The following is a 288,358-nucleotide window of genomic DNA, read 5'->3' as shown; positions in this document are numbered from 1 at the left end:
CTGTAAACAGTCAACTTTAGTATGACTGGGCATGATGGTGGTGTGTGGGAGACCAGCTACCACCTTTTACAGGGTTCCTATGAGGAAGAGAGAGGAATAAGGAATTTGTAGATAGAAAGATAGAGGAAATGAGACAGACAGAAACACAGGATAGCTTTGGGAGGACCTGGATCAATATCCACCAGCCCCTTCTGTCTCTTTAAAAGGGCTTTTTATAACAATGTCAAGGAGTGCAGTAAAAGACCCCCCCCCCTTGCTAGATCAAAGCATACCACACAGCCAAGTGTAGACCCTTCCAAACACCTGGTAGCCACGCATGTGGTCAAGTCATCCCCTTATGTAGCTCTGCTGGGTGAAGCAAGCTCAGATCTCACTAGGAAACCTCTGTGGGCCTCCACAGCGGTGCATGCTTATGTTCTCAGCACTTCAGACACTGAGGCAGGAGGATTGTGAGTTTGAGGCCATCTTGGGCTACATAGCAAGACCCTGCCTCAAACCCAAAATAGAGAATAAAACTACTCCTTCATGTTTTGCTGACCTCAGGGCCTCTGCCTTCTCTATTTTATTAGGGCACATTGCAGAGGGCTATGTGTCTAGGCTGTTTTCTAGTGTCGTGGGTCCAGATAATACAAGGAAGAATTTTAAGAGCTTGTCCAAGTTTTTGCCTCAAACCTGTACAGGAAGAAAAGAGTCTCAGGTAGATACTGTAGACTCACCAACTAACATGAGTGGCCGGCCATGAGTCAATCCAATGCATAACTCATAAATGGAGCTGATGGGAGGCCTGCCCTTTCTACGTGTGTCCTTGGCAAACCAACTGGTATGAGGTCTGCCACTAGCATCTCAGCCAATATTAGAGGCGAAAGAGCTTTGTATCTAGATTTTTACCTTGTCAAAATTCCTGGTAACCGTCCACAAAGTTGTAAACACTTGGATATTTTTTCTCATTAAAACTATGAAATTTAACCTGCAGCTACAGCCTTATAAAGCCAAGAGATGAATGCGCAAGGTTATTACTTGCAGTGTCTTGCAACAGCAAAAAAAAAAAAAATATGAGTATCCCCTCTTTCTTCAGTAGGAAAATGACTAAATTATAGAACATCTGTGAAGTGGGATACTAGACAACTGTGATGGTGCCTTTTATAAAATTGTATAGAAAACCTGAGCAGGTGGCTCCCACTGGCAATCTCTGTAATGAGGAGACTACCGCAGGAGGATGTCATGAATTCAAGGCCAGTACGGGCTACTTGGTGAGTCCAAGGCAGCCTGAAATAAGAGAAAGAAAAAGGGGAGGGTGGGGAAAGAGAGAGAGAAAAGGGGGGAAAAAGTCCCAAATTTCATGGTGGGCCACACCTGCAATCCCAGAAATAGATCAGGAATTCAAGGTCATACTCAATTACATAACAAGTTTGAGGCATATCTTTGTTACAAGAGACCCTGTCTCAAAAGAGCTCTAGGATGTATATAATTGAAAAAAAGGAAGGTGTTGAGCAATGCTCATAATATGACCTTTGTATAAAAACAGGAAGAAAATAATCTCATATTTCCTTGTAGGACTAAAGAGATTGTGGAAGAAACCAAGATGGAGGTCCCCTATGAGGCTGAGAAGAAAGAATGTGGCAAGTCAGGAATAAGACCATTAAGAAGGGCATCTTTTTCATTTATTATAACATATCTATAATATTTGGGTACTTCACAAAGAGTAGAGATTTATTAGACTCACAGCTCTGTGGCCAGGATGTCCAAGAGCATGGTGTCAGTATCAGCCTGGGGACTTCATGTTGCATCATCTGATCCCCCAGGGGCAGGCCAGGTAATGTTTAAATGCTAACAGCGAGGACCATCAAAATACTATACTGTATTTGAATAAATGAAATGTCTTTATGAAGTGCACAATTCTGTACAATGAATATATGCCAATGAAATATTTAAAGTAATCAAATAAAAATGAGGCAAAAACTGAACTTGAAATGGATCAAAGCGTTAAACGGAAGGTCTAAAAAAACAAGACTCTTCAAAATTTTGTTAAAACACGTGGAATTATTGATAAATTGGGATGAGGGAGGGAAGTTCTACCTCAAAATACCATCATGATAGTGTTTAATTTTCAAGGTGAGATTTGAAGAAGACATTCAGATCACAGTAGGCTTTTACCTTTTGGGGATGTGATTATTTTTTTTCCAGTGCATGAATGTAATAGTTTTCAAGAAACACATTGAAAGGAAAAAGAAATGGTGTGCTCTGTGCTGGAAGCCCTGCAGTGCAACAGGGTGTGCTCTTTCATCTAATAAAGAACATCACCCTCAGGCAAATGGCCAAGGTGAAAATCCCCACTTCTTGAAATAGACTAGATAGTTATGGATGGACATGGACGAGGGTGGGGTGGGGGATAGAACAGGAGGATTAAAAGAGGAGGATGGTGGGGCGGGTATAAGGGCAGGAATGTGGAAAGTGACAGGTAAAACTAAGGGGCATTTGAGAGACCATGTGGAAACCTAATACAGTAGAAGCATCTTAATATATGTACATGTATGAAAGAAATCTAAATCACAAATAACGGGGGATACAGCCCCAGCCAGACATCTCTCATCACCAAATAAGACCTCCATTTCTGACAAGGGGTTACATCTAATTGAGTTGTTAACCAAAGGGGGCCCCTGAACACCCCAAACAACCTAGGTTGTTGCTAAGGCTATTAGTTGCTCTTCACAAACTGATCGTAAGAGCTTATCACTGAGGACAACACCTATACAACTCTACACACATGGAGAAGTCAAGCTGGTGCCTAACGAGAGCTTTCACCCCTATGGACTGGTGTTCATGGTACTGGAAGGGACTCTACGAGCTGCCAAACAAGAAAGGTAATCGCAGCTACAAACCCTATGATCTACAATGGCGACCAGGCTGGTGCAGTAGTGGCACAAACCTTGTCGGAGTAACCAACCACTATCCGATTGGATTTAAGGCCCACTCCATGAGACAGAATCATTCTTGACACTGCTTGGGTGGCCAAGAACCTGAGACTAGATAGTCCAGGGAACTAAGTGAAATCTGAACACAACTGTTCCGCTAAAAGGATGTAGTAATAAAATGACACACTCTGCTAGATTCATAGATCAGTGCTGTGCTCAGCCATCATCAGAGAAGCTTTCCCCTTCAGCAGATGGGAACAAACACAGAGACCCACAACAGAACAAAGAACAGAGAATGAGAGACCTTGGAACACTTAGCCCTAAATGGGATGTCTCCACCAAATCCCTCCCCTGGGGCTAGGGAACATGGAGGAGAGGAAGCAGAAAGAGTACAAGAGCCAGAGGGGATGGAGGACACCAAGGAAACAAGGCCTTCTAAACACAGCAGGACCCATGCACATATAAACTCATGGAGACTGTGGCAGCCTGCACAGGACCTGCATGGGTCTAAGCCAGAGGGATCCTAGTGCTGAGAAGGGAAGAGGACACAAGCCAACATTCCTAATCCAGAAGCTATTCCCAATTGACAAACTGCTGGGAAAGGAAAATTCAGTTTTCTCCAATGGCGTCTCACTGAGTACAGGAGCCACTCTTAAGGACAGACCCCATGACTATCAGTAGATGGCCAACACAAAACAAATGCAATGGCATTTTGGAAGTTCCTTGTCTCATAATGCTTTATCTGGGCATTCTCTCTCTCTCTCTCTCTCTCTCTCTCTCTCTCTCTCTCTCTCTCTCTCTCTCTCTCTGTCCCTCTTTCTCTCTGTCTCTGTCTCTCTATCTCCCTTTCTCTCTCCTGCAGGTCTCTTGTGTATAGATTATGGTTTCCAGTGCTGTGTTTCTGTGGGATTTCTGTGTGCACAAAGGTGAGCGTCTCTGCATCTATATGTGCTTATTGTGTTTTTTCTTTGTCTCATTTTCTCATGGTGGTTTGTTGGCTTCCTTCTACTCCTAGTTATTTGTTTCTATTTTATCTTATTTTATTTTCTGTTACCACATTATTATTTTTTAGATGCCTGTTTGTATTCTAATGAGAGAAAGAAATGGTGTGGATTGAGTGGGTGGAGAGTTGGGAAGGATATGGGAAGAGTTGGGGGGAAGGGAAACTATAATTAGAATCTATTACATGAAAAATATCTATTTTCAATTAAAAAATACAGTCCCCTCCCCAATGAAGAATTATGATATCAAGACATATTTTGTTCAGTGGCTCATGACAGTTGCTTTTTGATGTAAGTAAACCCAATAAACCTCTCCATGTTTTGGAAATAAAAACCTACTTTCTAACCTCAGTTTTCTCCTTTAAAATTAAGAAGGGGGTAAAACAATAGCACTGTGTTGAGGGCTGCCCAAGATAGACTGTTTTAAGTACACAGTTGACTCTACAATAGCCCCAAGGCATCACGGTGTTGCCTTTCAGCATGGTAGGCTCTGAGGCTCTGAGGAGATGAGACTGCCTGAGCACCATTCACTGCCTTTGTAACCCACAAGAGAACTCTTTCTCCTCTAAGTTGTCTCGGTCATGGTATTTTATCACAGAAATGGAAAAGTAACTGTTTCAGAGGGTTAGAGCTTCCAATCATCATAGTAGAGAACATGGCAGCAGGCAGGCATGGCGCTGGAGCAGTAATTGAGAGCTTATGTCTTGAGACCCAATCCTGAGGCAAAGAGAACTAACTGGGAGTGGCCCCTACTGACACACCTCTTCCTGATCCATCCCAAACAGTTTCACGAACTGGGGACCAAGCATTCAAATATATGATTCTATGGGGGCCATTTCATTCAAACCACCACAATCATGAACTGGATCTCTACAGCATCCTCATTTGCCTTAGAAGGTTTCTCTAAAAGGGCTTGCCAGAATGGGCCGGGATGTGCAGAAATATTTCTGTAACTCCCATCCCTATGATGTGGCCAACCACCCTCTCTTACATCTAAGCTTTTACCTTGACACATCAGTGATCCCGAGGGTAAGGTGAATCAATAGATGCATTAAAGTCCCAGGAAGCCTCATTTCTACCTATGCCATGGGATCTTGAACATCCTAGCCCTAAATGATGGCTCCAATAGACAGCACCAACAGTGGCTGCTGATACAGTTGACATTATCCAACTGAAAAATCATATAATGGTGGCTCTGACTCCAATCATGCTACAGCAAGTGGACGAGAACTCTTCTAAGATTATATTTGGATTTTTGAAAATGGAGTTCTTGTACCCAGCTGCCTGTTTGGCTGTCACTTTTGGCAATTACTGCCACCCAGGGCCTGCTCCTTCTGGGTGCTGTACTTCTGCATCATGGTCCCCTAGCTCTCTGTAGTGGCTTTGCACCTTAGCAACATCTTACAGAAGAGAATACTTCCTGCCTTTTAGCAGAGCACTCAACTCAGCAGTTCAGAGTCTTGAGAATCCTTCCTGGGCCCCCTCCCTAATCCTACTTCCCCCAATTCCCCTGCTGTGTTCTCCACCCCCTTGCTTCCCATTATTACAAGGTTTCCTCTTTTTGGGAGCACATTGTGAAAGGTGTCCGAATCAAAATGGAGTCTCTTGTGCCAACGCTAACAACAACAACAAAAGCAAGGCTGGGCAGTTACAAAGGAAGACTTCTTCCCCACAGTTGCCTGTTAGTGTCACAGAAGACTATTAATAAACTGAAGCCTGTGGGTTCCAGTGCTCTGCCTCGCCTACACAAATGTCATGAGTCTTTGGGGATTTGGTGCCTGATCAGCAAAAACAGTATCTCAAGCTTGGCAACCCCAAATAAATGAGCCTCAGGCTCAAACCTGTCCCATCTCTTGGGAAATGATTGAGAACTGGAGCATTACATTATCTCTGCTCTCTGGTTGCGCCCTTTAGGCCCTGCATCTAGAACCCCCGGGACCCTATGGCTCCTCAGTTTTGAACTCAGGCCACAGCATTCCCTGGGGTGTTTGCTCACCTCCAGTCCTTGTTCTGACCTCCCTGTGGTAACTTATAACTCTGATGACAGATTAGCAGGTCACTCGATTATAAATAGTTAAGTCTCTAATTTCTATACTTAACCTAAACAGATATATATCTTGATTAAATTCCTTAATCATCTTCTGTCTATGAAGCACCAAGCATTATTCAAAATAGTATTCATTTCAGGTCCAAATCCCTAGCACAGCCTGAGAGGGTCCTGAGCAAGTGGATTTTCATTTGTTTGGTTTTGGGTTGTTTATTTGTTTCCCCAACAGGAAAGCAATGAACGAGAGTTGTGGGAGGGTGAGGAAGGATCCAGTCACATGTGACTTCAGAATGTAGCTCAGCTTGATGTCACGGGATCTCGGGGTTCTGAACTGTGGCAACACTGTTCCTCCCAGAGGGTACTTGCTAGCTCTTAAAGCCCTGCACCAATAGGTCCAGCAGGGTGACCTCAGGAGGGTTCATAACAGGCAGGGTCAGCAAGACAGCACCTGCCATTGGAAGACGAGCCTCAGAGAACGATGCACCTGCACCTTAGTCATCCAAACCTGTAGCAGATATGCTCGAGTGTGGGTGTGCAGAGGGCATCTGTGGGGAGCATCCACACCTGTGCATGAGATACTTAATCTCCCCATCTCTCGAGGTAGGTTACTATTATTACAATAATTATATGTTACTGGAGAGGAACTGAGGCATCAGGAGAGCATAGAAGTTGATGACATTGTCAAAGAATGATCAATTAACAAGACCATCTGATTCTCACATCGGTACCCAGCCTCCATACGAACCTGCAATTAATGCCAGGAGATTTAAAACAGCAAACACGGACATATCCTTTCCCTTACATACTCAGCGGGTCACTTTGGCTTGCAGTCAACATTCAGACAAAATGACCACATTTTACGAGCCTGTATTAAACATTTGTGTTACTGCAACATGAAAAGAACAAGACTGATACTTGGGGAAATGAGAGAATAAAGCCTGGCCAGCAATGTTTTTGCACCTGGAAATACACATTGCACATATATACAAATTTCTAGTTTTTACTCCAGTTCTAACTTCGAGGCACAGCACACTCTATGTTTAAACATTCTTTTCAACTTTCATGACTGTATTTTTGACACTTATTTATTTTGTAAATACATGTGCACGTTCGTGTGTGTGTGTGTGTGTGTGTGTGTGTGTGTGTGTGTGTGTGTGGTTTTTTTGTTTGTTTGTCTTTGTTTTGTTTTGTTTTTTGGTTTTTTGAGCAGGGTTTCTCTGTGTAGTTTTGGTGCCTGTCCTGGATCTCGCTCTGTAGCCCAGGCTGGCCTCAAACTCACAGAGATCCACCTGCCTCTGCCTCCCGAGTGCTAGGATCAAAGGTGTGCACCACCGCCGCCCAGCCCACATTTGTGTTATTACAAAGTTTTGAAAGTGTTGCAGAGCAGAAGTTCAGGGCTCACTCGTCACCTGTCATTAACTTAGCCCCTCCCTTCTCCTGCCAACAGCAGTTTAACCCTGAGGATGAGGCAGAGGTAGGGTGTGCCGTGCTGTGGTTATAGAGATGGCACAGGACCGCGCTTGATGTGCAAGTGTCTCAAGAACCAAGATTAACTCCATGAGGGGTGCAGAGCATTTTTCCCCTGTTGCCCAAACTAATGACCTGTCCTTAAAAAGCTTGGCATGTGAACTGGTGCCGCAGTGAGGTGTCGTTCCCTGAAAGCCAAACAGAAGGAGAAAAGAAACCAGACCCTGCCTAAGCAACATGTTGCCACCACACTATGCACATTCCCTGCAAGGAAAACAAAGGGGAAACCTGCCTGGGCTATGCAACTGTAACTATGAGAGCCCCTCAATTGTCTCATAGTTAATAATGTATCAGGCTACCCAAGAGCAGCACAGTCTGAGAAGCCAACACGTTTCCTCTATTTCCCCGCTGGGTCACAATGCTCCTCCCTCTCAAACACAGACTCAAGAAAATAAGGGGTGGGGGCCCTTTAAATAAAACCCAAGGCTCTTTCTCTTCCTCCTTCTGTTCAGCGTTATTCTTGGAGATATGGCAGTCTCTCTGGGAACCCCAGATCACGTGTTTCCTGTGGTGTCTTGGCTGAGCTCAGCAAAGCCTAGGATTTCACTAGGTGTTGGGTAGTAAGATCTACTGTGACAGTGTGGACTTCCCCTTTAGGGACCTATTAGCAGGTCAGAATACCTAGCAGAGCTCCCTAAAAGTGGCCCCCAGGGTCTGGAGAAGGTTAACCAGAGCCAGCCTGGCTAGAAGAAACCAGCTGTAATAAATCAGTTGAAAGCTCCCAGGGGGCCCTTCGCTTAGATAAGGAAAGGCTGGGAAGGGGAGGGGAGGAACAGGTATACTTTTCTACCTCCCGGAGGGGAAGGAGGAAGTTGGCTAATTAAATTTGGGAATCTAGGTAAGGGTAGGACTCCTAGATTTGGCTAACCCAGAAAGGAAATAAATTTGTTGGAAAATTAGAATATTGAAAGCCTTACTTCAGCTCTGGTCTTTTATGAATTCTAGAAAGAGGGAAGACTGGTCACAGAGAAAAGGCGGACACCTGTGTTTGAGGTTGAGGAGGGTGTGTGGGTGTCACCGTGTTGCTGGCCTCGGTGCAAGGAGAGTTTTGCTTGGATCCCACCCAAGACAGTGCCATTGCCAGGAGACCTCACTCACTCAAAACGGGACAGTTGGTCTCTGGGCAATTCTTCCGTCTCATCTCCTCCCAGATTCTGCAGCATCCATCATCTCGCTCCTTCCTCCATCTTTCATCCCTGCTTCCCAGCGACTCCTTCCTCCTCTCCTGCACACACAGGACCCTAGGTAACTGACGGACAACCACCAAGCCATGCTCTCTCTTGAGTCATGGTCTCCTTTCTTCCCTATCAGCACTCAACACTGACTTCCTCTGCTTTTTCATTTCCCAGCATTCCCAGGTTCTGCTGCCTGCATCCTGATCCACATTGCAAAGTAAATGTGTCCCAAAGGGTCCCAGTAGACATGTCCGGTGGCTCCTCTCCTCCCCCCAACTCAGCTTCTGGAGAAGTTAATGCTACAAATCCCTCCCTCACTAAAGCCTCCTCCTTCATGCCTTTCCTGACAGAAGGCTGTTCTCCCAGCTTCTCCTACACCGGCTCTTCCAGAAGCTTCTCTGCTGGCTTTCTCTGCCAGTCCCTTAAGAGTAGACAGACATTACTCAGGATTTGGTTGTTTGTGCCCTCCTCTTCTCGAAATGTGGCCTCTCTGGTGAGGTCATCTATTTCCCCTGGTTTTGTGATAATTTCCACGCAATATTCAGACATGAGCACCCAGCTCACCTCTCTACTGAACCCAGGGTTGTAAGTTCCTGCATAGCTCATAAGTACCTCAAATCCAACGGTGGGAAATCAAGGTTGCAATCACCCTCATTTAATTTGCCCTCTTCCCCAAATCCTTTCTCCAGTCCTGGCATAAGAACTCAGACTCTGTTCCTCAGGGACATCTTTCAGTTGCTACCTTCCCTCTCCTGTCACGCACAATTTAATGTGAAAATCAGAATTTAAACCCCAGTGACCTGACCTTTAAATGTGTATCTAGTCTGTATGCAAGGCTCAACCCCACATCACCCTCCACGTCCGAGTCCTTCTTTCTACTCCCACTGGCCCAGGTTAAGTTTCCAGCCCCCCTCCTATCACTAAAAGAACTTCAAAAGTGGGCCAACCGGTCTTCATAGTTAGTGCCTCCACTTCCCCTAAAGTATTTCACTAATAGACATAACCATCAGGGCAGAGAATTGGTAACATCACCATTTTCAGAAGTAGTTGGTGAACCTTTATAGCCTAGCCAGAGCACCTGGATCTGCTTCATTTTTTAATTTGTTGTTTTATGTGTGTGGATGTTTTGCCTACGTGTGTGTCCGTGCACCATGTACATGAAGTCCTGGAGGAGGTCAGAAAAGGGCATTGGATTTCTTGGAACTGGAGTTACAATGGTTGCCAGTCACCATGTGGGGTCTGGGAATCAAGCCTGGGTTCTCTAGAAGAGCAGCCAGTGCTCTTAACCACTGAGCCATCTCTCCAGCCCCACTTCTGGGTCTTTCAGAAAGCAGTGGCCAGCATTTCCTCTTCCCTTTCACCCCAACACATATACCCTGGCACTCTTGGGCTTGTAGAGGTCTGTGAAGTTCTCTTGACTTTTCAGTGTTTTCTCTAAGTTTTAATATTGCCGCTCCATGAAGTCCCTCCAAGGGGCTACTCTCTCCTACCCCATAAAATTATTTTTATTATCTCTCCTTGCTCTACAAATTACTTTATAATTTTAAGAAGAGCATTTTTAATTGTATACACACACACACACACACACACACACACACACGCACGCACACACACGCACACACATGCACACACGCACACATATGATTGTAGGTACCTGTAGGCCAGAAGAGGGGGCTACAGAATTGTAGCCCTGGAATTGGAGTTACAGGCAGTTGTGAGCCACCCAACATGGGTGCTGAGAACCGAACTCTGGTCTTGAGTGAGAGCATCCAGTGCTCTTAACCATGGTACCATCCCTCCAGCCCATAACTTTTGAGTTCTATTATGACAATAATATTCAACCAGCCTCAATGCAGCAGCAACAGCTGCTAGATACATGAATTTACAGGCCTGACCCCTGACATAAGAAGGTGTGGGTATAGTCTGAGCTGTGTAAATATGTTTGCTGATGGTTCTGAGACAGGCTAGTTCAAGCATGGCTGCAGGTGAGCCCTAACCCTACCATACGCCTACGGTCTATGTTAGAACTTGCTTCCGTGCAGACTGTGGATGTCCCGAGGCCAGGGCTTGCCATATTGCCCGCCCTTTCTGTAGTTGTAGCAGCTCAATGTAAGTGTGAGTAGTTGACTGTTGGAAGTTAGTGTAACCACAGAGGACTTCCCGGGAGTTAAAATGCTGCACACTGGTATAGGGATCAACCCTCCGGTCCCAGTGAGTACACGGCATCCGTCTTTCCTTCTTTGCTGTATTTAATGTTAGTGGCAGACATCAGGGAAAGTACTTTAGATAAAATATAAATGTTCAGGTCACCTTGACCTCTTTCTGAGTACTAAAGAATTAAAGTAAGAGCAATAGTTCATTTACTACCCACCGGGCCTTATGCTCTTTTGTTGATCCCTCATAACAACCTATATGGTGTATACTATGATTATTTCCGGTTTCATGATAAGTAACTGAGACCTAGAGAGAGTAGAAATTTGCCTATCATCATGCAACCAGGGGCTGCATCTAAACTGTCCCATTAAGTCTCTCCTGTGGCCCCATGCCTCTTGAATTCCTAAACTTTTCATGGAAACCAGAGGGTTCTATGATGGGTCTCATCAGATCATTCGATTTCTCAGCACAATTGTGAACCCAGGTTTTTTTTTTTTTTTTTTTTTTTTACCATGCCTCTATGTGCCCCCAGTTGGCTTCTGGTCTTCTAGATGCTCCCAGACCACAACAGCAAGTTCTTGCCAGTTTTTGGTAGACTCAGGGTCAAGGCAGTTAACACCTGGGTAGAGCCTCCCTCTGACCGTAGTGAGAGGAGATGCTCTGGAACTTATTAACCCTGCCTGGAGCACTGTGAGTCAGGAGGCTGTGAGTCATAGAGCCTGAGTTAGAGCAGGCAGCAAGGCCGTTGGTTTCTAGGGCAATGGACTCAGTATTCCCAGGGTACTTTTAATTAGCCTTTTAAGGCCTAGGATATCTCCAGTTTTGGCATGGGCATGGCTATTCATAATTGTCCCCCAGACAGAAGAGACTGACTTCAGACAAAAACCTGTGGTCAAGAAGGCTGTCTGCCCAAAGCTCGGAGGCCACACCCTTGTCTAGACTTACGGGCCAAGGTTTATAGCCCTGGATTTGAGAGCCGAATAAAAAGAAACAGCAGATCACAATCATCCCTGGGTTTTTCTCAGCCATAGGTTACCAGTGAACCAGGGAGTAGAAAGCTAGCCTCGACCCCAATCCATACCCCGTCCATCTGTCATTGCAGAAGGAGGAGAGGAGATGGACCCGGGGAGAGGTGAGGAAAATTACTCTGTCTTAGTGCATTCGTTCACCCAGTATTCATTCATTCATTCATCTACTCACTGGTTCCTTGACACATCCATCCAGTGCCCCCTGAGCATCCCATGGGCAGGGGATTAAAGGACAAAGAAAACTCCATGGGCCATGTCCTTGGGGGAATTCCAATCTAATGGAGCACTGGTGTTATTTATCTAGGGTCTTCCTAGTCCCTAGAGTCAACCCCTGCTGCACCCCTGACCCACAATCCCCAGGCAAAGTAGGAAGAAAACATCTTTGTAGCCTCAGGTCCAAGAGGCTCCTGGCAGCACTACCATTCAGGCAGGTTTGGACACAACTCCTGACATCTCTCCTCCCCTCCCACAGGGCTCCTCCCCTCCCACAGAGCTCCTCCCCTCCCACAGAGCTCCTCCCCTCCCACAGGGCTCCTCCCCTCCCACAGGGCTCCTCTCCTCCCACAGGGCTCCTCCCCTCCCACAGGGCTCCTCCCCTCCCACAGGGCTCCTCCCCTCCCACAGGGCTCCTCCCCTCCCACAGGGCTCCTCCCCTCCCACAGGGCTCCTCCCCTCCCACAGGGCTCCTCCCCTCCCACAGGCCTCCTCCCCTCCCACAGGGCTCCTCCCCTCCCACAGGCCTCCTCCCCTCCCACAGGGCTCCTCCCCTCCCACAGGGCTCCTCCTCTCCCACAGGGCTCCTCCCCTCCCACAGGAGCCCCTCTGGCTTCCTATTCTGTCACTCACATCCTTAACCCTAGGCTTTTTTTTGGTTTGTTTTCCTTCCCACTGCTGACTCCCCTGCGCCCTCTGTCCTTTCTAGAAAATCAGAAGAGAAAAAGATCAACTTGAGAAGTGCTATGTGGCACCTCAGAGTCCAAGTTCAACCACAAACTTAAGGAACTAGAAAGTTAGAGAGTGGCTGGAGTCCACACGCTGAAGCTCCCCCTGCAGGTAATTGAAAATTCTGAGAAAGGCTGATGAGATGGCCCTTCCTGTCAAGCCTGAGAACCTAAGTTTGATCCTTGGGGTCCACACAGCAGAAGAAGGAAACCCACCCCTGTAAGTTGTCCTCTGACCTTCACATGTACAACTCACACACACACACACACACACACACACACACACACACACACACACTAAATAAATAGATGATTGATAGATAGATAGACAGACAGATAGATATGCAATAAAAATAGAATTTAAAACGTCAGAGAAAAAAACAAACCCACATAACTCCACCCCTACATTATCTTCTCTCTTATGTGGAAAAGCCAATGAGAGAAGTTGAGACGGAAGGATGGTGGCAGCCAGTTGAGGAGGGATGACAGACTTCAGACAGAGAAAACCACTGCTGCGTCCTCAGAGGATGCCTCTCCATCTGCTATGGGACTCCCTGCGTAAGGGGTCCAGGTCGGCAAGGAAAGGTCTTATCAGCTAAGGTAGATGAGGACAAAAAGGAATGTTAGATGGGACACCCTTCCTGGCCTACCCAGGAGCACCACGGGAGCCATGATGCTCCTTAGGGACAGATACCAAGAGACTCTGCACCTCTGTGGCATGGGCAATCTCCAGGGACTCAAGACGGAGTGACCAACAACACCCCACCCCAGTTTTATGGTCCATAGGGCTAATGAGCCATGTGTGGAATAGTGGGTCTAAGTGGAAGCTGTGTTTGGGAAGGCAAGCTCTGACTCTCACACGGGGGACGGGAATGCCTCAGCTGACATGGCAGGGGGTAAGGAAGAAGCAGTGTCATTAGCTGGTGAGTCTGGGGAGAAAGAGGGTGACTTTCGTATCAATGGGAATAATTACCTCTCAAACGTAGTGGTCAGAAACAAGAAGGAAAGAGCCCAAATCCCTACACGTTGGCTTGCTGGACAGCAGCAGCCGGGTTCAGAGAAGCATTTTGCTACCTTACATGCCAGCTGGTTATAAAAATAAGCAGGATTTGATAGTTTCCCACTTTGGATAAGAAAGAGAGTAGAACTACTTTGAGCTACATAGACTCGTGACTGATCTCATCGACAGCCAATTATTACTCCGCACACGCCACAGTGCGCATCGTCACCCAGTTCTCAGTTCTGCTTTCCCACTTCATCCTCCCTCCTGAGCTACTGTGACTTTTCTCCACCTGGCTCTGAGCTGGCGTCAGGAGCTCTGACCTCCATGCCTCACAGTGCTGGACTCCTTCGTCTCTGGTTTGGGAGCAGGTGAATGGAGGGCCAGAAGACAAGCGGTCCAGTCATTCTCTCCACACCTTCGTCTTCCCCAGCAGCCACCGCGATGTCCATTCTCGTGGTATGGACATCCTTCTAGATGTACAGTTTCCACCGGGCGGCCTCTCTTCTGGGTTCCAGTCCTGGGTGTGGTTGAGGAACATGGCTTCACTCTTGTTTGTTACCAAAAGGATACTGGGTTCCTACGCTGCTGGTCCCTGGGTGTCTCAAGGTCCCAGTGGGTCCCATCCATCCTGCATTCTCTTCTGGAAATAGTTTATACTCTAAGACACCTCCAGAACCTTCTGGTTCTTCCCAGAATCCCTTGTGACCCTCCAAATATTCTGGGCTGAAGTCCCTTTGCCCCATTGTCCATGTTCTCTTAACAGTTAAGCCTCTACTGAATACTCAAGTTTCTGCTTGTGTATTCAGTAGAGGATTGAGACCTTGGATTGAAGTAGGACTCTGACTAGACTGTAAGGCATCTGTGTTACAGGCATCCCTCTTTTGTTTCTGCTCCCCGATGCTGAGACTAGGCAACTGAGGGGAGGAAGGAATTTATTTTGGCCCGTAGTATCGTGGTGGAAGAGGCAATGTTAGCTGGAGCTTTGTTCTCAAAAGTGGGTGCTTGCTGTATGGCCTCATTTTGACAGACCAAGGAGCAGAGACTTCAGTCAGGAACCCGGCCAGCTGGGACCCTTTAATTCCTCTTTAACAGCTCTGTATCTGCCAGTGAGGCCTAACGCCCCAAGGATTCCAGTCTCCCACAGTGGGGTCATAAGCTAGAACTCCACAAATGTGGAGACATTTCACACTCAAACCATAGCGGCACCTTTGCAGGTTATTGAGACAGGAGATGGAGAAGGTAGAAGGAAAGAATGAGACAGATGTTCTATGTAAAATAATATTAATCCTCTGACACTTTTTTTTTTTTTCCGATGAAGGTCTTATGAATTGGACACTATGCTAGGACCCGGGGATGCCAAGACACCTAGGGACACATCTTTTTCCTCAAGGAGATTACAGTTTAGTGGGGGGGACAAAAAGTGGTAAATAAATAATTACAATAAAGTATTGTAGAATTGGGGTCTGAGCCAAGTGAGAAGAGTTGCTGATCAGAGAATCAGGGAAGGCTTCCTGGAGAAGGCAATTTCCAACGACAGTCTTCAAGCAAGGGGGATTAATTAGGAGAAAGGTTTGTGGGTGAGAGGTTTCCAAACAAGAATGTTGCTGCAAGTTACACAAATCGCCAGGTGTTTCCACATCTGTCCTCGGAATTCAAAATCTACCCCCGATGATTCCTGCACCAAAACGGTCATTGTCAGAAGTGCTTGGGAAGCTTTTGCACATGCCGATGTCTGAGAACCCCAAGATTCACTCTGCAGCACCCATCAGAGTTCAAGGTCACTTACGACATGCATAGACCCCTTGAGAGGTTCCAGGATGGAAGAGATGTTGAAAATGTGGTACCCACACGAGGATTTTGGAAATTTGTAAAAGTGAGTTCTTATTTTGTTCTTTTTAAAAGTGATTATTATTTATGGGTATGGGTGTTTTGCCTGCATGTATGTATGTGTACCACAGTGTGCAGTGCCTGAGGAGGCCAGAAGAACTCCCTGGGACCAGAGTTGCAGACAGCTATGAGCTGCCATGAGTGTGCTGGGAATTGAACCTGGGTCCTCTGGAAGAGCAGCCAGTGCTCTTAACTACCAAGCATCACTCCAGCCCTGTTTTTTTTTTCTTCCAGCATGCTCTTTAGGACCTCGGAGCCTGGATCAGGCCCCAGATCTAGGTCTCTGGACATTGTTCACATCAGCGTGCTTTGAAGAATGACCGGATGGGTTTAATGTGTGAAGAGGGTTGAAAACATTGCCTAATTGAAGAGCTGGAAAAGACACCAGAGTTCTAGTAAAGTTCTGTCCCTTTACAGCTGAAATAGCCATAACCCAGAGAAGGGGAGTGATGGGCTAAAGGCCCCACAGCTCATTACTGAAGACCAGGATTTGCACCTAGTTCCTCGGCTCCAAATCCATTCCTCTCCTGCTCACGATCTGGCTAGTTAAAGGCATGGGTGCCATGTACCAAACCTAGTGGCCGCACCTGCCTCTCCCTTCCTCTGAAGCACTGGTCTCACAGATTTCAGACAACTATTAGCATCTTGTAGGGCTCAACCAATCAAGGAGGCCTGGGATGACTGACTTGGGGACAGCTAGGACAGGAAAGTTGAGGTGTGTGATGAGAGCCCTGAAGGGCTGATGCCAACAGGGAATACCAATCCAGTTAAAATTCTGTCGGGTCAGAGAGAAAAGGCACAGAATTACTGTTAGGAGAAGGCTCTTCCCAGTCTGGCTTTTAACACATGAGTCTGTGTAATTATCACCCAGCAGAGGCTTCTCTTTTCCAGACAACCCAGCACTGTGAGGAGTTCCTGAGAGCCGCGGACATTCGCCCAAGGGCCCCACTGAATCCTGTGAACCTCTTTATCCTTGATCTGCAAGGCTGCCCATCACATCACACTCACTTCCCAGTGGGTTTGTAATTAGTCTTTATAGACTTCAAAACGTCTTTTAAAAAGTGCACCTGTATTAAAAATAATAACGCCAGAGAAAACAGAAAACATGGGGCCATTTGGGGGTGTCAGATACCCACCTCTTGCCTGGGAAAGGTTGTAGCTAGCCTGGTCACTCAAAGACAGGGGGCAGTGGAAGGATGGTTCCAGCCATGGGAAATGGGGGTGAATCTGGTATGCAGCACGCGCTCCAGTAGAGATCCACCATCCCCATGGGCTCAGAGATGAGAAAGGAGAGGAATGATGGATCTAGGGAGCATGAATGTCCCAAACAATTTTCTTGCACTTTTACTCATTGCAATGATCTGGTTATGAAAGACATTTACAAGTAAATGAATTCACTCCTCACATGTTCTTCAGTCACTGGTGCTGGCCCTTCCTGTCTCTTCCTCCTGTGATGAATTCAAGCCAGGTAATGTCCATCGTGTCCATCAGAGTAAAATGTTTATATTTTCAGTTCTGGAAGAAAAATGCAACTCACACAACATGATTTGAGTAGAGGGGTTTAGCCATCAATGAAAAATAGTCAAAGCTTAAAAGTATAACATGATAATTCCCCTTCCATGTTACTGTTATTGTTTAGGCTGCCATATTGTTAAGGCATCATGCATGAAGATTCCCTGTCATTTCTAGAAGACATGATCTAAGAGCAGCTTGAGAAGGCTGTACTTATGTATTTAGGCATATATGCATATGTGCAAGTGTGTGTGTGTGTGTGTGTGTGTGTGTGTGTGTAAAACAATAACATTTAACAAACAAAAAGAGACCATGATTTCAAGAGGGGGTTGTTGTGGGAGGAGCTGGAGAAATGAAAGGGAAATAGGAAAACATTGCAATTATATATATATATATATATATATATATATATATATATGTATAGGATGAGTTTTCTGGATAGTGACTGACATTTATGGAAAGCTTGCTATGCACCCAGAACTCTAATAACTATTATCTCTCTTGATTGTCACTGTGTTCCACTATATAAATATTATTATTAGAGAGAGAGGCCCAGGGAAGTTAAGAAGCCGACCACACCCAGAGGCTCTGAACCAAGGGCATCAAACCCCTAGAATGGTCAGATGACTCTGGCGGTACTTGTAGAGATGGACCCCTGAAAGGTCTCCTCCCAGAAAGAGGAGCTGCTGCTTGGGAAGTGCTGGCCTCCAGCTCTTGGCAATACGACAGGCTGTCTGCTTGCATGGAGCTGCCTTGCCTGGGGTTGTACCTTTCCTTCTGGAATGTACATGGCAGCCACCTCCACCCAGTCTTTGATAACTCTGAAGGGTATAGCCCATTCCAAAGATGGGTCAACACTGAGTCAGATCTTAATCCCAGAATGCCCCTCTCCTCTCCTCACTCCTGTTTGCTCGCCTCTCCCTTCCCAGGTGACTGTCTTTAGTGAGCATCATGTTCTAGAGAACCAAACACCAGCAATCCTGTGCTCTCTCCCTGAGATTTTAAGCGAATGTGAGGGTAGACTCAAATGCTTATGTGTCCGTACAGGATGCCTGTTGCCAGGCCATACCTTCCTCAGAAGACCACAGAACAAGCTTTCAGGTCAGGGTCTTTGGTTGCTTAGGAAGGCGGTAGAGCTGAAAGGTTAAAAGCATCCATTTGGAGTCAAATATGACTTGGAATCATAGCCTACCCTTATTTATGAGAGTTGGATTTGATCGTTTCAATGAAAACCTTCAGCTGTGTGTGGCCCACTGTAAACCTTCAATAACTGGCAGCTACTATCATTGCCCTTCCCAAGTTTCCAAGTCTCAAGTCTAGGCCGCACAAGCCCTCAGGCTAGCCCTGCCTCTTACAGCGAGTCAGTCTCTACCCCAGCTTCCCTCCTTCCTCTGGGCTCATCCGGGAGTGAGAATTCAGCCCCAGCATCACCTTGCTTCAACTTGCATCCTCTAACCCCTGGACTGTCACAATGGCATTCAGAAAAGTTTCTTGCTTCTAGGACTGGCTTCTCCTTCAATCCTTCCTTGACTTTCTCCAGAGAGTGAGTGGTATGTCTAAAATGTAAACACGATCTCTCTGCAGAAACCTCAAATAACTTCTACCTCTGGCAAAGACAGGCACTGGTATGAACTATGGCAGCCACTGAGAACCACCTCTGCTTCCTCCCATGTCCTAAACTTGCCGTGCCGTGTGCTGTTCGGTGGCTCCCTGTTTTTGAACGCCCGTCTCGGAGTCCTCCCTCTCCACTCTACATCCTCAGACCTCCTTGGAAAATTTCTGTTTATCTTTCAAGCTCCCTGCTGTGAACTGAATTCTTGTGTCCCTCCAAATTCTACACGTTGAGCATGGACCACCCCCTCCCCCATAAAAGCAAGCATGTTGAAGTGGGGGCCATTGGAAATAGACCGAGATCCACCGCAGAGGTACAACCTCCGTGATGGGAGTTCGGCCTTTATGAGAAGACAGGATTTCTCTTTGCCCCATTCTGTCTCTCTACCGTGAAAGGAAGACAGGACAAAACAGCCGTGGGCAAACCAGAACGAGAGCCCTTACTTGACACACTCCATCTGCCAGCACCTCGAAGTTAGCCTGCCCAGCCTCAAGAATTACAGCAAAGAAACTTTGTTTAAGCCAGCCTGGTTATGCGCTTTTGTTACAGCAGCCCATCCTGACTAGGACACTCTGCCCAGTCACTTTTCCCAGTGGTCCTCACCTTTCCTTGTCAATGGCAAATAGTGTCTGGCATTACTTTCATTAATTAAAAAAAAAAAAAAAAAACAAACCTTGCATCTTTCCCAAGATATACGTATTTAGTTCTTTATTTCCATAATTTCTATTTTTTCAAGGTTCTGTCTCTGAAGTTTTTCAGTCACATTTGAAAGTATTTCCCTAATTTTGCCCAACTGTCTACAATCCTGTAACTCTCACTAATTTCATTCACATTCTTAAATTGTGTATCAGGCACTTTGTCACATTGTTTTCTTTGGGATCTGTTGCCAGCTCACTATTGTGTTGCATTGTAGGTATCATGTTACCTTACACTCTGTGATTAATACATTCTTATAATCCTATATTACGATTTCCACATCTGGTAGATCCATTGTCTCTATACTTTTATAATAAATGGCTGGTGTGCCATACTGGTTTTGGTTCCAGCTGAGTACATAGCTGTACTGGATAGTTTTATGTCAGCTTAACGCAACTATAGTCATCTGAGAGGAGGGAACCTCAATTGAGAAAATGCCTCCATAAGGTCTGACTGTAGGACAATTTCTTAATTGGTGATTGATGAATGAGGGCCTAGCCCATTGTGGGTGGTGCCATCCCTGGGCTGGTGGTCCTGGGGTCTACAAGAGCTCAGGCTGAGCAAGCCATGAGGAGCAAGTCAGTAAGTAGTGCCTCTCCATGGCCTCTGCATCAGCTCCTGCCTCCAGGATCCTGCCCTGCTAGAGTTCCTGTGATATGGAAGTATAATCCAAGTAAACCCTTTCCTCCCCAACATGTGTTTTGGTCATGGTGCTTCTCTCAGCAATAGAAACCCTAAGCCAATAGTGTAATCTATAGATTGGTTTTGGCAGCAGGATCAGAGGGAGCCACTGTCTCTTGGGCCCATGTGGCAGCAGGGACGCTCTCACAGCCCTGGCACATAGGATGCACACAGCAATGAGGGTGGGGTGCCCACTGTGTGCCCACTCCAGTAATGAGGACCCAGGCAGTAGGAACAGAATAGGAATGTTCTCAGTCATACCCTATAGGCTTGAGAACTGGGGTCACAGTTGGTCATCAGGGGTCAGTAGGGTTCATGATTCTAGAATCTCTGTGACAGTGTGGTAGAATATCTGTAGAGCCCAAGGATGGGGACACACAGGGGTTTCTGACCCCCGGGACAGTGTGGATTTGGACAGTAGCTTCCTTCTCAGGACTGTGGCAAGTATAGCATCCTGGCCTCTGGGGGTTGCAGCAGGGATATGTGAAAGGCCGACATAAAGCCACTGAGAAGACTCCATGAATTTTTTTTTTTTAACTGTGCTGGGACTGTGATGACTGTGGAACTTTCCAGGCCCTGGCTTGCTGGTGTCTGCCTGACACAGCTTGCTAAAACCCCCTATCCACCTTCTCCATTGCAAAGTTGAGCCCTCTGCAGATGGGGAGTCAGGGTGGAGGCTGCTGGTGTACTTCATCCCTGGTCCTCTGCTGCCGTCCCACACCCTTGAGTCTGATAAGGTCCCAGCCTTTCCCGTTCCGAAGACTAGCTTCTTTCTTCAGTCATCTACCCCAACACATAGCTACTCACCTGGAGCCTTGGTTCTTCTTTGTAAAGAATCCAAGCCCTTGACACCTCTAAACAACTGTCATTTACCAGCTTCTAGAGTATTCCAAGACACTCAACGCCCACAGGTCACAGGGTGACAGGTGTGTGGGCAGAGCCACTTTACTTTTCCGAAAGCAGGAAAGCTAGAACTGAAGATGTATCCTAAGCTGGGTTGATCAGGGCAAGGGGGACCTGTAAGACACATCTGTGTCCATGTCTCCATGAGTTTTCATAGGTGTGCATGTATGCATGTGAAAGCCAGAGGAGATCAACATCTGATGTCATTCCCCCGGTGCAGTCCATCTTGTGTTTTAAGACAAGGATGCTCATTGGTCTAGTACTCATCAATTAGGCGAGCCCTTAGAATCCACCCGTCTCTGCCTTCCCAGTGCTAGGATTACAAGTGCACACCACCGCATCTGGCTTTTTATGTGGGTTCTGGGGAACAAATTCAGGTCCCCATGCTTGCAAGGAACTAAGTTATCACACCCAACCCCCAGATTGACTTTGTTTTTCATTGATTTTTTTCTTTCAGTTGTTTTCAGTAATAAACACCAAGTGGTCAGCAGTGGTCACCCAAAGGACATGAACACATGGCACAGTGATTGGCCATTAAACTTAAATAAGAGGTTCTTAGAAAAACTCAAAGCTGTCATTTATATGGCTTGCCAATTACTATGGCCCATTCCAACAGGCTTGCTCCGGTTTTCAAGCCACTAACTTGATGTTACCAAATACTGAACGAGGAAGAAAGGGAGGTGTGTGTATTGATACTGACTCCTGAGGAGATGTCTCCAGGATCCAGCAAACCACTCCATTGATAACTAATATCCAACAGGAAGTGGTGTTCAAGTATTCGCTGATCTCTCAATTGGTGGATCTGGCGGTAGGTAGCTCTATGTTATTATGGCTTTTGTTTTCTTGTTAAACCTTGTAACTTACAAGATTTAAAACTTCAAAAGCCCATGAGCACCATAAACCTTCCAGGAGACACCTTAAAAAGTAAATAAAACCTCCTGGACACCATAGTCACTCTCGGGACCCCCCTTATATCCACTTATATCTTATCCACTTATATGTCCACTGACTGTCCTTGTCTTCACTGTCCCTCTGTCCCTCAAGATAATCCTTCTCCCTGAATCACCGCCACTTTTGTATCCAGGAGTTAAAAAACAAGACTCCCACATTTTCTCAATAATATTCTTACTAGAAACACCAGGAAACTTGGCACCAAACTTAAATTCTTCTCTAGTTCCTCTACCCACCTCCCAACACTGCCCCCTTCCTCCCCCGCTCCCCCCCACCACAGGGTACTCCTTGCAAATTACTACGCACTAAATTGCCTCCTCTAAAATTTATATGTGGAAGCACTAATCTTCAATGTAACTTTATTTGAAATAGAGCCTTTAAAGAGATAATTAAGGTTAAGTGAGCTTGTAAGAGATGCAGCACCAGTGTCCTTAGGGGGAAAAAGAGATATGTAGGAGGTGCACAGATTGGGAAGGCCACCCAAGGACACGACTAGAAGGCTGCCATCTGCAAGCCAAGTCCCCAGAGGAAGCGATGCTCCTGGCAACTCAAGCTTGCACTTCGAGGTTTGGAAACTGTTATCAATTTCTGCTGTTTAAACCATCCAGCCACAGCATTTTGTTACGGCATCCGGAGGCGAGTCATACACAAACGGATGTAGAATAGTCTCCAACGTTTCCTGATTCTTCTCGGTAAATGCACAAACTAGTTATGACCCTAGTAATGTCCTCCCCCCCCCCCTGCACTTATGTGGCTGCATTTGTAAGCTCACAGTTGCTCTGCTCTGACATTGGCTGTACTTAAAGGTCACCGAGAAGGTTAATGTTGGACAAGCTGCAGAATAGTATAACTCTGTCTGAAATAAAAATGAATGTCAGTTTTGTTTTAAGATATTTATTCATTTTGGAAACTTTCATCAATAGCATAACATGTTCTTTTTACGTATTGTATTAGATTAAATTTAATAAAAAATAAACAAGAACTTGCAAAGTTTGTTGAAGTAAACCTGGTGTTTCACATAACTCTCTGCTTACTTCTAACCTGCTTCTGAGGACGCATGAAGGACGAAGTTAACTAAATTGCAAAGTTGTTTCTCTCCAGTGTAAACAGCTGAAGAATGAGTAGGACTCTATTTTCAATGGTGAGTATTATTTGGCCCAAGGAGACATTACAGAGCATGGTCTGACTAACTATAGATCTGATCAACACAGTTCCACGTGCCAAACCCCCTAGTCGCTTCCATGAAGTTGCCAGTAAATCCAGATCTCTGGCCACCACCTGCAATCACACAGGCAGCCAGTCTTTGAGAACTGGGCCTAGACTGGTTCGCAATTAAACCGTTGTTGGTGGCTAAGAAAGCGCTAGCGAGTTTGTGGTAGGAGTTAGGTAACAGGCTTGCTCCGGTTTTCAGATCACCTTGACTAGGCATTTCCATCCTGCTTCCTGCTGCCTCCGGTTCTCCAGCCTCCTGCTACACAGAAGAGCTTTCTGGAACAGAAATCCAAAGTGGTTGCCTGGCGTCTCCACCGCTGGTGCTGACTCAGATCCCATGAGTGTGTCTTAAAACTAATAAACACGTCAGAGTCTAGGAACAGTCAAGACCACCAAAGAGGAATGACAAATGACTTGCGGAGAGATGAAAGTACGTTCTATCTCATGGGCGATTCAGAGAATGATGTGCGGACTAGTTTTCTTGTCACTGTGACAAGTCCCTGAAAAAACAAGCTCAAGGAGCATTTAAGCCTCAAAAGTCCTGGTTTCAGAGGTCTCACGCATGACCCAGCCAGCTCCCCGATTGTTTGCCAGCTTGAGGCAAGGTGAACATTAGGTAGCTCATCTCCTGGCCCACGGGAAGGAAAGAGTGAGCTAGGGAGAGGGCCAGCGACAAGATATATTTTTCTGAGATAGGCCCCCAGTGATCCACTTCTCTCCGGGGGCCCACCTCCTTTCTTTCCACCATCTCAGTAACGCCACTATACCATGAATCCATCCCGGAGTTAGTTTCTTGGCTAAGCCAGAGCCCACATTTCAATCACTTCACGTGGCTGAGAATGGAGCTCAGTGGTAGACCTCCTTCCTGGTATGTACAAAGCCCTGAGATTGTTTCCCAGCAACACGCACGCACGCACGCACGCACGCATGCACACACACACATACACACACACACATGCACGCACACGCACACACTCACATGCACACACGCACACAGAGGAAAAGAAAAGTAACTGTCTCTCAGTGGTTGGACCTACTGTGATTCTCTCGTCATGCAGCCTACCGATCCAGATGTAGAACCCTCAGCTACCTCTCCAGCACCATGTCTGCCTGTGTGCCACCATGCTTCCCATCGTGATGATAATGGACTAAACCTCTGAACCATAAACCAGCCCCAATTAAATGTTTTCCTTTATAACAGTTGCTGTGGCCATGATGTCTCATCATAGCAATAAAAACCTAAGACACCTACCAACTCAGCCAGGGCAGAACTTTTAGTAATGAGCTTCCCGGGTAGTCAATTCATATCCAAACTATAACAGCATGTTAAAAAGTAGTATTTACCACTTGCCTAGTTGACACATTTAATAAAACAATGGATATTTAACATAACGCTCTTGGGATAATACTGATAATACTGGGGAACAGTTTGGAAACGTGTGTCAGAAACCTTAAAATTGCTCATGTGTTTTTCACTTCCAGCCAAGATGGAGTAAAAAGCATTCAATTTCTTCTCCCTCATGAAATTACTGAAAAGAAAAAGTCAAAGTCCACATATATCTAACAAAGAGGTTCATAGACCTCAATCTCAGTCAGTGACGTTACAATAATCCCTGAAAGACAGGAAGCACATCAAGTGACCCTGTGATCTCTGAGTTACCTTAAGGACACCCAATCATCCTACTGTGAGTGGTGGGCCTAGAAGGACTCTGGAAGCTTCCCAGAGTTGAATAGAGGAAGACGTATATGCATGGAGACCACAGAAACTAGAATTCCCAGATCAAAGTTCAGGACAGACAAAAGCTTTATGGAGGATCCTTCACCATTACCATTTGACAAAAGGACATGCAGAAACATCCAAAGACTCTGGAAAGAACCATTTGATGGTACTAGAGTTCAAAATGCCTGGCACTCATGATCCATAGGATGTGTTCCCATGATAAACAAGGAAAATGCCATAATTCACAAGCACACCAAAGAATCTTGTCTCAATAGAAGGAAATATGCCTCAGAATAAGTACTATTCCAGGCTGGTTTACATATACATATATTTTTTATTTTTTTAAGGAGCTTGAACAAAGGTACGTGTTGTTGTTTGTTTTTACTCTTTTGGGGGGGCCTGCCACCCAGCTCCCAAACAAATCACACACGGAGGCTTATTCTTAATTATGAATGCCCAGCCTTAGCTTGGCTTATTTTTTTTTTTTTTTGTCAGATTTCCTTAACTTAAATTATCCCATCTGTCTTTTGTATTTGGGCTTTCCCCATTCTCTTACTTCTGTAAATCTTACTCTTACTCCATGGCTTGCTGGTTGTGTAGCTGGGTAGCTGGCCTCTGATGTCCTTCCCTTCTCTGGCTCCTCTTCTCTTCTTTTCTCCTCCCAGATTTCTCCTTCTATATATTCTCTCTGCCTGCCAGCCCCACCGATCTCTCTCTCCTGCCTAGCTATTGGCCATTCTGCTCTTTATTAGACCATCAGGTGTTTTAGACCAGCACAGTAACACAGCTTCACAGAGTTAAACAAATGCAACATAAACAAAAGTAACACACTTTAAAATAATATTAGACTGACCAGGAAACTCCTTCCCTGTTGGCTAGAGACATGGCACCAGGAGGTACTATGCAGGTTGCTGGGTGGAAAAGACAGCAATGGTACCATAGTCCAGGTCAAAAGCCCAATGTCTGAGATATCTAGGCTCTAGGGTGGAAGCTATTATTTTCATTTTGCTAAATGGTCATGTTGTCAAATGGCCTTGTAAATATTGATGTTTATACCCATAGACTGGCTGGGGCTGCTCCCAGCCTTGGTCAGGGAAGCTTCTTTTCATTGTGGGAAGCAATCTGTATAACGGTACTTGTATGCATGACTTTAGGGCCGACCATTTGATATTGGATAACGAGTTGGTGAGTTCCTCTCTAAGGAAGCCTCTCCCTCTCTCTGCATTCCTTCATTGCCTGTAGTTTTTTGTGGAGGGTTGAGACGTTATGATATTTCCCCCACCAACTTTAGCATATCAATTGCTGTCATCCTTGTTCAGCAGCCATACAGGGGAGACTCTATGGGTGTAACTTCTGACATTCCTAGGAGACACAATCTCACAGCAAACTCCCTGATCCTCCAGCTCTAATAATCTTTCTGTCCTGAGCCTTAGATGTGGGAGCTGTATGGTATGTGTATCTGTTGGGACTGGGCTCCACAACTCTGCATTTTGGTTGATTGTTTACCATCAAATCTTACCTGAAAGAAATATTGAAGAAGAAATGATGTGAGATATGAGTTTGCACAAATGAAGTAAGAACACTCAAACAGGAAATTACAATGGCTAAGTAAATAAATAGTAAGTAAAAACTTTTTGTTCTTAAATGCATTGCCCAGTGTTCGAACCCTGGCTGTGACAAAATGCCAGTTTAAAATCAGCTAAAAAGCAGAAAGGTTTATTTTCCACTCACAGTTGCCAGAGATTTCGCTCCATGGCTGCTTTTTATTACATCTTTTATTTTGGTGGTACAATGTGTCACAGCAAGACTACTCAGCAGAGGAGTCCTGGTTATTTCATGGTAGCCAAGAGGCAGAGAAGGAGCGAGAGGTCACAGTCCCAGTATCAAGGACATACCACTAGTGACCAAACTTCTTTCCATCAAGCCCCTTGTTTAAAGATTTCACGTCTCTATCGGTGCCCTCGGTGGAAGACCAAGCTTCTAGCACACAAGCCTTTGGCAGACATTTAAGATCCAAGTCACAGTGGTAATTAAACATCCCTAAATAGTAATTCACTGCTTACTAAATAAAAATAGTAACACTAAGGTTTGTGTTTTGAAATGGATGTACAAATAAATTGTATAACAACTATACCCCAAAGTCTGAGAGCTAAGAAATGAAAGAGATTGTGTGGGGGTTTTTTTTATAAAATTTGTGAAATCATACACTATCACCTGAAAACAGAATATGGTTAAGTTACAGTATATTCTACAGTAAATACTTCAATAAGAAAACAAAAGAGTTATAACTGATAACTCATCAGAGGAGATAACATACAATCAACTTAAATTGGCAATTAATAAACAGAAGATACAAGAAGACAATGAGAAAATAAGCAAAGACATGCTGTGCTCACATTAGTTAAACAATGACCAGAAATCAAGAAATTCAATGCAGAGTTTATACACTCACATAAGAGCTACCAGCTACACGAAACACAAGTAGGTGGGGCCACAGGGAGATCTAAGCAAGTTCCCAGTTACAGTCAGAGACTGAGTATCCCATGCTCAGTAATTAATGGAACAATTACAGAAAAAAAATCACAAGGGCACAGAACATTTTAACAATACTCTCTATCAAGTTGACATATTGACATTTAATATAACCTTCTGCCTAGCAACAAACAGCCTTCTTTACAATTGTACTTGGGACATTTATCACTTGGGACATAAATCATAAAGGAGGCCTCCATAAACTTAAAATGATGCAAGCCACACCACATACGTGCTCTGACTAGAGTAGAATTCAATCAGATGTTAACAGTGGACGAATGGACTCTGAAAAATCCTCAAAGGTTTGCCTGCTAAATAGCACACTTCTAAATGTGAAGAGTGTGATTCATACAAACATACAATTAATTTGTATACTTGCAAATAGCACAACTAGAAGTTGTTTTGAACTAAGTGATACTAAATGTAGAGCTTTAAAAATGTGTACTAATGCAGTTCTAGGATAACCCCACAGCACTAGATGCCTTTATCAGGCAAGAAGAAAGTTCGGAGCTTCCATTAAGAAATTAGAAATGACGCCGGGCGGTGGTGGCGCACGCCTTTAATCCCAGCACTCGGGAGGCAGAGCCAGGCAGATCTCTGTGAGTTCCAGGCCAGCCTGGGCTACCAAGTGAGTTCCAGGAGAGGTGCAAAGCTACACAGAGAAACCCTGTCTCGAAAAACCAAAAAAAAAAAAAGAAAAAAAAAGAAAAAAGAAGAAATTAGAAATGGAAGGGAAATCAAATCAAATCAAAACAACTAAAAAAAAAAAAAGAAATATAAAATCAGAAAACACGATCCTATATTAAAATCCCAGTGACTTTTTTTTTAATTAACAAAGTAGATGTTGTATTTCCATGGAAATACCAAAGACTTCAAAGAATCCAGATCACTTTGAAGTAGAACCAGGCTGGGGGACAAGGACACCTCCAGATCTCAAGACCTATTAGAAAGCCACGTGCATCGAGACAGTCCACAAACGGACGGCTGGTTTTGACAAAGATTCAAAAGCAGCGTAGTGGAGAAAGCTCACATTTGCAGTATTCTGAAACAACTGGACATCCATGTGACGTCTAAACACTGAACCCCCAAAACGTCTTAAATGCTTCTAAAAGGCACCTCCGAATTGATCCTAGACAGAGTTGAAGTCAAGACAGATATGAATGGAGCCATTACTCTGGCTGAGGTCATTTGTTTTGAGACTGAAAGCTGGTGGAGGGTACTCTTAAACATACTGTGACCCCCCAAAAAGAGATGGGAAGGCAGAACCTCCAGACCTGGGCACAGTGAGCAGTGCGAGCCAGTCTGTGAGCACGCTGTGTGAATGCTGATGGGCTCCTGGACATCTCTTGATGCTAAACTTATTTTGCAGATCCAGAGTCTCCAAGGACAGGTTTCTGAGAAGGGAAGTAGGGCTTCTCTCACAGAGAGCTCTTGCTCCCTGGCAGGGAATGACTACTTCTCGCCTCCAAGTCTTTGGACCAGATGAACATCCACAGTGCTGAGTGGAGAGCGGGACTGTGGGAGACCCCGAGCTGCCCCAGCAGCTGCAGAAGTGATTGCCAAAGGAGTTTAGGCTGCACCAGAGACCCCACGGGTTCAGCAAACAGGGAAGAGCAAGCCAATGTACTGATCTGTAAGAGACTTTGTGTGAGGGTCTGTGAGGTGGCTCAGCAAAGGAGGCTTCTTCTGCAACCGTGAAGTCCTGAGTTTGAACTCCCAACCCTCATGTAAAAAGCGGGCATGACTGCACATGCCTACAATGCCAACACTGGGGTGGGAGGGTGTCAGGCCAGTCCCAAGAGCTCACTGGCTACAGCAAGCTTGAGACACACCCAGTGCCCTAAGTGTCCTACCCTTGCCTCCATGTGTGCAAAGACCAGATCACCACCCTCATACTCACGTGGACATATGCGTGTAACACACACACACACACACACACACACACACACACACACACACACCACATCGACAGAGAGAAACAGACAGACAGACAGAGGAATTAAACCCAGGGCTGGCAGAGCTGTCCTATGCTGGGCAATCACTGTACCACTAACTCTATCCCAGGTCCTCAATGTATGATTTTTAAATCTTATAAAAAGAAATGAAGGTAGGTTAGCTATTTCTCTGCACACAAGCCTATTTGGCTCTCTGGGATCTCACATCTTACAGCGTAAGAAGATTGGCCTTAATAAATTGTAGAGCCTTTTCAACGACACGATTCACTCTGTCTTAAAAGTGTGAGAGATTACATGGATAGGCCCTTGCTACTCTTCTACATCGTCTTAAAAAGAAAGAGAAGTAACAAAGAGGTTTTTAATTTCTCCAAAAGAGTTCTCTTTCCTTAGATTGTCAGCTGAGCCGGGCACTCTGCCCTAGATTTTCTTCTTTGAAGTTGAATCCCTTATTGGTTCTGATGAGATTAATCCTGAAGTTCAAGATGGCTGGGCCTTCATGTTTATTTATAAGTTCTTTATTGAAGCACATAACTTGTGCTTGCCCAGAACCTGATGCAGCCTTTCCTGTACCATGCTGCCCATAAATTATCCAAATGCTCAGCTTCCAGATTGAGTTTTTTCCCTCCATCCCCCCATTAAATCATCATATTAATCACAACAACATTTTCCTTCACTGAGGATGTTGGTGAATGGGAAGTAAATTATCTGCCAATTGCATAGTCACCAAAATATGTAAGATTATTCCAGGCTTCTTAAAAAGTAGCAATCCCACACTGCTCACTAGAAATACCAGGAGTCTGATTTCTTCTGAGTTATAGCAACAGATGTGCCGGACTCTTCTGGAAGGGCTGGCATTCAGACAATGGCATTGGTGCACATGAATCTGATTTTATGAATTGCCATTATTATTTATGGTTTGCTGAGCAGCAATGATGCATAGCTCACTTACCATGGCAACACTGGGTCCAAGATGTATTTTTCCTCTACAGATATGTATTCCATAAAGACACTGGTTCACAAACTCAAGTGTGTTTCATATACACTGCAAAAAGACAATCTGAAGAGCCACAGGCTAAGAAGCAATGTGGCTGTTGCTTTTACGAATCATGACCTCCTTTTAGGGGAACCCATTTATTACTTGTCCAATTCAGGTGCCCTGTAGGCTATGCAAGACACCCCACATTAATGTGGGAGGGATTATGGCCTTGTGATTGTGAAGGTGAGCTTTTGAGTCACGGGTACCTGGATTAAATTTTGCTTCTGCTACTCACTAACCATCATCTTCAGAAAGCTACTCTACCTTAGAGAGCTTCTCTTTGTTCAGCTATGAAACAGAGCTATTAACAATAGCAACTCCAAAGGTTATTAATCAGTAATTTAAAAAGATAAGACACTGTAGACCCTCTAGGGGAGTGCCTAGAGCAAAGATAATGTCTAATAATTTCAGCATGAATTATTAGAAGATAATGACCATCAGCTGCTGTCAGGATTCCTAGTGAACTGCAATTTTCTTTAACTCATTCTAGAGAAGTTACTTGATGGTTCCAGGCAGCCGTTTCAATATCTTGCACCCACCGTTTCTTAAGTCCTACGCAGACGGTTTGATCGTTTGCTGCACTTTCTGGTGTTGAACGAACAAAGGGTCCTTTAGTTGCTCTGTGTTGTTTTCTTATTATCTGTCTGGTGTTTCTCTGTGTTGATGCCTTTCTGGACTCAACCCAGAGTGAGCTAAAGATTGAATGTTGATAAGCTATATGCGATAAACCCTAATAGCAATTCTTTCATTTCCAAATATTTTAAAGTGCATTTTAATGGACAATAAAAGGTAAAATATAGTCAGCTTTACTTGTTGTTAGTGGCAGGGGAAAATCCACATATACTTATGGCAGAAAAGAAAGTCACAATCATGATACTTTCCATTTTTCTATCTACATGTTTTATAAAAATTATTGATTTGTTTTAATATAAAACTTGGGGCTGGGTATTGCAGTGCATACCACATTGAAGATGAGGAAGGAGGATCATAAGTTTGAGGCCAGCCTGGGCTGTACACAGCAAGACCCTATGTTAAGAGGAAGAGGAATGGGAAGAGAGGAGAAAAGGGAGAGGGAGAAGGAGGCGAAGCAGTAAAAAAAAAAATCCACATATTTTATCAAATAGGAAGCTAAGCAATATATTTTCTATTGCAGCTAGTTGGCTATTCAGAAACCAATAGTCCATGGTATCATGAAGCACCTCCTGATGATATCTCCTCTTCAAGGTGGCCAGAGGCTTTTACATCCAGTTTACTGGGCCCTCTGATCATTGCATCTCCATCTCCATCATCATCATCTTCATCTCCATCATCATCATCACCACCATCACCATCATCATCACCACCTCCATCATCATCACTACCATAATCATCATCATCATCACCATCACCATCACCATCTCCACCTCCATCATCATCCCACCATCACCATCATCATCACTACCTCCATCATCATCACTACCATAATCACCATCATCATCACCACCACCATCAACATCATCATCATCATCACCACCACCACCACCACCACCAACAACAACAACAACAACAACATCATCATAACCATCATCATCACCACCATCATCGCCATCACCAACATGACTGTCATTGATTTTCCATCATATTCCACATACTGTTCTGATTCTTTCACACATATCAACTTATTCAGTCCTTCAACAACTCTTTAAGACAAGCACCATAATTACTCCCATTGCTATTGGTAAGAAAAAATGGGATGCAGTCATCTCTCAGGAAGTATCTACATGAAATTGGTTCTAGGGTTTTGTAAACACCAAAAAACCATAGATGTTTAAATCCCTTATATACAATGGTGTAGTATTTACACTTAATCTCCATGCCCCCATATCTTCTACATCATCTCTAAAGTTACTCTATTATCTAGTACAACACCAATGTTGTGTTGATAGTTGTTCTACTGCATTCCTTCAGGGATCCTGGCAAGAAGAAAACATCTGTACAGACAGTACAGATGCAATTTTAAAGAATCTTTTTGATCTGTGCTTGGTTGAATCTATGACCACAGGACATGAATACAGAAGTTGAACATACTGTTCTGAAACACAGATCCGGGGTGTAGTATGGGATCATGGTTTGGAGCAGGAGATTGGCAAAGAGTACAATGAGATGGGAGAGACAATGGTTCTAAGTCATGGTAGTCCCAGGTGGGGAGATGATTAAAAACAGGAGCCATTACCAAATCTTCAAGGTTCCATATGCATTTATGAAGTGAGCTCTCTCTGGGAAGGGCTTCTTTAAGTCTCCTGGGGCAGAAAACATCATGTTCCTACTTGTCAAAATCAATCCTGTAAGCAAACAATTTTCTTCGGGTCAAGTCCTTACTTAACCAAATAACAGGCTGATGCTGAGAACAGACAAAGTGGGAGGCTTCCGGGCTCACAGACCAGCCTGGGGGCTCACTGAGTTATTGTTAAGCAAGAGAAAAAAACTGGCTGGTGGAAGAAGAAAATCTGTCATTGGGAAGTTCCCTGTGTACCCTAATCCTCTGGGCCACAGCACCTCAGTTTCTACTGTTATGTAAGCCATGTGACACTTTTCCTGGGATGTGCCTTGTGTGTGACATTTAAAAATTTTGAAAAGTGAAATGACGCCAGAAAACTGGCTTCAAAGTTTGCTGAGGATTTGTGCTGTTGTTTGTTTTTTGGCTCTTTTGGTGGGGGAGGGGGGCTGCCACCCAGCTCCCAAGCAAATCACACATGGAGGCTTATTCTTAATTATGAATGCCCAGCCTTAGCTTGGCTTATTATTATTATTATTATTATTATTATTATTATTATTATTATTATTATTTGCCAGCTTTCCTTAACTTAAATTATCCCATCTGTCTTTTGTCTCTGGACTTTTCCCATTCTCTTACTTCTGTAAATCTTACTCTTACTTCGTGTCTTGCTGGTTGTGTAGCTGGGTGGCTGGCCCCTGATGTCCTTCCCTTCTCTGGCTCCTCTTCTCTTCTTTTCTCCTCCCAGATTTCTCCTTCTATATATCCTCTCTGCCTGCCAGCCCCACCTATCTCTCTCTGCCTTGCTTTGGCCGTTCTGTTTTTTATTAGACCATCAGGTGTTTTAGACAGGCACAGTAACCCAGCTTCACAGAGTTAAACAAATGCAACATAACAAAAGTAACACACCTTAAAATAATATTCTGCAACAGATTTGGGTTTCCTTGGGGGCAGTCACTGATGCACAAACATCAGCTCTGTCGAACAGATGGGTTCTAGATGTTGCTTCTTTCCCATGAGGATGCTAAGTTACATGGGGACATTAAGAAAAAGAGATCAGTGTCAGGGAATGGTGGTGGAGCATACCTCTAATCCCAGTTCTTGGGAGGCAGAGGCAGACAGATCTCTGAGTTCAAGGCCAACATGGTCTACAGAGGGAGTTCCAGGACAGCCAGGGCTACACAGAGAAACCCTGCCTCAAAGAAACCAGAGAGATCAATAAGTTGAAAAAGAAATTGTTCAGTAACTAAATAAAATTGTTGGGCAGTAGTTGTAGCCAGCCTCTGCAGAAGCTGAATATATTTTCATCTACAAGAGTCCCACTCCTTAGCAACATCTCAATGCCCTAATATCAGAATTCCCCAAGCTCCAAGCATATATAGGAGAAGCAGAGCAAGCAGTTGGCACAGGGTAAGGAATGTCACAGCCAGCATGATAGTTGGCCATGAAGAGAACCCAGTTCATTGTGTGGCAGGCATGTCACATGGCTCATATAAGTGGGCAAACCTTATCACTTGCCTCATAGTTTTCACAATATCCTTCTAGAACAGTGGTTCTCAATCTTCCTAACTCTACGACCTTTAATACAATTTCTCATGTTGTGGTGACCCCCAACCATAAAGTTATTTTCATTGCTATTTCATAACTGTAATTTTGTTACTGTTATGAATTATAATGTAAGTATCTGATATTTCTGATGGTCTTAACTGACCCTGAAAGGGTCGTGCCCCACAGGTTGAGAAACACTGGTCTAGATACAGATTTTTAAGTATTCTCCTGGTATCCACCTATTCATAGCACACAAGATGCTAACATCCAAATATAAAACTTACAAAGCAATTTGGGTTTTAAAAATTGTGTCAGATATCAAATCAAACTACAATTACTGATAGATACCACTTTGTACATCCAAAATTAGCAAAGAGGTTTTTTTAAAAAACTTTTTAATAATATAATACTCATTTCTGACCAGAATGTTTCAAAGGGAGCCTTCCCTGATGATGGCACAGTGAGGATGACGATGGTAGTAGTCTGTCAGAGCCCTGGGACTTGGTCATCGCTCAATAAAGAGTTGTTAAATGAATGAATAACAAGTCCAAGAACTCTTTCTTTCTTTTCCCTTACACTGGCCGGGCCCACCAATGCTTGTGGCATGTGATGGATTTCCCCCTGCAGGACAGCAAAGACATAGCCAGGCCTCCACCAGACAACTATTTTCAAAAGTCCTGTGTAGCTAGAGTTTTCCTGCCTTGCCTACAGTCAGGACAAATCTTTGTCACCCGCCAGTCCCACAGCCGCTCAGACCCAACCAAGTAAACACAGAGACTTATATTGCTTACAAACTGTATGGCCATGGCATGCTTCTTGCTAACTGTTCTTATATCTTAAATTAATCCATTTCCATAAATCTATACCTTGCCACATGGCTCGTGGCTTACCGGCATCTTCACATGGCGGTGGCTGGCAGTGACTCCTTCTGCCTTCCTGTTCTTTCTTTTCTCCTCTGTTAGTCCTGCCTATACTTCCTGCCTAGCCACTGGCCAATCAGTGTTTTATTTATTGACCAATCAGAGCAATTTGACATACAGACCATCCCACAGCACTTCCCCAGAATAGTTTATGACTCTGACAAAAGAGTCCAGGTTAGGTATGTCTTCATCCATCTTTTAAAGTACTCCTGGGCCCGGCGTAACGTGATTTTTTAAAAATTTTATTTAATTTTTTTTTTTGGAAAGGATTTGACGTTCAAGATGTGATTCAGAATTTTAGAGTTTGTCAAAAGAACATTCCACAGAGTAAACTAGATCTTCCCAGGAATGCTTAGCCAGAAGTGTGAGGGTTAAATGGAAAAGTAGCATACAGGTGAACCATACAAGTAGTGGTTGATGATGTGTCCATCTTGGACAAATTCATTGGATTGATTCCCTAAACAGAATCTCCAGAATACATTTTGGGGCAAAAAGAGACAAACAAGAAAAAAAAAAGGCTTATATAGGAAGCTCACGATTCTGGAACTTTTGGTACCAACTTACTGCAGATGAAAGAGAACTAAGTTAAAAATGGCTGAAGTCAATTAGAATGAGAAGCCTGAGGAACACCAGTTGTCATCCTGGTTTGTTTGTTTGGTTTTTTTTTTTTTTCTACTTGATCAGCATGGGCCACAGAATATTTCATAAAACACAAATTCTAAAGAATTTTCCAGGCAAAGGACAGAGGAGGATGTATGATGAGATAACATTTGGAACAGTCCACACACCATCATTTATGCAAGCTAGCTCTCCCTCACCCCATGTTCCCCTAGGGATTCAGAGTGCATAATGTTCAGTGACCTTTTGCAGTTGCACCCTAACTTGCACATATCTCCCCTTGCCTGGAACCGACCTCCCACAGTGGTACAAAGGATGGCAAGACCAAAGAGGGGACCTCAGAAATAAATAGCCACTACCCACCCACACCCCCATCATCTCCAGGCTGGAGTTGTAGGAGGGACCACACTGAGAAGAAATCTTTGACCATGGTCCATTTCTTGTCTCTCTGAAGCATCCATTTGAGCAGAGAATTTATTCATTATTACCATCCGTCTGTGCCATCTCCAATAATAACTTACATCTTCCATTCTTCTGCTGGAGGGCATGCCTGCTCCCCTATCACGGTCCAGAAAGGTGGCCCTTAGGAGCTTGTGTTTGTTTATAATGTTTTCTTTACAAATAATCAGAACAAGGGTTTGCATTTCCCACTGTGGAACTTCCCTGTGGCTTTAAATAAGTCATGCTTGGTGAAATGGCTTGCCAAGGCTGGCTTATTGGCACCTGTCGTCTTGAGAAAGAAGTGGAGAACTCCTAAAATGATGTTTTCCGGTAGCAGGGGTTAAAGGGCATCTGCCTAGAACAAGTCCTTAAGACTTAGATTCCAGAGAGTGTTTTCCCGCCTCTTGTTTTCATAAGAAGTGTTGGATCCGGTAAGGTTCATTCGTTCCAAAAAACTGTTATTGGCGTATATTCATTGTCCGCAATGACCGTTTCATGAAGACATTTTTATACAAGATACCGTGAACTTCTAAGTATGCCCGCTGCACCCCCTTCATTCCCCTCCCCCTCCGAGGGCCTTTTGTGCCCCCCCCACGTCAGCCTTGCTTCTGTTCTCATAGATACATGATTTCATGTCTCTCTCTATATATAAAATCCAGGGTTAACAAATGAGAGAAAACAAAACTGTAACCTTTGTTCTGAGTCCCACTTAATAGGACAATCTCTAGTTGTGTTCATTTTCCTACAAATGGCGTGATGTCAACCTTGACAGCTGCATGACACGTCACACATGCATGCAAACCACAGTTTCTTTTTCCACTCACCCATTGACGGATGTCTAGGCTGGTTTCATAACTTGGCCTTGTGAACGGTACCACAGTGAACATGAATGTGTAAAGATCTCTGTGGAATGCTGATTTAGAGTCCTTCAGGTTTACAGTCAGGAATGATATAGCCGGGTCATAGAGTTGTTCTCTGGAAGAACTTCTGTATTGATTTCCATAGTGGCTGAACTAATCACAGCACATAAAGGTGCCCCCTCCCCCAACTGCCGCCTTGTCCTCACTCACTTGAGCTTGTATGAACACATGCTTCTTGCTTTGGAAATTCGTTATGCCTCATCCAGCCACCACGGAGGCTGTTGCAGTCTCCTACCCCTCTCTGTATGAGTCATCTGGAGCAGGCCTGCAAAGGCTACCTATTCACGACAAATGGCGGTGTTTGAACCAAAGCTTAATTTATGGCAGGTGCAAAGGGATTAAGGGTAGAAGGAGGGTGGACTGTGTGTCCCACATGCCTCTTGCACAGGCTTTGAGCACACATACACATGCAGCAAATAATTTACATGCACGAATATGTGATTACCTCACTCACGGACAGAACTTGGGGCAAAGGAGCTGTAAACACGGTACCTTCTGGTGTGTTCTCTCCCTTCTAACCAAAGACACAATGCTCCTCTTCCCCACAAAGTCCACATCAGAAGCACAAAGGATATTTACGTAACGGAAATGTTTATTTTGGAGTTGAATGAACACTTGAGTGTCTAAAGTCACAAGACAGACTCTGCCCCAAACACATGCTTTCAGACCCATCTGGACTTTGTAAGACCCACGCAGAATCTGGGGGTGGAGCTGGGAAATTCTCTAAGGTAGGCATCTGAGAAACAAGGAAAGGGCGTAGATTTAAATGCAGAAGGAAGCAGAACGGAGTGACCATGACAAAAGACAGAGCTGGGAAGGGGTTTAAAGGTCCATGGATATTTACAGAATGTAAAATTTTCCTTCTCCCTCACACACCCATAAACATCCCCCACCCCATCTCCTACCTCTACCCACCCCACCTCCACAGGGCCAAATATCTTTCCTTGAAGAGCTCTAAGAGACTGGTAGGAGATTTCCCACATACCTGAAAGGTCCACTGGTTCCTCTCAGGAACATTAAGTCAGAATTTGAGGCCCGAAGTTTGGCTTGGGGATGGAGCAGGGAGGAGCAGGGCGCTAGAAGAGAGTGACTTCTGTCCCGAGCACTTTGTCCAAAGTTGTTAGCCTGTTCTGTGGGTGTGTCCACAGTCCCAACAAGGCAGGCAGCATTAAAGTCTGTCCCTCATTTGGTTTGGTGCTTCAGTGAAACCAGTCATGGAAAAGCTAGAAGCAGAAGGAGTCCAGATTAGTGTGTTCCATTGCTGCTGTACACTCTGACACCGCGACACCCCAGTCGCCTTCAATGCTTGCTGTCTGCAGCCGGATGTGCCTTTCCTGGTTCCACTAGGGAACCGTGAAATGTTCCAGATAGGGCTTCTGGTAACTTCAACGTGTTCCTTCCCTCTTAGGGAGCAATGGCTGGCTGCCATTCTTATTCACAGTTTCATATTTCTCAGGAAATCATATAACATTCTAGCAAACTCTCCAAGGTGTATAACCTCTCATCGTAAAGGAGGGAACGCGGAGGTGACATAAAGGAAAGCCTCCAAAGTTACTCAGATAAGAAAGCCGAGTCTCGGGTGCATAATAAAGGACACTGGTGGGAACCACAGGCGAGGACAGAGACTATCACAAAGACAGAAGATTCTGGGCCAAGTCAGAGAAGTATCAAGCCAAGTACGACTTCCTCAACTCTTTACCACCTGTTTTCTGAAGAATTGCTTGTTAAATGTTTTTTTTTTTTTCATAAGTAATACATATTCATGGAAAGGAAAATTAGCCAAGAAGGAGAAATTAAGAAACTCATGTAAATTTGCAGTACACTGCTTTAGAGGTCCCAGCTTGTGCTTCTCCCTATGTTCTGACCTTTGCCACATGACTCTGCAGATCTTTCTGCTAGAAACTAAGACCATCTCCCTCTCCCACTGAGTCAGGTGTGGCCACGTGGGCAGAGTGGGCACTGTGCCAACCACAAACAAATGAGTCATGGATGGCATGGGGTGACACTCACTCTCTTGCGTTCCCCCATCATTGCAAGGAGAAGCCGGCCGGGCTAGCCCACTGGCCCAAGATCTATGAGATACAGAAAGAAAACGTCAGTCTAACCTATACTTCGAAGGTAAGCCTTGTTGAGCTAACTCAACAAAAGCTGGCTGACCCACAGGCACGTGGCTGTAGGCAAAGTGATTTTTCTTCCAGGCATCAAGCTTCGGAATACTTAGTTGTGCAATGTTGCCGCAAAAGCTAACTGCTGTGAATGTAAAGAGAACAGCACATAAGAGCAAGATGAACACCGTTTACTTTGTGCTTTTTTTAAGTGTGCGTATGCTCTGGGTATGCACCAATCTTTGTAAAGCACTTGGCCATAGTGCTTTAAAAATTTGTGGGGTCAGCTGGGCGGTGGTGGCACATGCTTTTAATCCCAGCACTCGGGAGGCAGAGCCAGGCAGATCTCTGTGAGTTCGAGGCCAGCCTGGGCTACCAAGTGAGTTCCAGGAAAAGGCACAAAGCTACACAGAGAAACCCTGTCTCAAAAAACCAAAAAATAAATAAATAAATAAATAAATAAATAAATAAATAAATAAATAAATAAATAAATAAAATAAAAATTTGTGGCTTCCCCCACTTCCTGGGGAATATTTTTTTTCCAGACAAAAATGTAGGTATACCTTACAACATATTTTAAGATTTTTAATGATGATAAAGTGGTTTGTGGTAGTGATATAAGGATCAAATCCAGGGCTTTGCCAATGCTAGGCAAGCTCTCTACCCTGAGCTACATTCCTAAAATCATTTAAAATTATTTTCAACTAGCCGGGCGGTGGTGGCGCACGCCTTTAATCCCAGCACTCGGGAGGCAGAGGCAGGCGGATCTCTGTGAGTTCGAGACCAGCCTGGTCTCCAAAGCGAGTTCCAGGAAAAGGCGCAAAGCTACACAGAGAAACCCTGTCTCGAAAAACCAAAAAAAAAAAAAATTATTTTCAACTAATATATGATAACATACAACATATATATGCATATATATGTACTGGTTAGATAAATATACACATTATATAACATTGGAACCAAGTTAAACAGATCTATTGCCTCCATTATTTATCATTTATAGTATAAAAATTTAAATCTTTTATTTTACCTTTTAGAAATGTACAGTACATTTTCATCACCTGTCATTACTTCACTATGCAAAAGCACCCCAGAAGCATCCATTAACATTTCCCTATCCCCCCAACCACTACTACTGGTCTCCCCAGCTTCTGGGAACTATCATTCTGCTCTCAACTTCTGAGACAAAGTGTTTTAGGTACTATGTAAGAGGAAGATTATGTAACATGCATCTTTCTGAGCCTGGCTTATTTCATTTAGCGCATGATCTCCCGTTCTATCCATATTGCTGCAAATAGCAGGCTTTAATTACTTTGTGACTGAATAGTTCTCTGTATATGTCCCATATGTTCTTTATGTGTTCACCAGTTAAGGGGCACTTAGATTTCTTGGTTATTGTGAATAGGGATGCAATGAATGTAGATGTGCCAATGATTCTTAACATCCTGACATCACTTCCTTTGGGTACGTATGCAGTAGTGGCTGGGCTGTGTGGGAATTCTATTTTTAATTTTTTAAGTGCCATCCATCCGCTTTTGCATATGGCTGTGCTAGTGCAGATTTTTAAAGTTTTACTTGCAGACTTTGAGAAATATCTTAATAGATGTTCTTTGTAAGCAATACAAAGAATGTAGATCAAAACAGAAGTCTCATCCAGCCTGCCTTCCCATTTCCCTCATTTCAGAGATCTTTTGCTGTGCATTAATAAACATGCACAGGGCTTTCCAATTTACTATTCTAACGTTTGGATGACCTATGACTTTTCTTTTCACCAATCAACATTCTTTACATTTAATGCCACAACCATTATGTAAATTTACCTCCTATTGAAATGTTAAAAAATACATAATTGGGCATATTAGTGCTTAGAATATTCAAGAATTCCATCATCAATGGACATGTGAGTTATATCCAAGTTTTGGGGGGTTACTTAATACACATAATTCTCCATGGCTCTTTGATTACAAATGAATGTGTTCCAGGATCGGTACTTTGAAGAGAAATTAATGGCTGTTAACAAATGCAGTCAAAGTGCCCTCCAGAAAGCCCAGGTCCAATTTGCCTTCCATCAGTAGCACATCAGCTGACCCATCCTCAGCAACGCTGGCCCAGACCTCTGATTGCGTCTGCTTCTTTTGCAATTTGTCTCGCAACTTTGGTTACCAATCTTTAAAAATCCATTCTTTTGTTTGGTTTGGTTTGGTTTTTCAAGACAGGTTTTCTCCGTGTAGTTTTGGAGCCTTTCCTGGATCTCGCTCTGTAGACCAAGCTGGCCTCAAACTCACAGAGATCCGCCTGGCTCTGCCTCCAGAGTGCTGGGATTAAAGATGTGCGCCACCACCACCACCGACTGGCTAAAACATCCATTCTTATCTCATCATATTATTGAAGAAAGGCACTTGCCTTCTTCACAGTAGTAGCATTTGCCTGTGGTTTTCTTATTACTGTTAGTGTTATTCTAGTCAACTTTATTTCGGCCAGCCCAGCCCGCTCTGTCCCGGCCTGTCCCCCCAAGGCTTGGTTCGTGCCTTTACCTAGGCTTTCTCCAGGTTTCTGACTTCTCAGAGCTCCAGTCCTCCCTCGTCTTTCCAGGCTGGTTGCAGACCCGTCGTGACACCTACCAGCCATTCTTTGAACTTCCTTAAGTGGCCTTTGCTACGCCATTTGTTTTAAGTTGCCTTAGAATTACCAGCCACATAATAATAATAACGTTCACAAATCTATTTATTAATTTTTAACTCTGTATGAATCATTGGGCTAAGTGCGATTGTAGACCTTGTGTCATTTATCATCTCTACAGTATAAATGTTTGGATTTAAAAAAAAAAAATCTAGAGATGTGATAACTAAAACCATCTGCTCAAGGCTGCACACGAGTGACTGATCAGAGACTCCAGGCCACATCTCTCTGCTGCAGATCCCATGCCACCTCTTTCTCCGTGATCTGCTCTTCTCTCTTCTGTGGGTGCTGTGGTCTGAGTACTACTCCAACTCAAAACCAGTGTGCTGACATTGCATTTTCAACGGTGTTGAGATGTGAGGCTCTTAAGAGGTGATACACCCCACCCTCACTAATGGAATTATTGTCCTTGTAAGAGATTGTTTGAGGGACCTTACACCACAAAAGGATGCAGCAAGAAGATACAGACTGTGAGAATCTTGTGCTTACTAGACACTAACTCTGCTGATGTCTTCGTCTTGGACGTCCCAGCCCTTAGGACTACAAGAATAAATGTCTGTGGTTCATAAGCCACCCAGCACCTGTTCCAGCTGCTTTAAAATACCCAGACCATGAGACTGGAGGCTCCTGAAAACAGAGCTAGAGTTTGGTCCTTTTGACATATTCCCTACAACATGACACAATATGGTAGATGGCCAGTTACCATGGTGGTTGCTGACCAGTGTCCTTTCCAGGATCACATTCTAGGTGTGAATTATTAACCATTGATAGTGTCGTGGCCCACAGTCTAAGTGATAAGGAAGGCTCCATGGATTGTTTTATGGAATAAACACCATGTCCACCCCTGCCCTGTGCACATTTCCTCTGCAAGAGCAATTTGAGACAAACAGGAAATACAACGCATAGTCCTTGGCCTAAGAAACTTTCATTCCAAACCTGAGGGATAAAAGATAATTGAAACACTAAACTGTCATTAACTGAAGTGCCCCCAAACACCTACCTACAAAACAAAGACAAAAATCAAGCTGTGAGTAATGGTGTACGACAAATGGCTAGGGAGACAAAGCTTCCAGAAAGACGGGGCCTCAGGAGGTAGAGTCTGGAGAAGGGTGAGAAGGGGACAGGTGAGGAAGACCCTGCCAAACAGCTTAAATGAGGTCTTGGGGCAGGTTCCCAGCTCCCACTGCTTTCCCAGGCTCTGTGTTCCCAGCATCCTTTCTCTCTCAAATGGGGCTAATCATACAGCACCTTGTTCAGACTTACTAACATAATATGGTCTAATTAGGCAGTTCCTGCAAGCACTTTGAACTCCATTGCAGAAGGGAAGTGAGTGTAGCGAGGGACTTATTATTAGTGGGAAAGTGGGCTAGCCCTGTCTTAAATACTGAAGCAATTCTCTCACAAGTAAGTTCAGCCCTGTGAAACAGTTGCTAGCACATCTCTCTACAGAGAGCCTTCTCTATTGCTAAGCTGCAAAGACATTGGACAGGGAAGGAAAACTGAACCTTGAATACGGGAACAGTTGAAGATGATCAGGTCCCTACTGGTATCAGAATGGGTAAAAGGCTTCAGTACAAGAAACAAAACAAATAAGCTAGGTGATATGGCTGCTTAGGAACCAGTGAGTCTACTGCAAGCCTGAAATGTAGCCAGTTTGGCCTTGAGCTAAAATGACCAAATCTCATACTACTGCCTATTAGAACATGTTTGCACAAAACTGTTAAGCAATACAGGTTGTTTGTGTCCAAAAATGCAGCCCGCACAGTAAGCACATTGTTCCCGGCAGAATACTGAGGCTCGTCTCCAGGGCTGGACCACTTTCCCCAGAAAACAAATCTTGAAAAGGAATAAATTGCCAGCAACCTGAATGATGGGTTTCTGGGTAATCTCCCTCTGGTGGGACAGGGTGGGACGGTGCTTGATACTGCCAAGATACAGAGCTGAGGTCAATCTGTCAATGTTGTCCAAGTGAGGCAGAGTTTAGATTAGCCCGGGAAAGAATCTGTGACACTGAGAGGGAACAGGAAGTCACAGAGGATTCATATGGATGCCATGTACCCCTAGCATTGGAGATATTCAACTACCAGCCCAAAGACAGAGGAACTACGGAGGCGGACTCGGTGGGACTGTCAGTGGAGGGGTAACTATGGAAGCTGGGATGAGGACACCTCATCATAACCTAACGTGGGGCTACTGAGCAGAGAGTGATCCTGAACACTGGAATGGGTTCCCCAACCACAAATGTTTGGCACAGTGTGGGAACTGAAGCCAGGGCTGTGCTCGCTGCCTTCAACATTTCTTGAGTGAGGATCCAGAGTTGGGGCTTGGGCATCTTATTTTATTTACTTTAAAAATATCTTCTAAAAAAAAAATCAAGCATGCCCTGATTTGACAAGAAGTGTAACATGTCCTGCTCTGAATTGCTTCCTTTCTTTTCCCTCTAGAGTTCCATTAATGCTGGCTTTATGAATGGTAAGGTATGTACCCAGCAAAAAAAAATTTTTTTTTTTTTTGGTTTTTCGAGACAGGGTTTCTCTGTGTAGCTTTGCGCCTTTCCTAGAACTCACTTGGTAGCCCAGGCTGGCCTTGAACTCACAGAGATCCACCTGGCTCTGCCTCCCGAGTGCTGGGATTAAAGGCGTGCACCACCACTGCCCGGCTTTTTTTTTTTCCCAGCAAATTTTTTAAAGATTGTAATTTAATTACAATATTTCTCCCTTCCTTTTCCTCCTTCCAAACTCTCCTATATCTTCCTCCTGACTCTCTGGTCTCTAAGGGAGCTGAAGACTAGATAGTTATCTAGTTATAGTTTTCCTTGTTTACCAGACTCAGAAAAAAAACTAACTAAAGAGGTGTAAAGTATATAAGATTGAGAGACATAGAAAGATAGTTTTAGATGGTAATGCAAGTTAGGATAGAAAGTGAATTAGATACAAGACTTTGGACTCACCAAGACAGGATAGATAATGGAGTATTTTCTCTGAACTTGTTAAATGCAAATGGACTAGACATTGTTGATGTAATTATTGTGTGTATATATTGTATATAGTTACTGTATTTATTATATATAGTTTTTCTTATACTAGTTAAAATCTTTTTTAAAATTTTAGACAAAAAGGGGAAATGTGGTGATATTTCATGTATGCTCAAACAAATAAAGCTTGCCTGAAGATAGGAAGGCAAAGCCAGCCATTAGTTAGCCATAGAGGCCAGGCAGTGGTGGCACACACCTTTAATCCCTGCACTTGGGATCTCATGCTACTGCTCCCAGTACTTGGGAGGCACACGCCTTTAATCCCAGCACTAGGGAGGTTGAGACAGGAAGTGATATGGCTGGGCAGAGAAAGGAATGTAAGGAGATGGTGACAGGATCTCCTGCCTTTCGGCTGAGGAGTTGGTGAGGTGAGAGGTGGCTGTGGCTTGTTCCTTTGTCTCTCTGATATTTCAGCATTTACCCTGATATTTGGCTCTAGGTTTTTATTAAGACCAATTAGGATTAGTGCTACACATGTCTCCTAATCCAATCCTTTCTTTGTGTTCAAGGACTGGAAGACAGAGGAAGTGTGCATCCAAGGAAGACAAGTAAGGTTCAAATCTTTCTCCCTCATTTCATTCCATCTGAGAAGGTCAAGGCCTTTCACTGCCCTGTACCTCAGTGTGCTGATCTGCAAAATGGGTGATGATATCTGCTGCAAGCCACTGGGGGACTAATAAGAGAATCAGTGTGTTGGGTGTTACCCAGTGCCCACCTGGAGAGCAATCAATGAGTAGTTTCTTTACCTACCTAGAGGGAAAATGAAACTGTTCATTATGTAGGAAGACCCATATTGGTGGGAGGAAGGCTCTGGGATGGAAGGGTTCCTTTCATAGCCATCGGAATCCTTCTTCCAGAACAACGGGCAGTGGAAATCTTTCCCAGTCCGGTTTCTGAGAAGATGCTGTATTCAAATATGAGCTACAGGCCTTGGTCAGCACCTCTGTGAGCTGTCATTTTGGATGTCATCTTGGATTTCAACAGTGACAAATCTCTGCTCACCAGCAGAGATGAGAAGAGAATGTTCTGAGCAAGGAATCCTGCCAGGGTTTATTTCTGTCACAGAGAAATGAGGATGGGAAAGGGGAGCATCTATGTGTGCCTAAACTTCTTATGGCTATGTTTGAAGCCAGCGCGTGACCCTCAGGGGTAGCCTTGAAGAGGCCAGAGCTGGTGTCCTCTACCACAGGGTTATGATCCAAATATGTGTACCCTGGGACCCAGTTTCCTCACTGATTCTCCACGTCACATCAGAGGGATTCAGAAGGAATCCTTCTTGCTTCCTTCTGTGATGTTTTAGAGACTAGACAGCTTTGGCCTCCAGGCTTCTTATTTATTTATAGGTCAGCAAACTGGGTTCCCGTTGTTTGGGGTCATATAAAAGGATAACTTTTGTTTCACCTGGTAGATGAGTGCATGCCCTGGACGGGTTTCATTTATTCTCCATCATCGAAGGAAGTTAAGAGGGTGTTGTGTGAATTTTCCTAGGTCAAGAGGAGTGGAAACGCCTATATGTAGCAGATAAGACGTCAAGGGACCAAAGAAATGGCTGCATCTCAGCCTATCCTGGTAAATCAATGGATGTCTTGGGATTACTTACAGGAGCATGGTGAGGGGCTGCCTATAGGAAAATGGGTGACTTAAAGGTAGCTCTGCCACCACCCAAGTCTCACTCCAACATGGGGGGCCCAATCCCATCCAATCACCTCCTATACTCTAGGACGGACACACACACACACAAACACACACACACACACACACACACACACACACACACACACCACAAGACTATGTGACTGGGGAAGATTATACGTAGCTGGGTGGGGCGGGAAGGAGCAAGCAGCTGGAATCTCAAGTGAGGGAACTCCTTCCCCCTTCTGTGGGGCAGTGTTAACAGGTCTGATGATGTGAGAGTAGTCTCCTGTGGGTCATCAAGCTGATCATGTCATGCTTGATGAGTTGTACTGCAGGGGCCAGTTGTTCTAGACTGATGCTCAGCTATCACTGTCTACAGGACGAACACTTATGTAGTTTTTGTGAGAAAGCCAGGGACACCCAAAACTAATTAATCCTCGTTTATTATTTGAACCAAACAAGAGCTTTCTAAAACTCAGACTTCTGAGCTGCACACTGAGCCACAGACATGCCTCATAAGGATTGCACCTTCTCAGTTAGATTTCACATTGCCTTTCACGATGAGCATCATCATCTGATTGCTGTGGGATGTCTTTATGTATGCTGTGACTATGTGTTGCTCTGATTGGTTGATAAATAAAGCTACATTGGCCTATGGCAGGGAAGGACAGAGCCAGGTGTGGTGGCACATGCCTTGAATTCCAACACTAGTTAACCATAAAGGTCTGGAGGTCTGTATAGACAGACAGAAAGTGACAGAGCTGGGCAGAAAGAGGAAGTAATGTAGCTGGGTGGAGAGAGGAAGTGAAATGCAGAACAGAAAAGCATATAGGTGTGGGTATACAGGAAGTAGGTCTCTTTGGCAGAGGATCTCCAAGTGGTAAGAATATAGCTGACTTCTTTCTGCTTTTCTGATCTCTCTGCTTTTCTGATCTCTCAGCTTTTCACCCCAATATCTGGCTCTGGGTTTTGTTTTGTTTTTATTAATAAGACCATTTAGCACTTCATCCTACATCTGATTGAATTTAGAGTTTTGTTACTTCTTGCTTCAGAGGCTGAGAATCCCAACACTCATTTTTCCAGCCTCCCTTGAAGATAGGGGTAACCCTGGGTATGATGCTGAGCTGTAAGATGTAAGAGGAAATCTGGTGGTTTGTGACTGTTCTTTTGCTAGGCTGATTATGGGTGTGGACAGGTAACTCCTGATCCCCTTCTCATCTTTGTTAGGCTTCAAGGAAGATTTGATATGCAGGGCAGTGACTTTGTGACCAGGAGATGTGAAGCACATTGGAAAAAAATCACAAGAAAACTGTGTAGTTGGTTTTTTTTACTCTTTGGAGGCTCCATCATCCAGCTCCCAAATAAATACATGAAGATGTACGTTTACTTATGAATGCTTGGCCTTAGCTTGGCTTGTTTCTAGCCAGCTTTTCTAACTTAAATTATCCTGTTTCCCTTTAATTATGTTTTGCCTCTGGGCTTTTTGCCTTTCTTTATTCTATGTATCTTTCTTTCCTTCTTACTCCGTGGCTAACTGTGTGGCTGGGTGGCTGGTCCCTGGCATCCTTCTCTCCTCCTTTTTTCTCTCCTCTTCTTCCCTCTCAAGCCTATATTTCTCCTCCAATTTATTCTCTTTGCCTGGCAGTCCCACCTGTTTCTCTTTCCTGCCTAGCTATTGGCTGTTCAGGTCTTTATTAGACCAATCAGGTGTTTTAGGCAGGCAAAGTAACACAGCTTCACAGAATCAAACAAGCACAACATAAAAGAATGTAACACATTTTTGTATCATTAAACAAATGTCCCATGGCATAAACAAATGTAACACAGCTGGGTGGTGGTGGTGCATGCCTTTAATCCCGGCACGTGGGAGGCAGAGGCAGGCAGATCTCTGTGAGTTTGAGGCCAGCCTGGGCTACAGAGTAAGTTCCAGGAAAGGCACCAAAGCTACACAGAGAAACCCTGTCTCAAAAATCAAAAACAAAAGCAAAAGCAAAAACCCAATGTAACACATCTTAAACTAAGATTCCACAACAAAACTGCAAACATTTCAGCCTTGATCAAAACTCCTAAGTGTCTTCCTAAACTTGATGTGTGGAGAGAAAGATGAACTCTTGAGTTGTTGACGCCACTGCAAAGTGAATCCGTTACTCATACTGGGACAAGGGTCTGGTGTGCCTTTCATTTTTAAAGCTTTCTCATTTTTTTAAAGACATGTAAAAGTCAGTTGGACAGGATGAGAGTCGTGGGGATAAAAGAGGAAAGAGACCTGGCAGCCCTCCTTGTTGGCTGTTGGAGGAACAGGGCCAGGGCATCCAGAGCTGATCTGTTCTGGGGGCTGCTGTGCTACTCTGTCCTGCCAAGGGTATCCTTTCCACATCTGGCCTGGCCCTCCAGACTATGGTGGATAACCCCATATGGGACCTTCCAGTCCGTCCTACAGGACCTACATTCTCTGCCCTCTCCACTGTTTCCATATTTTTTTTAACTTAAATAGTAAGTGGCTTAGGGAGTATCCTTGCTTTCAATTTCGACAGAAAAGAAACAGCAATAAAGTAGCCAGAGAGGAATCATTAAAAAAATCCAACACACCACTCCAAGGTAACTTTTCCTTCCTGAACTATTTTGGCCCAACCTCTAAGAAAGCCACTGCCAAACATCCACCCTATGGCTAGTGACTCCTCATTAAAAAGCTGTCTGCTGAGTGTGGAGTTCAGAAAAACCAAGGCTGGACCACTGGGATGGCCCCCGGTGAAGCAGGACATTGTCTACTGGAAAGCTGTCTCTGGTTGCTTTGTGTGGCTTGGATACCACATTTCATGGAACCTGCCAAGTGCTTATGTAGCTTTAGGGACTTGCCCTGGCTGGGGCAAGGAAAGAAAGAAGAAAAGTCAGACGCTGAAGAAACCATCCCCAAACACATACACAGAAGAGCGGGATCTAGTGGACTGTGCTCTGTAACAGAGAAACCCGAGGCCCCCAGAAGCTCAGCCTGTTCATTATATACAGCTGAACAGGGAGGCGGGGTTACTGCATATGGCTGAACAAGCAGATGGGGCCATTACATACAGATAAGAGGCAGGGTTATTAGAGCTGAACCAAGAAGCAGGCTTAGCTAATCTCAATAGGATCAGTCTCTGTTGGGGAGCAGTATTCAGACCATAAACATCTGGGGGTGAGGAACAAAGCTATGGTGGAAATATTCTGCACACACAGTCAACATTCTCACTTGGTTCCCTAGAAAGGCTTTGCGACCCCTCCGACCCTTGCCCTGGGAAGGCTTTGCCATTCCTGTGGGCCTGAGGCATTGGAGTCCTTGACATGGCCAGGGATACATCAACTCACACACTCACTCAGGACCTTGTTCACTCAGGGCTTCCTCTGCTCCTCACAACACTCCTTCAAACTGGACACTAGGGTTGCATGAAGAAATGGGGTAGGCGTTGTATCTTACCCTCTCATGGAAACAAAGCACCAACTTTGTTGGTTGTTCTCGTTTGAAAGCCAGTGGTCATCATTTCCATGGTTCTTCCTGGCTGATAAGCTCTGGAGCAGTGGCTCTCAACCTGTGGGTTCTGACCCACAGGGGTTGAATATCAGACATCCCGCATATCAGATATATATTTAATTATGATTCATAACAGTAGCAAAATTGCAGTTATAAAGTAGCACTGAAATAATTCTCTGGTTGGGGGTCAGCACAACATGAGGAACTGTATTAAAGGGGTGCAGCATTAGGAAGGTTGAGAACCATGACTCTAGAGTCAGGTGCAGGGGTTCACACTCAGGCTGCCTGCCAGCTTAGGCTCCCTGGCCTATCTCACAGGATTGGCATATGACAGGATCTCATGTGGAGCAGTCATGATACAGTCAAGGATGACCCTGAACTCCCGATCCTCCACCTCTCCAGGGCTGGAATTACAGGTGTGTATCACCATCCCCAACTGTCTATTTTCTTCTGGACCTTGCAAAAATCTGCAACCAAAGTGGCTTGGATCTGGAAACCTGACTGGGGCATTGAGAGAACGAAGAAAGGGAAGCCTCACAGATAGATACATGTCCAGAACAGCTGGAGTCGGGTGGGGTGTGGGTACTCTGATGGAGGGGCACCTGCTACTGCCACACCCCTGAGCCTCAGCTTTCTTATTTTGTAAATCACATCGGGGAGGGGCTGGCTACTCTTGGTGGGAGGTCTCTGTAGTCCAGCAGTTTCAGACCGTAAACATCTGGGAGGAGGAAGCTGTAGTTCTGGTCTTTGTATACACTGATCACTCCCTCACACTTGGACCTCAGAGGAAAAGCTTTGACATCTGAGCCTGACCCATATGAGGATGGCTGTGACATTCAGTGGGGCTGAGGCCTCGGAGTCCTCGCCCGTGTTGTTAATACACTTCCCTCACTCAGGGCTTCCTCAGATCCCTACAGCTGACCGCCCTGTTTCAGGCCTTTTTTCTTCTTCTTAATACTGCAGTCATTTTCCCAGACAGATAAAAGCAATCACTTTATTTTTGGGAAACGCTTAAAGGTCTCTTCCAAATCAGCCTTTGGACTTTCTTTCCCAGCTACATCTATTTAGAACACAGGGGACGCTATAGGAACCAGAGGTTGATCGTGTTTACCTCAGAGAGGATGTCATCCTTGGTGTGCCACTCACTGGATCACTGCAGGAGTCTGGGTGTCAAGCACTACTCAACACCACATCAATCTGGGGGTTGACACAGTTGAAGTGCCAGGGGACCAACCGAATGACCGAAGGCCATTGATAATAATAACCTGCTTCCAGAACCCATGCCTTTACCCCTGCAAACACTATTGAGGACTCTTACAGGAGATTCTGACAGAGAGAGGAAAGGACACCCCCATCTCCATCTGTACCCAGTTGCCTCACCTGTTGTCAATGTTAACCTCTACATGAGAGGTGGACATAGAGTCTAAGGTTACCTACCCCTAAAACTTTTACCCAGTTATCCCTTTTGCTCAGTTACCCCTAAAACTTTAAACACCCTTAATTTCCATTACCACTGTTCCCAGCACCAGAGCATCTGAACATGTGTTTCTGCCCGGTTCCCCACCCCCACACCTGAGCCGTTCACAGAATGGCAATCACGGATGATATTCAAATCCGAAAAATCTCTCTCAATGGTGTTCATAGCATGCTAACCATATATTGCATACTTCATTCTTGCTTTAACAGTAATGCCACGGGATAGCGGGGGGGGGGGGGGGGGGGGGGGGACGGGGACCAGGAAGCAGCAATGAAGTAGCGCGAACCTCAGCAGGAGAAGAACCACGAATCATCCAGTTCCAGAGCTCCAGGCTGCGCCTCCCCTTCCTCCTTCAGCGTTCGACATAGCCGTTTATGAAGCTGTCTTCGATCTACTGCCTTATTGTCTAAGTTCTGGACGCAAACTGCAAAAGAGTTCCTGCACTGAGCGTGAGAATAAGGCTCAGTAGTAAAGCACTCTTCTAGCTAGCATACATGAGGCTCGGGGTTCCTTCCTCCGCGATCTCTGCTCATCCCTCTCTCCCCCCAACACACAGTAGAAACAGCATTCTGGCTTGACTCTTAGGACACCAGGTCTGGATTTGGTTCTTATCTGCTGCACCCTAATAATGTCTCCTGGGGCCTGGAGAGAGGAATCGGGGCTAAAAGCATTTGCTGCTCCTGCAGAAGGTCCAGTTCGGTTCCCAGCACCCACATGAGGGAGAACAAACCCCCTTAACCTCAGTTCCAGGAGACCTGCAGCTTTCTTCTGTTTTCTGCCGGCACTGCACCCGTGTGGTGCATAGACATGCATGCAGGCCAACACTCATACATATGAAATAAGAATAAATCTTTGGTGGGTGGTGTTAGAATTCTGCCCTCACTCCTGCACATGCGCAGTTCAGAGTCTTGTGTCTTACATCATCAGCAGGCGACTGGCGTCCAACGTGGTGGCAAGAGTTTCCACCTAAAAACTGAGAAAAAAGATTCTAAAACGGAGCTAAAAACAGTTCCTAATTGTCTCTCTCAAATGAGCGGCAGCTGCTGGTTTGAGCTACTGACAGGTTCCTAGAGTGTGTGCTCGACCTGCAGTATGGCAGGAATGAGGCTTCTGCAAGTGGCACATTAAGCTGCGTGGTGGATTTAGCCTTTGCAGGTACAAAACAAAAAAAGAAGTTTTTGGGCTACACGCTGCTTGCATAAAAGCATAGACCCACGATAGCTCCCAGAGCTGGCGGTAAATGTAGCCATGTTGGGAAGCTGAGGTGGGCGGAGCCAGCAGCCACAGCTGCTGCAGTTTAAGGCAAGAGATTCACAATAAGACAGATTCAGATGTAATAGTTTACAATGTGTGTAAAAGATACATAGGCTTGGAAGAGACAAAAAGGTGATATATAGAGTTATAGAAACAAATACATAGTTTTAAAAAACAAAGTCATTAAAGAGACAGTAAAGGTAGTATAAAAAATAAGCCACGTAAAAATAGATATTACACAGAGAATCTGGATTGTGTTGTCTTTGGGATTTTTAACTGCAGAAAAACATTTGATTGTAAAAGCTGTTGAGTTATGCCAAAATATATATTTTAAAGGTACCTTGACTTCAAAATTTGGATATAAGGATATGTTGCTTTGGAAAAGAGTCTCTGCTTTTGTTCCCACAGAAAGCCAAAGGCTATGGATTTGTTCCAGATTAAGATACATCAGGTTTGACCAGCCAAGACCCCCTGAAGGTCTCCAATGACACCATGGCCCAGATGATCCAACATCCAGAATGGTTTGAAGGCATCTGGCTCAGACGATACAGCCTCATGGACTATTCCATAATTCTAAAATTTTCTTTGTTTCCCCACAAGATACAGTGCCCCCTTCCAGCAGGAAGTAGTAAGAGAAGCTACGCCCAAATTCCCAAATTATATGTAATTTTACTTTGTTAAGGTTAAAACCTTCCTTTTTGAAAAAAAAAAGGGGGAAGTGCTGTGGGATGTATGGCAAATGTGTTGCTAATTAATCAATAAAACACTGATTGGCCGTTGGCTAGGCAGGAAGTATAGGCGGGGCAAGGAGGAGAATAAAGCTGGGAAGTGGAAGGCTGAGTCAGAGAGACACTGCCAGCCACCACGATGAGAAACAGCATGTGAAGATGCCGGTAAGCCACGAGCCATGTGGCAAGGTATAGCTTAATGGAAATGGATTAATTTAAGCTATAAGAATAGTTAGCAAGAAGCCTGCCACGGCCATACAGTTTGTAACCAATATAAGTCTCTGTGTTTACTTGGTTGGGTCTGAGCGGCTGTGGGACTGGCGGGTGATAGAGATTTGTCTTGACTGTGGGCCAGGCAGGAAAACTCAAGCTACAGGCGACTATGTAAGCTCGTGGCGTGGTCACACAATCTGCGCCTTAAAAGCCGGATGCACACCCCACGCTCCCTCTGCTCTCTTTGCTCTACTCTTTTCTCTCCCCACCCCGCCCCCTTTTCTCTCTCTCAGGCCTGCCCCCCCCCCCCCCCCCCCCCCCCGCGCGCGCGCGCGCGCGCACGCATAAAGCTCTCTGTAACTAGGTAGTTGTGGCCATGGTTCGAGACTTTTCTGCCAGTAACCAGTGCCGCCGCCAGCTCCGTTTATCATCCTTTCAGATGGTAAAGAAAAATGATCAAAATATATTGTATTAAAAACACTAATAAAAATTGAAAAATAAATAAAATTTTAAATAATTAAGTAAAATAATGACTCTTGGATAGCACTTCCCGCTCTTCCTCAGGCTATCTATCTATCTACACCTCACCTCTTTCCCTCTTCCTCCTTTCCATGCTTATTTAAATGAAAAGCACTAGGTGCCATAACATCCACTGAGTGCTGTCAAAATGCTCTCACTTTGTCCTTCAAAGAAGGACCATTCTCTGAGAACATGGAGAAACTGATGTTGAAGGCAGGTGAGTGGTTTGTCCTGGGTTGCTGCAGCGGCACCTCGTAGATCAGGACCTCGACTGAGCCTTTGCGTTCAACCCAATGCAGAAGCAACTGAGCTAGAGAGAGTTGACAGGGCTGCAGCTGCCCTGCCCACCACACCACTTCTACCCAGGAGGTTCTCTCTCATCACTCTGAGATCCTTTCTGCTACCCTGGTCCCTTTTCACTATTGTGTTATAGATCATTAAGATGGCATTGCAAAAAAATAAATTAGCGTTGCACAGTGGAAACCATGCTGGCTTTGGAGCCTGAAAGACTGGGTTTTACTCCATACAGTTTCTCACTTGCAACTTTTGCGTCTCCAATATCCTCATATACAAAGAGAAGGCACCCCACCCACATACTCAGGGCGTTTTCTGAGACTCGGATTAGACAGTGTTGATGAGCACATTGCACACAGATGACCACATGGCGTGTGCAACTTAAGGAAGAAAGGGTTTATTTTGGCTGGTGGTTTGAGTGTGCAGTCTGTCACAGCGGTGGGGGTGGGGAGGAGCATGGCGGCAGGAAGGATTGATCACATGAGTCTGCAATCAGGAAGCCAGACACCTCTTCAGACACCTCTGCCAAACAGTCCCACAGACACAGCCAGCAATGTGTCTCCTAGGTGATTCCAAATCCTATCAAGTAAGCAATGCAGGCTACCATCACTCCCAATGAGTAGAACCTCCTGAGCTGTTTCCTCCCTTCTGACATCATAGCACTCCCTTTGTTGAGCAACCAAAATAAAAACCACAGTTCTTAATCATTTCGTGTTACTTACATTGCCATGGTTTTTGACTGCAGTGCTATAACATGCAAATTATTAAATGAGCTGCTGAGAGTTAAATGGGGGAAACGTATAATCTATATAAGATAGACCAGAGATCTGCCTGATTTCGCCCACTCCGTCTCAGGCTTTTCCATTGACCAAGTGGATAAACACAGAAGTTCTGAGCCCTTGGCCCCTCCTCTGTCAAAGGAATAACAGTACCCACCTGTGGAGGCGTTATGAGGAACAACTGAGATAATCACATCATCGCATTGGCAGGCTCTCAGCACACAGTAAGTGCTTAACATGTATAATTCATCATTACTATTCTGTTTGTTTGAGTCAGCGTCTTGCTATATCTCTCAGCCTTAGCTACCAGCCACAGAATCCTAAAAATGACCGCTGTGGATGGCATATGGTGCCTGATGTACTAACCTAAGTAGTACAATGGCCAATGCATGTGTGGTGTTCACAGAGCCAGGAGTTATTGTAAGTGCTTATACATGCAAATATTGTACCATATCACCACTTCAGGAGATAAATGCAGAATTCCCATGACTTATAGATGAGGAAAAATGAACCCAGAAAGGTTAAACTATTTCTCAAGACTGCAGAGCTATTACTGAAATCAAAATCTAAACCTAGGCAGTCTGGCTCCCAGGTCAGCCTTCTGTGTGGCACAGCCTAGCATAAAAAAAAAGGGGGTTTGGGGTGGGGGAATCATTAAGTTTGATAGTGTATTCTTCATTAATAAACTTAAATTCCAGCAATTGAACATCAGAGTACACCTGGTGTGTAAAACCAGGATTGTTCATAGTTTCTCTTCTCCATTTTGAATTTAATTTCTACATTTATATGATCAGCTTAGTGTCAAATAAGCTCAGACCCCATCTGCAGTTGGGCCATGGAGAGGAGCCAGAGCAAAGAGCCACTTCCTAAATGCAGTGAGATAAGCAGGGTCCCAAAGTGGCCCTACACCTCTGGCTTCCAGCTGATAGAGGGCATGGTCAACATGACCATGTTACAGAGTGAGAGACTCTCCTACCTGCATCGAGGAAGTAAACCGGCGTGTTGTTGGGGGGGTTGTCTGAGGCTTGGGGACACTTAAAGATATGGAGGGTAGCCCCTAGGTGACAGCCAATAATGATGAACCAGCCTGGCAACTGAAAGGAACAGAAGCCAGCTAACTCCTGTGAACTTGGCAGAACATCCCAAACTCCAGAAAGGGACAGGCCACCTGCACTCTCGTAGCAGCCTTAAGAGACCCTGGGGGCAGGATCCAACTGAGTCATGTGCAGACAGGCTCCTGACCCACGCTGTTGACTCAACAGATATATGCTGTTTGAAGCCACTTGGTCTGTGATACTTCTGCATACAGCAAGAGAAAAAACAAATATGTACTTCTTGTTGTTGGTAGATAAACTGGACTTGACAAGACTGGATAAGACCAGAGTCATTGTCTTAGTTACAGTTTGTTTCTATTGTTGTCAAGAGACACCATGACCATGGCAACTTTTATAAAGGTGTGGGAGACCAGCCCCCACACTTATTTACCCCAAGAACTCTTGAGGAATGAGAGATAAGAGACTTAGTGAGAAATAGAGGAGAGAGAGAAATACAGGATACTCTTGGGTAGGCCTGGATCCTTATCCACCAGCCCAACTTCATTCCAAAGGTCTATTTATAACAATGCCAATGGGTGAGCAAAAGACCTCCTCCTTGCTAGTTAGACCCTTACAAACACCTGGTACCCAGGCCCGTGGTCCAATCAACCTCTCATGCAGTCCTGCTGGGTACAGCCACTAGGAAACCTAGTGGGCTCCAACATAAAGGAAAATATTTAATTGGGTGCCTTACAGTTTCAAAGGTTTAGTCAATTATCATCATGGTGAGACATGGCAGCATGCAGGCAGACATGGTACTGGAGAAGGAGCTGAGAGTCCTACATCTTGCAGGTAACAGGAAGTCGACAGATACTGGGTGATATCCTGAGCATAGGAAACCTCAAAGCTCAACCCTACACAGTGACACACTTCCTCCAACAAAGCTATTCCTACTTCAACAAAGTCACACCTCCCAATAGTGCCACTCCCTATGAGCTTATGGGGGCCACTTTCAAACTACCACTGTGGTTAACGAATCAACTCCATAATACAAAGTGATATCTCCCAGGATCTCAATTTAAAATGTAAAAGGCAAGGGTTAGAGAAAGGACTCAACAGCTAAAAGCACTTGTTGCCCTTGTGGAGAATCTGAGTTCAGTTCCCAGCACTGATGTGGTCTAGTACATCCACCAAGAACTCCAATTCCAGAGAATCCAATGCACCCCTCTGGCCTCCAAAGACACTGAATGCAAGTGGTCCACAGAATTATACAGATAAAAGACCTATACACATAAGATAAAAATACATATTTTTTTAATGCAAAATACAAAGTAGAAGCATATTTCCTGTCTAGGAACACAACTGCATCAACAAAGAAGTATTTCATCCCTTGGAGCTGATATTAATCTTAAGCGGACATTTTGGTTCTTTTCTAAGTTTGTTAACTCAAAGAGCAGAGGATACTTCCAAAATGCATCTCTTTCATTCACTTGGTTCCAGGAAGGGCTCTACCTAAATAAAATGGAACGACAGAATGTCTGCTCTGTACTTAAACTTCTCCTTTGGCATCATAGTGACTTAAAAATCTACCTCAGAAAATTCTTTCTGTCCATTCAAAGTTCCCCTTCCTAAGTCTGCCTCCCTCTGGCACACTCTGAGACGTGATGGGAAACAGGCAGCCTGCATCAGATGCACAGTAACACTTCATATATTTGAAGGCAGATAAATCCCTCTTACTGCTTATCTTCCCAGAGCCCAAATCCCCTCGATCCCATCCCCTCTCTCCAGTTCCCTGAGGTCTCTTACAAAGGTTTTGTGCTACCTGTTTCCAGCCTTGGCCAGCAGACGTGCACCTCCGACCACAGGAAGTGACAATACTCTGTTAGCATGATGGTGGCCGGAGGGTGGTCAGAGACTCTCGTTTGCCACACTGTAGCATACATGAGCTCCTAGGATTATATACAAATAAAAAGATCAGCAGCAAGAAACAGGGAGCCACTAAAGAACCAGGAGCTGGTGACAATTCTTCTTCGGGAGTTAAGCCGGCGCTGGCAGACACAAGTAGACACAATAAGAATTATTCCAGGAAAGAAAATTTATCATAGGCATTATAGGAGTCCAAGAAAGAAGTGGGCCAGTTCACTTTGACCAGTGGTGATTCTCCAAGGTGGTTCCGGAGCCATCTCTACCAGATCACCGCGTGCCTTTCCTAACACTGACCTAATGAGTTGTTCTGAACTGGTGCTTAAGACAAAAGGAATTTATCCTTACAAAGAGTTGAAGGGGAAAAGTCTAACACCAAGCTGTCAGTGCTCTCTCAAAAGACTGAAGCAATCACACTCCTTTTTCTTCATCTGTGTTGCTGCCAGTAATCATTGGCATACCCGGGTGTATGGACTTCACTCCAGTCACTGCCCCTGTCTCCCCATGGCATTCCACCCTGTCTCTGCTTCGGGGTATCTCTTCCTACTTAGTGCTCTAAAGGTGCTGGTCAAACTGGGCTAAGGGGCCCACGCCATGGCAGTGTGACTTCATCTTGACTTGTCATCTCTAGCCTCTTCCCATATAAATGCCATTTGGAGTTCCTGGGAAGGTCATGAATTTTGGTGCACGGTGATCGAAACGTTACATAATTTTGAAGCTCTCACTACCCCATCCCCGCATGATATGCTAGACATGGGGCTAGGGGAGTTGATTGGGTCCTACAAGGGACTTCAGAGCACTCCTCATCTCTTCTGCCTCCTGAGGGCATATTAAGAACTTGGCCCTTGCTCGACACCAAATCAAGCAACACAGTTGTCGTTGACTTCCCAGCTTCCAACAGTATAAAGATAGAAATATCTGATTTTCTGAAGCTCCCAGCCAATGGGCACTTTGTTGCACATGCTCAGCAGACTAGGGTTCATTGAAGTATCTAGGAACTAGCTCCAACTGTGAATGTGCTGGCCTTTCATAGCACCTGTTCAAGGATGAGGCCCATGTCAACAATCCCAGATGCAGACATGAAAGCTGAAGGTGTAGCTTGGTGACAGAGAACTTGCTTAGCATGCATAAGACCCCCATTCAATAGTTTCCAGCACCAGGGGCTGGAGGGGGGGGGCAGGTGATTCTGATAATGGGAGTTTTGGGGACAGTTGATTTTAGTGTATCTGAGGGATTTCCTAGGCTACATCAGTTCAAAAATGTATAAAAATAATGGGATCTCCTTAGCAGGGTGCAAAATTTCCTAGAAGAAGTGCTAGGCTACTACCCTCACATTGGGCCTATGTGTATTGTGGTTCAAAATCATTATTTTGCTATGAATGCATTTGTATGACTATACCAATGTATGCATATATGAATATATAAATATATGCCTTGTGCTTGCCAATCTGGGACCAAGGTATGACTGTTTCACATACTGGCTTTTTAGATCACAGTTTACAAAGCAACCCCCACCCATCCTACGAGAGGGCGCATCCTTGGCCTGCAGCAATACAAAGGATCCTGAGGGACACCACCCCTACAATCCAAACAAAGCCCCAGAATCCAATCTGATTGCAGATCCAGAAGTGGAAAGTCAGGGTTCAAGGTCACGGGGCAGGAAAACACACTAAGTCTTCAGCCCACAGGAAGCAGAGAGGCCATCCTCAGAGGACACGTTTCCGGCTCCCGCTCTGATGGATAAACACACCTGCCTGAGATGCTATTTGAAGATCCTGAATTTTAGTTCAGTCAGCAGAACTTTCCGGCCTTCTGGGAAGTTTCTCTTGAGCTGTATCCTTCCAACCTGCTAAGTTTTTATTGCAGTGTGGCCTGGGGGCTTTGACGGTCTCTGGGGGCACAGTAAACGAAAGGACATGAAAAGAACGTCAGATAGCATTCAAAACACCCGTGCACCGAGAGCAAAGAACCACATGGAAAAATCAATGATGATGTGTCCTTCGGGGCCTGTGCTGCTGCCTGGAGCCTGGGTTTCTATTCTTCTGGAAGGAATTATGCAGTGATGGTTGCTTCTGCGAGGGATGTCGGCTCAAGTTTCCTAGACAATATCCTGACTCTGAATGCACATGTCTCAGCAAGATGTATAGCCACTGGCTGGGCAGCACAACAGTGGCTTGGTGCCTTATTAAGAAAGTAGATACATTAAGCGAGGTAGTGGCTTTTATTTTTATTTTTTTAAATCAGCATCTTTTTGACTCAAACACACCTGGAGAAATAATACTGCTTGCTACCTGGATTTTTATGTGGCCTGTGGCCTTATACATCTTAAAAGCTGCTTAGGAGAGAAATTGGGCCAATTGAATGCTGAAGCCTTGCTCTAACTCTGTATCTGTTCCGTCACGTGCTTTGAGATTTGAGCCGCTCACATACAGCATGGTTCCTGTGTCTAAATAGGGTGGGTATCACACAGCTTCCATTTTCGACAGCTGGGCAAGCCTGGCACACGAGTTCATCCTTGGCCTTCACTATTCACAGGGAGCAGTTGTACCTGGAGAAGAAAGACTAACTCAGAGGGGGAAAGCAAATCATTGCTGGAAAATGAATGGGCCCTTGGATGCAAGGCTTGTTTAGAGAACACTGATAGATCATTTGTGCCTTTCCCAGCCTACTCTACAGTGGAAGCCCCAAGACAATGCATGTTAAAATATAAGAAGTAGGTATCTTGGAGGGGGAAAAAAATCCGCGAAATCCTGAGTTCTATTAAATCCCAAATGATCTATTAAAAAATTAGCCATGAATGGTTGATTGCAAAGCCAAGCAGAGCTGGGGTGGGGAGAATGTTTTCCTACAACAGAGCCGAGCACTTCCTGTGCCCTTTAATTGAAGAAGCTAGTCAGTCCAGTTGGGGTGGAGGGGTCAGTGGAAAGTGTCTGGTGGTACAGTTCTATGAATCCATGTTTGTTTCCTGACTAACTTCATTAATGAGCAGATCTACTTAGATACCCTTCAGTGATGATACGCGTGTGTCAGGAAGGCAAACCATGAACACCGGGACCTTTCTGGTAGCATTGCCCGATCCCCTCAGCGCGGTCCATGGTATGAAGTCAGAGAGGCTCTGAGAAACCATGGTGTGAATGACAAGGAATGCCAGCTACTTTCCCCAGCTTGATGAACCTTTTTTAATTAGAATTTTTGGAATAGAATGCATGCTATTCCAAAGAAAACAATATTATTCCTAGGACATTAAAACTCTTTCCTGAGCTTCATGCTGCATTTGCCTCTTCTCCACACAATGATTTATCGTCTCTTCTTCCGGTCTTTTTGAACGCTCACTCCTTTGTGCGTGTGTGCACCTTTTTATGAGCTTGTCTCTCTTTCTCGAATTTCCTGTTGTGGAGTCAGAGGACACATTTTTATTTTGTAATAAGGTTGCTTAAATCACTTCCTCAATCTCTCTCTGGAGAACCGGCTTTCAATAAAAACATTTGGTGGGATCTGAGAATGCCTTTCCCTTTGTAGCTAGCTGCCTGCTTTGGGGTGTTGGGGAGGAAGTAGAAACAAGCTATTGTCAAATGATGACCGGGCAGCGGAAGGACTCACACACCGAGGGAGATTAAGAACAAATTGGGCGTGAGGGTGTCAGAGCGCTCTGTCCTTTCTAAGGCAGCCTTTGCTCCCTCTCTCTCTCCCTCCCTCCTTCCTCCAGCGTCGCAGGGAACATAGTGGCTGTATGTAGGGTTGGACTGCTCTGCCCACACTCCCTCTTTGGCCCCATTTCTCTGCTTCTGGGGCAGTGTGCGCAGGGCCCTCGGAGGCAGAGTGACTGCTTTTATCCTTTTTGAAAATATTTATAGCGAAACACTGGCAATTGCCTTGGGAAGCAGGCCTATAAATTTCCTCTTGACTCCCACCTCTCCCTATATTGAAACTCAAGATGAATCAATCGTAGAGTGAAAAAGGGAAGGAAGAGTCTTTGGGGGAAATCTGATAGCGATCGCATATCTTATGGGCAGAACTCCATCCAGTCTAACTTGAACGACTTGGTCTGGCCAGGGGGACTGATCCCAGTAAGGAAAATATAAATGCTGCAGGGAAGTGCAGAGCCCAGGCTGGAGATGGCTCTCGGGCATTCCACCCTGCCTTAGAGAGGATTCACCCCACAGGCTGATGTACAGGCCCGCCTGGCAGCTTGGACACTCCATCCAAAAGAATGTGGGAAAAGAGAACATGCAGAAATGCAGGCACTCTGAACCCGGCAGGGCTTTGTTGAAATACCAGGCCTCATTCACACTGTGTGCCTTCAGCAGAGTCCCTTATGTTCAGTCCACATGGGCACAAAATGCCACATGCCACCTTGGTTTTGAGACAGGACTTACATCTGAGAGGCTGAAACGGTTCAGGGTGTCCTGAAGGCTTCTCACCCAGCCTATTGAAGGGACAGCGTCAGAATCGGTAAAGGGTCATGGTGACACATGTTTGGTCTTTTGACTCTGCCTCTTATCTGTTCGTGATGTGGGAAAGTCACTAAAATTATCTGAAAAATAGAAATAATAATGTCTACCTCCCAGTGCGATCGTGAGAAATAAGTAAGACAATGTACACAAAGCTCTCAAACAAACTCAGGCAAAGGGAAACCTCAATGAAAACCCAGTTTGTCACTGGCATGGGCATGATAGTGGTATGACTATTTCCTGGCAGTGACCCCAGTGTTTGCAACCTAGAAGGGCAGGCTAAACACGTTGTCTTCGGGAACTTTATATCACACCAATACATAAATATCAACTTTCTGGCTGGACTCCCTTGACACACAGTCAGTGTGGTGTTACCAAATGCTGTCTGTGTCCCTCACCATGTCACCTGGTCATGAGGCCTGAATGGTGATCTATCTGCTCGTTCACCTGGCTGTAATGGGTCTGGTTTTCATAATAGCACTGTAATTTTCATTTTATTTTTTCACTTTTCTAGTTGTCCAGGACATGAAATCAGAGTTGGTGGTGACTATTTCTCCCACATCTAAAGAAATTATGGAAGTAGACATGTTTCTCAAGTTTTTTAAGGCTTATAACCACTTCCCACTATCTTCAAGAGCAGCTGGGTAGGGATTCTCAGGTCCGTTTGTATGGTCTTGGACAGAAAGCTGAATTGGATTATACAGTCAAACACTTCCCTGGATGTTGTTTCTACACAAGTGTCTAGAATGATTCTTCCTGTGTGCTGGAGGAGGAGCACTTCATCCCCAAAAGAGGATCCTGAATACCAGAGTCCTCACTATACTCACTCCCAGGCCATCATTCCCCTTATCAGTGGTTCTCAACTTTCCTAATGCTGTGATATGGTTTAATACAGTTCCTCACGCTGTGGTGACTCCCAACCACCAAATTATTTCATTGCTACTTCATAAATGTAATTTTGTTACTGTCATGAATCATAATGTAAATGTCTGGTATGAGACCCCTGTGGGGGTCTCGACCCATACATAGGTTGAGAACCTCTGTCCTGTATGTAACCATCTCATAAATGCCAGTGTTTACAGCCTGCCTCTTCCTCAGACTACCCAAGACTCCTGCTCAGGTCTCATTTTGTCTTCTTATCTAAAAGTTGTTATAATGTCCTCAACCTCACTAGTCCTGAGAGAGGATTCCTGATGGCTGAACAGACAGGGAAGCCAGTGCCTTTAGTAACCTGAAATTAAATGTTGCTACTGTCCGACTCACAAGATGCTCTGGACTTCGGGAGATAGAGGGAAGCCAATTGAAAAGTAAGATAGGAACCCAGTATCTCCTGAGGCTCAGCCTCTTTGTGGCCCAGCTTAAACCTTCAGTCTTTGGGGTTCTGGTTGATTGGAATGAGTTTAGGCTGATAAATTTCAGGAGCTCCTCCCCCTCCACATAACTCCCATCCCCACCCATGACCAGAAATGAAATTGCTCTCTGGGAACCAGTTCCATTTTGAACGGCATGTGGTTTCTAACACTCTTTCAGTGAAACGCCATTGGAAGACTCCTTCATAACCTAAAGTCCTTGAGCCTGTAATTAAATCCTGTGTGATCAAAGAACATTACAGTATAACCACCAAAGTACACAATTTCTATATTCCTCGACAGAGCAATCATCATTTACCACCAAAGCAATGCCCTGAAGCTACCGGACAATCTTTTCCATTTTGGAAATTGGCTTGACTTCCTTGTTGCACATAAAGGCCCTGCCCAGGGTGTGTGCTCTGCACCAAGAACAGCAAGGCATTCTTACTGACGGCTAGTGTGGGTTTCTGTGCAAAATCAGGACTCTGCTGGGAAGGGACAGGGGAGATGGGGCAGATAATGGGCTAGCTGTGGTTGTCCTCAATTAATCTTCTATGTACCCCATAATCTGGAGGAAATTGGAGTGGTTGCCAATTCCAAATGGAGAAATTCTACCTTGAAACAACAACAACAACAAAAATCTATGAACTTCAGGGTAAAGCCATAACGAAGAGCAGTACAATGCCTTCAATGCCTCACTTCTTGTTTTTCCTGAACTAGCCCATGTCGGGTGTGAAGTGTCACTGTTCAGTGTCTTCTGTAACTCTCCACCTCCTTTGCCTCACTTCCACCACGTCACTTTAGAAGGTGGCTAATGAAAAAAAGCACATGTCCTTGTGCTTTATCCTTCATGCACGTGTCCCTTTAGAGACAGCGTGGGTGGAGGGAAAGAGGGAAGGTAGGTGGTCTCTGCATTGTGCAGCCATGGGCTGAAGAGCGAAAGGGCTGGAATCTAAAGGGTTGTCGGATACTTCTGCATTCTTTATTGCTCATGTCAACTACAAAATTAAAAATCCCTCTCTCCTCCCTCCACTCAAGAATGTCTGCTGTTGATTGAGATTAAAGACAAGTCCAAGCCCCTTAACTTGAAACCCCCTAAACTCAACAGAAGATGTACTGGCTCCTCTAAGTGAAAATGCAGAGAGAGAGCAATGACCAGGTGTGGTGGCTCCATACATTATGACTGTCTTGGCTATGGTGGGTGTAAAAAAGTCCTCCCAAACTGATTTCATTTCTAAGTCATTATAGATACAGCCACCAGAGTTCTAGACATCATGATATGTCCATCCTGACATTCAGCCTGACTGGATCACTTGGTCTATACTGTCCTCATCTGGGTTATTATGATCAGGTAAATAGAATGCTAGTTGTTCTCATTAACTAATTAATTAAAGATAATCCCTAGATCATGGACCGTTAGGTTGAACCATAGGAAACTACAAACAGCCCAAGATCTTTGCCTGGTGAACAGAATTTTCACATGGTTGAACCGAGTAAATGAGGTGTGTGGAGGAAAGGATGAAACTCTGGAGTAGTGGGCAAGAAACCAACAAGTCTGATGACCTGGCATTTTGGGGAATCATGGGTAGAGGTGGCTCTGGGAGTTCTTCCTTAGTTGGCTTTACTGTACATTAGCTATGTCTACTTGGTTAAATTTCCCAATCTCTGCACCTTCGTTTCCATCTGGGCAAGTTACAGTTGCCATAGCACCTGTGTTTGGAGGAGTCAATAATAAATACAATCTTCCAAATGATACCTGGCTCTTGGCAGATACCAGCTATTCGTTCTTGTGTGGTTTTTGTTATTTCTGGGGTAAAACGTGATGTCCCCATTTGTCAACACCCTGGTGCCTCATTCATGCACGGGTGACGTTCCGTCTTGTAACTCGTTACGGTGGCTGTACTCTCCAAGCGTTCTGGGGGTTATTAAAAATGGGAATGCTCCTCCAGCCGCATTTCAGCACACTGAGAAAGGGTCTTTTTCATTTGTGTGCTCACCCACAGAGGCTGCAATCACCGACTCTGGAAACCAATTAGAGTCAGTGAATTACCCACGGACATAAAATTAATGAAATTTTCTGACATAATTGTTTTCTAGAATGCACAAGGTAACCAGAGAAGCACCGACTCAAATGAAATGACTAGCTTCATCAGCTTCTCAATCCCCACCTGGGGCCAGGCCTCTTCCTCCTTCTCTACCTTCTAAGGCGGCTTTACTTTCTTTGATTTGATTGTTTGCGAAATCCTGGTCCTCAGTGTAAACAGCATTTTGGGAAGGTCATCTGGGCACCTTCATCTGCATCTGCACAGATTCATGCCACAAGTATCCCAGACCAGGTGGGCAGCTACACTAGCCGAACAGCCCGGGAAGGCCACCCCTCATTCTTCTCCTTTGGTGGAAGCTAGGCTGTTTTAACTAGCCTGGCTGTAGGCAAGGAAAGACTGGGAAGCAGGATGAGTATAGAGGACAGAGGGTGGTCCTAGAAGATAAGCAACAGCTACCCATTTCCCAGGCTCCCATGAAACAAACAGCCTCTCTGAGAAACGGAACGTGAGCAGAGGCAAGCAGATTTCTTCTTCCATAAAGTGAGCTTTTTAGGTGGTGTGACCTTTTCCATCATGCCTCGCTCCAGATTTTGAGAGCTCAAGGACAGGGGAACCTTGGAGACAGCTCCCTTTTAATTTTTTCTAGTTCAATTCTAAATTCATCTACTAACTAACATCCAAGGGCCAGACACCAAAGCCTTACCAGACCCCTCCCTGCTTTGAACTTATAGAGAGTATCCGTCAAGATGCCTGTACAACACAGTTCAAAAGCAATTTGGACCAGGTATTGTGATTTAGAGTTCTTGTTAGAGGTCAGAACACAATGCCCCATACCATGGTACCATCCCATCTGCTACTTTGAGCTGAAGGAAATTAGAAGGGCCTTGGAAATGAGTTCTTTGACCTCCACCTTCCCTGTTTGTTCACTTCCTCTCTCAAAGCAGACCACAGGAAGAACTCCCCTTCTCCAAGATAGATCACAGAAACCATGCCTTTTCTTTCCCCAAGCCAGCAATCAAACCTAGAAACATCACTCTAACCTTCCTGTGTCTTTCTATGTAGGAGCTGGCTATAAAAGAAGCCAATAGCGTGTATAGGCAGAAGTTTCTGTCCTGCCAGCAGTTCCCAGATAAATACACTGAGGTTTATATTAATTATAAATGACCGGCCAACAGCTCAGGCTTATTACTACCTAACTCTTACATTGAAATTAACCCATATTTCTTATCTAAGCTTTGTCATGTGGCTTGGTATCTTTTCTCAGTACAACATGCCCATCTTGCTTCTCTCTGCCAACTGCTGGTGATACCTGATTCCACACTTCTTCCTCCCAGCATTCTCAGTTTGGCTATCCCACCTAACCTTATCCTGTTCAGCTATCGGCCAGTCAGCTTCTTTATTAAGCCAGTCACAGTGACAAATCTTCACAGTGTACAAAGGGATTATTCCACAGCAAGCCTTCTTGTCTGATGGGTCATGAGACCCTTCTCCCTGAGGAGCTCTGTCTCATCCCCAGAAGGAAGGAACTCTATACAGAGAGTGCAAGAAGCATCTGAACACAGAGGCCTGTGGATCTCCCCTCTTAGTTGATCACTATCAAAGCACACCTCTTGCTTCAATCACGTTTTCACATGACTGTCTATTCTTCATTAAACATAAAGAGCTTTCTCCCAGGTTTTGGGGGTATTGACCTCTGAACACTCTGAACTACATAAAGCTTTATTAAATATATTTGTATGTTTTTCTCTTGTTAGTCTGTCTTTGTCAGCTTTTATTTTCAGACCTGACCAGCAACCTGAAGAGCGTTGAGGAAACTTACCTAAAAACACCTGTCTGAATAACAAAGCCATTCTGTAATACCGCCCTGTAATGCCTGCTTGCCATCACCATTGAAATATCAGTCCGCCTTACTATGTAGGGACTCTGATCAGACAATTTGCCCAACCATTTGTCTGTGTTATCCCACTGAGCTCTGCAGTAACTGTCTGCATGAAGAGATACCAGACCTAGTCTGTGTACAAGAATGCTGAAGTTCAAAGACATTACGTTATAGCCCGAGTTCATACAACTAAAAACACATGATGTGATGGACCTGAAAAGAGGTGCCTGCCTCTAAAGACTGAATCCTCTTCATTTTGAAAGTGTTCCTGATATAGGCCTTGTGGGGTCAAACACAGACCACACATGGTTCTTTGGGCCTTCTCACGGTACCCCATACCCAGCTGAGCATGGACTTGAACCTTATTTTCATTTCTCTGTTGGTTATTTAGAGCTACAGCTTCTGAAGTCAGCTGGACTGTAGATATGACTTCCAACAGCTGCCCTGTCCATTTCTGGCTTTCATCCCATCTTATTATTCTGCTTGTACCACCATCCATGATGACTGTGCACCAAACAAAAAGGGAAGAACTGTTAGTTTTGGGGAGCTATCACAGGTATGAAATGAATCTAGAAAATTTGGCTCTCAGCCTGATGAAACTTGAGGAATCAGCAAGCACATGTTGTTGGTCAAGTTTGGAGAGTTGTCAAAAGATCTGTGGCTCCTTAGCTTCTGTTCCACATTCTTTGGGTGCTTGGCAGCCCGGTCAAGTGCCGAGCATTAAATTTAACTTTCCTGTCCTGTTAGCATCCCAGGGTCGTTAAATGCACTGAGGTTCGTGGTAATTCATCTTACTCAACATTTTCGCAGCTCAGTAAGCATGCATTCATTACCATGGACATCATGTTAATGTTTAATAAACACAGCTGGCCATGTTTTCATTTTCACTCACCTGTCATGAAATATACTATGTGTATACAAATAAACAGTTCATGCAGAGATGATGTTTCCCCCTTTGTCTCGGGAAAGACAGTCAAGGCTCGCCGTTGTCTTAGGTGAGAAGAGCCTCTGTGTAACTGGGAGTCCCAGCTCTGGTGAGGCCTCCGTTAGCTCAAGACCCACAGGAGCACAGCGTGCCTGGCGAGGCCTCCGTTAGCTCAAGACCCACAGGAGCACAGCGTGCCTGGCGGTTCCCCGAATAATAACACCACTTCTCGTTCCCTCAGGATATGTGTCTACAGTTTGTGCAGCACTCTTTCTTGTGTTTACAGTCTGTGGTTGCTGGTTCAGCAGGTTACTAAGTCACATGAACAGGCACTTCTGTTACATAGAAGTTGATGCTGTGGTTCGTTCTGTGCCTTTTTGCTTTTTTCTTGCACTTTTTTTCTTGAGGTGGTGTGCCCTCTGTTAATACTGTATAAATGTCTGACTGTGGTTCAGCACCAGGAGACCATGGTCCATTGGCCATCTTCTACAAAGACCGGTAGACAAGGCAAGCTGGCTATGTGAGCCACAGAAGGGTGTCCTTAAATGTATGAAAAATATAAGCTATTCCTTATTTCTGGTTGCCTCAAGTTGACCTTCTGAGGTAAGAATTTAAAGATGGAATCATAGATTCCTGATGTTCTCCACTCTGCAAGTTCAGCGGTCTTCTATGTGGAACATGAAAAAAGATACAAACTGCCACAAACCTTGACCCTCAGATACACATAGTTATAAAGAGGACCCAGCACCAATATCTATATAGCCTACAATGAACTTAAATTCTTTATTATCCTGCCTCTATCTCTAAAGGGCATGGCCATCACGTTTGGCTTCAAATACCTTCTTTCTTTCCTTCCTCCCTTCCTTCCTTTTCTTTCTTTATCCATTCTTTTCCCTCCTTCTCAGAAAGTGAAGGCAGTGTTGACCCAGAATGCCATTCCAATGTTCTATTGGGATGAGGCATGAAGCTTCCATATCTTTACAGCACACTCTTCATTCTCTACTTTCTCTCCAGCTCCGAGGCACAGAGTTAAAAATAAAGTAAAAGAAGAAAATACACTAATATATTTAGCCAATCTGATGTAGCCATCTTTACATTGTCTTTGTGTTGAATGAAAAATGAAAATAGACATTCATGTAGAGATACAATTGGGGCATCGAAACATTTGGAAATACCCTGGAGTTTTCCTCTTCAAATTATGGGAAGATAAATAGAGTGAGGTTACATACTTCATTTGGAGATGGGAAATAGATGTTGTAGATGAGAAATCTACGTCTTGTTTTCCCTCCCCAGCTTTTGTTCCTTTGAGACAGTGTCTTGCTATGTAGCTGTGGCTGGCCTCAACTTCACAATCCTGCTTCAGCTTCTTCTAAGATTAGAGGCGTGTACCACTATACCCAGGCATACACATGTGTTTAACAGGGAAAAATGTCTTTGAGTGAAGAACACAGACGAATTCTCCATTATGAAGTAAAATAAACTACGATAAAGATTGTAGCCAATGAATTGGTCAGGAGTACATTCAGCTGTAAGTAATAGAACATTCTAAAGTACTGGTCAAGTGAAGTGTGTGAGGAGCTCCACACAGCTGTCCAGTTCTGCCTTGTTATTTCATCATCTAATTTAGGGCTTTTTTTATGTTCATGGTTGAGAAGCATCTTGCACACGTTTTAGGCAGAAGAAAAGGGATAAAAGGGGGCCCAGGGGCCTCTGTCATGTCCTCCTAACCAGGACACACTCACAGCTTTACTAGTGTCAAGAAAACTGGGAAATCGAGGTCTAGCCACTAGAGGTGCGAGAGTCAAAGGGAGAAGACACATGAAGAATATACGAATGAGACTCCATCTTCTCTCCATGACCGGAGCATGGAAAGCTATGTTTGAAAGATGTAAGGATGGAAATGCCATTAGAAACTTTTATGAATGTATGTGAACACTCCAAGTCCTTTGTTTACATGGACTTGTAGACATGTAAAGTTGGTACTCTTGGACCATGGCAATAGCCTGAATCATCCCAGGCTGAAACTTCATGTGTGGAAGGAGTCACTTTGATGATTATCAGAATCCAGGGTAACACACAGCATGCACCTCAAAACCAGGCCATGCTTTCCTCCAGTAGGTTGCAAGTAGGACTGTTGAATAAATAATACAATTTTATTTCTTTGTAAGAAATCACCCTAGAGAAAAACCTAACAAGCTTTATAAATGACATTAGTCCTGTATTTATAGAATCATCGAGAGTACTTGAATTTTTTGATCACACTTTATTGCAGAGCATGGAGGACACTCTTATATTGTAATAATATTGGCAGCGCTGTGGCTTCATCAAGCCTTCAGATTATATCTCTGGTGAATTCCAGGGTCTCCTCTGTATAATAAACCACTAGCTGTATGGTTGCAGAGCAAAGTGCTACCTTTAGGGAACCAGGGCAGAGATTGATGTGGGCTATACTGGTTAGAAAAATGCACTACTCGCTTCTGGAGCTAATGTGTTTAAAGGCTAGATCATTTTCAAAAGAACAGCAACATCTCATTTCAGATACCTGTCAACTCCTCCTGTCTGGTACACTTTTGGGGAAACACCAAAACAAACCCCAAATGCCACTAGGGTAGCCAAAACAGGTCTCACAGAGTCAATGTACTGAAGTATGAATATTTTATTTCAAAGGACACCTCACTCTGAGTCTATTTATTCTAGCTTTGTTTAAAAGTTTGCGAAGAGTGATTACCTGGTCTCTTCATCCAAAGTTGAGTAGGGATGAATGACAAGTTCAAGAAAAAAAGCATAAAAGCTAGCCTGTTGGTAGCAGCAAGAAATTACAGGAACAGAATGAACCCAAGGAAGGAAAAAGGAATCTTCTAAAACCCAAGACCAAGAATTACACAGGCATCGCTCTGTAGTGCCATTGGTGAAGGACATCGATAATACTTAAGGAATACCTGGGTTGCTACAGTGGCTGCCATCTTTAACATTCAAATGTTCAACAACAATAAAAGGTTGACTTGAAGCTGTCAAGACGGCTCACTTGAATTCAGTTCCTGAACCCACACAGTAAGAGAGAAACGGCTCCCAAAACGTGGCCTCTGACCTCTATGTGTGGGCCGCGCATGCACATACCTCCTCCCCCATTTGTTTTTAAAAGGAAGATTAACTTGAATTGAAGAAGATCAGCATGTAGGAAATCAGAGAAATATGTCCAACATTCCAAGAAAGATCTTTACTTAAATGACTAATATTTCTATTCTTATTCAGAATAAGCCTCAATTATCTGGAAAATTCTCATGGAGAACTCAATTCCTGGGTAAAATCAGGAAAAAACGTTATTGCACCCCTGTAACTGAAGTTTTGCATATATGTTCAGTTTGTACAAACATGAGAAAACAATCAATGTTCAGAGAGATAGTCATCCCCTTTTAATTATAACCCATTTCAGCCAAACTGTAAATATGGCCATACTTGAACACACATTGAAATAAACATGTTTAAGCATATTTATTGACCCATACCAACTCCTTAAGTTCATTTGATTCCAGTGTGAATTGCTTCCAAAGCGCTTGCACCCCCCCCCCCTTTCTCTCACATATAACATAGGCTGGGCTAGACATTACCAGACAGAAAACAGAGCAACCAAAATATATCACTCATTTACCGCAAGCATATGGAGCACTCAAACATGTTTTAATCAGTGTGGTCCAAGTGAACCACAGAATGGCAACGCTTCACTTCCAGTAAATGCACATTAAGTATTTCCCATTAGAGAAGTATCAAGTAACAGTCTCGAAATCAGGCCTTTCCAAATGAGTTTTCTACTCAATAACCCTAATGCTTAAAAGGGTACGCATTATATGGTGCTTGGTAGCCCAGCAGGATATGATACTGGGCTACTTGGCAATCTGTCCTTCTCACATGCCTTTGATAGCAAGAAAACGTTCTCCCCCAACTCCGGTGGAAGAAGAGCCCTGCCTTTATTGGGTGGCTTCTGGCACTGTCTGTCCCAGGCACAGCAAAGGGGACGACCCTGTACCATTGCTCTGGAGGTGGTATAGAAAAAAAGAGAAAATAAGTATCTGCCTGTGACTATGAATGCTTGGCAATTCCCAGCATCTGCAGGACCAGGGTTTGGGGAAAGCAAAAGATTAAAGAAGGAATCTGTGGCTAAAGACAAAGGAAACTATTAACCCTGATTCATCATCTTCATAATGACTATATTACCTGTTCCTTTTTACAGCACTTCATATGAATGAAGCCCTCTGCCAAGAATTTTACATGCATAGATGCTCTCATTTAATTCCATGAGGTAGCTATTATTTTTGTTCTTAGGGAAACAGAAGACTAAGGAGACTTGCCCAAATGGTAAAATTACGATTTGAACCCAGCCATCTGACTCCAAACTCACTAATCCTTGCTCTTTCTGGCTTGTATCCCGCCATGTCCAGATGTCGGGTCCCCTGATGTCCTCTCAATCTCCTTTTGTGTCATGCCCAAGGGCATCAGGACAAGTAGAAGACACCCATAGTTGAACTGTAGAGAAAGGACTCTCCTCGTTGTATCTGTTCTTATGCACAAGATCAGGCACCCAGATCCAGCTATCATCAGCTCGAGGAAAGTTTGCACAACACTGTGGTTTCTTATTAACCACCTGCCAATCATCCCAAACATGCCCGCCGTGATCCTTTTTATCCCCCCATAAAGTAGAGTCATTCTACTGAAACCATTCAGCATCACCTTCCTTTGGGCCCCAGGTCCCAGATCTTCATTCATTAACAACACCATCCTTTTCATTCTTTGTTCCATGGAAATGGGGCCAAAAGCTCAGGATGGCCAAGATGAAGACATGTGCCATCAGGAAAGAGGCAGTGGGACAGCTGGTCACCCCTTCTGTGTGACATCTGTCCCATCCCACCATTTCTTTTAAGCTTGGGGGGAAAGGAAGACCTAATGTGCTGTCCTTGTCAGTCAGACTTCCGGAGTCTGCTTTCTAGTCCTTGCCCTTGCTTATTAGGGACAGTGTCCATTGATTTACTTGTCAGCTTGGTGTTTTGTACTAAGATCTGAGCTGTTAGGTGACTTGCAGACTTAGGGGACCAGTCAACCCTAACCCCTATGCTCTCCCCCTTCCTGACTTACCTGCACACTCTTTTATTATAGTTGCCCTCTTCTTAAACCCATAAATAACCCTCAGCTTCTTGTGGTCTCTGCCAGGGTTGCCCCCTAGTTGAGGAATTGCTCCATGCCCCAGGCTCGTGGGAATCAACCTGAGCTAGCTAACTTTTCTCACCTCCTCCAAACTTATCACCTACACCTTCAAAGCTGGCCCTGTCTCATCCCACACAATGGGTTGAGGGGAAGGGAGGGAAATCGGATCTTCTGGAGTCTGGAACAGCTAAGTGATTGGTGTGGAACCCTGGGAGCTAGAGGACTATCAAGGTCAGCCCCAGGGTGAAGAGCTGCTTGGGCAGGGCTAGGCCTGGGAGCTGCAGCCAGAAGGCCCAAGGGGTTGAACAGGAGTAAAAATGCTCAGGCCCGGGGTGAAGAGAGGTGGGAACCTGGAGAAGGAATGAGTCACACGGATAACATGGTGCCTGGAGCCAATCCAAAGGAGGGGCCTGGTCCAAGCAAGTCAAGGCAGGAGAAGCAGGAGTCTGAGGTGAGTCCAAGGGCAGATATCAGGGATGGGGAATGAAGAAGAGAAGGGATAGAGAGTCATCCTTAAAACAAGATGGGATGTGTGATGACACACAGGAGCTGAGTCTTCATTCTGCTATTTAGATAGCATTCTGTATGTGTGTGTGTGTGTGTGTGTGTGTGTGTGTGTGTGTGTGTGTTCTTTCTAGAAGCCTGGCAGTGCACCGGATATAAAAACACTGAGTGGTTTCTGCTACTTCTCTCTGGTCTGAGATGTTGATTGGAATGCTTCTCCAGAACAGATGACTTTACCTTTGCCCCGTGACTATTTCTCTGACAATAAGTTAGGTGGCAAACTTGGGCTCAGATCCTAATTTTACTGGTTAATGGGAAGTTGAACTATATTTGATTAGTATGTACTCAAAAAAGAACACATCCGTGTTGTCCCACCTGATATCACATGAGCCTGGACAAATTAGCATGCTTCTTCATGCTTTGGTTTTCTGTGAAAGGCAGGTGATAGCATCAGTCAGTGGCAATTAGATGAAGATACACATTTTAAGATCTTTGGTGTAATGTCTTCTACCTAGTAAACCTCAATAAATATCAGTCATTGTTACCTTCCATTCTCAGTAAGTAATAATCACTTCAATATGAATTTGACTCTGAATGTTCCTAACCAAGCAACACACAGAACCTACTCAGTGGTCCAAAGCACAGAGTAAAATGTGTTCTGTCTCTAAATACAACTGCAACAAAGCACATGCTTAAGATTCAACATGATCTTTGAATCCCATCTTTACTGGCGAATAAACTCATCTACAGCCCTGAGCCTCAGCCACCTGTCAATAAGCTAAGGTTGACAATACCAGCAGACTCACCTGTGAGGTATGAGCATAACACATGGTCCATGTGAGTGCATGAGGAATGGAGTCCTTACAGGCAGAGGTCTCAGTACTGACTTGGGCCTGTTCTGGGATTACAGCTCCCAGCATGAGGTCACACCAACTCTTCCACGGGAAGAATGTTAAACCCCTTTGTTTATCCTGAGCGCCTCCAGACCCTAGGATGCCTCTTGCTGAGAGGTCCTGGGTTTTATTGCACTGCCTGCCTTTGGCTAGTTTGGGTGAGAGGTTGGTTGTTCCATTTCATGTCAATCTGCAAGGTGATGTGACTTGGAACAACTCTGATATGCTTGTGGCTTTTGAATTTCAGATTAGGAAGTAATTCTTGGCAGGAGGAGATTTTTCTCATCTAAAATAAAACAGCTTTATTTATTTATTTGAAGGCTCCTTAGGTTTGTGGACAGGCGGCTCTCAAGAAGGAGACTGCTGATGGGTTTCAGAAGAGGATCACACTAAGGCACAATGAGAACATTTTCTTCCATGTGCAGATGGATCGCAGAACTCGGTGCGAAGAGCCTCCAAGACAAGACCCACGGTGGGCACAAAGGAGGCCAGTGTCTGGAGGTGCTTGCCTGAGGTTGGTTGGCCTGTTCCTTTTCCAAGGATGGAGCTGATTGATACCAACAGCCCTGCGGCCAGATTACATGTTGCTACTATGAAACTTGTTATGTCATCTCAGAAAAAAATATCTGCACAAACACGCCAATTTTCTTCAGTAAAATCAAAGGCCCATGCCTCCCTTTCATCTTCCTGGCTCTATGGAGCCCTGGCTCCCAAGTTGCTCGCTCTTGGCATTGAGATGGGTGGGGTTGATCAGCTCAAAAGATGGGGATCACGCCAAGATGCACGAACTGCACTGGCCACATGTAATCTGTTACAGTGATTAAATTTACACTAGTGGACATGGAGAGGGACGAGGGCAGCTTCCTTTTGGCGGACCCTGTAGTACAAGGGGGAGGGCATTTTAAATGACTGGGTTTAAGAAAAGCTGCTGAGCTCAATGGGCTGATCAAGTTTGGAATGTCTTTTTTTCCCTTTGATATTATAGAATGCATGACTTCAAGGTGATTTTTTATGGTATTTGTGGCCACTTGCTCACAAGCCCAAGAAGAAAATTAGAGCTGGGGTTTGGGGATTTTTCTGTCTCATGCAGCACCACTTCTCACTCCCAACCCATTAGGAGTTCTTATGATATCCAATTTTAAGACCTCCAGAAGGCCCTGCTAGAAGGAAATGATTCATTCCCCTCTCAGCCTAGGCTGAGACATACTGGTCTTGGCCCAGGAAATAGATTGGAAGAAATTAGTATTTCCACATGTTCAACTACCAGCCAGTGTCTCAGCCTCTTGATGAGCTGTCATATACTGGATCTATAAGCCCGTGTCCCTCCTAACGGTATCACCTTCCTAGAAGGTAGTTGGTACTCGAACAATGACAAATGTCACCGTTTTTTTGTTGGTGAGTTGCTGTGGTGAACCAGCAGGTGACCTTGAGCCATGTGTTTAACCGTCTCTAAAGGAACGGCAGCTTGAGGCTGCCCATCTTTCATGGTTCCTTCTTGAGGCTCAGGGGAGCAGCCGTCAGCAACACCCAGATGAACTCACTAAACCCAGGAGCCTGATGCCAGGGCGAAAAGAGAGAAATGATGAAAGACCAGAGAAGCAGTGAGTTAATGAGGAGAGGGAGTCAGTGTGAAGGGCCGCTCTCTCTCCTTGAGTGTGGGAAAGTGGTTTGTCCCTGCCCTCTCCGCTACCCCTTAATGGTATTCTGAGCACTAATAAGAGGCCTGGCATCCACAGCTAATTCCTCTGATAAAAACTCTTCTCTCTGAATAGAAGTCTCAGCAAGGGAGTGGTGGGGATGGTGGATGCCAGTGCACAAGGGAGGGTCTGAAAGTGAGCCCCAAATAACAGCCATGCTGAAGATGGTGGAAGATTACCAAGCAGTGACTAGGCACTCTCTAGGCTGGAGCTTGAGACAGACCTCAAAACGGCCTGATGGAGTAGATTTAATCCACCTGGCGCTATAACAAAGTACCGTGATTCCAGAGGCTGAAGCCTGGTGGTGCAATAGCAGTCAGGTTTGGGTTCGCAGCCTCTTCTGGAGTGCACACTAGTGTCTTTTTGCACTCTTGTGTAGTATAAAGAGACGCAAGAAGGGGTTGGGGGTTTAGCTCAGTGGTAGAGCGCTTGCCTAGCAAGCGCAAGGCTTGGGTTCTGTCCTCAGCTCTGGGAAAACAAAACAAAACAAAAAAAGCAGCAAGAAATACCGTGTCTCCTCCCACATTATTTTGTTTTTCCAGATCAGATCCCACACTGTAGCCAGGCCTACAACTCCCTATATAGAAGAAGTTGGCCTTAAGTCAGGCCAGTCCTCCTGCTTCGGTGTCCTGAGTGCTGTGATTACCAGTGTGAGCATCCCACCCACTCCTCCTCCTGTTTTATAATGGCATTACATTAATCCTATGAAGATAGACCTACCCTTATTATTTCACTTAATATTCTTCCAAAGTCCCTACTTCCAAATACTATCAGATTGGGGTTAAGATTTCAACAGTGGAATTTGAGAGAACACATTCAGTCCATAATGAAGGTAGATAAAATTTTGATCCCTGGCTGCTGTAAGGAAACAAGGCACAGAAACAGTAATAACTTAAGGCCTCATAAGCAGTATGCAGTTGAGCTGCCTTCATATCCGTATCATCTAGCTCCAAACCTAGGCTTATAACCACTGCCCACTGCCCACTGCCCACTGCCCACTGCCCGCTGCCCGCTGCCTTCCCTTTGAATCTGTTACAGCCCCTGGCTCAAATGCATCCTGCTGAAGCTCTTTCCGTGAAGTAGAGAAAATTATGTGGATAAATTTTGTTTCAGAGGCCAGGAGCCTCTCCAATACATTCTGGCTAGGAGGAATCTAAAAAATTCAGGATGAATAGATCTGGAGAGGTTTCTGTGCCCAGCCCCTGGACCTCCCTCACCCCCCCACTCCTCATGCTTGGTTGCTCTTCTCACTACTTCCTCTGGAGGACTTCAACACAAATGGCCATCCTGGCAGCGTAAACCACTGTAGAAGGTCTGTGGGCTTGGCATTATGCCAGCCATCCCTGGAGGCTAATTTATAATGTGATGCAGCCCAGATGAGTCCATCTGCAGGCATGTCACCTGCAGTTGTCAGAATTCTACAGTCCCCCCACAGCCCTTCCTCAGTCTTCAGTCAGGGTTGGAGTAAAGGGCAGGGTGCTTGGACCCAGAGAGAGCTACTCAAGGCAGCCAGCAGCATTCCGGCTTGTGGCAATTAGCAGAGTTCCTGTGGCTCCTTAAGTGATGTTGATGGACCCTTGTCTTTCATTAAACTGCCTGAGAGCCGACCCCTTGATGGATCCCAGAGGGAAAATCAAGGAGGAGAAGTTTACTGTCAGACACAGCCTAACAGCCACCAACTTCAGAATCACCTAAAAAATGATAATTAAATATTTCTCCAAGGAGCAAATTAAGATAAATACCCTAAGAGTCATTCCATATAGATCTGTCTAGAAAATGTCCAATTAGCATGATGTATATCACATTTCAAGGACCCAGGGGACTCTTTTAAAAAAAAATGTTGTTGATACTCCAAACTTCTATGGAATCCTTTTTCTTTTTCTTTTTACATGTTCGGGAACAATCTGCTTTCTCAAGAGAAGCACCAGGGTATAATTTAGCAGACCAAAATCCTGTTCCAAGTCTGATTCTGAGAGGGAATGACTTCTTGAAAGCAGACAGAACTGAGGTTGATTTAGAACAGTGAATGGAACCGGATTAACTGGACAGAGCTCATTGTCAACTAAATTTGTGCCTACTGGTGGACGATTAGGACAACCTTCCTGCATTTGCCTCCCTGTGAGAAAAAAAGGAGCAGCCACTTTTTCTGGAAAGAAAGGAATGGTCCCCTTGTGCTGGTTTTTCCACTGGCCTTCTAGAAGGTCCATCCAAGCAGACTTCCAGATAAACATCCCTTGGAGTAGTTTTATTCCAAGGGATTTAAAGCAGTTGGAGTTGATCCTTGAGTGAAGTCCTTTACAAGCTCCACCTCGTTAATCCTCAGTGAGAGGGTGAGCTTTACAATTGAGCCATTATGTGGATGGGGAAAACTGACTGGGGAGTTTTATGGCAACCGTGAAGGGTTAGAGATCCAGCCCCCAGGGCAGAGCTTCCCCCAACCTGGCTGCATAATGCTTTAGGACTATGCAGAATCCGCATTTTCTCAAAAGAAAATTCAGTTTCCTAAGGACCAAAGTTGGACCCAATTTTCCAACCTAAGGTTTTCCAACACCTCTCACATACCAGATCAAGAAAAGACCAATGCATTGCAGAATGGATCTTTATTTGGGTGTCTACAAGGAAAATGTGTCTAAAGCACATTTTGGGAAATTAAGAAAACAGCTGCTAATGTCTTTGACACGTGAAATGCCTACCAGGATCTTTTTCCCAGCCCTGATCAAGGTTGATATAAAAATATGCTGCAGGGAGCGGAGATGAGACAGTGACTTTTCATCTCAATGCAAACTCCTCACGTTCAACACAGGGACTGCTTCACCCGCCCTGCTTTTAGCCAGGAATAGATCATTTCTTACCCATCATGGAGAGGAGCATGGCAGAGTCCTCATTATCTCTTACCCATGCTTTCCAAATCAATCAGCTCCCTGCTATACTGCTGAGCTTTTTAATTTAAATGTCAGCTCAAGTTAGAGTTGTGCTTTCAAAAAAAAAAAAACCGAGAGCCTCACTAACTTTGGCTTTGTTGGCCCGTCTATCACTTTTGGTTGACAATGTTAAATTCTAAGACTTTGTGCTGATACCATTCCTAAAAACCTGGATTTGGTTCAAAAATTAGGATGCTCCAAATTACCTTTGTCTATAAAGTGCCACTTCTCAGAATGTCGAAACAGTGACTAAGTGCTTTGTCACCTTGAGATGACATTGTATAAAGTACCCTAAAAAGCTGGTACTACCTGTGATATACAGCCTTTCTTTAATGGACCTCCGCTCCAACGTCTTCCCTTTCCTATGGTATTTCTAATTTGAGGAGGGGGGGCAATTGTAATATTTCCCTTTCTTTAAAATGGATGTGTTAATGATGGATGGTGGTGGTGCACACCTTTAATCCCAGCACCTGGGAGGCAGAGGCCAGTGAACCTCTGTGAGATTCAGGCCAGCCTGGTCTACAGAGCGAGATCCAGGACAGTCAGGGCTGTCCTGTCTCAAAAAAACAAAAAAAGGAAAGAAAGAAAAAAGAAAAGGGTGTGTTCCAATAACCCAGGAGACAGAGTCCCAAGTTGATTATAGTGGAGAGGTCTACCCTCAATGACTTTCAAGCTTGCTAATTCCAAACTAGCTACCTAACACTGGGATTTGATTGACATTTCTTAGTGGACAGTCTCATTCATAGCATGGCCTTTCATTTGCCCACATCTTCTGCCCACTGAACACCAGGACTTCTTAGCAGCTCTTGAGGTATTGGTTCTCAGAACATGATACCCTAAAGTATGGCATAGTGGGTTGTGTATACTTTGAACTGACAGAGACTGGAAGGACCTGGGAAGCAAGATATTACTAATTTCCCTTTGTCCCTTTCCTTCCCCAACATGAGCCACAGAAACCAAATCTTGTTTTCCCCCAAGGCAGGTCATGGAAACTAGAACTCAGCTCCAAAGCAAGCCAAAGGCCACACTATTCTCTTCTCTTCACACTTTTTTTCTCATTTCAGGGTCCTTGCTTATTCCTGGGAAGAAGAGAATTGCAGAGACCAAGACCCCAATAGAGATACCTTTCTGGCTCCCCACCCCCAATCTACTCACTCTGACACACCTCATTGGTCAGTTCTGTTTCTCCATGGATGTCAATTCTCCATAAGACCTAAGCACAAAAGCACAGTTTTCCCTGAACTGGAGGGTCTTCAATTCTCAGGCTGCCACACCATGTAAAACTTTGAGTAAATAGATAAACTTGTTATGCTTTTCTTTACTACCCTGTCCTGCGGCGGTGGTGGTGTCTGGGACTTACAGTGGTCTAGGAGAGGCAGTCCATATATCAGTCCTTACTCTGACAACCAAAAATATGTTCACACACTCCCCAATACCTCCTTGGTGAGGTATAGTGCGCCCTTTATTGAGACCAAGTTAAATTAAATCAAAAACTTCAAAATCCTAACATCAGACAAAAACTCAAAACAGATTTTGCCTGTGACAATCTCCACACCTGAACACTCAGGACACTTCTCCTTACATCAGCCCCTACAATTGTACATCCATTCGGGCAGTTCATTTTATTGCTGCTGTCTACCATTTTGATGCTTCCTGGGGTATGGATATTCTTTCACTACTGATATAGGTCTTGCCTGGCTACATAAACAGAGTCCTTGTGGATCGTAGATTTCATAGGATAGGTACCTTATTGTGTCCCCATGCTAAGCAGAGTCCTGGACATGCTAGACAGCTGTTCACTTTATGCTGATAAATGATTTATTGTGGTTGAGTAAGAAGTACAATACATTGTAATTTTTCTCATCTTCATAGGTTAATGGGTGCTAGTGTATGAAAATCTGCTCTCTGCCCCCATTTATATGTTGAAAGTATAACCAAGGTGATATTAGGGAGTGAGGCCTTATATTCTTGTCCTTATGAAGGAGACCCTTGACACTTGCCTTGTGAAAACACAGCTAGACAGAGCCATCTGTGAACTAGAAAATTGGAAAATTTTCCAAAATTATTGAAAATAAGCCTCTGTTGCTTAGAACCCACCAAGGCTCTGGTATTTGTTGTTAGTGATGCAAATACCCTCAGACTATGCAGTGTGATAGTGGATTGTGTCTGCAGCACCATGGCCACTGGGAAGCTGGGTCCTTTGGTCCTACTAACATATGGAAAGGTATACTAGAAGGACAGTAGTTAATTCTGTTACTGGGGTAACAGGTATATTAAAGTGGTGGAAATTAAGTGTGCAGACACATAAGTACACACACATGCCACTTTACACACACACACACACACACACACACACACACACACACACACACTCACAAATGAAGAATGCATGCCAGTGTTTGCTAAGAATAAAACGTTTCCTCAAAATTGGATAACTGGAGTAGGGGAAGTAAGTTTTTCCTTTTGAATCAGTTCCTATTTTTATCCCCATTGTTCCAAAGTTTCTGATGTTGCCTTTTTACCAAATCAGGAGTCCCTTCAGCAACATCGAACCACTGATGTTGTTTCTTCCTCATGGCCCAGTTTCATTTTAAGACATCAAACCCAGAATATATATCCCCTTTCATCTATATGTGCTTAGAAAAAAGGAAAGGTGGGCAGACTTATATTCTTCAAAGATCGGTTTTCTTATTCATGATAAGAGGCATAGAAATCACAGCTGAGTCAAAGGGCAAAGCCAACTTCTTTCCACTTCTGTGGCCTCACTAAAAGTCGCATCGCATGAATTCAATGCAGCAACCTTCAAATGACAGGAGAAATGAGAAGTAAAACTAGTTTAACAATCAAGTTTCAGAACAATAGAGCTCTAGGTCATCTGCAGAAATAAGGATAGTGACAAATTCCCATGGACACAGTTTGTTCCTTCTCTGGCTCTGTGAGTTTCAGTAGCACGCAACTGAAAAACAGCTGACCTGCTCTAAGATATGAGTGTCTCCTGAGGATGGTACTTAGTTTAAAGGGAAACATGGAAGAAGAAATGAGAGATCAGGAAGGAGGGAGAGAGGGAGAGAGAGAGAACCCACTTCCTTTATGTACCGAATCCCTCACACAATCTCTTGTGACAGGGCAAGCCTGGGCGTTAGGAGTTTCTAGGGTGCCTGTCTGGCTAAAGCCCATGCACACGACCAATCACCAAGGTTTGTTTAAGAGCATGTGCCTTCACCCACCAACACACACATCTGCAACCCCTCAGACCTTACAGCCGCCTAGTACATCATTACATGTGGACCTGCTTTCCACAGGCTATGGGCAGGAAGAAGCTGAGTTTCCTCCACCAGGGTAATGAGTCCCGCCCCACTCCCACACCAAAACAAAGTTCTTCTATGATGTGCTCCTGAACTTCAGACAACTCCAGTTCTACTGCTGTGAGACAAAGAAAAAAGGATGCCAGTCCAAGTAAAATTGCTGCCTCATCTCCCCCAGAAGAAAAGTCTAGCAATGTTTCAAGCCATTAATCACTCCCTGCTGACCAAGAAGAGGCAGTGTGGGGATGCTACTCAGAGGGACCCTTAGACAGGATGCAAATGGACCCCAGTTTGCTCAACACAGACCTCATCTTGATACTAATATTTTATTCAGGTTAAAGTAAACAATACAGTGTTGTTGTTGTTGTTGTTTTAATTTTAATCAAAAGGTTTAGTCCACACTGAAATCAATATTCCCAAAGGAAACCTGAACCAGACTGATGCTAATTCACTTTCTAATTCTGAAAGTGTCCCATGACAATTCACCCACGACAGTGGACAAGCCAGTCTTCCTCTGGATAGCCAGTGCACCGATAACAGTACCCCTCGCAGTCTGGATGACTAATTTAACTCCAGCGTGTAAACTTGGCCTCCCTGCTAGGCAGTTTAAAAACCATTTACAGTCCAGTTTGATTTTCAGGTCTTAGACAGATGGGTTTTCTGAACCCACTGATACAAGAACATGTTTTTGTATATCCCTGTGCCTCTTATAAATCAGACCAAGAAAGGAAGACTGGATAGACCACTTCAAGTAATTGTTCTATCTGGCCTGGGTGGATGAGAAATTCAGTGGTGTCAGCAGGGTTATTGGTGGTGAGTTTTGCTGGAGGAAAGGTCACGTGGCCAGCGCCTTGACTGTTGTATCCCATCTCAATTTTTCTCCTCTCTCACGTACAAACACACCCTCTTTAATTACTAACAGCAAACAGCGTATTCCACACACTTCACAACATCTGTTCTAGCCTTAATTAATCTCTTACACCGTCTCCATAGCAACGGTGCTTAGCAGGCTCAGACTCCACGTTAGAAAATCTTCCTGCAAGTGAGTGACTCAAAATACGGCCTTAACCAAGATACGTTTACATTAATTCCAGTGTCAGATCTAATGAGAACTTTGCAAGCAGAGGTTTTGCCTGGAAGGATCAAATTGTATAATCACCATGGTAGAAACAACAGCTTTAAACTGGGAATAGAAGAAAGGGCTTTCTTTTTTCAAGGTATTGCAAAGTAAAGAAGAATAAAACCTGCATCACTACCTTATGCTGCAAGAAATTCCTGTGCTAAAAAGATTGATGACCTTGGCTATTGTTTGCAGGGTGGTTAGGGGAACACACGTATTTAAAAGCACATCTTCAAGGGATGTTTTCTGAGCCTTGGCTCCTCCGACGTTAATTAAAAGCCCATTGTCCTTTGCTGGCACCTGCCAATGTCTTACGCCAGTCACAGTTCACCTTGCCAGCTGTGGTGAGGCGGACCCAAGCTTTCCAAGGAGGCTGTGTGGCTGCCAAGGAAAATGGCAAGCACATTTCTGAAAGTCAGTTTTAGCTCCCTGGCCCATGCAAGATGCTCTTGTTGATGCTGGCTGTGTTTGTGTTTATATTTGAAGCTGTTATGTTATAGATTGAAAAAACAAGCTCTGGAAAGTGCCCAGGAAGCCTGCATGGTATCAGGGCCCTTAGACCTCAGCCATGGTGTCCCGGCCCTTGGGCAAGAGATATGGAGAACACAGGAGAAAAAAGGAGTCAGGCATTTACCCCCAGTGGTATTTGAAATCACACCAACATCCATGGTTAAATGTTTAACTTGGGTTGTTAACCAGAAGTAAACCATTCCCATTCACCGAGCATCCAGTTCCTCTCCCTTCACTGCCCCCTTCCACACACAGGCAGACAACACAATGAAGTCATCTGAGGAGGAAAAAGGGAAAAAAGCAGAGACAAACTAATAGGTAAGTTAACAATGAATTTTAACAGACAAGTAAGGTTTCTTTCATGAAAAAAAAAAGGGGGGGGGGGAGGAACCTCCAGTGAGCACTTGGACAAGGGAAGCTTTCTGAACTTTCCCTGGAGCCAAGACTCCATGGCTCCCTGGGCACAGTTGACACCTGGATTGGCTAGAGATGGAGGTAAACTGATCAGCATGGCTGCCAGCCCCATGCATGAAAATTCACTGAGCGGATGGGAGCTGGGACTTTTGCAAGAGTAGGGGACATCTCTTTAACACAACTGTAGAAGCTAGTAAAATTAGCAAAGAACGTCTTGGTTGTTGGCGATATTTAAAACTCCCGACTTGCCACCTTTCCAAGAGTTTTATCGGTGGGCAGATTACTGGAACTCAGTTAATACCATGTTGAAGTTTCTCAGCCATGAAACCTCTGCAAACCCAATGAACCATGATCCCACTTAAAATTCCACCACCACAAGCCATGTGCAAAGATCATCCACTTGAAGTGACTGCCGTAAACCCAGGAGCCAGAGGCAAAGAGATGTAATGGATGGGGTTCCGGTTCCTGTTCTGGAGACGCTGGTCTGAGACTTCCAAAGACTCTTCATCCATTCCTTCCCTGTGGAGCTTGGGGCTCTTCCTCCAAGCTCAGCATCATGGGTCTTGGACGTCTTCCAGGACACAGGAACGTGAACTATGAAAAACTGAAAAAGGCCTCTGCTGTCTGTTTCTCAAACACACTCCTACATGCCTCTTCCTCACCCCTGTTACCTGCATATGTCACTTTTGGAGTGCTTGCCGTGTGCCATTTTCTGTCCTGGGCTCGATTCGTACACTTCTCACTACGGTCCTGCAAGGTATGGGTTGTTTTTTTTTTTTTTTTTTTTGCCAACATCCCCACTTTATAGATAGGCAACTCAGCCCAGAAGCAAAGCTGAAGGGTGTCCAGCTGGCAGCAGGCTCGTCTCACGTTGGACTCCAGGAGCATAGGAGTTGCCTCGTGTCAGTCCATGCTCTGCAAATGGGACCTTTGGGGTTGTGGAAGGCAGTGCTGTTGGAAAACCTTCAGGAAGCAGAGCTCGGGTCTGTTTGGCTTTCCAGTGTCTTTTGACTGCCTCTCTCACTCTGGGAAAAGTGACTTATTAGTTACTTCTCTGTTGCTGTGCTAAAACCATGGCCAAGGAAGCTTACCGAAGAGTTTATCTGGGAGCATGGTGCCAGAGGGGACAAGAGTCTCTCACGGCAGGCAGGCACAGTGGCAGGAACAGGAAGTTGAGGACTCCCATCTTGAACTGTAAGCTTGTGTCAGAAAGAGCAAACTAGAAATGGCAGGAGTCTCTAAACCCTCAAAGCCTGCCTCCAGGAACATGTTTCCTATAGCAAGGCCACACCTCCTAAACCAAACAGTGCCGCCAACTGGAGAGACCAAGTACTTGAGTGCCCAAGACTATGGGGGACACCTCAGCCAGACCACCAGGGGGACATCTGTGCAGAGGAAGAACACTGATTTCTTCATGTCAATCATAAGATTCTGGAATCTTCTACCTAATGTGCCTCCTCCCTCCCTTTCTTTCTCGTTCCTTTTCCTTCTGCGTGTACCTCTAATGATATGTGAAAATGGGATCTGGAGGCAGGAGAGGAGTTGACAGAGAGAAGGACACAGAAGAACAAAGTGAGACCACTCCTTCCCCTTCCCTTTCCTTTCAGAGTCCCGCCTAGTGGGTCATCATACACAGTCTCAGTCTCATCCCAAAGAAGCATTCTGAAGCTCTCTGTGGAACGCACTCCAGGCTGCATCCTCGGGGGACCCCAGGGACCCCTTTGCTTCTTTTTCATTACAATTTAGGACCACGGAGGCAGACATGCTGATGCCCATTTGACTAGACTCCACTGGTAGAGGTTGGTATAGGAAGAAGAGAAAGTAAGGGGGATTTCATCACAATTTAAGAGCATGCTCATATGGAAACAGATATTCCTCTCCACTCCATAGTTGGGCCTTTTTCAGAACCTACTCAGTTACCAGGGTAAGATGGGCAGGATTTCCTTGTTCCCCTGCTCCATGTATAAGGGTGATTGAAGAGGCAGAGTGAGACCATTTCACAGGACATCTAATCCAGGAGAAGAAACTCATTATGGGTACCTCCAAATGCCTCCTATAACATCTCTGTCTTCTCATTTTATATAGCCAGACCTAGTACTTGCCCCGCCCCCACTTGCTGGAAATGTCTTAGCTACCTTCTCTCTCTATTATGAAAGCCTCAGGCATCTCTTTCCTTAGCAGCAGCACCCACCCCCCAAGTCCCACATATACTGGCCCCCAGCAGTCTCTTCCTGTGAGTTCTCATAGCAACCTGCACGTCTCCAGGTCACTTTCCATGCCGTTGTTAGGATCATCTACTCACGTGCTGGTGCAGCTGTGTGGACTTGTTCATTTTCATTTCATCGTTGACAGGCTGCTTGGTCCCTTCCAGACAGTCAATAAATGTTTGTTGAATACATGAGTATTAGGGATGCAAATAAGATGTAGGTTTACCTTCTGGGAACTAACTCCAATGCCATTCCGAGCCATCTCCAAGTACTCATATTCTCCATTCATAGCTTCTGGGGCTAAGCCGAGCAATTACTACTAGATTTTTAAAAGCAGTCATAGGTGACATATATTTGGGTGACTATGATGCCCTAGACTCTGTTCTAATCACATTGCTTCATTGTTTAATCCTCACAACAATCCCATAAGGTAATTATCCTCATTTTTATAGATGAAGGATCAGAGAGGTAAAGCAGGAATATCAAGGACATACGCCAGTTAAGTGGAACATTTGCTTCAACACCCGTTCTCTCAATAGTCAAGTACTGTTGCCCCACGGTGGGAAAGTCAGAGAGGGTAGAATTCGAGTTCTACAGGAAGGAATACCTACTCCTTTTTATTACCTGTTATCTCGTGACTGAATTGTGCTATCTTCTTAACTTATATGGCATGCTTATGTGCACACCCCCACACACACACACACACCTCCTTAGCAGCAAGCGGGTTTGTTAATTTTCCTGAATGAACAGGGCTCCCACTGTGAGTAGGCTAGAAGGTGTATGGATAGAGCAGTTACACAGCCTGATGAAAAGCAGAACAATAGACTGGAGATGATGCATAAATTCATGCTGCCTGGAGGGGATGGCACAACACACTTCTCATTCCAGGACATAAGGATGACTGCCTCCTTTAAGATTCAACTTGGGGGGCACAGCAGGTCCTCGTCGGGGACATTTACCTGGGATCTGGGAAACAGTGGTCTTCTCAGAAGATTAATGAATTTGGGTGGGAGTCAACAATCTCTGTTGAGTTCTGTCTTAGCCTGTTCACGTTACTCTAACAAAATATCGTGAGCTAGGTAGTTTATGAAAAACAGAATTTTATGTCTCAACACTCCAAGTGCTGGAAAGCCTGAGAGCAATGTGTTAGCAGATGTGGTATCTGATGTGGGCCAATTTCCTGGGTTACAAAAAATGTTTTCTTGCCTTGCCCTCCATCTGATAAAGGGATTGTGGACTTTCCCCAAGGTTCCTGTTAATAAGTGCATTAACTCCACTTCTGTAGGCTCCACCCTTATGATTTAACCACCTCACAAAGCCCCATGTTCTGCTGCTATCAGACAGTGGTAATAATGCGTTTAACATAGGAGCCATTCCAAGGGTAGAGGATGTGTGCTCATGAAAGACATGTGAAAAGGAAGAACTTCCCAAGGAAGCTTGGACATTTAACTGCATCAGTTAAAACATCAAAATATTAAATAAGAGAATGGCCAAAATGAACCTATAAATACAAGTATCTCAAAAACTGCCCAGGCTGTTCTCAAGCGGCTGTATGAAGACTCTGGTTTTCAGGGAGTGAAAGTCAGTTGAGCACAGATTTTAAAGCAGAACCCATGGGGATTTTAACATCTTTCCATATATTTACTATTTCCATTTCCACTGTCATGAAAAAAAAAGAAGATATTTATAGTTATCAGAGCAAAGATTTATACCGAAATAATCCTAAGCTTTCCATTCAAGGGTTATAGGATTCTGAGGTCAACTTTGTGGAGCCAGAAAAAGACTCTTCTTCCTAGGTATCTTTTGGAGTAGGGGAGGGGGGCGGAATGTGGCATTTCATTAGGAGTCTGCCTTGGGGGTAAAGTGACAGGGCAGAGTTTTAGGAAGTGTATGAATTTTAATGGCCATACATTCTGGGGAAAACTCAGTCACCGAACTTTTAAATGCACTTTAAGCATAAGATGCAGCAGGAGCTAGAAAAGTTACCCCCCAAAACAGATTCTTTAAAACCTTAAAATTTGACGTGTGTAAGTGAAAATAGAATGTAGAGACAATTTATCACTTCAGGAAAAGTAAGTTGGGATCTGAGTGACTTCTCTTCCCCTCACATCATGTCTCCCCTGGTCATTGCTGCAAGCTGGGATGAATGAATGGGCCCCCTTCCTTTTCAGTTTCCATAAGGACCTGTGTGTGTGTGTGTGTGTGTGTGTGTGTGTGTGTGTGTGTGCAATGCATGTTTTGCTATGGTCTTATGCTTAATATTAAAGTTACAGAGGAAAATAATGCGGTAAAAGGTATTTATTGACACTGACCAAAACATATACAAATATTTCTGAAGGACAAGATGAGAACATTTCCTGGTTTATTTTCTCACAGAGATCCACAGTACTCTAGAAGCAACAACGGCCACTTGTTCCTCTGTAGAAAAGCCCAGGCAGGCAACAAATTTCACCAAGAGCTAGCCATTCTTGTCCTGAAGAACTGTAGGGGCGAGTTCTTTGCAGTGAGTTCTTGGCCAGCTCTCTCTTGGAGTTTCACTATTTACAGCAAAAGGGACTGGAGGGAGCCCCTGGGCTGGGCTAGAAGATGCTGCTGATAGAGACTCAGAACCCATCAGCATCAGGACAAGAAAGTGAGCCACAGAGCAAACGGCTCAGGTCCCAAGTATGGCCAGACTGTGTTCCAACACAGCGCCTGCCCGGTCAGAACAGATTCTTAGACAGGACACATGGGTTGCATGGTGAGGGTGCCAGCGTTCCAACTCTGAAGCCCCAGACATTCATACACAAGAGCAAAGGGAGAAAAGCCCTTTCCCATATCTACCTCTGCCCTTGGGGTTATGGGGTCACCGTCAATGGGCAATTGCTGTGACAGAGGCTCACCCCTGGCAAAGATCATTCCCTAAATCCAAATGGCTTCGTCTTTATCTTGAACGGCATTTCACACTCCAGATGAATGGCTACAAAGTGCAATATGGAACTTCAAAGTCAAAACACCTTTCTCATGTCCTTCGGCTTACTCAAGGTAAGTTTCTCCTCTAGAAACTTGAAAGTGTGTGAGACAAGTTAAAGATGCTACACGCAGAGCTGTTTTTCAATAATTTAATTATTAGACTCATGCTCAAAAGAATGAACTTGCATGAAATATTAAATATTCTTCTTAAAGCAATTTGGGCACAGACAATCACACACACAAGGACTGGGGCCCAGGGAAGGTTGTCCCCAAAGTGCCAGTGTTTTTGTTGTTTGCTTGGAAAAAATAAATGAGCACGTAATCAGAGGTAAACAATGTTTTCTTCAGCTCCATCTCCAGCATCCCCACCATGCCTACCCACCATCGGGACCGTTAGTGTTGCTTCTGTTGTGGGTGTCTGTGGCTGAGGGCCGTGTTGACTTGTGTCCTGGGGATCCGGGGATTCACTCTGGGGGGAGTTGAAATCTGCAACAGAAGGACATCATAGGTTACAGGAGACTCCACTCGGGATCCACAAGGCAGATGATGCTTTGCCTCAGAATCAGAAAATAGAGTGGCTTCATGGTCAGCCAGAGAGAAAATGCCCAAGCCCCCGAAGAGGGGAACACAGTGGCTATCTAATGACGTCATCAGAACTCAATTGTGGGCACAAACATCTCCTTCGAGTAAAAATAACCTTCATGGAACATGCTTATGGAACTGGTAGGTGCAGGAAGAGTGGTCCCATTCATCATTGCCACCAGAGAAAGGGATTCCACTTGATTTTGGAAGTCAGGTCTTGAAAATGAAGATAGCCCTCTATGTGTCATAACCATGTATGTATCCACACTGCGTCTTCCTTAAGTATGCCTCAAGAACTGGTCTCAGGCTGCATGGCAGTACACATCTTTTATCCCAGCACTTGGAAGGCAGAGGCAGGTGGATCTCTATGAGTTCAAAGCCAGCCTGGTCTACAGAGTGAGTTCCAGGATAGCCATGGCTACACCGCCGCCCCCCCCAAAAAAAAATGGTCTCAAGATTCCATCTATCTGGAGCTTAAATAGTGTGGACAAGGGGTAGGAAAGGGGTGTTGAAAAATGAAGATGCTCTGTCCTCCCACTACGCATGTGTGTTAATGCTACACAAAGGACTTTGCAAGCGCAGCTAGGCTTTCTGGGAAAATCTTGCCAACAGTGACTGTAACTGGGCTTGCAGCTTTTTTTCTTTCTGGTTGCCTAGCAACAGCAGGCACCTTCTCCCCTCTTCTGATAGAAGCTTCTACATTGTGCTTTAAAGGGGGAGATGAAGGGGTGCTTTGATATAAAGGAAGAAACATACTTGCTACAAATCATTTCTATGGCATGTCTTCCAATAACCAACCTCCTAGAGGTGTGGCAATATAACAGAATTACAGGTGAGCACCTTCACCTTAAAGCCAGAGGCAAAGAGACACAAACGTTGCAACCGAGAGTGAGGGTGGGTCACCCTGAGGTCCACCCATTCCTCTTTCAGTCATCCAAAGGAAACCTTGATCTTTGCTACATTTTATTCCAAGCCACCATTATTCAGACAGATAGCATACCTGTCTCCATTCTGTGACAGAGATGCTCCTAACCTTCCCCTCCAGACAGGGATCTTTGGCTGCTAAGGAATGTAGTATGCAAGTCTTGGTAAAAATTAAGGGCAGAATGTCCCCACAGGGCTCCACTTTTTGCTACCCCCCAGGTCTTTCTTTTGACCAACAGGAGGTGGGGCTCCTGGCGAGCTGCAGCCAGGGCTATAGGAAGGAGAGTCAGATACCTGGTAAAACAACGGCCAAGCCATGTGACTCTGAAGAAAAGGAGGACCCTGAGGGCAGGCTGAGGAGGTGAGGTTGCCGTTGCCTGCACGCTTCAGCTTGCTCAAAGGCACAGGCCAAGAATAACTTCTTTCCCCCTCTTCTCCTTGAGGCAGGGTCTCTCATATCCCAGGCCAACCAAGGACGGCCATGACCTTCCCAGTCTCCTGTCCCTACTTTCTGAGTTACGGAATTACAGATGTGTGCCACCATGCTCAGTTTATGTGGGGCCGTGGATCAACTCATGGTGCCATGAGTACATGCTAGGCAATCATCCTACCATGCCAGGCATCACCAACCTGTGAGGAAAACTTCCTCTTGCACCGGGGCAATTAAGTCTTATTTCTCAAATACAAGGAATGTGTTAGCCGCAGGGCATTGAAGGTGGTTCTGAATGACAGCCACCACATCTGTACCTTCTCGCCACCAACTTGAAAATTGCGCAGTCTTTTACCTTCGCCATCTCTTTACAGCTCAAAATGTAATCCACAGTTTACAAGTCGGAAAACTAAGGCTCAGGCCAGTTCAAGTTTTTGCCCAGTATCACACAGGTAGAAGGATCCCAGACCTCAACTTAGAGAGTCTCATGATCTTACATCTCTCAATGTGCTAGAAGTGATTTGCCTAGATTTCTCAGGTTACAAGATCCTACATGTTTACCATTTTCTCTCCACTCACCTCTCTAAAAGACAGCAAAGCAAACCATGTGCTGAGCCTCCCTAAACCAACATGGCAGTAATTACAGACCTAGCATCCTCCCCACACAATCAGACAAACACAAATATCCCAAGCAATGATTTCATCGACAGGGCAAGACTACCAATCAATCCAAAATGCTTCCCCATCCTGTTTTACCACATTGAGACACAGGGTATGCCTGTCTGTGGACATGATGATGTTCACACGATCTTAATTCCTCTCCCCAGCTGCTGGAATGGCTGATGTTGACACCAAAGAACTTCAAAGGAAAAAAAAAAATCTCCACACTTTCATCTAGCAAATACTGGCAGACTGAGCAGGTCACCTATGCTGCAGCAATGGAGGGACCAGCCAGGACACATAGACCATGATACTGAGAATGAAAAAAAAAAAAATCACCCATTGAAAGAGGTGGTCGGGAGCTGATTGCTGAAATCTGACAGCTCTAGCCACACTCTCATAATCTACAACGCTTCCTTCCACTGGATTGAAGCAGAGTCCAAAATGCTCAGGGGCCTGACAGTCTGGGATGTGCCAGGAACGTCTTCAAGAGAAAGACAAAAAGCAAAGCAGAGAACCAAGCACATATCAGAAAGAATTCTCCACTGTCTTTAAATGATTGGTCCCAGCTCCAGAAGACAGAGACCAAATAATGATGGTGGGCTGTGGGAGTCTGTGTGAGTACACACACACACACACACACACACACACACACACACAAACATTTGTAGTGGGGAGTAGGGTTTTAATCAGAACATTCTGGAATAAGGACGAAAACAAGAGAACACTATTTCTACCAGGACCTTGGGCCCTGAGGTGGCAGGCCCACACTGCAGTCCCAGATGGATGCCGTGTGGTCATGCATCACCCGAAAGGGGAACTCAATTTCCTTCTCCGTGTTCCTTCTCCATTTCTACCTGAACTATGTAAGCAAGGTCAGGCAGTCTGACTTTGAAATAGAAGCCATTCTGCAATTTCTGATTTTATTACTCCATTTCTACCCCGAGAGAACTCTAGCAGAGCAACTGTGTATTTCTGAAAGCCAGCCACCTTGTCCACATTTTTTACTCCAAAGAATATGGTCCTCATATAGAACCTGAAACTGAAAGTACATTTCTTCAAATGGAACCTCTCTGATTCAGAAAGCAGAATTCTCAGAGAGCTAAAATGAATTATCCAATTTCATTTGTGATCAAAAGGCCTGACAATTGATGAAAAGAAAAATAGATCTTCCTTATTTTTAATAAGTAAAGAAATATCAGTAGAATCAGAATCTGGTGGACTGAGAGGCAGACACCATTCTAATGAGACACAATTTCAAACTGCAACACTATTCCTTTGACATAAATAATTTGAACCTTACCACATCTCTGGAAACAGAACAGAGTGCAGATTATTAAGGCTAAAATAGGGACAAATAAGCCGAAACACATTTAAAAACCCCAAAGTTTGGCTGAAGCAAATGGAAAAGCAGAAGCTTAGTTCGGAGCCTAAGCTACCGGTCGCACACTAAAAATTGAACTCCCTTCCCCCACCCCCCAAAAAACATCTCCATAGCCACATTATGAAGGCTGCTGTGGGTCCAGGCCAGCCTCCTCATGCAGCTTTAAAAGTGAGAGCTGTTCACAGTTTGGCTGGCACCTCTTCTGCCTGTAGACATGTGATGTGGCCCAGAAAACGCCGTCTTTGTTAAGAGACATGCATGCGCAGAGCACTCATACCCCAAGAGGATCCCCTAACTCTGAGCTTCAGCCCTCAGTCACAACCTGCCTGTTGACACTAATATTTACTGTTTTCATACATTCCTCTCTTCCCTAACGCTGGGATTTCTAACAAACACTGAAGACATTCAGCCTTCCCATGCCTCACCGTGACTATTATTTTGAGCCAACTTGATCATTTGCTGTTATCATGACCAGACTATGCATGGCTTAAAAAACATAACTGTGTTATATTTAAAACAAACAAAGTGACTCCCAAACTGTGAAGTAAACAAAATCTACACTAGGAGGTGAAACGTCGCCTTGGGCAAGTCACAAAGGATTGGGCCGAAATCATGAAATCCCCTTACATTTCTGCTTGGGTTCAGTGATCTCACAAACAACGTTCCAGATGTAAAACAACATGAAGGAATGCATAATGCAATCAAATCAAACTTGAAGTTGCATTTAAATGAATGTTTATACGGCAGTCATCATTTTTCCTTTCGTCTGTCTGTCTTCATCTTTCTCAACAACGCACGACTGAACAGAGCACACACACTGTCCTTAAAGGGTGGGAAACTGGCAACATTCACAGCTACTATCTACACTTGACCTCTGCTCTTGTGACCAACAAACGTAAGAGTCACTTGCCATAAAGATCAGGCTCTGAATCTGAATCTGAAAACGTTTAATTAACATATTCTTTGCCTTTTCCTGAATTTTCTGAATACAAAAACATTTTATTTACATATTTATTTTCCTGTGTGTATGTTTCAAATAGAGCCTCACTATGTAGTCCAGACTGGCCTCAAACTCATGATCCTCTTTCGTCTACTCCCCAAATGCTGGAATTACAAGTGTATGCTGCCACATCCTGCAGAAAAAGGCACTTGCAATCATGACCATTTTGAAATGATAGTTTTATTTAACATTAAGAACACTATAACGTTTAGCATGGGCAGCAGTGCCAAGGTCTAAACTGAACACAACCGTACACCAACAGCCAAGGACCCAGAAGCCCAGGGTTGCACAAAGCATGTTTAGTCTACTGTGGAGGTCGCCGATGACGCATTGTTCAGCCCTTCTCATGTCTTATCCCACAGAACAGAACTCCAAGTCTTCTGAGCCCTGGCTCCACTCCTGTTTATTTTAACCAAGCCTTCTGACTACTCATATGCCTTACTACTATGTCCCTTGTGCATGTCCCCAAACTCAAAATTCAGACTTTCCTAGAATAACTTGTTCTCCAAGAAACGATTTTATCATTAATGTTCCAATTCTGCAAAATAATTTGTATTCCCATTTAGTCACTGATTCGTGCTTACACTCTGAAACATTTAAAAAATCATTTCCTGATGGCATTACTGGCAATCATTATTTTTTCTCAGGAGCATTAATGCACAACATTTTCCCTCTAATGGAAAACATTTATTGTACAGAGCTTGAGGTATCTTCAGAGCAAAGGAAAATTGGTCTCTGTCCCTAATTTCTCTCAATTCGATTTTCCATAGTGAGCCACAAAACAGACTGTGAGCTTCTGATGTGAAAAGCAATCTAGAGTTGATAGCTGAAACAAACAAATTCTAAATTATCGCTGTGACTCTTTTTTTTAATTCCTTACGTGTCAATACTGCACGAGAGAGAGAGAGAGAGAGAGAGAGAGAGAGAGAGAGAGAGAGAGAGAGAGAATGTATGTAGTATGTGCATGTTCAAATAAAGTAAATTGGTTGACAACTGTTCTCAACATTGTGACAGAGAACTGGACTTTGGCAGTATTTAATACACTTGAAATGGTTGACATTGGAGATGGACTCAGTGCCAAAAGCAATGAAAGTGTGGAAGAAATCAGTACCATGTAGATGAAACTGTGTTCACAAAAAGCATGGCACAGCATGGTACAACATGGCACAGCATGACACAGCATGGTACAACATGGCAATCTGCTGTCGGAATCTGAGTTTGCTCCTCCGTGTGTCTTCCTCCAAAGGTGACCACCAATTAGTGGCCATGACCTTGACTTGGTCAAGTCCCACAAGGAGTATTCCTATTATTATTATCTAGAGACACATACTTTGAGATGCTTCCCAAAGCATCTCAAAGTATGTGTCTCTGGATAAAACACCTTTAGGTATTCATGATAAAAAGAAACCTGTGGTTGATGAAACCCCAGGTTACCTCAAGCACACGAACTGACAGGGTTCTTAGGACTGGAATGGGCTCACACCTGCCATGTGTCACACACAAATGCCTCAGAGGAACACTAGTACTAGGCATTTCCCAACTCAGGCAGCCTCTTCTCACAGTGTCCCCAACAGTATTTTCTTCCATGAAATAAATGCAGGCCAGGGCACTAGAGAATTACAAATTCATGATAGACTATACAAGAAAACAAATGAGCAAGGTGCCAGAATAAATCCAGGATGGAAGGGTGGAAGTAGGTAAAGTCTTCTAAATCCAGAAGCCCAGTGCCATGGTGAAGCAAGGCCAAGCTCATTAGCTGCTAAAACTGTCAAGAGAAAAGCTAGCGGGAAACTCCAGAATGGCTAGCGAGATGATGCTGGCCGCTGGACCAGGGCTCAGTCTCCGAATCAAGAACTCAGAAGCAGACACTCTGCATCCCATGATGGGATGCGAAGGAAATGCACCGCTCCATCTCTGGAGCTGTTCTCATGTCAGAGAGAAGCCTGTGTTCCATCAAAAACCTATGCCCGGCTAGAGGAACTACAGCTGCAGAATTCATAAAATGGCACCATGGGGATATAATCAGCAAGATCAGGAATGGGGAATTTTTTTTTCCCAGAAAAATTCAAACTGGCTTTTTCAACAAAGAAATTGAATGTTTAAAATGTGCATTAAAACAGAGGCAAGAGAACTTTACAGTAAAATAATCTTAAGGAATGTGCCAACTGCAGGCTATCTATGAAATTATTTGGACTCTACTTTTACAAAAGAGTCACCAAGGGCATGTGTAAGACAATCATAGTCAATCACTTACTGACAGCTTGATTTTAAGCAACAGTTGCTAATATTGTTTTAGGTGCAATAATGACATTATAGAGATGAAAAACAGAGTTCTTTCAGAAAACGATAATGAAATATTTTTCCAATGCAATGATAGGCTGTCCTGGATATGCTTAAGCTAACTCAACATGAGAGAGAAAAGGGACTAGACCCAAGAGTGGCAGTGGGTTGGAAACAGTTAAAATTGGCTGTGGGTAGATGGAATTCATCAAACGGCTTTTGTATATGTTTGAAAATTGCCATGACTACTTTAAAAAGTCAATAGCCTTTCATATATTTAGATCATAATATTATAAAAGATTCTCTGTTGTTCCAACAATGTAGCTTCTATATGTCTGCTATAAATGGGACACTGTGGTGGTGAATTAGGAGCCTCGCCTGGATACAAGCATACTTACATCACTTTTAGTGTAGCAGGGTGACAAGTCATTGGCAAGGTTATGTATGGGTTTCCATGTACTTTAGAAAGCTATACAAAAATCGCCCATAAAATGAATAAGGTTAATTTGCATTTATATTTCCCTATAAAAACTGATGCTGATTCCAAAATGGTCTTTGTTCTTGCCTAGAAATCCAATAACATCTCTTAGGTGAACTCAGAAAGCATCTCATTTGATATCCTGGGTCTGTTCATTCTTAGCAATGAATTGGTAAGGTTCTTTTGGAGTCTGGATTTCCACTCTTTGCTCTTTCTGAGTTGAGTTCATTTGAAACTAACACACTTAAGACACAGGAAATAAAAGTAGTTCATCTAGTCTGACAATATCAAAGTAAATCTCTAGTTATATGAGGAATACATGTCAATGTATCGTCAGATGGATGAATGTATCTGTGAGTATCTGGTTCAAAAATTGTATCTACCTCGATCAGACTCACCAGAAAAACATCAATTTGGAATTCTTATGATTTTATTGGGAAGGTTAATAAGATGCAGGGTGGGGGTCTGGGGGATGGGGAAGAGGGAAGATTAGGAGCCAAGCATGATGACATAGATATGAAAATGTCATAATGAAGCTCATTACCTTGTATGCATCCTTAAAAATGGAGAGGTAATGATTATTAGTCAGTAGCACTTGTGTGTGTGTGTGTGTGTGTGTGTGTGTGTGTGTGTGTGTGTGTGTTGAACTAGGGGACAGAGACATAAAAACAGACACAAAAATAAAGCTGCATTTGCAACCGGAAGTCACTGATCCTATATAGGAAAGAGCATGGTTTTGAAGACAGGTCAAAGAGTCTACGGTGTTGATGTCAGGGGCTCTCAGAACAAAGAGTTGATCATCTAAAAGCAAATTAGAGAGTATAAACCAGAAAACACAATTTAAAAATAGAAACGGTTAGTCTGGTCATCTTAGCAGAATCACAGTGTAAGGAAAGGGAGGGCAGGGCTGCAGGTGGGGATCTGGCCCAGTGGCAGACCCTTGTCAATGTGCACAAGAAAGGTAGAACTTCTCTGAAGGCCTTCTCCCATTAAGTCACTAATATGATTTGATCTCAGATGGGCATCGTGATGCCTAGCCAGAACCTCCATCCACTCATAGGTGAGTGGAACTTAGGTATCTGAAGTCACAGCAACCCTCAACTTGCCCCCCACAACAACACCCGGGATAATGTTCACTAACAGAGCACACACCCATTTATCTACACAAATTACAGGTTGTCACACACATAAAATAGGCTGTAAATTATTAGCAATCCTAGACTATCAAGCTCTTCTGTCCATGAGGAGAGAAAGTCAGAAAACAAGAAAAGGAGAGAATTGTTACTTTGAAGAACAATTAACTTATAATGACATACATCAAACTTCAGTAGGATCTCTGTTTTCCTACCACAACATTTGGGCTGCTTCTCAAAACAGATGCAGGGACAAAATGTTCTTAAACTGAAAATCTTCTCAGGTTTCTTACAAAACTAACCTTTTATATTTTTCATTATTTTAGCTGGAAGAGGTTCGACTTTCTGTTTATTTTTTTTTAAGGGATTTCAAGGTGATATATGAATGTAAATAGCAGGCTTGTGGAAAACCATTGAATAACAAAATCAACATAAAATATTGAGTTCTTATCCATGCCAGACACAGTTCTACATTCTTTGCACGTGTTTCTCAATCAGTTCAATTGTCACAATCCAAAATGGCAGCTCTCATGTGAAGTTCCACTAAGGTAAACCCAAAGACCAATCTAACACAGAAGGCTGAAGAAAACTTCCAAAACTATGATTACCATCCCTCAGAAGGAACACTGATGAGGCATTCCAAGTATAATGCTAGAGTCTATTAGACAGTAACTATAAACATTGAGGAATATTTCTCAGAAATTAAAATAATAATAACTGAATTGAAAAACATTAACTGAGGCTAGGGAGATGGTTCAGTGAGTAATGTTCATGCTGCACAAACCTTCCAGCCTAAGTTCAGATCACGAGAACCCATGTGATTGTACGTGTGCACAATCCTAGTGTTCTTAGGGAGATATGGGAGGCAAAGACAGGAGAACCCTGAAAGCTCTCCGGCCAGGTAGCCTGTTGTGCACAGGGGTGAAAACAAGAGAGATCCTGTGTCAAACAAGGTAAACAGTGGTGCTCAACACCAAGTTGTCCTCTGGTCTCCTCACACATGCTATGGCATGCATGTGGGTTTGCATGCACGCATGCACACACTATATACACACATGTGCAAAAAAATGTTTTTAAAAGTCATTGGAATAATAGGAGAGTTAAATATAAAGATATATGGAAAAAATAGAAAAGAGAGCGAAAAAATAAAAAGAGAATTGGAGAAATCCAACTTCCACTGAGAAGCATTTCCATGATGTAAGTAAAGAGAAACAGTATTTTTAAAAAAGAAGATGAAAAGAAAAAGACTATTTCCCAGAACAGAAGGAAATATGTCTCTGGGTGAAAAGGGTGCAATGAATAACTCATAAAAACTATTTCAGCAGATGATCTTACAGACAGGCATCATAAACTTTAGATGAGCGAGGACAGAAGATGGTCCGAACAGCCTCCAGAGTGAAGCAGGTCACAAAGGAAGAATCAGGACCCAGACAGGTCAAACTTCTCAGCAGGAATCAGAGAAAGTGGGAAAACAAAGCTTTCAAAATTCAAGGAGTTGTGATCCTGGGTAAACTGTAAAAAACTAAATGTCACAGTGGTAAAAGTAAGTGAAATAAAATATTTCAATATCTCAGAAAATTTATTTTCATTACATCTTTTCTTAGGAAATACAACCATCCTTCAAACAGTCCCCCCCACACCAGCACACATGCACTCACTTATGTACACACACTCACATGCACACACACATACTCACACATACATGCACACACACACACATTCACACATACATGCACACACTCACATGTTCACACAATCACATACACATGCACACACACATATACACACATGCACACATACTCACATGCACACACATACTCACATGCTCACACACTCACATGCGCACACACTTGCAACACTCACACCCACTCACATGTATACACACATGCACATACACACAAGCCTGTGCATGCTCCTATATCAGAGAGAAGGAAGCTGGGGCCTGAGTGCACAGGTCTCCACACAGGAGCATAAGCTATGAAAGGCCAAGCACCGGGCTAGACAGAGCACAAGTCTGGGGCAGAAAGACAAAGGAGCCAACTAGCAGAATTTCAGACAGACAGACAGAAAAGGAAGAAGGGAAGGAGGAAGGGAAGAAGATCTTTAAAGTGTCCACATATAACTATAAAAAGACTTTCTTTGAAAACCGCTTCTCTGACCACAAAAATTGAGTGAGCCAATTTGAAAAAACTCCAAGAGTGGATCTTTGGAAATTCTAGAACCTAGGAATTAAAAAGCAACAACACCGCCAGGCAGTGGTGATAACACAACTTTAGTCCCAGCACTCGGGAGGCAGAAGCAGGCAGATCTCTGTGAGTTTGAGGCCAGCCTGGTCTACAGAGCGAGATCCAGGACAGCCACCAAAACTTCACAGAGAAATCCTGTCTTAGATAAAAGAAAGAAAGAAGGACAGAGATAGAGAATGAGAAAGAAAGAAAACAAGAAACAAAAAGCAACACTACCATGAACAAAAGAATTCATAGAAGGTGGAGCCGGAAAAGCTACTGACCGTGCAATGGTACCATCTCTCACTTGTGACCAGACAGGATGGGTGGAAGGAACGAGTCGCCATTGTCATACGCATTATGCCAGCAGAACCACAGCATCCTAATGATGCTAAGTCCTGCGGAAGACCAGAAGCACCACGAGTCCCAGACACGGATGGCAATGGTCTACTGCACACCAACTGGAGAAAGCCAACAGTCCAGCAAAAGCTGAGGACCCCCTCCCACTCCTGTGTGTCATACCCTAAATAGACTCTCATTCATGTGCACAAGGAGTCAGACTAATGTCTACTGGTCATAATGAAAAAGCACGGGAAACATGTTACTTCCCCGTTAATAAGGAAATGAAGGCACTGGCCTTGTTCATCAGTGGAAAGAGCATGTATCACACTCATGTATAAATACACACATTGAAGAGAAAAAGCAAGCCTGGATATAAATGGTCACACAAACAGGACCTATGCAGTGTAAAGAATCCTAACTATGGGAAACAATACTTCAATGTTTACTTACAAACATAAAAACAAAATATATGCTTGACATATAGGATATGGATGCATACCCATGCCTAAGGAAAAGAGTAAAAACATCTCATAGAAATGATATCCACCAAAGTTAGGGTATTGGTTAGCTCTGAAGAAGACATTGAAAGTGACAGCCGAGCATCCAGCCTTATCAGTAAGTCATCATTCCAGAAAAGAGACAGCCATCCGAAGCCAATGTGGCCACGAGGTGTTAGCTGCTCACTGTGTGACCAGTCACTTCCGCGACATTTGCGATGTTCATGATTAAACCTCCTTTATTAATGAATCCATCAAACCACACAGTAAAGAGCTGCCGTTGCAAGGTGAGGCTTATTTTGACAGCTTATTTTTAATAACGGGAAATGTGCCAATGATATTTATGAAACCCCTGGAAATTTTAACATACAGCTGCCACATGTTGAGATGGAATTTCTGTCATTTTTTCCCCATAGGTGTGGTGATGATTTTAAAAACATTTACTTCAAATATTTGTTTAGGGGAAGATTATGTACATGAATACCTGAAAATATAAAGTCCCATGATGCCATTTTTTATAGTTCAAACTATAGGAAACAGTACTATTATTGAGATTAAATTTTGTAAACTGGTATTTATATTTGACTTTCAGAAGTTACTCTGAAGTATTAAAGTATGTTTGAAAGACACTATGCTAAACTTATTAATACATTCTTAAAGCATTCATTATAAATTGAAGATAATTCTGTGTTACATTTTATCTGCAACAATCATATGTGCAAATAATCATCATTTAGAAGAGTGCCTTATTTAGTAGATATATTTGTTGAAACGTTCAGGGCTTAATATGCACTTATGGGAAATTTACAATTTATTTTAAATACAGAGTTTAGGGAGGTGGGGATCTGGGTGAAATGTGATTAGCCATAGGGTTGTGAAGGTGAGTGATGGTATATGAGTACTTATTACACTCCTCTGTTCATTTTGTGTTTGTTTGAAACTGTCCATGACATATCCAGGTAGACAAGGAGTGTGTTCATTTTAAGATACAACATCGAATCCTGGAGTGCCTGGGAAGGGGAAAGGATAACTCAAGGAACGCCAGAAAAGTAACACATGGCTAGCTACAGGCAGTACCATCACGGCACTGGATCTTTCCATGGCTCCAGGGACCGTGAGTTTCTAAGCACCACCACAACAGAGCAGGCTTTCTGGAAGCTGCCAGCAGCTTGATGCTACCCATGCTGAAAGAGTTATGCCTCTCGTTTTGCTGAGAGAAGAAGAATCATTTCCCCGGCAGCTGAATAAGGCAGGAAATCGACCCAGGAATTTTAATGCTGCACTTACCGCTTACTGGTTCAATAGAGGGGAAAGCAGCTGCCGCGTCTCCAGCATACCAGACTCGGGGGTTTGCTTTCATCCCAAGAAGGCAAGCCATTTAATCAAACACACCCAAGCTAATTAGTTCTACCTGTTCTTCATAATTATGCTATTACCCCATTTTTAAAAGTGGAATACAGTTCTTTGTTTTCAATGCCTATGAATGAGGGTTGTTTTTTTTTTTTTTTTTTCCTCCCTCTTGATTAACTACAAAATGATGAATGTTGAAGAATTTGCAGGCCCATTCTTTTTGGAAAAATTGGCAATTTTTTTTTTGGTGCAACATAGTTTTGTTTTGTTTTCTAGTTTTTAATGAGAAACATTAACTTAGTGATTCTCATTTGTTTGAAATGACATTTGCTAAGAAGCCAAATCCTGAAATATCATTTCTAATTACAGCCTTGAGTTTATGTCACTCCAAAAGATTATAATTTAAAAAGTACAATGTAACATACAAAAAATGTGCATGGTTTGACCAAGAACTCACACCTTGGCTCTCTCTAAGCCTGTTATCATAGTGAAGACATTTTCAAACATTAAAATTAAAATACTTCAGGAATAATTGCAAAAATAGGAAGTTCATAGGAAAGAGGGAAAATTAAGATTTTTAAACTATTGAATCAGTAATCAAAAACAGGCCAGCCATGGTTGTGGGACACACCTGTAATCCTAACACTTGGGGGACAGAAACAGAACCATCGTAAGTGTCCTAACACTTGGGGGAGGGGGAGGGGAGGGAAGAGAGATGGAGACAGACAGAGAGACAGAGAGCGAGGACACATACACACACACAGAGAGAGAGAGAGAGAGAGAGAGAGAGAGAGGTAGGGGAATATATATATATATATATATATATATATATATATATATATATCTCTTTGGAACCATTGCTCTAAAACAGAACCGACTAAACTATCTTGTAAATAAGCACAAATGAAAAAACAGAGCTATCTGCCTGTTATGTGTGTATTTCCTGACCCGTGCCCCAAGACCAGAGCTGAAAGCCAGCTGCCATCCTTTGCTTATCCAGGTGCCACAGATTCAAGGTTGTATCGTAACCTCCTCTCCTGACACAGATGTTTCTTTTAAAAACCACTCTTCTCAAGAACCAACACGCGTCTGGCCGTATAATTTAACTCCTTCCTAGGCAAAGCCCTGAAAGCGAGGCTGTTGCTCAGTAGCCTCAGGTCCCCCCTCAATGGCTGTAGCCCCAGCTGCTCAGCTGCTGACAGCCTTCAAGCTTGTGGCCGTGGAGTGGCCTGTCACCTTGTAGAATAGCAAGACAGAAATACAGGTAAGTTCAATGGTTGAGGGATATATGAGCACACTGTGTGAAGATGTGTCTCTGTCCTTCCTTGCCTACCTAAGGTACCTTCTGATTGGTTTAATAAAGAGCCGAGTGGCCAATAGCTAGGCAGGAGAGGATAGGCGGGACTTCCAGGGAGAGAGAGGAACTCACGGGAAGAATCTGAGAGGTGAGGGAATTCGCCAGCCAGGTGTGGAGGAAGTTTGACAGACAGTATGGAAGAGAGGTAAAGAGCCACGTGGCAGAATGTAGATTAATATAAACGGGTTAATTTAAGTTTTAAGAGATAGTTAGGAACAAGCCTAAGCTAAGGCCAAGCTTTCATAATTAATAAAAAGTCTCCGTGTCATTATTCAGGAGCTGGCGGTCCAAAGAAAGTCCGACTCCATTCAATAGATGGGGGGCAGCGGGGGGGGGGGGGGGGGGATCCTGCTGGTGGTTAATGAATACTACTGTCTGCTGCACAGCATCCAACACTTTCTACAAAGGAATAGTTTCCAGATGTGGTGGCAAAGACGGGTTTGGGGGGAGGAGAAGACATCTGAACTGAACCTCAAAAGTTCAGCAAGATGTCAAGAGCCAAATGGAAGGTCATTCCGGTAAAGTGGCTAGCCATCACAAGAGGAAAAAATGCTAGATGTCATGAGGGAAGGTAGGCTTTGTAGAGCTTAGTGGCTTCTGGTGATCAGGTCCCCTTTATGGTCCCACTTCAACCTGTGTTCCTGGCTTCCCTTTCCACACCACCCTCACACAAGAGGCTCACTCCAGAGCAGGGTGAGGAAGGAGCTTTGTTTCCCCAGTCTTTGCCTGACCCTAATGAACCTGCATTAGTCAGAGAAATCCGGGGCCCGCTCAATGGACAAAGTATTTGTTTTGGGTCAGAGGGTAATTTAGAATGAAGACTGACTTGAGCATCCCATTCACTTATCTTTCTATAAACATTGAGTCCCTACTGTGTGCCTTTCCCTGGGCTGGGCACTAGGAACTGAGGCGAACTGACCTGTTCTCAGTACCCGGGAAACTAACAGTGATGGGTACCTTCAAAAGCACTCCACGGGTTTATGTAAAGCAGGTACCTACCCCAGTAGTAATTCTACCCCTAGGCATTCATTTGAGAGCTGTAAAAACAATTCACAAAGTACCTAAAAACCAGAGGCAGGCCAGATAGAACCATCAACAGCTTCGCCTGTAAAACAAAGGAACCTGTCCCAGGACCATGCGGCAACATGAATACATCTCAAAAATAACATGAAGGGTGAAAACAAGCCAGACATAGAGAGGGACAAGCTGACTGATCCCATTACATTCTAGAAAAGCACAATTAGCCTGCGGTGGCAGGAAGCAAAGCTGTAGTCACTGCTGGGCTGAGGCCTGATCAAAAAAGAGCCTAAGTGGGTTGATAGAAATGTTTTGTACCTTGACTGTCTTTCTATAATACTGTTTGAACAGTCGATTGGATGGCTAAGAATTTCACTAAATGTAAATTATACCTTGACATACCGATATGCTGTCTAAAGCACCACAGTGTCTAGAAGGAACACAAGGGAACTCTGTGGAAGTGAATCAAAGTTTCTACTTATTTCCACAGAGCCACACGAGAGAGGCTCCTGACCCCAGCTGAGGGCATCTGGACAGACCCATGGGAGAAAATGGCCCTGGGTATTTCTGGAAGAGGAGGAGGGATGACGAGGTTGAAGTATAAGGCAGAGGGGACCCTCATGGCAGTGGGAATGGATGACTCATAGGTACATCAGAAATGAACCAAAATACCATGACTGGACCATTGGGTAAAGAAGGTTGAAGGTTTGTGAACCTGTGCGACTAGAAGCCGGGTTCTGCCTTAGGGCAAGCATAGCTTCCTGTGCTTTCTCAGACGTGACCAACGTCCACACACAGAGGGCTTGAATAAGTCCATAAGGCTGACCCAGACAAACCCTAAGAGGATAGGACACCAACCCCTGACGCATCCGCAGTATGGCCTGGCATGGGGTGTCGTAAATAAAGCGCCATCCGAAGCTCACTGGGCATGGTTTAGGTTTCAAAACACAACCCCTGTGGCAAATTGTGCTGAGATGTGTCATTTGGATTTCAATGTTCCCAAGGGAAGGGGAGGGGGGCTGTATTTGTAGGGTGTGCCACATGCAAGGAGTTGATTTCAACATCCAGTGACATCAGTATTTTCCAAAAGATGTCAAAAAAAAAAAAAAAAAAGAAAGAAAAAAAAAAAGGAAGGTGCTGTGGTTATGGGCTTGGGAAGTGGCACTTTGGAAATGTCACAGAGCATGTGAACACAACAGAAGCGTACAAAACCTTCCTGTCATCCCCTCAACATTTCCCAATATTGTCGTGGGAACTTAAAAAAAATTTCACATGATACCTAATAACAGCCAGCCAGTCAGGTTGTGGAACATTATTAAAGGTGTAATGGCTTCACCCCAATGGGACACAAGTGGCATTTCCCATCACCAGAGAGCATTGTGGAAGCAGGCCAGTGGCTCCAGTGATCAGGTGTGCCTCCTCAGAACTCAGACCACTCTCACCACAAGAAGTAACAGCACCAGAGATGTTTATTAAATGCTACTAAATCCTAAGACTTTTTCATGCATTGCCTTGTGGACTCCTTATACCACCCACAGAGAAGATAGTATCAGGAGCGTGAGAAATCTGAGACACACCAAATAATTTCAAACACTCGTTTAAAATTTCAGAGATAAGTGACTGCGTTGGAACCTGAACCCAGGCATGAGTCCCAGGGCCTCTGACGTAATCACTGTGACAATCTGCCACCTCCACTGCCCAATACAAGTCAAGTGCACCCTCCCCCACACGTTCACTTGCTCACCCTTGCAAACCGGGGAGACAGCAATAAATGCACCAACGTTTCACTACACTGAAAAGGGCGTTGGCTGATGCCTGCTCAAACCTGACCACAGACATGGGGCAGCACCCTCCACGCTTGCTCGTCTCTGGATGGTAGAGAAAAAATCACAACCCTTGCTCCCCTCCCGGGAACATGGCAAGTCTGATTAACGTTCTTCAACATTCTAGCCCCAAATGCACAGAATCCTTAGTGAAGTTTCAACTGCTGCTTTTTTCCAGGCTAGTGTTGATGAAGCCATTTAATCAAAGCCTCTGTAAGGCACTTGTGAAATTTTCCCGAACCATACCCATCACCAGGTTAACCAACGATCTCACTGAAAAAAACCTGAAAATAACCATCCCAGAAGTAGTCTGTCTGTCTAATAGGATAGAAATTTTATGGTAAGCACACCTTGATTTCTGAAAACAAGAATCTCGCCATGGCGCCACCCTATCAGTAGGGTAATGATCCCATCCTATCAACAGGGTAATGAGATGGTTACTGGGTCTTTTAAGCTGTAGGGAGAGACTGAATCTGGCAGATCCATCTATTATATCTCCTTATCCAAATGTCTACATCTGTCATCTGACAGATATGAAGAGGAAATATTTTAATGTACTGGCAGGAACATTTGAAATAGATAATCCTTCTATATTTTACCAAGAATCATAGAAACTACCACAGTGCAATAACTTCTACTTAAAACTTGTTATTTAATTGTTACTATTATTGGATATGTGTGCACACCTGATGTCAGGAGGAGAGATACATACCACAGCACATGTGTGGAGGTCAGAGGACATTTATAGAGTTTTTTCCTCTCTTCCCACCTTCATGTGTGATCCCTGGATTGAGCTCAGATCACCAGGCTTGCAAAACAAATGCTTTTAACCACTGAGCCATCTTGTCCACCCAAAGTGACGACTTTTAATGTGTATTTTCCCAGTAGTGTTTGCTCCCAGCTCAGACAACAGACATTTTGGGCTTTTCCTTCTTGTCCATTAAAGTAACCGACTCAAAGCTAGCTCAGAATAGAGGAACTGACAGAAATTAAATCTGAGTTTACCTCAGACTGAGCATCAGATATGTTTAAAAACAGGCTGTAGAGATGGGTCAACAATTAACATTGTTCGCTGCTCTTTCAGAGGACTGGAGTTTAGTTCTTAGCAGCCACACTAGGTGGCTCTGTGAACACTGCACTCATAAACACACACACACACACACACACACACACACACACACACACACACACACACACAGAGTCTTAGGGTTACTATTGCTGTGATGAAACACTATGACCATAAGCAACTTGGGGAGGACAGGGTTTATTTTGCTTACACTTCCACATCACAGTCCATCATCAAAGGAAATCAGGACAGAAACCACACTCAGGAGCTGACACAGAGACCATGGAGGAGTGCTACCAAATGCCTTGCTCCTCATTGTCTTGCTTAACCTGCTTTCTTATAGCACCTAGGACCACCAGCCCAGCGACGGCCCCACCCACCATAGGCTGGGCCCTCCCACTTTAATCAGTAATCAAGAAAGTACACTCCAGGCTTGCTCACAGACCAGTCTTTTGGAAGCGTTTTCTCATTTATGAGTCCCTCTTCCCAGTGATTCTAGAATGTGTCAGGTCACTATAAAACAAACCCCCCACATTTATCTATACACATAAGTAAAAAATAAAATCAATCTTTCAAACCAGATACACAAACATAATTGTGTAGGTAGCAAGTGGAGTACCCTACAAAAATGGCGAAACATCCCTTTGTAGGATGACCACACTCTCATGGTGGCCATGGTTCCAGGCCACAGACCTCAGGGGACATCAGTAGGCAAGTCCACTTTCTCACACTGGAGCCTATACAAAATGTGACTCCGTTACTACATGCTTACTAACGGACCATCACATTTTGGATGAAATGATCACCACACTTTTTTCCCCTCCTCTCTGGTCTACAAGTTGATGACAGGTATTTTGCATATGTAAAAGGAAAACTGTAGGTATTTTAGGATTCCAGTTGAACAGAAGCATCAAGATACTAAAAATAGAGGATGGGCTCCATTTGTAATGATCTTGCCAACCTGGACAAGCTATCACAACTTTTTTGGTAGGAATAAATCCATTCCAAGCCAGACCTTCAATCCACTCATTGGAAGTGAACCAGCTTTGAAAACCTTTAGCTTCTATAAAGGGGGTTCAATTCTAATCAGATGGAAGAGATGCCAGGCATGCATATATTCTTGTTGCAAGAATATCCTCAAGACAGAACCATAAGAACCTTTATAAAGACACAGTGTATGTACGCCTCAGGGTTTAGGCTCATGGAATTTTAATATTAAATAGATTCATATTTACTATGCTAAAATTAGGAGGAGAAATCCATCAGAGCTAAGCAGCTAACTATAAGCATACATCTGAAGTGACAAGGAGACAGGCTTAAGATTCCGAACACAGATCCCAGAAGCGCCTGGCAAAGCGACATATTGTGAAAGCTCCATGACTTCTAGCATCACACTACCCCATATCCTACCATCTGCAAATGTCATGGATTCCCAGGGTGGAAGCAACATCCCTTCTGAGTCATTCCTATCAGAAACTCTTAAAATACGGTCTCTTGCAGTTGAGCACGATGGCCCTGAATTCAGGGAAAAACACAAAGGCACACTCTCCTTCCAGTTATCCAGAAGAGTGAAGATTTCCTACACTCTATATAAACACCAGTGCACAAGAGGTGGATTCCCATAGCAAGAACTTCGTCCAATTGTCTCGGAGACGTTGGAACTTCAAAACTCAGAATCCACCGGAAAGCATCCAGGCTTCCTAGGACATATTAGCAAACAGCATAAAAGCGCCTCCTCATTTGAAGTTTTGCATGAAGAGCCTTAAGCACGCAATTCCTGTTGTTTGTTTCTGGTAGATTTATGAGACTCATAGAGGGCAATGCCCTTGCTGCAGCATTACACCATTCCGTGTGATTAATTGATGGCAAATCGCTGCACAGGGTGCCAAGATCACTGGGAGGAAGCAAGTCATTAGAGAAAATTAAAACTCTGCCAGGGCTTTGCTTGTAAGTGTTTCTTCCAAAAGCCTTAGAGCACCACGTTAGGGAAAGAAAATGAGCCACTGTCACCAGGGAAGCAGAGCCTTAGGGACACCATCACATCACACACACACACACACACACACACACACACATACACACACACACACACACACCCGGGGTCTATACTCAACACAGGCTTCCAGCTTGCTATGTTTTAGGAAGGAAATGTGGGCAGAGAGCAATGGCAGAAAAGGTATTTCTATTCGGGGGGCTAAGGAGATGGATCAGTAGGTAAGGTGCTAGTCATTTAAGCATGAGGACCTGAATTTAAGTCCCCAAGACCCATGTAAAAGCCAGGTGTAGTGGTACGTACTGTGATCCCAGTGCTGTGGGTCTTAGGGGGAGACAGGAGAATGCCCAGAGCTTACTGGCAAATCAACCAAGCTGAAATAGTGAGCCTCGGTCTCATTGAGATACATTTACAAATACGGTGGAGAGTAACAGAAGAAGACATCTAACTTCAACCTCTGGCCTCTGCATGTGTGCATGCATACATGCATGTGCACCGTATACACACAGGCTTGCACACCACATGAATACACATGTACACACACACCAAAAAAAATGGGAAAAAAAGAATACTTAGAATTTGAACAGCCTTACTATGTAATTGTGCAAAGAAAGGCTCACTCTTCTATCTTACCTATTGTGAAACGTTGGGCGCCTACAATTTTCTCTAGGTAAATCTTCCAACCGAACATTAACATATCAAATTAAATTGAATTAATAACATTATATACAAAAAAGAATGGATATCTGACCCATTAGCCAAGGAGACTCCTTAGTGATTTATTATGGCAAATTAACATCTTCACAGGCTGATTTATTGTCTGGCCCAGGCACTGATCAGAATCATTTCTCCCCTCCTTGGCCAGCTGTGTCTAAAAAGTGGAGGGGTAAGAACGTGAAATGTGTTTCAGTCTGGCAAGGCGAGGGGATATACTTCTAAAGACGACAGCATACTTGCTGCAGACGGCTATGATAAATATGGGATATTTCAGGCAGTATTTTAAGGCTGACAAGTGGAAGGTCGTGCCAGAGAAGTTAGTTCACACTCTGGGAGTGTATTTAGCTAAACAAACCCTAATTGTTTTGCCCGGGGAGAGACACTGGACTGTTAAATAGGATTTAGCCGAAGAAAACGAGCTTAAGAAAGTGTCTCACTGATGCTCAGCTAGCCACCCATGCTTAATATATTGATGTTTAAGATATTTTATGTAAAAAAAATTTTAAAAAGGCCCCAGTGACCAGATAAGCTGACAAACTGTCTCTGATGGAATAATTACATGGTGAGTTGTTTATGTATCTCCTTCCCAAATGACAGCAATGGATGGAGTCCACGAGACTCAGCTAACTTCAAGTATTTTATGGAAAACACATTTTAACTTATTTCCATTTGCTACATAAGGCCATGTGGCAGTTACATGTACAATGTCCTCAGTGGGAAAAAAATTACTAATATAAAGATACGTTCTCTAGTATTGTGTGGAAATACACCAAACTGATACACAGTAGTGTAATCAGGTTTGTTTTTTTTTTTTTTTTTTCCCGAGACATGGTTTCTCTGTGTAGCTTTGCGCCTTTCCTGGGACTCACTTGGTAGCCCAGGCTGGCCTCGAACTCACAGAGATCCGCCTGGCTCTGCCTCCCGAGTGCTGGGATTAAAGGCGTGCGCCACCACCGCCCGGCCAGTTATTTTTTTTTTAAAAAGTGAAACCATAAATTCAGGAACATATAGTTTAATGTACTTGCCTTATTTGAAAGGGGGAGGAGGAAAGATGATGGGGGAGGGCGAGGAGGAGGAAGAGGAGGAGAGGGAAAGAAGGAAGAGGATGAGGAGTGGTGAGTTTGGGCCTCGATTCATTCCGAACTATTTATCAGACACCCATTACACACTATATACTGGGTGTGGTACCTGGGAAGAAGTTCCCCCCACATGATGCAGCTATTACAAAAAGCATTGCGCATGTAACCAGTTCAAATTATAAGTGTGAACAGGAGCTGCTTCCTGGTGAATGTGGAGTTCGATTTTTGTCCATTTTCCCAGGACTAACAGGGATTCGCTGTCTCAAGCGAGTCAGTCTCCAGGAGACAACCGTCAGAATTTTGAAACCGAAGGTGAGATGTGGTTTATATCCATCTCCTTCAGATCCTGTGTCTGGCATTTTCTTTCCCATTCAGGAAACTAACATCTGACTGGAAGTTTGTTCTGGGGATGTATTTATGGGATGCACCCATTGAGGCTTGGGTAATCTATAGGCAGAGTGGCCTTCTGTTGAAAATTGAATGTTCATTCTAATTGTCAGGGTGTCCTACATTTCCCTGCTCACACTTAGGTCTAGAAATGTGGTTGGTTAATGGCATTTTTCTACTCTAAACAAACAAAAAGGAACAAATTCTTGTATTTTGGGGCTTCCCGTGGAAGACAATTCTGATGATACACTACTTAGGACATGAAGTTGGGTGTGGGTGAGGAGTTGAGGGTAAATACGACTAAAACCCATTACATGAAATTCTGAAATAATCAGTAAGAATATTTTTAAAGTACTTCTTATGAGACTGACATGGACAGTTGTCTCTTTATCGTGTGTACAACTTGAGGGTTTTTTTAAAACCATTTTTTAATATTTCCTTCATCATATTTGAAGCTGTTAGTCTTCCAATGCCTGTTGGGAGACAGATTCATGATATTAGCAGGCTATCTCTGAATCTCAATTCGAACAGATCATTTCCAGAATGTAGGAGCAGTGCTAAGGTGCTTTAGATCTCCAGACACGCTAAGTCCTAAGCTTTTGTATAGATGGGGAAAGTAAGACTTTGAGATCATGCAGCAGAAGGATCCCAACTCTAACAGCAGGCACTAGAGTCACGGTTTGAACTCAAGTCTTCCAACTACAAGCTCCAGGTCAGGGGGGCAATGACACATTGGGTCAGGCTGATCACTCCAAAAACATCCAAAGAAACTGTTAGAGATACAGGCTAGTGATTTCTTTCTAATCCTGATTCAAATCACATTTCTTGGTGGAGAAATCTGTATTGATCACAGGCAGCAAGAAACTCTGACACAAGGGTACCAACCATGTGGAAATGCCAGCTATGGTAACTGTCCTTCTGGCAACACATCCCATCCAAATACCTTACTTCTAGTAGGCTCACAGTTAGGTCATGGTCCAGTCAACACCATACAGGACTAGGGAAATGGCAGTTTAGGGGTGGAGAGTCTGTCCAAGTTTTAACCCATAAACCTTGGACTCTATCATATATATTAACTATATATAGATATATGAATTCATCTTTTCACTGAAAATGAAAGACAAAGCTGCCTTATTTGAGAAGCAGAGAGAGTGAACATGATCTCACAAGACAGCAAATGAGATCATGAATTCAAATGTAATTTGAATAGCACAAAATGCCATACAATATTACATTGTTAATTCATCCAGGTGAACTGGTTGACCCAAAGGTGAGTTAATTTGGATAAACATTCTAAAGCTAACGGGGTTTAATCTTCCTCATCCTTCAACTCAAGCAGAAGGTGGGGGGAAGTTTGGAAATCAATCTCTGGATTGATTCATGGAGGTATGTAAAAACATGAGTGCAGGTACCCACGAAGTCTAGAGGAGGGCACGGATGCCCTGGAGCTGGAGTCCCAGGAGGTTGTGAACTGCCAGGCACAGTGCTGGGAACTGAACCGTGGTCCTATCCAAGAGCAATACACGCCCTCAACCACTGAGCCATCTCTCCAGCCGTGAAGCTACCTGTCTAATCAGTGGCTTTATAGTGGAACACAGCTATTCTTTACATACTATCTACGGCTACACTCCAGCTACAAAGGCAGGGTTGGTTATTTGCATTGAAGATCCAATGGTTCAAAATAACTGCCTGGTTTGAGTATTTACTACATGACTCTTTAAGAAAGGCTTGCTACCTCCTAACCAGGTGGCCATATTTTTCTTAGGCAAAGTTAAAATAATTCTCAGTTGAACCCACCACATTTTAACCCATTCTAACAACAGAACCTTGGTGGTTGGGGTGAGAGAGGAGATAGTGCCCAGAATCTAATACCTGGGAAGGGTAATGCTTCCTTATTTGGGGCTGAGTCACTGCCCTACAAATCACTGTGATCAATGGAAGTGCACTTTATCTTTCAGGGATATTTAATACATAAATGGTTATGGACAACTTTCCTTCCAAATCCAACTGCTAATCACTTTGACCATTCTAGAAAAGTCAGAATGTGGCCCAGAGGCCACACATATATACACACACACACCTTTTTTTTTTTTTGTTTTCATTTTGCTTTCCTTTTTAAAGCTAAGGCTGACCCAAGAGCGAGCCTCACCTCTGCACTTACTGGACTTTCCCCCTGAGCAGCTTGGCCAACCCAAGCTGAAACCTGGGGGATGAGAGAGGCGTGAACAGCAGGCACCAGGCTGGCTTCCTGCCTCCAATCCACCCACCTACTGGTTGTGCTCTCCTGCTGTGAACTGGGCTCCATGTGTTAAGGCTGGATGGCCCAGGCCCAGTTGGCTCCGGTAGCAAACCTGCCCCCAGAGAATATGCAATCAGGAAGTTGGCAGAAGCACTTGCAGCTCACCAGGCTCTACCAGCAAATGTCATGTTTCCTTTTCCTGGTACAAAATCTGCAAAGGCTAGAGTCAATCATCTATGAAACGGAGCCTTTGAGATCCGCTCTTTACATTTCCGTTATGAAGTGGGTTACTAAAAACAAGCAATAGCGTGGCTTCCTCAGAGTTGCCTACAGCGACATGTTTCAGAACTGCCTGCCGGGTTTCTGAATTTTGACTTCTTCAAACGCCTATAGATCTATCTGGACTATAAATGAATGTTTTAACTCCTTCGTTGTTGTTTCATTTAAACAGTGCACACCTTAGACAGCTAATATCCACCAATCAAAGAGAAAGCTCCAATTCCTAAAGCCATTTAATGAAGGTCTAGGCTGGCAAGCATAGCTTAAATTTCTAATGTAGGCTGAGTAGGAAAGGAACTTACAGACTCAGTATTTCCAACCTTAAATTTAAGTAGACAGGAAATAAGCCTGCAGAGTCAAGATTTGCTGCCCTACACCCTATGTATTGATACTGGCTTGATAACACAAAGACCTATGTTTATAAAGATAGATGATATTTATCAGAACTTAATGTCATTTTCTTAACAAAGTTCAATCCACTGCCCTAACCAAGTAAAAAAAAACCCAACCAAGTAGGTAAATTATAGTTCAACTTCAATAGGTTAAAATCAAAAGCAAAGCTTTCATGACATCTAAAACTATGTTAGGGAGTAAATCATCATTTCATTCCCTGGTAAGGGCTTAAGTACGCTCTCTAAAAGTTTACGCATAACCCCTGGTTCCTTGATGTACCTGGAGATATGGCCATTAAAGAGGTGTGTTAAAAGTGGTTGTTCGCTTAGGCTCTGACGTACTACATAACCGATGTCTTTGTAAGGAGAGTTGGTTAGAGCTTGGACAGGCACAGAGGGGACATCCTGTCAGTACACATGGAGGAGACGACCAGTGAGGGAGAGAGATGGCCACAGAAGCCAAGCTCTCCGGCACGCTGATGCTGGGCTCCAGTCTCCAGAGCTCTGAGGGAGTCAGTTTCTGCTGTTGAAGCCACCGAGTCTGAGGTACTTGGCTTGGCAGCCCTTGAAAACTTAAACAACCCTGACTTCAAATGCCCCTTTGTCAACTGGAGTTGAGGGAGCCTAAGGCGAATTTCAGTTTTATGGGAAATAGCCTGAAGGTCTCTGGCACAGCCTCTTTCCATTCAGACTACACAAATAAGGTGCCAATTTCTGAATTCTAGAATAGTTTTTAAACATTGGCAATTACCAGATTCTCAACTGTTTGAAGACTGTTACTGAGAACTATAGCAGAGTTTTTCATTTCCAAATAGTTATGCTTAAAACGTCTGTCATTGAAAAGCTTGACACACCTATCTATATTTGTTCAAATGAAAAGAAAAAGAAATAACACCACATGACCGAGATTAGGTATTCTGAATATAGTACCCCTAAGTTTGAAAATGTTTTGCTGGGCATCAAGTTCTAATATGTAATGAAAGAAAAATTCCTTTGGAACCTAAACAATGAAGTTACTCTTACAGTTCAGCCAGGAGAGTGCTTGCCTAGCATGAATGGAGTCCTGCGCTCAATCCTCCACACCATCAACTAAACACGTGGTGGCACACGCCTCTAAGCCCAGCACTTGGGAGGTAGAGGCAGGACGATGGGAAGTTCAAGGTCATCTTTGGCTATATAGGGAGTTTGAAGTTAGCCTGGGCTTTAAACCTCTTATAAATAACAAAAGTTACTCTTTTGTTCAATATCTATAAAATTATCATAAAAAAATATGGGCCAGTGAGGTGTCTCAGTGAATAAAAAGGCTCGCCATATAGCCTTGATGACTTGAGTTTGATCCTTGAAACCCATGTTAAAAAAAAAAAAAAACCACTGCTGTAGTGGCGCACGCCTTTAATCCCAGCACTCGGGAGGCAGAAGCAGGCAGATCTCTGTGAGTTCGAGGCCAGCCTGGGCTACAAAGCAAGTTCCATGACAGCCAGGATTGTTACATAGAGAAACCCTGTCTCAAAAAACCAAAACCCAAACAAAACAAAACTGGTTGTGGTGGTTTGAATGTGAAATGTGAAATCCAGCACTCTTAAAAGCAGGGTGGGAGGCAGAGAGGGGAAAACTGTCCAGAAATTCACAGACCAGCTAGCCTGCAGTACACAACATGGCAGTAACAAGAAGAAAGACCCTGTCTCAACAAGGTGGAAGGAGAGAAGTGACTCCCAAAAGTTGTTCCCTGACCTTCACACATGTGCATGGCATCCACAAATCTGTGCATGCGTGCATGCGCGCGCGCACGCGCGCGCACACACACACACACACACACACACTCACACACACACACACACACACACACACGCGATACACATATGCACAATAATAATAATTTTAATTGACCCAAGCTGCATTTTATTTTACATATAACAAAGTAATACCTCTTTAATGTCATCAAAGAGAACATTTTAGGTAATCTGAAAGTAGAGGACTGAGGTATTTTTTAAAATATAAATAAAAGGAAAGACTAAGCAGATATCAGACTTCCACACCATAAAATGTTTTCTTCACTGACTGATGAAAAAGCAAATAATAGACACTAACTAGACGCGTTCAATACATAGTTCTAGAACTCTAAAAGCAGAGAGGGAAGAAATCACAGTAATAAAATAAAATGACTTTTTTTGGAGGGGGGACTTTAACAGTAATGCAGTTGAGCATTTCACAGGGCCAATTACGCAGCAATTGTCCCACAGAGACTTCACTGTTTAAAGAAATTCAGACTTTTTGTGGTCTTGGCTGGAATCCCCTCAGAAGAGGGCAAGACTAAAAAGTCCTTAAACCAGCCATTTCTTCCACGATACATAAAATCAAATGCCAATTTGGATTTAATATTCAAATATCCAAGAATTTTGTTCACGAAACAGCTTCCAAAACTAGAAAGCAAACTGCTTTGTGGTGGTACCTTAAATATTTAGACACAAAATGGAGTTATTATGAGATATTAGAAAACCAAATATCCTTGAAAAAAAATGTGTCTCCTGGGAAGTAACTGAAGCTCCAGGCTGTTTATGATATCCAAAGATGTTTGGGTCCCAAGAAAGACTTGGCCACAGAAATCCAAAACCTTTAGAAATAGTTTCCAAATGGTAATACTAAAAAGGGGGTGGGGGTGGATAAACAAAAACAAAAACCTGGCCCTTAATTGTGAGTATCCTGCCAGGCATTACATAAAGATGTATTATTCCACATCTCCTCCAAGTTCTGTTAAATGTACAGCATGGCTCTCAGGAGAATGTGAGCTGCAGAGCCAGTCCGATTGTATTTGATTCCTGGTTTGCTTTGCCAGCCATGTGACCTTGGACAAGTTGTTTGGCCTTGCTGAGTTTCCCCTCCACTATGGAGGTCACCACAGAACCCTGTTGGTGGCTGGGGGTGCTCAATGCTTTTCTCCATGGAGAACCTCTGTATGGGGCCTGCAAGCTGACAGGTCACACAGTTACTGCTGGGGATAGTGGTGGAGAATGATTCAAGAACTAAGGTGAACCTGGAGTGTCTTGGTAAGGTTGATTGAAAAATAAAAAAGAAAAGAACGGAAATTCCCGTCCAGGCGACTTCTAAACACATTCATGGATTTTATTCACATACATTTTTTTTTTCTACCAGTCCTCCTGTTTCAGAAATCCTTATTTTTCTCATCTGAGCTGGATCCAAACCCGGCATTGGATCAGACAAGAGAGCAAACCATTCTTAGGTGCCTCTGGAAATAATGGCTGCTATAATAAAACAGTACAGCTTTCATCAACCACGGTTAAAGGCATATTTTTGTTTTTTTGTTTTGTTTTTCTAGACAGGGTTTCTCTGTGTAGTCTTGGCTGTTCTGGAACTCACTCTGTAGACCAGGCTGGTCTCAAAGTCATGGAGATCCACCTGCCTCTGCCTCCCGAGTGCTGGGATTAAAGACGTGCGCCACCGCTACCCGACCATTCAAGGCATATTTGACAAAAATATCAGCCTAGGACACCAGAGGCAAACACAGCTAGAGAACTGTGCTCTTCAGGGCTCCTTTGCAGTGCTCACTCAAAGACTCAGAAGCAGAGCACCCTGCGGCTTGCCGTCATTGACACCACCCAGTACACTGTGGCTTGCTTCGGCCAGCCCATTCCCCTCCACTCCCACCTTCTACAAGAGCAAGCCTGAAGCCTAGCTAAAGGCCCCACCGGGAGCTAATGTGCAATATTCAAGCCACAGAGCTATGAAAGCTTGGAATGGTTTGAGTAATTTTATTTGGCCCTGACCACCCCTCCAAAAAAAAAAAAAAAAAAAAAAAAACCATGAAACATTTTCATTCCATTGTCCTATCACTTCCTATTCTTTGATTTTCTTCTCTTTCAGAAATTACTTCTCGTGCTAAAGTAAACCAACAAACAGGGCTCTTGTGCAAAACTCTAGCAGTGAACATACATGTTCTGACCCCGACTTTCTATACCCCAGGATGTTCCTGAGAGATTCAGACTGAAATCGACCGTCCTCCCTGAGTGTCCTTGGTCTATACTGGACATATGATTGATTTCTTAAGCCAAAAGTCGATTTTCTCAGCATGACTCTAGCTGGCACTTTATACGCAGACAGAATGGCTTGGTGACTATTTTATTTCCTTGGTACATTTTCTGTCTCCTGTAAACACACAGCCAAATGTTAAACTTAAGATGTTAAGACCGAGGTGACAGAGAATGATGGCAGATACATGGCGATTAAGAGTAACACTTCTAAACAAAAGCTGAATGTGCTTTGACTCAAATGGAGTTTTTGAATGATACCAATGCCAGCACAAAGCCACACAGACAGGAGCACATACAACACTGTGCCCAGCAAGTGGTTGAGCCAACTCAGCCAGGCGGCCTGTGCCCAGCAACAGCATTCCAAAACCTGGACTCCACGGGACTGAACTTCAAGGGAAGACGTGAGAGCGGTTTCCATTTTCTAAGTTTTGTATGACCTTTTACTTTTTAATCCAAAGTATTCCGTTGTACTTTTACATTTTTTTTTTTTAATTTAAAGCACTGTTTGGACGAACGATTTCATTCTCACGCAGAGAACGTCACAGTAGTGAGGAAGCAGTGTCAAGAATCAGGCAGGACTAAGATTCAAAGTTCCCTCGATTGGTCATAAATCAACTCACAGGCAGCGTCGGAGTAACTGCTCCCTAATTGGGAGGAACCGAATGCCTTTAAAACTTTCTGTTGCTGAAAAATGATCCTCCCAACTGACAAACCAAGAATATATGTTAAGTCCGGAAACAAATCTGTGTCCAGTTCTAAAGATTGCTATAACTCCTGATTGTTTTATGTTTCTGAAACCTTGCACTGTCGGTGATTTATTTCATATCCATGTGGCCAGCCATTTGTTTATGCGATTGCATACCATCTGTTTTTCAGTAGGGAGGTTTCAAGTTCTTCTAATTCCCTACCTACCATCCCGCAGAAAACAATTCAAAATGGACAGAGATTTCAATCATTTGGATTCACATGGAGTTGGAAACCCTAGCTGCCCTTCCTTTGTATTTGGCAAATGCTTTAATGGGGTTAGCAAATTGTGTTCTTATGAGGTACTTATGGGGAGACAACACCTTTTTTTACAATGACAAATGATGTTAACAGTTTCATTCTGAGTGTTTAATAGTACAACAGGAGATTTCACTAATGTTACAGGAAATTGCCCTGATAGACAATAAAGTCCCACCACAAATCCTGTCTGTACCTTTTATTTCTGAGCGTCAACTGAGAAACACATCAAGATGTGGCAGGGTCTACAGTGGAGAATTAATATCAAGGTGTACCAATTTTAAGTAGACACCATTTAGCCCATGGGCCTAAAAGCCCTCTTGGTCATGTCTATGGCATACTCTAAGCCCTACCACATGGCATCATCTACTCAGATACTTAAGAGTGGAGGGAGTCCCCAGACCTTCCAAGGAAAACCCCAACTTGTGGCCACCTTCATTCCCAACCTAAGCTCACTTTGGTTCACCCTACCGAGGAACCAATCACTCACAGAACCAATTTCTAGCTGACATCATACAGAGGATGTGTAAAGAATTAATTACCATTTTTACAAGAATCCTTGTTGTTTTCTTGGAGAGCAGGTATCTGATGGCCGGCTCCCGTAGCTGTCCAGAGTTCATGGCTGACATCTGGAGGCTGAGAAACATCGATCTTCAGTTCTGTTTGACTGTCACTAGTCCTTACCAAATCAAAATGAGATACTCCTGGGGGGTAAGTGTCCCATGGGACACCCGATGGATTTGGTTTATTATTGGAAGTGTTAAGTGACATGCGTACTAAAGCTTCATTGATGAAAAATGAATTTTCATGGCACAAACTCTCAGCTCGATTAAGTTCCATTACCTGTATAAAGAAGCACAGAAAGATACGATAATTTCTTTAGCAACTTAAACAAGTTCACAAAGTACTTATTTAACCCACATGCCTGAAAACTCTTGTTCTAGCAATCAAGGTTTTAATAAAATGAGATGAGGAAGAAATCTGCCATTTGCTCTCCTCCAAACCCCTTTCAATGAGCTAAAACGAGGACCTCCAAGTCGCCATGCACAGTTTTTCTTACTTTAGAAAACAGCAGAGTTCTGCACCGTTGGAGAGTCTCCATTTATTTTAATCAAAGCAAGCAGTGTTTCCACTTTTGCGATATAAAAAAGCTTCAAAACATATCCTTCAATGCACAAGGAATTTGCAATAAATGTAATTTAGCCAACTTGGAGGGGAAATCAGATGCAACATAGTTCTTTCTTATAAGCCTATTAACTTTTACAACCCTATGCACTATCAATAAAAACACAGATGCAATGCAAAGTATTAGAAAATCTGCCCAGACAAATGGAATTGTCAAGCAAGGTTAAAAAGGATGCGAAGAGAACAGGAATCTTCCAAATGGTTTTATCCATTCAGTCCTTAATCAGTGCAGCTCATGATAACTTTATGGTGAAATAGATTTTGAATTCAGTATATCTAATTCACAAAGAGCAAATAAGCTTTCTACATCAGAATTTGTTCAATTCAATGCTTATACATGAAGAGCTCAATGATCTATAAGAAGACATGTGCCATACAATATGATCAAATACTCTTAGTCTCTCACAACAGCTCATTTAAAGGGGGTCCTTAGCATGTTCACAGTGGATGTGCCTCCAGGTCAAAGCCACCCTTATCTTATTGGGGCAACTCCATTCTGTGGTCCTTCCTTAGGCAAGGGTGCCTCAGAGCACATAGGTCCCAATAAAGACCCAGGACCTTAGAATTTCCATCTTTTAAGTCAAGATACCCATGAATTGATTCTAAACACTATTGGGTTTTTTTGTTGTTTTGTTTTGTTTCATCTCCAAACTGAGACACACTCTTGTGAGCTCTTCTACAAGAACCAGGAACACAGATAATATAACATGAATCTTAAAAGGTCTTATTAATAAAAACAAACCTGGAGCCAGGTATTGGGGTGAATGCTGGAAGATCAGAGAAGCAGAACAAGCCACAGCCACCACACCTTGCCAATTCCTCAGCTGATCTTGTTTCCTCAGACTGGAAGCTTCTGAGTCCTCATCCAAATGGATCTCAGCTGAACTATGCTGCTCAAAAGCCTAAAAGCTTAACCTGCCTCTAGTTCCTGGTCACACCTTATATACCTTTCTGCTTCCTGCCATCACTTCCTAGGATTAAAGGCATGTGTCACCATGCCTGGCTGTTTCCAGTGTGGCTTTGAATTCACAGAGATCCAGACAATAGATCTCTGCCTCTGGAATGCTAGGATTAAAGGTGTGTGTGCCACCATTTTCTGGCCTCTGTATCTAGTGGTTGTTCTGTTCTCTGACCCCAGATAAGTTTATTAGTGTGCACAATATATTGGGGAACCAATATCACCACAGATATTTGGGTAAGCCCAGCCTATGCAGGGCTAAGGCATACCTCCTTGCTCCCTGGAGAGAAGACAGCGGGGAGGCTCCTCTGGCGACTGTGCTTGCAGTGGCCCAGCAGACCCTGCTGGGCATGCATCCTCTGTCTCTCCCTCTCCACCATCCGCTGGCCCTCCCGCAGCCGCTCGAGGTTCTGCTGGTACTCCTGGAGTTGGTGGTCCAGCTCACTGCGGTGGCGCAGCAACAGCTCCTCTTGTGACTGGCACTCTCTTTCCCGCGCTTGCAGCCAGCTCTCTTGGGCTTCCTGCTCACGCTGCTGCTGGTCGCAGGTGCGGTGCCAACGCCGCTGCTCCTGCTGGAACTGGTGCTGAAGTTTGTGGATGTTAGCCAACTCCTCACGCTGCTTCTCCAGGTAGCGGGATTTCTCCTGGTCCTGCAAGGGGCCACCTCGGAAGGAGTGGCTAGTGGCCAAGCTCTCCCGCTGCTGTAGGACCAGCTTGTGGATCTCAATGTGGCTGTCCTGGATGGTCAAGGCAGCCTGGGGCAGGGTAGGGGGAAGGAGAAGAGGCCAAATGAGTAAGTACAGGCTTGAATTACACATGGGATGGTAAAGGACTCCCAAAGGGTAAAGGCTTGGTGGTCAGTTGTGGAACTAGCGAGAAAAGGCAGAACCTTTCTTTAGGAGACAGGTCTAATGAATGGCTTTGTAGGAGTCAGCTGTGTGTGTGTGTGTGTGTGTGTGTGTGTGTGTGTGTGTCCTGGAAGGGGATACTGGGACCCAGCCCTTTCCTTTTTTTGGATCCTGATCTCATGAGGTGAGTAATTCTGCTCTACCTGGTACCCCCACCATGAAGTCCTGCCTTCCCCAGAGCAGTGGCGCCAAACAACCACATACTGAAACGAAGAGCCAATGTCAACTCAGCCTCTTCTAGCTTGTTCCTTGGGGTACTTTGTCAATAAGACACAAAGTTAGCAAAGCTCATGGACTGTTTACGTCTTGGTCAGAAATATATCTAAAACACAGAGTGCTTGCTGGATTATTTTCCTGTCATATCCTGCCCCTTTCCAAGTTAGATCCAAAGACACTTTGAGCTTTCAAATAGGTTTGTCTACATTTCCTAATGGTATGACTTGGGGATTATACAGGAAAGAAATAATACATACAATCAGTATCATTGGCATTTGGTATCTAAGAAAGTTTGGTTTGATGAGTCCAGTGGATGCCCAACCTGTTGATGCTCAAGTCCTTTTTTGAAAGGGCTTAGTAATAAGACATGACCCACCCATATCCTGCTACTCAAATTCTTTAAGTTGCCTCAGGATTGCTTGTAAGATCTAATATGCCGTCTATTCATCACGTCATCCACACAGAAAGGGTTGAAAGCATACTGCTTTCCTGAATTTTCTGGAACTGATTTTTCCATCTTTTCAGTCCAAGGTTGGTTAAATCCAAGGATGAAAAACTCACGGCTACAGAGGATTGATTGTTCTTATCCCTGCTTTTGGAGAAGTGATTGGCTGTTGGTTGTTGGGTTGTATTTAAGTCAGTCCTTTGGGTAAAAATTTAGTCTGTAAATTCACAAGACTGAATTCCTCTTCTATTCTCCTTCTCCTTCTGAGGTCCCCCGTCAATCATTCGTGGGAATTTAAGAATCTATATAAACACAGTAGTATCCTTTATTTGAGTCCCAAACCAGAAATTATTTGAGCTTTATATATTGCTTTCATGAAGACATAAAAATAAAAGTCAACTATTTGGAGACTTTTGGCAAATAGCCTTTTTATAACATAATGCCCGAGAATCACAGTTAATGCTGTGTTTTAGGAGCTATGGAAGTAGGTAGAGCTAGTCTCCCTACTGCTAGGTTTCTGCATTAGATCAAGAAGGTCATACAAAAAAAAAAAAAAAAAACAAAAACAAAAAACACCTAAGCTTAAAGTCATTGTTTACTAGATTGTTAACAGGAGGCTGCAATGGATAGGGGAAAATAGATACTCTAAATCCCAGCAGACATGACCAAACATTAAAAAAAAAAAAAAGTTGTTTTGAACTCTAGTATCTCCCTATGAAAAGCTTGGCAACATCACAGGAAATAATTACCAGGACTTGGAAAGATGCTACTGAAACCAAAACAACAACAACAACAACGACAACCTACTGTGAATGCCCTCAGAAGCTTTTAATTTTAAAAGTTCCCATTTAAAGTGCAGAGAAGTAGAGAAGGAACCAATTGCGAAGAGACACACTGCGTATGTGTGTATAGCTTGACTCCGAATGAGACATCATTACCATCCTAAGGGTAAGTGCAAAGTTTTCCTTCCTAAGACATTTTTAAATTGCCCAGGTAACACACACCCTGGGAAGAAGGAATTCTGACCATCAGTTATTTTTGTGAGATCAGCACTTTCCTCTACTTCTGAAACTTAATGAACTTAGGTATTTTAAATTCATACTTACTTTGGAATAAGACTCAAAAATGTCTTCACTAGGGCCTTTTGCAATAAAATTTGCATTTTTAAATTCAAAAATTAATTGAATAAATTCATGGTCATTCTTGTGAAATGACTTTAGGAGCTCTTATAAGAAGGACGGTCATCATGGAGATGGGGTACTAACCATGGTGGCCTTTAAATAAGGGACAATTAGCATTGACAAAGCACTGGCACTCTGCTGGCCGGAAAGCACACTGTAGACGCTACCACCACTAAACACCAATAGACCCTGAGGGTATTGGTACTATAAAGCAAACGAACTCCAATATTTTGCATGTCAAAACTGACAGGCACTAGCTCTTGTGTAAGGACTACAATCAGGATATCTCAGTGCAACCATAAAGAATTTATCATGCCGGTGTGAGACTGGGATAGGCCATTCTCTTCCCTCTCACAAACATACTTGAAGGCTGGATATTGATTTGCATTTTTTTTTTTTTTTTTTTTTTTTTTTTTTTTGGTTTTTCGAGACAGGGTTTCTCTGTGTAGCTTTGCGCCTCTCCTGGAACTCACTTGGTAGACCAGGCTGGCCTCGAACTCACAGAGATCCGCCTGGCTCTGCCTCCCAAGTGCTGGGATTATTGATTTGCACTTTTAAAGTTACATTTATGTTTAGGAATTCTCAATTCACTCTTATTCCGCCTGCTGGGGTAGAATCATCTGCGTCCCTTCCTTTTTCAGCCTGTCTGTACTTCTCCAAGTCTTCTATAGGAACCAGCTGTCACTTTCATGTTTCAGAAATGGGGTAGAGTTCAGCTCCTAAGGAGAGAACCATGCCACAAAACGCAAACGCTTCACACCCCATAGCCAAAGACCAGCTCAAGAGCTTCAGTTAGATGAAGGGGATCTACTGGCAGCATTGATATTTCCCATTTGGATTCAACTTAACACAGTGGTTCTCAATCTTCCTAATGCTGTGACCCTTTAATACAGTTCCTCCTGCTGTGGTGACCTCCAACCATAAAATTCTTTTTGTTGCTACTTCAGAACTCTAATTTTGCTACTGTTATGAATCATAATGTAAATATTTGTGTTTTCCGGTGGTCTCAGGTTGTCCAACTGCCCCACCAAGGGGTCACAACCCAAAGGTTGAGAACCACTGACTTAACATATTGCAGAACTGAGGTCAATAGGCTGCTGAATTCTTCTGAACCAGAGATACACGTAGGGCTGTATTCAGAGGAAAAGAACAACAACAAAATGACCCTACATAGTTTACTCAGGCAGCACAAGTCAGGATGGCCAATGTCTCCAGCCCTTGAAAATTTAATGTACGTTCTCAGGCCAAAGCTGCCCAGCAGACATCTAAAAGGAAGCCTATTTGTTTCACCTGAAAAAATGGACCTCCTAGATGATCTACGTCATACCTACCATACATAAGACGGTAAAGGCATCCCCGCATAATATGAATAAGACAAGAAGCTTACTGTTACCACTGTGGGTTAACATATTTTCGGATGGAGGCAGAGCCAACCTGTGCCCTGTGTGCCACATATGTCTCCAGAGAGCTATGAATGCAGCCCAACACATTCTTAGAGGACAGTGCTATGTCACCGTGTCAAAAAGTTGAGATACCCCTGTATCTATCAATAAGCAAGAAAGCAATAAGCCAAGAAAATGCAATTGATATAATTATTGAAGAATAGTTATAGTACTATTTTTTTTCAAATGTTCTGCCTGAAACATTCCAGAGAATCCATGGAAATTTTATTAAAACAAAAACTACAGTTAAATGAGTTGGCTGATAATAAAAACCAGTATTGTTTTTTATCAACAACCATAATTGGAGAAGCATGAACATATGTTTTAAAATTTATATAGTACCTGTATGAAGACAATTATAAAGCTTCCTGCACAACCTAAAATAAGAGGCAACTGGCCCTGTTCTTATACAAGGGATCTGATTTATGCAGAAGCACAATTTTTCTTTCATTTAATTCATGAATATAGTGCAAATTTAATCTAATGGTCTTGGTAGAAGGTAGAAAACTGGACAAAGTGATCTAGCAAAGTGATCTGTGCAAATTGTATAGGAAAGGGCTAAGAGGAACTAGTGTCACCATGTCCTCAGGTGTAATCCAAAGCTCTAATTACTGAAACAACGGTACTGGGACTGAAACAAGAATGGGCGTAAGACCAACAGTGGTCAAGAGAGAGAGATTTGTTATCATCAAAATGTAAGCAAGAAAACATCGAATGCAGCCAGGGCTTTATGTTTTCTACTCCAACTTTAGACCTAGTTTTCCTGTAACAGTCCTGTGGTACAAAATATGAACTATGAAAGGCTAATGAAAAACTGAGGGAATGTGTTTTGTCTTAATAATAAATTTGCACAAATAAAGTAATCTGATATCTTGCTCCATTTTTAAATTGAGGAAGGAAGGAAAAAGAGAAAGAAAAAAGATACGATTGATTAATTTTGGCAGTTTAATAAAATCGCAAAAAGGTATCTAGAGTAACTTAGCCTAAGGAGACATTCAAATATGGTTAAAGATATTAGAATACGAGGAGATTGACATTTTGTGCTATTAATAACACAAGTATAAATAATTGGAACTGAATAAATTCTATAGACCCAAATACTATACACACATTAACAATCACGCTGTAGAGTAATTGCTGCCACAGAAAGACGAGGGTTGCCCGTGAGTAACATGAAACTCTCTAAATTCTACAGGGATATACACAACATGGTAACTAATGTCTTATTAGTTTTGTTTCTTTAACTAGCATGGCAACAGCAATCCTCTCTTTAGAACCACAAGACACTTTATTTGATTTTTGTTCTCAAAAATGTCTACACTGTAACTATTGCCTTGACAGCATTAAAATTTTCTAATCATGACACAAAGCACTGTGGGTACACTTTAGTGAGCATCCCCTGAGGGATGGACCCTACAGTCTTCTAACCCACAATACAAGGGTGATTTTTATGCCTTCCTTAAAAGGTAACAAGTGATTAGCAGGAGGCTTGTTGGCCCCTTCGCTTTTGTGAGGTTATTCTTTCACACAGGGCTGAGTGCAGAAAGGACACCCAATCAATACTGAGTGATGAGCAAACCAAAGCGCGAAGAAGCGTGCAAATTATTTCACTGCTCGTCACAAAGGCTGAAGGCCACATGTGGAAACAGCACAAGTTCAGGTGAGAATTTCAGTTTTCAGCAGAAAATGTGAAGTCATGCCGCACTCACCTAAGCATTTCATTGTGTCAGGCCCAAGCAGATTCATCGCTCTCTTTGGAGCGACAGGAACCGGTTTATGGTTTCTGAGAAGAACAGGGTAAAATGTGGCGGTGGTGGGCTGCCTCCTGATTACAAAACCAGGTGAGCTCAGCTGGTCTGGTGGAGTTACACCTCAGGGGTCGGCATTCTTCTAAGATCACTTATGGCCTTTCCAGTGTTCTAATTTCTAAGGTCTGGGTCATCAGGGTACATTAAAAGAAACATTCACAAGGTCAAGGTTACTGAAGAGTCATTACCTGAAGGCTATAGAGGAGACGGGTTAAGTTCTGTATGGCTTGTATAATCTGGGGGGAAAAAAGGATTGTATGTGTTAAATTCTTGAAAACCTCCCTTAGCAACAAATTGAGAAAGGATGGGATACGTTTACAGCATGTGAAGCTTACCTCTGATTGTGAGGAACCCGGAAAACTTCTATATTCCCCCTAAAATACATAAAAACATGAGAAAATGAACAGCCACGCAACTTTTGAAAGCTATCACGTTCTCCTAATGTATGAGTTTCCCACTCTAAATGCCCTTACCTCAGCTACAGTGACCTCAGCTACAGTGCCTGTCTCTTCTAGGAAGAAATGCCTGGAGAATTAAACAGCCCCTTGACCTTGCAGGTCTTACTCATTCAAACTCGATGTTAGAGATGTGTGATAACTTTTACCCAACCATCCCTTAAAACGGCATAGATGCCAGTGACGAGACTCAGCAAACCCTTGACTCATCCCCAGGGACAGGCTGCTACCACACGGCTCTCTGGAAGCCGTGGAACATCACAGGGCCTCAAGCTCCCAATCTCAATGTTGGAGAATCATGATGTCCAAGTTAAAGAGAGACAGCCCCAGGAAAATGCTTAGGGTCCTCCAGATCTTCAATGAATTACCAACCCAGCTCAAAAAAACCATGAATGAAGCCACAGGAGGCTGGCCATCTTCTCTTTGGGGCTGGAGCCCATGCCTCAGGCTTTGTCACGTTCACACCACTGAACATTAGGGAACAGGCAGATACTGGGAGCTTCCAGTTAATTGCATTAAGCACTTGTTTATTTATTGTCTGTCTTCTCTCATTAGTAAACTGATGAACAGTAAGGCTTTGTGCATTGAGCATTAATTATATCTACAAACCTAAGAATGGTGTCTCGCATGGAAGGGACACTCAACAAGTACAGGACTACAAGTGGTACTTGCCCACATTTCTCTTCAGTAAGTAAGGAGCAGTCAATACTACAAACTCCACAGTTTACGGAATGGGAAATCATCCGCTTCCCTATCCTCTGGGAGCCTACAGTTTCCTGGAGGGTGCTTGCGTTTGCCTGAGCCCATGCCATTTTAAGCTCTAAAGAAAGTCAGCCATGGTGATGTCCTCAAGTAGCTTTCATTTTGTTGCGTCACTGAGCTTAATCAAGTGATGGGCTAGCCCAATCTCCTTTTCTCCATATTGCCAGTTAAAGATTTTGTCACCAAGGAGCCCCTCTAACAGGGAAAGACAAGACTGGAGAGGGAGATGACATGTCAGTGCTGCAGAACTCTGCCCCACTGTCTGGAAAACACCAGGATTCCAGTTGGGTGGTAAGTTCTTGCTGTTCTTCTGGGCCCATCTTTGCCTGTTCACTGCTTTTGTGGTAAACATGACATAATATTTATAATATTATCCTCTATAAAGAAGTGAACACATAGAAATGAGTTGGATTATGCTGCACTGGATTAAGTTGGTTGCTCACAGCTAGAACCACTGGATTTGGGGGTTAGACAGGAAAGTGGGTATCATCTTTTTAATGGAGTTCACCTGCCACCTGGTGGTTGTACTGCATAACTACAGTTGATCATTGGGCAGGAGACTTTCTACCCTTGGGTTACTGTTTTTAATTCTTTCAGAAATTTGTTTTAACCTTAAGGACACTAATGTTAAGACATCCATTACACGCTTGCTTGGAGTTTTAGCCAAGTGACCCACTCCTATATCTCAGTTTATTTCAAAAGGCCTTATAAAGGGTCAGCTGCTCCAGAGGTTAAGAGAAAGAGAAACCCGGACATACCATCTCACCTACCCTCCTGTGACTGAGTCACAGGTAGGAGCCAACCCACTTTCTATGCAGAATTAATCTGCCACTGGCAAACTCTCTTTTCCTCCCTAAAATCCCAGGAGCAGTTGAAAGCTACACAGGGCAGGCTTCATGGAGAAGGGGGAGCATTGTAAGACAAGGAAGTTTAAAAGCTTACAACCAGAATAAGCAGAGTAAAAGTCTGCATTCACACATTAACTTGGGCCTCTGAACTTTGCAAACGAATGCTAAATCTGAGCTGACGTTTCTGTGAAATTCTGTAAGCCAGACTTGGTTCTGGCCTATGTCACCTATCCGGAAATCATGAACATACAATGTTGCATCTCTGATACACATGTGCCACATTCTCACATTGATTCACATCGATACTTGGTAATGGAGTTAAATCAATGCTGGACAAAGCAAAAACTCTCCAGCCGACTCCCCACCTCCCAGAATCCCAGTGCTATTTCCTCCCCTGCTTATGAAAAAGCATACACTTGAAGCTAATAGGAAGCTGGATGCATGCCATTTCTACAGAGAGAGTTGCAGCCTACATGTTTCCAGAGTCAGAGCGAGAGCAGCATTTGGGAACACCTCGCCACAAGCCAAATGTGGCTATGTGAATTCAGAGTCTGCAAAAGGAAGGTGGAATATGGGTGAAGAGTGGAGGAGGATCTTGATACAGGACAGAAGCAAGACCGGCCCGAAGTGGAAATTAGCTCAGCTCCAATGGCGCCATCTAGTGGTGCAGCATCCCAGTGTCCGGGGCCGCCTCTCAGCCAAAGAGTTGCCAAAAGCAGTGAGGAAAAGCAGAGGTTGGCAGAGCGGAAAGCAGGCCCGGAAGTCAGAGAGCGCAGACACACATGTACACGGGAGGGTTTTCAAGCTTTTGTTTTTTGTTTTTTGTTTTTTTTTTAATAACTTTTCAGTTTTTTTAACACCTACATGATATAGAAAGAACATGAACATTTAAAGAATAGATTAGAAAGCTTCAATATAGATATTTAAACGAATCAGAAACAATTCAGGAAAAAAAAGTATTTTCAATCCACTCACTGCCTGATAGCTGGAGCTACTATATAGACAAAGCAATGGGTCCTGGTTACTAACAAATTGTTTAACAGTTAACGATACCTTCTCCCCTGCATCAGAGACCGCCAAGTCCGTTACCACACCCTGGAGCCCGGGATCCACATCCCAACAGCCGCTTCCTTCTGTCCCTTCTGTGACTAGTGCTGGAAGCGCACCATTGAGACAGAAACAAAAAGGACAACGTCAAACATCAGCCAGCCAATGGGGTTCTTCTGCGCACAACGGGACGCACACTTCGAAAAAAGTAAAAAGAAACATCACAAGGTAGTACATTCCGAGTGCTCCTGCAGGGGGCGCTAGAGACAGACAGGCGCAGCAAAGCCCACGGTCCCTGCCCTCATGGAGCTTACAGGCTAAGGAATATGAAGGCAAGCCGTATCCTTTATCACTTTTTAATTGCGCTTCTTTCTCAGGCTCATGCGTCCGTGTGCTGTTTGTGGTACCGAGTCTACGTCTCACTTTCATTTCATAGGGAAAAGCCTCCCCGGAAAGGAGACATTTCAAACAGGCGCCTGGTGGAACAAAAGAAAGGTCTCTTGGCAGACCTAGGTCCATACAAGGCTCCCCCGTGGCCAGTGCAAGAGCAGCAGCTGAAAAAGTCTAGAAGTCTAGATGGAAGGTCCAGAGGCGACAGGGAGACTGTTCTAATGCTTTACGGTTGCAGAGTCATTAAAACCGAGAGCCTGCCCCAGTTTCTCGTCATTTCCAGCTCTTCTCACGTTCCCCACGTTAAGTTTTAACACTGTAAATACTGTACATTTAACCCACGAAAACACAGAAACTGGTCCAGAGGTGTTAAGTACAAAATGCAAATTTACATTCACCCATGAAACCTCAGTCGGCAGGATTTCATTATTTATACATGGAGGATGTGAACTCAGTTAAGACTTAGACTACGTTCACCTCTTACTGATTCAAACCGGGCTCTTCAAAGCCAGGCCACACACATATACTTCATAGGAGCAACCAACGTCTGATCAGGACCCTGATCCAAATATTCATTTTATGACGGTTTTTGTAAAAGCTTTTTTTTTCCTTTTAAATATGATGTCATTATGCACTTGCATTTCTAACAAGGTTTAAATGAACAAAATCACTTGTATTATCTTTGGAAAATGACAGTTGTGAAGGATTCCAAAGGACTCCTCTAAACCAGAGTTTTCTGTTTGAGTGGAAACCATTTCAAATGACTCAACGGAAACCCACGGTCACTGAGTCCAGGCTGGCCAATGCTTACGCCATGACGGAAGGACAGTTTATCGTGATTTTTTTCCAATCAAGTCTTTCTCAGCCCCTTTCCTCACATTCACATTAATGGTTAAAGGTTGGAGAAGGCCGATGTGGAGCCCCGTAGAGATAGAACACTGGAGCTTCACTCCGCTTCTATGCCCCCAGGTTCAGCTTCAGGGCGGGCAACAGACTCTCCGCTGGACCCACCATTCTACAAAGTAGATTATAATCGTCCCCCTTGGTAAAGTATATTGATGAGTAAAAACGGGACTTCGCTTGGCCTGTAACCTCTGACTGATATGGGCTTGCTTCATAAAGAGCCTCCCCCAAAGCCCACTGCAGTCCCATGCCTTCAATGAGGGGCAACTTTCCACCCTTACCAACTGTATAAAGAGATCAAACTCCTCCTCGGAGCACCATGCTCCAATCCAGGCCAAAACTACATGGCCTCTGGTGTACAGGGTTCACCCCATGCCTCCTCTGCCTGACCCTGAGGACAGGCTGTACCAGTTCTAGCAAAGGGGTGTCCCTTTAGAAGGCTCCCAAACCTTGGGAGATGTAGATTCTGATGGGGAGACCCTTCACTGCCCTGCCTGAAGATAGGAGAGGACCCACCAAATGCTCCAAACAGCTGCAGAGGCGCAGTGGAGCCTCCCAGCTGTCCCTGGGGCGGGGCTGAGAGCAGCAGCATACCCTCAGTATTTTTAGAGAGGACTTCCTCAATGGCATAATGAGGCTCTTCTAAAGGAAATCACCCAGAGCGGTACAACTCCCCTGATGAATCTAGCTGTTCAAAATGAAAAACATATGTGCACATTCTGAAAATAGAAAGCCAGGATTAGATAAAGCAGAATTTGAGAGGGGAATAATTTTAGGTGCTTGTGATAAAACAACAACAAAAATGTATAGATTAAAAAGTTATACTGCTTCTAGACTTTCTACTGAACCAAAGGATTTGTTAAAGAAATTCTAAAATAGAGAGGGTGTGGTCACACACACACCTATAATCCTAGCACTTTCGAGAATCAGGAATTTTAGGCCATTCTCAAACAATAGTAAATTTGAGGCCAATGTGAGAGCCACATGGGATCTTGTCAAAAGAAAAAAAATGATTACAGACATTTTATCTGCATATAATTTCTTTGGTGGTAAAGTTTTTACCATCTTTACATGATGGAAAAATATACTCTTTGTGTTCTTGCTTTGAATTCTATATGGAACTCAGTCTTTAGCTGAAAACTATATATAAATCAGCATAGTTGGACTCTGAGACATTGCTAATCTCGTTCTTTACCTCTTAAGTTTAAATGTATCAACAAGTGGATAGGATGGTGTCCACCTGTCAGCTCAACACTCCTGAGGCAGGAGGATCACAACTATGAGATCAGCCTAGGCTGCTCACAACACAGAATATATTCTGATGGAAGAGGACTCTCTGGGAGGCTTGGGGGTGTGGCTCAGTGGTAGGCTCTTGCCAGCATGTTGAGGCCAATGGGTTAATAACACTGGTACCACAAAACCCAAAAAAGAACTGTTTGGCCATTGTATCTCTAATAATACCACCAAACCTCACACTTCACCTGTGGGTCTGCAGGAGGTGGAGGGGCTCCTTCTAGCTTCCCGAGCTATGATTGCTTAGCTGATGCCCATAATAGTATGCCTGAAAACATTTCTTAATGGATTGCAGAGATCCTTTAAAAGGGTTGAAAATCCTTTCTAAAATCCATCCGAGAAGTCATAAAAACTAAGGCAGGGTGTGATCTGGGGACGATGCAATGCTCAGCTGGGAACAGAAGGAATACCCCACCAACATAAGACTCTGTCTCTGTAATACGAGTGTCATTAACAGTCACATATAATATCTATTAATGGCCAGCATGATTATTCTCAAGGTTTTTCTTTCCCCCCTAATTACAAAAAACACATTAAGTTCCCTTGAAATTAGGCAGTTAATGCTTTCCTTTTGTGTGGACACTGTGTGTGTCTGGCTGTGCTCAGGCTCACGGCCAAGGCCGGCACTGTCACTTACAAGCAGTTGGTGATGCCGGTACATCATGTGAGCTGAGCGCATCAGTCAGGACGGCTCCGCCCGAGCCTTCCTCAGACGCCTGGCTTCCATCCCCCATCTTTGAAGTCACCGCGACTTGGAGACTCTCAGCTAAGAAGGAGAAAAACAAAACAAAAGGTAAGAGAGAGAGAGAGAGAGAGAGAGAGAGAGAGAGAGAAAGAAAGAGAGAGAGAGACAGTTTAGTCTACCTCGTGTGTCCAAGCTGCACCAGGTGGGCGGCATGCGCCCCAGATTACCATGAATAAAGCTCAATGCAAAACTGTAAGTTTACTTAAAACATTATGAGTTGGTTTTGTGAATTAATTAATTAGATTGTAACTCTGTCACGTGGCTCTTCAGCATGAAATCTGCAGATGACGGTCTGTTGCATCACAATGGTTAGATACTGTGATTGACCAAAAGTTGATAAATCGTATTTGCCAGCAACTGATGTTATGTAGCCCAAAGAACTAAAATTTTGTCTTATTTTTCTCTTTCTTTCTTTTCTTTTTCTTTTTCTTTTTCTTTTTTTTTCAGAAATAGGGCCTCGTGTAGTCCAGGCTGGTCTCAAACAGCTATGTAGCTGAGGGTAATCTTGAACTCTTGCCCTCCTGCCTTTCCTCTCAGGTGCTGGGATTCCAGGCATGTGCCATCATGACTGGCTTATATGATGCAATAACTGAACCCAGGGCTTGATACATGTTCAGCAAGAACTGTACCAAGTGCATCATGTCCAGCCTGCTTTCATAGTACTAGAGGTTGTATAAACGCATGCAATAAACACATACAAATATATCCCCCAAAGGGTGTGGCCTGCAAAGACCAAACCGCTTAGAGTTGCCCCCTTCCAGAAAAATTATAGAACCTTGCAGTCTATACCAACTGACAACAGCATCCCTTTGCATAGAGAATTTAACACAGTTTTAAAAATCCATGGTATAAAATATCTCAAATGCAACTTTCAGTAAATTAGTATATTGAAAACCTTCCTGTAATTCAATTAATATGCATGCACTATTAGGTATTAGGATTTTTAATGCTGTTACTAAGAAATACTAGCTATTCCTCAAAAGAGTGTTTCTTCAAACTTGCTTTAAATAATACACATTCCCATCTGTGCTCTAGTCCTTTTGGGAATTAACAGGCCAAAAAAGGAGACATGTTTACTTGCATAAAGGAGTCTCGGCTAGCATGTGGAATATTACTATTTCTAGGACCTTGTAATTATTTCTCAAGCATCCTCACCACATTTTGACCACATTCGAGTCAGAAAACTACTCACGGTGCATCTATTGTCCTGGGGCTATGGTTATTTGGTGACTAGCCAGGGAGACTTGAAAGAGAAGAGGGAAGGAGACACTTGCAGCTCTGGCCACACGGGGGCGCAGGAGAGCAACAGTCCCCAGTGGGACCGGGAAGAAGTTCCTAAAGGGTGGAAACTGAGCCGCCCCGGGAGGATGGGTGGGACTCAGGAAAAGAATGGGAGGAAAAAAACAGTCCAGCGGAGCAAAGGGGCTTTTCAAAGTGTGCACTCAACTGTCTTGAGACAATAATGTCCTCACTCCAATGAGAAGCCCTGTTCAGCTGCTGTCAGGTATGGATCCTTGACCCGGGGTGGATTTTCATCTGCAGCCTACATGGTCTACATGGTGCCTCCACTGCTGGGGGTTCCCCTGAGCAGGCCCATGAGTGCATCCTAGCTCCTTCATCACGTGGTAAGCCAAAAGAACAAAGGCCAATGGGCTTCCACTCCCTCCTTAGGGAAGAAAGTGGAAGCCACTGGCTAAGTAAAAGAGCAAGTGATTTGGTCCACTAAGGCTCTGCTATGTGAGCGGGGGTATCATGGGTGCCTGTCAGCCTCCTTTGCTTTATTTCCCAAACATGCCCCCAATCTGTCTACTATTCTGCTTCCATGACCAACAGTCCCGGACACCCCCATGTAAATAAGATTCACCCCCTCTCTGTAACTCTGTAATGCTCCACTTCCTTTATTCTGCTTCTTTTCTACATATCACTTCACAATCTGACATACGCATTTCTTTATACTTTGACATTTCTGGAACACGGTTTCTAGGAGAATAAGTATTCTGTTGCATTCTGCTGCACCCTCAGCACCAAGGCCACCATGTGTGACACAGAGCAGGCATCCAATAAACATGTTCTGAGTCCGTTGAACCAGATCATTTCCAGAGCAACTTGCCTTCTCTCAGGGCTGCGGCCAGTAGGGAGGCTGCCTGGGGAGGCTCTCCAGGGTCAGGCTTGATGAGCAGGTGGGGTTCCAGGTGGACGTCCTCAAAGCCGCTCAGTTCCCCAAGTTCAGCGTAGATATGCAGCTTTTCTTCCAAGTACGTGCAAATTTGTTGGTCTTGGTTACTGAGTATTTCTGTGGAATAACAGTCATCGTAAGCGAGATTATTTACAGCATGGCTACAAAACTCATATAAAAATCAAGTTAGGAGAAAAAGACACCATGATTTACCAAGCAGTCAGACCCAACACTTTCGTTGGGTGGGTGAGACTCAGATTCAAATTCTGATGCCTTCACTGAGTGACTGTGACCTCCTGCCAGTGACTTAACATCTCTCTCATCATCCACTGCCCTTGATAAATAAATGTACTTTTTCCATTCTCCAAATTCCATAAAACCTCGCAAAGCTATTCTTTGTGGACAGCCTTCTATTAAGACTGAATACCCAGCTCAACAAAGAGAAGAGAGGAAGCCCTCTCTTCAAGGAGTGACGGCTCCTAGGGGTGAACAGGGCAGGGCTGAGAGGCCTCAGTCTTCAATGCCTGTCTTGGCCAGAGCCAAAGCTAGTTTATGGTTCTGTTTCTAAAACTCATCTTTGCATGCACCAATTTTCCCCTGACTTCAATGTGTTACAGGAGTCTTAGAACCTAGAGACCTTAACTAGCATCAACTCCAGAGAGTCCCTGCTTCTGTTGGTTAAGGGAGTTGAGGAGCAGACAGCAATTTTTTGTTCGTTTGTATGTTTGTTTGTTTGAGACAGGGTTTCTCTGTGTAGCCCTGGCTGTCCTGGAACTCAATTTGTAGACCAGGCTGGCCTCAAACTCACAAAGATCCACCTGGATCTGCCTCCCTAGTAGTGGGGTTAAAGGTGTGTGCCACCACTGCCCGGCCGGACAGCAAATTTTTAATCACCTCCCTAAGTGACATAAGGCCTGGAGTTGAGAACTGGTGAGATAAACGTATTTCTTGACTTCCCAGGGCCCTCGATGGCCCTCCTGTTGAACTCTTGTCTAGTCACAGAAGCCTGACATGGTGGACACTCCAGTGCTCACCAGAACCACGTGGCCACAAATATTGTTTCACACGTGTTATGTGTATGTGCATGAATATCTTAGTCACTTGTACCTTGTCTATGGATGGGTGATTTTAAGAGGTGGAGGGTGAGCAGTGTGGACCTCAGGTGCACACAGTTAATTATTGTCCTCACCACCACTCATGACTTCAGGAATTTCCCACCACTCAAGAACACAGGACCCAGGGTTCAGAGCCGCACATGCCGTACCTTGACATTGCTGAATTTTGGCCACTCGGGCTTCAGCCTTCCGTCTCTCTTCATCGGACTCACTTGTCCTTCCTCCTTCTTCCTCTGGACAACTTTAAAAGACAACAGTCAAGGCATCACTGAAACCAGTTCCAAGGATCTCTAAGCTTATTAGAAAAACATGGGAACTTGGCAAGAGAACTATCCAAGGCAAAAAAAAAAACAAAAAAAAAAAAAATTCAGCATGAAGAGAATTCATTGTTCCTCTTTTTCAAAAGATTCGTTTTCTTGAGTATGCACATGTTACAACATAGTTTCAAAGTCTGCTCTATAGGATGATTCAAATATTCCAACCCCACCACCTCCTCCCCCACCTATCACCACCACCACCACCAGCAGCAGCAACAGTGACATTATGTCACCAAGTGCAACTAAGATAACAAAATTTTGGGTTTTGTACCATTAAGGAACCCCTCTTGATAGTGGAAGGGTTGTGAGACAGATAGTAAGCTTCCATACTGGGTAGGTATGGTAGAGGTGAGAGCAACTTATACCAAGCTCATCCAACTAATCAAATTACCGGTAAGAATTATCCCTCCCACCCTCGCCCCTCATTTATCCAAACTATCCTTGCACAAGTAACAAGCAGGACATTGACTGAGAACATTGAGATTCACCAGCCATTTATTTGAATGGTTCCTCGGGCACACAGAGAGACGGAAGACAGGGTCCCTGCTCACAGGGAGCTTCCAATCTAAGGGAACACACACTACCTGCATGTAAAACATCACAACCACGGGCACTAGATGGGCACTAGATGACGAGGGCCAACTCAATGCCTTAGAAAGTGGGTGTGACAGCATTTCAGGTACGACAGAGAACACCTGGACTGAAGAGGTCTTCGTGAAACGGGTGAGCAGGCAGGAGCCACAGCAAAAGCACGCAGGCGGAGTGGGAAGGCACGGCAATACAGGGAGGTGTGCAGAGGGCAGAGCTGCAGGTGACATGCTACGGCAGGCGAGGGCAAAGGTCAGGGAGCAGGCAATTCTGGCTGAGGCAAAGTTTTCATGCAGGGGAGACATGGTTAGAACACGTTCCCCGACGGAACAAGGACTTCCCGCTGATGAACGACAGAGAGGTTACCTTTCCACGGCCTGCTGGATCCGCCTCATCCAGTTGTTTCTTTCCTCCTTGGAATTGGTGTGGATCTCATACATCTCCGGACCAGCAGAGGACGCGCTGATCAGAAACATGCCTCTCTCCTCGTTAGCAACTTCTCTAGCAATAAGCTTCTGAAGCGAAATAACCGAAGGCTTCTGGTCCTGCGAGAGTTAAAGAGGATGCATGGGTGAAACCGCAGCGTCTCTAAACCAAGAGTCACATGGACCAGGAGTCTTCATCCCCCCTCGTCATCCTTTCAGAAGACATCAGAAGTTCTCCAATGGAGAGGGGAAAAGGATATCACATTAGCTCTGCTGTGGCTATGACGATGTCTGACACCATCAACTGGAGACACATCATTCAACACATCAGCTTGTGGGGGACATTTCTTACTCAAACCCCAAAGCAGATGGAGGATGAGGACTTAGGGGAAGAATTATCCTTACGGATGTCAGTTTAGGGACAGGAAAGATGGCTCAGTGATTAAGAGCAAATACTGCTTTCTATGGAGGACCTGAGTTTGGTTCCCATCACCCACACTGGGTGGCTCAAAACCACCTGTAACTCCAGCTCCAGGGGGATGATGCCTCTTCAGGCCTCTGCACTCACATATGCATACCTACACAGAGACATACATATTTTTAAAAATAAGTAAATATTTTTAAAGATTTATAGTTTAAAAGGGTAATTTTAAAGAGATCAGAGGGTGAAGAAAAAAATTTGATAAACTACTGTGGTCCAGGAAGAAGGTATTAAAAAGGTGCTTGTGAAGGATGAGAAGCTAGAGCCCATTGAATTTAAAAATAATTGCAAGACAGTGATGAAAACAGAACCCTAGGAAATAAGGAGATAGGTCATCAAACACAATGTAGAAATGGGCAGCCATGACCTGAGAATCCCTAGACATCACCAACCCCTTCTGCTCCAGATCTCAGCCCCAGAACTGCTGCAGCTCTACCCATAAGTGGCTCCTCCTCACCAACCAGATGAACACTGGGTGAGCAGGACTGGCCCTAAATCATCTTCATCCGCCAGACACATTACCTTAGAAGAGGCATGCAATCAATGTCTGCAGAACTGGACTTAACATAATTCCATCTGAGGGAAATTGGAAGACAGTCTAAGAGTTGGTGTCCAAGGTAGAATGAAATAACTTCTGCACATACTGTGGGCTTTCAATGCCTCCATGCTATGCCTTGGAGCCTCACAGATGAGACCTCAATAGCCCCACACCTGGCTCAAGAGCCATGGTTGAAAGAAGGCCAGAAGAATGTCTGCAGGATGAGAAGGATGTGGGGGATGGAATCTGCTTTGGTCTGTGGCTCCCACCATGGTTTAGAGAGCCAGCTACAGCATGTAGTTTTGTTCTTCCTTGTGGACTGAGGGAAGACTTTATCCAGAGTTTGCCATTCTATGTTCTCCCCTACTGATTTCCTGGCACTGGCTTGCCTGCCTTTCCAGTATTACATAGCTATGCCACATCTGGAGTTACTGGCCAAGGCATCTCTGGAGTGCTTTTCATGTTTTTCAGAACAGTGTGTGGGGAAAAAAATAGATCATGATGGAATAGACTACTGGTCTACCCAGTCCCATGCTTGGCCTCTGGAAATGGAGGCTAAATCAGTTTTAAAGCAGATCTTGAATCCCCTCTGTAATGAGAGGTCCTCTATCTAAGCGTTATTAAGATCCCTTTTTTTGTATTAGAGATCTATGTTTTAGCTTCCTCTGAATGTATATATGTAAAAATGCAAGGTGAGTTTGAGTTGCTTGAAATGAAAGAATGTGAAATTATTATTAGTTGGTTAGTGTTCCAGAAAAAGGGAGGTGGTGGCAAGATCTTTCAAAAGTAAAGAATAAATAAAAGGTAGAAAGGAGCATTAATTAAATTCCTAGTAAATAAATTAAAACCAGAAGGCATCAAGGGCATGCTTGTCATTATTCATATTAACTACACAAACACTGGTAAAAAACAAGATTCAATATCCCCAGGAACGAAGGCAACACATCAGCTTTGGGGACAGATGTCACACACCGATGATGTAGGGGCCTAATGCAGTCTGCCAGGATAGTTTGCTGTGCCATAGCATTTTAAAGCCATTTTTTAAAGTTAGCAACATTTGTGAGTAGAAGTCTCCACCTTTTAGAAATACTATAGAGTTGGGGGGGGGGTGTGTGGTAGAAACAGAATACTGGCTAGCCTGGACCATATTCTCACTTAATCTATAAACACTGGTCACTAAGCATGACTCACCTTGACCCTGGACATGTGCTCACTAGTTGAGGACAATCCCCACTGCTTTCCACTGTCTTCATCATACTCACTGTTGACTTCACTCATTTACGTCCCTGCTCAATCTCTACAGACATCTGGAACGGAAGGCCTCTGATAGAGGGGAAGAGGGGAAGGAGAGGCTGTCTATTGCTGTGGGATGTTCTGTATGCTGTGAATATGCTGCTGTGATTGGTTGATAAATAAAACGCTGATTGGCCAGTAGCCAAGCAGGAAGTATAGGAAGGATAAATAGACAAGGAGAATTCTGGGAAGTGGAAGGCTGAGTCAGGAGACGCCAGCCTGCTATCCAGGGAGCAGCATATAATGGCACACAGGTAAAGCCATGGAACACGTGGCAACATATAGATTAACAAAAATGGGCTGAGTTTAAATGTAAGAGCTAGTCAGTGGTAGGCTGGGCTAATGGCCGAGCAGTTTTAATTAATATAAGCTTCTGAGTGATTAATTTATAAGCAGTTGCAGGGTCCATGGGGCTGGGCAGGACCAGAGAAAACTTCAGATACAGTCTATCTCCAGTCCAACTGCTACCCCATCTCCACTGGTGCTGGTTCTATTCAGCTAGTGATCCCACAGGGGCAAAAAGACCTTAAGTTTGCTTCATATTTTAAATTTAAACTTATAGGTGGGCATGTTCATGCTATCTTTTCTACTGTTTCAATGTTGAAATTGCCTTCTTTAATATTCAAGAGAGTCTTCCTAGATTTCTGGAATTGCAGAAAATAGATGTACCTACTTTATTCTAGATCCTATTTCCAGCTGAATGATCTTTTTAAAAAAAAATTAAGCTGGGTCTGGAGAGATAGACGGATCAGAGGTTAAGTGTGCTAAATCTTCCAGAGGACAATTCCTAGCACCCATGCCTGGAGGCTCACAACTACCTATAACTCTGGCTCCAGTGGATCTGACACCCTTTTCTGGCCTCTGAGGGTACCTGCACATGGGCACGCATACACACACACACACACACACACACACACACACACACACACACACACTAAAACACTCCTGTAAGGACACTACTTTCTACTCTTATTACTTTCAGATCCTTCTGGTAGTTTCCAAATTCATCATGTCTTCTATGCACCAAGATAAGCACCGATGAAAGGTTTTTCTACTGAACAAAGGGAATGAAGAATCTCACCTCTGGGTCCTAGAAAAAGGACAACTTTCTAAAACATTATATGGGAACTAGGAAATGCAGACATGTGTATACACTGAGGTAATGAATCAACTCCCTAAGACCATCACTATAAGATATCTACAACACAGGGGCTACTATCAGATACATGTAGAAAGCATATGACCTAAACATGGGGTACTTGACTCTCAAAGGCTAAGAGAATGCTTTCTCCTTTGCTCCTCAATATCACCTTTATGCAGGTATGTGCTATACTTCTAGAAACAGCCAACAGCACTCTTCTGTCTTCCACAGCCAGCCAGTCTACCAAAGAGAGCCGAGCTTATTTGGTAGGTTGCATTCCTAGCCCCCTTCCTCCTCCAAAAGGTGGTACACATAACCCCAGGAGTCATGTCATACTTCAAATCATACTGTAAGTTGAACATCACAGCTTGATCCTAATCCACATGCTATGCTGTTTTAGGAAACACAGTATCTGCCTTTGTCTTGTGCCTTTTTTTTTTTTCTGGTCTCACTATGTAGCCCTGGCTGTCCTGGAACTCACTATGAAGACCAGGCTGTCCTCGAACTCACAGAGATCCACCTGCCTCTGCCTACTGAGTGCTGGGATTAAAGGCATGTACCACCACCACCCATCTTAGCTTGTGTCTATTTCTTGATCAGTCAGCATGCTATTAGGCTTATCAGACCACTAAAAAGCAGGATCCACCTCTTGTTAGGTGTTTAGAACTAAAGAAATCTTTGTTTCTACAGAGATCTGCTGTGACAATTTCTCTTCCAGCCTGGCCTCCAACATCCCATAGATAAGCACAACAACCCCATCTTCCTGGGTTTTCCTCTGGGTTCTTGAGCTCCGCAGGTAACGGCATGGGGAGGGAGGCTACTAGACAATCGGAAAGTTTTCATGAAATTTATAATAGATAAAGTGCAAACAGGTTGGCATGCGGGTGGGGGTGTGTTTAGGGCTAGCCTCTGCTTTAGCCAGCATCAGGGTACAGATGAGAGGCAGAAGATGCCTCTGAGGCCAATCTGATGAGCACAGGCAGACAGGTTCCAGCCTTTCCTTGTCACATCCCATCCCTGGCCAGACATGCTTTTCTGTTTTCTCTGGACAGCAAAACTGAAACTTTATTAAAACTTCAAAGTTTCCAAAACCAAGTGGAGTAATACCTGCTAAGGGACCCAAATAGCCTATCTCTGGATGTATACTAAACACTTACCTTTCCTAGGTCACCCTTAAACTGTCCCCGTGAGCATCGGGCTTTAATTTTTCTCCAGCAGAACATGATGCCCCATGTCACCAACAAGGGGCTAACCTGTGACATCTTCCTCCTCTATACCCTTTTGGATCACACAGATGCTGTAGAAAATACACTAAAATCTACTATGAGAATTATCTACATACCACATTGGGAGGAGACACATGAATGACCGTAGTCATGAGCAGCCACTATGGCAGGAACAAGGGCCTTCTTTAAGCCTGGTGCTGCAGCTCAGTAGCAGAACATTTGTCTAGCACACAAAAGGTTCTGGGTTCAATCCCCAGCACCATGAGAAATGAAAGATACTCTCCTTTAGAAATCACCCTGTCTTCTTGTTTGGCAGAAGAGAGACATCACCGCAGGTTATAGGTGAGGTGGGCAAGTGACATGGTAAGACAACCATCAGCAGGAAAAAAGAACAAGATGTTGCAAACTACCCATGCCCAACGCTGGTACCTCCGTTGACAGAGCTGAGCACGGGGGGGGGGGGGGGGGGGGGGAGGTGGAGACCAGAGAAAAGACCCAGATAGCCAGGGAGGAGGGAGGGACTTGAGGCCCTGAGGGCAGTGTCCATTTACCATCAATACTGAAATATTCCAATATTTTCACAATGGATTAAATTGCCTGCTAAACAAGCTATGGAGTCTGGTACAGCAGTGGGAATATAGTGCAGACATATTCTTGCCAAGTGACCTTTTCATTTTATTAGGAAGTTCAGGCACCACAGTGCTAACTAGTAAAGATGTGCATCGCGTGGTCATATACTTACAACAGCTGCAAAGATGTATTTCTGGTCTTTTTCTTGTAGGAAGAGCAGCACATCAGTTAGAAGCAGAGCCAGGATGTCTTCAAAGACAAAACCATGACGGTATTAATGAAGGGAACCACAGCCTGGATGACTTTACTACCTATTTGAATGTCATGCTTGACATTTAAATCCGTTTAACAAAACTGGAAGACTTTTCTATGAAAGTTTTATTTAGAAAAACCCTTTTACTATGATAGCTAATATCTACCATAGTTAAAATGCACAGAAAGTTGTTTAAGTGTATATATTTGCATGTGGCACCATAGATAAACTACAGGACTGTAACAAGAACTAATTCTCTAGAAAGTATTTAAGAGCAGTTTTCAAAATGAAAAAAAAAATTCTACATAAAATAAGGCTCTGAGATGGTGAGATGGTGTGTGCCTGGAATCCCAGTACTTGCAAGGCTGAGGCTGAAGGATCATGAGTTTGAGGCCAGCCTGAGTTACATAACAAGACCTTATGTCACATGTACTCCCTCCCCCCCATGAAAGAAGGTTCTAAGAGAATAGAACACGCCCTTCCCTTTAGGGGAAATGTAGCTAATTAAAAAAATGTAAGGGAACAGCTTCCACATCAAGTGACGGAGGGAAACCTGCTTCATCTAGGGCTCATTTCTCTACTTCTCTTAGAAACTCTGAAGAACCCCCTTCCTGTGACCACTACATAGTCTAGTCACAACAGATGATTCTATTCAATGGAAAAGAAGCAGTATTGTGTGGGTTACAATTAGTAGTTTTTCAACACAACATTGCAAGCTATTCACCAGCAAATACCTTTGTTTATGTTTCCATCAAAGCCTGCTCATCCTCTGGTGGGCAATGACCTTCAAGTGACTATAATAGAATAAATCCTTATTCTCCCTAAGGATGTAATTAAGATGAAGGAGGTGTAAGGTCCTTAGAGGTTGTAGAGGAAGCTGAACAGGCAAGCATTTAAGCTTGGCCTTCAAGTCCAGACCAATAAAATCAAATCTCTGAAAGGAGACTCAAGGGCCAGTCAGTTTTTCAGGTCCCAGAGATATAAGAAAGCACCAGACAGCAAGGTGCTAGCTACAAGCTAAGTCCTTGAGAACCTCAATAAATAGCTCTAGATCCTAAGCAGACTAAGAGAGTCAAGTTTAAGCCTGTTAGCTAATTGAACCACTGAGGAAGAGCTTACCCCGGGGCCAGTATACAGGTAGATGTGTCATATTACTGAATAACCAAGATGATATTTAGAGTTTTCTCATTTCTCCCCTCATTTCACGGTCTGAAAGCCCCAGGCTGTCTTGGCACACAACAGACTCTCACTGTGTAATGTGGGCTGTTCCTGCTTTCAACACACCACATTTAGCAGAAAATTTCTATGCCAACAATATCCAGAACTCTCAACTCCTTTGATTTCACACATCACAGGCTTTCACATTCATGAAAGTACATGTGAAGGATTTTTCTCAGGACAGCAAGTCAAGCATGTGTATCACCCAGTCACATTTACCCACTGAACTTCACAACTTGATGTTTCGACTTACAACAGTCAAGGGTTTCTGTAGGTGTACCTGCAAGTCAGAATCACTTTTCTTTTGAAAGTCTGTCCTTGGTTGAATGGGTAATATGTATGAAAGGAGGAGAGATCGGATTGGTGGAGCCACGGTACCTTTGAAACGGCCTGTAGCAGTCTTCCAGTAGACAAGCCCATCATGCAAGAGAGCCCTTTCCTTACTCATCAGGGCCTGCTTTCTAAACACGTGGCCATTTTTGAGCTTTGTGTATGTTTTGTTTTCAATTTTATTCAGGATCTCCAGCCATTTTTGGTTCTTCTCATAGTCATTGACTTTTAGATCCACAGCTGCAATCATGTCTTTAATTAAGCCAAGAGCTTTGCAGAGGTCTTTGTGTTCCTCGGTCCTTTCTGCATGAAGGAAAAAAGGAAAGAAAATTATAATAATTCAGAATACTAAGAAAGGTTATTTTTTCTTAAGTTTTTAAATATAACAAAGACCCCGTAAGAAAGATATTGGATTAAATTCAAATATTAAAATATCTCTCTGCACCACCTCAAAGAAGCAATACAATATTTGATATAAAAGATGTGCATCAGTAGATGTGCATTAGCTGACAATAAGATGTGTGACCTTCAGGGAGAAGTCTGCCTCTCTGTGGCAGTGTCATAGTTTATCTTCATTGTCTAGGTGACTAGATCGGGAAACACGCTGCTGGGCATTTCTGGGAGCGTTCCTGGAGACGCTCCACTCAGGAAGTCCCACCTTCAATGTGGGCAGCACCACTGCATGGCCGGGGGACCCAGACTGAACAAAAATGGTGAAGCAAATGGAGCGTCAACATTCATCTCTCTCAGTTTCCTGTCCGCAGATGCAACGTGGCCAGCTACCTCACACCCCTCCTACCATGCCTTCACCATCATGACTGACTGTGCGCCCTCAAACTGTGAGACAAAATAACTCCTTCCTTCCTGGCTGTGTGCCCTCAAACTGTGAGACAAAATAACTCCTTCCTTCCTGACTGTGTGCCCTCAAACTGTGAGACAAAATAACTCCTTCCTTCCTGAAGTTGCTTCTCCTCGGGTATTTTGTTACAGCAACACAATGTATCAAATGTAATAGAAGCAGGGACTATAAATTAACCTGAGTATTCCTCCCTCCCTAGAAACAGGAGAGCAGGTAAATCCCACACTGCGTTGCTAAGGACTGGACCCAGCCATGTGGCCAAGCTCATGTCCTCTGAAATGGAGCCATAGGGCAATTTAATGCCCCCAGACTCATTTGCCTTCTGGGTTACATTAGCATAAAATCAAGGGTTTTATTATTCTAATTAAAATGGTTTTGGCTCATTCTTTCTTTTTTTCTTTTTTTTTTTTTTTGATTATGAAAGAAATGAACATATTTTGAGGGCCCTGGGCACTGTGCCTCAAGGAAGCCAGCCAGGCTTATGCACAGAATAGACAGATGGTCATCAGCTCCAATTGCTCTTTAAACCACTGGCTACTCCTATCACCTCCAGATTGCCCTAAGGAAAGCCTCTGGGGGAACTCCTAGACTGCTTCCGGAAACCTCAGATGAAAGGGAACTGGGTTTTTTTCTGTATTTGATGATAAAGATCAGCTAGTTGATATTTGCTCAGGTGCCTGGACCTGAAGAGCTAAAAGGAGGGGAGGAAGAGGGAGAGGGGGAAAAAGAAAACCAGCAGAGAATCCAGAGGCTCCCCAGTACTGTGAGGACACATGTTTAGAAAGAGCAGCCAGCCGTGGAAACAGTCTTCCAAAGGTCTCCCTCCAGAGACATCCTAGGTTCTCAGTGCGTACACAGACGCATGTGAGCATTATCAGAACATGCAGACCACATATGATGTCCATCTTTCCAAGGAGGAGTCCTCCAAAGGTCTCCCTCCAGAGACATCCTAGGTTCTCAGTGCATACACAGACGCATGTGAGCATTATCAGAACATGCAGACCACATATGATGTCCATCTCTCCAAGGAGGAGTCCTCCAAAGGTCTCCCTCCAGAGACATCCCAGGTTCTCAGTGCATACACAGATGCATGTGAGCATTATCAGAACGTGCAAATCACATATGATGTCCATCTCTCCAAGGAGGAGTCTTTCTCACCACCTTCCAAAACACACCACACGACTCTGCTCTCCTGACAGGGACTTCCCCTCCAGAAAGGAGATTAACTTCTAAAGACACTTTCAAAACTAAGAAAGCCAAGGAAAGAAAAGTGAAGTTGAATTCCCAGATGACTCTGAGTAATTCCAGGAGACAATACAAAAGCTGACAAATCACTATCTCCTAATGCCCCTCTTGAGCTCCACTCACACCTCCAGACCCCCAATCTGCAAGTAAACACACCCCCTGGTGAAGGGACAGCTAGTGAAGTTGGGGAGCGCTGCCATCTAACAGTCACATGAACCAACGGTCAGAGGCTCCAGGAGTGACCTTTGGCAACACCTGCCAGGAGGAGGCGGCATCTGTGTGCCACCATGCTGCCTCTGCCCAGAGCCAGAACTCAGTTACAGCTTGCACCATAAGTGAGGCAGACCACTGTTGTTATCTACCTGCTGATAACTTGGCATGGGATGGACCCTGGAGTAAAGTGAGCTGACCAACACTATCGGACAGTATTGTCTCCGGGGTATTGCAGAGAGTTTTAAGAGAATTCACACGACGCAAACTCAAAAGCTTTCATTTTGTTTTCACACTTTTGCTGAGAACAAAATCCATGATGCTTTCTTGATAGACTATTTTTGCATTCTCTTATGCATCAAATTATAAAGAACCATAAAAGTGGTAGAAGGAAAGAACCAACTTCTGCAAGCTCTCCTCTGACCACCACACCATGGTGCATGCTAGTCTCCCTCACCCCACCTCCACACAAAATAAATGTAATTAAAAAAATAATTTCTCAGAATGAATTCCAATTCAAAGACTTTAAAAGCTTGCACGCAATGAAAGCATTGTGAAGGCCACAGCTTTCGAGGCTCCTCAGGGCCCCTCAGTTGTGATTAAAACTAACTCACCCTTTGTATACTGCAGGATCCTCTCCACCAAGACCGGGTATTTTGTGATGCGCTGGGTGACGAGCAGGATGCACTCTGGGATTCCTCGGCGGCGAGCCAAAAGGTTGCTATTTCGGATCTTGAAAAGTATACACATTTTTATATACACCAATTATTTTACTTGAGAATAATTCAAAATCTACAACTGTAGGATTTGTCCACACTTCATCGTCACCATTAGTTAAAATGTACACATTGCCATTGCATTTTGTATTTTGGTTGTTAACCACCAAACCCCAAGGTGTGGGGAAGTTTCAAGTTATACTGATGTACTTCTCATCTCCAAATGAACATACTCTCAGTGTTCAGTGTTAGCAAAGGCTTTTGGACAACAATGGAAATCTGAACGTGTTCATGTTCACTGTTTTTCTAACGTGTCTTCCTCCACCTTTGCTCTTACATACCGGCACTTCAAGTCCCTTCCCACAGAGCAATCCTTTCCCTAAACATTTCCAAATACTCTTAAAGTCCCATTGCACATGGGTGTGAAAAGAAAACCAGAGGGGAAAGCTGGTAGAACTCAGAGACTGGCAAACCAAAAATGTAGGACCCGGAAGCATGGGCAAATTTCTTCTATAAGTAAACGTGAAAGGTAGGGAAAGAAGGGAGGAAGAGAATTCAAGTTAAAGGAGGTTTAAGAGACATAACCACAAGCCAGGTAGCAGTGACACACACCTTTATCCCAGGAGGTAGAGGCAGGCAGATGTCTGTGAGTTCAAGGTCAGCCTGATCTACATAGCTAGTTCCAGGACAGCCAAGGCTACACAGAGAAACCGTGTCTTGAAAAACCAAAAAAACAAGAAAAGGGAGGAAGAGAGAGAGAGAGAGAGAGAGAGAGAGAGAGAGAGAGAGAGAGAGAGAGAGAGAGAGAGAGGGAGGGAGAGAGAGGGAGAATAGAGAGAACAGACTTATGCAACAACGAACCTTGGCCAGGTCCTGGCTTAACGATGCAGTTTCAAGAGATGAACAGTGAAAAGTGAAGATCAGAAAATGACTGACAATTTAAGTGTGTAACGTTACCACAATACTTTAAAAGTGTTCAGAAAGACGTAGATGAAATTATATGATGTCATGGATTTGGGTCAAATTAATTCACTCTGAAACAAATTCATGGGATAAACGAATCCTCTCTTTGCTTTTGCTTTGATTTTTCTGATACACAACTTGTCAGGGTGTGAAACCACTTCCCAGAACACTGCCAATATTCTCAGAGGCCTGGGGACTACGACCTTACAGATACAAGCTAGCAAACGCAATGGTCTGGGAGAAATATTTTACTACCATCTAGACTTTCCATCTTTGCCATATACCCATCACTTCCTTCTCCTTCCCCTGAGAACTAGAACCCAGACATGAAACTTGTTTAGCTCCTTGAGACACAAACACGAACTATCGCCCCACAGCGACCTCCCACTCTATAATAAGGTTGAACGACACTTGCCTTAATGAAATTCTGAAACTTTTTGTTCTGCTGGAGCTCTTTAAAGAGGCTCATGGCTTCTTTGTGATGGCTGCAGAACTCTCCATAGACCTTCTTCATTTTGCTTGCATTTTCTTCTGAAAACTGAGCACATTTCCGTAACGGTTTATAAATGCACCCATGACGTGCATAGAGAAAAGAACATATAGTTTTTGTGTATTTCAAAACATCACGGATTTCCCAAATATAATCACTCCCCTCCCCCAGGCACTTCTTAAAATAAAAGGAGACAATTAAGTAGTAAGGGCCAAAATAACAGGATCATATTGTACTAAACTAATCATCAAGCAGCCAAATGAAAAACATCCAATGTTTTAATGTTTGCTGCATTTCATGCAACGTATTAAAACTTGTAGTAGTATTACTTTTTACACTGAATGTCTGACATCACAAGTGGATCACAGGCAGGTGATTGTTAGCCATGATGAGATGAGAATGGAGAATAACCAAAATGCTAATTTATTAACTGAGGGGAAAAGGAAAGATGTGGCCTGAATGTTTCCATCAGCCTGACCTGCAGGGAGAGCTTCATAAAATTCAGAGACATAGGGCAGTGTTGGGTGGCTTGGCTGCATAACTTAGCTGTGGTTTTTGTTTTTAAGACTACGATAGCTCTACATGATTGTGTCCACAGGGAAGGTCATTGCAACAGAAAACCTCCCCAGAAAAGATTTAAAATGCATTCCATCATCTTTGGCCTTTTCTCTTTTGCTCAGTTATATCTGCGTTGATGATACTATGTCTGAAGAGATGACCCTTAAGCCACAATGGTTAAAATAAAGTCTAACAAAACACACTTGTATATTGAAAACTACACAATACTGATACTTCAAAAATCTAAATGACTAGGGGCTAGAGACGGCTTAGCAGTTTAGAGCACTTGCTGCTTTTGTAGAATACAGAAGTTTGCTTCCCACACGGACACTCACAACTTTCTGTAACTCCAGTTCCGAGGAATCTGATGCCCTCTTCTGACCTCTGCTGGCACCATGTGTGAAAACAGTTCACAGATGTACATGCAGGCAAAATACCCATGTGCGTATAATTTGTTTTTTAAGTTTTGTGATCTAAATGAATAGAGAGCTTTACCAAGTTCACAGAATGGAAGGATCAAAATAATAAAGGTGTCAATTCTTCCCAGGTAGATAATACAGGTTTAACCCAAGTCTTATCAAAATCACAGCTACCTTTTTATAAATATGCTCAAGATTCTTCTTCAGTATACAGGAAATGCAAAGAAAAGAAAACATCTAAAAACTTCTCAGTACAGTAGGAAGACTCCAGTGTTCAATTTTCCAGATTATTGCACATCTCCCATTTTCAAGCCAGATTGGAAAGATGCAGACCCAGTGCTCAGCAGAACAGAATAGAAACCCATCATGGACAAGAGATTTTTGGCAAATGTTCAAAACCCAGCTCAGTCAGGAGGAATGGCCTTTCAATAATTGTACAAAAATAGAAAAGGAGATAAACAAAAAAAGAACCCCAACCTTAAAAAACTCATAGAAAACTAACTAGAAAATCCAGAAATTGAATTTTTAGGAATTTATTGCAACAAAGTCAAAACTTGGATTTGTAAAAAAAATAAAAAATAAAAAATCTGTACCTAAACATGGCAACTTGATCTGTAATGGGTATAAACCAAAAGTAACAAGATGTCTTCCTACAAGTGAGCAATTAATCAAAGCAGGGTACATCCACACCATGGAATACTACTCACTAGGAAAAAAGAATGAGCTGCTGACACATACAACCACTGACATGATTAAAAGAATTGTGCCAATTCCCTAAAGACTCCATCCTACACAATTCCATTTACACAATGTTTTTGACAATGACAAAATGACAGAAATAAAGCGTTTCCAGGACTTAGAGAGGGCAAGAGGGAAGTAGGCATGCGTAAGTGTAAACAGGGACCCTTGTGATAAGAACATCGTCTTGACAGTGCGGATGTCAGTATCCCGATTGTGGTGTGGTAGTTTTGGAAGGTGTTATTGTTGGAGGAGGGATAACACAAACAATTAAAATTTTACACAGCAAATCTCAGATCTTAGCCCGTTCCTATGGAAACCACAGAGAGACAGAACGCTGAGCCTCATTTTTAACAACTTTTGGGTAAGCCTATGTCCCTGAAGTTAAAACAACATAAAAAACCTGATTGGTTTGGATCATATCCACAATTTTCCACCCACACAAGAGTTCCTGCTGACTGCGACGTACCATCATACTCCACCCTGCCTTCTGAAGCACACGTCTAGTTAGACTCCAGGATGTTCCCAGTCTGCCTTCCTATACCTTAAACACCGTCTCCTCCTTTGTTCCCATGAGGCACAGTCCCTGGCACCACCCTCTGAGGACAGTGTTAGCGGGTTATGCAGGAACTCTGGACACACACCGTGAATGCCAACAAGGAACAGGAGCACAGGCTCACCCTTTTCTCTCATTCCTTTTCCCACAAGAGAAATCTATGCTCTAATCATTAGGCCACTGAGTCCATGTCACGTGATGACAATGACCCAGTTTTGGCCCCTGCTTAATCCACACAAATTAAATAAATACAGAACTGATAAAGACACACGTTGCCATTAAATATGAAAAAAAAATCGCAGAATAAAACAAGTTCCAATGATTAGAATTTAAAAAGAGAAAAATCACAACTATTTATATTAATGAAATAGAAATTCAGGTAATTTCAAATGACAAAATTATAATCCTTCCATTTCAGTTTTGAACGCTTTCTGCGTTCTGACATTTTTATTTAAACTGAGTCAAAAAGTCCTTTATGTTACCCTGTATCAGGTGGATCACTAGGACAGAATGGGTCTCAGGCTATAAGCTGCAAAGCAGGTCCCTCTTTGGTTAAAAGAAAAGTTTTTACTAATACAGACTTTCCCATTGTGAGACATGTAAGAGCAGCTATTAGGAGACAAATCCTCGCACGTGTATGTGCATCTAAAATACTGTATTTAATCACATCTAAACCATCAGAGAATCCAATTCCTCCATCTTTCACATATAGCTCAACAGCTTATCTCCATGGCTACCTAGGACAGAGTGGGAGCATTTAAAATACTAAAATCCTTAGAGAAGGTGACACTTCTTAGAAAAAGTCATATTAAAGCAACAGAGGACAACTCCAGACACTGCCCCAAATGCCATAGGCATTCCAACCCAAAACCTGGCAGCCCACTGAACTCCTGATCTGTCTATCTATCTGTCTGTCTGTCTTTCTTCCCTCCTCCTCCTCCTCCTCCTCCTCCTCCTCCTCCTCTTCCTTCTTTTAAGTGAGTCAATCATTCAATAAATACTCCAAGTCCAATAATCCCCTATAGGTGTTAGACTATGGAAATAAACAAATGAAAAGACCCCACCCCCACCCCCGGCATTCACAGTCTCCTGACAGTAAAGGCTTTCCTGCAGTTTGCTAAAATTCTTGGCTCATCTTGAGGATAGAGCAGATTTTTTACCTCTATCCCAGGTACATTACCTGTGAGATGTGTGAAGGCTAGAGGAAGTCACTACCCCTGGTGCTTACATCTATATCTACACAGTGGGAAAACAGTACCCACCTCACAATGCTACGAAAGTGAAATGAGACACACAGGGAACACACAGTTTCTTCCATATCAAAATGGTACCCCACTCTGAGTGAGCACACTTTTTATAAGAACCCCAACAGAGATAGGGAGCCAGTGCTATTGCCAAATGCAGATGGCTGTGTTACTGTGTTAGCCAACTGCACAACCTATTCTCAGTGATGTTCCCCAAATCCGAAACACCTGAAGGGAGATTTATTTATCCTGTCTTCTAGGCTAGCTATAAAGGATTTATATCCCTCTTCCTAGGGTGAGCCAACATTTGACTTGAAGCCAAGCTTCATAATATCACAGTGGAGGACCTAGGCTATAAGAAGCTCCCTTTCACATCAAAAAGTCCATGGAATTCAGTTATGACTGTGCTATCTGGTGGAGATAACAGATTAATCCAAGCCATGCAGAGGAGGCAGTCATTGACTATCAGGAGCTATCTGACATCTGTTACAGAGCCAGGACCAACCAACACCCAATAAAAGAAAGCCCACGCCCCCACCTAGCAATAACTATAATGAAATCAATTTCATTTCTCCAAGAGTTTTTAATCAATAAAGAGTCTGCAAACCATAGCTAGGCAGAGGGCTTAGAGATTAAGAGCACTTGTTCTTGCAAGGGACTTGATTTCCTTTCCCATCACCCACATGGTAGCTCACAACCATCTGTAACTCCAGTGCCAGGGAATCGATACCATCTTCTGACTTCAGTGGGCACCTGACATGCACATAGTGCACAGACATGCATGCAGACAAAACACTCATACATATAAAACAAATAAATCTAAGTGGGGGCAGGTTTATGCAAATGCTTAGGGTTCTGAGACCAGCTTTGACACCCTTCTTACCTGCTGTACCAGAATATCTCCAATTCGGTTGATCACGAAATTCCTGTCATTGCCGGCGCAGGATTCCTGCCTGCGTTCCTTCATGCTGAAGAAGAAATGCCTGTGGGTTTCCAGCAACTCATCCAAGCAGGGGAAGATCTTGTCCACTGTGCTGTGGTCCAGCTGCAGCTCTTCCTTCATGCCCTTCCTGAAGACCTCAGACATGATGAGCAGCGTCTGGATGTGGTGCACCTCCGTCTGCATCAGCTCTGAAATGTGAGCACATGCATCATCCAGATAAGCTCTGTAACATGCCTGTTGGGCATGCAGCCTTTCCTACATTACTATGAACACTCAGGCACAGACACTTCAAAGAAAAGAATTCAGAATGACAGCTTTTTATTTGTCTCCTCCCTACCCATTCACCTTGCACAGACCAGACAGATGGAGATACTAAATAGTAATGTCCTCTTTGTATCATTTCATGGTCCTTTTTTCATCCTCCTGACTAACGTTAGCAACTTCCTTCATATACAAATTCAGTTTTTGATCACGCTACACTGAGCTACAGAAACGTTCATAATACCAGTTAAAATAAAGATAATTTAATCAAATTTTTATCTGTCACAAACAAGCAAATGGACAAAAAGCCCTACACGTGTCTCCTGCAACTACAATTCTACATTACACTAATAAGAACGAGGAAATGTCTCAAGACTAATAGGACCATTTTTCCCAAAAGAAAAGTCAGTGATGATTAAACATTTACAGTCCAAATACTCATTGTCCAGATATCAGAAGAGGGCCCACAGATGGAAGCCAAGGGCAGCAGCTAGGAGTCCAGTGTTTCCAACAGCTTTGACCCCTGTGCCAACGCTCCATAGAATACAACAGCTTTCCTTGCTTCTTGTGTTGAGTACATGCATAATTAAACAGGTGATATGAAATAAACTGGGGAAACAAACTAAATGTAATAAAGTTTCCTAAGGCTTTACATCTTTCTGTCACCAGACCATTTTCCAAAATTCCATTTTCTCCTGAGGAATTATATATCATACACATGTGTATATACATATGCATACAATATCATGTGCATATACAAAAAAGTCTTCTAAGTAAATATTTTCAAGAATTTAAAAATGGGCAAAGGAGTTTAATAGTTATTACTTCAAAAACATAAACAAATGGCCACTAAGTACCCAAAAAGTTGTCCAACAGGGTTTGGGATAAAATTTAGTGGTAGAAGGCTTGTCTCTAAGGCAAAAGGCTTTGTATGACATTATTACCCCCTTCCCCACCCTCACCCCACCCTCATCACCCCCCAACCAAATTCAATATCCTTAGTGGGGAATTGCAAATCAAAATAAAAACACAGCACACCACACACACTGGGCTAATCATAAGAAGAAAAGATGGGCAATAAACGCATGTTGAAGGTGAAAGCGGGGAGTGATTAGAACCCACGTACATTGGCAAAGATCTAAGAAGCTGCAGCAGCCTGAGTAAACAGCCTGCAATCACCAAAAGGTTTAACATGAAGCTACCATATGACCTTCAAAGAAAAAGAAAAGCATAAAATGTCCATCCACTAATGATCAGATTTTTAAAAAATGGGACATTAGTTGACTTTAAAAAGGGAATGAAGTACATATGGTGATCCTTGCAAAGATCACGTAAAGTAATCGGACATGGACACACACACACACACACACACACACACACACACAGAGTAACGCACAGGACAGAGAGTAGATTAGCGGTTGCCCAAACCCACAGGGAAAAGAGAAATGGGAAGTGAGTTCTAATGGGTAGAAGGTTTCTTTTTGAAATGATGCAAATATACTAGAATTGGAATGCTTGATGGCTACACAACTTTGGGGAATACACTGGAAGTCACCTGATTACATATGGGGTGTAATTTTATGATATGTGGATTATACCTCAACTTTTCAAGTCCACTATGAGAGAAAACTGTAACCCCCAAAGTGTAGGAATTCAAGACAACAAGTTCTGTACAAGCCTCCAAAGTACCCCCATGTCTGTGGACAGATTCTACAGTATCAGCCATGGAGAGGAACTAGGTCAAAATACAGCATTTCTACTTCATCACAGGCAGAAATCTCTTTCACTGGGATGCATAACTTCAAAGAATTTGTCAGCGCCCCTTTGACTTACCCCTATCGTTTCATTTGATTCTTTAACTAATGTACTCATTATGACTGAACCGAGAAGGAATAATATCCCCCCATTTTGCATGTGTTGTGGGGTATCCCCCTCTTCCTCTGTGTGTGGGGGTGGGAGAGTAACACAGAACATGAAATCCAGGGCCTGCTGGGAAAGCACTCTGCCAGTGAGCTACTCTCTGGCCCTGTTTTATTCTCACTGATTTTGGGTTTGGATCAGATTTTTTTTTTTCAAGACAGGGTTTCTCTGTGTAGTTTTGGTGCCTGTGCTGGATCTCACTCTGTAGAGCAGGCTGGCCTCGAACTCACAGAGATCTGCCTGGCTCTGCCTCCCGAGTACTGGGATTAAAGGAGTGTGCCACTGCCGCCCGGCTTTTTTTTTTTTTTTTTTTTTTTTTTTTGGTTTTGGGACAGAATCTTGCTAGGTGCTAGGTAGCTCTGGCGGGTCTCAGCTGCTCAATCCTGCCCAGTGCTGGGGTTCCGGGCAGGAGCCGCCATGCCAGCTTTCTTCATCTTTAAAAGGAGAGCAATGAGGGACAGAGGGGAAAGAGCTGCCCTGTGGGTCAAACCTCTCTGACACCAAAGGCCACATGACCTGTGATAACCCACCTGCATGGTGAGATCGTGCCTGATAGTGTGTGAGGGTGACCCGAGACTGAAGAGCCATGGCAGCATTCATACTATTAAATGCTTGAGGAACAAACACTAAAAAGGATAGCATCGTCCGTCCTGTTAGCTTCCTGTGATGTGACTCCCAAGGCCCCTGGAAGGTTCTGAAGCATACCCCTACTTCCCTTGATCTTGATGAAACCACAGCCCAACCCCCACTGAAGATGAACAGGGCACCTCCTAGCAGAGGACAGGAAAACACAGGTCAAAGATGATGAAGACCCTGCGTCGGCTACAAAGTGGGGTGTCTTGTTGAAACTTCTTTTTACTTCATTCTTTGCACTTTGGGTCTTCCTAATCAACTGTGTCTACTTCAGACTGCCTTCACTCCCAGAAGCGTGCCATGGTGAAATCTCACTGCTGCTGAACTGGACACTAAGGACTACAGTGCCCAAATGCTGCCCTACCCCAGCCGTGAGCTCCTGCACAGTTTATACAGGCAGTGGTACCCTGGCACGAACAGTCAACTGTCGGCCATATGCGGGCCGTGATGTCTGCAGCGAGTATAGGAAAGCTCACTGTGGCTCTTACGTGAAGAAGTGGACAAGTATCTAGAGGCCACACTCAAGGAGATGTGCTAAGGGTAGAGGAAATCAAATTTCCTTGCTATTTGTACATGCAAGGTTGCATTTAAGCCTTGGAACAATATTTTATACCTGAATATTATTATCCCTGTTCTACAGATGGGGAAACTGAGGTCCAGGTAAGCTGCATAATTTGTTTGAGGTCAGATAGTTGGAAAATGGCAAAATCAGGCTTGAACCCAGGTCTGGACAGTATCACCGTCCATGCTCTTTCCTCCAAACCCCGGGGCTTCCACCCCCGGGGCATATTTGAAATGCTTACCAAAAATGACATCCTGTCTTTTGATGACATCCTTCTCCTGCCTACTGCAGAAGGAAGGGTCCACCACGAGACTCCAAGACTCGGCTTCAAACTCCTGGGCATCACTGCTGAGGTCGCTCCACAGAGAGGAATCCACGACATCTAGAAAAGAAAAGCCAGAAGCAGAGCGCACGATGCGTCCATCACAAAGAGATCTTCAGACACCAGGCTCTCAACCCTGCCAGAAGCATAGAAAGACCCCAGCGGGGATGGTACAGTGCAGACATGAAGCACCTGAAAACCAGAGAGGAAACAGCCCAAAGCAACCCAACTTCCACGGGAGTGAAGAAGAACAGTGTCCAGCAGCAAGAGTACAGGAAGATGTGAGAAAACCGGAGATGCCTTGGCTTGTTTGACTCGGTAACCTTCACAGCCCACATCCTGCTTACAGAGACTTGATCTCGCTGACTTTCTTTTGGCCTAGGTTATTTTATATAGTTGACTCAAATCTGAATTCAAACTTGTCCACTTGGTTTACCCTCCACTTGGCAAAACTCGAAACACAGTGTGAGGCTTAAGTCCCTCACGTACAAACTTTTCTGGTAGAGCTAAACACATATACACAAACACCATTCAGGAACTACACATGCGTGTGCATGTGCAGACGTGCGCGCACGCACACACACACACACACACACACACACACACACACACACACACTGCACGAACATCTTTCAGGAAGACTAAAACCAGTCTGCCCTAAACAATCCTCCTTAGAGATCCCAACTGGTGGTTGTAAAGATGAGAAGACAAGAGACTTTAAAGAAACAGAATCCACTTCTCTACTCAGTCCCCTCCTTCCATTTGGCTTGCCTTCCTTTCTAGAGGCAACAGGGAAACAAACAAACAAACAAACAAACAAACAATCCTCCGGGTTGAATTACATCCTACAAACACACTCCAAAATGCTTTATTTCCCAGAAGTAGCAGGCAAGAGGTGGGACATATCTCAGTGGCCCAGGCAGAAGTAGTCGTAATTAAATATGTATTTGAATGGGCAATTCTACTCCATTCTCTCAATAGCTGTGGAACATTTTCCATGATAACTGCTCAGTGCATTTCATTTTTTAAAATTACATCCATCTCTTTGGATACGTCCATTTAAAAACTGCTTCTTAACTCCTCAGTCCCTCCTGACTATGTCCCTCAAAAGACTAAGCTGTCATTAAAAAAAAAGTTTCATTGAATTTGTTCTTTGACATTTCATACATTAAAGTACACCCTGAGTACTGTAACCTGTCTCCCCTCCCTCCCTCCACACCCTCAACAAGTCACCTTCCTACACTCAGGTAGTTTTGAGACCCTTAAGAAGAGTGGATTCTACTTCAAGACGACACCATAGGACTTCTAAAAGGCCAGCGGAGAGCCGAGGGGATGGCTCAGCGGACAAAGGGTTTGGTGTGCAAGTGTAAGGACCTGAGTTTGGATCCCTCACAACCCACGCAAAAGCAGACCGGCAGGCACTGTGGCCTTCTGCAGTCCCAGAACTTGGGAGGCAGACAGGTGATCCCCCGGGGTAAGCTGGCTAGCAGTACTGACTAGAATTGGTGGGCTCTGGGTTCAAGAGATCCTGCCTTGATAAATAAAGTGGAGAGTGACTGAAAAAGACACTCACCATCAGGGTTAGGCCTCCACATATATGTTCTCTTATCCATACACGTGTACCCACACACATGTGAACATGCATATCTACATATGTGCATACCACACACACATAAACATGGAAAAAAAGAACACAATAATACACCTCCATCTTATTTCTCACACAAAATATTCCTTTCAGTAAATGCTCACAGAGACAGGCGCACGCCAACACATCTTCTCACCTTCCATCATGAATGACTCCGTGGAGGGAGAAGAACCCATGGACTGATACAGCTCATCGGAGTGAGATCTGCTTCGCCAGCTGCTACTGTCACCCTCTGACTCCAAGGATGCCACTGACCTCCTGAAGCTGGGAGAGATAAAAGGGGGCACGAGCTAGCCCCTCCAGCCCCCGGGGCCATGAAAGCGAAGCAGCGCGCCAAGCCTCACCTTTCCAAGGTCGTTCCTGGGACGCTTCTGGACAGCGGATGCACCTGTCCTGCAGCCTCCTTTCTCCCAGCTGGTAGTCCAATGGGCATGGAGGAGGAAGGGTGCAAGGAGAGCCCTGGCTGTGGGGCGTCTCTCACTGAGGAGCCTGGAATCACAGGAGAGATGCCGTGTGCTTGGGGGCAGCGTTTACAAGCAAAGAAAGTCACAGACGATCCGGAGAGGTACAGCCTCAAGCAGCAGCCACCTCTAACGTGTTGTGGCCCAGCCTAGAAACCAGTCCCTCTGACACTTCCTGGCACTTTTCAGATGGCCCATCCTCTTCTCACCCTTCCAACACCCATGCTGCAGGCCTACTTCCACACCTCCCCTGGGAGACTGTGGATGTCTGGGGTGACCCAAGCAAACAGGTGGATGGAATGGGGAAGCACTGGCCAGCTTTCCCATAAACCACTGCTTGTACTCCTGGGAGCCAGCTTTAAACAGATGCAAGGTGTTATTAGCTCTGTTGGCATAATGCATACAGTGTGTATAAACAAGCATATGCACCCAGAGAGCAGCTCATGGAAAGGAATGATGCTGGACAGTCCAATCCTTATGGAGCAAAACTCGTGGGCAAAGGAAGCCCAAAGCCCAGCCGGGCTGTTTTCTCTCATATACTGAAAACAAGTGGGCACGAACACATTCACATTTGGTGTGAACTACAAACAACTCTTGAGTGAGTATTTCAGCCCCTTTGGATTGTAGCTATTGAGTCCACACTCTAGAGTAAAAGGGAGAAATGTTTACCTAGATCCCAGGATGTAACAAGGGAATGTACACATCTCTGTTTCAGTCTCATGGATTCCACATAAAGAAGAGGAGCAGATGGTATTTAAATGTCTAAATTCTAAGTATCTATTCAGTCACCCATTTAACCTCATGAAAACAAGAAGCATCTCAGAATTGATGTCAAGAGATTTTGAGGTCAAAGCAAGGGACTTTGTGACAAGAGAGATCCAACTAACTTGCATAACGCCACACCCAAAAGCATGTCACCATGACTTAGCACACTTAATTGTCTGCATCGGAGTAGTGTTCAAGAGGCCAGTCACACTTTGCACTGAAGTGAAAAGTGACCAGGCACTTAAAATTCCTGCCCCTTATCATGTAACGCCACTTCAGATAGAAGAAATTACAAAACCCTCTCACGGTAAAGCAAATGTTTTTCAAACTGAGGATACGTCAGTGTGACTGGTCCCTCGCTTGTAACATAAGGAAGTGTCAACAGTTACTGACTGTTTAAGAGCAACTACTTAAACCCCAGCAGTGTATAATTAAACCAACAACAGCAGAGCCATCAAATTTAGAAATATACAAATAAAACTTCAGCATGCCTTATAATTTCAGCATCACACTAAAGGTGCTAAAAAGACTACAGCCTCAAATGCAACTAATCCAAGCACGAGGTCTCCAAAACACTGGACCACAGGGACCGGTGAGAATGGATGGATTCCAAAGCCAAAGGCTTCTTTTCCACTCAACTGTGTGACCCTTAAGGAGACTTTAGCATATATTCCTACAGGTGAGTATATGCCACTATTAGAAAAACATAAAATCACATACATTTAATGCCATGTCTGTTTACCCCCCAAATGATTAAATCAATAGGCTCTATTCCAATAAACAACATTAGAATTGAGACCATCAGGTAATGCTATTTCCATATAGTCCCCGTGGTACCCAGATCATGCTCGGTATACAGTGCAGAAACTTGTAGGCTGACCTAGAAGTTTAGATCCTTCTTGACTTCTTTGCATAGCTAAAAATTATGCCATGCATATGTTATGGAGAAGGAATAATTGGTCTAATGGGAAAACAAAAGCAGGAGGCAGTTTTACAATGGAAAAAGTATGGTATACATTACATTTTTAAAAGGTCTTGTCATTTTCCCACATCACTTACTTCCAAGGATGGTTTGTGGTTTGTTCTTGTTGTATTTCTCTTGGAATTTCTAGTAAAAAAAATATTAGAAACACATAAAGTAAGATCAAAGCACCACTGGGCTACAAGAATGTACCCATGGTTACACCACAGAATAGGATTCTTATCTACTTCATATTCATTATTTTATTTATTTCAAAGAAGAATTCAAAGCCAAAAAAAACAGTAAATACAACAAAAGTAGAGTGTGGTGACAATGAAATGGGCCAGGAGGAATGGGGGATGAGCCTCATGAATGCTCAGTGCTAAGAACCCTCAGGACAGCCAACATCTATAGCTCATGCAGACAGTCCCTGGAGAAGGAGGGACCTGGAGGAGGTCTTCTACCAACACTGCCTTGTTTCTCTCTGTGTCTCTCTACCTCTCCATATTCCTCTTGCCGAGGATGACCACCCCAAGCTCTGGGGCACCACCTTCTACAACAACCCTCAAGTGGATCAGTTAACACCGAGCTCTGTAACAACCATCCCCCTCCCCCACTGCACACATCTGCTCAAACTCACACACATCTCACACGTGACTGTGGAGTGGCGACAAAGGACTGGAATGGCAACTGCCATCACCTTTGTAACCCTGTCCCAAATGTGTACCCCAGCCCCATGCCTCCAGGGAGGCTTGCAGCACAGCGGTGCTCCCTGGGAATGTGCTAGACACACACACCCCCGGGACCCATTCAGACTTACAGAATCTGAAAACCTGGGAGGGGACCTAGAAGTTGAGGTTTTTACGGCCTTCTGGGTAATTCTGAAGACGGCTACTTGACAATATTGTTCTAAGGGAAAGCCTAGCCTGCCCTCACCTCACATGACACAAGCAGATCTTCTCTCTAGTGTTAAACGTGAACAGCTGAATAGTCATACACTCTAAGTATGGGTTTGCCACCTCAACAGTAAGTCCAACAGCCGTAAGAGTTCGGTGTCCAGCAGCAGACGACCCGAGCAAGCAAGCCAGGCAACAGAGCACCCTTACTCTGCAGTGCGCGGGGAGTTACCTTGGTACATGGAGGCACGGTGTCTTTGCAGCCCTTGTGTGCGTTTGCCTTACAGTCTGAAAGAGAAGACACAAACGTTTCCATCTGACATGAGTGAATCTGAAGTTAAGAGCACATCACGCTTTTATTGTAAGAATAACACAAAGAAGTACACACCTTTACGACGTCAAATATTTAAACGGTGCATAGCTCCACACCAGCCTACGCACGCACACGTGGGAACTTGGAGTTCCTTGGAGATAGTTTTCACCGTCTGTAATTACCTTATCTATTAGAAAGCCTGCAGCTCTGTGCTAGACACCTCTGGGTCTGCCTGACAGCTCACTTCCTACTGTATGCATGACGTCCTCAGGGATTTCTGAGGCTTGACTGACAGCAACCTTCAACTCTAGCATCAGGCCAACTGTCTAGGGGGGGATGGGAAGAAATAAGCCCACAATAATGCTGACAGAAAAAAAAATGCGCTGTCAGCTTCAACAGGAAGAAATTCCTATACAGATGGCTTAAAAGTTAACGCCACATACCGCTCTTGCTAAAGACTGGAATTCAGTTCCCAGAACTCAAATTCAGCGGTTCACAACCACCTCTAAGTCTAGACCCAGAAGATCCAACACATTCTTCTAACCTCTGTAGGCAATTGCACTCAAAAGTACATGCTCCCCCCTACCCCTACCCCCCCCACACACACATATACATATTGAAAGCAGGCAAATTAGTTGACAACACTTTGCCACTTGCTCATATGGTCTCATTTCCCTAAAGGGAGGTAAGACAAGCTTTCTGCCCATAGGGACATGTATGCGGGCATCCATGGGGGCTGTAGTCAGGAGGCTGTCATGTTCCTTTCCTATCTACTTGCCATGCTCTCATCACCCACCCCTACACTGCATCTCTCAGGAGGAGCCCCTGTTCTGTAACTGAAATGTCTTTGGGAGTTGGTTCATAAAAACCCCATTCCAGCTCACCAGAGCCACACTGCAGAAGACCCAGCAGCAGTCCACTGTGAGCCAGGCAAGGGGCTGAGCCTCAAACCATCCTTCAGTGGTCCTAAAGAGGCATTTCAGCCAACTAGCTAATGCCAATGAGCAGAGAGAGCAAGGTGACTCTAGAGCCTGGCTCTCCAGACGAACATTGAAATCCATTTTCTTTCCTCTTATTCCCAACCAAACGGAAGGAAAAGCAGAGGTTCTGAGAGACCAGTGCAGAAAGCTCAGTGGGAAACTCACAGGAAGAGCCAGCCACTGGGCCTCGGGCCTGGAGACAGAGATGGAAATGTAGATTTTTGAAATGTGCTTCTGATAGGGCAGGGGAAGAGGTTCCCATGAAATCAAACCTGAGGGCACGGAGGGAGAACAGGATGTGGGCGGTCCAACAGGATGAGAGGAGAGTGAGGCTTTGTGAGACAGACTGCCAGGCAGGTGAAGGGCAAGAGCAGATTTCCAACTGAATGGAAGCGGACCCACGTGACCAAGATATCAAAGCACTGCTGTGCAATCAAACTTCAAAGATCGCAGGATGTGAGGAAGATTGTGATTATAAAGTAGACCAGGGGCAGATATCAGAGACGACACTTGTCTAAGAACAAAGCCAGAAGAAATGAAGCCAGAGCAGTGAGAGACCAAGCTACAACAGGAAAGAATGTCAGAAAGCTAGATGAGCAAGCTCGAGAGCGAACTCAAAAGTCTCGCTATTTCCTAACAAAAACAATGAAATGATACGCACTGTAGACACATTCTGACAACATCCGTGGGATGAAAAAGTTAAAAGTACTTTGGCATACAGGTAGAGAGAAGTAGGGATACTAACAAAAGACTCAGTTCTCACAGGCCTCAGACTCTCCCGCAGTAGCAGTGAATGCTCAACTGTACTGGACCTTGTAGACAGGAGCTTGAAGGGAAAGACTTTGGGCTAAGGTTTTATTTAGCCATGTAAATTGTATTTTGAGTATGAAATAAGCAACGTGCTTATTTATTTCAGTAAACTATCCCATCTCATCCTATCCTGAGAGAAGAATCAGAAGTAAAGACTAAAAAATGGATTGCCAAAGGTTTTTTATTCATTTTTGAAGATTTTTGTTTGTTTGTTTTTGTTTTTGTTTTTGTTTTTCGAGACAAGGTTTCTCTGTGTAGCTTTGTGCCTTTCCTGGAACTCACTTGGTAGCCCAGGCTGGCCTCGAACTCACAGAGATCCACCTGGCTCTGCCTCCCGAGTGCTGGGATTAAAGGCGTGCGTCACCACCGCCCGGCCTGAAGATTTATTTTTATTAATTATGTCTATGTGTCTGTATGTGGGAATGCTCAGTTGAGCGAAGGTGCTCACAGAGGCCAGGGGCATCAGGTCCCCCTGGAGCTGGAGTTACAGGTGGTTAAAAGCTGCCCAGCATGGGTTCTGGAAACCAAACTCAGGTCCTCTACAAGAACAGCATTCACTCTTAGCCACTGAGGCATCTCTCCAGGCTAAAAGTAAGTAGTAACCCAGGCTAAAAAAAGAAAGCTGGGCTTGGTGGTGTACATTTATAATCTCACTACTTGAGAGACAGAGGCAGTAGGATCAGGAGCTCAAAGTAACCTTCGATACATAGTAAGTTTGAGGACCCTGGGCTACAAGAGACCCTAGCTTGACAAAACAAAAAGAGATAGGAAGAGAGAACAGAAAGAAGGAAGGGAGGGAGGGAGAGATGGAGGGAGGAGGGTTTTTAAGGCTATTGTAAGTATACACACAGAAGTGAAAGAAAACACTGAATTGCTCTTGAAGCATCAAAGTCATTCCTGAAATGTTCAGCCTACAATGTCAAAGAGAACACAACAATACAACAATTGGGTTGTATATAACCAATAGAGGGAGAAGGGGGCTCACGTAAGGAAGATAAAACTGTATTAAATTATGAGCCTTGCGCAGCCACAACACTATCATTAGTAGATATTAAAAGCCCTTATCTTGCCAAATTGCAGGAGACGATAAAGGCAAACGACACATGGTCTAAAACGCTGAGCCAGACAACAAGAAAAACAGCCAGGAACTATTGAAAATAGTTGGCAGCAGTAAAATTAAATGTAAATAAGAAAAACCCTTTGTTATAAAAACAAGATCTTTCTGTTACATTACAGATTCTCTCTAGCTAAATTAAAGACATACACCCCCAAATGAAAACCACAGGAACAGCTAAGGGACACACAGAGAAAGGAAAAGCAAGAGGAACCTTAATTTGAAACAAGCAGAACTCAGTACAAAAGGCAAGAAAGGACATCAAAGTGCAGCAATATTAATTAAAGTTTGTCTGCGAGGAATGTTGTATCAAAACGCAAGCAACTAAGCCCAGGCATACACGAGACTATTACAGAACTGCAATGTTTATGAACTGTTAGCATCTCAGACTCTAACAGAGAAAATGGCACTAAGGTTTTGAGTACTTCTACAATGTACTGTTTCACATCGTATTTGTCTGTAAGATTAGAGCTATTAACTCTTATACATAGACAATGATTATCCACCTAACACAGTGGAGACTGTTGTGGTCTACTACCCAATGTCAAAATGTAATATTAATCCAAGTTTAAGTGATCAACACTCCCCTCCCAGTGAAGACCTTATAACCCCAACTAATTCTAAAAACCACTGTGTACACTTTAACTCACATACTGGTTAAAGAATTTAATCTAAGGAAGTAATCAGTAATGTAGACAGAGCTGTGTGAAAATAAATGTTCATTTATAGTGTGAAACTATAGAAAAAAAAGTAAGTGTACAATGAGAAATAACTAAATACTCTTTATATTATCATCAAATGAAATCCCAGCATTAAAGACTGACGCAAACTTGTTAGGGTTAGAAGCGACTATAAGTAACTAAATGCTGAGAGAAGGAGAATTACACATCCCAGGGATGAGCTCTCTAAGTGGCTATCCTATGCCAGGGGCTCAGCCCTCAAAACAAGCACAATACTAAATGGACTCAGGTTGTATCTGTATATTTATATGTGTGTATACATGGAAAAATAGTAATTACAGAAACTCTGCATGAGAATAGAGGGGGGCTTGGAGGTAGAGGTAACAGTCAGAGGGGTAGCAGGATATGACAGTAGGGAATTGAAGATGATGCAGATATACTACATACATGTATAAAATGCCATAATAAAACACGCTAGTTTGTACAATATTAAATGTACATAATGTATAAAATGATATATTAATATCAAAGTTTTCACAGGTAGAAATTTTTTTAGATATGTTTCTATTCAAGCCAAACATCTTCTGTCAATCTTCCTACACTTACTTTTTAAAGCAATGATGGATTTGATAACTGAGCATGTCTGAAGTACTTTCAGCAATTCCCGGCTTCTGCCACAATACCATCAACACTCACTTAATGGACTCAACAATGGTGGGTCTTGCTTACGCATCAGTTCACCTCAGCAGACATTAATTAAGCCTAAGTGTTAAGGGTCAGCTTTGTGATGGCACCTATGGGGGCTATGAAAAATGACTATGCACCCCTTCCCCCTTCTAGAACTCATGGTGAAAGAGACAGACAAGGAAACTGGCACGGAGAACATGCCAGAACACAGACAGTGATGAATTATAGGGCCTGGGATTCAAGGAGGAGGGAAATGACAAGTTAGACACAGAATGGTCGGGCCTGGGGCACTAAGACAGGATGCCAGCTTGTTGGCAGAACAGTAAAGATGGCAGTTTGGCCAGAACAAAGACAGCAAGGACAGAGAAGAGAAACAGACCAGGCAGGCCTTTGTAGCCGCTGTAAGACATTAGACCTCCCCCTGGCAGATGCCTTGAGAACAGCCTTATCTTATGTCCTGGTTAGTTCTTGGTCAATTCGACTCAAACTAAAGTCATCTGAGAAGAGGGAACCTCAACTGAGAAAATACCTCCATCAGATTGGCTTATGGGCATTTTTTAAATTCATGATTGATGTGGCAGGGCCCAGGCCACTATTGTCCTTGTTGCTCCTGGTCCTGGGTTGTATAAAAAGCAAGTCAAGTGAGCCACAGAGAACCAGCCAGTAAGCAGCATTCTCCCACAGTCCCTGCTTCAGGTGTTACCCTGTTTGAGCTCCTGTCTTGGCTTTTCTCGACGATGCACTGTGATCAGGATGTGTGAGGTTAGAAACTCTTTCCTTCTGGGGTGCTTTTGGTCACAGTGTATTGAGGGTCAGGCCGGTCCAGGGCCTTCCCTGAGACCCTGATGCATACAGAAGAAACTTAGTTCCTTGTCTAAACCCAGGTATATGCTTGGCAAGGTCAGGAATGGCTTGGGCCAAGGTCTTGGGGGAGCTACAGTTTTCTGGATGCCGAGAACGCGACTCCCCCCAGCACACACACTTGAAGGGCTATGGTTAATGATCCCCAGGTTTTGTGCACTCCGTCTGATGGACTTGAGATAGCCTCTGTTCCTTTTGTGCGACATTGCTTGGTTAGCTTCCTGTGGATTTCTTCCCATTGTATGACAGTTTCTGCTGACTCTGCCCCATTTCCTGTGTAAAAGACTCTGTGTAAAAGATGCCGTACTTCTTAATAAACTTGCTCGGCATAATGCATAGCTTGTGGAAGACCTCCTGAGTCCAAACTTTTCCTACTTGCTTACTTTCTGATCCCCTGGTCCTTCCAGTCAGGGAACCTGTCATTAAAGAATGACCTGCTGGTCCATGGCGTTTTTCACAGCAACAGAAAAAAATGAATACAGGTGGCAAAGGTACAAAGGGACCATTGGAATGGCGGCTGTAGAGCAGTTGAGAATACTGGTGGGGTGACAAGTGGGTGGGTTTGAAATACACATTGAAAAGAGAGCCAACGGAGCTGCCGAAGGGCTGGCTGTCACACGTAAGAGAAAGGGAGTCCTCAACAAACCCTCTAAAATCTTGTCAGGAGTATCTGTCTGTAGTGATGGGAGGATCGGCTTGCCAGGAAGCACCAAGAAGGGATCAAGAGCTCAGTTTTAGGCCTGCAACATTCAAAAAGCTGTGAGACATCCCAGTGGAGACATCCAGCAGACAGTGAGGGCCACAGACCTGGACTGAAGAAAGTCATCAACTGTGGACAAAGAGTACCGAACAACCAGTACTGACCACTGCAAGGCAAACAGCTCGAGGGTATGTGAGGCCCTCACGAGAAGGTTTGTGTAACGTGTGAGCAGTGGCTTTACCCTTGGGGAGCTAACAGGATGCAGAGAAGACACATGACACACCGGACCCAAGAACTTACTGGCACACTGGAGTGACTCTTTCCCCAGGAGCGTTTTATCACAACCCGAACACTGCAGAACCCCGGCGAATGTTCCCGGGACAAACTGGTGTCGACTCAGTTTTTCTTTGTCTTTCGCGTCCTTGTTTTTCATCTTCAGAAGCAGCGGTCACAGTAGGAAAGTGAGAGGAAAGGCAAAAAGGAAGCAGCTGTCAGCGGGCATTCTTACAGAACTCATGCATCAACGTGAACTGACCCCTGCATGGGTACCTTAATATTCCTAAGGACCTGACAAGAATCCGTAAGAAAGGTGCACACACACTCAAAGGTGGGTGATCTAAAGGGGGCACATGTGGAAACACCACCGACGGCTGAGGACTGAAGTTGCCTATACTTGATAGCAGGTAGACACACCCCCGGGATTACCTTAGATTTGTTCCGAGGGCTGGTCATCCTGTTCATAAGGAAGCTGAACGTTCGGCTCACTTTGTACTTTTCAGACTCAGATTTTGCTGGAATGATGTACTCATCCCATTCTTCTTCTTGGATTCTACAAAGAAAGGACTCGGTGACCAGCCTTTATAGGCCTAACAGGGGGCCAAAGGACAGCATGAAATACGTCTGTATGAACATGGCTAGACTTTGTTTTAGGTTAAAATGGTTGCAAGGAGAAAAACAGCAGTTTCTTAACTAAAAATATATCCCTTTATATCCTTATAGCGGGATGAGCAGGCTGCTAGATTTGATAAAGCAACTGTATAGCAATGCTAACAACTGTAGAATCTGATAGGAGTAGTCACCACACACTTTGTCTCAACTTCCCTGTATTCCTGAAAGCTATACTGAAATATTTGGGCAATATACTTTGATAATCTTGCCCTGGAAAAACTCACCCACCCGTTTGATATGCCAACAGAAATTTCCTGAGACACAGAGAATAACTGTGTCAAATAACTGACAGTGTGGAAGTGATTTTATTGTCTTGGGAACACAGGTGGTGTTCAGTAGACAGGCATTTCCCTGGTCGGTACCAGCTGAGAAACAGATGATGCATCTGTAGGTTCAACCTCTCCCACTCAGCCAGGTGATTCGCAACTTGAGACTAGTCATAGAGGAGCCGAGAGTCTACAGGCTGCCAACTGGAAGTAACTTCACCATGATCCTTTTACTTTCCCCTAGTCCATACAGTCCATACAGCCATTCCTAGAAGGAACAGACTGAACTATCGCAAATAAGAGAAAATCAGGCCGGGCGGTGGTGGCACATGCCTTTAATCCCAGCACTTGGGAGGCAGAGCCAGGCTGATCTTTGTGAGTTCGAGGCCAGCCTGGTCTACAGAGTGAGATCCAGGAAAGGCACCAAAACAACACAGAGAAACCCTGTCTCGAAAAACAAAAAAAAAAAAAACAAAAAAAAAAAAAAAGAGAGAGAGAGAGAGAGAGAGAGGAAAATCAACTCCTGGTTCCTCAACTCTGCTTCTACTCTCCATGTCACAGAAGACTTTATCAAGAAACTATTAGTTCTCATTAAAAATCTGTAAGTTGACGGCACTATACCATGTTCTTCAGAATGCTATAAAACTATGGCATTCACTCCTTAGGCTCAGAGTAGAGGAGACTTAATCTAAGTGTTAAGAAACCAACAAGGAATACTAAGGAGTTAGAACCACCCCCCATCCTTGTAGAAGAGTGGAGAGCTCGCACATAAGCCCCTGTTCAGGCATGAGAATGGGGGAGTGCTGCCCACATGCACATGCAGATTGGTTCACTCTGTGCTTTAACCAAATTTGACTGTGCTGTATTCCTTTAGCAATTAGCTGCTTTGGACAAGAACTAACAAGTTCAAATGACTTCTAAATTTATAAAACTCTGAAGAAGTTCTTTTCAACATCCCAAAACCAAACATGTTCAATTTCAGATATCAGGTTGATGGCCAACAGGATTTCTCACCATAAAGTCTTACAAACCCGGTTTCTCAGAAACCCATGACACCTTTTTCAACAGGTAAACAGATATTTCAAATGTGTGAATATGGATCTTCAAATCTTCACCTTAATCAATTTTCTTGATAACCTATTATTTTCAGTGAACTGGACTCAAAGTATTCAAGTAAGTTTCCACTACGCAAATTGAGGATCAACGTAGTGGTACTTCTCTTAACACTTAGATGCTTTAAGAATAGTTAATTTAATTAGATGGAATTAATTTAAAATGGACAGTCATTGGTATAATGGTGATCTGTACTATAAAATTGTCAGTGAACTGGGAAAATGGCTTGTCTGTTGCAATGAGCCTACAAGGTCTGGGGTAAGTCCCCTTTTATCTTAGGTATGTCCTTTTTTTTTTTTTTTTTTTTTTTTTTTTTTTTTTTTTTTTTTTTTTTCCAGAAACTGACCAGTCTAAGTAAGAGAATCCCAAAGAAGGAAGTTCCTGTAATTACCTACAGGATGACTAATGCAAAACATCAAGTGTGGCCGGGGACCTTCTTGGCATATCCAACAAGACACCAGGAATAGAGTCAAGGAGAAGACGGATCTACCCTACTGGACCCAACTGTGTCCTCTAAGAGCATGAGTGAGAGGGCGAGACCAAGAGAGAAAAACAAGGGGGTAAGAACGGCACCTCCCCCACACATGCCGTGCAGGTGACATTTCTGTACGAGCCGTGACTTGACCAAGTGTTAACATGGCTTCTTTCATCTCACAACCTCCTAACAGAAAATATGCTTACTTTAAAAAATGTCTCGCCGGGCGGTGGTGGCGCATGCCTTTAATCCCAGCACTCGGGAGGCAGAGCCAGGTGGATCTCTGTGAGTTCGAGACCAGCCTGGGCTACCAAGTGAGTCCCAGGAAAGGCGCAAAGCTACACAGAGAAACCCTGTCTCAAAAAACCGAAAAAAATAAAAAAATAAAAAATGTCTCAATAAGCAGCCTACTATTGCTACAACTGCTGGAAAGACAGAATTCCAAAGACAGTGAACCGACAATCAAGATGACTGTCAATTGGAGAACAGACTCCTTCAACATAAATGGCTTGGAACAGCAGGAGGCCCATGCGACCACACAGCAGTTGTCAGTTACTGCTGCCTCGGCTGTCACCACCGTCATCACCGTCTTCGTTAATGCCATCCTGTCATCACTCCATCCTTCAACGGCATTCTTAGCTTTCCTCTGGGTAGCTGGAAGTTTCTGTTCTTGTCTGAATGAACCAAAGGTGGCTGTTTCTTACTGCTACTTTCATTGGGAGGATTAAAAGAAAACAGACACCTTCATCTAGATGTTAAAAAATTCCAGAGCGCTAGGATTCATGCCACCAAAGTTAAGGCTACTTCACCGCTTCCCGAAGAGCCCTTAAAGCCGACCACTTCTGCCCTTTCTGCCCCTAGTTCTGCAATGAGCCCACGGTTGAGAATGCCAGCGAGGTGCTCAAGGCCAACAGAACTCGGCCATCTCACTTGCGGCCTGGTCTCTTCCCAGGCTTGGCCATGGCACCAGCTTTACACTCGAGGATAAACAGCAGGTTGTTGGCCTTAAAGCCTCAGATCTACACAGTAAGCAGAAGCCTGCGGGTGCTGAAGGCAGCACCTGTACCAAACCTAACACTGCTAAGCAGAAGTCCACAGAGGGCAGGGGCAGGCGTGTAAGTCCACAGAGGGCAGGGGCAGGCGTGTAAGTCCACAGAGGGCAGGGGCAGGCGTGTAAGTCCACAGAGGGCAGGGGCAGACGTGTAAATCCACAGAGGGCAGGGGCAGGCGTGTAAGTCCACAGAGAGCAAGGGCAGGCATGTAAATCCACAGAGAGCAGGGGCAGGCGTGTAAGTCCACAGAGGGCAGGGGCAGGTGTGTAAATCCACAGAGAGCAAGGGCAGGCATGTAAGTCTACAGAGGGCAGGGGCAGGTGTGTAAATCCACAGAGAGCAAGGGCAGGCATGTAAGTCTACAGAGGGCAGGGGCAGGTGTGTAAATCCACAGAGAGCAAGGGCAGGCATGTAAGTCTACAGAGGGCAGGGGCAGGTGTGTAAATCCACAGAGAGCAAGGGCAGGCATGTAAGTCTACAGAGGGCAGGGGCAGGTGTGTAAATCCACAGAGAGCAAGGGCAGGCATGTAAGTCTACAGAGGGCAGGGGCAGGTGTGTAAATCCACAGAGAGCAAGGGCAGGCATGTAAGTCTACAGAGGGCAGGAGCAGGTGTGTAAGTCCACAGAGGGCAGGTGCAGGCGTGTAAGTCCACAGAGAGCAAGGGCAGGTGTGTAAGTCCACAGAGGGCAGGGGCAGGTGTGTAAATCCACAGAGAGCAAGGGCAGGCGTGTAAGTCCACAGAGGGCAGGGGCAGGTGTGTAAATCCACAGAGAGCAAGGGCAGGCGTGTAAGTCCACAGAGGGCAGGGGCAGGTGTGTAAATCCACAGAGAGCAAGGGCAGGCGTGTAAGTCCACAGAGGGCAGGGGCAGGTGTGTAAATCCACAGAGAGCAAGGGCAGGCGTGTAAGTCCACAGAGGGCAGGGGCAGGCATGTAAGTCTACAGAGGGCAGGGGCAGGTGTGTAAATCCACAGAGAGCAAGGGCAGGCGTGTAAGTCTACAGAGGGCAGGGGCAGGTGTGTAAATCCACAGAGGACAGGGGCAGGCATGCTTATGCCATAGGCTTTCCACAACGATCACCTGGCAAACTGTTGCTAGAGAGACTCTCCTAGCGGTAGAGCAGATCTAGAGGAATCCTGCAGCCTGTGAAGCTGGTGGTCCTCACAGCTCCCTGAGATGTTCAGGTCTGAAAATAACCTAAACCAGAGCCCCCAGTCCCCAGCCCTGCAGCCTGTCCCCTAAGGAGAGAAAACGGACGTCTGTCTTACTACACTGACTCCAGAGAGGGAACAGTGGGGTTGGGTAGCTTATTATACAGAAACCTCTCACCAACTATTGGACAGATAGGAAAAGTGATGTACCAACATTTCCAAAGATTCATCAGTGGGCCCTGAAGAAATGGGAACCCTCAACGTACCTTTTTTCTCCTGGTGGTTCCGGAAAACTGTATGATCTCTGTTCTGTAAGGCACATAAATAAATAGATAAATAAACAAACAAACAAGAAAACTAAGATGAACAGCAGTCACTTGTTAGTCTGAGATGCACACGTTCACCAAACTTACCGTTTTCTACATTATCAGTTAGGAAAAAAAATGAGAGAACTGATCTTCCCCACCTGAGGCTTTATTGCTTGCCCTGGTTTGGAGGGGAAGAGGTCAATTTGGTAACTTCAGGGAGTGCATTAGCATCAGCAAAGGGAAGCCCATAGTTTGCAAACAGTACAGGAAAAGTGACTAATTTTGGATACTTCTCACTGAAACGTCAGCCTTATTTGTAACACTAATCCCCAAGACGGGGGAATCCATAAACTGCTGTTTTTCAGCAGAGCACTGAGGAAGTCTTGAAGGCCAGCACGCACGGGGAAGGGTCTGTCTTCACGCACTGCAATGTCACATCCTCAAGCAGCCCAATCAGAGATCCGCTCTGCGGCTGATGGGAAAGAACGCTTCCCGCTTCCCGTTGGCCTGGTGGGGTGAAGGGCAGGTTTCTGCAAGCACAGTGCCACCTTGTTTACAGAGTTGAAATACTTACTATGGGGACAAAGGGGGGCACTGAGTTAGACGGGTCGAAATGGCGGGAGGGAGTGGGCACTGAGGAGCACACTACCCACAGAGCGGGGCGATCCTGCACCAGTACAATGCAGAGTGGAGGAAGAGGTGGGCACTGGAACACGGGAGGACGTGCCAGGTACACACACCGTGTAAATAAATACCCCAAGTTCTTGTATGTAACAGAACATCTACTTCGGGAAAAATCAAAGGCCTTTTATAGTCGTTGTAAAATGTTTTTCAAATTAAGTCACGATTCTGATAAATAAATAGGGTGACGATCCAGGAAAATAACAGAGTCAAGCCTATCAACTTATAAAGTCCATTATAAAGCAACTGGTCACAATCTAATTGGATTCCATCCATCGGTTTATAGAAACTTTTAAAGCGTGACATCACTCTACAAATTCTTAATGTAGACTATATTTGGACTTCATAGTGAGGTTGTAGTTATTATTACAATATTGACAACATTCCTTTCTCTAGAAATCCACAAAATACCAAAGGAAACTATAAAGCTGGGCTTTATTTTAGGTATACAAACGTGAAATGCTGAAGTTACTGCCATTAAACACTTGACTCAAAATAAATTTAAAAAAAAAAAGAAGGCATGAGAAATAACAGCAAGTAACCCTTCAGAATTGACAAGGAAGGCAGAATATGTCGAATAAGAACTAGAAAAGAGGGGCTGGAGGGATGGCCCTGTGGTTAAAGCATTTGCTGATTTCACAGAGGACTTGACTCTAACTCCCAGCACTCATATTGGGTGGCTCACTGCTGTCCAGGTACCTGTACACATGTAGCACACACACATACACTCAGGTGCATAACTATACATACAAAATAAATTAAGTATAAATAAAAGATTTGAAAAAGAATGAAGAGAATTTCAGAAGACCTGGGTTCAATTCCCAGCACCCACAGGGTGGCTCACAACCATCTGTAACTCCAGTTCCAGGGGATCCGATACCCGCTTCTGTCCTCCCTGGCACCAGACATGCACATGGTGCACATACATGCATGCTAGTAAAACACCTACATACATAGACAAATTAATAAAAAATTTTAAAAAGAATTAAAAATAGTACAGATGCATCCTAAGTTTGGGGTATCTACATTATGCCTCACACAAGGAAGCATCCCCCTGGGGCAAATGGAGACTTAGTCTCTGTTCAAATAGAGAAAAATTTAGTATTATGCAAAAATTCATCAAGAGAGAAGTAACAACAAAACTAATATCAATTTACTTTTGATTCATTCTATCAAACTAAACAATAGACATTTGAATATGTCCTTGAACTAGACAAGTTTTTGCACCTGGGTTTTGGTTACACAGACACAGGCAAAATTATTTCTTCTCTATTAGGAGGTAAATTACCCTCTGTAGCCCTATGGGTGTGACTGCCCCTTAAATGGTATCAATGGAGATGCTGGCAACTGTACACTTCCTGTCCACTGGAATCCTCAATTCTCATTCTCTCTCTCTCTCTCTCTCTCTCTCTCTCTCTCTCTCTCTCTCTCTCTCTCTCTCTCCCTTCCCCCCTCCATGTGTGTGTGTGTGTGTGTGTGTGTGTGTGTGTGTGTGTGTTTTATTGTATCAAGCTAAACCACGTGGTTCTAATTCTTACCTTCTGGATGCTTTCAAACTTCACTCAAATAGTCCTGTCTTTAAATACACTGCTTAGAGACAATACTTTATTTATAGACTATCTTTTTATTCCTTCTAATTCAAATTTAAGTTTTTACTTAAAATTTATAACTTAGAGTACTTTTTCCTTAACACTCAACTTCCTTTATACTATCAGGTCACTGATTTCAAAGCTTCCAGGTCGGAGAAACCACGGTGCTAATGGGGAGGCACCCATACTGCACACTGAATGGAAGATTCAAGTATGCTTTCCAAACAGCAATAGTGTGAAACTAAGTCACCAGCTATTAATGAAAAGGTGTCAAGATGCCATTAAAGGGACCTGAATCCAAGGTTGACAGGAGTCTTGGAGAGCCAAGAAAGACCCATGAAACAAAGAGGGAAATGCAGAGCAAACATCTAACTTCTAGTAGCTGTTGTACCCATTTTTATTCTCTCTGAGGACTTCTAGAAACATGAATGACCACTCATCCTTCTCTGCTAATAATGCATCCCAGAAGAAAGGGATAAACACAAAGCAACACTGGCTGTGTGGCTCATGTCTCATGTGTCTATCTTATTCATGCAGCAGAGCTTGCTGGGATACTTAGCACATGTCAGCACTTTGGAACAGCATCTCCAAGCTCAAAGGTGAGCATCTCAGTATTGTCCCACATGATGTCAACAATGCAAAAGAGTAGTAAAGCCAGAACAAAGTAAGAAAGAGAAGAAATGGAAAAGGGAAGATCCTTAAACACTGCATGCTGGGGGAGCTGAGAGTCCTGACTGAGATCTGCAGCTTGCTTTTGGATGGCTCAAGGAGAAAAGAAGGGCATTGTCTGATGTATTGAAGGTTTTTTTATTTGTTTGTTTGTTTGTTTTTTGGTTTTTGGGTTTCTTTTTTTTGAGACAGGGTTCTTTGTGTAGCTTTGGAGACTGTCCTGGAACTCACTCTGTAGCCCAGGCTGGCCTCGAACTCACAGAGATCTGCCTGCCTCTGCCTCTCACATACTGGGATTAAAGGCGTATGCCACCACCACCTGGCGAAGTTTATTTTTTTTAATTAAACTATTATGCATTTCACACAGACACGAACATTCCCAAATCAGCCTATTACACAAGAGTCTGTTCCCAGGAAGTGTGAAGTAATTACATTTCAAAGCAAGGTTTAAATCGAGGGCACTGGACGAGGGCAGCTCCCAGTAGAACTCTACATTGCTCATAGGTCTTCTATTTTTAGAGCAGAATTCCCTTTTGAAAATTAAACACCCTCTTCCAATGTGCATCTTTTCTTGTAGCTACACTTCGTTTTCATAAGAGTTTATCATATAAACATTGGATTTCTGCTTCCTTACATTGCCGCTCTTTCTCTGAATGCTGAGATGTAGTTACTGGTATTGTGAACACACTGTTATTTCAACTCTCCCAAGGCCTGGACTAATTGAGGAAGGAGCAACTCCATTCTGCCCTGCTGTTCTGCCTCTGAGAAACTGCCCCCAGCACTGTACATATAGGACCAAAGTGATTATCAGAATTTACTTCAGTAAAATCCTAAGGCCCTCACAGTAATGTACCTGGAGTCCATTTTTGTTTGTAGCATCCTTGAGAGCAATGCTTTACGAAACAACAGAGAAGTGGGCATATATGTATAATTTTATCAAAATTGAATCTACAACAGCTGATGTCCAACAAGGAAAGGATTTTACTCTGCTTAGAAAAATCGGTTGTGGACTCAGAACTGAAACTCATCTGCTCTGGAACTGAATGAGTTCAAAGTCAGATGGTAGACAGGGCTTACCTTCACCAGAACTGCACACTGTGAAATCACGCACTAGCCGGGATTTTCCAGAAGAGATCTTGGGTGATGAGCAGGAATATGAACGTGAGCGAATCCCCGAAAGCAGGGACTCCTATGAAAGATAGCAACGTCACATAATCACCATCACCGAATAAAACCCCAACCCATTCATTTCATCTGTGCAGTTATTTATTTGTCCTGGGAACTGAACCCAGAGTCTTGGACATGCTGGGAAGGCACTCTATCATGGAGCTACATCCTCAGCCCCATGCTCTGCTGCTCATTTTGAGACATGCTCTCACTGAGTTGCCCAGGCTGGCACAGAGCTTGAGTTAGTCTGTCTAGGTCTCCCATGTAGCTGGGAACATTTTTTTACACCATCTTCTTAATTACTTGTTGTGTCTGCCTCTCAAAGCTTTTCCAGGGTTGTCCTTTTTATCTAATGCTTGGATAAACTTAAGCTTTGTGGAACAGTTCTCATACATGTAAAAGAATACCATTGTACCATACCAACAAGTTGGTTAAAAATGAGAAAATTAAGTCACATGACTTTTTCTCTGAATGTTCAGCCATGGCTTTAATTTGTTTTTTACACAGATTATTACATTTTTTGTTAGTTTATACTTGCGCATTTAAACAAAATTATATACTGAGATCTCCTTCCTTAAGCAATTTTAGAAGGCAGAGAAATAACTACATCCAATTATAAGAGGTTTTAAGCTTTCAAATGGCACTTTAAGTTTATAATGTTAGCTGTAGCCTCTAGGTAAAGTCCATGTGAGTCCTGTTCATCTGGGCCCATTGTCTAATAGACTTTCCATCTGTACTTCCCAGATTGATGCTATCAATGTTTTATATAACTTTAATATCATTTCTTTTAAATGACCCACCATTTTTGCCCCTGTTTCCCAATTACGTGTTATTTTTATTATTATGTTTGCAACATATATAAAAATGAAAGATGGCAAAGTAATTAAAACATGGTTTTCTTAAATGTTCCAGAAATTTTAGATGAATATGCAACAGAAATTCATTAAAGCCATTATGGTATCTAACTCCTATTCCACAGAGGCCTTAGCATTAATCCTGCCCATGTATTTTTGAGGTATCATTTACGGTGGGAGTTAAGAGAAAGGGATGCAGAATCCTTTACTAAAATTAAGCCATTACAAACTGTCCTGCATGAGAGCTGGTCCTGCCTATTCTTCCTAAGTGAAAACACATGGTTCCTTGGCAGTTATTGGCTAAAGAGCTCAGGGCAAAGCTGATCACAGAAGCCTCGCCTGGCTTCCAAGGGCCTTGGCTTAGCTGCCTTATCTAGAAGCACCCACTGGGCCCAGAGACTGAATCACTGGATGTTGAGCTGTTCTCTAACCCGAGCAGGGAGTGGGCCATGCGGAGCCCACAAGATGCCATCCTCTTCACTGATGTCACACACAGCAACCATTGTTCATGACAATGGAACTCTGAAAACTGTCCAAACTCTTTTGGCGATGTTATGCTGGGTAATTACAGAGGCAAGACAAGCTGCGCTGTACAGCACAGAATCTTCTTTAGGAACTGTTTCCAAAGAGCTATGTTTCATTCCAAGGAATGATAAGGTTTGCACATTCTATTCAAAACTCAAAACTAGCTAGTACTAGCATTCACAACCATAGCCATTTCTTTCTTCAATAGTATTCACCCACACTTCTATTCTTATTACCCAGATTTATCATATAATGTTCAAAAGATAAGTATAGACTTCCAGGGTACAGAGGGAAAGAGATTCAGTATGGGGGTTAAAGACCTTAATTTGAATAATGACATGTGATCAACCTGGGGCCACCTAGACAAAACTCTAATTCTTTCAAAACATAAAATAAAAGTGCTGCTTATGTCTTAGATGGGTGAAGAAAAACCTCTGTATTTTGCACATACATAAAGTTATTTCATATATTACAGGGTATAGTGTGAAAGGAAGGCATCATCTTACTAGCCAACATGTTCTTGGTAGAACCTTGGTTTTTCACACATTGTTTTACAGTAGTGAATACAATTTAAGAAGAAAATGAGTGAATTATAACAGCACTCAAATAGAAAAAAACATACATGTATGTTCAAATAGAAGTTTGTCTTGAAAAACTGAATTAAAGTATTTATTTTTAATAAATTTATTTGTTTATTTTATATCCTGGCCACAGTTTCCCCTCCCTCCTCTTCTCCTAGTCCCTTCCTCCCACCCACCCCCTTCTGTTCCCACCCCCCCAGTCCACTCCTCCTCCACTTCTGTTTAGGAAAGGGCAGGTCTCCCATAAGTATCAACAAAACATGGCATATCAAGTTTCAGTAAGACTAAGCACCTCCCTCTGTATTAAGACTGGGCAAAGCGACCCAGTATGAATAGGGTCCCAAAAGCCTGTAAAAGAGCCAGAAACAGCCCCTGTTCCCACTGTTAGGAGTCGCACAAGAGGACCAAGCTACACAACTGTAACATGTATGCAGAGTGCCTAGGCTAGTCCCATGCAGACTCCCTGGTTGTTGGTTCTGCCTCTGTGAGCCCCAATGAGTCCATGAAGCTCATAAAGTTATCAAGAAGAGTAAAACTTCAAGACAGCAAAGTGAATGGCATTGGAAATTAGCTTGTGAAGCCAGGAACGCCCAGCAGATGTCACCTCTGACTTAGTGACATCACCTACCTCCTCGCCTGGACCAGGCTAAAGATTATATGTGCAAAACAAGCATGATCACTGAAACCAACATCACTAATCTTCCTCCCTCTGTGTCAGGAAGGGGAGCAGGGATAGCATATGAAATAGTAACATTGCCCAAGTATGTAAAAACGGCATGCACTCCTTGTGGGTCAATAACATCAACCAACTGCTGGAAGAGTTGTACTGATGAAAATGGAGTCATGGAGAGTAAAAAGCAGATAGCACACGAGTCCCTCCCGACACATACACAAGTACTTCCTCTGGGGGCAGAAGCCAGAGTCTGTCCTGTAGGTAGAGATGGGTGCATTGAGAACACGGTCTGTGCATTTACAAGTAAACCAACACCGAGGAGGAGAATACCTTGGAATGCAGAGTACTTGAGAGAGAAAGTGACTCGGTCCTGGAGATGTTACAGTCCGGTTCCGTGTTGGCCTCGAAAGAATCCAGTTCATCCCCACTGGGAAGCCCGGTTCTCGAGGAACTCTGAGAGCCCACAGCATAGCAGATGGGGGACTCAGAATGTCCTTCCCCTTCACTGTCGGCAACCAGGGCATCCAGGCTGGAACTAGAGCATGAAATAAGTCACTCGGTGAGCAGTCGGACAGACGCTGTTTCTGTTTTTCTGTGTTCAGATTCTCTCACTGGTGTGAGATGCAATGGGTGGCCATGTAATTTCTCACTGATACTGCTTTTTATACTTCTCCCCCTCCAAATCTCTTTTTAAACAAAAATTTTTATTCTTTTCTTTGTGTGTGCACAAGTGGGTGGGTGTGTGCATGCATGTGCCACCTGCACACCTGTGGAAGTCAGGGAACAATGTGAAAGAGTCAGTTCTCTCCTACCACCATATGGAACCTGGGGATCAAATTCAGGTTGTCATGCTTGGTGGCAAGTACCTTTACCTGCTGAGTCTTCTTACCAGCTCTTTAAACAAAATTTCATGTGTCCCCCAAATGGATATTCCTACCTGGCAAAAGCCATTTTATAGAATATTATTTTAATTAGTCAAAAATGCATTACATTTGTTTGTGCTGCAGATATTACTTTAGCTGTGTAAAGGCATGTTACTTTTGTTTATGCTGCATTTGTTTAATGATGTAAGGATGTGTGTTTAATTATGTAAAGGTGTGTTGCATTTGTTTCACCTTTTCTGCCTAAGGTACCTGATTGGTCTAGTAAAGAGCTGAACAGCCAATAGCTGGGCAGGAGAGAGATAGGCGGGGCTGGAGGGCAGAGAGAATAAAAAGGCGGCTCAGGAGAGGGGAGAAGAATGAGAGAAGGAGGAGGAGAGAATGAGGGACGTGCCCCAGCAAGAAGCCAGACAGATGCCAGACAGACGCCAGACAGACAGACATAGAGAAGCAGTAAAAGTAAGATATACAGAAAGAAAGAAGGTAAAACGCCCCGAGGCAAAACACAGATGAACAGAAACAGGTTAAGTTAAAAGAGCTCACCAGAAAAGAGCTAAGCTAAGGCCGAGCATTCAGAACTAATAAGAAGTCTCTGTGTCATGATTTGGGAGCTGGTTGGTGGCCTAAAATAAATAGCCTGGTACACCATTTCAGTTACTTTACAAAAGTGGGTCTGACGGTGACAACCTCACTGTTTTTGTTTTGTAAACATAATTATTATCAGTAACCCTTCACATACTGAACATGCCGATGATGCCGACCATGGGGCTGTTCGCACCGCAGCCTCTGGCTAATGACACAGGGAAGATACAGTAGGCATCCCCTCAGCTGGAAAGTCAGGAGGGCAGAGGTGAGCGTAAGAAGAGACAGCGAAGAGCTCACCTCAGGGGGAGAAGACAAGGGTCAGAGAGAAACCGCATGTGCAGCCTCAAGTCATCAACATGAGACGGTCATTTTCAGAGACTTACTGTTAAGGATTCTGCCTCAGAAGGAAGGAAAGACTCTGCCTACTACAATGTTTTTCTTCCTATTTAACTTTCATAACCACAGCATCAAAGGACAGAATGTGACTGCCCACTTTCAAGGTTCAGTCCCTCAAAACATTTACATGTTTAAACCATTCCACCAAGCATGGTGGCCGTGGGTGGTCATGAGTGATCATGAGTGGCCATAGGTGGTCATGGTGTGTGTGTGGGGGTCCAAGGTAGGTTCTTCTTCCAAGAACTCAGTGTCTTATCCTTAGCACCAAGCAGAAAAGAGAATTGGAGGCACACTTCTACTTCACTTATTTCAACACCCAAATATCTTGGAGTCTGTTAGATTCTTTTTTTTTTTTTTTTCAATATGAAGAACAAAACTCAATGTGAAGAAAATACTCCTGATAAATGTTATTGGTTTGGAGTTATAGTAAAATATAGCTATTTCAAGGTTCTGTGTAGTTTCTGAACATACTTTTAAAAAAAACAACCAAATATCTAAGAGTGAAGAACAGGTTCATCAGAGCTTGCTGCCTGTGTTCTTAGCTTGTGGTCTCTGCTCTGGTGAAATTGACTCTCACTGGCAGCCTGCAGGTGCACGGCCTTCCAGTTACAGAACAAGTTTATCACTATGAAGAGGCCGTGGATGCTCCAATATTACATTATTCTCAGCGTTAGAAAACATTCATTTCTCTTTTCCATCTAATTCAAATTAGACTGTGATTCTTCTTTGCTAAGCAATTAGCCTAAGGTACAGTAGCATAGACGGAATTCTCAAGGTTGCCTAGAGTCTCACCTTACAATCATATCCCATCAATGGGATGGGAGGTCAATTCACTGGGCTGTGATCAGAATGTTCCTTTACAATAACATAAACTAGAAGATACCAGAGTACATTCAATATGCCATTGCATAAAACTGCTTAAATTCCAGAAAGGGGGGGGGGTGATGAAAAGGTGACTTTAAAAAAAACTGTGGGTTATGATGAAACAGAAGGGGGTCTGAGATGTGTAAGTTTTTAAATGAAACAAATGATTATTGCCTATCACCTAAGTTTTTGTCATTTAATATTTTAAAATAGGTGTTTTATGGCTTATTTTTTCCTTTATTTTCTCAAAAGAGCTATGGACTTTAAGCAATATAATCATTACATCTTGTACATACTAAATTGTTGGGGTTTTTTTTTCCAGAAAGTTGATCTTTATGGTAAACAGTCGTAGAAGGAAAAGACTCACAAATAGAATCCAGAGTGTGAATGATCTGTCAGGGAATTCCAGTCACACAGGCAATGCCTCTGTGGCAACAGTCGCTCTCACAGCATACCACTGAAGGAGAGTTACTAGAAACCCCTGACACCTTCACCACCCCTCAGCTCCAGCTCTTACAGAGATGACTTGGTCTTTGTAAACTTCCATGGAGGGAAACAGAGTGGCTGAAAAGCACCCACACACAGCGGAAACTAAGACATCAGTTGACATTCAGACTGATGTAAAATCTCCAGCGTTTTGACTTTTCTGCTACCATGGATATGCTTCTGCATTCCCAGTTTGAAAGGATCCAAAGAGATAGTCATTTTATAATACCTTGACTATAGCCGAGAAAGAACTGTAAAATGAACAACTTAACTGCAAGTCATCTGTCACAGGGTAAATGTTAATCACAATCGTTATTGTCTCCTTAGGAAAAGTAAGTCAACTATCAATCCTTTCCTACTAGGATTGCAGACTGGCTTGCATGTCATGGGAAACCCACACTTCCCAAAATGGTTAGTGTGGCTGTGATTCTTCTTTTCTGCTTCCTGCTCATCTTTTCTACAAACCTGCACATCCTTTGTGCACAGTGGTAGGATTCAGAATGGATTCTGGGAACATCTGCTGTCCTGCTAAGTTGGGAAATCCTACTGTAACATTCAGATATGGAGTCGGCAGAGAGCTGCATCATCTGGATTAATGTGTGTTGCCCCATTAAACATTGCTCTGACCCTCAGGAAATGCAGGATTTGTCTTAGTTAGCCTTGTCCCTATATCCTCAGTTTTGAGTATGTGCCCCCAAATTCCTCTCATTAGCAGTTCCTGGCCTCTCGTGCTATTGTTCACATAATAAATTTTACTATGGTTTATTATTTATCAGGCTATTCACTCCATGACAGCATCCACTGACAGGAGGGAACTCCAGTCACCTCAAGACTAAAAGGAAATATCGGCAGTCACCAGCCTCCCTTCTACCCCATCACCATTCCTGTATTTCTCAGGACAGGAGGAATGCACAGGAGAGGGCTAGCCTGTGGGAGCAACCTGACCAAGGGTGTTTTCAGCAGAATAGCTTCTGCTCCTCCTCCCAATAATAACTGTGCATGTGTGTGTGTAGGCAAGTGGATAGGTAGGTACATATTTTGATAGTGCTGTGTAGCCCAGGCTGACCTTGAACTCGCAATCTTCCTACTTTTGCCTCCTGAGTGCTGGCTTAGGTTTTCTGGTATTCTAAAAAGGAAAAAATCTGTCTGTAGCAAGAAAATGTTTAAAACTTTCTACAACAGGAACATGAAAATATAAGTTTGAAGTTCTGGGAATATTTTCATAAAAAGACGAGAATAACCATTTGTACTTTTTCTGCCTTATATTTCTCCAATGTCTCTTTAAATAACCCACTTCTTGAGATCTGAGGGGCACTTAACAGACCCGGAAGATTCTGCCAGGATGTATTAAATCACACACAATGGAATTGTATGGTGTCTGGCCTATACTGGTGGCTCTTATCCCCAGTATACAAGTTCAAAGCCCCAAAGCCCATACAGTGCAATTAAAATAACCGCTCTCCAGCATCTACAAAACTGTAAGATAAAACACAAACCCAAGGTGAGGATGTTAGGACTTGCAGTCAAAATACCCTTCAACATCAATACTTGGCACTTAAAAAAAACTCAGTCTGTAGATCCATATAAAATACACCCAGTGGATGATGTCCACGGACACTCATCCCTCCCTGTCTCTTCTGGATCAACTAGAGCTCTTCTGAGAATCTGTTCATCTACATGCATGTTCATTTAGAGACAAACACTTACATACACATGCGTACATGCTATGTTCATTCACCTTGATTCATAACTTCACATGTGAAAATGAACACAGAATCGCAGGGTTAGGATATGAGAGAAAATAGATTAACCTCTACAGAAAGTGGATACTGGCTTATTTCCTAAAGAAAATGGACATGGAGACACAGAACGCACGAACACACACAAATACATGTCATCATGACAAGAGTAATTTTTAAAAATGCTATTTCATGTGTACCAGAAAACAATAAAGCCTTGATGAGCCCACCCAACTTGACACATCAATGCTCACCAGTCCAGGCAAGGTCCATCCAGCCCACTCCCTTCTCTCACGAGTGGCAGCAACTGTCTTGAATTTAGGGAATTTTCCCTCCCCACTCTCTCCTTTCTCTTTATAGTTTATGCACATATGCAATAAATTGTCTTATTTTGCATTCTGTAAAAATTAAATCTGTGTGTAGCTTACTTCTTTCAACTTCATGCCTTTGAGGTACATATTATGTACACACACTTGTCTTTAGTTCATTTTCTTGAACTCTACAGTACTCCATTTGCACAGTTTAAGACTGTGTAACTACAGAGCCAGTCCCCAGTTGAGTTATTTCCTACTGCTACAAATACTAATGGATTGGTCTGCTGGTAAACAGTAGTGACAAGATAATGAAAATAATTTTCCAAACTGTTACCGACTGCTCTTCTCTCCACTGCCATTGTATTCATGTCACAAACATAGTCATGTCAGACTTTTCCATTTCTACCAATCTACTCGTACTCAGTGCTGTGGTTTTCCTTTACTGCATTTTTGTTGGCTTTCTTAACTGCCTTCCTTTCAAGTGGATATACAGGAAATAAAAGGGGGTAACATCTTGATAGAGAGAAAGAGTGACGAGGACACCGTTCTCCCAGTTTCCTGCGGTTTTTCTCCAGAAAGAAGCATCTCACCTTCTTTTCTTGAGATGACTCTGCTCCTTTTCAAATTCATGAAGACCAAAAGAGAGGTTCAGATGAGAAGTGCGGGAACCGGCCGGTGAGGTGCAGGGCTGCCGGGCTGCAGTGTCCACTGTCCCCTCACTGTCCTCACTGAACGGATGCCCACAGGGACTGCTGGCAGGAGGAAGGATGTGCTTGCAAGCCTCAGGCCCCAGAGTGGACCTCATGGATTCGGGGCTGGTATGGGCAGAGAGTCCCTCTATGTTTATATAGTTGATGTCCAAATCGCCAACCTGGACGTTGGAAGAGAACAAATACTGAACGAAAACAGGAAAGAATGATTTAATTAAAATCAACAAAACCCCCAGAATTAAAAAAAAAAAAAACTCCACCACACTTATCTTTTTCTTCTCATTTGTGCTTTATATAACCAGAGAATTCCTTTATGATGTGTTTGTGTTCACGTGGCCTATCCCATGATCCTCTACCACTAGCCCATAATTCTCCAAAGGAAGAAGCCTAGCCTATAAACTAAGCAGAGCCTCGCTGTCCTTTTAACACATTATGAATCACGACCTCAAAATGAGGGGGCATGTGTTGTTAAATACCTGAGAAAACACCAAAGAGAATCAGCTGTACTCAAAACACAGTTCATAAGAATTGTCAGGGTGAGTACATAAGCCTCAGTTTCCCTATAAACATCACTAAATGAAGAACATATCAAACTACATAAAGTACATTGTATAACTAGAAGATCTTTTTTAAATGTCCAAACCTCAAATTACCTGTGAATAAAACAAGCATTAAAGCCAGCAAGCAACACTGTACTCATAGTGGAAGACCCAGCAGAGAGTAGGAAAGGCCTGGGAAGAACAAGTAGGGGACTAGCAGGAAGTCAGAGGGGAACCTGAGACTTATCTACACTCTTTGGTAACAGAAGTCCACGCTGCATGCATGGAAAAGAGCCCTGGTTGATCAAAACACTTCTCTGAGACACGGGCTTGCATGAGCTTGTGAATTAGGGGCGGCTGTCCAAAGGCATCATATCTCAGGACAGACAGTGAAAACAAAGAGAGTCACCCCCCTTGTAGAGGGGACTGGAGGAGCTCCGTGGTAGAGAGCGGCCCAGCAAATGCAAAGCCCTGGATTCAATTCCCAGCACCAAAGAGTGAAGGGATGAAGGGAAGGGAAGGACAGAGTGAGTGGGCCTGTTAGGGTCCTACATCATCAGCCGTCATCTTAATAATTTATACAACCAAAACCAACAGCAAATGCTCCAGGCAGCAAATGAGACTCCAAGAGTAACAGGAAGGGCTATGGTGATACTTCAGTTGGCGAAGTGCTGAGGACCTGAATTCTAATCCCCAGAACCCATATAAAAGCCAGCCATGGTGATGGAGGAAAGAGACGAAGGATGCCCATAAGACTGACCTAACTGTATAAACTTGGCAATTCTTTACTGTGTTTATTGAATTGGGCTGTCTGCATTCTCCTTTTCTTATTTGTTCCATATTATTAAAGCAGTATTTCTTTTACGTAAAGTAGTCATAAACAAAAATCATATCCTAAGTTCATCTTTGAGATTTTTTTTTCAATTTTAGTGCATTTTTTTTAACATTGTAATGACAGTTTCCCATGTAAAGTTGAAACATTCACAATAGTTGGGGTAAATCAAAGTAGGATCAATAATCTGTCTAGTGAAGCTTAGAATAAGATGGAATAAAAACTCAAAAAGTTCACTGAAATTATGGAGATTACATAATAAAATAAAAAATCTCATTAAGACAAAAATATCTGTATTCTAAAAACTATAAAACACTGATGAAAGAATTTTAAAATGGCAAAGAGAAATGCAAAGATAGCCTTGTGCTCACAAGCAGAAAAAGCTGGTGTCCTCTGACCTCCACATTCACACTGTGGTTTATGAACACCTGGACTCTCACACACACAAACACACAGACACACACAGACACAGACACACACACACACACACACACACACATATACACACACACACACACACCACAATAAAAGTCAATTTTTAAATGAGCAAACGGCCTAAACAGACATTTTTCCAAAGGAGAATCCCTAACAGCCACCACGCACATGAAAAGACGTCTACTAACACCAGTGTAAACCAAACCCACAGCAAAGTGTCATGTTAAAGCTCTCACCAGAAGGCAGCAGAAGAGACTTAGCAAGGGGCCCAGAAGGGAGCCCTGGCACACTTTTGATGGAGGGTGTAAATTAGCACAGCCATCATTGGAAACTGTTGTGGAACACTCTTTTTGCACACTGTAAGGATGTGCTGCTCTCAATTGTTTCATAAAGAGCCAATAGCTATGCAGGAAGAGGTTAGGCAGGGCTTTGGGGTGGGGGAGCTCACTGGAATGAAGAAGGGCTGAGTTGCGAGAAGTGGGGAGAAGCAAGATGAACATGCTGTACTGAAGAAAGGTACCACCATATGGTAAAACACAGATAGGAAATATGAGTTAATTTAAGTGTGAGAGCTAATTAGCAACAAGCATAAGCTACTGGCCAAGCATTTATAATTAATAATAAGTCTCTGTGTGGTTATTTGGGAGCTGTCTGGCAGGAAAGAATATTACACCTACAGAAAACAGCAAAGATTCCTCAAAATACTCAAAATACAACAACCACACAATCCAGAAGGTACCATTCTAGGTATAAACCTGGGGAAATACAATCACTCTCCTTGAGGACTGTCTCTACTCTCATGTGTACAGAAGCATTATTCATGGTTTCACAATGCGTATGAATCTCAACACATCACCTTGTTTGTATATTTCAGTGCATATTATTTTTGTCAACTATCCCCTAAAAGAGCTAGGAAATAAATCTTATATGTTATCACAAATATAATAAAACTTACATGTAACTATCCATTTATGTCTGAGTATGGCTAATGCACACAGTCTGATCATCCCGAACCTGAAGGGCTCACTCCATACTCCAACCTAGATTTCTGTAGCTACAACTCATATTCAGAGGCTTTATGTCAACATGGCCGCACTGGTTATTTATAGTTGATATTAATTCTGATTTATTTGTTTTTCCATCATTTTGGATTCCACCCCAGGCTTTGCCATTTATAGTATGCATTTATTTTAACACTGCTTCACGACACTAAAGCAAAAGAGTGGAGCACTCAACAAGTTGAAACAGAGATCTACTAGACAAGAGAAATGGTAAAAGACCTTAATGTCCACTTAGTGTATGGGTGCATGTGTGCACATGTGTACATGTCTGTATGTCATGTCTATATGGAGATTACTTTTCAAGGTAGCAAGTGAAGGTGGGAATCTCATTTTGTTAAAATTATTCAAGAAAATCCCATAAGATTCTGCCAAACTAGGATGTGAAAAAAATTCACATTTATAAGAATATTTAATTTTTATAAATACAAAAAAAGCTTCAAGATGACTGAGCTGAAGAACAGAACCAAAGCTGAGTAGAACTGATGTGCCTAAGCTCTGCTTTGAGCTTGAGCCCACAAGTCTCCACTGGGGAAGGAGTGGAGAAATTCTAAACGCTCCAGCTTCCCAGTGGCAGGACATTGTTCTGTTTGCACATCGAAGTTCTACAGTCTCAATGCACATCAGCTGGCATGTTATAAGGATGAAAGACGATCATGTGACCACATCAGATGGGCTGGGAACAGGTATCTACCTACCCATTACTGCTTGTTAGATTTAAATACATACATTGCCGCCCCGCCCCCCCCCCCCCACAGGACCGGAGGAGCACTTATTGAGAATCTGTGTGAATGCTATTGGCCACTCATTGCCATTTCCTGTTTGGCCCCCCAAAGAGCTTTCTCATTCCTCCCGGCTGTTCTCAAGATCTGCCCCTTCCAGTGCCCCTTGGTGGTGTAAGACATTCTGTGTCCCAAGAAAGAACTCAAGCTAACGCTTGGGGAGAGGGAGCTTAAGCTAGAATTCTCAAATGATCACAAAAAAGCAAGAAGCTCCATACCCCCACCCCTCTTTCTCATTGGGGGAGTGGTTCAAATACCCCTGGTCACTTCAGCACGCCTTACCTGATCAATCACCATACAGTTAGCATAGACTTCATCGCCCCCGTTCAGCACGTCAGAGAGCTGGCCCACAGCAAGGGATGTTGGGGCATGTTTGGATTTTTTGAGGCCATCAAAGGAGTGATCTAGAGGAAAATGAACAGAATTGAGAAATTTATCAAGTATGAACAATTCATCTTACAACCAAGTCTTGCCTTCTTGGTCAAACAAACAAACAAAAAGGCATTTTAACATGTATTTCCTGTATTCTTACCTTAAGAGTTCCAGTGCAGGTACTTTCTCTTCTATTCCTAAATCTCAGTTATCTAGAACTTGAATAGTTCTAGACAGATAAATATTAGCCCACTGTAAGCATGGATTCCCCCTTCATGGGAGACCTTTAAATTCTCACACATTAAATTCTACTCCATTGCCTTTACTAATCACATGGAAGCATTAGTCAGTGTCACACTTCTCAAGTATTTGACAGGTTCAGACTGGATGAGTCACTAATGATGGAAAGACAGCACTAAGCCCAGCAGTGGTGGCTCTGGATCATCCACAAACCCTCCCAGGTGGCTCTTCCCTTCATTTTGAGTGACAGAAATGGCTTTTCTTGCTTCCATGGTCTCCGCTTTGCTTTAAATAGTAAAAGTTGCTCAGGGTGGGGTCCTGGAGTGTTGAGATGCTACTGTATTTGCAGAGAGCACAGAGTTCAAGGCAATAAAACCTGTGCAAGCCAGAGGCCTGGTTTCCTGTGCCCGGTCTGTTTATTCAATCTCCAGACACCTCCGTGGAGATTTCCCATCTGTAAGAGCAGAGTAATGCCACTCTTGTCTTTGTGTGCTCATGGCAGTGAAATCAGTCTGGACACGTACAGCAGTTGACAGTAAGTGCTCCATTAATATGATATGTTACTGTTATTAATGTTTTGCTGTCATTCTTAAGATCTTTAATTATGATCAGTATGAAGTACAAGGATAATAATACTAACCGTAGTATTGTATCTGTAAGTGATGGGGTAGATTCATGGTATAGCTACACACAGTGCTACTCAGCAGTTTTCTTGCATACAAAAGGGAAAGAATGTCGCTGGGTGTGGTGGCACACACGCCTTCAAACCCAGCAGGGAGGCAGACACAGGTGGATCTCTGTGTGTTTGAGACCAGCTTGGTCAACACAGCAAGTTCTAGGCCAGCGAGGGCTACATAGTAAGACCCTATCTTAAAAACAAAACAAGGGGTCAGTATGTCCCAAAGCCATTAGAATTGTATTTTTCTCCCATGTATCTCCCTGCCTGTCTTACCTCTGTCACAGGGTAAAATCAGATTGTGAGTCATGACTCATGACTACTGGGTTGATGTTCTATATTTTAAAATTCTATTTTTCCACAGAAAGTTCTGGAGGACATAAAAGATATAAAGACATATGAATTGAACAAACCAAATGGCCCTGGCTTCAGATTACAAATCTAGATCTACTTACCCCCCACAGAACACTAAAATTAACTTTCATTAAGCTTCTTAAGAAAATATACAAAATAGAAGGAAGTGTTTTCTTATAACCATAGTTGATTATTTTATTAATTTAACTAGCTAGCAATGTGATACATACAAAGCCCACAGGCACTTTGCAGGTATGACCTTTATGATCAACGGCTATACCCATTCATTCTAATTACACGGAAGAGGCTCCATTAGTTATAAATCAAGGATGCAGCAAAACACTTTCACTGTTCTGATCATTTGTCATTCTGGAAAATGTTTGAAAGCAGTCACAAATAATACAACATGGCCTTGTAGCACGTGATTAATCAGCTGGACTGGTCTATGGTGTTTTGCTTTTGCAGACGTGAAACACCTGGCATTTCTGCTGTCACACTTAGAGGCCATTCATCTCCCTTCTGATGGCTGCCCTCGTAAGACTTCATTCATAACTAGATTAAGAAGGCAACAAGCAATGAACAGATTCAATTTTAAAGATATAGAATCAAGTGAAATCTCACCCCAAACTGGGGTGTTCTGATGAATGTATTTCTCTATCACCAAAGGTTGATTGTTTTTTTTTCTGTGTGCATGTGTGCATATACACATATAAGTGTCTGGGGAGGCCTGAGGAGGCCAGAGAAGGGCATCAGATCTTCTGGGGCTGGAGTCACAGGTAGTGGTGAGCCCTCCAGATGAGGGTGCTGGAGTCAAACTCGGATCTTCTGAAAGAGCAAGTGCTTTTAACAGGCATCTCTCCAGCCCCCAAGAGCCTTGTTCTTAATGACCAAGAACACTGTGTTCAGAACTCTAAGCACTTGCTCCAGCGATGAGCAGGACCATAAATTACTGCTGTTTTCCAGCACAGAGGCAGAGTGCACTTTGTTCATTATAAACCTGTGCCCTACTTGCCATCAGGGTCAATATGGAGACTGTATCCATGTCACAAAACAAACTACAAGATGCCTGAGGATGCAGACTGGGAGTCTAATTTGTTTTCTGAATTATTAATTTGATCAGGGCTTAGAAAAGGACATGATTGAGTTACAAAGGCAGGGCTGTGAATGACCCTTAGCAATAATTGAAAATATTCAAAGCTCTGAAAATCATTTTTTCCTTATATATTTCGTTCACAAATGCATTTTGTGGCCAAATCTAACTGGAACTCATGTAAAGTCTTTATTTCCCCCACGTAAGGTCAACATTCAGACATTTGCCACAGAGATACTATGAAGCTAGATGACTGTAGTACCCCAGTGTCTCCTAGGAGAGACACAACTCACAAAGTAAAAGCCCCATGTCAAAAAGACAGTTCCCCAATACAGCCAATCCCAGACGTACAAAGAAGAGACTATGAGTCTCTACAAATAGTAGCCGCAACTGATATTGGACCAAAACATCTCTACCCTTTGCCATTCCTCTCTTAATTTCATGTTTTTCTACAGCAACACAACATCTATATTGCACGTCAGATTCACACACTTTTTTCTTTAAATGACATTGTTTTCAATGAAATACTGTATCTCCCGTATAAACAGAAAGCCAGTCTCCCCTGATAATGTTGAAAGGAATGGAAAGGCTAAAGACTACAGAAGTGAAGCAATACAGTAAATTCCAAGTACAGCTACTAGACAAGCTGGGAGGGAGCCTGCCTGTCCTCTCTGTTAAACTCATGGAGATTCTGAAGGACCCGAGAAACACTAATGATGTGATGCGTCCAACTAAAACTTTCTAACAATGGACAGATCCGAAGAACCTGATTGCCAGGGGAGATGGCTCAGTCAGTAATTTGCTTGCCTCACAAGCATAAGGATCAGAGTTCAATTCCCAGGACCTATGTGGGGAAGAAAACAAAAAGCTGTGCATGGTGACACATGCTTGTAATTCCAATACTGGGGAGGTAGACACATCCCTAGAGCTCACTAAGCAGCCAACCAAGCCACTTGGTGAGTCTCATGCCAACGAAAGATCTCTCTTGAGTAAACAGCAAGGTGGTCAGCCCTTGAGGAAGGACACTGAGATTGTACTCGGGCTTCCACAGGCTCACAAACACACACAGAGCAACTTGTAAAAGGAATACCGAATTACTACAAGTTGACTGTGAAACGTCCCCTATGAGCTCATAGGTGTGAAAACTTGCTCCCCACCTAGAGGTACTGTTCTAGGGAGCTGTGACAGACACTGACAGGTAGTCAAGGTTGGCCCCACGAGAGAAGTCACAGCTACAAGCTCCCATCCACACAGACTGAGTCTCTCCTACCACATCTTCCCTCCCCCAGAACTGTGACCCAAATAAACCTGTCTCCCTAAAAACACTGCTCTCAGACTGCTTGTCACACAGAGAGGAGATGCTCTAAACCTACCTGACAGTGTAGCTAGGTGGGAATGGCTCAGTGTGGGAGTGACCTGGTGTGACCCAGGATGACGCTGGCCACCTCCCAGACCTTATCATTGCTCTGTCACCCCAAGGATCACCTACTGTGACAGAGTCTCTCCAGACCCCAGGGTTGGGTTTTGATATCTGTGTGTAGTGTTGGTTTTTTTAAATAACTTTGGGCCAGTCACATGGTTCAGTGGGTAAGAGGGCAACCCTGATGAGTCCCACCCCCAGGACCCGTGTGAAGTAGGAGAGAAATGACTTCACAGATTGACCTTTGACTTACACATCCCATAGACAGACAGACAGACAGACACACATACACACACACACACACACACACACACACACACACACACACACTAAATAAAACAAACAATTTCACTCTAAACTATAACTTCGCATGTTTAAAAACAACCCAAGTCTGCCGTGACAGCACACTCCTGTAATCCCAACACTTAGGAGATAGAGCCCAGAGGATCAGGAGTTCAAAGTCAGCCTTGGCTACACAGTGAGTTTAAGGCCAGCCTGGGCTACATGAGGCCCGGTCCCAAAAAGCAAAACAAAACAACAACAAAACCCAAGGCAAATGGAACACAGCAGACACTGCATGTGTTGCATAAAAACCACGTAAAATGCTACTTTTATCTCCCTTCCAGTAGGATTTCTCTCCCATGACTCAAGAACGAAAACTTCTAAATCTGAGGGATTACAGCTTCAGAGGGGAAATCAGTGGGAGATGGCATGTCCCCAGAACAGCGGGGGGCGGGAGGTTCAGGAATGAGCGGATAATGACAAGACAAAGTGGATGTTGGGCCAGCTTCCTCCTGAGGACCCTACAGGCTCAACAGCTGCTCTGGGGATCCCCAGTCCTCCTTCAGCTATTATCCTCACTCCTGGGTAGCTCCAATGGGGCTCCCTAAACCACAGATTCCCCTCAGTACTTCCTTGCTATGCCAGATACTCCAGTGACGGGAGATAACAAGGGAGGTATTTTTGTCCTGGGAAGAGGGCCCTTCGGCACCAAGAAGGGAGGGAGGAGGAGGTGGCTGAAGTGCCTCCCTTCTCTCAGAGATGCTACAAATCTGGCAGGGAGTGGTTACCCACACAGAGCAGCCTGGCTGTCTACAAGCTGACTTCTGATGAAAGCCAGCGTGCCTTCTGGAAGGCCAGGCCTGGTAGCTAAAGGAAAGTGTAGCCTACTTGCCTAGTTATGTAAGAGAAACACACCCAGACATAAACAAACCTGTGGCCAGCTTCCTGCAAAGCCTCTGCCTGGCCTGCTCTCACCCATTCCCTGCCAAGCTCTCACCACAAAAGCTAGGTAGGGCTCTGCAGTCCAGAAGTTTCTTGACCACAGTCAGGCAAATGAGTCTCATTCATTCACTCCTTCCTTCCTCCTTTCCTTCCTTTGTTCCTTTTTTTTTTTCCTTCCTGCAGTGTGCTTTGTCTTAAACAGAGAGCTAAGGGTTGGGGATTTAGCTCAGTAGTAGAGCGCTTGCCTAGCAAGGTCAAGGCCCTGGGTTTGGTCTTCAACTCCAGGGGAAAAAAAAAATCACAAAATCAGGAATATATGAACATAGGAGGATTTCTTGTGAATCACTAGCTATGGCACGTTGGGTAAGCCTGGCTGCAGGATCCAGTGTGAGGCGGCCTTTGAACCGGTGGCCACCACTGGTGGCAGCAGCAGTGGCCCTCCGAGGACAGCTCTTGTCTCATCCACTGGGACCCACAGCAGCACTCCTCCCAGTCACTCACTCCATCCTACTCTGTCTTCTCTTACACCAGCTATATATGCTTACTCTGTGTGACCATTTCCTTCCAAGAACATAAGTCCTGTCAGGAAAGAGACTTGGAACATCTTATTCACTTTGTCCCCAGTGCTGAGAAGCAGGCCAGACCATACTCAATATGCAATCAATAACTGTGGAAGTAAGGAATCATTTTACCCCAAGAAAACAAACTTGTACCAGGAACAATGAAGAGAATACTCTTAGGGGGCTGAAATGTCTTCTCGGCTTCTGGAAGCTGCCTTGGCTTCGTCCCAGTTTTTCTTGCTCTGCTCCAGCTCTTTCTTCTTTCTCCCTCTTATTCTAGCTCTTCTCCCGACATTCAACATGAATCTGCTAGTTGCAATACCCACTGGGCCCAGCCCAGGTGTCTCTGCTTCTCTGACCTTTGTAAACATCCTCAGGGTACAGTCATTACTGTCACCTGCCAAGTCTCAGCAGGGTCAACAGGCTTTCCTTCCCAATCACCTACCACACTCCAGAGAAAAAATTTTCATTTCACTTCTCCGGATAGAGGTAACTTCCTGGTTGGGGCTGACCAATAAACAGAGCAAATGGAACAACACAGACCCTATGGCTTCCTTTGCCCCTGGTATCAAAAGCCTGAGAATAGTACTATTTAACCCCTTCACTTAAAACATCAGGAGCTGGTCATGGCGCCACAAGGCTGTAATCCCAGCACTCGGGAGGCTGAGGCAGGAGGACCATGACTGTAAAGCCTGTTTGGGCTACACAATGAGATTCTGCCTTAAAAAAATACAATAGACTACAGGTGCTCACTCTCTTCTTAAGAAATAAGGAGCCATTAGGCAAACTTGTAAATGAAGGAGCTGGGAGAAAGGAAAAAAAGTGTTGAATAAGAAGAAATAAAATGGGAGATACAAGGAAAGCATCACCCTCGGCACACCCATTCCACACAATACTGACAAGCGATGACAACGACATACGTTGTCCTTACTACGAACCAGACACCTGTGGCTCTACTCAACCATCTGATCCCCAAACAATGTGGGCAAGGAAACCAAAGTGTCATTCAAGGCCCCCCAAAAATCACAGAACCAACAACTGGCAGCCACCCTGCTAGACTCCGAGCACTTTACTATATCTCTGCAGTTACTGAATGTTCTATTTGGAAACAAGGAAAATAGTGTTTGACTCTGGAATCTACTCTAGCAGAGACTATTCAATCGACAGGTTAAGGGTTGTTAAGATCAATGTGAAATTAATATTCCTAATATTGGTGAACATTTACTTCCTAGTGAAGATTCCACTGTTGGAATGAACTCGGAATAGACACCTGACCTTGTGAAAGGAAAAAAAGAAGGTTTAGTAGTAGCGTGGTTTTCTTGTTTTTCAAAAAATGTTGATATCACATCCATAAAAACTGACATATGCTCAAATATTTCACAGAAACTATTTTAGAAATTCAGGCACAGCTCTAGTCTAGTCTAGCAGACAATTCTGAACTGCCTTTCAGGGTGTGTGTGCATGCAGAGTGTGTGTATATGTGTGTGTGTGTGTGTGTGTGTGTGTGTGTGTGTGTAATAGTCTAGATGAATTACCTATAATCATTTTTTATTATTCTTAGAGGAATGAACTGTCAAGAAATAATATCATTCAATTTTTCTTTCCACAAATTAATGCCTCTAAATATATAATATAGCACACATCTGAGACAAAGTAAGCGTGATTTTTATACTTACAGTGTTGCAATATACAAGTAGGAAAAGTTGAAATTTTCATCAGCTTTGTAACAAATGGAATACAATTAATATAACTTACATTCATGTATATTAAAACAATTCAAAGAAAATGATATTTGAACAATGTCTGGAATTTTCCCATTAAGAAGTCTCTTTAATATGTTCCAGTGGGACTTATCCCTGGGTGTGTTTGCCTACTTCCTGGGTCCCCCATGTGTAATTTCTCCTGGTAACTTGCTGCCAGGATATGACAGTGAGAGCCTGGCTGAGAAAACATCCATAAAACAGCAGTTGCATAATTTCATTTTGTTTTAACAGCATAATGTTCAAAATACCCAGGAGTGAGAGCTGGAAAGGAAATCCAACAGATAACTGCACATCATGAAATATATTTTGTTTTTACTTTCAAATTTTTATGATCTGTAATTTCTAGATTTTCAAGAATAGCATCTTTACATATAAAACAAAAGAGGGGGGAGTCCATTTCTTTTGCAATGTGTCTTTTCATGCAAAACAGTAGTTTATCAGTAAGCCACCCATATCAGGTAATGTATGCACAAATGTATTATCTGGAAATGTTTTTCCTATTAGTACACAGGGCTGTTTTTAACCACCTGTCATCTGTACTCTCCATAACCACATGGGTATTAACATATTCATTGTTTCTAGTTATTTTATTTTCTGTTGTTTTACATTTTTACTTGACAAATGTACAAAATTTCAAACATGTACATAACACATACTCTCACCCTCTCCCATCTCTCTATTACCTCTGTCTTCCCTACTTCTTCCCCAAAAAAAATCTCTCTCACACATTCATGTCTAGAAATGTAAGGTGGGCTGGGGGCATAGGTCAGCCATAGTGCACAAAGCCCTGGGTTCCATTCCAGAACTACCAGATGAAAGGGGGTAGAGCAAAATTCAGAGCAAAGGGGAAAGGTTAGTGGTAACCCTGTCCGGGTGTGTGAGGGACTAAACTACTGTGGAACAAACCTAGAGATGACCAAGCACAAAGCCTCCCTCTTCGTCTCCGTTTCCCAATTTAAAGGACCTTTGCGAAGTTCCGGAGTGCACGGAAGGCCCTCCCACTGATTGCACTGTGGTCCAGAAGAAAGTATACAGCTACCCTGCACTGAGAGTGACCATTCCCAGGGAACTGTTGTTCCTCTCCTTAGCCATTCCTCTTCAAGGCTCTCTCGGGACTTGGCTGCCATTAGTCTTGGCATGGAAGATCTCACCTCAAGCTCTTCTGAGCTGGACCTGTGGCTACACAGAAAATTATCCGGATTCCAAAAAGAGGTCCAGCCCAGGAATTTCCTGTGGGTTGGATGGAAGCTAGGTTACTTGTAGACCTCAGTCTGTACCAAGAGAAGTCCAAGAGAGAAACCAGGAGACCTCTGACCATCATACCAGAGTGTCCGGTATCCTTGGAACTTGCCTTACCTCCTGGGGTCTTACCTCACTTCCTAGTCCTGCTACCTAGAGTGATGGCCAAACACAGAAGCCAGTGGACTCCTTCCTCAGAGGGGCAAACCCTCTTGTCCATACCCACTTAAATTTGGTTCTGTTCCATCAGATCTTTAGCAAGGTCCTTTTCTGCTGTTTGAAACATTTAACAGTCATAATTATTGAATGAGAAACCAGTCCCCCATCCCGCCTCCATCACACCCAAGAGGTAATGAGGAAAGTGAGGGGCAGGGAGAAAGCGCAGTCTTTTGAGAGCAACCATTTGCCCCCAAATCTTCCCTCGTCCTCATTCCTAATTATAGCAGCACAAAGGGGCCTTCCAAAGCCCATGTTTACACTTGAACAGACTCTCGAGTGTGTAAATAATTTGTTTCTGCTCTGCTTCCCACGGAGCAGTCAAGTAGATATTGTTTTGGTGTGTGGACTTTGGTGTGACTAGACTCAGTCAACAATCCCTTTCCTCCTTGGTGAAATCCTCCAAGGCCTGAAGTAAATGAGCACAAGGGGCAACATTGGCAAGCTGCGGCGAACACTACCACACGACACAAGCCCAAGAAAGAACCAAAGGCCGCAAAACAGAAACTGTTTTCCTTTTTGTTTTTTGTTTTTTTTCAAAACCACTTCAAGTCATTCTAAAAGCATAAACAAATGGTAAGGAAGATGTCCCCACATGTCATCATCATGGGCACTCAATGGATAATGCAAACGCTTCATATGGAAAGACACTGGCACACAGACATGATTTTGTTCATTTCCAGTGCTGCAAGAAGTTTTAACTCCCTAGGACTTGTCTCCAGAGTAATATATGTTTCACTTCCCAGAAGTCATCAGAAGTTACTGAGTTCTACCATAGACAAGGCACAAGAGAGAATGATTCTTGGAGACACAATAAAGTCACTTATTTCTTCAGTGTCTTCAACAAGATCATTTTGAATGAATGAATGTGTGGGTGAAAGAGTGAATGAATAATGAAAGCTAAGTGCTGCCTGGCATTCCTCAAATCATTCCAGGTTTCTCCTGGTTGAGAAACTACTGAATTCCTGAGTCCTATTTCATTATCATGGAGAAACTCTGGGCAGATAAACATGGAAGAGAGCTGGAATTGGGATTTGCCCAAGCTCAGGGCCCTCCACTGTGCGGATAATGGGGATTAAAGCTACAAAGAAGTGGTTTCTCTGCCTGGGCAAGCAGTGTGAGATAGGTTGGGTCCACTCTGACAATGGGTGGGGGTTTGTTTGTTTGTTTGTTTGTTTCATTCAGATCATCTGAATCCTGAGGAAATGAGGTGCATGCACAGAAAATCACACAGCAATGCCAGCCTTGGCTTCTCCAGGTTGCTCCCGGTTGCCTATATGCCATGAAGGTACTCTGAGATCCCAAAACCCCAGAGAGAAGCAGTCAGGGGCTGGGTTGAGCACACATGGCTGGTCATCATATCCACCACAGGGCAAATCAAGATGTATGGTAGATGTTCCTGGAGAGAGCATCTAGGACAGCATCCAACGACAGAGATCCCCTAAGGTTCTGTCATATGAGAGCCAAAGGAAAGCCAAGTCACTAGAAGTCCAGACGGAGACTCACCAAGCCCTGCCTGACACCAGGAGATGACCCCGGCAGTAGACCTTGGTCACAAGTGCCAAAGTCAAGAAGTCACGTTTCTGAGAAGAGGCTAGGTCAGTCCAGTAAGACCCAGAGAGCACTGTACAGATTCAAGTACCAGGCTCCTGCCACCACCAACTGCCCTCCACTCTCACCAGGAAGCCATATTAAATATTAACAAGGACGGGGTGAAGAGTTGGCAAGAGAAATCTAGGACACCAAATTATCCAATGATACCAAGCAGCTGCTGAAAATGACTTTACATTATTACATTAAACCATGTTTTCCATATGAGATTAAAATATACTCTCCCCCCTCCCCATCCTACTGTCTATACAGTATACTTTGTGGAAATCAGACTGACTGCAGACAAAAAAATAAATAAATAAATAAACAGTGAATGAATCAATCAATATTTACTGCTTGCCTTCCATGATCCAACACTGGACATATGAAATGCACAGGACAACCCCACTTTCCAGGAACCTTAGGGGAGATGTGAGATGCCAGCTCTGATGGAGAAAGGCTACGAGAAGAGCACATGCCAAGCAGAATGGCACCTGAGAGAGAATGCTGACCTCTGAGGGGGGGCAGGGAAGACCTGGGGAAGGGTCTATGAGCTACATCATGAAGGAAAAGTCAGAGGTTTCCAGTTTGTGAGAAGCGATATTCTCCTACATTTGCTAAATAAAAATAAAAGGGGATGGAGGAGACCATGAGGGTAACTCACAGAACTGAATGAATTTAACAGCCAAAGCTTGACGAGGGAAGTAGACAACTACAGGGGCCTCAGAGACCAGTGCAAAGGCCTGGAGCCTCACGGGAACTTGTCATTAATTTGCTTCCCTTTGCATTCCTTCAGACTACAAACCAATTTTCTATAGCTAATGGCTGTAGATGTAACCAACCGTCTTATTAAATAAGAAACACAGAACCAATGCAAAGAAGAAAGCCAAGAGGTCAGAGCTAAGAGCTAAAACCTTACCCTTCCTCCTGCGGTGGTCCTACCTCTCCGAACCAGAGCTACCCCTGTGTTAAAGACTTTATATAGAGTTCCTGTTCTGCCTTCTCATTGGTTGTAAACCCAAACACATGACCGCCTCATCACGGCCTGTCTGTATAGACCTCCAGGTTTTCCATGATTGGTATTGAGATTACAGGCATGTGTGTCCAATACTGGCTGTATCCCCAAACACATAGAGACTTACCTAGCTCTGTCTACCAAGTGCTGGGATTACAAGCGTACACCACCACTGCCCTGCTTTCCTATGGCTTGCTAATAGCTCTGACCTCCGGGCAACTTTATTTATTAACATACAAATAACATTTTAATACAAATAAAATATCACCATAAATGGCTTTGCCACCAATCTTTCCAGAGATACCACCGGAGAAGAAAGGCATTTCCCTCCAAATGCCAGTTTGAGACATCCAAAGGAAGGATTCTGATTGGCTATGTCTGGGTGATGTACCCACTGATGGCCTATCACTGTGGCAGCCGGAACATTCTGGTTGGTCTCATCTGGGTGAGAGCCCCATCTCAGTGTACCTTGGAAGGCACGCTCTCATGTGAGTGCTATTCAGCAAAGGGGAAAAGTGCCAAGCAGACAGATACAGATAAGCACACAGGCCAGTCAAACACTCGGTGTTACACAACATTTCCACAGCCTCATGAATCAGCAGTCCACACGACTGGGTTCTTTTCCATCACTTTCTTCTGCCCCGTGTATATCTGACTCTGCACATTTGCTTTGAGAGACCACCCTGCCTGTTCAAACCCCATCAGTTCACCACAGGCTGCTGAGTGCCATCCCTTCATGATGCCTTCCACCTTACCTTCCTACAGCTTTTCAGTTTTTGTTTTGTTTTGGTTCAGGGCTGGGGATTGAACAAGCATATGTCTTACAGATGCTGGGCAAGCATCCCCCCACCCCACCCCACCAAACTACATTGTAAAATTCAACAGTAAGTTGTACCAGTCTCTCCTACGGGACTTGGGGAGAAGTCCCCCCAAACATGGAGACAATAATACTGTTTCCTTTCCCCCTACAGAGATGGGAGGGGGATCACTTTCAAAAATGTGGGTAAGTATTTGTTCAATTAAGGGGAGTATGAAGCATGTTAGCTGTGTTGTCTGCCTCTCCTTTGTGATGCAGAGACATTTCTGGGCAGAGTCTGGCATGAAACTGCGCTCTATGAAACTAAGCTCACCCAGAGCAAAGAAACCCTAGTGAGTTATGTCACCTTAAGGGGAAGATTCGTCTTCTTTTTTTTTTTTAATAATTTATTTATTTTTATTTTGTATGCATTGGTGTTTTGCCCCCATGTATGTCTGTATGAGGGTGTCAGATCTTGGAGTTACAGACAGTTGTTAGCTGCCATGTGGGTGTTAGAAACTGATCCTTGGGTCCTCTGAAAGAGCAGTTAGTGCTCTTAACTGCTGGGGCATCTCTCTAGCCCCCAAGATTTATCTTCTTAAGGCTTTCTGAAGTGACCTATTCATTCAGGCATTCCTGTGTAAATTTCTAGATTAAACCCAAACACACACGCACACACACACACATACACACACACACACACACACACACACACACACACACACACACACATACCCCTCTATTCCATAAAAAGGAGGAAAGGAATGAGTAAGCTCATGGAGCTAATGTAATTTTAACAATGACCACTAAACTTCTGAAATGTCCTCACACTTCTAAATGCAAATTAAGAGTTACTTTTCAGATCAAATACCTGTCCTTCAAATATTAAATGAGCTCATTTACAAAACAAACATGGTATCACATGTCTGTAGTCCTACTACTGGGGAGGCTCAATCAGGAGAAATCATCTGAAACCCAGAATTCAAGACCAGACTGGGTAATACAGCAAGACCGCAGCACAGAAAGGAAAGTAGAAATCCGTCATCTCCTGGTGGACTTCATCATTTTGTACATCTCTCTCAATCTAGAAAACAGTGAGTTTCCTAGCATGATCACCCTGTGGTGGTTTGAATGAGAATGGCCCCCACAGACTCATATTTGAATGCTTAGGGAGTAGTAATAAGAGGTATGGCCTTGCTGGAATGGGAGTTGCCTTGTTGGAAGAAGGATGTCACTGGGCACAAGCTTTTGGGTTTCAAATGCTAAAGCTAGTCCCAGAGTCTCTCTTTCTTCCTGCTGACTGCTGATCCAGATGTAGAACTCTCAGTTCCTTCTCCAGCACCATGTCTGCCTATGTGCTGCCATGCTCCCACCCTGACGATAACAGACTGAACCTCTGAACTGTAAGCCAGCCCCAATTCAATGTTTTCCTTTATAAGAGTTGCCATGGTCATGGTGTTTCTTCACAGCAATAGAAACCCTACCTAAGACACACCCCTTCGTGGTTTCAATTTTCCTACTTCCATGCTCCTATCAGTCTCCAGACCCAAACCATGGATATGTGCAAGGACCGTGCCTGGGAGTGGGGGACTTCAAAGCCTAACAATAGCTCTTGCATCTGGAACCTCTAAAGCCATCTTGGCTACCTCTCTTCCTAGACAAAAGTTCACAAGGGGGAGGGATGAGCTGAAGTGGTGAGATACAAGGGCACCTTTCTACCCATGGTGGCAAGTCCTTCAAGTCCTCCATCCATTAGCCTGACCAAGAGGTGGAACACATACCAAGAAGCACAAAACCATGTATGGCCGGTGTCTGTGTTCAGGCTTAGTTTTGTTACTATGGGCACCAAGGCTGAACAATTCATTTCTTCTTTCCTGGCCTCAGAGTCCCCAACTAATAAAAGAAGATGACATCCCATCCAACTTCAGGGTCTACCTCTTTTTTTTTTAGGTGACAACACACGTGGGAAATCCTTCACTTGATTCATGTCATTACTCCATTCATCCCCCTTCCTTACTGAAATGGTTCCCAGTCTCTGCATTTCCTAGAATACCTATGGGATCAACGTTGAAACACTCTATTTTCTGTGGTTATCACAAAGTATCTGAAGTTAGGTAGCTTATAAATTAAAAAGGCCTGCTTAGCTCAGAGTTCAGGAGGTTTAAAGTTGAAACAGCACAGCACCGACTCTTGTGAGGGCCCCTTCATTGCATCACATAAAGGCAGTAGCATCGCAGCATGGGGCTGTCAAGGGAGAAATCTACGTAAGCCAGGCAGCCTGCAGACAGGCGAGGGTCAGTCTTGCTGTTTCATAATAATCTTCTCAAGAACTAACAAGGGTGGGTCCCCAAACGGACTACCTTAATCTCTTCCGAGGGGAAGGGCCTTTTGTGACCCAACCCCCTCCACTGGGTCTTATTTCATTTAAGTCTCAACATCTCAACCGCACTATACTGAGAGTCAAGCTGCCAACATATGAGCCCTTACTTAGGTAACACAAGCCATACCCAAACAACGGCACTCTCTAAGCCTCGCTTTCTTCATTTATAAAACAGATATAATCTCCTTATTTATTACAGTTATTTTAAGAATCATATATTCCATTGGGCAGCGGTGGCACATGTCTTTAATCCCAGCACTCGTGAGGCAGAGGCAGGTGGATCTCTGTGAGTTCGAGGCCAGCCTGGACTATAAAGTGAGTTCCAGGGCATCCAGGACTATACATAGAAAAACCCTGTCTCAAAAAACCAAAATGAATAAATGATAAGTTACATATTCCCTATGGCAAGCATCCATTACACTTCAATAGTAATTGGTAAAGCACCACATAGTACTGTTTCGTCGGACTGTGACTGCAACATTCTATATTATCCAAGCTTTTCAGGGTTGTCGAACTTTCTAGTTTGTACTGGCTCCTTCGGAATTGTGGAGGCTCTGCCCACATGAAAAGAAAACTGGTACCTCTTCACCTTCTGCCTCCCTGGAGAGGGACCTGCTATGACCTGGGGGAAGAGAGCATGGGAGACACCGCAGGAGGGGATGAAGTGACCAAGGAAAACGTGTCGCCAATCCTGAGCCTCCGATGACTTACATTAAAGTTTGCTCTTTTGAGATTGAACGATAATGATGGGAACCTACATGAAGTCCAGTCTCTGTGGGGTTTTTTTATGATTAATCTTTGATTAACAAACATTAAATTTCATAGCTGAATTGCCTACTGAAACCAACAAAACAAAAATCCAGGCATTCCTAGAGCCCATGAAGCAGAACGGTCATGGATTCTGACCTACTCCAATTATTAACCACTGGGATCCAAAAAATGACTTGTCCTGGGGCCTGTGAGATGACGGAGGAGAGCGTCTGAGAATGGCCTCCCCAGGTCTCACATTGGGCAACTTGGCTTTAACTGCTTCCATGACACCCATCATTTCCAAAGAATGGTGACATAGTCTCCTTCTCTAAAGGCAGGAGGAAAAGCAAGTACTGAGTTAAAATACTGTTCGGTGGGTTTTCTTATTACGAACCCCTGTTGAAACTTGTTATCACTTGCTAAGCAAGCTGGGAGTGCGGATGTGTCTGAATATCTATCAAAGAACTGAGAACAGGGACAGGAGAGGGCCTCCAGGGGAATGAAATACAAGAAAATAGGGTGAATATGGGGAACCAACAGTAGAGACTAGAAGAACATATACCTTAATAAATACAAGAGATGTTTGTTTAATAGACCATAAACTGAAAGCCCTAAGATCCTCCTCCAAGACTTCCGAGGTGGCTGGAGCTCCAGGGGGAGAGGAACTGCTGATGATCAGAAGGAAAAGGAGAGGAGCCAGAAAGACAGTTCTCAGCTGTTCAGTGCTTACCATAGAACCTGAGGACCTGAGTTCAGCCCCCCAATAAAAAAAACAAGTATGGTGGCAGAGGCTTGTAATCCCAGCCCAGCGTTGGGGAAGTGGAGACAGGTGGATCCCTGGGGCTTAATTAAGTTAGCTAGTCTAACTTAATTGTAAGCCCCAGGTCCCAGGGAGAAACTTTGTCTCGGAAAAAGTGGACAGCTCTTAAGGAACAATGTCAGAGGTTGACTTTTGGCCTTGGCGCACACACACACACACACACACACACACACACACACACACACGCGCGCGCGCGCGCACACACACACACACATGAACTGAGGGCTGATGGAGAGAATGAAGAGAAATTCTTACTGTTGCAGACACACTAACAATGGTGTCACCCTTTCAAAGACAAGAGAGCACTATTCTTCACAAACTGGCCACTAGGGCACAAAATCAGATTTAATGGGCCAGGTGTGATGGCACACTCCTTTAATCCCAGCACTTGGGAGGCAGAGACTGTTAGATCTCTGAGCCTGGTCTACATGGCAAATTCAAGCCAGCCAGGACTACACAGTGAGACCTTGCCAAAGTCAGATTTCTTATGGGTTTTGTTGTTGTTATTGTTTTGTTACTAAGTGGGGGAGGGAAGGAACTGGTGTGCCTGGGCCCTGGGAGATGTGCAATGCAAGCCCAGTGCTGACCTGACCTTTAAGCATCTGTCACTCCAGAGATGCTTGTTGGATATATTTGATCAATTCTTTGCTGAGTCTCTCTGAGCTTTACCTCCTCCTGGAGGTAAGGTGGCTGGCCTGGCTGATCGCTATAGCCCTCTCGGCTCTCTACGGGCTTATGGGTCTGGAATTCTGCCCAGCTGATAGTACAGTAGGACCAATCACTTTCTTCACAACTAGGTCCCCATCACCTAACCAAGGAAGGCCATGGGCTATGTAGTCTAGCAACCCCCCACGCTGGCCCACTGACTTCATTCTCACTTACCTTTTGTTTCCTGGTGGCAAAGAGTTAATCATTTTCCTACCCAGGTACTTGCTTTCACTTGAACCAGGTTTAATTTATACATAGCTTTGCTATGACTTTCTGCTCTGGCTCAGGCTGGCAGAGCTCCAAATTTGAATTTAAAGGGAGAGTGTGATTCATATGTTCCTACCACTCCACTGGCCTCTCAAGGCTCTCCCTGGCTTCCAATCATAATCCCTTCCCTCCCAGGTTGCTCCCTACCTGGAGTCCCAGCTCCTAAAGTATAGGCATCCAGTAGGTTGTAGGTTGTCCAGACAACATAAATACAAAATGGAAGTAACCTGTTCTGGCTACACTCCCAGTACACCACAACTAAAAAACGCACCTTCAATTCTTAGGGCCTCCATGTACCTCCCCTCTTGGAAATAAGTCACGTTTTGTAAAACTTTACTGTTTGATAATAATTGCAAATCACAAAAGATCTGAAAAAGTAGGAATAACACAAAGATTACCACATACTCTTTACCCAGATTAACCTTTTGCTAAAGTTTTACTCTTTGTTTTTCTATCTGCATATGGGCTCACTTTGACATGCAGCTAGCTCTCTCCTGCATGCGTATATTCCCCAGAATCATTTAATGACAATACACTATGCCTTTAACATGTGCACTACATCCTTTAAAGAGAGACAAGCTTTACCACTGACATTTTAAAATCTCTTCCTTATATCTATAAAATCAATAAAATTATGTAAAATAAAAAGAACCTTTTTGGGTACAAAATAAAGAAGAAATTTGTTTTAAGACAGGATAACAAAATAGTACATTAAACACTAAATCTTAAGGTTTCTGATGGCTGCATTTCAAAGATGACAGTGGATCAGCCTGGAAACAGTATTGAGGCCGAGGCTTCCTGCGTCCCCTCATGTCCAATTCACCTTATTCCTAAAATTGCTTTAATCCCAGCTAATAGGCAAACAAACAAACACCTTTAGTTTACCCTAAAAGTCTGGAAGAAAATCCTTGAAGCTAACTAGGTACATGGACGACCCCTGGAGTCCATCCTCCTGTGGGAACACCGAGTACCTCAGGTACAACACTCTGGCAAGCTCTGAAGACAGAAAGGTCAGGAGAAATGCCCCTTAGCCTGCTATTCTCCGTGTTCCTTCCCCTGGAGTTAAAGGTGACCACACAAGTCTCTAACAAGACAAGGAAAGGGAAGGGCTACCTACAGCCTCTCTGGCTCTTGCAAGCCTCGGAAGGCAACAAGAACCTCTGACACCCTGGCCAGGATGGGAGAGTCTCTTCTCTGAGCACTTCCCTAGTATTTTCCTCTTGGTTGCCAAGCCCACACTACAGCGAGGGCCCGAGAAGAGGGAATAAACCAAGGAAGTCCCTTCCACCATGCACCTCCAGGGATCCCAGGCCCTTCTTCCTTCGGCTTGACCTTGCCTTTAATTTACTTGCTTACTGGAGGTAAACAGAACTGGTCTCTGGGCTCTCTGGAGACATTCTTGTTGAAATCACTGTTTCCAAAACCTTTCCTTGTAACAACTACAAAATCATTAGATAGGACCTCTTAGGAACAAATTTCCTTTAAGTAATTAACTTCAAAACACACACACACACACAAAAAAAAAAAATCAGAAGCATAAAGTAAGTAGCAAGCTCGAGTTCTCTTTAAACTTTACAAAGTCTAAACATGTTTAAATCAACAGGACTCTTTATTGTCAAGGTAACTCCAAGGTAACTCTGATTAAATGAATCCCAAACATTTACCTTGTACTGACCCCCAGACACCTCCCCAACCCTGCATTATTTTTAAAAGTATGGATGGTGGCAGTAAGGTAGATTTTAAAGTAGAAGGAACAGAAGGAGGAAATCAGTATGCCTCTGAAGTCCATACACAAAGTGTTTGTACAGCACGAGCTCTACAAAGACATGTGAAAACACAACCCTCACTTGCAGGCAGGCAGGCAGGGAAATGCAGGACAGAGAGGTGAGAGCGCGCTCGAGGTGCCAGGGTTTGGCTCTGGGCAAACAAAAGGCACCTTGATCTATCTACCTTTCTTGGACGCCCTGCGTCGAATCTTCATCTTGGGGAAGGAAGGCCAGGAGTAGTTGAAAGGTGAGTCGGAGTCAGAATCCATTGTTTGTTTGGGTGAAAGGATCAGCTGAGGCAGAGGAGAGCAGGCAGACCGTGCCCAGCCAGGAGCCTCCCCGTGATGTCAAAGGCGGGAATGGGGCTGGGTGAAACAGCTCCAAACTCAGAGAGGGAGAGGCAATAAATGTTTTGCTTCCTTCGGGCGTTCAGGCATGTAGACCAACAAGGAGGCTGTAAATATTAAAGCCAAACCAGAGAAGCCGGAGGGGGGGAGAGGGGGACCTGGAGTCTGGCTGATACATCGCAGTCCAGTTATTCAAAAGGTCACCAGGGAGCAAATGAATCATTAACTCCCCTCTTCTTGTGGCTAGATATGGAAATGAAGAAGGAAGGGAGCTGAGATGAGAAAGAACACTGCCTGCGATTCAAGGAACGCTTCCTAAGGCAGGCGCCTGATGTGCTGAGAGCTAGGAAATCATTTCTTAGGAAAGCTGTGCTGTGCTGTGCTGTGCTGTGAGACCAAGGCAGCAGTCTGTGTGTGAACAGCCGGACCACAGCAAATGCAAGCCAGTCTACTCCGGGATCCACACCTCCAGAGAAGCTGATCGTCCACACCATCAGCAGCATGGGCAAGTCTGAGGGTGTAACTGGTATTTTATTTAACAGTCTGGTCTCCTGGTCCTTTGGTCCTGAAGTGGTCAGATGCTTTCAGCTTCATACACATAGTGGTGCTCGCCTCGTTACACCCACCCAAAGTCGCTTATTACTGTTCAGCACGACTCGGTTGTTTGTTTATTTGTTCTCTGAACTGTTACCAAGTTTAGCAGTCGGTCATAAGGGTTTAGGTGACTCTGTGGCTCAGTTCTAAACTTCCAGTCCATCTCTCTATGCAAATGACTCGTTTGCCACAAACCAACAGTTCCTGCAGTTCCCCCTAAACACTTCCCAGTGATTAGCATTCAGTGGAAGCTCACACTGCCTCCCCATAAATCACGGCTGCCACTCACTGTTTCTCCCGACTTCTATAGGCACAGAGAGATGTGTGACCCAAATAAGATCAAGCCAAGCAGCCGAGGTCTACAGAGGACTGTCCTATGGGAGTCTCTAAAGCACTCCTCACGGGAGGAATGTCGAGAAGTCCGATGCTTTGCTGTGTTTTGTGCAGCCTCGGGATGCCCAGCCAAACTAAAGGAAAGAACTCGAGGAGCCTTTCAACCCCGCAGGCTTGGAACATGACAGTGTGCGTCTTCATTAGCATTCTTCTCTTCAACTGTTTCTCCAGCCATTGGGGCAAGGGCTGTGCTGGGTGGGGGGGGGGGTGGGGGGTGGGAAGAGCTTCACAGCTTGCTCTGGGGTCGCTAACCCTCTCTGGTTAGGGAGGAGTGAGTGAGGGGCACAGGCTGAGGTAAAGAGTGGGAGGGAGTCTGGCGTTTAAATTCAAGTCAAAATCAGAATTATGTAGACTACTATTGTGGTTTCATGTGGTTTTCTAGATAATTAGAAAACTATAACAAAACATAGCTAAAATACAGCTGCGAGGATTTCCTAAAGGAAAAAAAAATGAGTAATTTTTCTATGTTCTACCCTTTTATCTGAATAAATGATACCTGTTTCTTGAACAGATGGGTACAATTGTAAGAATAAATTATTCTCAGCCTTTAACATTAAGTAAAAAGAGTTTTAATCTATATGATCCTTAATAAGAAAAAAAACAGAAAATGGGGTCAGGGAGGGGGCTTCAAGTCTCACAACGCAAGTTTGATCCCTGGGACCCACATGATGGAAAGAGAGAAGCAACTCCTGCAAGTTGTCCTCTGACTTCCACATGTGTGCCGTGACATATGTGTCCCCTTATAAATCAAAATCTAGAAATTGCATGTGTGTGTCTATGTACCAAATATAATCAAATAAAAAGGGGTTTGAGGGAGGCTAGCTGAGGGGGGGGAGGGAGAGGGAAGTGTTTTCAATTAAAACCTTCTTTTTTTAAGAAAACAAAATGGACAAGAGGAGCCGGGAGCTGGAGCTGGAGTTTAGGTGACGGAGTGTTTGCCTAACATGTATGAAGTCCGGGGCTTGATCCCCAGTACCGCATCCCCCTGGCCATGATGGCACAGGCCCGGAATCCCAGCACTTGAAAGACAGAAGCAAGGAGAGCAGAAGTCGGCTGCACAGCAAACGTCAGGCCGGCCAGAGCTCCATGAGATGCAGTCTCATGTACAGAGTCCAGGAGCACGCCTGGGGCATTGTAGGCATCTCTTAAATGAGTCAGACAAGCTGGTCACAACCTGGGGGTAAAAAAAACCTTACATGACAGCTGTAGTAACTACAGCAACTACTGACTACAACTATATATTTTGATAAAGCACAAGGATTCTTAAAATTGTTTAATGTATATTTATATTTGTGGAACAAAAGTATCTGCATTTGTAGAGAGAACATCATCTGTCAGGAAAGAAAATGTCTAGTTCCCTAAGGCTTCAGGTAACATGTTGGATGTTGTGTGGCCACAAGCTGCTTTCTAAGGTGTCTCCAGACCAAAGAAAGGGGAGGTGCACTCATAGCCTAAAATAGCATCATGATATTGCTATCCTCGTTCAACTACATGGTCAAGGAGCCTCTGGGAGGAGAACCCCAGGGTGTTAGAAATACTGGTGCCCTCACCCCGGTCACTGCTGCTGGTTTTTCAGCTTCTTACTTCACCGAGGCACGGGGATGCCACACTTATTATGTTGTCCTGGTAATAGGCAAAAGGAGTCACTTTTCGGTAAAATGGCAAATGCCACAAGCATGCCATCCACGCAGGGTCCCTCATTTGTTTTGCTTAAGGTGGCCAGAGTGTGACGACACGCTCAGGCTTCGACGGCACAGGCAACAGGCCAGGCCAGGATTTCCTCAGAGGCGTCATCGGCATGGGTGAGGTGGAGAAGAGGCAGAGTGTCCACTACAACTCAAACCACTGGAATCCTACTCCAACGGCAGGGCTGGAATCTGTACTAACGAGGAGCACCATCCCATCCCAGGTGATCCTCGGGTCCAGTGACATTTTAGAGCCACTGAACTAGGAGAGAGGCAAGTAGAAGTCAAGAATTTACGGGAGGAGCTGGAGAGATGGCTCAGCAGTTAAGAGCATTGGCTGCACTTCCACAGGATTTCAGTTCAGTTTCTGGCACCCACACTAGGGAGCTCCCAACTGTCTTACAACTCCAGCTCCACGGGATCCAATATCCTCTGCTGGTCTCTGAAGGTACCTGCACTCACAGGAGCACACACATGCATGCCCTCATACACATGCGTGTGCACGCGCACACGATTAAAAATAAATCTTTAAAAGATGTTCCTCCCTTGGCTATCATTTATAATAACAGGTCAGAAGAACTTAAGAAAACGCAGACAGAGAGAGGCATGAAGGCGCTGGGCACACGCCTTTCTACAGGTTGAGGTGATAAGCAGATCTGTCTTAATCCATTTTCCTAGAGGTACAGTCACTGTTGACGAAGTACGGATTAATTACTTTATGGAAAATTTCGGACAATAATAGAGCCAGCAGTACATGTGGAAACCGTTGCGATCTTGAGACTGTCCAGTGTCCTCATTTGCCTTAATTTGTCCGTAGTTTTTGAAGAAATGGATTGAGTCCCCTCACTAGCCCTTCAGTTAACGTGGAAAGTGACGTAGGAATCATTACTTACGCAGTCTGCTCTACTTTTCGGTCTGCTCAGTTTCTTGCCTTCCAAGGACTCCTTAAATTTATCATTTACCCTCCTTGTGTCCTACTGTAATTGAGGGCATCATTCTCTCTCTCTCTCTCTCTCTCTCTCTCTCTCTCTCTCTCTCTCTCTCTCTCTCTCTCTCCCTCCCTCCCTCCCTCCATTTTGTCCATTTAATTGCATTTAAATTAATTCAAGATATTATTTACATTCATTCATATTCAAAAGATACATTTCTTTGCTCTATCTGATTGGCTGATCACAACTGCAGTTGGAAGAATTTAATGATCTAACCTCCAGTCACTCTGTAAATAGTTAATACACAACCATCACAGTAGTGTGTAAGTGACTTCATGGGCTACACGAAGCCCATGTGCCTTCTTTAATTAACAAAAATTTTACTGAGCAAAACTGCTCCACAAGGTTCTTATCATCCAAGGCAGACACTGCCGTCTTCAGTTGCTGTTTTCTGGAAGACCCATGCAGAAAATATCCCTCCACATTCCACAGACAGGCAACAGGCCACTTCCCTCCCAACCTCGATAAAACTAAGTCTTTTCAAAAGAATATTAATATGGGATTTGAGGAACAGTAACTGTGAAGTTTTCTTATCTTCCAAAGGGATGACAAATCCCTTGAGTCTGAGTCCTATTTTAAAGGCACCTCATGCTACAAGGAAACTCATCGGCATCAGTGACCTATTTAAGGCAGTTCTGACCACTTAGTTAGTATCCTTAACCATGTCACTCATATGTTCTGAATCTTAGCACATTCAAAATAGGATCATAACATCTATACTGCAGGGGTTATCATGGGGAATAAAGGAGACTATAGCATAAAGAAATTAAAGACATTTTCCAGTATACTTTAAATATTAAATCAAGTTTCCTTTCACTGTATTTCTGCAGTGTACTGCTGAAGTATTCACATCATGTCCTCAAGAGGAACTAGCTGTATTTGCTTATAGTTCCTTCTTTTATCATCAATTTTAGAAGTCACACAGCTCAGCAATAGAGAGCACCTCTGATGCATTGGTCAGGAAAGTGAAGGTGGCCACGGAAGGTTTACAGGGAACCTGGAAGTCACTCAAACCTGATGAAACCACCCACCCTTCACCTGGGTTTACACAAGTGTCTCATAGGACCATTTGACATCAAAGACACCACGGCCACCCTCAGATGGCACTAATGGGACCATTTCTACAAGCTTCCTTTCTATGAAGAAGCAAGAGGTTTAATTACACATGTGAAGACTGCCAATGGCTTCACTATTCAGTTTCCTCCTCTCATGCCTCAGACCACAGTGTTTATTTATCCCCTAAATACTTGCCATCTAAACCCTAGCCTCAAAGAAGCAGATTGGAGTCTTGGGTTCCCACCTCATGACATTCAACTGCTTACAAAGTCTACTTTGCAAAGCATGTGTTTGTTTAGTGATTGGAAGGACCAAAGCACTCAGGCAAAAGGCCTATGACACTGTCACATGGTCTACTTCCACACCATGCTTACCTTTAAGCCTCCACAAAAACCTGGCATCCATCCCCCGTCATAAGTATTCATCCATTCACATAAGTATTCAATTCTAGTACACCCATAAAGTAGTATCTGAATTGTAAAAATGTTATCAGTATAAGATCTGGGCTTCAGTACAGTTCCTTTTGCATTTTATTCTTACAGACGTCACTCATTTCCAAAGCTATTTAGTATCCTTTAATGATTTTGTTTCAGGGGCTGGGAAAGTAATTCAGTTGGTAGACTATACTAGCAAGCATGAAGGCCTGGGTATGACCTTCACTACCAAATAAAACGACATGGCAGCATATCTCCATAATCCCAGCACTTGTAAAGTAAAGGCAGGAAGGTTAGAAGTTCAACGCCATCCTTGACTACACTAGCAAGGTGGTAGCTTGGCTACATGAGACCCTCTCTAAATAATAATAATCACAATAAGTTTGTTTCATACATTTTAGTGTAGTTAAATATATTTTTGTGGCATTCTGCATTCCACCCTGGGCTCTCCCACTGTAGTGATTTGAGTAAGAATGGTCACCATAGGCTCATAGATTTGAATACTTGGTCACCAGGGAATGGCACTATGAGGAGGTGTGGCCTTGTTGGAATATACGTGTCCTTATTGGAGGAAGTCTGTCACTAGGGGTGGGCTTTGAGGATTCAAATGCTCAAGCCAGGCCCAGTCTCTCTCTCTTCCTGCTGCCTGCTGATCCACTGTAGAACTCTCAGCTCCTTCTCCAGCAGCACGTCTGCTTGCACACTGCCATGCTTCCCACCATGACAGTAATAGACTAACCCTGAACCTGTAAGCCAGCCCCAATTAAATGTTTTCCTTTGTAAGAGTTGCCATAGTCAAAGTGCCTCCTCACAGCAGCAGAATCCTAACTAAGACACCCACCATTGATGTTTGCTTGTTCGTTTGTATACATTAAGGTTTCCTTGATGGTCTATAAAGTTCTATGGCTTTTGATAAATCCAAGGTGTCATGTATCATCAACTAACAAGTCATAAATGATATTTTCACCATGCTACACACACACACACACACACACACACACACACACACACACACACATACACACACAAACATGAGGATATAAAAAAAGGGTACAGAAGCCAACTAAGATAGTTCCTAATACTAAAGCTAAATTCCTAATACTTTGACAAAAAAAAATTGTCAGATTATTACTCAGAAGGAAAAGCAGTGTCTTTGTCTTCATAAAGGTATTAATAAATGACCAAACAGTGAAGGAATACAAACCTTCCATGTAAAGGACTCCGATTTATGTAGCTCCTCCACCCACAAGGAAGCACGCAGGCGACTCCCTGCTCCTTAGCGGTGGACAGAACATCTTGCCTTCCTTCCAAAGACTACAGTACGGAAAAAGGGTGAGGAAGGATAACTTCCCAGGGAAGGAAATGGCCAGCACAGCCCCAGCTAGGAGACGACCGTCAACACCAGCAGTGCTTAATAAAGTTGACAGGACAAACCCTTTGCATCACGTGACGGATGTGGAGCTGCACCTGTGTACTCTTCTTCTCGGAACCTGTAACTTTAATGATGGGGGAAACATTCAAATTCCATCTACGGAACAGCTATAAAACTCCTGACCAGCACTTCTCCAAACTGTCAAGATCATCAAAACCCAGGGAAGTGAAAACACTCTCACTGCCAAGAAGTTAAGGAAAACGTGATGGCTAAGTATAACACGGTATCACAGATGAGGCGCTGGCCCAGAAAAGGGAAACAGGTACTAAAGTAAGGGGGGAAAGTCCATACATCTAAAAATAAGATTTACTATCAAAAGGATCGGAGTGGGAGCCAACATTCCTAATCTGTGTCCGGTAAGTGTGGAACTGACACTGTTCAAGGATGTACATACCCCTTGCCAGAGAGGTTCCCGTGTGGGGAAGGTCAATTCATCTCAGAAGGTCAATTCAATTCAGCCAGCTGGGATCTCACTGACAGACAAATCTCAGGAACCAAGAGACCCTCCTAGCTCAACTCACCATTTTTTCCTCAAGTTCCAGGTACATTCAACTTCACTTTTATTCTGTTGTCGTTGTTATTTCTTTTAATTTATGGTTGTTTCTCTTCTTCCTATAGTTCAGCTACAAAACTTCTTCAGTAGAGTCTCATGGTTTGAAACACAAATTCTGTTGACTTTCTTGCCCACAACTGAAATAAGAGCCCTGTTCTGTGAAAATATCTTCCCGATTCAACACACTGGGAATTTCAATGTATTATTCTACTGAATTGTTAGCATTTATACGGTCCAGCATGGAGACTCACCAAAATCTTAATTCCCTGAAGTCCCCACCCGCTCCAAGGGATGAACCATTGGATGCTTAAATTAAGGAAGGAAGTGAGGCAAACAGGCAGGTAAGAAAACAGGAAGGCAGGAAGGAGGGAAGACAGGGAGGGAGGGAGGGAGGAAGGGAGGGAGGGAGAAATCCAAGGCTGAATTCCCATAAACACACTCACTATGATCAAACCAGTTGCCAAGGAGCTCTAATTAAGTAAGAGAATGCTTTCAAAATTACTGGGACACTAGCGTGCTTTCCACACGAAGAAATGGGATGAAATCTCTGGGTGTCATTGGAACTCCCCATAAAACGCCTGTTATAAAACCACTCCAAGACATAATCCATTGGTTCGTGTGTTTTGTGTTTTATGAGTTAGTTGTAGTTTCTTTAACTACTTGTAGACATGTTTGAGATTTGTAAATTAATCATTAAACATCAAAGTCAAAGCTTTGGAGGAGATAGAAAGTTGGAGTTTCCTTATTTACTAAAGCTTGTTTAACTCCAGAACCTTGAAGTTATGGGTTTTGTTTCAGAGAAGGAAAATTTTGGAGTTCAGAGGAAGCACGACCATGGTTTCTCCTGCTTTCAATTACATTTCAAAAATGTATTTGGTAGGCAAGGCGAAAGAAAACAGCAATTTAGAGTATACTGAAGACAGAGCCCATGCCTATCATTGGGCATCCCTGTAACACTCTATGACCTTAGTGTCAACATGCACCTCTCCATCCCACCCAGCAATCCAATAAAGGCCAACTCCGAGTGGGCCCACAGTAGCCATTTGATCCTTCTTAATGTTTAACATAATTTTTTAAGGTTTTTTTTGTTGTTGTTGTTGCTGTTTTGTTTTGTTTTTTCCAATTCAAGTATTTTGGAAGTTTCCAATCCTTTTTCTTTGAACGGCATTCACATTTCCCATAGAGCCTGGCATGAAGGTGATGACCCCTGAGAGTATGCAAAGTTAATATAAACAGACTTCCATTCACTCCTTTCTTAGGCACTGGAGATAAAAGTGCAACTCCATTTCTCAGTGGCAAAGGAACTAAAAGCCAGGAAAGTTGGCGTTGATCCCAACATCACTGGGCTTCCAGAAGGACCTTTAGCTGTGGCTTTCAGCCTTGGCTCCACCTAGAAACAAACTGGAGCCTTTTGCAATGTCTTGTTCCTTCTAGACCTTAGGGCCAGCTTCAAGATGTCTACAGTTTACCTTCTGGTGTGTAGGCTAAATTTAGAATACTACGGCAATGCTTCGATTAGTAACTAACCTCAAGTGATTTTCATGCCATTCTTTGTATTCCCCTTTCCGTCTTACATCTTTGAACAAACAATATGAAGAAAGGCCCATCATGATAGCGGCCAGCATTCTACAACTTGATGATTTCATGGGACTTCTCATTGGAAAAAAAAAAAAAAATACCACAAAATAGATTTCAGACCTCCAGCAAAGCTGCAGTTTCTTCTTGTTTTTAAGTCTACAGAACAGTTTATATTAACCTAAAAGCCCCCAAATAGTCTTTCTTTTGATTTATGGGATGAATGTTTGTCAACAAACACTCCAGTAGTCTCATTTAAAGAAAAAATGTGGTTTTTTCCACATTCCACAAGGAGAATTTTACCCAAACAAGGAAGCCACAAGCACAAAGAGGCAGAACTCGGCAAGAGATCCACATTGACCTTATAATAAACATGCAGCCAAATACCTAGGCCAGCAGCAACTTTGTTTCCACCAAAAACTATTTTTAAAACCTCAACAACCACCATAAAACTTCACTGAAATGAACAAAAGGAATTAAAAGCAGCCCAACTTTTATACATATAACTTTGTATTTGCAATACCCTTCTTGGGAGATTTCTCTGTCCCCAGACCCTTTACTTCAAATCATGGATGAAATTAGTTTGTTGTAGAGAAATGCCACCCATCTCCACCCAAAAACTGAAATGTTTAAAAAAAAAAAAAAAAAAAGAGTCCACAGGAGTATCTATTTTACAGCCCACGCCATAATGAGATCTGTCGTCAAAAATTAGGCTCAAAAACTGACATTCTAGGAGTCAAAAAGCCTTGAAGGTCTTTCTTTTTTCTTCTTTTCCTTTTCCTTCCTATTTCATACAGCATTCCAAAGGCCTTGCTAGAGATTGTGCCTAGTGAAATAGTTGGTGGGGGACATGGGGGAGGTGGGGGAGGTGGGGGAGGTGGGGGCGGGGTGAGCTCCACTTACAATGGGCCCTGGCTCCAGACCCCCTGATGTTTTCATTCTCTTATTCAGGGGTGACGACAATGAGCTGTTTTATGAGCATTTGTAGCTCAGAAGCCACTTCCAAACTTTCACACTTCTATAAGTAGGTACGGGAAGTGGGGGGGGGGGGGTGGACAGACGGACACAGGGACAACACTACTGACAGCACTCTGCCTCACCACTTGAATCTAAGACCAAGATCTTTACCAGACCCCACAATGGAGTACCTGACAGCAGATTCCGCCCGACACCTCCGCCTTCTGCTTGCTTTAGTGAAGCTGTTCCATCCGATCCCCCATTTCCTCCTGGTTCCCTCTGCTGATACCTCCATTAAACTTTCCAGGAGGGGCTTGGAAAGTCTGTGTCTTGCAGGTTGAGAACTTCCAGCCTCAGAACTCCCTGTTTGCCTCTGTTTCTGCTTGCTTCCCTTCCCAAATGGTCCAGGTGGTCTTTTGCTATTCTGTTTGGTTACAAAGTTGGGTTTTTGTCTACAACCAGCTTTGGCTCATCTGTCCCCCTGGGGTCCACCTTCCCTGTCCCAACATCCACCAAAAGTTTTCCTTTACTCACATGTAATAAATAATAATTGAGATGAAATGACTCAAAACTGTAGCCAGTGCTGCAGAGTTTGACCCCAGCACTTGGGAGGTGGAAGCAGGAAAATCAGGAGTTCCGGGTATCCTCAGCTATTTGGTGAGTTTGAGGCCAGCCTGGACTATGTGAGCCCCTATCTGAAGAAGTACAACAACAACAAAAATGACCCAAAGGTAATGGTGACCAATATGCATTATTTAAAGAATTAAAAATGAGGAGCGAGAGAGAGAGCTTCACAGTTAAAAGTACTGGCTGCTCTTTCAGATGATCTGAGTTTGATTCTCAGCACCCACATGTCAGGTCATAACCATCTGTCACTCCAGTTCCAGGGGATCTGACACCCTCTTCTGGCCTCTGAGGGCACCAGGCACACATGTGAGCACTGCATACATTCACTGAATGGTTCACAGACATACATGCAGGCAAAACATATTTTAAGACAAGGAAAACATAAAAACTATAAAAAATGAAAAATACGACTCAAATTTTTAAAATAATTGCTATTTGAGCCTGGGCATGAGCTGGCCATGTCACTCATACCATCTACAGTGCATACATACCTATTTGCCTTTTCTTCTTGCAAAAGCATTCATGCTCTTTGTGGAAAATATGTGCAGCAGTCTTTTAAGTTAATTTCTTAGACAGAGGTTACTTATGGGATTTAATGAATAATGAAGGATGAAATTATATTGCTTGCCTGATCATAACTCTGTTAAAAAGCTCAGGGAGGAGATATATCCAAATTCAGTAGGAACCATCTTTTCATTTTTTGTCCACGAGTATTGATACATTCTCTAGCTGTAAAAGACTAATTTTCCCCGAAAGTTTTTAAAGCTTTATTTTTAACTTATGTGTATAAGTGTTTTGCCTGCGTGTGCATATGCGACCCAGGCAGTGAATGAATGCAGTGTCCAAAGAGGCCAGAAGAGGGCACTAGAACCCCTGGAACTGTATTTCTGCAGGGGCTGGGAATCAAACTCCGGGACTGCACAAGAGCAGCAAGAATCTTAACCAGTGAGCCATTCCCCCAGGTCCTACCCAAAGTCTTATTTATCAAAATGCTGTTTAAAAATCTCTGCGCTTTGCCAAGCCCACTCTCTGCCAGCCAGATCTGCAGCATCAGATAAGAGACAGCTTCATGCCAGAGTATTGAAACTTCCCAAGATGAATGCCAACCAATTCCATTCACCACCCCAGCCTCACCCCATGATGCTCTCTCTTACACCACCACCCTCTCCCCAGGAAAGGTTAAGACATGCTCCCATGCCCTTGGCTTGCCGTCTTAGTTTTACCAGGCCCTCAGATTTGTTCCATGTCCATGGCTACATGACACACAACTTCAGCACTCATTCATCCGGTGAATGTCCAAATGCGCTCATTCGATCTTTAATCCAACGAAGAGCATGGGTGGTAAATTACTGCAGGAAATGTAGCTTCAGTGTGAGTGTCAGGTGTTGTGGGATATTCGATCACACTGTGAACCCCGAGTTTGCGTTTGTGTTAATTAAATAAAATCAAGGGGCAGAGCCAACAACTAGTTGATGGGAATTAGCCATGGGGAGTCCAGAGGAACAAGGAATATGGATAGAGAGATGCACAGGAAGGAGTAGGGAGGGGACTTGGAGTTTTGCAGTCTTTTTGGTTTGGAACAAGTGGAGAGATGGGTCTTTCGCTGGGTCTCTGGCCTAAAAGGAAGGTCAGCTGGTTGCTTCTCAACCTCTCTGATCTAGGAAGTTTTCATCCCCACCTCTGACTTCTGAGTCTTTGTTGGTAAACAGAACAATAGAGACTTAGTTTAAAACCTACATTTGGTGGCCGCAGCCTGAATGGCTGGCAGGATGCTGACTGTGGAGCTGTGGGGTCTCAGACTGTAATTAAATTATCAGTAGATTCATGTGCAGCCACCAAGCTGACAGAAAAACATGAGTCAGGTGTCGTGTGAAATTTTGATTGCTTTCTGACAATAAAGCTTGCCTGGAGGCAGAGGGCAGAGCCACTAGCTGACCAAAATTAACCATAGAGGTTTTGGAGGACTGAGGGCAGATAGAGAGACAGGAAGTAGTAAGGTGGGGCTGAGAGAGGATCTCAGCCCTTTTGTATGGAGGAACGGAGAGAAAGGAGGTCACTGGTGGCTTCTCTGCCATTTCTCTGACCATTCAGGTTCTTACCCCAATATCTGACTCCTGATTTTTTATTGATAAAGAATAATTAGATAAATGCTTCAGTTAGGACATCAGGTGTGTGGCCCATACAACCTCATTTATACTCTGGAATATTCCTTGCTGACAGAGCAGGGCCATCACTTTTCAGAAGCTTTTGTCTTTCATCTAAGACACTGGGACTGTGGCCTCACAGTCCTCGAAGAGGAATTTAACTTTCAACTAGGATTCTTAATTTCCAAACAAAGCCACCCAGAGTGAACTTCTTTAGCAGGAGTTTGCCAAACAGCAATTGATCAGCAGCCTGCTGCTTGGCTGGTTCTGGGTGGCCTATGTATCCTTGTGGCAGCGATTCCACTCAGCTCACCCGCCCACTGCAGGTCCCACGGTCTGAACCCTTACCCAGCAGATGTTCTCTCCCATCCTCCATGGCACAGCGTTGCTGCCCAGTCTTGACCCCAGCTCTGCTTAAATGTTCAACCCCATTTCTTCATCTCACTTAGTCCTGTGGACTCAACCCAATGGGTCCATTCTTCCATCCCACCTCCATCACTGGGCATGGCATTGCATCTAGCTCCTTTTCTTCCATGGCCTCCAAAAGCTTTGCCCTGTCTCCTTCCCCCGGCTGTCTACTGTGAAAGAATCCCTCTGTCTTCTTGTGATGGCCACAGAATCGGATTCTAACCCTTCGACTGATGATTCTCTCTTTGAATAAAATCCTAATCCTGCAATTTCTCGAAACAGCAGTCTGAGGCTATGAGCGCGGCCCAACATAAAATCATAAGCTTACTTAGAACACAGAAACTTTTTCATGGTTTCTTTTCATACTCAATTGTGTGATAGATGACAGGGCTGGACATGTTTGCTATAGCATCCACAAAGAACAAAGCCATTGTTCCTGGACCTAACATCCATGTCATCTTCTCAACATTGATGTCAACCACTCACTCTGGCAGGTCTGGTGCACTGGCCTGGATGAGCTTCCCAGCTATTTCATACCCGCTAATTCCTATGATTAGAGCCATTGCTAGTGTATAAACTAACAGCCAATATGATCCTGAGGCTCTGAGGGGGGGTCATGAGGAACTTACCCTAGCCTGACCTGTGCAATAGGATAAAATCACATTGAACTAAGCCTGCACCTCCTCAGACACACTGCTCACACACCCGATGCTCAACAGTTGTGAGGGGCTGCGGCCGACGGCTCTGGACGGCACAGTCCCAGCCACAGCCATCGCACAGAAAGGTCTGCCAGAACAACGCTGATACAGTTGCCAAGTAGACACGGACATCGGACATCGCACAGAAAGGTCTGCCAGAACAACGCTGATACAGTTGCCAAGTCGACACGACATTTGTGTCACACAGCTTCAAATCATACAACACGGCAGACTTAACATGTCTATCCCACATACTGTATCAGCAGTTCCCAGGCGTCCTGACAGACTCCCAGCACACACACCAAAGACTAGAGTGTTGAAGTGGCCTCTGGGGGGCGCAGTTTCCCATCCCTGCAACCGCCTGTTGCTCACTGATTGCTGCCTTCTTCTCTCTCAGTTCTTTGCAGGTCTCTTCTTATTTCTTTTATAAAATTAGGAGGGTTTGGCCGGGCGATGGTGGCGCACGCCTTTAATCCCAGCACTTGGGAGGCAGAGCCAGGCGGATCTCTGTGAGTTCGAGGCCAGCCTGGGCTACAGAGTGAGTTCCAGAAAAGGCGCAAAGCTACACCGAGAAACCCTGTCTCGAAAAACCAAAAAAAAAAAAAAAAAAATTAGGAGGGTTTTCCCCCCTTCTTAATTCAAAAGTTTAAATAAACAATAAAGCAAATGCTAGAGTCAGAAAGGCATATCCATGGCCCTTTTCATAGGTGGCTGGATATAAATTTTACTTGGTTCTCTCTCTCTGTCTCTCTCTCTTTCTCTCTTTACCTTCCTAATGTTCCTCTCCAGACTCAATGACGTCACTGACCAAGCACTCAGCTTGAGGGGGGGGGGAGGGCGTGGCGGCTACTGCAGTTTACAAAGCAAAAATCTTCTCACCCAATAAGCACACCAGTGGGAGACGGGGGAATTTTTAGAGCCCCAAATTAAAAATAATCCCACTATTTAATACTTTTGACAGCCAAGCCCTCCTCCCCCAGCAATTTGTCCGAGTAAACATTCTTCAAAGCTGACATTCCCAGGAGTGTGATGCAAACCCTGGATGAGACATCCTGTATGCATGAATAACAGCCATGCTCCCAGCTCTGTGGCCCTCCACAGGCATCCATTCCGTGATGTTTGCTTTTTTTTTTTTTTTTTTCTGCTTCCTCTTCCTCTGTTCTGGGCTCTGGAAATAAATTACTATTCTCACAGATGTGTGCACACAGCCCAGTTGTGCTGTTCCAAGTTCAGCAGCACCTCGGGCAGGCACATCCAGCAAACCACCGCTGGCTTAGGGCCAAGCCCAGAGCAGCATGCTCAACGACACTGAGGGCGCTTCCTCCTGGCCTCCTCTAGGCTACGGGATTTCCCAACTGTTGTAACAGCTCTGACACGTGTCTACCAAGGACGCCAAACACAACCAGAACCTCCAGGAAGCCCTCATGATGCCTCCGGAAGTCAGCCACCTCTGCTGCCCAATGCACTCTCAACTCTCATTAGCCTGGTCAACTCTCCTCAGCCCCAGCCCCAACCTCCTCACCCGGGGCCACTTCCAAGCTAGCTCTGCTCTCATGTGTTCTCCGGGTGTGCCAGGTGTCCCCTCCGCACTGCACCCGAAGAGGGCTCATGCACATCCCAGGCACTAGGCATCTACTGGCAGCCTGGCTCACCTCCTCCTACCCCGACAACTTCATTCTACTCCCCTTGCCTCTAAATAATTCCAGGGATATGTCTGTGATCCAAACTAGTCTTGAAGAAACAGAAAATACCTGGAGGAGAGACCTGGGGAGGAGCCCAGGGAACTGAGACCAGAACATCTGGGAGTAGACGAGAAAATCCAGGTCCATGGAAAGAATCACTTGTATCCCCTCCCCCACTTAAGGGGCCCACACCTCCACCACAGCATCTGGTCTTCTCCTGAGGCCTGGGAGTTGGGGGTAGACCACAAACGCTCATGTCCGTAGGAACATACTGAGCAGCATTGTGAAACAGATAGAATACACCCAAGTCTATTCCTATACTTCCACTCCATGGGCTCAGGGGCTTCCCTGAAATGAAGCCCCCAGTGCCCTCTACATTGAGATAACGAGGTAACCATGACAACTACCATGCCGGAATTGGGCAGCGTGAAACTCCTCAGGAAACATTTTAAGTTCTTCCTGTGTGTTTTAGATTGTAAACAGAAGTTGTAACATGAAAGAAAATTGAAACATGAAAATTGAAAAAAGAAAATTGACCTAGGTAGGCTGAAAGAGGCAAGCAAGGTTCTCAAGGAAGAATATTTTATACTAAAATGTATTTTCTTTTTGTTCACCACCTATCTGGCCCATGGTACCCTCCTAGCTGCAGGGAATGTAGCATTATGGAACATACCCGAATCCAGGTGGTCCTGGTCTTCGTGTTCATTCAGTCCATCCACCTGGCTTTTGACACACTGAAGAAGACACAGGTAAGACAGTTCATTAAATTCTATCTTTACTACACTGATGCTTACTTCTCATGAGCTAGAATGATGCTCTTGGAAAACGTCAATAAAACCACATCACTCACATCACAACACGTAAACGGGAAATCCATCTGTGTTTATAATTAGCATTGAGGGCTAAAAATAAGGAAAGGATGTGTGTCCTGCTAAAACACACCTGAAAGCTGTCCAAGGATAAAGCAATATCAGCAAACATCCATGGAGGAGAAGCTTCCAGTAAGTATGTTCTGGAGGATGCTGTCAACTGTCTTTTGTATACAACAGAGACAACTCAGAAAGATAACGAGGTTTGGTCATGAAAGTGGATCCCATTGGGATCCTAATCAAAGAAACTGGATCTGGGGCACACTCCCGCCTACTTGTGGATTTTTATGAACACTGGCTCAATTGTCATGTCTACTTCAACACACCAGAAAGACAGTGAGGCCAGGCAACCATCATTCCTTACCTTTCCATTGTCTTCCTCAGGTGGAGATCTGCCAAACTCCAAATCCTTAATCTCTGCGAAAGAAATAACTCTCATCAGAACTGCTGAATAGAACTTTAGTTAAAAAAAAAACAAAAGGAAACAAAGAAAGTAGATGACAAGTTATAAACAAGGCATTAGCTAGGTTTTTAGACTAAACTTAACAATCAACCCTACCAGAGAATGAAGTATTTGATCACCTGACACCGCCCCCCATGTCCCCTATAAACACACACACACACACACACACACACCACACACACACACACACACACACACACACACACACACTGGTATTATTTGTATATACTAAGATGTAAACAAGGCAGGGAGCTCTCACTGTAAATCCTGAGGCTGTGGGGGTGCGGGGGGTATTAAATAAATCAGTGCCCTTGACTGCAAAGGAAGGACGCTCACCCCTGAAGCTTCTACAAAATAGCATGGATGCTGAGGATGCAGCTGGTACCCACCTGAGCTCGTCTCCTCCCCCGGATTCCATAGATGGCAATGGGAGGAAGAAAAATGGCTAGTTCACTCTCAAAGAGACCCAGCTGTCCCTTCTGCAGCACTAAAGCAGAGCATGCCACACAGCCCTCAGCACCTGACCTCAGCTGGCAGGGCTGGCTAAGCAGCGACTGGCCCTAGATGCCCCAGATGCCCCAGATGTCCCCTTCACTGCAAAGCTGTTCCTGGAAACCACGTTCAGGATGTTCTGTGATGAATAGGAAAGCCCAGGCAAGGTGGTGTTTTTCTCTGTTCCTTGACCGAATAGTTCTCTTCCCAAATACTCAGTTTCCCAGAAACAAGTGCAAAGACTGTCAAAATGGCCATGGGGTGCAGGACATCCCCAGCAGGGGTAAATAGCTGAAAACTTTTCACCTGGATTTAAAGGAATATATGACCTTGCTGGGCCTTGGGGTCTCTTCTGGAATCTCAGCTTCCCAGCCCCCAAGGACCTTTTTGATGTGGTCCCAGAGAAATGCCAGGAATTTTCCCAGAAAGTTCATAAACTGCACATTCCCTACTCTCTGTCTCTCCTGCTAATTTCAGTTGCCTGCTACCTCAAACCTCCAAGTGGATTTATTCAAGTTCTTCGTACTGCCAGGGGATTAGTCTCTGTTCTGCACAGGACATGTACAAGGCCTTATTTATACAGCTCTCCACGACAAACCAGACAATCAGGATGACAGGTTGCAAAGACGGGACAGGAAGTGGTGGGGCAAGAACGGAACAGCCACACACTCTGCTGGTCACATGCTTTTTTAAAATGCTTAAGAATAACTGAATCTGTGCTGGAGGGACAGCTCACGTGCCAAGATTACTTGCTGCTCTCACAGAGGACCCAAGTTCAGTTCCTAGCACCCACCACGACTGATAACTTCAGCCCCAGGGGGTCTGACACCCTTTTCTGGCCTCTACGAGCACCCACACATACATGTGTGAATACCCAGACACAACACACATAAATACACATAAGGGAAAATAAATGATATTTTTAAAGAATAACTGGGTTTCTCTTATATCCAGCAAGCAGTTCCACAATGACACTGGACAACTGTGTATTGATCATGAACTCATAATGCTTACTAGGTTTCATGATAAAAATGAAAACATAATAACCTCGATTTTGTGCGGTTGTGGCAACAGAGAATAGAGACCAGGTTGTACTGGGGCCCCGCCTGGTGGTTTATACAGTTAGCGCAATGCCAGCTCTTACATGAACTTCCCAAACTGGCCTCCGGGTGGCAGAAGAGTAACATTTGCGCAAGAACCAGCCATACAAGTGTACCCTTTCAGTGCCGAAAGTCCAAAGCAAACAGTTAAAGCTAATTTTCCAGTCCTCTTCACAGATGCACAGAACTGGTGCGAATCGCCTGCCGTGGTCTTTGTCACATAGGAGTCGCTGAGGAATCCCTCGGGAAACTCCAAGTAGAGAAGATCGCTACAATGTACCAAAGAGAGTAACCAGAACAGAGGTTCCGGGAACACATCTGCACTAGACAGGAAGGGGATCGTGCAATTCCATCCTGCTGGCTACAGGCTATGCCCTTAATGCCACTCCAGACCACTGTTTTCTTAAAGCATCCCATACATGCAGGCATTTATTCTGAAGAGCACACTGGAAAACAGGATATGGCCTGTTATCCATTTGTAATATCAAAGGGTTCATTCAGCTTTCTCTCTCAGACCCACCTCCAAATTACCATGATCTTGGCACATTTCCATTCCTACATTTTCCCCTTACAGTGTCCTGTGATCTTTTATTATTATTATTATTATTATTATTATTATTATTATTACCTTTTAAAATAACTGCTGTTAAAAAAAAAGGACATACTGGAGGTAATCATATTAAACGAAAGAAGCCAGTCTCAGAAAGACAAATAGTATCTATTTCTTCATTTGTGGTTCCTAGATCTTATATAAATGCATAAAATTGTGTATGTATGTAAATGAAAGAAGGAAAACCAGGGGCAAAGTAGACTAATAGGATGGGAGGAAGGGAGAGAAAGAGAGGGGTAAGAGGCATGGGGGGCACTCAACATATAATATATACGTGTTAAAAAAAAATCAAAGACAAATAAAATTTCAAATATTTTTAAAATCTGATATATATATATATTCCATAACAAAATGACAGATTTCCATTATAATTACTTTTAACTTTAAAAATAACTTTCAAATACATAAAAAAAATTCTCACCCTAAAATTACTTTTTAAATGTTGTGAAAATGTGCAGATTCTGACGCATAACTCATCTTTCATTAATTTAGAAGCACTAAAACCAGAACGACATCTCAGAGTTGCACAGAGAATATGGTGTTCCATCTACTGAGCTTTAATTAAATTGCTCCTGGAGCGTTTCTGCTAAATGAGTGGGCTCCTTTTACACTAGCCCAGGGTCCCACCAATTGCACAGTGCAATCAAACCACTCGTTGCTATAGCAACCTTTGGTTGATAATAGTATCAGTAACTCTAGCTATTCTGCTTTAAGGGCCTGTTAATGTTGTCTTCAAGGTCCGCCCACAAGGAAGGATTACCTCTCTAAATCACACTTACCAAACTCGATAAACATGTTTTTTTTTTAAATATTGCCAAACTATAATAAAACGAGAGATAATCTCTAGTTTATGTTCACTAATGACACAGCACCAACAAACAGGGATTTTTACCCCAGAGATAAGTAGCTGTAAGATTAGTATCAATGTCTCATTAAGATTTGCCTGGCGAAAAGCTCACCTCCATGTACAAGCTTTATTACCTCTTCTTGCAAAATGGAGCCAGAGTCTAGACTTATGCAACAAAAAGTGAGCCAGAACTCTCATCAGTCCTGTGGCTAGACATAAGGACCCTTCCTCCAGAAAAGGAAGAGCAGAAGAAAAGCTCTCACCAGAGCTAGGCCACCCACAAGTGTTGCCTTCTACTATCCCACTCTACTGTCGGCCAGCCACACCTAATAGAGACTGGCAGAGATGTCCCGCACATAGCTGGCAAGCTGGTACTGATATCCATGTGCTCTGCCTCCCTAACAAGTAAAACAGCACCCTAATGATGCTGATCCTCACCCTACAACCCCTCTAGCAACACACTAATTCACACATCATTCAATATCCTCTTGGGTATGTGTCACATACCTGTAATCCCAGAACTGGGGAGGCTGAGGCAAGGGGCCACATAGACCATGACACCCTGAGCTACACAATATGATATTCTGTCTCAAAAAACAAAGCCAAATAGTCTTTGAATGAGTCCTTTGCTCCTCGAGGGTAATGAATGCATTCTGGAAAGAGGCTCTGGACTGGGACCAATTTGGTTTGGGTACCAACAATTGGATCCCCTGCCTGTTACACACAAGGTGGAGGACTCACAACTTCCCCACCCACCTACATTTGGTACCCAAAAGACATCCATCTGATGAGCTAGGGTGGGTGTCAGGCCAGCTCTGGATGGAGAGAGAGGAAAAGTTGCTTGCTTCATTAAATTGCTAATTGGAACACTTGCAGTCCTAGCATTATTTCATTACTAAAGTTCTGGCCACCAGGCTGACTGGACAGACCAAGGCTCTGTCCCCTGTTTCTTCCCACACGTGTAGCTCTGCCACCTCTCTCCTCACGCACCGAGGTTTCACTGTTGACTTATTCACTTCCTTCTGCTGCTTAGTGTTTCACCCCAACTGAATGTGCAACTCTCAGTGCCAGAGAGCTAACGTAGCAAAGGAGACGCTCTTAATTCACCAACTATTATGATGCTTGAACTTCTGTGGAATTCCTCCCTTTTGCCCCAAGTGGGAATATTAATGAAGCGCTCATGTTGCTGGCCCAGCATAGTATGACGTGGGAGAAACAATGAGGCAATTATCCACAAAAGTCCCAGTGAGTCTTTTCCTCCAAAAGCCCAAACATTACAGGCAATCCCACAAGCTACAGCAGCAGAGATACCAATGCAGAGGTGGAATCTGGACCTCAGGTACTTCCCCCTGGGCTGGCTCAGATTCATCTTATTTTTATATTTGGAACTATGCAGAATGAAAAAGACATCTTTGTGAAATGCTTTTATCTAAATCATTGTTTAAGAAAACTTGAAAAAATAAATATCAATATAACCACCATCAAGGGAGAATCCAGCAAATTTTAATGTAGGTTATGCTTATCTCACCTTGCTGGGGTGCAGTGCACATACCACACTACTCATTTGTTTAAGGCAAATTTATTTGGCTTTAGTATGGTCCAAGGTATGCAACCATTACCCACCATCAATTTTAGAACATTTTCCTCATGCCAACATAAAGTCCCACAGCCATGAGCAATCACTCCCCACAGTTCTCCAACTGCCCTCTGACCTCCTTCCCACAGCCCAGCCCAGACAGCCGCTACCTTAATTTCTCTCAGTGGTCTGCCTACTTAAGATATGTGATACAGGTGGAATCATGGGGTCTTTGTAATTGGCTTTATAAACACAGCACCATGTCTTCAAGTCCTATATCAGGACTTCTTTATTTTTTAATAATTAAAATCTTTTTTTCCGAGGGGGTGGAAAAATGGTTCAGTGATGAAGGATACTTGCTGATCTTCTAGAGTACCAGAGTTCGGTTCCCAAGACCCATGTGAAGCAGTTCACAACAACCTGTGACTCCAGTTTTATTAAATGGGGGAAAAACTCAACTACAGAATTATTATTAGTATAGATGCTCTAAATTTTCTATGCTTGAGTGAAGTAAAACGGGATTTGCTACACAAAAAGGCTACATGTGAAATACGGAAGAATTTAAACCAGCAGGCATAAATGCATCCCCTATCTGTATTTTAAAAGTATCAAACATTGGGGGAGGGGAAATCAAATGTTTAAGGAAAAGTTCTGGACTTAAACACATCTCACATAAAATTCAACTAAAAACACAGTCCATGATTTTTAAAAATGTTTATTTTTACTTTAGCATATATGTGTGTGGGGGGGGTATGTATGTATATGTTCATACATATACAAGGAAGGAAGAGCAGAAGAAAAGCTCTCACCAGAGCTAGGCCACTTTCTGGCTTAGGGGAATGTTAACTACAGTCTTTCTGTAATTTTTTAAAATGTTTTTTTTTTTTTTTTTAAGAAACTTCATACTTATTGCCATATTGGCTGCACCAGTCTGTACCACCACCCGCATCAAGACAGCTGTACATAGGAACTCACAGTGTCTGGGACAGCACACACAAGATTTGTGCAAGCCCATACCAGACAAAGTCCCAGCGTGGAGGGGATATGGGCACACAATTCCATCTCTAGCTGTGGAGCTATTGGCAGTCGCTAGTGCTGGGAGCAGGAGAAATAGTATTCTCTAAGACTATGGCCCCTGGTAAGTTTTTGACCATATTCCAGTGGAAGACCACAGATCCAAGAATAAATGGGCGGCACAGATTAGTCTTGAAGGGTTAAAAAATAGGACACAAAGTTGGAAGGGTAGGGAATGAGGGTGTTGAATCTGAGAAGAGCTGAGGGGCGGGGAATGGGGTTGCTGAATCTGAGAAGAGCTGGGGAGGTGGGATGAGTATATCAGAACAAGTTACATGAGACTCTCAAAGAACTAACAAAAATTATTTTAATTGACACAGGCTTATATATATTTACATGTACACAATGTATCAGAGAAATTTGCATTTCTACCATATCTTTGATTTCAGAGCCTATAAATTCCTCTTTTCTAGTTCTTAAAATATCTAAGGTGTGATAAACTACAATCATCCTGCTGTGCTACGGAACAATATGTTCCTTTTACATGACAGTATGTTGGCATCTGTCGTACAAATTCCCCATAATACCTCCTCCCCCTCCCCAATCTCCCACCTTCTCAGTCTCTAGTAATCATTTGTCTACTTTCTCCTATGATGTCAACTCTCTCTGATGGCTGAGGGCATACACTATTTATCTCTCTGTGCCTTCTATTTTAAGTCACTGAAAATGCCCAAATTCCGTTTTCAACATTGTAGGTGTCGCCGTTGTCTCCTCCCCCTCCTTCCTCCTCCTTCTCCTCTTCCTCCTTCTTTTGAGACAGGATTTTTTGTGTAGCCCTGACTGTCCTGGAACTTTCTCTGTAAACCAGGCTGGCCTTGACCTCACAAAGATCTGCCTGCCTCTGCCTCTTGAATGCTAGGATTAAAAGTGTGTGTCACCACCACCAATGTCGGGCTTCCCCTACTTCTGGATTCTGATCAGGCCTTAGATACTCCAAACTAGAGGAGGAGGTGGTTAGATCTTCAATTAAGTCATCATCTAGAAAACATCTTCCTCAATGATAGACTCAACCCCCAACACCTCAGTTCTCAGCTGCCCCAGCTTGAAGTCCTTACATCTTGATGAAACACTTGTACCATATGCAAATGTTCTAAAAAAGTCCCGAGTTGCAGTATTTAAAATAAAACATCTTAGAAAGGAAACTGTGTGTGGATAACAGCCCTCTTACTCTCCCAACACTTTCTCACAGGAAATACTCAAATATACTCAAATACCAGCCAGCTGTTCCTCCATAAACAACATGAACAATTCAAGCAAAGCATCTACTCATTTCTAGTCACATGATGTATACTTCTACTACTACTACCTATACTTCAATACAAGCTAGAGTTACTTAACTTACACTTAGAACCAGGCATCACGCACTAGGCCAGGACTACAGGAGATACTGAACGAGTGCCCCACCTTAAGCATTAAATGACAGCACACCTCTACCCCCCTCCACCCTCCTCTGCCATTTCCATACAAGCAAACAGGGCTGAGCAGCTTCCATAACGCTGAAAAGCCAGCTCACGGCAGAGCTGAGTTCTGAGCAGTCTGCTTGCTGCCTGGCAGCGTGTGTCATCAAGACGAGTCTGAGCATGCGTGGCCACAAATTTCCCAGTGACAGAAGCTTGAGATTAGCATTTCCAGGCAATGATCCTGATGTTACACTTTTTCCATCGCACAAACACGGGAGAAAATTCTAGACCAGCAGTGTGAACACGCAGTCAATAGATTCTCTTGTCTGGGAGTGGTTGGGATACTGGAACGCACTGGGTGAAATAGCAGATATACCAACTGGCTTCTGGCTGCCTAGACGAGATGTGCTACTTACGAAAAATCGCTTCTGAGCTACTCTTCATGAAGTAAAGTCAGTTCTTAACTCTCAGACATGTCCCTTCTCCATGACCACTAGTACGCGTGCTCCATGAGTGCCCACAGCTTCCTGCAGTTCACACCCACAGACTCAGTGCCTAAGACAGGGCCTGGCATGCAGCAAGACCTGGAAAATGCTGGAGGAAATTACTAAGATTAGAGTTGAGAGCAGGGGTCTCGTTGCTTGCTTTTGGTGACTGCTGAATCTCCAGGTCTCAAATAGTGCCCAGTATACAGTGGGCACAAAACAGTTACAGACCATGTGAGGAGAGAACCCACAGGACTCCAGCTGCCTGCCTAGGCTGTGTCTTGTGTTGGGTTCTTGGCCTCTCTCATCAGATCCACACAGGAGAACAGCTGAGCCTGCCCAGCCTCAAAGGAAACGGTTTTGCCCTGTTGGAACTCATGTTCCAAACCCCATTTCCTGTTTCCTTGTTAGTGAAACTATGGTGGGCGATACTATGGGGAGACGCTATTGTATTATTAGTCAGAGACCAATGACACAGAAGTTGAGACAGCATACCACACAGACGGTTTATCCCATCAACAAAAAATTTTTTTTCATGGATGAGTATGATCAAACTATATTGTTTACATGGACCATAATCAAATCCACTCATTTGTGTGATTAATATATGGTAATAAAAATAAATACTAAAAACTGATAAAGAACGTGTATTTGAACAGTGGTACCTAGGTTATAATAGTTCTCAGCTTGGCTCTAAGCTCTAAGCTCTAAGCAGGCAGGGCCTCTTATACACCAAGAACTGTGAGAACCAGTTGTGGTGGCTCACAAATTTAATCTCAGCACTCAAGAGGTAGAGAGGCCAAGTGGTCTCATATACAGGAAGGCCTGGGTCTCAAAAGCACAGAGATACAAAGGGAATTCTGGCAGGGCATCAGGAGGTGCAGATGGCCTCACATGCACAGGAGGACCCTGAGTGGTTTCATATACACCTCCCTAGACATTTGCAGAGAATGTCACTGCGCTGATAGATACTGAGAACCTAGGTGGTGGGGGAAAAGGAGGCGTGAGGAAGGGTCGGGGACAATGTGGAATGGCATCATTCTCCAGAGTACCTCCTCAGACCACCTCCTAAGGATCTTTCACTGACAGTTGAGTTGAATGAGGCTACCCTAGTTCCTTAATTCTTGACTTACTAGAACCTGTGACATATCAAATGCATTCTGGGTCTCTAAGTTAGGTTTCAGAGAGAGCATTTTCCATGGACTTGCTGAAAGGATCCTTACTTTTCAGAACATCTTCTAGTTCTGTGCATTGCTCCTCAGAAAATCCTAGGGTGTAAAGTAGACACGTGGTGCACACCTGTAACCTCTCAGAGCTTGGGAGGTGGAGGCAGGAGGATAACAAATTTAAAGTCATCCTTGGCTACATAACAAATTTAAGGCCACCCTGGTCTGCATGAGACTCATTCTCAGTGAATTGGGGGAATAAAACAAAAGAAGTCCAGAAGGCAAGAGAGAAAAAGGAGCCTATTTCTTCTCAATGACTTTGTCTGCGGTGGTTTGAATAAGAATGGCCCCCATAGGCTCACATATTCGAATGCTTAGTCACCAAGGAGTGAAACTCTTTGAAAGGATTAGAAGGACTAGGAGGTGTGTCCTTGCTGGAAGAGGGGTGTCACTGGGGGTGAGGGGTGGGCTTTGAGGTGTTAAGACCCATGCCAGGCTCAAGGCTCAATCTCTCTCTCTCTCTCTCTCTCTCTCTCTCTGACACACACACACACACACACACACACACACACACACACACACACACACCACCTGCAGACCAGCAGGTAGCTCCTAGCTACTACTCCAGCACCATGGGTGCTGCCAATGGTGCTGCCACGCTCCACACTGTAATGGACTAAACCTCTGGAATTGTAGGCAAGCCCCGAATCAAATACTTGCTTTTATAAAAGAGTTGCCTTGGTCATGGTGTCTCTTCACAGCAGAACAGTGACTAGACAGGGCCATTTAATTTGTTCAGAATAACTCGCCATTATTCTCCAAGTCCAATTGCAATCATAAAATTATAAAACCATAATTGGCTCACAAGAATAATAATAAAATCATTTATCACACTCACAAAGACAGCAAAGTTAATTTCCAGGCTAAAGTCATTACAGTTCTTTATGACAGTGGCAGCGTCTCCACCCCAACTCACTACCACAGCAGGAAGAGAGGGGCGCAACCTATCTAATCTCTGATGCACCTCAAAGAGACCATCAGTTCAGCATTAAGAAGAAATAAAAGAGGACACTTTTATCTGCAGGATGCATGTTCTTCCAGTGGAGTCTTGTGTAGGCATCTGAAAGGAAGAGACCCAAGTATCTTCACTTTAGTGGAACACTGCCCTCTACTGGAAGGTACAAACAGCGTCTGACACTCCTTCAACACAATCTAGGGCTACAACATTTGCCTGTTAGTAATGTGGACCTGGTGGACTTGGGTTTCTTGCCAAATTCTTTTGGTTTGGTGCCTGCTGTCCTGTTTGCTTGATTGTCCCATAGCCCATCAAACTCAAGCTGTCTAAAACTGAGTCCATTGTGGGTCAGAGTCCTACCTTCTAGGCCAGAAACACACCCCAGACACAGAACTGTCCTTCCTCCCCACAACACCCATCTCACTCCCTACAACATTCATCTGTCCCAACCTCACCTAAGACAGCGTTCCTCTAGCCCCACCTCACCCCTGGCCTTAGCTTGCCATGGTATAGCCCTTCTGCACGGCTTTCTAGAGTCCTCTGCCTTCCATTTGGACCCTCAACTGGAATCTCCATTCTCCCAGAGTGACCTTGCCAAAGAGCTGTTTAAAACAGCTCCCAGAATTCTCAGGGAGAAGCCCCACCCCTTGAGTCTTCCCGAAGCCCTGCCCACCTGGCTGCTCTCAAGCCCGTGTTCTTGGTGTTTCTACCACCACACATGGGTGTGCCGGTGGGAAAATGGCCTGCATTCTTCCCCATTCATCTCCTCTCTCTGGAATCCCTGCCCTCACTAAGATCCCAACTCTAGGGGCATAGCTTCCATGACACCCACCTTGGCCATGCCACTGTCACAGGCTACAACATGCTTGAAGCAATATTTGCAAATGACTCATGGAGCACTTCCCATGCTGTGCCTGGAGAGCTTGTTTTCCTGTCCAGCCACAACTGCAAGCCCCACCCCCACCCCCACCATCACACACACACCCACCCCCAGCTCAAGAACTCCAAAATCTAGCACTTATTTAGACTTCATTTTATTCTAAATTAGTTTAAAGGTGGAGAATAAGGGAAGAAAAATGCATGAGATAATCTCTATAAAAAAAAATCAGAAGTTGACTTTTAAAAGGGCTGGAGGCTTAAGAAATAAAGGTGATATAAAGATGCAGTGAGTACTCGGAACTGGCAAGTCAGAAACTTACTGCCAAGTATGTCTATCAGCCAAGTAAGAAACCTGATCAGCTACAGTTAGCACAGTAAAAGTGGGCCAGAGCTTAGGGGGAGCCAGCGGTCCAGACACAAGACCAGGAAGGAGTCTCTCTCGTAATCTTCAAAGAGAAAACTAACATCCCCTAGACTACCTCCTAGGGCAGGCAGAGCAGCCAGCAGCCAGCAGTCACAGAGCAGAGCCAAGGCAATTCCTCCTACCCCAGGCCCAGGAAGCTCAGTGCCCCTTCAACCCAGCAGCAGGTGAAGTGGATGGATGCCACACAGACCCCAGCCACTCTTCATAAACACTCTTTCTCCAAGACTTCTTTTCAGCCAACACAAAGGCAAAGACCCTAAGGTTACACTATCTGTCAACTACTGGGAATGCAGCAGCCGCTCTGTGCTGCTAATTAAATGCAGGATCAAGTACTAACCAGCTGTTAACATTCACGGCAGAGAAACAAGGATTCGGCCACATCTGTCCCCGACTCCAGCATTTGGGACCGTGCTTCTCACTGCCATCAGACTGGCATTCCTTTACATTCTCTGATGTCACATGAAGTCCCATCACGATCCCGAAATTAAATTGATAATTAATTCTACTCCACAGATATAAGAATAACCGTATCTGTACACATACTTTCAAAATAAAGAAATCAATGTAATACCCTAGCTAAAACATGAATATAATAGCCTAGCTAAAATATGCAGCAAAGAAACTGATAAGAAGATCATTTGCAGTTCACCATTAACAATGTTTTCCTGGGCTGTAGCAGCCGCCATCACAGAGCAGCCATGGCCCTGGGTGACTCCGTGGCTGTGGACCTCAACAAGAGCAAAGTGACAAAGAACGTCAGCGAGCCCGGACACAGCCAGCACCGCAGCCTCACTCATGACACCAAGTTCGTGTGGGACATGATCCAGGAGGTGTGTGGCTTCCTGCCCTACGAGCAGCATGCCATTGGGCTGGTCAAGGTGTCCAAGGACAAGCACATGCCCAAGTTCATCAAGAAGAGGGTGGGCACGCACATGCACACCAAAAGGAAGCGGGGTTCCTTAGAGTGGGAACCTCCCCATTAGCAGAACTGCATTCTAACTTGGTATAGGTTCTACAGGACCGACTCCTGGGTTTTCAGGAGCATTCTGCATCGTGACAAACACCCCTGGTACCTCCTCTCTAGATGATAGCAGTACTGTCCGCTCCTCATGCCAACATGAGGAAGCATCCCCATGAAGATCCACCAGTCCAACCCAGAGGAAGAGTTACACAAAGCTTGAATGAGCAAAACAGCAAATGGTCGGCTGAGGAAGGAAAGAATGAACAAAGCTAACTTTGGAAAGAGGAAAACCAGGGCATGGGGAGACGGAGACACACACGCATACACACACACACACACACACACACACACACACACACACACACAAAATAAAAAAAAAAAGGCTGAGATGGAGCTCTGAAGATCTGGACAACAAGGACCTGGCCCAGGGCTAGCAAATGGCTAAATGCTAGCTGAATAAGAAGCCAGGGGTGTGTTGTATCCACAACCCCAGATCTTGCTTCTATGCACCTTATTTCCTACTATGCTTTACTGTGTACTTCAACAGACTGGTTAGCAAACCCTGCATTTTCTGGGTTCCCAACATGAGAACAGGGCAGGGGCAGGCGTACCTTCTTCGGTTTCTGCAGCTCCAGAAGGCATGGTTGGTCTCTCTTCTGTCTTGGCTTCTTGCTCGAGAGCCTACAAGATAAAGCGGGGGAAATCGCTGAAAATCATTTTGGGCCCCAGATATGCAAAAGAGAGGTAAAAACGACCATCACAGATCTCAGAGCTGGGAAAGCTGGCAAGGAAAGTGTGAGAGAGTGTGTGTGTGTGTGTGTGTGTGTGTGTGTGTGTGTGTGTGTGTGTGTGTGTTGGGGGTGGAGGAAAACCCTGATAGAGGAACACAGAGCCAATATCCAAGGATGACAAGAGAAGCCAGATGAAACCAAGGAGCAAGGGTAAAAACCTTGCCACAAATCCTCACTTTTTCTGCAGTTCACAACCACAAGTTTCTCAGGAATGCCATGTATGAACCACAGAAAGGACCTTGAGACAAAAAGGGAGAGCTGAGTGTTGGTACACCTGCCCTACTGGAGCGTCCTGTACCCACACCATACACAGGTGATGTGAAAGGACCTGATGAGGAGGTAGGAACCACAGTCAGGGTGTATCCAGAGTGACCACAGGTCAAAAAATATGCAGGCTGGCATAGATTGTCCCTGACTGGATCCAAGTCTGGGATATCTCAAAGCCAAGGCAAAAAAGCTGCCTTCTTGTGACCATAATGATTTTTTATTGAGATTCCCTTGGCCGTGAAAATATGAAGAAACAGAATTAGATGTTAAGGAGACAAACAGTTAAGCAGCCCAAGATGGTATCAGCACAGGTTCTAAAATAAATCTTCTGCCTCCTTGGGTGGAAAATCACAGAACTATCATAGCTGGCAGATCCTACCACAAAATTAGGCCAGTGGATTGAGTGCCTCATTCTCTGACTATTTCATAACGTCCTACGGTCAGAATATGTACCCAATATACCAAACTATGAAGGGGAGGTGGGCACTAGGTACCTAGGCATGCACCATGGGCTACCTCTGCCAGTGTCCCCTATAAGAAGTGTTCTTCTCTCTTCTGGGTCCCAGGAGATTAGGAAAAGACTAGACCATATCTACAATGGGTGCTACCAAGAAAGTATGATCTAGTTAGTTTTGATTGTCAACTTGATATAGCCTAGAGTCACCTGGGAAGAGGGGATCTCAGCTGAAGAATTCTCTTGATCAGATTGGCCTCTGGCCATGTCCTCAAGAGACTATCTTGGCTGATGATTGATGTGGAAGGGCCCAGCCCACTATAGGCAGCACCATCCCTAGGCAAGTAGGCCTGGGCTGTCTAAGGAAGCTAGCTGAATCAGATTAGATGGCTCATCAAATAAGAGCACTTGCTGCTCTTCCAGACAACCTGGATTTAATTCCCAGCATCAGCATGGGGGCTTACAACCATCCGTAACTCCAGTTTCAAGGGATCTGATCACGTCTTCTGACCCCAGCAGGTATCAAGCATGTACATAGTACATGTACCCAGGCAAAACATTCATACACACAAAACAAAGCAAATAATCTTAAAAGATTTTTTTAAAGAAAGCAGAGCGTGAGCCAGGGAGCCAGCCAGTATGCATTATCCTTCCATGGTTCCAGCCTCCAGGCTTCTGCCTTGAGTTCTTGTCCTGATGTCCCCTAATGATAGACTGACACGGAAGTGTTGGCCAAATAAACCCCTTCCTCCCCACATATTTGAACACTCGGGTCCCCAGTAGCGGAACTGTTTTGGAAAAGATTAGGAGGTGTGACCTTGTTGTGTGTCACCCCCAGTGACACACCTATGCCAGGCCCAGTCTGTCTCTGTCTCTGTCCTCTGTGTCTGGGTCTCTCTGTATCTCTCATGCTCTCTCTGTCTCTCTGCCTCCTGCTTGTGGATCAGATGCGAGCTCTTAGCTACTGTTCCCAAGCCATGCTTCCCACCATGATAGTCATGGGCTCATCCTCTGAAACTGTAAGCAAACTCCCAGTTAAATGCTTTCTTTTATAAGTTGCCTTGGTCATGGTGTCTCTTTGCAGCAACAGAACAGTGACTAGGACAAGTATTTATGACGTATCTTCACAGCAATAGAGCAATGACTAGGACAAGTATTTATTACAAATTGTCATGGCATTATCATCAACAGCTACAAGACAGAGTTGTGGACTATTCCTTTACACTGTGTGAAGATAATGTCACCATGATTAGTGTAGTAAAAAGCTAAATGGCCAATAGCTAGGCAGGATTTTCAGAGTAGAAAGAATGCTGGAAAGAAGAAGACAGAGTTGCCAACCAGACACAGAAGAAGCAGAATGTGCAGGAGGAGAGGTAACAGCCACGAGCCATGTGGCAGGACATAGATTAATAGAAATGGGCTAATTTAAGTTATAAGAACTAGTTAGAAACAAGCCTAAGCTATTGGCCAAGCTTTCATAATTAATAATAAGTCTCCACGTTGTGACTTGTGAGCTGACAGCCCAAAGAAAAATCTGTCTACACAAAGTGAAAACACGAAACATTAACCACTCTGACCAAGTATGGCTTCAGAAGGTGATGAGAGGCACCTAGTGCATGAGAAGGCAAGCTAAGGATTTGACAAGGTTTTATCATTAAGTTCTAGAGAGCTGGAGGTAACAGAGATGTGCCCAGACCACTTAGAATGAGCATGTCTCCTTGAAGGGACAGAGTATGGCCATGGTTCCATGTACACAGAGCAGCTGCCCAGCTGCCATGGTCATACAAAATGGATTTAAGTACATATCAGATTTAATAAAACTTGAATTCTTTTTCTTTTCCCTCCCTCCTTTCTCTCCTTCCTTCTTGTGCTTTGAAACAGGGTCTTGGTATGTAGTCCACACTGGGCTAAAAGTTGTAATCTTCCTGTCTTAGCCCCCAGAGTACTGGAATAATAGAAGTATATACAGATATAGATATCACTACTCCTGGGTAGCAAGAATATATTGTACGCATATAATATATGTCATCAAATTAATGTTTACTCTTCACAGTTGTCAAAGTGTAGTATAGACATCCCAAATAAGAATTGCCTTCAGGGGCTAAAGAGAAAACTCAGTGGTTAGGAACACTTTCTTCTATTGCGGATGACTACTGTTCTGTTCCCAGCAACCATGTGAGGCAACTCACAACCACCCTTCAGTCTAGTTCCAGGAAATCCAGCACCCTCTTCTGGTTCCATGGGCACCAGGCAGATGTATGTGCATGTATGGTGCACACACATACATGCAAGCAAACATGCATATACATAAAGTAAAAGTAAATGAGTGATAAAAATAATTTACCTTTTGCTTATACTTACAATAACATCTAACCACGTAAGATAGAGCAAGAACAATTTTAAACTGAAGGACATACAGAAGCATTTGTCATGGCAGTGGGAGTGAATGACTGGCTGTCAGGAGGAATGCTGACCTTATCCCTACCTTCCCAGGCTCCTTGTTTACATCCTAAGCAATGGGATTACCGGAGTAAGCCACCACACCTAGCTCTTAACTGGTTCTCTGATTTTTTTCATGAAACGAAAACCTCAGAAATTAGTCACTCAGCTCTCTTGCCATCATTATTGTAGAGCATGGCATCTCATTTTATTAATCCCATACCTTTTCCAAAGTCAGTATCTCAAATGTGGGCAATATCAACAAATCCAGCTGAAGGATTCAGTAGTGCTGCAAATGCCTGGTGTGTGCTGCACAGAACTGGTCCTATTCTTTCTAGCTTAGTCACCACGTGACACACTGCTCTCTGAACAGCTCTCCCAGGGCCATGCCTGTTGCCAGGCTCTATCCCTGTGGGGCTGCTGGGGCCAGACTCCTCTTGAGAATACTGTGCCGTGTAGCCCAGCAGCTGCATGGTGGGGACTCGTCACCACTGGGTACTTCCGTGAGAAGCCACAGGAATGACTGGTGGCTTCGGTGTCACTAAATACAAGGGCTTGAAGCTCAGCCCTCGCTTGTATTAATACTAAAAAGAATCCTACACGTCAGAAATTTACATAAAAATTTCCTAAAGCCCAATGGGAGTCAGACGCTGAAGAACACGTTTCATTTTAATGACTCAAATAAAATTCTACATGGGATATGCTAGTTATATTTATTTGATATATAAACATTTTAACTGTACTTATAGTTTAATTATATAACATAAACACAGAAGCCAAAACCATGATAGACGGCAGTTTCTGTTTCTCTGAGTTGATGTTTTAATCCAGCTGAAAGCCTGTACAGCTGAAGAAAACTATCTTACAAGTAGATGTATGTACTTGACACATGAGAGGCCACAAGGTCTAGACAGTAAGTCCCAGGGCCCCTGAGCACCGGCCACTGGACTGAACCAGATTGTATTCAAAACAAATGTGCTAAACAAAAATGAAAAATGTAAATATTCTTTATATTTGTCCAGAGTTTGAGAACTACTAAGAGCGATGAAGTGTCTCAATCCTGAGATGGGCATGCTATAATAGCCCTCAAGTCTTATGTCCTAGCCATGACAGGAAAGAAAGAGTAAATCTCTTTATGAAAGGATTATGTTCTCACCTGTCCTGTTCATATACGAACAGGACGAAGATTTAAATTATATAAGTCATAAGAAAGCCCAGCAGCAGACGCTATAAACTGTTTTAGGCGAGAATTAGAAAACTGCAAATGAATACAAAGAAAATATACAGCCAGGCGGTGGTGACGTTCGCCTTTAATCCCAGCACTCAGGAGGCAGAGCCAGGCTGATCTCTGTGAGTTCAAGGCCAGCCTGGACTACAGAGTGAGTTCCAGGACAGGCACCAAAACTTCACAGTCTCAAAAAAAAGAAAATATACAATATTAGAATTCAGTTAGAATTCAACAATATGGTCACCTCAACAAGACTTTCACAGTGACAGAACCAGCTGACATATCAAAATAAATGAGGGAAATCTGACAAAGCTCCACCCCTTGCTGAGAGGAAGAATTGGCCTTCTCCATGGACAAGCCCCTTTCTAGATTATTCAATTCCAAAAGGCTGGCCTTAAGTGCATATACATTCAATTAATACCAAATTGACTCAGCCAATGGTTGCATTATATATACTAACATATATATGGAACATAAACAACATATAAATATAACAGTAATAATAAGGAAGAAAGGTCATGAATATGGGAGGGAGGGAGTTGGGGGGACAGGGGAGTTCAGGGGAAGTTTGGTTTAGGTGACTTGTTTTGGTGACCATATTGTTGAAATGTCATGAGTTCAGTATCCCTGTCATATAATAGAAGATAATACCTCACAGTAAATGTCCTGGTCCTCTGGCTTTTACGATCTTTCTGCCCCTCCCCCATCCACAAATCCCCCTGAGCTTTACATGTAAGAGTCATGTTATACATTTAACCAGTTGGGGGTTTCAATCTGCAAAAGAAAAAATTTAAAAAAGCTTTAACAAAAAAAGAAGAAGAAGAAGAAGAATATTAGAATTCAGTTGTGGGAGCCTGGAATGGAGGCACACATTTGCAGTTCAAGTATATGGATGTACGAATCCTAAGTTCAGGCATAGCCTGGGCTACATAACAAGACCCTGTCTCAGAAAGCAAAATCAACAACAAAAGAAATGCAAGCCAAGCAAGGATCTACCAACCACTGCCTCTGTGCTGCCCAAAGCTGTGCTGGTCTTCATTCCACTGACCCAACAAGGGCTCTAACTTCACGTTCTCAAGCTTTCATCAGGAAAAAAACATGTTAGCTCCCAAGTACCATTCCAAAACAGTACACAGATCCCACACATACTAAAGGAGCATGCACCATTGAGTCCTGGAACAGTGGTACAAACCTTGATAAGGAAGGTCCTGTCCCAAAAATATTTCCGGAAGAGTTTGATGTCTGCCTCCAACAAATGCTCAGCCGTGTGGTTAACGGTCAGAGTCAATGTTTCTGACGAGTGTACGAACTGCAGAGAGGCATCTTCGCTCAGACGCAGTCGGGAGAAGCCTGGGGACCGGCTACCCTGAAAACTGAATTGTCACAAGTCAAAATTCACACATCACAGCTTCACAGATCCCATCCCCCATCTTGCCCCGATATTACAAATCCAAAATGGAAAATGATTCTTAAAAGTCACTTACACACCCAATTACACGAGCTTGTGTAAACAGATCTGGGTCAAGCCGTCTTTATTTTTCCACTTAGTGGTGGTTTTTAAAAAGACTCTATGTTTTAAAGGTTCCCATAAATAAAACAGTCCTGATTCTTAAGCATAGAAACGTATCTCACTAGTTGACTCTCCTTTTTAATCAGAAAAGATATCTCTCCCTTTAATGGAGCTCATGGAGAACAAATTAGCTGGCAGCCAATAGTTTGCTAGGTGATTATAATGGAAAACAGAGAGAATCTCCAGGGAGTGTGGTGAGGTCTGGCTGTGGCAAACAACGGTATATTCCTAACACACTGGTACCACTGTGCTAAATCACCCCCTCATGCAAATTAGAACATGCATAATTTTGATTAGGTCATCGTCTTGAACACATTCATTAACAATGAAACAATATACCCAAACTAAGTTCCTGAATATAAGCGTATTTTCTCATCTGCCTTGGCTGGTTAAGAACAACAGTGTTAGCTATACACCTTGATGGCTGGAATTACTGCAGTAAATAAGCACAGCATATAGGATCGTACATTAGTAACAATAAAGATGCCTCAGGTGAAAAATATTCATGTTCATCATGTGGTCACATCCCAACAGACTGTCCCCAGATCCCTCGCTTTACAGAACCAGCTCTGTCCCTTTCTTCCTCTGGCATGATCTCGTTTTGTTAATGAATGTTTGCTTTACAGAAATACATTAAAGACCCTGTAACTTATGATGGCTTGATTTCTAAGTTGTCAATGCTACAATGCTGTAGAAGATACGTGAATTCATTAGAAATGCTACTTTCTGGTTTTGAATTTTGATTTTGCCCAGGCTGGAGAGGTACATAAGCAGTGTATTACTCTCTCTAGCTGCTGGGCGGTGGCAAAAAGCCTCATCCCACAGCCAGCCATACAACCATGAGGCTACACATGATCTCCCACAGTGGACCGTGTTGCCCAGTGATGTATAAGAGGCTAGGTATAGTAAATGCATTGGCAACTTGGGATGTTTCCAACCTAAAATAGGCTCACAGGACACACCTCCATTTAAAATTGAGGAACCTCTGAGCTTACTTATCTCCATCACATGGAGTGACAGAAAGAGATCCATCAGTCTTCATACTAATTTCTGAATCTTCTGGAAAAGTACCAACCAGCCTCTGAAGTAAAAGGACCATGAGCCTAAGTAAAAGTAGAGCTGTGGTTCATTTAAAACACGTATGATGATACGGTCCATCGTATGATCATATGATGAGTAGTAGTAGCACTGTTGTTTATTAAAAACACATATGATCCATCATACAATCATATGATCATATGACCTTATGACCAGAATTGAGTCTGCTTTTAATTCCACCTATAAACAGATCTATTAAACATGTAAACTTTTAAAACATTCAGTGTCTTCTGGTGCTGGAAACAGGAAGGAGGTCCAAAGCCCCCAGCAGATAAAGGCGTCTACCTCCAGGAGGGAACCCTGCAGCAGGCGCCATAACTCAGTTACAGGACACGCTCTTGCCTCATTCTTTGTAACCAAGAAAACATGGCTGTGTTCATAACCAAAGGAAAGGACAATTCCCTTTGGATAGGCTTGTCTCTTAGTTAATGACTATTTGATCAAATAAGGCAGGGGAGGAGAAAGAGAAAGTTCTGGTTTCTGCCTAATGGCCACTTAGGCATCAAATTACCATTAATTAATTGCATCAAATTAATTACATTGAGTTATATAAGCCAAACAAGAAAAACCATCCCACTAAGACACACCATGTAATAATACTCTAACAATATTTAAAATTTTTGTTGTCATTTTCAATGTACTATTCTATTTATAACTTATATTTTACCATGTTATATCAAGGCAATCACTACATATGGCTCTTTCTTTCATAAGTTAGAACAACAATTAATCTGAACCAAAGGAGTACATAACCCACTGGTCAGTCACTGGCAGTGTTGAGAACATTCCCGACACAGACAGTGACAGATTATCTCCCTTACATTAGTTCACTAAACCCTAGTCACTACTCCTGTAAGTTCACCTGTTATTCTTACAATGAAAATTATGACACTGGCATTGGACTAGAAATAAAGCAGAAATGCCTCCATCTCTCAAGTGATTTAGAAGATAGCCAAAAAAGTAAATAGTCATATCTGTATAATTATAAATGGTGATTATTACTAAAATTAATCATACTCATAAAAGAATACAACTCAGGAGCCTTTGCTGAGGAAATGTTGTTTGAAGCTAAAGTCTGAAGGGCAGTGTAGGCCACTGTTTGGCCAATCCTCTTTTCATTATCTTTCCTGTCTCTCTGTCACAAAATACTCCCAACAAAGGTATCCGCTTATGCACTAGCTAAGCATGTATTGGTACTGTATGCAAGAAGACTAGCTGTAAAAAACACAAGCCAACATTAGCAGATGCTTTAGTTATTCCCATTTTTCCATAATGCTTGGCAGGCTTCGAAGACATGGTGAAGAGAACTACTATTAGGCAACTGAACTCACTTTGTGATGTCATCCACCAGGGTGGTGTGTCCACTGTGCAAAGCTAAGTGCAATGGGGTGGTGCCCTCTTCATTGGGTAGCTCCAAGGCCTTGACTCCCCCAGGGAGACACAAGAGAAAGTGGAAAAGCTTAGGCAGGCCCCATCTCACAGCCAGGTGCAGGAGAGACTCTCTGTGTAGAGATACTGAAGAGAAGGGGAAACAGGATGTTAGTTCCTTCATTCGTAAACTTTGTTTTGTACATTTTATTAAAGAGATGACATATTGGGTATGACAGAAGCATCAGGCTGGGAGGAGTCAAAAGCATCTCATCTTGACCTCCTTGCTCTACAGATGGTGAGAAGTCCTGGGGTTTTCTGGAGGTCAGGGAGCCAGAGGGCACTAGAGCTATGATACTCATGACTGATATAGGCTCTTCCCATCCATTATGCTACATCCTGCTACCATCTGTCACTAAGGATGCAGGAACATCACCAGAGGATACAGGTTCTCAGGAAAGATCATCCTTTGGAAATACACTCATCAACTTCCAAGATATCTACTAAGAAACTCCTGCCACACAGCCAGGGCAGGCTATCAAGCCAAGGGCACAAAGAAACCTTTGTTTCCACTATTTGTCCTCAGAGCCAGTCCACTCTCATGAGAGGCTGTGACAGAAAGCAGTTTCTTAAGTCCAGAGCACTTGTGACCATGGCCTGTCCCCAGCCCCATAGTGGTGTGTTTGCCCAGAAATTAGATCCCAGGGAACAGCACACTGCCAAAGGCACCCTGGTGCTATGCCTTTGCAGATGGCCCTGAACAGGGGTAGGGGCTTGGCAGCCTCCTGCTAATTTCCACTGTGGTGTTTCCTGCTGTGCGTTATGATCATTTCCGACTTTGACCATACAGGCTGACAAGCCCTTGAAGGTTTTCCTTCTTAACAGTAGCCGGTAATGCATAACACCATTAAGTACTTGCAGAATTTACAAGTAATTAGTTATTAAAGTCTCAAATGCCTATGTATATTTACTTCATATGCAATTTGTAGAGAGTTTGTACATTTGTCTCCCTAGTGTAATAACCCAGTACCTAGGACATAGGTGATTCATGACAGACACTATATTGTTAATATATGAACTATAAAAACATTTTCTTACATTAAAAAAGCTAGACCCAAGTTGGCTGTGGTGGCACCTGCCTGGAATCCCAGCACTCAGGACTGTGAGGCTGGAGGACCACTTGTGCCCAGAAGTTTGATACTAATCTGGGCAACACAGCAAGATACATACATACATACATACATACATACATACATGCCAGGCTCATGAACTTTATATGCTCAGTCACACTTTAAAGACGCCTTATTCTAACACCTAAACATAAAAAGTTGGTCACTACAGATCTGTTGTGATAAGCAGCACACAGTGGGGGGTCTAGGGAATAATGATACCAGCTATATTCATAACCCAAGAGAGCTAGACAATAGAATGAAAGGCCCAACAGAGTGGGGACCTTGTCTTCCGTTTTGTGGGATCCCACGAGCATCACAGTGCCTGTCACACTTGCTAAGCATTTACAGAAGAGATGAAATTACACACGAACAGCAAGCCCCTATGGAAGTTGGCTTTTCCTCTTTGATGTGCTGCTCTATATAACACCCCTCACTCTCCAGTCTGTCTCAGAGAGCTCTTAGACGAAATCTCCTAACAGGAACTGTGGCCCCCTAGTTGGTACTCCCACATACAACTAGGACATTAAGGACAAAAATGCCAGCTTCCCACACAGCTCGCTGGCCACAGAACCATGATCTTATTGTCCCACTGTCTTCATTAACATAACTTCACTATTGCCAGAGACTCTTGCCCAGGCAAACCAGGGACTGTTTACTGCATAAATTTCCCACAAGATTCATCAACCCTTCAGCAGCAGCCACCAATGGACAGTACAGAGAAGACCTAAATCCAATTTAAAACTATCACGATCCTTGCCAACTCCCAAGGAGGCCCCCATCTGAACCTGCCACTCACCATCATTAACCCTACTTTACCATCATTAATCCCACAACAAAAAATATTTATTAAACTAAGCTTCAATTTCTCGGTGAATTCTTGTCTTGCCATCCCCAGCCCCTGAAGCCATTAAGGGTTTGGAGCAGACCTACCCGACTTACTATGACAGCCATAAATACAGCTTTGTGTCATGAGTGTGAGGAGTATTTTGTAGAGGGAGCGTGGAACAAAATCCCAACACAACAGAAAGAAATACCCCACTGTGCATGAATACAAAATAAAACTGCTCAGTTTACATTTTCACAGATCTATCCAGCTTTCTCTACAGCAATGACTACAGGGCTTTAGATTCCAAAGACATAAGGACCTATACCTGGGTCCTTATCACAGTAAAGTACTACCAAGTTCCATGCATAGTTGCTCTATCACTTGTCATGTGACATAACACCTGTCCCCCTCTATGATGAAACAACAACCCAAATGCCAAAACATCTAAAAACAGACCTGCAGCCCGGGCTGCACAGTTACCATGCATTCATTTAATATGCTTCAACTCATGTTTATGAAAAGCACAAGACTTGTGTTGGCTTTCCCTCTCCAGGTGCTGGAAACTCAACCTCATGCCTCATAGACACTAGGCACGAAAAAATTGATCTTTCTTTTACCCTTGGAGTTTCTGACCATTATCCTTACTTAAAAATCGTGGCTTTCATTCTTAACAGGTTCCCTGCAGGACAAGTCTGACAACATTTGTACTTACTTTTCTTATTTTAAATAATAACCAGGAAGAGACTTGTTAGGATCAGGTAACAAAACAAACACACACCTGCACACACATGCACACATATCCTGGCCAGCAGAGGAGGCGATCAGCACGAGATTCTGAGCAGCCAGCCACACTAAATGGAATTTTTACACCACAGATCCCAATCTGAATATTGTGAGAAATGTCCCATGTACAGGTTGCAGTTTTCTTCCAAGAAAAATACATCTGAGAGGGAGAATATCTGAACCCTCGGAGTTAAAACAGTAGCACGGGCAAAGGAGCATGGTTTCAGTGTGTGAACAGTGCTCCTCAGGGTGACTGCTGCAATGTTCTAAAACTGGGGTGCTGCTGGCTATATTCAGCTAATCAAGAAGAGTGAGTGTGGAGGCCTTGCCTCCTCCATTAGCAGAAACTTGCAAGCCTGTCTGACTAGTCCCAGGCATTATTCTCTGTTTATGGAGGGAGAGGGAGTCCATCCTCACCTCTCAAATAGGAGAGAATAGTAATAATCACGCAGCTCACTGTTCCCATTCCCCTAGCCTCAGAACTTCTCCACTTCTGGAAGAGGAAGGAGGAGGGAGGGCAGGGAAAGAAAGCTCTTCTGATGGTGAAAGGAAGCACAGAATAAAACTACCAGAGTGTTAAAGAGACAGCGCTCTCATTCGGTATGAAGGTCAGCATGGAGAAGGTGGCAAACAGCTTGAAGCATCGTGGCATATATAAATAATTCTGCTTGTTAGAAGGTTCAGATTTCTTAACAGCAGCCAAGAAAACAAACTGTGGAAAGGGGTTATACAGTTTGGCAGAGGTAGGGCTGTTTAATTAAAATGAAAAAAAAAAAAAGAGGCAAATAAAAGTCTCTTCCTGTTTAGCTAGCAGCAGGAGTTATCTGAAGTAATGGAACTCAGACAGAATTACTAATAATTGCTCTGATGGCACACATTAAAAGGTATGACTTCTAACATCCTGGGAACACAATCACCCAGACAGAGAGAGGGCTTGAACAGGCTGTGACTTTCAATAAACCATTCCTGTTTTGGAACAGTGAGGGCCTATGTGCCCTTAGCAGGGAACGAAGCTTGATTTCGACATGCCTCGCTCTTTGGAACATCAGTTTCTCCGCTTATAAAACCAGGTTGACATAGACAAAAACGGTCCAGCTAATTCAGGCTCACTGACCAAATAAGCGACAAGAAGCCACTCACAGAATGGAAGGTGAACTTTGGCACGGGGTTTGAGAAGGTACGGTCCTTCTTTGACAGGGAAGACATGGCCACAGGAGAGTGAAGTGACTGGTCACCCTGGGTCCACAACCAGGAAGCAGCAAGAGGCAAACACTGGTGCCTTCAGAGGCAAACAACTGGCTTTCTCCTTTTCCCCAGCCCATCAGAAGGATGATACCTGCATCCAGGGCAGGTCTTGTCTCCTTAGCTAATCCTCTTTAGACACACCCAAAGACATGCCTCACTAATGCCCCAGGTGTTTCTTAACCCAATGGAGTTGACATTTGAAACGAACCACTATAAGTCCACTCCTTCTCAACTTGATACCCAAACAAGTCACTTTTTAAAGCCAAACATTCCACCTGTCCTTAAGGGTTCATGGCCATCTTATAATGTAAAATGTTTTTCGTCCATCTCTAAGAGTCTCTTAAGTTTACCTTCCAACATTGTTCAAAAGACCAAAGTCCAAAATCTCATCTGAAACTCAAAGAAATCTCTTAACTGTGAGCCTGAAGTTTTTTTAAAAAAAAAAAAAAAAGTTATATATTTTCAATATACGATGGTGCAAAAATAAATATCCTCATTCCAAAATGGAAGAATAGGAGCACAGTGAGGAAATATTAGATCAAAGTAAGACTGAAACCCAGCAAAGCAAATACCAAAACCTGTAGGTCCATGTCCAACACTGGGGGCTTGTGGTACTCCAACATGTTTGCATAGCCCTGGAATGAGTCGCAGGGCAGCAAGGGCTACACAGAAAAACCCTGTCTTGAAAAACCAGATAGATAGATAGATAGGTAGGTAGGTAGATAGATAGATAGATAGATAGATAGATAGATAGATAGATAGACAGACAGATAGATAGATGGACAGATAGATAGATAGACGGACAGACAGATGGAATGAATGGATGGGATGAATGGATGAGATAGATGATAGACAGACAGACAGACAGATAGATTAGATAGATAATAGATAGATTGATAGATGATAGATAGATAGATGATAGGTAGATAGATGATAGATAGATAGATAGATAGATAGATAGATAGATAGATAGATAGATAATAAATAAAAATGGCTGAACACTCAAGGCCCTCCCCAGAACAATTAAATCAGGATTTCTGAAGGGAGGTGCACCCACATTTCCTAGTGACTCTTACACAAAACCGGAGTTGGGGTTCTGCCTCTTGAAGTCAGTCAGTGTTTAGCCAATCCCATCCCTGGGGTCTGTCTTCTAGAGTGCTGCTTTCCCAATCTGTTCTGACGAGCTGTTCATCTGCTAGAAAGAATATTACCAAAGAACAAAAATGGCTAAACTTCTCTCTGAGTTTAACAAGTTCTTTCCACCCAAAATGCTAACTGCTAAGCCAGGAAACGGGCTTAAACTCTTAGCAAAACATTAAAACTACCACATGATGAGGATGAAAATCTAGACGTAAATGGTGCTTTTAAAAAACACAAGTAAATTCAGAAGCTGGGCTTAGGAATGTGTCAGAACTTCCTAGGGAAGCCACAGGGATGTATTCAGCACAGCAAGGTTTTGAAGACCAATGGTCTTTTATTCATATAAACCCAATTCACTGAAACAAGTTCTACTCTGGTTTCCAAAGCTGCACAATCATACAGGTCTCAACTTGTGCTCCCAAGTCATTTCAGTAAACAAATACTAAATAATAGTATTTCTATGTGCCTAACCCAAGCGTAGATGGACAGAGTCCTTCCCTATGAACAGTAAACAGTGATTTGTGTTCAGAATAAAATAAAAGCCTGGCCTGTAGCATTGTTGTCCCATGAACTAGAATTCTAAGGCTTAGACACAAAGAGTGTATGAGGAAATAAGGAAACTATTCAACCAACAAGAAAACCACATGTCCAACCTACAAGGTATCAAGACACAGAAGTTTATAAAATGCCAAATATGAAGAGCAAAATGTAAGGAAACAAGAGGAAAATGTTACCCAAAATTTACATGGAGAGTAAAAGAGAAAATTGGGCATGGATAGCAAACACACACACACACACACACACACACACACACACACACACACACACAGGCTCTGAGATGTTTGCAAGGCTGTCAGTGAAACTAAGAAAAGGAGCCATGCATTACAGCATCTTCAACCAATGCAGTCTGCTCCAGACTCCAGTGGTGGGTATACAACCAGCCTTCAGTACTGAAGGTAGGAGGCTGGTGAATCCAAAGGAGGAATCACAATTATAAATATGCTTATGTGGAAGAAATATACAGACCATCAGAGAGAGAGAGAGAGAGACAGAGACAGAGACAGAGAGAACCAACATGGCAGCCATAGCTGATCATAAGGCCACAAAGGAGGCATGGAGAACCATTAGCACAGCAGTAGGCCATGCTTGCCTGAGGCTTCTCTTCTGCATCAGATGTATTTGAGACACTCAGATTGTAACCATGCCTAACTCAGAATCTCTGGAAACATCCATCGCACACCATCATTCCAGAAAATCTGCATTGTGTGTCTACAACTTAGAAGGACTTGGCATCTCACTGAGGTTGGCCACAGTGTAGCTTCTGGAACTAGAAGTAAATAGCTGAAACACTAAAAAGTCTATTAGACCTCCATGATGAAGGCTTCATTTTGGCTTTCACATCGAGAGACATTCCAAACTGAAATATACAATGTGGGCAATGGTACCAGGTGGCAAGAACCCAGACACAAGCTTGTAGAGCGCAGAGGGAGATGAATGAAAGGGCTCAAGACCTGGATTGGAGCTCTTACAGAGCTCCAACTTTGGGGAGCTGCCCGGTTTATAAAAGAGAAAATAATATCGAGTCAGCTTACTACCTCAGAATGTCAGAAATAACACATAGGCCAGGGTTCCCAAGCACTATACATGATCTTTTTAAATACAAGAAATTACAATGTACGGTCACTAAATGGATCCGTGGCGTGTTTGGAAACAGTTTTTCTCTGGTTATCATTTAGAAACATAATTGAAGGGAACTAGTCTCCGGCTTAGGAGGCACTGAAATTGCATCAGTGCCCTGTTCCAGATGAGCCATTAAGACAAATTGCCTGTAATCCCCTGCCTGGGGCTGCAGGCGGTCATTAGGTGTCATAAGCACCAATTATTCCAGACCTTCTTCCCAGACTGTGCAATCCATTTTGCTCTCACTGGCTAATGTTTCTTCCAGTTCACCATCTACTCATGGTGAACTCGCCTGCAGCTCCTGCGCTCCCCCTCACACCACAGGTGAGTAGAATTCTCAGACACATACCTTGACGACCTTTCAGGAACCCTGCTCTTTTTAGGAGTCAAATGAAAATGCAATGCAGTTTTCACTGTTTTGCTGACAAGCAGGAAACGTGTGGATTTATCTTGCAACTGGCCTTTTGAAGTCTGCAGCAGGTTTTTGGATTCAAGTACAACCAGGAAATTAGACAATGGTCTACAACTGGGCAGGCTCTACTCATTGACCTGGTACTAGACACTAGAGCCTCGGAACTCTGTTCCTAGGCTAAGAAACGTTAGATTTTTGAGATATGAACTGTAGCATCATTGACAGATTTTTATCCACCTCATTTGGTGTCAGGGACACAATCAGCAAGGGTTATTCCAGTGAGGGGGGAGAAAAAAGGGAAGTAGAAGTGACCAAACACGAAGTCGGTATCAAGGGGGCCGTATACTTAGGGTGAGGCTGGGAGGGTTGGGAAGAAGTCTCAATTAGAAATGTAGACATCATACCCTCTTCCTCCTGAGGCTTAAGAATTGCTGTAGAAGAGGGGTCAGGAAGATCTGAAGAGCCAGAGATGGTGGGTGATGGCAATGGAATAGTATTTGCTGGACACAACAGGGCAGTTGCACATATGAACTTTGTGATTGTGAGAGCATCCACCACACCTGCACACACTCAGGACAGATAAAACCTCAACATGGAATTGGGGAAATAGGCATGACGTCCCATCTCTAACTCAGTGTGGTGGTTTGAAAGAAAATGGCCCCCAAAGGAAGTGGCACTATTAGGAGGTGTGGGCTTCTTGGAGTAGGTGTGGTCTTGTTGGAGGAAGTGTGTCACTGTGGAGGCGGGCTTTGAGGTCTCCTCTATGCTCAAGCCATGCCCTGTGAGACAGTTCACTTCCTGTTGCCTTTGGATTAAGATGTAGAATCCTCCAGCTCCATGTCTGCCTGCACACCACCATACTCCCAGCCCCCATGCTCCCCGCCATGATGATAATGGACTGACCCTCTGAAACTGTAAGCAAGCCACCACCTCAATGAAATGCTTTCCTTTACAAGAACTGCCGTGGCCATGGTATCTCTTCACAGCAATGAACACCCTAAGACACTGAGAAACTATTGACAATTGGTAGCTGCTGAAAGAGAGTCAGTTTTTTTTAAAGGCATGACCCTCTGTTAGATCAACCATATTCCAGAAGATGACCACACACCCAGGAGTATTTGGGTAGCACACATTGGACTTGGGGGGCCAAAAAATAGAGGACATGAAGTAAGTTAGGATGGGTAGGGAGGTGGAAGTGTAACGGGTTGGGGGGGAGGGGTGAATATGATCAAAATACATTGTATGAAATTCTCAAAGAATTAATAAAAATGTTGTTTAAAAAAATTAAAAAAAAACAAATCTCTAAGAAAGAAATGAAAACTTGCCAGAACTCATAAAAGTATGTATAAATGGCAAAGTTTTATAAAATGTAAAATGTATCTCCACAAACTTTTCATTTTATTTTAAAAACAAGCTACCACAGACCACGTTTATTTCATACTTACAGGCACTCCGTGATGTCAACATTAATAGGTTGACACATTCCTAACCTCTCAAGGTCACTCAGGAAGCAAAGGGAGCATCAAGAATTGAGATCCCTTTTCTTCCTCCAAAACTTCAGAAGTTCCTAGTCATTATGCCTCCCGGAATGCAAAGGCGTGAAGTGGCCTCAGCTGCTGTGTACTTATGAAAATGTATTAAAGCCAAAGATAAGAAACTAACAAAGGTTAGCATCTCCAGGAGAAACAGATGTAAACAAAACAATTAAAACTCCGTTACTAAAGACTCAGAGATGGATTTGTTTAATACTGTCTATGCTTGTATCCTCTATAAACTATAAATTACAGATGGGAAAGTGAGAATTACAGAGAAAAAAATCTGTAAAACAGTAAAAAGCCAAAAATAGATGCTTTAAAAGAGGACGCAAAAAGGTAGACCCCGTAGGACACCAACGAACTGAAGGTGAGAGGAGAGCTGTGCAGAAAAAAAATGGGCTGCGCAAACTCTAAGGACGCAGGCTGACGGTGCCCGGTCCCAGGCTCACAACACCGCACGCGCGCGCGTGTGCGCGCGCGCGCGCACACACACACACGCATGCACACACACGCACACACATGCACACACACACACATGCACACACACGCACACACATGCACACACACACACACGCATGCACACACGCACACACATGCGCGCGCGCACACACACGCATGCACACACACATGCACACACACGCACACACATGCACACACACACACACACGCATGCACACACGCACACACATGCGCGCGCACACACACACATACACGCATGCACACACACACACACACACGCATGCACACACACACACACATGCACACACACACACCCACATGCACACACACACCCGCATGCACACACACGCACACACATGCACACACACACACCCGCATGCACACACACACACACACACACACACACACGCGCATGACAAACACACACATTCCTGTGGCAAATCAAAGCAACTGAGTGGGCAGGGAGCACAGATATGTAGAAATACAGAGTGAGATTACAAAAGGTTAAGGGTTTTTTGTTTTGTTTTGTTTTGTTTTACTTTTTAAAAGATTGGTTTTATTTTACATACAGGAATGCTTGCCTGTACATTTGTCTGGTCAGCACTCTGTGCTCTGTTGTCCGTTAAGGCCTGAAGAGGGTGTTGGCCTCCCTTAGACTAGATTTGCAGGCAGTTCAAGCTGCCATGTGGGTGCTGGGACTTGAACCCAGGTCCTCTGGAAGAGCAGCCAGTGCTCTAAACTGCTGAGCCATCTCTCCAGACCTCTCTTTCAGGTTCCTAACTATATAGCTTGGTATGGGCATGAGCTCCTATTTGAGTCAACAAAAGACTTTGCAAAAGTCACTGGGGCCGAGGAAAGAGGACTTAAGCAGAATACACAGCTGACTTTTCCCCAAGAGTTATTGTCACTGCCGGATTCTGCCCCGCCCACTTCCCAGTCTCTCCCACTCACCTTCTTCAACCACTGTGCTTTTAACCACCAAAGACTGGTAGTTTCAAAACTCGGAGGGATAGCTCAGCTGTTAAAGGCTAGGCTCACAACCAAAAATATAAAATAAAACAGCACAAGAACAGTCGCCATCATCCAAATCCTACTAAGAAATGCAAGAAAATTGAAACTTTTCACCTTCTTCCCACTTAAAAAAAATAACCAGAAAACAATCCCTTAGCTGCTGTCATTTTCAAGTTCAATTCTAGTCCCGTGTGTGCAATCAAAAGCTGCCATGAGCATCCTGTGTGTTTGGGCGAATCCAAGAGCACCAGGGCGGGGATGGGACTTGGCTAGCAGAGGTGAACTTCAAAGCCTCCTAGGGTTCAGGGTCCTGTGGGAAACACACCAGGGCAGGGCATTCAAAAATAAAAGCTTCCCTCTTTATAATCTCTTTTTCCTGAAAATTATAATGGTGCAGGGGAAAGTGACCCAAATATACCCTATGCTCTATTTCCCAGATGGGAGAATACCAATGGTATTCTCTGCTCCAAGACTAAGGTCCATTGTTGCCCGACAGAAGCCAAGTTTCTAACATACTTATTTACGTGTATGAGTGTTGGCCTGCATGTATGTATGCGCACCACGTGTGTGCCTGGTGCCGGTGAAGGCCAGAGGAGGGCGTCAGATATGCCAGAATTTAAGGGATGGTTGTGAGCCACCATGTGGATGCTGGGAATCAAACCCAGGTCTTCTGCAAGAACAGCCAGTGTTCTCTCTTAACCACTGAGGAGCCAGGTCTCCCATCTGGAAGCTAATTTGTAAAGAAGAGTTTATGATGATTCTTCTTCTTGAAGGCACAGTTTCTAAAAAAAGAGAATGTGTCCAAAAAGAGGCACCAACTTAAGCTGCAAAACAAATCCAGACAGTCTGAAGGGGACAACAGCTCTTTCCCTGAAGGAGTTCAAGTCTGCACTGTATTCTTACTGCCAGGAATTCTATTCCTTAAGAACCTAAACCAGGCTTGGAAGACAATGAAAATATTTGAAATTAAGGATTTAAGTCTTCCTAAAGAATACCTACAGTGTGAAATAATCGTATCAATTTAACGTAGAAATTTACCATAGGCACTATTCCAAAGAACACTGTCCCCCATCATTAGTATTCACCCTGAGGGTTACCTTAGCAACCAAAGGGATAGAATACCAGTTTAATGTGTCAGAAAAGAGGGCGTGGAGATGATTGCCCCATAGAAAATACCAGAAGCGACAGAAAGCTAGAAAGCAATACTGTATACATAAAAAAAAAAAAAAAAAGGCTTTCCAAACAAAACATACAATCCACCAGGATCAGTTGTTTCCCACAATGCACTAATTTCCAAACTCAGAAAGAAAATAAGCAGAGAAATTTGTGTGTCGGACTAAATCCGTCTTGTATGGACTTCCTACCCACTGGTATTGCAGCTTGTGCCATTTGAAACGTGTTGGCTGGGACAAAGCTTTGGGTAGAATGACAAAACAAGAGAGGCCCTGGGATCTGCAGTCCAGCAAGCAAGCCTCAAGATCCAGCACGTCCTCCATACTCACCCAGACCTGGACCACAGTGAAGTCAGCCCAGTGAAAAGTGCCTGCCCGAGCCTCGCTCTCCTTCCCCCTGCATCCGCACCTAGTACGCTGGCTTCGGGGATAGAGGGGGCACAGCTCCATCTCAAGTGCGCACTAATCTGGTTTCCGGCAGCTTATGGGTCTCTTTATCATGCAAATAAAGAACAAATTTTCTCTGCAAACACTGCTGACCCACATATATCCCCTTTCTCTTCCCACCGAGAAGAAAGGTGATGGGTTCGTGCGGCATGGAGCAAGATGCCCCATGCGTGAACGCTGATGATCAAGGCAGTTTCACGGCTACTGAAGGACTCTTAATCTTACAAACTTTCCTCTGAAGCCCCTGTGGGCTCTGCATGTCCTCTCATTAGCCGCAACACACAGAGAACCGATAGGCTTCAGAGGATGTTAATGTGTGAAGACCCTATTTAGCAGAGTATAGCCATGCTAACTGCCCATCTCCACTATGATAACATTGCATTACTTTCTTTGTACTGTACATTACATGTGTACTTCATGATAATGCTCATTGTTTTTCCTTTAAGTTCCTATTCATGATGCTGCAACCATTTTTTAGACAAATAAGACACTGCTCAGACTTGCTCTCAAGAACATGTATTCTGCAACTGGTAAATCATACCTCTAATTTCTAGATTCACATTTAAATCTAAAATGGCGTAGTCAGCTACAGAACAGATTCTTTTTTTTTTTTCAGAACAGATTCTTAATCTGATCTATGCAATAAATAATTGAGAGATGCCGCTCTCTAACCTATATCTACTGGGTCCCGCCAGTACCACCAGCCAGCCCTCTTTGATGATGGATCTCCACACAGCAAATACCCATAGCCTCCTAGATACATGGGCTATGTCAAACCAAGACTGCCCTGAAGAAATGCTGAAAGGACCAATTGGCTTATCTTCCGAATTCCCTCTGTGTAGAATAACTTATAAAAGCAGGAATGTTGACCTCTTTAAACTTCATAAAGATCAAACTTTGTTTCGTTAAAGATTTACTATTTTCCCCTGCAGGTTCAATACCACGTTGAATGTTCTGGTGGGTGTTACCAGAACCTGTGAACTCCATCAGGGATGGAAGAACATCTGCCCGGAAAACGCTGAAGCAAGTGGTCCATGTCCATCTACAGACCTACAGAGGGGTCCAAATACAGCTTTTCACAAGAATAATTTACCCTTATGTGCTGGATAGTTAGTTTTATGTCAATTTGGCACAAGCTAGAGTCATCTGAAAGGAAGGAACCAAACTGGGGGTGGGGGTGGGGTGGGAACTGCCTCCTTAAAATGGCTAGAAGGCATTTTTTTAATTAGTGAATGATGGGGGAGGACCTAGCCTTTGGTGGGTGGTACCATCCCTGGCCTGGTGATCCTGGGTTCTCTAAGAAAGCAGAGAAATCAAGCTGAGCAAGTCACGAGAAGCAAGCCGGTAAACAGCACTCCTCTATGGCCTCTGCATCAGCTCCTGTCACCAGGATCCTGCTCTGAGTTCCTGTCCTGACTTCCTTCAATGATGGACTACAGTGTGGAAGGGTAAGCCAAATAAACCCTTTCTTCCCCAACTTTCTTTTGGTCATGGTGTTTCATCACAGCAATAGAAACCCTAACTAGGACACCTTACAAAACAAAATCTTCAATCTGCAAATTTGCAACATATTAATATATATGTATTAATAGATGTGAAAAATACTATTTATGTGACCTTTTTTAAAGAAGGGGTCTTTCCCACGTACACACACTTTTCAGTGAGAAGGCATGCACAGGACAAGCTGTATCCCTCAGAAGGCTGGCAAAGAAGTATGAGTGTTCACAAGGCCAGTACCATTAGAATGGAGATGGCCGCCTGGCAGCCTCCCCCTCTCCCCCTGGTGAAGCCTGGCTTCCTAGTCATCCCTGTCATGCTTCTGGGAACACAAATGCAGGGAGCCATTTGGTTGAGCAGGAAGGGAGGCTTCAACCCAAATGTCCTCTGAGTACTAATCAGTAGGACATTAGAAAGTGTTACCCCAGTTAACCTGATTGTCTACATTATGCCAATCTCTGCAAAAACATTTCTGTCAAAACACAAAACAGGCGGCAAGAAACCCAAAACAAAGCAGACAAACTGTGACATCTTCTTGGGTAATTCTATTACTTCACTCAGCCTCTTACTGCAAACAGGGAGTTCAGGGGCCCTGCGAAGGCTTCTGTCATACAATCTATTCTGCAGAAGAAATGGGTTTAATTTTATGAAATAGGAGTGCAGTTTAATGGAAGGCCTGGAATTAAATAAAGCCTGGGGCACTTCCTTCTCTTGCATGTATAACAAAGTTGTGTTATGACTGAGGATGAGTAAGATGCAGGAGAAGAGAAGCCCTGCTTTTCTAAGGGGCACGGAGCTTCACTCACTGCCTCTCCCTGATAACCATTAAAGGTAAAAAGTGAGATTTTTACCACAAAATACAAAGGAATGCAGTCATGTCTCGTGGTAGGTCTCAGGTCAGACTCTTTATACAACAAAGCTATTATCAAAGTTAACTAATATTCTTCTGGTAAAATAATGATTATGCCTAAAGAAATCATTAAAAAATGGGTAAAACATTTAAAGGATAAACAGGGAAATTTTTAAATGTTTCTGACCGGTACTAAAATAGATAACTGCTGAATGGTTTGTAGGATCCTTTAAAAATCCTAAACAGAACAACCATGTGATCCAGTAGTTCCACTACTGGATACACAAAGGAATTAAAATCAGACTGCTGGAGAAACATCTACATCTTCACACTCATGGAAGCCCCAGTCACAACAGCTAAAACGTATGCAACAAGTGAGGAGCGCATAAAGAAAACATAGTCACATACAAAATGGAATACTATGCATCCATAAAAGTGAGAGCCTCACTCGGGAGGCAGAGCCAGGTGGATCTCTGTGAGTTCAAGGCCAGCCTGGTCTACAGAGTGAGATCCAGGACAGGCACCAAAACTACACAGAGAAACCCTGTCTTGAAAAACCAAAAAAAAAAAAAAAAAAAAAAAAAAGTGAGAGCCTGTCATCTACGGCAACAGAGGTGGAATTGGAGATCATTGTGCTACAAAAAACAAGCCAGACACAGACAAACCAGTACCACATGATCCTACCGACATGTAGACTCTCAAAAAGTATTGTCCTAGAAAGAGAACCAATGGTCACCAGAGGCTAGGGAGGGTGGTAAGCGCAAATGCTGATCAGAAGGTGTTATGTCACAGCTAGACTGGAGCAAAGGGTTCTTGTGGAACAGCAACTGTACATTTCAAAAAGCTACAAGAAAGGGTGTTAAAAAATTTTGAACACAAAGAAATGATGAATACCTGAGATTAAGTAGATTTAACCAGATTTAAACATTACACAATGTACACACCTATCATGACACTTACGCAGTACTCAGTACTAGAAATATTTTTATGTTTCTTCAGTTCAAATGAGTGAGCTGAAAACACAATTACTAGGAAGGAAAACTGGATTCTGCTTATGACTGATGTCTCCACCGAGAATACAATACAAATTCTCACATGCCCCACCCTCAGCCTAATCCTTACGTCATCGTCATTATACTGGTAAAGGTCAAGAGACCAGGAAGGGGACCACAGGAGGAGAAAACAAATCACGTGGGGGTTGGGAAGGAAGAGGAAGAAGAGAGAGGGCGAGAGAAGACATGTGACATAGAAACAGTGGTCACTGGAGGTGAAGGAGACCAGTACTAAGGACAGAGGGCTCAGAGACGCTGGTGGGATAAAAGGATAAACAAGAACAAAGTACCGAAGAAACCTCAAAACGAAATACACTTACTGTTTGTACCAGTCTTGAAACTAATACTAAATAAATGAAATATGGTTCATCTGTGAAAAACCAAATGAACTATACAGTAATCTGCGCAGGTCCCATAGCCAGGAGACCCGAGGTTCCCAAGGTAAGTGTATAACCAGGCTTGAAGGTACTTTTCTCAACAACTATGACATTAGGAACTATTTTTCCATATGGTGCAATATCTCACTCTCAGAAGGAAAGGACCCGCCTCCCTTTTTCTCTCATCCAAAAACGGATCTCTAGACAGCCTTGAAAACAGCAGTAGGACATCATTTGGCACCTGCAGTTCCCTGAACTTATTTATTATGTATCACTATCGGAAATACACACCCAACACGGGAAATCACACACACGCGCTGCTGTAAATCCACTGGGAAATCATACACACATACTACTATAAATCCACAGGTGTTAGAAAATCTTAAGTTCTGAATTCTGACATGGAAAACTAAAAGCAGCAAGTATGCAATACAAATTGCTCTTTGGAGGCCCATGGCTTAAGCGTTCATGTGTAGGCTCAGTGTTGGGTGATACTCATGACTTCCTCTTATCCAAGGTCTTAAACATACTAGAAACATTTAGAAGTGCCCTGAGAGGGTTTAGGATAATTCTGATTGAATGGAGAAATAAATATCTTCTCTGGTTGTAGATAATGGTCTCAGTACCCTGTTTATAATAAACATACCGGTTACTTATAGTGATATACTCAAGCTCACCCATGCTCAAATTTAAGCCAACCTGTAAGTCACACCCAGAATTGATCAGGAATCACACTCTTTGAAGTAGCATCATCCAATCACAAAGCTACTTCACAATGAGAGGAAAACAGCACATTGACAATGTGTGCTGTGTGCAGGAAAACAGCATCTCAGGATTTTCAACAAAATTACATTATGGCGGGCTGGTGAGAGGCTCAGTGGGTCTAGGCATTTGCTGTCAACACTGGGTTTAATCTGTGGGATCCACTATGTGGAAGGAGAGAAATGACTCTTGGAAGTTGACCTCTGACCTCCACGTGTACACTAGGGCACAACCCCTACACACACACACACACACACACACACACACACACACACACACACATACAGTCTAAATGAATAAATGAAAGTAGCTTTTTAAAAAAAGAACGTCTATTGAACAATTTGCCTTTATCCCCAAGTGGGCTTGTATGTGACTTCCATGGCTCTATACACACCCTAGCACTGGAGAACAAGAATCCATCCACCCTTAGGAACTCTAAAAGTTAGTGCAAATGTAACACAAAGAAATTACACATATCCAAGGAAATGGAAATAATAATCACTGTAGGTTGGTCACCATGCATTATTTACATGTATATAATCATCATAGCATACCCTATAGATACATACAAATGTGTGTCAATTTAAAAACATTCTTGAGACAAGGTCTCTGTACCTTGCCCTACCTGACCTGGACATGACTATGTAGAGAACAGGCTGCCTTCAGACTGGACAGTGACCTTAATCTACCCCTCAAATAAGATTTTACTTTATCTATAAATGCCCTTGGGGACACTGACTTTGTATGCACGTGCTAGTGTTCCTGTGTGCAGGTGCATGTGAGTGTATGCGAGTTTGTGTATGTGCAGGGGTGTGTATGCAGATACACACTTGTGCGTCATGAATGCACGGAATTGCTTCTCACAGGTCACCTGCATTGATTTTTTTTAAAAGACAGTCTCTCCAGTTGGAGCTAGAACTTACCAATTTAGCTAGACTGGCTGCCAGGGAGCCCCAGAGATATTCCTGTCTCCATCTTACCAGTGTGGAGTTACAAATGCCACTTTTTTTAATGTGAGTGCTGGAGATCAAACTCAGGTCTTGGAGCTTGCTCAGCAAATGCTTCCCACTGAGCCATCCCATCTCCCCCAGCCCTGACTCTTACATTGTTCCAGATGTCAGCTCATCCCTCACCTTTCTTTCAGACTGCATGCCTTCCAAGCATTTCACAGAGCTCTTTGTGTCCTTCTTTCCTATTTGGATCACGGCAACAATCTCTCTTTCTCATGGCAAGAAACTGGCCAAAGGAATTAGAGCCACAGCCCAAAGCCACAGGCTCAAGAGCCAGCCGTAAAGAAACAGCACCAATCCCACGACTGGCAAAGCCCTTTAATGGCTCCTCCTCAGACCTCCTGGGGCCCAGAAACATGAGCTAGCTGAGAGATGGATGGCTGAAGACTTCAAAGAGCCCAGCCACATCAGGACTAAAGGTTTAGCTAAAAGGTAGGAAGAAAAGTCTACCCAGAGAAACAGACGGCACACTGAAGGCACACTCTAGACCTGAAACAGAAAGCACACAGCACACGTCTGGGTTTTCTGACACACACCTACCTTCAAGCGAGGAATTTCCCGAGACTGTCCAGCCCAAGGGCAGCTCCAGTTGGCTCAGAGCCAGCACCAGCTCTTCATCCAAGGCAGGCAGTGCTTCTGCCGTCAGGGCAAACGGGGTCAGCAGCGTCTGGTGACTACAGGCCACGAGTCGGTCAGCCTGAGTGACCAGTAGACGAGCCAGTCTGCAGGCCATGTTGTCCACATAGGTCACTGAGCCGGAGCCCATGGTCACTGGGGAGTAGCCTTCCGAGCAGAGGCACACTGATACCATCACCGTCTCCTGAATCCAGTGGCCTAGATGACAGGATAAGGAGCCATTCAGCCCATGTCTGAAGGAGCCACACAGTAGCCCTGGGTAGGCAGCACTCTCCAGGGGACAAGTAGAAAGTAGGGTGTCATCTCTAAATGCCACCATCCTGGGGGCCACTCCTGAGCTGCGATCATCTTTTTTCGGTGACTCTGGGTTTTAAATGATCCTTTGGGAGCTCTGAGAACTTCAGAGTCTCTCTCCACCAACCACACTTCACCCTTCACGTCTGCCCAACCCCTGGATTCCAGGCTGGCACCTGAGGGGTTTTAGCTCTTTCTGTTCTGCTAGAAACACAGTCACACATCCTTAGCCACTTACTGAGGCAATAGGTTTTTAGATTGTATCAGACATCTATAGAAGTGCACCCTAATTCCACGGAGCTGCTTTGAATGCAGGGTGAAGACAACTAGAGTCTGTGTAGATGAACACAGTCAACAAAGACCAGGAGCTCACCAGGACCCCTCCAGAAACGGCTCATGTGTCTGGCAGACGTTCTCACTACGTCCAGGGTGGCTGGTCACCCTGCTACCTGATCTCCTTACACTTCTCCTCTTTGCCTTGCCTTCCCATTCTGCTAAGGCTGGTGAACTTCTGCCCAGCTACATGTTTTTGTCTTTGGTAGAATTCCCAAGCATCAATAGCATCCAAACCCCTGGGACCATATCATGGCTGGACTAAGAAGAGTCACTGAGCTCCCCCTGAGCACGATGCCCTTGTACTCACTGGCAAGTGCTCATAAGCCTGCATCCTCCCGCCCCGCCTGTCTCTCTAAGTTTTCCCACAAAGGCTATGCTACCAGAATTCCAAAGACTAAGAGCATCAGGTTTCCTAAACAAGATCCAAGCTGGGCGGTGGTGGCGCATGCCTTTAATCCCAGCACTCGGGAGGCAGAGGCAGGAGGATCTTTGTGAGTTTGCGGCCAGCCTGGTCTACAGAGTGAGAACCAGGAAAGGCACAAAGCTATGCAGAGAAACCCTGTCTCGAAAAACCAAAAAAAAAAAAAAAAAAGATCCATTGCCATCCTCACAACAACTCTCAAAAGATGCCACCTCATTAGACTGTTCCATCTAGTATAAATTGCAGAACATATCTTCCATCACTTGATAGGCTACCCTGGTGAATCTAACCATTTCCCAACACTCAAAGGTTACCTCAGTAAGTCTATAATCAGGGAAGTTAAAGGTTAAGAAATAGACTATTGGGTTGGGGATTTAGCTCAGTGGTAGAGCGCTTGCCTAGCAAGCACAAGGCCCTGGGTTTGGTCCTCAGCTCCAAAACAAAGAAAGAAAGAAATATACTGTCACTCACCCCCATGAAACCTGTCAAAATGAAGACAAGGCCATTAAACAAGGGGAGGGGCTTGCTTTCACACATCAGAGGGCAACGAGGTTGGTCCCTCCATGTAAACAAGAAAGAAATGAAACAAAAAGTTTTCTATCAGAAGGAGCATTTTGTCATTTTTATTCTTTCTCTAGTGATTGCTCACTAAAAGAAAAAACCTAAGTAAACTAGGAATAGAAAGGATGTCAATGTATTTGCCGGAGTAAAAGGGTATCGGGGAAGGGACCAACAGAGACCAGCAGCAGGACAGGGCCATTAACAAATACAGCAGAGGTTTTGTTTGTTTGTTTGTTTGTTTGTTTGATTGATTGATTGATTGATTTTCAAGACAGGGTTTCTCTGTGTAGCCCTAGCTGTCATGGAACTCCCTCTGTAGACCAGGCTAGCCTCAAACTCAAAGATTCACCCCCCTCTGTCTCCCGAGTGCTAGGATTAAAGGCATGCACACCACTGTCAAGCATTTGGGTTTGTTGTTGTTGTTGTTGTTATATGTGAGTTCCTGGGGCTGCCAGGCCGACTTGAGAGGAATGAGGAAGGAGAATGAGGACATGGTCTGTCATGTCACCTTGTCCAGAGTCAACTCCAGCATCAGCCTGAGACTAAGGAGATGACACCCAAGGCACATCCTCCATTGGCTGCACCTAAGTACACTAGACCTTGAACGGGGGACAGCCAGTGGGGTGAGCTTGCTGGGACTATGTCAAGGCAGACACTACTGTAGGGACCCCAGGAGTTGGTGGCATGAGGCAAGTGTCCTCCCTAACTGCATGCACATACACCCATGTGAACTCCTGACCTTGGTGGGTGTTTCTTCTTCTTCCTTGTGATTCTCCCCTTGGCAGATACCCTGGAGGGAAGACACAGATGCCCCCCACCCCCACCACTCCCAGACCTCTTCACCTGGAATGCTGGATTGGAGAACATTATCCTCAATGCGCTCAGCAATCACCACATGCCTCTGATGCGATCCGTCATAAATAAAGTAAAACTCGGCATCTTCGGGAAGATAAACATTTTTGCCAAATTTTGCACAGACTGTCCTCTGTCCCTGAAAAACAAGTAAGTCTGGGCATTAGTATACTTCCTTGTTCTGGCTCTGAGAAACCACAGGGGAAGGGCACAGGCCCACAACACTGACACTTGTCATATGCACTTCATGTGAGTGAGCTCAAATGTCACAGAGCCTCCTTCCAACAATGACTTTTTCCCAGGAACACTTTCCTGATATGTTTAGTATGAGAGTCAGAGCTGGCCTGAGCTGTTCCAAAAATCAAAAAAGGTCAAGAAATAGAAAAGAATTGTTTCTTTAATTTGCTAGATATGTGAGTGTGATTTTTCAGTACCTTGAATTCCTATCCCCCAAATATCACTGTGCATAATGATATTATCCTGGATATGACCTACCACTATAAATATAAAAGTTCTTGACGTTTATTATAAGCTCAGGCCCTAACATGTGCTAGAACACAGTATACTGCATGAACCATAAATATTCACAGACATTTTTCAGATAAACAAGAATGCTCACACACATGCTGTACCAACAGCATTGACTCTGTCTCCTCTGGGTAATGCCTAAGCCCTCTTTCTCATCTGGGTTGGCCTCCTCCTTTGTCTTAAGAGTTCCTGGCTAGTACAAAGCCTTACAAAGTGTCCTGTTTCCAAGAGGAAGCACTCTTCAAAGGAATGAGACACCAGGCTAGTGGTCTTGGTACAGGAGGCTTTGTTGGGGGCGAGCTGACAGCCAAGGCTGCCAGATCATCTCAGGATCCTGCAGGCCTCAAGGGATTCAGGATGCTCCCTGCCTGAAGTACAAAAAGGCAGCCCAGAGCAGGCCTCCAGAGGGAGAGGATGCATTCTGCCCAGCCTGAGGGAGTGGTAGGAAGGTGAAAGCAAGAAGTAGAAAGGTCGTCTACTCCAAAGACTTCCAGAGCTTACTAGATTCAAAGAAGGCTCTGGGTGTCTGTGTAGTTGCCTAACAAAAATAAACCAGTTCTTACCCTGAGATGAAGGGGAAAGGAAGCAGGGAAGAGTCGGACTAAGGCTCCTGGACATGAGTGTCAGCCCGACAGTCCCCTACAGGAGCATGACACTGTGATACTAAGAGTTAAGTCCTTAAGGAGCAAGACACAGTCCAAATGGGGCTCCTCCTCCCAGTGACCATATCATTATTTGATTGAAAAATATTGCAAATCCCACTCTCAGAAAGGCATCCAAAATCATGAAGTCATGTAAATACAAATCACAGTGTTCTGGGAAACACCCTGGTGCTCAGTTGGGAATTTTCCTGTCTTTGTACATGAGCGTGAGTGTGTGTATGTGTGTGTGTGTGTGTGTGTGTGTGTGTGTGTGTGTGTGTGTCACACAAGTGGAATTGATAGAAAGTGACGTGCCAAGGAAAATCTACCATACCACAGCTTGAGCCAGAGCACAGGAAGGGGAGCTGAAAAGCAAAAGACCAAAACAATAGCACACGTTTGACAGGCCCGAAAGGAGGAAACTCAGACGGCTTTCTATTTCCTAACAACGACGCACAGCTTGCTTTAGTCCTGCTCCTAGTTGCTAAAGGGCTGCAAATTCTCCAGAGATGGGCCCTGTGCCCTGGCCTGTGTGGTTTTCGTAAACACAGAGCAGACTATATAAATAGATCAAAGATTTTCTCGAATCACGAAGATATCTAATCTGCATCGACTCCAAACAACGGTCATATTAGTCTTTCATTTCGCCAGGTGAACAAGGACTACCACTTAGGCAAGAGTTTCACCACAACCTTTCCAGGTTCAACCCTCCCCTGACCACACAGTCTCGGTGCATGGTGCTTCCCTCCCAAGAACACACCATGCTTTATGATGGTAAAGACGCAGGTCCACTCGAGCGAGGTGACCTAGGTGTCCCAGCAACAAGGATGATACTCAGAATAAAAAGATCTCCCACGTAGTCATCACAAGGACATCAAAAGTACAATCAAGGATTCTGGCTAGGAAAGGAGATGATGCCGAAACCAGTGGAAGGAGCTGTTGAGACAGAGGCAGGGAGGTCAGAGAGGATGGTGGAGAAAGGAAATCTGATGGTAGAAGAGCAAGAATATTGGCACTCAGGAAAAGGAACGGGGGGGGGGGGGGGGGGCTCAAACAAAAGCAACTGAGCTGAGCTGTATAAGAGATCCTGGGAAGGCATACTGAAAGAATGGGCTGAGCATGTGAGTGCCAATAATCAGCTGCAGGTGACAACCCCAGGCTGAGACTGAGGTCTCTCTGGCCACCGTGGCCACTGAAAGACTACCACACTTCTTACGAAGCCACTCACTTCCCATGTGGTAAGGACAGACTCCACTTACAGAACTGCCACATACAAACCTCGCTTATGCCCCCATTTGGACTCAGCTACAGGCTTTGCTTTTGACAACTAAAAACAATAACCTATCCTAATGAAACCAATGGATCAACGCCAGAATCACAAGTGTAGATGGGTGTGTTAGCACCTTTCTGTCCACTCACTGGGCCCCACATACAAAATTCTCAAATACTTCACTAGTTCATTTCAGGCTAGAGAGATGGTTCAGCTGTTCAGAGCACTGGCTGCTCTCCCAGAGGACCAGGGTTCAGTTCCCACCATCCACATGGCAGCTCACAATTGTCTGTAACTCCAGTTCCAGGGGATCCAACATCCTCACACAGACATACATGCAGGCAAAACAGCAATGTACATAAAATAAAAATAAATCATTAAAAAATAGTGCCTTGAAACTTCTGGAAACAATGAGAGACACACAAGGCAAGATTATTTTTCCAAATTAATCTACAAATTTAACATAGTCCACTCAAAACCCAAAATGAATATTTTCCAAGAAAATCGAACAAAATTATTCAAAGGTCTATTTGGAAAAATAAATAAGAATAAAGATTTGGACAGGAAGTAGTATTTGAGTGGTGTGTAGAGGGAAAAGCCCTTGTCATACCAAAGCAAAATCAAGAATAAAACCAGGGTCTTGTAAAGAGTGTGACAGTGGCAGAGAGACAGAACCCAAAGTAGACCAGAGACAAACACGTGGACATAAAGATGGTGGGGTCTCAGATCAGCAGGGAAGGAATGGTCTCTGCTTCTTCGTGGGTTTATGTTCTAACCTGCGTGTTTGAAGGTCTCTTTCCTTAAACTGTCCCTATAGGGTGACTATGCTAGCCCAATTACTGGGCTATCTCACACTAATGTTCCCTTTATCACACTAATGTGCACATCCACCATGCAGGGCACCTGCATACACTATACACACGCATGCACACACACACACACACACACATATATATATATATATATATATATATATATATATATATATATATATATATATACTCTGTCAATGACGATGTTATTTGCTAGGCAATCTTTACTTCTAGTTTCTAAGCTACCTAACGTGTTTGGACAATAAGCAGAGTATTTTCAACTCAGACCACGGTAATAATGATTTAAAACACGAGGCACTGTGAAGACAGCTCATGCACAATCATGAGGACCTGACTTTCAGCCCCAGAACCCACATTAAAAACAAACAAACAAATGAATGAATAAGCACAATGGCACACACTTGTAATCCCAGTTCTCAGGAGGTAGACACAGATGGATCCCTGAAGCTCACAGTCCGGCCAGCCTAGCCTACTTGGCAAGCTCCAAGCCAGTGAGAGTCCACCCCAAAATCCAAGGTTAGCAGCATCCTGAGGAAAGACACCCTATGTTGACTTCTGACCTCCATGCACACCCACACGGACACACACATCACCACCACCACCCCATACACACACTACAATTAGAAAGTGTTTCCTTATGATTTTCTCACTTTATTCTACAAGACTACCTATGAGGTATGATCCTCATTTCTAAAGGAGAATACTGAAAAGATCAAGTCTAGTAACCACCCTGGACCTTCCTATGCCAATCCAGCACCCTTTTCTCGATATCACATTACCACACAACCAGCAAATACCCACCTGCTTGGTAACATTTAGTCCCATTGATACGGGGTTTCTAATCTCAAACTCCTAGGCACATTCAAGTCAACATGTATTTGAGACACTTAACACAAAGCTTCTCCTCCTGAAATCCATGGGTGGGGGTAGCATTCCTTCATCTCCCTGCACATATGTGTGGTGGTGACATTTACCTATAGATAATTCTCTCTGTTCAAGACTCTTAGAAGGCAACACAAGGTACATATGATCCAAACAAGTTAAGAACCACTGAAATAAATCATGTTTAAAGGCAACTCATTTTTTATAGCATAAAATATCAGGATTATTCAAACTTAACACCCAACAAAATTAATGTCAACACAAATTGGAGGAGAAATATCAGAATATTATTTTTTTAAAAAGGAAGGCTGATTTCCTTATAGGTCAAAAGACTTACAAAACATCTCTTCAGCTGTTGCCTTTGGGATAGGAATGACTTCTACCTCCAGATAGGATGATACGGACAGCAAAAAGTCAATATTCAGCAGGTAGGAACCAGGGGGAGGGACAAATTAAAAGGCCCTTCTTCTTCGGGACATCAGAGTAGGATAGAAACTATGAGGACCAGTGACAGGTGCCACCAGACAGTGGACAACATGCTTAAGGGGATGACTTAAGTTCATGCTTAACAGAAATGTTGTTTAAAATGAAACTGAAACTTAAAAAATTTTAATCACAGAAAAAATAACTGTAAATGAAAGGTGTATGTTAATGTTCGGGAAGCAATCCATTAGCTAAACTTGTGCATTAAACACAGCAATTCAAAAAGTATAAACATACAAACCAAAAGGTCACTGTGACCTTCGTACCTGGTGGACTGATTTGCCACTCTAGAATTGAAATGACCTTGGTTTCTCTAACAGCAAAAGCAAGTAAAAAGTAATTCAAAGTAGAGATTCCCTACAAGACCAGAGCAGACCCGGCCCTCCATCTCTCCCACTCTGGAGATGGGGCTCCAACCCAAGGCCGCGTGAGCGCTAAATAACTGTTCACCCACTGAGCCGCATCTCAGGCCTTCAGAACAGGCTTTAAGAGCACTCAATCAGGTTAATTTCCAAATTACTAACTTACAGATGACATGAAAGTGTGAGACTCACAGACGTCGAACACAAATACCTGACTCTTATACGATTCCCACATGATAGTGGGAAACACGCTGGGTGGGGTGTGAGAAAACGGAAATTATGATCTCCACTCTCAGATGGGCATGGCAGGACACACTTGTAATCCCAACACTCAGGAGGCTGAGGCAGGGGGATTGCTGTGAGTCTGAGGCTAGACTGTGCTGCACAGTGAATTTAAGGTCAGTCTGGGATACATTGAAAGATACTATCTCAAAACAAAACAAAAACAAAAACAAACAATAACAACAACAAAAAAAACCTCACCACCTCCATCCCTGCATTTGCTTAATATTCACTTGGTCTCAAAATAATGAGTCACAACAATAAAATATTGTTTAACAACTGGACACAGGATGGGATTTTAGTTTGTAATTAGTTAGCACGAGTCAGTCTTGAGAGACATGAAATGCTAATTCTGTGCTGTCCAGAGCTGTAGAAACTAGTAATCCCTCTAGGAATGAGTACAGTCTAGCTATGCTCTACCGGGTCGGACACACCTGGGCCAGGGAACGCTTCAGTATAAAAACAGACAAAACTGGCCACGTGTTTAGAAGAAAGTGACAACGATGGCAAAAGGCACAGTGTCACAGGAAGAACAATTGAAGGAACCGGAGCTCTTCTGTTGGAGCAGAGCAGACTCCTGGGTAAACAGTCACACTGCAAACATCTGAGGGTCGGCCATGCTTGTGAGGGATTAGATGCATTCTGCAGGCCCCTGGGGAAAGCCCAGAACAATGGAGGGAAGGCTGGGGACAGAGTTCAGCTCAGGGAGAGCACTGTAAGGACCAGAGATGTACAGAACTGTCAGGCTTCAAAGTAGGGGAGTGAGCACTACCCGGAGACGGGGCGCTTCTGTGGCCACTGTCGTTTTTTTGTTTGGCTTATCTGTGTGCTCTACAAGACAAGAGTGCTAAACCAGACCCAGTCCTGGGAGCCCAGAGCCCAGACCATCTGCTGCAGAATTAGAGACGAGTTGCTCACTGAATAACTGAGTACGTTTCATTCCAATCCATTCCTCTTCATGCTTCTGCTCTTGGGCGGATGCTTAACTCAGTTATGTTTGGTCCACTGGTGATTTTCAAACAAATCGACAGAACTCTGTGGTTCTAATGGAAGGAAGGATACTGGGAATTTAAAAAACACGATTCAAATTTCATTTGGGGAATGCATCCCTTATTCGTTTTAGAATTAAATCTTAAAAGACTGCTATTTGCTTTAGTGGATTACTGAACAAATTTTATGATCCCAGAGAGGCTCTGAACCACCAGGCTTAGTTGAGTTGATACGTGTAATGAATTTAAAATTAAAGAATAAAATCATAATTGTAAAATCTTGTGAGGTTTATATTTTGAAGTTCCCTATAATGCTCTGGGGGAAAATATTTCTCCTATAAAAGTTTCCATATCACCTCTTTTGGATCCTTATGCCCCTCTGCTCCAGACCCTCTGCTCCCTAATGAAAGACAACACTCTATCAGTGGCCATCGTCACCAGTGGTCTAAGAAAATATTTCCCCAGATTCTTTTTATAATTCACAACTCAAATGGCTTGACAATTACCACACAGTAAAAGACTGCGAGGCCCCACACTCTGGAGTCGTCTTGTGCCCACACAGACAGCAACCACACGTGCCTATTATGTAACATTTGAGGACTGTGGGTCTATGTCAAACCAAATGCTGTCTGATGGTCAGGGTAGTTTGGCTGACCGCTTCAAACACGCCAAACCTAAACCAAGACACAGAACACAAAGAACCTTAAGTCTCTGTAAACTGATCCATCCTGGGCAAAGATTAGTGTTCTAACCATGAAAAGTCTCCCTTCAGGGGCAGACCACTGAGGCCCTGTACTCCACAGGAAGACCCTCTGGGAAGTATAAGAGCCAGGAACAGTACCCCTGTCATCTGAGCAGCAGGAGAACCAGAACACCAAGCTCTTCTGTGCTCGGCACACACGCACCATGTATATACATACCACGGAACAGGCTATTCCTAAGAGCACTGAAGAACTTGCCAAGGAGTACCACATGCAAGCTAAAGAATCAGGCCATCCTCAGCATCGGGACCACAGATTCGGAAAATACAAACAAAGGTCATTGGGATCCAAGTCCTTAGTTTATAAGTAAAGATACTGAAGACCCACAAGAACACTTGGTCTGGAGTCAGAGACCATTTCACAGCTCTCCATCTGATCATGCTTCCAGTTGCTTCAAGCTCCCGGAAGAGTGCCAACCTCTGGACCTCCAAACGAGTACCCAGCACTGGAAAGGACTTTCATTTAAGAAAAGAAAGAAAAGCCGGGTGGTGGTGGTGGCGGCGGCGGCGGCGGCGGCGGCGGCGGCGGCGCACGCCTTTAATCCCAGCACTCGGGAGGCAGAGCCAGGTGGATCTTTGTGAGTTCGAGGCCAGCCTGGGCTACCAAGTGAGTTCCAGGAGAGGTGCAAAGCTACACAGAGAAACCCTGTCTCGAAAAACAAAAAAAAAAAACAAAAAAAAAAAAAAAAAAAAAGAAAAGAAAGAAAGGAAGGAAGGAAGGAAGAAAGAGAAAGAAAGAACGAAAGAAAGAAAATCAACAGCCCTCTGCCAATCCCCTCTTCCCCATGGCCCCCACCCCTCCACTGTCTTCTGTCACCAGACTAAAAGCAAGGCAGGACTACTCTCTCCATCTCCCCCTTTCCCAGCATGGAAAACAGGAAGCCTGGCCCGGCAGAAACATGGAGGCAGCTGGGAGGAGCATCCAGAGGGTCCCAAGCTCATTCTCCACCCCTTCAGGCAGGGGCGGCCGAGCTTGGCCATTCAGAAGCTGCCTCTGCCAGCTGTGTCTTTTCCTGCCTCTTGTTTAGTAGATCCCCCTTCTTGTTGTCATTGCACACTCTTGATCTACCCTCCCCACTCCTCTCTCCCCCTCCTCCCTCCCCCAACCATCATCCTCCCCTCAGGTCAACTGTTTGAGGCTCTAAGCCAGAAAAAAAAAAAAAGCAGACTTGTTACAGAGATGTCAAATCTCGGCTTCCCCAAAGGTGTCATCTGGCCAAAGTAAATTGGGGGGACACATCCCTCCTCTATACTCCAGCACAAGGTCCGGAAGTGTGAGCGTAACAACTGTAGCCACAGACACAGAGAGCTGAACGAGAAAGGCCTGAGAGTGGAGTTAACCGTGTTAAGAATAATCCTTCCATTTTCTCAGTGATCGCTGGGAACCCTAGAGACACCATAGGTGAGTAAGTAATTGGCTCTGGATCCTCCCAGGAGGCAGCACTAAATGTCCACATTTATCCGTTTGTATTCAAGATACATGCAGAGAATATACTGGGTGTTTGGGCTAAAATAAACAACCTGCCCTCATCAAACTCTTCTAGTGGGGAGACACAGGCAATAAATAAATAATTATACATCTGATAAGTGTGTAAACGCAGAGGAAGGGAAGGATGGGTAAGGGGAACGGAGCTGCAGGCCGCAGGAAAGAGCCTCTAATACGAAGTTATTTTAACAGAGACCTAAGTAAAGCAAGGGGCAGAGCCACGTGGATATGAAAGAGCAGGAGCAAAGGCCCTGAGGTAACAAGAACTGGAGTGTGTGAGAAACAGTGAGGAAACTTGCTAATGCATCACAGGAAGAGGAGGCGGCAAGGTCAGAGACAAGCGGAGACCATCCAAAAGACTTGGCTGGTGAGTCCAATTTGCCATAGAAAAGTGACAAGATGTGGCGTTGAAAGGATCATTCTGATTGTTTTGTTGAAAATAAACCAGAATAGAGAGAGGTTAAATTTGGGGGGAAGCTAGTACATCAGTCCAGGTAAGATATGAGGGAGCATCCTTACAGTTCTGATGGAAGCTCCACCTCAGCCCCCCCCCACACACTCCAAACCCTGCCCCTCAGAAAGCCTCCTCCCCCGGGGCTCCTCAAGACTGTGCCTACAGGGTATTTAAACTCCGATCCATAGACCTGCCATGTGATTTCTCCTCTTCCCCCGAGATCACCCGGGAATGCTTTGCTCAGACTAAACCTGGTCCTTTACTTTTAATTCGGCTCAATTTGGCTTTTATTGCGTCATCAGAGGAACCTATTACCGGGGATTTAAAATGCTTATCACTTACAGAGCTCTGTCTGCTTATCACTGAGGCAGATTCTAGGACTCTCTCTGCCTAAAAGGGCTGATACAGCTGTTTTCTAGACCACACTGGTGTCCGGTTCTGCTTCTCCCAGACCACAGCAGCTCCAGCAGCCACCAGGGCAAAAAGCAGCCAAATGGGGCTGCAGTGATCTGATGCTAAGGGTGGACTTAGAACTTGGGGCCCTTCGTGCCATTCTTTAAGGGGGATGGATGAGTAGACAGAGAGAGAGTAACCCCTCCAGTGGCTTTTACTAGCAACTACTTACAGCATCCAGTGATTAAATGGCCATGTGGGTCAGGTAGCATTTTAACTTAAACATGGAAATGGTTTTGAGCGTCCTCTAACTCCTGCTGCGACTATTGGGATTAACAAGATTCCGATTTTTCTAATGTCAACTACAAACCTGAGGTGGCTTACAGACCATTCCATGACAGGTGCCTATGTGAAAACAGTGTATTGTTTTCTGAAGTTGCTTAGCACCCATAAGAATAACAGTGGCCACCATAGGAGCCCTCTGTACCCATCTTAATCTTCAAAGACTACATTCTGTATGCTTCAAATATATGGCATTCTGGAAAAGACAAAACTATGGAAATGGGGGGGGGTGGAGATTAGTGGCTCCCAGGGTATAGTGAGCAGGGAAATTGTGAATAAGTAGGTCATTGTATTAGTTATTTTGTTTGTTGCTATGCCAAAATGCCCCCCCCCAAAAAAAAAACCACTTCAGTAAGAAAGGGTTTATTTGGGGGATTGGGGATTTAGTTCAGTGGTAGAGTGCTTGCCTAGCAAGCGCAAGGCCCTGGGTTTGGTCCTCAGCTCCAAAAGGGGGGGGGGGGGCGTGTTACTTGGGCATCGTCTGAGGGTAGAGTGCATCATGGCGGGAAGGCATGGCGGCAGAAGCTTGAAGCAGCCGGTCATGTCACACCCACAGACAGGAAGCAGAGAGAGATGCATGCTGGAACTCAGCTCCCTTTCTCCTTTGTATTTGGTCCATGGGATGGCACTGCCAACACTAAATTCCCTCTTCAGTGAAGCCTCTCTGGGAATACATTCACAGGTCCATGTAGAAGAGTGTCTTTCCAATGATTTCAAATCCAGTTAAGTCAACGATGAACATTAGCTATGACTGTGATTCGTAAAGTGATGGTGGATGTCATTAGGATATCATTAGCAAGAGTGGAATCATAGGTATCATTGCACTCCAGTTTAAGCCCAGGAGATGCACAGCATCCAAGAGAGAATGCTAACATACCTCGGGGACTTCAGTGGTTGTCTATGTGGCTCTTCTGGTGTAGCACATGTGCCGCCCTGGTGAAAAGCCACACATGTGTGAAGGGAGAGAACATGTGGAAATCTCTGTTCCTTCTGCCCGATTTTGCTGTAAATCTAAAAATAGTCTTTGAAACTACTGGAATGAGGTCCAGTGACCAAGAGCCACCTTCAGTTGGATCAGTCATGAGGGACGCTCTCAAGTCACAAGGGAAGCTCTTAGTCAGGCATGAAGGTTGAGATCAGAATGGCAAGGTGTATAACTCTGGATAAGAGCTATTCCTGTGACCATGGACTCAATTATCACTGTCTACTTGTATTAGCAGTTCCTCTCGTTGCCACAACTAAACACCTTATCAAAGCAACTTAAGAAAAGAAGAGTTTATTTTGGCTTACAGTTCCAAGGGATACAGTTAATCATGGCAGGGAAGCTATGTCAACAAGAACAGGGAGTAGCTGGGCACATTGCATCCACACTCAGGAAGCAGAGAGCAATGAATGCCTCAAGCCATGGGATGGTGTTGCTGGATATTCGTACACTGTGTAAAGATGTGTCATTGTCATTGGTTTAATAAAGAGCTGAATGGCCAATAGCTAGGCAGGAGAGATTAGGTGGGACTTCCAGACAGAGAGAGCTACTCGAGGGATGAATCTAGGCACGTAGATTTCGCCAGCAAGATGTGGAGCAAGTTGGACACACAGTACTGAAGAGGCAAAAAGCCACATGGCAAAATGTAGGTTAGTAGAAACAAGTTAATTTAAGTTATAAGAGCTAGTTGGAAACAAGCCTAAGCTAAAGCCAAGCTTTCATAATTAATAATGTCTCCATTTGGACCACATGGGGACTGGTGGTCCAAAAAAAGTCTGACAAGAAAGCTTGCTACAGACAGGATGGTGCAATATATGGGGTGGGTCTTCCCACTGCAATCAACCTAATGTGGAAAATCCCAACACAGACACATCCGAGATTCATTCCCATGGTGATTATAAATCCTGAGACACTGACCATCAAGATTAACCATCACTCCAATCTTGATATCACTCAAGTTCCAATACATGTACAGTAAGGTTTTTGGAGGCCTATGGCTTTATAACTTACCTATCAGAAAGTAAGACAAATCTCATTCCATATGCCTCCTATTCCTTCAAAACTGACTACTTAAATAGTAACCTGCTGATCATGCAGTGGTAGCAACTATGAGTTTCTTCTTAAAGTCTCCTATGATGCCTATTGAGTATGACTGTACTGAGGTGCTCAATTATTTCCTTAACTGTAAATGATCTCTAGATAGTACACAAGACCCCTTCCTCTTGAACAATTCTTCCACAGCTAAGCCAACACACATCTCCAAAACATGCTGCTTGGATCTGAAAGAAGTACTTGAAGAGACCCTTCCACTACTGTGAACCTGAAGTCCTTTCCAAACAGATGGACACACACTCACATTTGTTTAACCAGTTTTACACTTCTTCCAGACTACCATCCCCAACCTTCGGCCCACATAAGGAAAGCACACAAAACTCCTTGGAGTCAATGTAAACACATTCCCAACAATTACAGAAATTAAAGCATTCCTGTTGAAATCCAATGTGCTAAATTTTGTTGAGCACACAGTTGCTAAAATGGAGTCTCCTTGTCAGGCTTTAAACATTTCTGGATAAGAGATTTGGGCAATTTTGTTTTGTTTTGTTTTAATACCAAAAGCAGAGAAAGAGAAAAGAAATCAAAGCAGATCATACAGTCGTTATAAAAAAAACACCAGGTCAAGCAGCTGAGATGTGTGTTTTCAACGGTTTGATTAAAGACTCAATACAAACTTTAGAAAAAGAAATTTGAAAGATCTAAACAAGTGACTAATTCAAGAAATTTCAAGAACTTTTCTTTTGAAATCTAAACTGTTAGATCCTAAACAAATCAAATTTGGAGTAAGTTGCTCCTCTGTCAGGCAGCTGTAACCCATGTTAGCTGTATTTTGCATCTAGTATCCATCAGCAGTCCACTGGATTACCTTTCCCTCCACCTTGCCTCAAAGGCACCCACAGATGAAGAGTAACATGGAATCCAGCAAGGTGGGCTGCAGGCCTCTACCTCCTCACCTCCCTCCCTATCTAGCCAACGGTCAACCTGTCAGTCATTCTCCCAAGCTTCTAGATCTCTTCCTAGGAAGGTGCCAGGCATTTTTGTTCAACCAGTGCTCTGTGAAAGTAAACACTGACAACATGTCTGCCTGGGACAGAATGGTATGTAGCAGAAAGCAGGATGAGGACAAATTGAGATTTCACTAAATTTCACTTTAAAACACTACAAACAGAGGCTGCAGAGATGATTCGGTGGTTAAGAGCACTAGTTGTTTTGCGGAAGACTTAGGTTCCATTCCCAGCACCCACACGTTGACTTACAACCATCTGTAACTCCAGTTCCTGGGGAGCTAACTCTCTCTTCTCACCTCTGTGGGCACCAGGCATACTTTTGGTACACAGAGATAAACACAAGCAAATACTAAATAAATACATAAATACCTTTTAAATTTTAAAAATAAAAACCTACAAACAGAACCTTAAGCCAAATATGGATATTGGACCTCAGCAAAACGATCCACAACAAAGATTAAGTCATGAATTCATTGGACAGCAACTGGGCACCTCTGTCGGAACACACACCATCCTCACGGCACTTCATGGGATTTTCTATTATTCCTACTTTTCAAATGAGGAACGTGAGCCTCGGCGTAAATGAGGTCACAGCTGGGATTCAAATTCAGGCTATCTCCACTCACTGCTTACTCCTATTTCAAGATTAAAACTGTTGTTAGTGTGTGTCGATAAGCTCATGGGTATTTAAAGTCTCCACACAAAAAAAATTTTTTTGAAAGGCCTGAAACTCTCAGGCTGACAAAAATAGTCTGAATAATTTGGGGTGGGGGAGGGATGACTACTTACTATAATTTGGACATCTTATCAGGGAAAGGAAGTACTTGCCTCTATAACATCAAAACCAGCAGCCCCACCCTCAGAACATGGTGGGTACCTAAATAAATAAGGAACTTAACACATCTCATGCACTGAAATACGAGGTGATTCTCTAATGAAGACCACAGAATGGAGGGTCACCTTTTAGAGACAAGAAACCTCTAGATTTCTACGGGATGGGAATTGCTCAGTATTCATTTAGCATTTAACTAAACATAAGGACCAGTCAGCAGAGGTGAGCATTGTAGCCTCACAGCTTCCTGGGGAGGCAAGACAGACAGACTTCCTTCAGTCCAGGGGACATGGTCAGCACGCTCCACAGACAGCCATCTTCATGCGCAGGCCAACACAGATCACCACTTCCTGGCTGGCCAAGGCCCACACCATCTGCTTTCAGCTTGACCCCTCCCCCCATCCTGGGAGGTAGATTATCTATTATCATCTTTGACAAACAAGGAAGCCGAGGTAGACGGTTTGTCAAAGGCACCACAGCTTGTCAGGAGGCTGAGCCAGGGAGTCTCTTGATGTCTTGTGCCCAAGTCCTTAGAGAGATTCAGTTATGCAGGGTAGTGATCTCACATACTCTTCAAATCCCTGGAAGTTAGCAGAGACCTCGATCCACATGCAATGACCGTCACGAGGCTCACCACAGTGTCTAGGATATCTGCCATCACCTGACTTCCTGCTCATCTTTAGTCTCCATATCCTTAATTGTCACATATCAAAATGCCAGCAGTACACGTTCACTCCATCTTGGGAGCAAGGTCACATACCTGTGGTCAGCTGTCCCACATCATCACTGTTCTTTTTTTGCACACCACGGAGGTGGCAGAAAGAACAACCACAGAAAGCAGCAGGACTGGAAGACACACTTGAGCCAGGGTTCTATGGCTGCACCAGCATCAGGTGACCTTGCCAGGGTTCCCCAGGGGCAACCTTCTCACTCAGCATGCCCACCACCACTGTGCTCAGATCCTTTGTCCCCACCTCCCAAATGCTAGCATTACAGGAGTGGGTCACCCACCCGGTTTCATGGTTTTAAGCCACTCTGGAGATCAAACCCAGAGCCTTGAGAAAGGAAGGCAGGCAATCCACCAACTGAGCTACATCCACATTCCCTTAAATTATTGTTAACAGGCCGGGCGGTGGTGGCGCACGCCTTTAATCCCAGCACTCGGGAGGCAGAGCCAGGCGGATCTCTGTGAGTTTGAGGCCACCCTGGGCTACCAAGTGAGTCCCAGGAAAGGCGCAAAGCTACACAGAGAAACCCTGTCTCGGAAAAAAAAAAATTATTGTTAACAAGTAGTTTTCGATAATAGATTTGATCTCAGTACTATCAAGTTGGAGGCAGAAGGATTACTGCAGCCAGCTAAGGCTATAGAGTAAGACTCTGTTTCAAGGGAGGGAGGGAGGGAGGAAGGGAGAAAGAGAGAGAGAGAGGGAGGGAGGGAGGGAGGGAGGAAGGAAGGAAGGAAGGAAGGAAGGAAGAAAAGAAATTATCTATCTAGCTACCTCCTGACTTGAAAGAAAAGCTGAATTTCAAATTTTCAAGAAAGCAAAGTAAAGGAGTTGCTCTGAAATCTGTCTGAGCACTGCAAAGAAAAACCACCAGTTGAGACCACTGATTTAATCAACCACTAGCCTATTTCCTTGTTATACTGTGATAAAACAAAGAGGTAATTATCTTAGGAATGAAAAACCTTTCAAGCAACAAGCGGGGCTCTGTGCCGTGCTCAGTGTTGCCCACAGCCTCAGAGAAGGCACAGATGTTCTTATCAAATGTGCCAGTGCCAGAAACAAGGTTGGGAGGGTCAGTTCTAAGGAACCAAATTCAAAAAGAAATCAGCCGGGTCAATACTAAGATGAATTTCACTATCAGTGAGAGTTCTGTGCTGGGGTCAAGATAGCTCAGCAGCATGGCAGGGAATGGAAGAGGTCCAGCTAGACACTGCTACTGTGGAAAGGACCTGGAGATACTGAATGCAGTAAGCCCAGGCTGGGTCATCAAACATGATGCAGCTGCCCAGATTGAGCTATGTCCCTGCAAGACAGCCTGAGGTGAGGGAAGGTGACAACGGCCTTTTCCTCCTGCCTTGAGCAGAATCAATGCAGCATTCTGCTCAATTAGGGACACCACATGCTAACAACATTAGGGGTTCAATTGGGAGACTATGTACGGTAACAACCCTCAAAGCCACACTTTGAAGCTGGGGTTCCTGCTGACCAGAGACACTTGTGGGGTGGGGGGTGGGGGGGGGTATGAAAGTGCCTTGCAAACTTTTGAGAGATGCTGTCCAGGACAGAGTAAAGTTACTACACAATGTCTTGGGGGGTCAGAACTGGAACCAAAGGAGAGAATTATTGGGGGGAAGATTTGAAGCAATTAATATTATTAGCATTTGTTTCAGCTTGCTTTCTGTGGCTGGAACAAACACCATGACCAAAAGCAACCTGGGGAGGAAAGGATTTATTTGATTTACACTTCCATATTACAATCCATCATTCGCTTGGAGAAGTCGAGCCAGGAACCCAAACAGCAACCATGGAGGAATACTGCTCACTGCCTCCCTCTCTGGCTCACATTTAGCTAGTTTTCTATACAGCCCAGGCTCACCTGCCCACAGATGATGCAGCCATAGTGGAACTGTGCCCACCCACATCAATCAAGACATGGCCGCAAGCCAATCTGATTGAGGCAGTTCTTCAGTGGAAGTTCCCCTTTCCCAGGTTTCCTAGGTTGTGTCAAGGTGACAATAAAAACTAAAATACTAACAATAAAAAATTGTTTTGTAGTAACTACAACTGGTCAAACACGGACTCTTCCTCCACCGTTAGTCATGCTTACAGAGAGTAGCCAGCATCTCTCCTGTTGTCAGAGGGAAATCCCGCACACAACAGTCCATGATGAAGACAATGCTGTCCCATGCTGAACAAGAACACCTTTCTGTTCTTGCTGATATCTGGGGACTCGTGAAAGCTCACAGAGAAAGTGATCTCAACAGATCTTTTCTCAGTTTCCCCTAACTCTAACCAAGGAGACAAACTATCCACATAGATTACTCTTTTTTTTTTTTTTCTTTATTTTTGTCTCCAAAAAGAGATTTTTCTATTTCCATAGACCTGGCTTTGGGGGACGTTGTTCACACAGTCTAATACAGTTTCTCCTTCCCAGCTATACCAATCCACACGGTTACTCTTCTGTTGCTGTGATCAAGCACCAAGATCAAAAACAACTTATAGAAGAAAGAATTTATTTTGGCTTATGGTTCCAGAGAGATAAGAGTCCATCCTGGTGGGGAACCATGGCACCATCCTGGTGGGGAACCATGGCACCATCCTGGTGCAGTAGCAGGATCAGGAAACTGAAAGCACAAAGCTTCAAATGTCCCAGGGATGAACTTCCTCCAGCAAGGCTCCACCACCTTACCCTCCCAACAGTACCCCAACTCGAAAGCAAGTGTTCAAACGCCCAAGACCATGGGAGACGGTTCTCATTCATATCACCACAGCTACCCAAACACTCTCCAGTAATTTTGCTAGAAAGACTACAGATATGAGAACATAGCCATTTTTAAAACTTTTGCAAGGAAACAATATTTAATGGTGGATTTTAAATGATGAGCATAGGCTACTCTTCCAGAGGACCCAGGATTCAATTCCCAGCACCCACGCGGTGGCTCATAACCATCCATCACGCAATTCTAAGGGCTCGGACACCCTCTTCTGGCCTCTGCAGGCACCAGGCACACACATAATGCACAGACATGCCAGCAAAACACCCGTACACATAAACAATTAAATAATTGCAAAAAATTAGAAAAAATGAAACTCACACCAAACTCTAAATGAACTAGGTTGTTGTTTTTGTTAGATTTTCAAAACAATTTTTTATTGTTTTTATTTTAGAACTTGAAAACCATGGATCTCCCAAATCTCTAAATGCCAAATGTGCTTCAGCACACTTAGACCTGTTAGGAGACTCTCTGCATACTTTCGCTTTTGC

At 44.0% G+C, this 288,358-nt stretch overlaps 2 protein-coding genes across 2 annotated transcripts; one reads left to right on the top strand and one right to left on the bottom strand.

The window, feature by feature from the left end:
• Positions 1–90,064: 90,064 nt before the first annotated feature.
• Arhgef28 (Rho guanine nucleotide exchange factor 28) lies at positions 90,065–212,562 on the bottom strand. Its single transcript, XM_059276436.1, has 28 exons — positions 212,291–212,562; positions 193,143–193,264; positions 189,095–189,375; positions 183,570–183,774; positions 180,517–180,628; positions 176,459–176,501; positions 171,893–172,016; positions 171,488–171,620; positions 165,275–165,330; positions 164,245–164,293; positions 162,304–162,448; positions 162,096–162,223; positions 160,231–160,371; positions 156,554–156,801; positions 152,081–152,203; positions 150,601–150,718; positions 147,721–147,975; positions 146,044–146,120; positions 140,564–140,742; positions 139,442–139,533; positions 138,112–138,294; positions 135,894–136,022; positions 132,677–132,777; positions 129,894–129,932; positions 129,747–129,794; positions 123,828–124,313; positions 121,958–122,258; positions 90,065–91,219 (listed from the first exon to the last, which is right to left on the bottom strand). The coding sequence occupies exons 1-28, from the start codon at positions 212,373–212,375 to the stop codon at positions 91,056–91,058; spliced, it is 4,167 nt and encodes a 1,388-aa protein (XP_059132419.1). The 5' UTR covers positions 212,376–212,562; the 3' UTR covers positions 90,065–91,055.
• A 28,216-nt stretch (positions 212,563–240,778) lies between these two features.
• On the top strand, positions 240,779–241,063 carry LOC131921556 (large ribosomal subunit protein eL36-like). The gene has a single exon (XM_059276296.1). The coding sequence runs from the start codon at positions 240,779–240,781 to the stop codon at positions 241,061–241,063; it is 285 nt and encodes a 94-aa protein (XP_059132279.1).
• The last annotated feature ends 47,295 nt before the right edge of the window (positions 241,064–288,358 follow it).

Source organism: Peromyscus eremicus, chromosome 11 (genome assembly GCF_949786415.1).
Source record: "Peromyscus eremicus chromosome 11, PerEre_H2_v1, whole genome shotgun sequence".
Lineage (NCBI taxonomy): Eukaryota > Metazoa > Chordata > Mammalia > Rodentia > Cricetidae > Peromyscus > Peromyscus eremicus.
The sequence above is the reverse complement of the archived record's forward strand: the minus strand, read 5'-3'. Positions and strand labels throughout refer to the sequence as shown.

Excerpts from the sequence above, each read along its gene's own strand:
- LOC131921556 (XM_059276296.1), top strand. The coding sequence starts at position 240,779 with ATGGCCCTGGGTGACTCCGTGGCTGTGGACCTCAACAAGAGCAAAGTG.
- Arhgef28 (XM_059276436.1), bottom strand. The coding sequence starts at position 212,375 with ATGGATTCTGACTCCGACTCACCTTTCAACTACTCCTGGCCTTCCTTC. Across the intron at positions 176,502-180,516 it reads AGTGTGCAGTTCTGGTGAAG|AACAGAGATCATACAGTTTT; the intron begins GTAAGCCCTGTC and ends TGTGCCTTACAG. Across the intron at positions 162,224-162,303 it reads CCAGGAACGACCTTGGAAAG|CTTCAGGAGGTCAGTGGCAT; the intron begins GTGAGGCTTGGC and ends TATCTCTCCCAG.